The 288,358-nt window shown below is 42.5% G+C and overlaps 1 protein-coding gene across 1 annotated transcript; it reads right to left on the bottom strand.

Annotated features, from left to right (window-relative positions):
• Nucleotides 1-118,987: 118,987 nt before the first annotated feature.
• LOC149461458 (zinc finger BED domain-containing protein 5-like) lies at nucleotides 118,988-134,818 on the bottom strand. The gene is made up of 3 exons (XM_089678307.1): nucleotides 133,790-134,818; nucleotides 122,121-122,267; nucleotides 118,988-119,197 (listed from the first exon to the last, which is right to left on the bottom strand). The coding sequence occupies exons 1-3, from the start codon at nucleotides 134,816-134,818 to the stop codon at nucleotides 118,988-118,990; spliced, it is 1,386 nt and encodes a 461-aa protein (XP_089534433.1).
• Nucleotides 134,819-288,358: the final 153,540 nt, after the last annotated feature.

The following is a 288,358-nucleotide window of genomic DNA, read 5'->3' as shown; positions in this document are numbered from 1 at the left end:
CAACAGACACCAATGATGGGGCACTAATCCCCTCCCCCCACTGACACCAATGATGGGGTACTATCCCCCCCCCCCCACAGACACCAATGACGGGGCATTAATCCCCTCCCCCCACTGACACCAATGATGGAGCACTGTTCCTCCCACACTGACACTAATGAAGGGGCACTATTCCTCCCACTGACACCAATGATGTGGCAGTATTCCTCCCACTGACACCAATGATGTGGCACTATTCCTCCCACTGACACAATGATGGGGCACTATTCCTCCTACTGACACCAACGATGGGGTACTATTACTTCTACATTGACACCAATGATGGGGTACTATTACTTCCACACTGACACCAACGATGGGGCACTATTCTTTCCACTGACACTGATGATGGGGCACTATTCCTCCCACTGATACCAATGATGGGGCACCACTACTAGGTTACAGTATAGACCACTGGCCAGAACTTGCCCAGCATGCAATTGAACAGCTTGCCTAGCATGCAAGTGAGCTTTGTGACAGACTAAAAAGTGCATCTGTCCAGGGACATTGTTGATTAGCTGACATTTTTGAAAAGGAACCAGTCTTGAATCTGCAGCTATCAACCCTGCTGCACATGCTCCTGCCACCCTCCATTTTTTTGTTGCATCTCAAGCTTCTCCTTTGACTGCTTCAGGCAACAAGAAATGTCTTACATGCTGACATCATTCTCATGTCTAAAACCTTGAGTACACTCCAAAATTAATACAGGCGTTTCACAATTGCAAGGCTGGAACAAACCAACTCTCTATCTCTAATCTGGCCTCCAATTAATAAGGATACAATTCTCTGTCTGAAAAATATACAATATTTAGGTTAAAGGCACTTGCCAAAAATACTGGTGGAAAACCAGGTTTTATACCTCAAGACAGACAGCTTTTGCAGCAGAAGATATTCTGAAGTGCCCACCTCAATACAGGTATCACATACCTGGTAGCAGAGCCTGATATAATGAGGAAGGCCTCTCTTACACCTCTGACTTGCAGCCTCTGGTAGTGTAAACAGAAGGTACCGGAGTAGAGAGTGGCATGAGTGCCTGTAAGTCTTGCTAGCAGCAGAGCAGGTGTCAACACTAGGCAGGTAAAGTCATCAGGGCTCTTCAGTAAGGCAGGCAGATTGGTAGGCAGCTGGGCAGCAGACTGAATATGACTGGTACTAGCAACTGCAGGCAGATGGGATGGTGGCTGGTAGCAGGCTGTAGATCCGCAGGAACAGCACAGTGGTAGGCAAGTACCAGTGGCAGCAGGTAAAGTAGAAGAGTCAGGCAGGCCGAGTTATACACAGACAGGACAGATCAGGTGCAGGGCACTGGCAGAAGGTACAAGCCGGGCCTGTAAGCCAATCAACGAAGCAGAAGCCAATGAAACAGACAGAAGAGGAGGTCAGAGGACAAGCCGAAGTCAGTGCAGGCAGAGTTCAGGGTGGTTGGTCAGGACAATCTGGGTCAGCAACTGGAATCAGGATATAGGATCACAGGAAATACATGAGGCTGAAGACAAAGCAGCACTGATCCTGAGCACTAGCTCAGTTTAAATAGCCCATTTGGCACCAGCATCTGTCACGAGCATGTGCTCAATTTCTGCAAGCATGTGAGGGAGCATGTATTAGCCTGTGCACAGAAGTCCATCCAGAAGAGCCATCTTGTCTATTGGCATGCCCTTCCTGACAACAGGGGTAAAGAGACCCACACTTACATATTAGGCAAATAATTTTGCAGGTCTTCAAGGAACACATAATCATCCTTCTTGAATGTATCAAAGTGTTCTACCCCATCAGGACATAAGTTTCAGGAGTCCTTTTGTAATTTTGCCTGCCCAAGTTCAGAGAGCAGGCTATCCAGGTTTCAGTAGACAAAATTAGAGAACAATGACTTTTTGACATCCCATCTAAAGTTCATGCTGACAAAGATTTAACTGTGAAAAATGAAGAAGGAAACCCTCTATATGAATGTAAAACCCCACTGAAACAATAAGCAGCGACGGCAGTGTCAAAAGAAAATAATGTTTCAGGTGTGTATATTTAGTCCAGAACTAAAAATGAAATTGGAGGCCGACTATAAAGTTCCTTAACAAGACCATCCAGAAAAAGCATTTCAATATGGAATCTCTACAAACGATTCTTCAAGCCATATATTCATGAGGCTGGCTTTTTCAATTCATATAAAGACACTTTTTTCCATATTCCAAGCCACCTGGATCTCCAAAAATGTTTTTGCCTCTTTATTGATAAGCTTCTTTTTTGGTTAGTTTGCCTGCCCTTTGGCTTAACCAACAATGTGTGCATGTATCACGAGTTAAACATAATTTTATTTTTTAATCTACTGCTCCTTTATCAGGATCTTCTCCTGCAACTCTAGAACATTTTGACTGGTTGGAGGAAGTAGGAAGAGTCATCTTTCCCCCACCCAAGACCTAATATACTGTACCTAGGAACTTGGATAAATACATTTCGAAATTCCATTTAACTTCCTGTGGAAAATGTAATGTCATTATAGAAAGAATCTAACATGCCTCAGGTGCTACTTTACTCACTGTAATTCACAGGGCAAGCGAGCGCTTCAGATAAAATGCTAAATAGAATTCAAACTCAGAAGCAGCAGCTGGACACCAAAAAAGTACCATATAAACTTCCAAAATAATCAAAATAAATAGACAAGGTGCAGCGCTAAAATGTATAAAAACATATAAACATCTTAATGCAGAAACCCATAGAGTTGCATAAAACAATATAATAGTGCAAAGATAAAAATGTCACCTATTGGTGACTATAGGTGATTGGACACTAAACAGAATGCAGTCTATGGTGTGATCTGGAAAGATCCCAAATGATCTTCAAGAAATCCACAATCTGGATCCGTGGATGAGGTGATAAATATGTAAGGATTGCGCACTCACCAGATACGCAATCCCAATGCGCATTAATCAGCAATTACTTTCAGGACATCAAGGATCCTAAGATGGGTCTGGTCAGATCTGGTCAAATGCCCCTCGCCGTATGGTAATGTCGCCACGTGTGGAGATGGCCGCTCTGCAGATATGAATGGCTCCCATCGGAGCTCAAAGAACAGAGGAGGCCAAATAGTGTGATATCCTTATGGCAAGGAATATTTATTCCCCAAAGACAATACAGGCAGGAGCAAGAAAAATACTGAACATCCAAATAAAATTGCAAATGGCCACCGGGGCCCTCGTGGCGCCGGTCGGCGTGACGTCACACCTCTGTAGCCGCTCCTTGACGCATTTCGTGCAAGGGCACGTAATCATAGGGGGTTAGCTTTACTCACTGTGTCTCAGTCTCTGAAGATATTCATCAACATTACACAAGAGAAAATTAGTTAAATAGAAAATCCACTGACTCACCAATATTAAGGTGTGGATCAAAGTATCTGAAACACATACAGAAAAAATAGTTGAAGGAACAGACCCTCAGGAAAAGAGGTTCTATGATACATGCAGTATAATTCAAACACATTAAAGTTCTTTATTAGTAATATAAAAAGTCAGAATAGCAAACTTTTACAAAATAAAAGCACTAATACATATCTACACCTAACACTATAAAAATCTGACAACTCCTTCAGTGAAGAACAGTCTTTGGCGGTATATGAGAGAGGAGAATGTACTAAACTGTCATTCTTTTCACTTATGCCAGATAACAGTAAGAGGGATTAGGAAGTCCTACATCTGGGAAAATCAGCCCAGGAGGTATGGTCCTTCCCTTTAAAAAAAAGTGTATACTTATCCTAGAGCTGAGGGCAGATCATCAGGCCCCTTGAGTATTTCATCACCTAGTACAGGGTAAATCTGTGCTTTTTGAAAATGGACACCATCACAGTGGTGGCATATACAGTACAAGATACAAAGGAGCACCTGCAGCCAGAGGTTGCCCCAATAATGTTGTGGCCCCTCCACTTGTCTGCAATGTACATTCCCAGTCCAAACATTGTGTGAGCCAAACTGCCCTTTCCCTTAGAAAACAAATGATCCATGCTATCAGACATGTTTGCAAAGGTAACACATTAGGCCTTCCTTCCAGAGGTGGCTCTTTTATTGTCTCTAGCCAATGCCAAACGAATTAAGTTTTGCTCAAGTTTTCCAAGCATTGGGAAGGAAAATTCTGATGATAGACTAGCATTTTCAGTCAGTGTATGCCATCCTACCCTCTGATATCCAATTTCTTGAAAAGACTTTGGAAGGAAGAGTTTTTGGTGCTGATAATTCCCACTGTTGCTACTACAGCTGGACAACCAAGAACCATTTCTGTTGTTGGTTCATCCTGACCTTAACCCCCATATTGCATTCAGCACCCAAGAGACACTCCTGATGGCATGAATGCTGAAAGGCAAAGGGTTATCAAGTTTAGCTTAAATAGTCAATACTATTTTAAAATCTAGATAGAGTAGCACCGATAGCACTTATAACAGAGTTTGGGAACAATTTCAACATTTTGCATCCTCCCAAGGGTTCTTGGCTGCAGGTCAGCAAATTCATAATATCTAGGACTTCCTATAGCAAGCATTTGACATGGGTCTCAGTTTGAATATATTGAAAAGCCATGTATCAGATATCTCAGAATTTTAAAAACTCAATGGGCCTCCAAAGAGTTAATTGTCTAGTTTTTAAAAGCAGTAATAAGACTGAGGCCTCCAAGTCTTGGATTTCCTAGCTTCTAATGTCTTCAGCTCTGAACGAGGCATTCCCTTCTGGAATGATACACAGAAAGCAACCTTTTTAGTCATGATCAAGTCTGTAAGCTCAATTGGGGATGAAAGAGCCCTGTATTACTTTTTTTTGCAGACAGAGATGTGTTGGTGCTAATGTTAGGGTTCACTCCTAACATAACTGTAGAAATCCATCGAAAACAAGAGAATGTACTCCACATTTTTTTTTTCAGCAGACGGTAGGTAAGGTAGGTGGACATTGGCAGAGCACTTCAATCATCCCTTGTATATAGAGGCAGCAGCTAGCATCAAATCTTCAGATCACCTGTTCATTGTTCTTTCAGGTGCAAGCAAAGGTTTGTCAAAGAATACTAGGCAAGCTTTGATTGACTATGGGGGGCAAAAAGGAAGGGCAAATTATGTTACAATGTTTACCTTAGACATTCACAACCCATGTAGTATTCATTTACAAAAAACAGTGCGGTTACTGAGATTATTTTTTGTTTCTGGCAACAGAGGGAATGCAGGATACGTTTTTGCCAATCTGGTCCACAGTAAGTCTGTTATATGATATCATTCCTGAAGCTCTGCTTTAGCATAAAATTAAAAGAAAAAACTATAGTTTCCCTTTAAATAAAGTTTATTTGAATAAATACAACATTGAATTCATTTGCAAATATTCCAGTGCTGTAACTGGATAACATGACAAAGATAACAATCTAAAATTATCTTTCTTTACAGTATAAAAAAATAAAATCATAGATGCGTCTCTTCTCTCACATTGCATTCACACATATCCTATTTTAAAATTACCCCAGGCATTACATATTTTAATTTCTTATATGATCAGCTATCATCAATTTCCTCTGATTTTGGTGTCATACACTATAACCTTGCCCTGTACATGATTGGCAGTTAATTGTGTGATTCCAGCACCCAGAAGGTTGTCAACTCATCCCTTTAATTGCCAAGGCATATAAATCACACAGGTTATGCAGCTGATGAAGTACAGGTAAGATATTGAATAGAATAGGTCTACGTAGGTAATTAAATATCTTTGCTGCCAAAAGTTTTAACTGACTGTTGACAACCACCTTATTAACGGAACACTGTTTTCACCATGCTACAAGCGAATCGACTGTCAGCAAGTTGTTAAGTCCCTCAGCAGCAAAAAGATTTAGTCACTCATAGCAATCACCTATCTAACTGCAAACTCTCTACAAGTTAGAGACAGTGTGGAAGTAATTAAAGAAATCAGTTGGCAACCTTTCCACTTATTTATTTATTTTTTTACACAAGGAACCTCCTCTAGTTAAACTTCTTATTGCCTTCCAGGAAACATTAAAAAGTAGCATGGCCAGAGCAATGCAGCAGGTCGATAAATTATGAAAAGGAGGGAAAATGTAATTAATAGAAATGAAAAAAATCCCTCCAAAGCCCATTATTTTATCTCCCCATCCTGCTGGCATTATGTCCTATCTTTGGTAGGGAGCGCAGCAGGTCGATAAATTATGAAAAGGAGGGAAAATGTAATTAATAGAAATGAAAAAAATCCCTCCAAAGCCCATTATTTTATCTTCCCATCCTGCTGGCATTATGTCCTATCTTTGGTAGGGAGCCCTTCAGGCAGCATCTCATTGTCAGGGAGCAGTGATGAGTTGAACTGCTTTGAGTTTGATTTGAGCAGGGTTTGGCAAACTTCAAAGATGTTCGGATGCTGAACCAGAAGTCCACTGAAATTAATGGGAGCCAAATCTGTCAATTCAAAAATCCCTATTTCCTTGTCTAATAGGCAAGGGGAGTCAAAACAATGGGAGGTGGGAACTGCCCCGAGGAGCATGTATAAGTGCAAGAAATAGAAAATTGAAAAATGTCATGCAGCCAAGCAGTGATTTTTCTTAAAGCACTGACATTTACAAAGAAAAAAAGGGTTTCAAATTGCTGGCAAATGACATCTCCCTCCTGGATTCTTTTTTGTAAATACAAAATGGCACACATACCCCAAAGATCCCCCCCCCCCCAAAAAAAAATAGCAGACACCTAAGGATCTGTTATGTATTGTGTGGAACCTTTGCTGTTTTGTTTTTTAAAGACCTGGCAATGAAGTTTTATATGCCAGCAATTTAAACTGTGTTTGTTTTTTTCTTTGTAGATGTCACTTTTTACTGTAGCACATCCTATAGCAAGAACAAAAAAAAATTGTGTAAACTACATGAGGTCCTCCTAAAAATCCATACCAGACCCTTAGTCTAAACATGCAGCCTGGCTGGGAAGGAAAGAGTGAGGTCAAACTCTGGCACTATATTTGGCCATCACAAGTCCAGAGCTCTGTGCTTGTGAAAGCATTCTGCTTTCTGGGTCCTGTACCCATGCTGTGACTTGTCTTGGATATCTGTCGGTGCTTGACCCCTTATTTGACCCTTGCTTTAATATGGTTAATCTGACTGCCAGTTGAAATCTTGCCTGGGTCTGGATTACAGTTTGTTGCCTGCCCTGACCCCCACCTGGATACTGGATATACTAATCATTACTGCCTGCCCTGAGATTTGTTCAAAAAATGGACTCTGACTGTACCCACTCGACAGTCATGATCACTTGGCATCAAGCCAACCACTAGTCTTGGTCATTCCCACATACAGTACCTGCCTTGAACCTTTTCCACATTGAGAAGCTATTTGAGACTGTGTGTAAACTCTCTGAAGAATGCCAGAGAGCATCCTGGTTCTGCAAATGTAGCACTGCTCCTTAAGCCCTGGGGGCATCAAAATAGTGGAAGGCATACTAGCCATAATGAAAGACGTTTGCTATTAGTGAAACTGCACATAAGTCTTGTTTTTTCACAGAACAGGACCTGAATAGGTAAAACTTACACAAATGTTCTGAAAGCTTTCTGGAGCCCTCCTACTGAAGAACTTACTCTGTTTAGCATGTGCATGTCAGGGAAACCATATTCATGGCCCTTCAACCTGGTATGTGATTTTGGTGTCTTTAGGCATGAAGTCATACACTACAGTTGTGGCCAAAATTATTCAACCCCCAATGCTGTAAAGGGGTTTAGGGACTATAGTGTACATTTGGAATTGTATTCAGAATCAAATCCTACAAGGACGTTGTAACTACCCAAATGCAACTAAAATGACATCAATTGTTTATGTAATACAGTAGTAAATGGTTCTTATGTGGTTTCTTCATTGCCACAATTATTCAACCCCTTAAAGACTACCACTCTGAAGAACAGAGGTTCATACAGGTGCTTTCCATCAGGTATTGAAAACACCTGTGGATGTCACCGAGCAGCAATCAAGCATAATAAGCACCAATTAGGCAGCTTTAAAATGACTGTGATACTCAGCTCCTTCTAGACATTTACTGGTGTGGTTACAAACATGGTGAAGGCAAGAGAATGGTCCAGGAAGACAAGAGAAGAGGTGATTTCTCTTCACAGGAAGGGCAATGGCTATAAGAAGATTGCAAAGATGTTAAACATACCAAGAGACACCTTAGGAAGCATCATTCGCAAATTCAAGGCAAAGGGCACTGTTGAAACGCTACCTGGTCGTGGCAGAAAGAAGATGCTGACTTCGACTGCTGTGCGCTACCTGAAGCGTAGAGTGGAGAGAAGTCCCCGTGTGACTGCTGAGGAACTGAGAAAAGATTTGTCAGATGTGGGTACAGAAGTTTCAGCCCAGACAATAAGACGCACACTGCGTAATGAAGGCCTCCGTGCCAGAACTCCCAGGCGTACCCCCTTGCTGTCTCCAAAGAATAAGAAGAGTCGACTGCAGTATGCCAAAAGCCATGTGGACAAACCACAAAAGTTGTGGGATAGTGTTCTGTGGACTGATGAAACAAAATTAGAACTGTTTGGGCCCATGGATCAACGCTATGTTTGGAGGAGGAAGAACAAGGCCTATGATGAAAAGAACACCTTGCCTACTGTGAAGCATGGTGGAGGGTCAATCATGCTTTGGGGCTGTTTTGCTTCTGCAGGTACAGGGAAGCTTCAGCGTGTGCAAGGTACCATGAATTCTCTTCAGTACCAGGAGATATTGGATGGAAACGTGATGCAGTCCGTCACACACCTGAGGCTTGGGAGACGTTGGACCTTTCAACAGGACAATGATCCCAAGCATACCTCCAAGTCCACTAGAGCATGGTTGCAGAGGAAAGGCTGGAACATTTTGGAGTGGCCATCGCAGTCACCAGACTTAAATCCGATTGAGAACCTCTGGTGGGACTTAAAGAAAGCAGTTGCAGTGCGCAAGCCTAAGAATGTGACTGAACTGGAGGCCTTTGCCCATGAAGAATGGGCGAAGATACCCGTAGATCGCTGCAAGACACTTGTGTCAAGCTATGCTTCACGTTTAAAAGCTGTTATAACTGTAAAAGGATGCTGTACTAAGTACTAAGATTGAATGTCACTTGGGGGTTGAATAAAACTGATAATGCTGTGAGCACAGAAAAGACATTTGTGGTTATTTCATTATAACTGTTATGTTATATTTGTCTGACCTACAAGTGCCTCTTTAATGTAAATGTAAGCAAGATGACTGAATGATCAAAAGCAATGTCAAACTGGCCAAAACACTCAATTTCAGTGGGGGTTGAATAATTTTGGCCACAACTGTACATTTACATTTTTATACAACAAAATGTTGAACACAATTATTAAATACTTGCATATCACTGGATGGTTGGGTAATATTAATTAATATTGGTTGGGTAATATTAATCTCTGCTAGCCAGAAAATAATGTAATCCAGCTTCTCTCATCCTCATTACATAAAGAATGCAGAGTTAACATGCTTATCTTTTAATAATGTTATTTCATGACTTCTTCATATTGGCAACAATATATTAAGTACATATGACAGGCACCCCAGTACAAGCAGTGCTTGCACTGTATCATAATATAGTTCTGAGTTACAAAATAAGTTTACTGTCAGCAGAGATGCTACGGCAACAGGTCATCTTCCAGTACATTTCCATAAAAATGATGTCCCGTGTAAACAAAATGAAATACAAGCAAACATATTTTACTGTGAATGTATCTATCTGTTATAATAGAGAGATTGAAGCTGAATTATGCATAGCTCTTTAGGTTCATGAGTTTTTCAGTGAAAACCCTGTGAAGACCTAGACAGAATTACTGGATTACCATTGATGATACTTCAAAAATTATCAAGTTGACTTCACACAAATATTGCAGATGTACTGTATTTAGTTAAAATTCATATCAAGGAGATGGTTTTCATTTATATTCAAGTGATGTAGATATTGACATTTCAAGCATGGGGGAAGTGATCAAGCTTCCAAGCTGACAGGTAGTTATAAGCTAAGTTGAGATTTCCAATTGATTCAAGGCAGCAATACTGAAGGAAAAGCTTCAATGTGAAAAAAAAAATCTTAAAAGAAGGTTTCATCCAGACAGAGTCACATACTATTAAAAGTTATTGCTTTGTCCTTGCTACTATATTATTATGATACAGCATTACAAGGGTAGAGAAGAAAAAACAATTGCATGGTTTTAGCAACCTGTTTATATCACAGTACTGCAGACATAACATTGGCTTATAAACACTTGAATGATCATAGCTTGGCCACAGGTTCACTGAAAAGCAACAGATTTAAAAAAAACAAAAAATCCTTACTTAACATATAATTAAATTTTTTTTAGGTTTACTGCTACAGGGATGATTGATCTGCGTAGAATCACGTATATACTGTATATGTGATTCTGCATTTCTGGGTAGAGGGTGCGCATGCCGTCCTATCCGCACTGTCATTGGCTTCCGCAGGTGTCAATCACCGGTTCCCAGACAGAGATTCATTGCCGGGAATCGGTGATCAGCTGACAGGAGAGAGATCTGTGAGTGTAAATAACTCTCCTGTCGGTGGGGACATGCTGGTTTTTATCTCTCTACAATGCAGGGAGATAAAAACCATCACATCCCCTAGTAAAACACCACAAAATACACACTAATCACACTCTGTAATACACATTCTTAACCCTTTGATCAACCCAGATGTTAACCCCTTTCTGCCCAGTGTCATTAGTACAGTGTCAGTGCTTTTTATTAGCACTGACCACTGTAATAGCGTCACTGGAGATGTCAGTGGCAGTTAGTCAATTCCCACCAGTGTTAGCTAGTGAGAATGCTTGCCAGTGAGAATGTTCACCGTCCTATCGCAGTCCCCTATAAGTCGCTGATCGTAGCCATTACTAGTATAAAAATAAATCAATACAAATTCCAGTATATATATTATAGTTTGTAGATAATTTTCACACAAATTAATATACACTTATTGGGAATTTTGTTTACCAAAGACATATAGCAAAATACATTTTGGCCTAAATTTATGAAGATATTTTTTTTTTAATTGGATATGTTTTATAGCAAACAGTAAAAAATATATTTTTTTTATTTTCTCACCACAAAAGAAAGCTCTATTTGTGTGAAAACAATTATATAAATTTAATTTGTGTACATAGTTGCATGACTGCACAATAGTCAGTTAAAGTAGCGCAGCGCCATATAGCAAATGTGGCCTGGTCTTCTTCTAGAGGACAAGTGGTTAAAAATGGTTCAATCCAATTTCAATGATCAGATATGATTGTAATGTACCTAATTTATTAATCTGGTTTAATTTTTTTGTTGACATCTTCTTTTTTGTATTAACTGTCCACCAATGGCCATTATACATACTGTAAAATTTGTGCAACAAGGGTACCACATATTTGGATCTACAGATTTTTTTGATTTTTTTTTTTTACTTGTGTTTATTGAATATGAAAGGCTTACAGACACATTTAACAGTATCCATGCAGTAAGCCAGTAACACAAACGTCATACAAGTACATAAAGGATGGACTGTGGATCAGGATACATTTGACAAATGATCAGCAAGCAACAGACTTCTACTGAGATCTCAACCCAATTGAAACCCAAACCAATTGGAAACCCAAATCCTACTGAAATCAATGAGAGCCGAATCTGTTGATTTAAAAATGTCAATTTCCTGGGCTAATATGCAAGGGGGTGTGAAAAAATAGCATAGAAAGACTCCCGTCCAACTCTGGCCCAGTTATTATTCACTTATTACTTGCAGCCAGGGGCGGACTGAACATTTGGAAACTCAGGCACTGCCCGAGGGCCCAGGGTCAGTAGGGGGCCCCATGAGATGCCCCTGGTACCTTTTTCATAGGCTTTTTTGAGTTGGGCAAGGACACAGGGGCCCCATGATCCCCTATTGCCCGGGGGCCCCATGAGTTGTCAGTCCGCCCCTGCTTGCAGCTAAACTTAACTTAACTAGACTATGGAATACTCCTTCTCAACTAACCAACATGATAAGAGACATTAACCACCAATGTGAAATGGAGAGATCACTGGAATTCAAAAATCTAACAGGAAAAATGTGTTTTTGGCTCTTATGGTACAACATCATAAATGTCCTATCTAACATTGCTGTCTTATACTACTCACCAGGGGCGGACTGACAACTCATGGGGCCCCCGGGCAATAGGGGATCATGGGGCCCCTGTTTCCTTGCCCAAACTCAAAAAAACCTATGAAAAAGGTACCAGGGGCATCTCATGGGGCCCCCTACTGACCCCGGGCCCTCGGGCAGTGCCCGAGTTTCCAAATGGTCAGTCCGCCCCTGCTACTCACACCTCCTTGAATAGAGGTAGTACCTGCTTACTCACCCATTGGGGTCTATTGTTGTTTATTCTATTTATTTCACACTTTTTCCACCTCCTTCCTGATCTTGGATTTTCCTCCTCATCCCCTTACCCCTACCTTCCCTATTTCCCTTCTCCCCTCTCAACGAAGTCATTTGGTCTTTTATAGATCATGATATTTCTGTAGCTGCTATAATGTTATGCCCTCGTGTGATGCTACAGTATATCTGGTTCGATATATATGTATTGTATCTGTAACTACCTCTTGAACTGAATGACATGTGACCTCATTTTTGTACTTTGTTATGCTCAAACTTTAATAAAAACCTATTTAACATTTAAAAAAAAATAGAGAGTGGACACTAACCTGGAAAAATGTGCCAATGCAAAAAAAAAAGTTAAAAAAATAATTTCAGCCATGTGCAGTGATTTTTTAAAAGGTTAAAATAAAACATTAAAAAGGTCCCATTCCTTTAAATAACATTTCTGGGATGTCCTAATCCTGTCTGTGCATCTCTGTGATGTACAGAAAGTGCTGCAGCAGCACTGACATTTACAAAGGAAACATTTTTTAACCACTTTCTGACCAACGTACATATATATACTGTGTGTCCTCAGGAAGTGGTGATGATATCTATGATATCTACCAATGCTCTTTCTTGTATGTGATCTGAGCACCTAAACAGCTGCTTGATCACTTATACAAGCAGTGGAAGGTCCTATCCCATTGTGCACAGCCATTTTTGTGCTCCCCTGTCCCCCGAGGTACCCCGGGGCCACTGCTGGTCGTTGCATCGGCTGAACATAGAGATGAAGGAGGAACCTTCTTTCCCTGATCATCTCTATGGTGTATTAAACTAGAAGTGATGAGGATTTTGTCACTTCCATTTTCAGTCTTTTGCTTACTGGCTGTTACCAGCTAGTAAAGCAGCCAAGGAAACTGATCTCAGTTCAATCAGCTACTTTGGAGAGCACAAGACAGTCTCCAAAAGACTCCAGATGTCTCAGCAAAGAGTATTTGTCACTGTCAATACTATCACAAGGGATGTTGTTATAAAATTAGAAAAAAACATTTTTTAAAGCACCCCTGTCCCTTGGGCTCACGGACAAATGTGAACGCTCATGTAGCTCCCACCTTATTATTAATATTATTATTATTATACAGGAGTTATATAGCACCAACAGGTTTACGCAGCACTTTACAAAATATGGGCAGACAGTACAATTAAAATACAATTTAATACAGTAGAAATCATAGGACCCTGTTCATTAGATCTTACAATCTAAGAGCACATGCAAACAGTGATCGCACCACACATGTGAAGTATTGCTACGAACATCAAAGTGAAAGCAATTATTCTAGTGTCAGACCTCCTGTGAAACTCTAATCTGGTCATCTGTAAATGCTTTTAAAGTGTCACCTGTGGAGATTTTTAGGTACCATGTCACTGCTTCATGGGTGAAAGTAATTTTAAAGCATGATATGTTAGGCATCAATTTATTCAGCCTTACATCATATTTTATATTTTAACAAAAAATGTGGTATTATATTGTGTTTGTATGCACTAAAATTCATTAAAATGTATTTTTCCTGAAAATGTGTTTTTTTATAAACCATTTCACAATTATCATGTGACATTGTAAAAAAAATTGCAACACCCACCATTTTATTCTCCAGGGAGTCTGTTTTCAGAAAATATGTTATTATCATTATTATTAATATATTGTTTGGTGGTTCTGAGTAATTTTCTAGCCAAAAAGTGCAGATTATTTTGTGTACATGAGAAATGTCAGAATTGACTCATTTTTGAAGTAGTTAAAATTTCCAGCAATTTACTTTGACAGCTGTCATTGGGAGATTCCTTGTCAAAAAAAAGCACACACACACACACACACACCTGCAAAGGTCTGTTGTGAATTATGGGAGACATTTGAAAGGATCTGTCTGCGTTTTTTTTTTTTGGGGGGGGGGATTCCTTTTTCTAGGAAGGAAGGATTGTAATGTGCCTGCAATTTGAACGGTACAATGTTTTTTTCTTTGTAAATGTCATTTTTGAAGTAGGGCATCCTACAGAGAGAATTAAATAAAAATTGCCTTTGAGTCTAGTATGGCTTTTAAAGGGGTACCTCACACAAAAAAAAAAAAAAAAAGATGTATGAGATATCCTAAAAAACAGGCCTTTAATCCAAGCATGCAACCTGACTGTCCTGAAAAAGGGGGATGAGTGTGCAGGCACCCCTCCTGAACTATGCTATGTCATATGCCCTCAACTGGTGGGGGACCCTCTAGCAAAGCACTTTGCCCTCATGATGAGGAGGACAAGGGCCTTTTCCTGACAACCCTTACCAGTGGTTGTGGGGATCTGCAGATGGAGGGCTTCTTGAAATCTAGACGGTCCCTTTAACAATAAGGGGGCACCCAGACCTCCCCCCATGTGAATGAGTATGGGGTACATACAGTAGTACCTCTACTAATTCACAAAAGTTGTAATCCTAGAAATAGACACCCAAAGATTTGACAAGCCATTAAGTAAAAAAATTTAGATCCCCAATATCACTCTCTATACTCCTGGTTGTCAAAGCACTGTGTTTCGGGAGCATGTCTACTTTTCTCAAGGCTTTGGAAAGTGGACACATGACCTTGAAACACATTACTTTACTGACAACTGTTTTAGAAGTGGAGAGGGAGAGAAACACAGCGTAATCTGTAGTAGACCTCATTCATAATCCCAATTAAGTTGCTGCATTCAGATGCAATTAATAGTCACATCTGGATACAGCAGCACTCTGTACCTTGGTCATGTACATAATGCACAGTTAGCTGAAACCAGTTTTAATATGACCAGAGAAACCAAACACTCATGTGAAGGCCTAAAGGGTCAGTTCCCACATTGGTGGCAGGCCTACTTAAGAAGTTGAAAAGAATCAAAACATGTTATTTTCCTTTTTTACAAATGCAGAGAACATAAGCACCTGGGACACCTTTATGTCCTTGGAAAAATAAGATAGAAAGCTAAAGCAAAAATCAAAGCTAGATCCATACTTGGGTATTTCAGGTTGACTTAAACAAAAATTTATTTTCATTATAGATGAGAACACCAAAGATGCATAAACCATAAATTACGCTACTGAAGCAGGTCGTCCATTAGCTGGGAAAAATAACTGCAACTTGATGTTTGGGTTCCAGACAATAAAGAAAATCTCTTAGAAGAAAAGAAGACTGTGACATATTTACAGCAGTTAAGAACCTGAAAAATAAATTAACCTTTAAAATATTTAACATGTGCTGTTTCTCTGTTGCATTTCTCATGGAACGTGGGGTAAGTAAATAAATGTTAAGGACTACAGCACATTACTCCTAGTAATATGTCACTAGCATGTCATGTCTCAACACTACCAGGTGCTGTGTATGAAGAAAGAAAACTCATTCTATGTGAATTACATACTATGTGTATATACTGTACTGTCGATTATAAAGATTTTTGGATATCTCTCAGCCAAAGCAAAGTCTATAGAATTAAATAGGCGTAGTGCAGTGTATTTGTAAAAGTGGAAGGTTCCAAGTGGAATAGAGATGAAAATGTTAATCCCTACGGTGATTAGACAACACTGCTTCAATTCATTCCATTTTACTACCATGTATGTTATGACATTTGTGAGTTGCCCTAATTTGGGTTTATGTTTTTGTCCTACTGCACTTAGAGGCAATTCTTCCTTTGATTTTTATCTTCTATGACATTGGTGAGAATGCACTCTAACCCAACAAAAAGCAATGCTGCCCTCTGCAGAACCCAACCAACAAGGTGATATGTGTGAGATTTTTTTCATATAAGAAAATTTACTGAAGTAGGTTGCATTTTTTTGGACCTGACTTGAAGGAAGGACAGGAGAAGACAACTGTTCCTGTTTCTAAGAAGGACTTCTTGCAAATCTGGTAAACTGAGAGATAGGTTGGCATTTTGCATGTGCATCTATATCTATTTTGCAGAGTGCTTAAGCATTTGCCTATGTGCCCAGTGGGAACTGATAGGCTGTGGTTACATTTTTTATTTCTTGTCAACAAGTTTTTCATTTTAACGTGTTCTGCCAATGGGACTGCTATAGTGCAAAAACCTAGTTAGAATACAAATATTTAGTACCTTTCCTGTACATGTGCCACTCCCAGCTCCCAAAGAACCATTGCCTTGTCTAGAAAAAATAACATTACAACTTTCTTAAAAGCCTTCTGTTCCCCTTTGTTCCCCTTTGTTTTATATTACTTGTATAAATAATTAAAAATGTATGTCCACCAGAACCCAATCTCAGATAAGTTATTGCTGTGACGGTCTGAATTAGGTCTCATTCATATGGGGCATTTTAACACATGCCCTGTGCAAAGCCATGTTCACGTGTCTCTGCAGCTGCTGTGTCACAATAGACAGAAATAGGACTGCTGGCACAGAGTTGCATGCAACACTTGTGCATCCCCATGCCGGTAAAAAACAGCCATGCATGGGGCACAGATTAAAATGCTCCATGTAAATGAGGCCTAACACAGAGATTATAGAAAAAAATGAGTACACAGTTGGGCTGATTTGCTTATGGAGATGAGACTATTCACATGATAAATTGTATAAATGTCACTTATACAATCCAGTGCCAATTAAATAAGTAGCCAGGAGTTTGCTTTTCACCTGAGTGGATAACTGAAATGGATACTCACACAATTTATTGTGTGAACATTCTCAACTTCTTCAGTAAGTGTATTTATAAAAGTCAAAGAACCAATGGAGATAATTGGTAACCAGATTTTTGCTGAATTTTTCATATGAAGTGAAAGGTAAAGCATAACTCTGCTATTGTTGAAAAAATTGGATAACATATTTACATAGCCTCATGTAAACCTCAATTATCTTTCTTGTTCAAACTTCAAACAGATATGATTATCTATATAGGAGCATTGTGTAAATTCATGTGATTGGCTCAGTGCTGTATCTAGCTGTTTTCTAATGTAAACAAGGACATTAACCACTTCCCGTCCGGCCCATGTATATAAACAGCCAGACAGGGGCAGTGCAGGAGCAGATTGCCGTTCATAAAAGGTGCCCGCCATTTTGGACTGTGCACACTTCGTGGGAAAGCGCGGCACCACAATTCAGTGTGTTCCGCTGTTCTCCACAGCGGAACACCGATCGCTGTACAGGACTTCTGTGTGAGGTCCCGATCATGTGATCACTGATTGTCCAATCAGTGATCACATGAATAGTAGTAAGCAAGATGTCACTTGCTGACATCATTGCTTACTATGTGTGAAATCTGTGAATGATCACAGAGATCACATGGTACAAGGCTATTCACAACAGTTGTGACCAATTACAGTTCGTACAGTATTTCTCAATGGCTGCAAGAATGCAGCCAGAGAGAAAGAGAAATGATTGCTTTTACAGCCTTTATGAGTGTAAAAGCAATCAGTGTAAAAAAATAAAAATCTTCACCACCCCCCACAAGTGTCACTATGGCGACACTGTACTGCTAGGGTGACAGCATGTTAAAAAAAAACAACATAAATAATATAAAAAATAAATAAAAATGTAAAAAAGAATGTTTTATAATTTTTGGTTATAAACTAATTTGGGTTATTTATTTTTTACTAAAAAGATAACTGAATACATTTTGGCCAAGATTTATAAAGAAAGATTATTTATTTGCAAAATTTTATAAGAAAAACACTTTTTTTAAAAAATTTTTTGAACTTTTTCATTTATATATATATATATATATATATATATATATATATATATATATAAAATCCAAGTGGTAAATAAATACCACCAAAATAAAGTTTTATCTGTCTCAAAAAATGCATATGGGTACAGTGTTGCATGACCGCGCAATTGTCATTCAAAGTGTGACAGCGTTGAAAGCTAAAAATTGGCCTGCATAGGAAGGGGGTAAAAGTGTCCGGACTTGAAGTGGTTAAAGTGGTTGTAAAGGCTCAATGTTTTTTACCTTCTATGCATAAAGGTAAAAACCTTGTGTGTGCAGCAGCCTCCCAATACTTACTTGAGACCCATCTCGATCCAGTGATGTGCATGAGTGCATGAGTGCATGAGAGCCTCAGCTGTCCCTGGTTTTTCCCCCTCATTGGCTGAGACAGTAGCAAGAGTCATTGGCTCCCGCTATTGTAAATCACAGTCAGTGAGCCAAAGAGGAGAGAGCAGGGGGCAGGTCCAAACTACGACCCTGTGTGAATGGACACACAGACCAGCGGCTTGGGAGTGAGCCTATTCAGGTGCCCCCATGACTAGCTGCTTGCTTTGTGGATACGTGGCAGAAGGGAGGAGCCAGGAACACCAGCAAGGGACTCCCTGCAAAACCACTGCAAAGACAAGATAAGTATACCATGTTTGTTTGTTTAAAAAATGCCTCTAGTATCACTTTAATCATTTGATTATCATAGGAAGAACCTCTGACTTACTGTAACACTCATAAAGTTGGGAATGGCTGCATAAGTAAGAATTGGGCATTATCCATGCATGAGATTCAATACAAATGACAAATGACTGCAGGCTCTGAAGTTTCCTATAATACCAGCAATGTTTGTAACTGATCTTTAATTCTCAGTAAAAATTAAACTATAGTTTAAACAATTTATATTTTCCCTCAGTATAAAAAACAAGCAGTGTTCTGTCTCTCCAATCTAAGCATTGATATTGTGAACTCTGTAACTAACAGTTGTGATGAGATAGCAATAACTTGAACCTCAGTTGGATACCACAGTCAGTGACTCAATCGATAAGACATTTTGTAGATCTTGTGAAGTTTATTCCATAAACTGAGAGAATCTTACAACAATGAACATTTGATAGGTCAAAAGATCATAATGTGTCCTGCTCCATGACATGAGGCTAGAGCTGCAATGCATTTCTGGGAAAGGGGGAGGGCTATCTATACAGCATTAACTAAACCAAAGGAAAGGGAGGAGCAGAAACAAAATATAGAAACACTTAAAGGCATATGACAGGCAATATGCCAGTCATGAAACATGACAAGCAGGAACACCAGACCATAGTCCTCAATTTTAGAAAAGTAAGAAACATCTTTTCTCCCTTTTGCATTTTGTTTTGTTTTTTAAATTAATTTGTAGTTTTCTTAAGTAATTCTTAATCAAACAATAGTCAGTTCTAATTACTGTGAAATATGATGGCATTTTATATATATATATATATATATATATATATATATATATATATATATATATATATATATATATATATATATATATATATATAACATTAATAAGCAATTGATGTATTTAATAGAATTTGCAGAGTAATATTTTCTTGCTTACAGTTCTCTAAAAACTCAGGTCATGGCCTACATTTTTATGAACGTCTGTGCTGGTAGCAGTGGAGTTTTATGGGGGATTTACAATATGTAGCCAGCTGGTTTTGAGAGATTGCAGTTTAGCCCATGCCTCTGTTAGCCAGCTTTAAATTGACAATTACAACAGAAGCACTAGACTGTAAGGCATCAAGCAAAGTAACCTTGTTCTTGGGCCAGCTTTTCTTTAGTGAACAGAAATACTGAAGTTCCTCTGCTCAGCCACAGGCATATCTAGTGCTCATAAATGTCTACAAAATGAAATAATTTAAAATAATTTGTATAGAATCAGAAAAAAGTTACACAAGTAAAAAACTGCAAGAAAACAAACAACTCAAGCTAAGCTTTCTTGATTTTGACATTCAGGGGGAATTCAGTTTTGTAAAGACCTTAAGTTTTACATCTTTCAAAGACCTTTGTATCTTAATCTTTGCTTCCTTTAAAACATTCAGTAGGGTCAACTAGATTTTTTTTTATCAAATCAGTTTGGCAGATAGAAAATATTTTTTTTAAGTTGGCAAACAGCTTATGCCATTTATTTTAATTATTAGTAAAGCCCTTTTTTCTTAGTTTTGAAAAAAGCATAACAATGTTAGACCTCCTGTCAGGTTCTTATTGATGTGGGGGGACTCATACACTATTTGTCCTATTGACCATTATCACTGTTACAGAATAAAATGGTAAATTATACATTTTAACAGTTGTTACCAGAACAAGAGGTGAGGTGAAATTTTTCAATTAAGACATCTGTTCAAAGGACAACTGTCTTAAAAAATAAAAAGGTAGGGGTTTTAATCCTCTATCCACAACTAAAAATAAAATAATGTTTTGTGCCATGAATACACTCTATCTTCTTCTAGTTAGTCTTTACAATTAAACTGACAACATTTTTTTCTTTTTGCAATGCTTCTCCTGTGTACCCCCCCCCCCCCCCCCCCCCCACTGACACTCTGCATTGTCTAAATATAATGTTCCTCCTCATGTCAGCCTACTACAGGTCAGCTTTGCCCCTGGACCCCACAAGACCTCCCATAACTAGCCCACAAATTTTGCCTAAACTCCCCCTTTATTTTCAGTCCTCTTTCTGGACACTCTGAAGCTTCAGTTATACAAGTTTTTGTTCAACCTGCCCAGATTTAGCCTCTCCTTGGAAAAAGACCCCCCATGTTAGGCTGCAATGCTTCTATCTAATGACTGCCCTGGGTGCTCAGGCAAATTGGGCTGCAATGCAGCATAAATTGTTGTGCATTAGGCTAGCAGGAAAAAGCATCCTACCTACCAGTCTCTCCCTGTCTTTATGCTGCTTTTTCTATGTGAGCATGCTGGCAGTTGCAGTCCTCCTGCTAACAGCAAGGCTGGGTGGGAGATGTTGCCTCAATGAATCAGCTGCCTCAATGGGAGCTCTTCAGAGTAGAGTAGAGAGGAGAGTGGCTGGCTACCCTTGTTGGTAGGCACTGGGGGAAGCTCTCAGAACTGCCAGACTGTTGATTGGGGGTCTTCCTCTATGCCTGGCCTATCAGTTTTGGCACTGTATCCTGCTCTACTGCCCCTGTGAGTATTGTTTACTTGTTTATGCTCCTTACCTCTTTCTTATCTCTCCTCTCTGTTTGTTTTTTCTAGTGCCATCATGAGCTCTCACATGCCACCAGCCAAAGCACTAAAGCAAGTTTTTGAAAGGTAAGTCTTTTTTTCTGTGTCCTGTTCCTTGCCAGGCACAGGTCTTTTATGTATATGCATCTGTATATAGGTTTATCTGTATACTAGATCCATGTACATATGGGATTATATTTGCAGGGATGTTGGGACAGAATTTTTTTTTATGGAACTAAAAGAGAGCCTCTTTTCTTGGAAAGGAAGAAGAGCCGAGGTTGGAATAAAAGTCCATCATCAGAGCCATCTAGTGTGCCCTCTTTGATTGTCCAGGCTAGTCACCAGGAGGTTCCAGATTCAAAGGCCAGCTGCAAGTCAATATCCTCTCACAGGTGCAAGACTCATCATCATGAAAAAGATTCAGACTCCTCTTCTCGAGAAGTATTCCCTTCATGTCCACACTAAAATTTGTGTTGGGTTTGTGCAGCTCTAGCTTTGACAAGAAAGTTAGGAGATTGACTCTTCTGGCCTGAAGATTGAAAAGGGACAACTAAGAGAATTGAGTATCTCCGATGATGTCACTGAGATCTTATTATAGTAAAGAGAGCTGTCTACAAATTCCAGTTTTCATTGCGTTTGAGGAGTATTCATAAAATGGCTATGAAGAGCAGATTCAAATCTTCTTTCTCCTTCAGTTTCTAACATTTTGGAATTTCTTCAAAAGGGGTTGGATAGGGGTCTAGTGTCATCTTTGTCTGCTCTGACTCACAAAAGATAGCTCTGCATTCTTTAATGATATATTTCTTGAAGGGGCCGGTAAGATCTGCCCACCAGTCAGAATGTACTTCTCAAAGTGGGATTTTGCTCTGGTCCTGAAGGCCTTGTTGTCACCTCCATTTGATCTGTCTGCCTCTTATTCAATGTGTCATCTTGCCTTAAGAACAGCTTTCATTTATAGCTGCCACTTCCAGTAGAGCAGCCTTTCTCAACCAGGGTGCTGCCAGAGGTCTTCAGGGGTGCCATGGGGATAATGGCTGTCACTTGAGCCCGAGCTCCCAATCCCCACACGCATTGTACTTCAGCACTGGGAGCCGTCAGACCGCTGAGCAAAGTGAAAGCAAAGGGAAGGGGAGTGTCTTCTGTGCTCTCTGCTTCCCTCTAGAGTGCAGTACCCGGCTGTGTGATGGAAGCTAATTTACTGTAACTTTTCATAATGCTGTCAGGAGTGGACTGACAACTCATGGGGCCCCCGGGCAATAGGGGATCATGGGGCCCCTGTGTCCTCACCCACACCCAAAAAAGCCTATGAAAAAGCCAATGAAAGGTACCAGGGGCATCTCATGGGGCATGGCAGTGCCCGAGTGCTCGAATGGTCAGTCCGCCCCTGTGCTGTATACATGTGCCTGTGTGTGTGTGTACAAGTGTGTGTGTGTACATGTGTATGTGTACATGTATGATGTGTGTGTATGTACATGTGTATGTGTGTGTGTGTGTGTGTGTGTGTACATACGTGTGTGTGTGTACGTACGTGTGTGTATACGTATGTGTGTGTGTCTGTACACGTGTGTGTACATGTGTTTGTACATGTGAGTTTGTTTTTATATGTGTGCATATGTATTTTACTTTTAATCTCTACCCCCTATTCCTGTTCTATCAGAACTGCTTTTTTAGGACTTGTATTAAATAGCAGCAAGGACTGGTGCTCCTCTGAAAAGCAATCCATGCTCAGATCGCTTTTCAGAGGCATTTGACAGGTGGTAGAGAGGCAATATGTTGCCTCCTCACCACCTGGTTTAACCCTAGCATCAATCACCACACTGCAATGCGCACACAGTTGCAGGGTGGTTGTAGTTCAACTCCATTCACCTGGAGGTATACTTCCAGCTGTGGCAATAGCATGTGTATACCCCCAGCTGATGTTTCTGCAGCTAAATGGGGAGCAGTTGGGGGTAGTAAAAGCAGCTCAATTGTGTGGTTTTACTGCCCTCCAACCTCACAGGTGAACAGGACCTTGGTTCACATCTGTGTGGCTGTGTGTAGAGCAGTCTATTCATTTCAATGGGCTGCCTTACCTGCAGAAATGCAGGGAAAGTCATCCCTGACCTTAGTTTTAAAATTGCACCACACCAAAAACACCCCTTGTTTGCCAATGTATGGGGTACCCCTAAAGAACAGAGCATTTGTCTGCATGTCAGGAATGAGCGCAATTTTGCGTGCATTCCACGACACACAGTAACATGAACCAAGCCTTGGACGGGGGTGCCTCGTGACTGAAAATACTTTTCAAGGGTGCCCCAACAGGAAAAAGGTTGAGAAACACTGAACTAGAGGGATCTTGGAATTATGTGCCTTGTCTATAGAGGAACCTTATTGTTTACTTTTGCAGGATAAAACTACCCTCAGACCAATGCATTTTCTTTTCTGCAAAAAATGACCACTTCTTTCCATTTGAACTGGGAGTCAGTGCTGACAGCCTTTATGCCTGAAGAGGCCGAAGATGAGCTAAGCTGGTTTAATTATACTTGCTTTCAGCTTACTTAGAATGGACCAGGGGTTTCAGAGAAGTAGGCAATCTTTTCATCTATCCTTTAGGCCCAAAGAAAGGGCAAGCAATGTCCCCAAGGGTGCTTTCTAGTTACATCATGAAGACAACTCAAGCAGCATGTACAGTAAGTCCTTGAGTCATCCTCTTCCTGCAGAGTTTCAGGCACATTCAGCCAGAGGTATGGTGGCTTCATGGGCTTCTTATACTAAGGTATCAGCTGAAGTGTTTTTTTAAATTGGCAAGTTGCAGCACGGTGAACATCTTTATGAATCATTACAGAACCTTTTGGAGCTTTAGTTATTTCATTATCTGTTAATCATTGAAGTAAAGACAATTGTTTCTGTGCATAGACAAAGCGTAACTCAGTTCCCTAAATTGGTAGGATCTCTCACACGGACAAAATGCCCATGGGAATTTTTAAGAGGTACGTTGTGTAAACAGTCCAATTTTTTCTTAAAAAGACATATACAGTAAATAAGTTATTTTTCAAAACATACAAAAAATTTTAAACATGTCCAAATTTGTATACAAAGTCCATACATATAGTAGGAGTACATCCATGTACAGACATTACTATGCAATGAAATAGGCACAAAAAAAATTGGCTAGGCAACGTCTTAATTCTCATTCTCCATGTGTTTCATGAAACTACAGTTGTGTCCAAAATTATTCAACCCCCACTGAAATTGAGTGTTTTGGCCAGTTTGACATTGCTTTTGATCATTCAGTCATCTTGCTTACATTTACATTAAAGAGGCACTTGTAGGTCAGACAAATATAACATAACAGTTATAATGAAATAACCACAAATGTCTTTTCTGTGCTCACAGCATTATCAGTTTTATTCAACCCCCAAGTGACATTCAATCTTAGTACTTAGTACAGCATCCTTTTACAGTTATAACAGCTTTTAAACGTGAAGCATAGCTTGACACAAGTGTCTTGCAGCGATCTACGGGTATCTTCGCCCATTCTTCATGGGCAAAGGCCTCCAGTTCAGTCACATTCTTAGGCTTGCGCACTGCAACTGCTTTCTTTAAGTCCCACCAGAGGTTCTCAATCGGATTTAAGTCTGGTGACTGCGATGGCCACTCCAAAATGTTCCAGCCTTTCCTCTGCAACCATGCTCTAGTGGACTTGGAGGTATGCTTGGGATCATTGTCCTGTTGAAAGGTCCAACGTCTCCCAAGCCTCAGGTGTGTGACGGACTGCATCACGTTTCCATCCAATATCTCCTGGTACTGAAGAGAATTCATGGTACCTTGCACACGCTGAAGCTTCCCTGTACCTGCAGAAGCAAAACAGCCCCAAAGCATGATTGACCCTCCACCATGCTTCACAGTAGGCAAGGTGTTCTTTTCATCATAGGCCTTGTTCTTCCTCCTCCAAACATAGCGTTGATCCATGGGCCCAAACAGTTCTAATTTTGTTTCATCAGTCCACAGAACACTATCCCACAACTTTTGTGGTTTGTCCACATGGCTTTTGGCATACTGCAGTCGACTCTTCTTATTCTTTGGAGACAGCAAGGGGGTACGCCTGGGAGTTCTGGCACGGAGGCCTTCATTACGCAGTGTGCGTCTTATTGTCTGGGCTGAAACTTCTGTACCCACATCTGACAAATCTTTTCTCAGTTCCTCAGCAGTCACACGGGGACTTCTCTCCACTCTACGCTTCAGGTAGCGCACAGCAGTCGAAGTCAGCATCTTCTTTCTGCCACGACCAGGTAGCGTTTCAACAGTGCCCTTTGCCTTGAATTTGCGAATGATGCTTCCTAAGGTGTCTCTTGGTATGTTTAACATCTTTGCAATCTTCTTATAGCCATTGCCCTTCCTGTGAAGAGAAATCACCTCTTCTCTTGTCTTCCTGGACCATTCTCTTGCCTTCACCATGTTTGTAACCACACCAGTAAATGTCTAGAAGGAGCTGAGTATCACAGTCATTTTAAAGCTGCCTAATTGGTGCTTATTATGCTTGATTGCTGCTCGGTGACATCCACAGGTGTTTTCAATACCTGATGGAAAGCACCTGTATGAACCTCTGTTCTTCAGAGTGGTAGTCTTTAAGGGGTTGAATAATTGTGGCAATGAAGAAACCACATAAGAACCATTTACTACTGTATTACATAAACAATTGATGTCATTTTAGTTGCATTTGGGTAGTTACAACGTCCTTGTAGGATTTGATTCTGAATACAATTCCAAATGTACACTATAGTCCCTAAACCCCTTTACAGCATTGGGGGTTGAATAATTTTGGACACAACTGTAAGTTTGAAATATGCAGAGAAGAAAGGAGTGTTGTCTGGGAGCTGTGGAAATGGTTGAGAACAACACCCCAGAGGGCACACACAAGAAGAGGGGAGGATAAGGATGGTTATTTATCCTGAGTCTATCCACAACAATGAATTCACGCAACACCAATGACTAAGAAAGGACAGCCAATCCTGTTAAGCCTGTTAATCATGAAATACTTTTTTTTACATGCATTTTTTTCTAGTCTCAGTCTACTTTATTCCCTCCTATTTTTCTTGCCATTGCTAGTTATGGGACAAAGGCTGACATGAGGAAGTCCAGGGAAAATTGTTATCATACTTAGTGAAATTTTCCTTTCCTGGACCCTCCTCACATCAGCGTAGGACTCCTAACCCTAGTAACCAATGCGAAGCTTATGATGGAACACTTGAAAGCGATTTCAGGCCAAATTTATGGGGTAGTTATGGGCAGTCCTGGAGGGGCAGAGGTGACTTTTAGTAAGCTAGCATGAGAAGGTTCCAGGTAAGGAATAAGCATGATAACAATTCCCCAAATATACTGTATATATATATATATTTTTTTTTTTTTCCCCTTAAAATTGCCAGAAAACATGTACTGTATTTCAATATAGCAAAATACAAGGGGCAACACTTCAAACATCCGCACTATTAAGCTCACTGGTTTTGCATGCAGTAAATCACTTAAAATACATTCCAGCCCCTCCCCCCACCAGTGACACCAAAACCAAGTACTATCCTCACCCAACCAATAGTCTTTATATTCTGGGAAATAAAACCCTATCTACAATACTGTACTATAAACACAGTTGGAAACTTGTAGTGGCACTCAAGGTGCTCTACTAAATCTAGTGTCTCACAGCAATGTAAGGATGCAGGCTTTCTTGTTCTTGACCCAGAAAACAGTGAAGCATGAGGGAATGAGAAAGACCTATGACTAAGCCTCAACAGGCAGGGTGAAATGCTTCTGAGGCGTGGCTCAGGACCAGCTCAAGGCCGAGGCCATTCACATTCCTCTGTTCCTGTTTCTCGCATTCCTATTGAGCTAGTGTTGTGGGGTATCTCTTATCTCCTCTCACCTGGAAACAAATTTATCAGTGCCTGCAATATATATTAGAATATGTTTTTTTTTATTTTAATCTACAGAATATCCACCTCCAACTTTAATATTATTCACATATGACAGATTTATATTGTCTGCTCCTATAGAGCAATTTTATAGTGCCCCCACCACACCCTTCACTAGATGATCTGCTTTAATTTGCGTGCTAACATGATCAGCCAATGTAGTCATAGAGGACACACTGAGCCTGGGTGTGAAGAGTCTGAAGATAGTTGTTTGCCTCCTTTGCATCAATACACATAAGACCAATGACTAGAAAGTAAGGGTAAAATATTTTCCAACTCTCCCAGCAGTTGGGGTCTAGGGGTTTGGACTGAGAGTGAGAAAACTATAAGCACACTGTTATTTCAAGGAATATGCAGAAACTGTGCAAGGACCTCAGAAATGATCATTTAGCTGTATTGAACTGGCAGGGAGAATAGCAATCCAGAGCCTTTTATTATAATTATAAATGCATTACCGAATTCCAGAAATATGATGTGTAATCAGCCACCCCAAGATGCTATAAGCCATGGCTACTTTGGTTATGTCAAAAACAAAAAAGAGATTTTGCGCAACAGAATCAAGGAAATGAGCTGTTGCTATCACCTACCACAGTCCTAAAACGGGGTGTGAACAAACATAATTAGTTTTGACTGACGCGTTTCATCATAATGATGTCGCTCTTTGTGGATTGGTCGCATATTTTCTTCATTTATATTATAATTAATGTGGTATGGTTTTTTTTCACATAAGGAAGAATGTGTGTTTAGTGGGAAGTGCACTATAGTTCGTGGTATTTAATTGATCCTACAAGTTATATTTTTTTTTTTCACAATACAATTTAGATCAGAGTGGATCACACATATTTTATATATATTTTTTATTTAGAATGCGGCCTATTTTTCTATGCACTAGGGATATTGTGGTTTTAGAGGGAGGTGCACTATAGTGTGAGTGTGCACATTGTTCCCCATAGTAATTGTACAAGACTATAGGGGCAGCACTATACCATTTTCTTGTGTTTACTTTGGTTATATAGTTGTATTGGAGCAAACGGTGGGGTTTGTATTTAGGTCTTCATGTGTACCCCTCCATTATCTCACTCTGTACTCTTTCTGCCCTCCCTTTGCACTTTCCAAACCTGTACTGGATGATTCAGTGCTCTCCTATACTGCCTTGTCTTGCTCCAGAACAGAATTCTGCTATGCAACTCATTTTTAATCCCCATCCAAAATCCCCCTTTAACTACTTCTTTTCCTTGCCTCTAGCACACCTTTGTAGCTGTTGACCTCTGCCTTAAAGTGTATTACCCCTTTTGCATCCAAACTGGGATAACAGCTACTTTATATACATGTCCCCATTCACATAGCATAATTTACAAAAACCCTCCAGCAAGGACAAACCCTGGTAAATCTATTTTTTCATGGGGGCTGGGTAGCTGTGTTTGCCAACATTAATCCTGTATGTACTGTTCAGGCAGATCTTCATTATCATTTGTAACTAGATTTCAAACTGTCTGTCGTAACAAAGGGTTAAAGATGTAGAGGCTGGACTTGCATGTGAATGAGGACTGCCCTGGGACAGGCTCACTCTAAAAGGAACCACTTTGTTAAAATATAAACCTTGCAGTCATCCTCTTCTGAGAAACACCTATAAGATAAGAAATATTTTTTACATTTTTTAGATATGTTCTGTGAATGGGAACACATAAGAAACATGTAGTGGAGTTTCTCAAATTTGAGTGTAAAAGTGGAAGTGCAACCTCATGTGTGCCTCTTCGCCACACCCTATATTTGTGGCAATCCACCAATGCCACAATGGCAGGGCGTACATAACAAAAGAAAACACAATCAAGACTTTCAACTACAGTATGTTAACGTGAATAAATAGAAACATCTTGTTGGACACCTTAAAGTCATATTAATAAATGTATTTAATTATGACATATTGTATTAATTTAGCCTGTCATTTGTTATATAATATTATTATACTCCAGTTAGGTATTTATTGTCAATAGTGCAACCTGGGCTGTAGCTAATAACTGCTGTGGGACTTCCTTCCTTTGTTGTTGCTGTAATATCCTTCTGCAGTGTGGACAGTGTTCTGTGTATCACATCATTGTGTTGAGTAGGGAGCCATCTATTTGGCATTCATTGAAACTTCACCCTTATCAATAAAGAACAGGAAGTGTCTCAGTTTTGTTAAAATTAAATATTTTCCATCCACCACTGCATTTCCATTTCAGTTTCGAGAAGAACACTCCAGTGAAGGCCTCCATTTTCCTTTGATACACATATGCCCTGTAAGTTCTTTTATTGAGTTTGTCAAAGTCATATGCATAGTTAGATCACATTTACTGTATTTTTCGCTCCATAAGACACATTTTTCCCCCCCCAAAAAATGGGGGAAAATGTTTGTGCTTCTTATGGACGCGAATATGGAGCTGCCGGCCCATTATTCCCACGGCCGCCGTGTTAGAATACCGGGCTGGCCGCTCGGCTCTTCTGTGCTAATTGGTCCTACCTGTTCCTTGGTCCAGAGCTCTCCTCACCATCTTCTCTCCCTGGTGCCAGCATCTTTAGTGTGGGCACCTGGCTGTGACAGCTTGTAGCTTCACAGCTGGGTGCCCACTGCACATGCGCGAGAAGCATTGCACTTTGTGAATGGTCCGGCAGTCTTCTGGGACCTGTCACATGTCCCAGAAGATGGGGTGGGAGTACAACTCTGCGGAGGTGGGAGCAAGTATCTGTCAAATTCGGGTACCCTCTCCTCCCCACTCTTCTCCCCAAAGGTCCGCAGTCTCTGGTCATCTCCTGTACTGTGTCTGCAGTCTCTGGTCATCTCCTGTACTGTGTCCGCAGTCTCTGGCCATCTCCTGTACTGTGTCTGCAGTCTCTGGTCATCTCCTGTACTGTCTGCAATCTCTGGTCATCTCCTGTACTGTATCCACAGTCTCTGGTCATCTCCTGTAGTGTGTCTGCAGTCTTTGGTCATTTCCTGTACTATGTCTGCAGTCCATTGGTTCAGAATATTTTTTTTCTTGTTTTCCTCCTCTAAAACCTAGGTGCGTCTTATGGTCAGGTGTGTCTTATGGAGCGTAAAATATGGTAAATGTATTCAATGTGATTTGTAGGTATCTGTTTGCAAAAAATGTGTTCATTGTATGCATTAGTGAAAGACACGATGTACAAGCATATTGCAATTTCAGTTTATGTGATTATATTGCAGTTTTTACAGAACTATTCACAGAAGTAAATTCAGTTTTGGAATGAAACACAAAGCTGCTCTTGTCAGTTTTGTTAGCTAGCTGTCTGCTAACCATTAGTAGGACAGCATAGGCAGGGTTAAACAGGGTTAATGAATATTCATTAATGCTGGAGTACAGCAGCCATCTCTAAGGAGACTACTTTGCAATAATCATTTATGGAGTTTCTCCAGTGCAAGGGGAAGCCATCTTGGCTTGGTCTGGAGCAAGAGGAAGTATGGTTTGGAGAATGCAGGGTGAAATCCACTGTGGGGACCGTGGGTGGCTGCAACCATTTACCTGTGCTGAGCAGCTGAGATAGAGCACCACAAGTTTGCAGTGATAGGGAAACAATGATGTTTGACCATAGTTTTCCATTTCATGCTGTGCTGCCCAGGAGAAGAGTGCCAATCAGAGTCCGCTGTTGCCATCATACTCTGTGTAATGCTACATATGAGGGGGCACAGGCTGGCATTAATAGGACACAGGCGGCTGCTCTTGGAAAGTTAAACCTGTGTGGCAGAAGGACCTGTGCTGCATCTACCTACAGTGAGTACTGAGATCTGTGCTGCACCTGTTTGCTGCTTTGTGTTGGAAGCCTGTGCCCCAATTTGCTATGAATGTTAACATGATTTAGATTGGCCAGACTGTATAAAGGCCAGTTGGTTGTGTTTTCCCTGCAAAAGTTCCCATCCATTCCTTGCGTTTATGCTTGCCTTCATTCTAAATGAAAGAAACAAATTCTATATATAAGCCTGCCTTTTTAAAAATGTTCCTTTCTTTTAATAGAGTTTGCATTATCCCAGGTAGTATAAACTTGATGACTAGAAAGATAAAGTTTAAGATGTTGTGATTTGTTTATCTGGACGGCATTTAAATTCTGGTGAGTTGGGTATTAGTGGACATTTTTTTGAAGACTGTATATATAGATATTACTACACTCAGAGAAATCAGTTCCTTTCTCTCCTTATCATAATGTAACACCTGCTAAACTGTACCATTGCTAATGCTGTGTCTATGATGCATAACAAAGATCACTATTGCAAGGATGATCAGGATTAGTTTAAAAAGTACAATATTTTTTCTCATATGACAATAGGAAATTATTTTCAGATTGTATCTCCTATGAAAGAAAACACACTTAATGTTGTTACATTTTATGGGTGTATGGAAAAACATAGAGTAGGGTACCCACATTAACCCATAGCCAATTACATCTACTGAAGTGTTCAAAAGGAAAAAGCATATGATTGAAATAATGAAAGTGGTATGTATAAAAATATAATAAATAAAACTGTAAATAATTTTGTACAATGAAAATCATGTTTTATTTTGAAAAATAACAATTACTGCTGCTTAAATATATTATTCTGTAGGTACGTAAATGTAAGCTGTGAACAATAATTACACTGTAGCATAATTAGTCAGGCTGAAAAAAACAGCTTCTATTTTCAGAACTGTAAACCTAGAGTTGATCCAGAGCCAGGGAGAAAAAACAATCCTTGTAAAAGTATAGTTCAGTTTGTTGCAACAAGGAAAAACCCTTCCTGACCACCAAAGACAGATTAATTCCTGTATCAACATTTTACAAAATAACTTCTAAGAAACATTAGTCTTCAATAATTTGTTGTACTTTCACAGCCAGACCATTTTGGAACAATCAGCTAGCATGAGTTCCTGTGAGAAATTGTTTCACCGTTCATATTTAGGGTGTAACATATAACATTTTATGAAACACTGGCCTTCGCTCCCCACTGATCCCCTACTTTGACAGCTAGCAGGGGATCTCCCCCCCACCTCCCTGCTAGCTGTCACATGTTTAACAAATTTTGCCATGTGGGACCCCACCCACCTGGCCGCATCGTTCATTTACAGTCCTCTGTGAATGAGAAACTACAAATCCAGACAGCCTTATCGGTTGTCGGCTTGTAGTCCTCAATGAACTAGCACAGCACTGTGGAGCGCCATGGTAGTTCATTGAATCTTCCTGTCAGTACATCTGCTTGCTCATACATTCCGTATGGGCAAGCAGATACACTTACGGATCTGCAGGAGACCTGCAGGCACCAATGATCTGCCAAAGGGTCTGGTTTTGAAATTGGGCGGGCAGTTTTTTTGTTTTTTTTTATTACATACACAGTTACATCCTAACAGTGGAGATTGGAGGAGGTGGACTGTGCCCTAGCCTGGGTATTGTTTTTTGTACTGAGCTCTCAGTAGTAGGTGATCACAGCCCAGCTGATCAGGTTATTGTCCTTGAGCAATCATAGAGGTCTTTATGGTTCTGTAATCCAGCCTCCCTGAGTGGTCTGCACTTTCCAGATCTCAGTTTAGAAGGTCAGAATATTTCCCTTAGACAGTTGTACAGAGCCTCTCCTGCCCCTTTCACGTGAGCCTCTTTTAGCATTACTACAGACAGTCCTCCTCCTGTGCCACTTCCTCTCCATGATCAGACATGCTAGTGGGGAAGGGACCAGACACAGGACACTCAATGAGACTATGTCATGTTGAGGGGGTTGCGCACTGGGAGCTTGCTACAATCATTGACATTGTTGTAACGTATGCCATAACCATCACGCATGTTTCACTGGAATTAGCCCCACCCACGATGCCACCCATGATAGGGGGGCACAGTTTGACATCTTTGCCCTGGGCATCGGATGACCTTGTCCCAGTACTGAGCAGCATTGTTAGTCTAGGGGAAAGGGGTGTTAGATACACCAGCAGATTTAGATACACTGACAAATTGAAGCCAAACTCCAGCTAACACTGCTGTTACACAAGCAGTTACAGCAACAGTTTTTTTTTTTCTTTTGGGATGTTTTTTTTTTTTTTTTGAATGATCAGGAGATATATGGCTTATTTTATCACTCTGAACTGCTACATTTATAGGAGAGCTTGTTCTGTTGAAAAACAACACACTTACTGGCCAGGTCATCAGATGGAAATAAAGAAAAGAAAGTCTAAAAAGGAAAAATCATACATAAACATCACATATAAGAGTTAGTAAACTGCAATATAATAAATGTTTGCTTTTGGATTTATTCCCTCTTTATTGCATTCCCTGCATTAAGGTGCAAAACTCCCAACTAACCAAACCCCCTATCCCTAAACACTTACATGTTTCCTCTCTGCCTTGGCTGCAGCACCATTCTCCTCTCTTCTTGGTCTCACAAGAGACAATGAGAGCAGCTGAAGTCATAGACACCTGCTGCTGTCAGCCAAACTCCTGTGAGTACAGAGTGAGGATGGGGACTTACTTTTGTTGTGTGTCTATGGATGCCCACAACCTGACTTGGGAGCATGCCTGCATTGGTGCTCACAACACATGGCTTGCTAAGGGAGCACTTATAGGAAGAAGCAGACAGCACCTGGAGGAACTTCCAGAAAAGGAGGTAGGGGACCACTCTTTGCAACATCGTTGCACAGAGAAGGTAAGTATAACCTCTTTTTTATTTAAATAAAAAGGTCGCCTTTATTATCACTTAAAAAAAAAATAAATTGCTCACAGCAAACAATCGGCTCTTACTTTCCTAAAAACACAACAAACTGGTTTGGTTGGACAGAAAATATAATTTTGATCCAGTTTTTATAAATCTGATCTATCGCATCTTAGAATTAATGTAGCTATTTTTTCTTAAACCTCCGCTAATGGCAGGTGTAGATTTACCCTTTAACTGACTGATAGTATTATGACTCTTTATTTTCAGCATGACTTCCTATGAAAACCATGCAGACCTATGTAGTCTCATAATTGCAATTAGCCTTAAATGATGATGGAGTGTTCTGAACTGGAAAATATTTTACTCAGCTTTTAATAATCTCATTAGAGGAAAGTGTAACGCAAATTAAGTTTTATGGTTTTGCTTGACATAAATAATATACTTTTTTCACTCCAATTGTATTGCATTTGTTATTACCCGAAGAACATTTTTAATACTGCCATTTCAGTGATAATAAGCAGCTATGGACTATATACAGGACTTTTAAAGGTGCCCTAGACCTACATTTATTATTACCAAAAAGCAGAATGAGCTTCCCCTAAATAACAATCACACCTTTATAGTTCCACGCACTGGCATTCACTCTGCTTGAAGTAGTCATGAAAACCCCAAACATCTTAAATATTGATGCTAATCCTTACTATGCTTGTGCTGGTATAAAAGGCTGACACAAAACTAAAACAAAGGCACCTAGCACACTGGATAGCACCCAAGTGAATAAAACCATTGCATTTAATTTGCACTCAGTGAAGATCTCTTCAAAGGAATACTTACCTGTTTCTACAGAAAGAACAAGGGTGTGTCTGTTTTGTACAGAAAACAAACTGTAAGACTTTGCACATCTTTGAAGGACCTATATTGTACTCTTGTGCTTTAAAGTGAATGTTTAATTGGACTTTAACATGATGCAAGATTACGATTCTCACCCAGAAAGAGGCTGAACCCAAGCACTCGCCTCCCAAATCAGTTGAATGTTTCCCTGCTTTGAAGTGAGACTTTCATTCTGGCCCTGCCATCATGAGACCTGACAACACTAAGTCCTTTTTCATCAAGGCAGAAGCCTCATCCCTGAGGGTTGGTGCGTGCCATCTTTTGCCAGTCCCCTAGTATACCTAGGCTTTCATGCTTCTTCTATGCAGAGTTTTCCCCAGCAGAGAATTATAACACTTGAGATTGAGGACTGCTCACTGTCAATTTTTTTTCTTATAAGTGGTGATACCTCTTGAAAGGATTGCCTCATTGAATTACCATATACGCGGGCTATAAAAACTTCCAGTACATATAAACAACCCGTCACCTAAATATCAGGAAAGCCCATTGGTACTTGTTCTTTTCTCAGTTTGACATGCTGATTCCTACATCCCATGACTGCCACTTTTAGGCTCTCTCACAGTAATTCAGTTCTCAAGATTCTGAAGTTCCAGCTCACAAATCATTATTTCTACCACCCACGTCCTATCCTATCCAGAAGTCTGCTATTCCTTTAGGCAACACTTTAGTTCCCCCAGAACATCTGGAACTGCACTGAACTCCTGTGTCTCCAGAGACTCAGTGACCCTGTTTGCACTCGAATTACCCTAGTGTCTTCAGTGACCCAGCACTCCTGTGCATCCAGTGACCCCTATGAACTCCATTGTCTCCACTGACTCTAGTATCTCCAGTGACCAGAGTTCCACTGTGACTCCAGAGACTCTTTGACCCTGTGCACTCATGTGTTTCCATTGACCCAGTGTCTTCAGTGACCACAGCGCTCCTGTGCCTTCATTGATTCTGTGTCCCCTGTGCACTCCTGTGTCACCCAGTGACCCCATAGTATCCTGTGTAACCTATGACCTGTGAGTTAATGTGACCTCACAGCATCCCATAACTTCCAGTAACTCCACAGCATCCTGCTTTACCCATTGATTCCCCAAGCATCCTGTTTCAGCCTATGACTCCAGTGTGCCCTGAGAGCTTCCATGGCATCTGCATATCCTGCTTATCTGATGTATTCTCTCCTGTACTGCCTCTCTCCCTGCAGATATGAATCTCTGTCTATGACAATATAGTAATCACAAGTTTCTTACCACACTGCTATAATAGTTTTACAATAAAACTGTTACATTAATTTGAATAAAACAGCTCTTAGCTTTTATATTAGCACAAATATATTTTTTTCCTGTTGGTCAAAACACATTTCATTTGATTATTGTCTAGAAGAACCATTTACACCACAGAAAATGAAAAATTGTGACCAAAACACTTATTGGGTATTTTTATATCTACTAATTTTCACTGGAAGAAGGGATGATGCCCCAAAATGCAACCAATGTGTTGTCAGCAGAGGAGTCCATTACATAAGAAGGGGCTTCTAAATAGATTCATAAGGAATGTTGACCTTTGTTGATCAAAAGGAGCAGTTAAGAAAACCCATCAATGTGTTTCATGGCTCTTTAGTGCCCTCTTCTTCATGAAAAGGTGTACAGTACACTTTAGTGGTTGGGATCTGTGTGCATTCTTTCACACCATGGTATACTGTATACAAACTAGTTTTGCTTTGCATGATAATAGTTATTATAATATAGTATACATATACATAATATAGTATTCTATAATGCTTCTAGAAACTTTTTGAAAATAAATGCAAACATCTCAGTGGCTGCTGTGGGCAAAATCATGTCTGATTCTTTGCTGTTGTGAGTATAAATAGTATGTTCCTAAAAAATAGAAACTGAAGAGGGGTATAAATGTGTTGGTCAGTAAATCATACATTTTTATACAGATCTATACATCATTTCTAAAAGAAATAATGTTGAGAAAAGATGGCAAAGCTGGGTTCACACTTTTGCAGTGCAATAACACAAATGTGTTGACCTAGGTTAATTGGAGTTTTAATATGTATTGTGTTAGGGAAGCCCATTGATTTTAATGGCTGCTTATTGCAATAAAATAAAATGCACCAAAAGAGCACATGTACCACAAGCCATGATAGAGTGCTATGATGCACTGTAGTGCTTTGCAACAGATGTTCATTGACAAGGTGAGCTGGCGTGATATTAAGACAGCATGGCACCATAGCACCGCAAGGCTCAACCATGCTGCTAAAGTGTGAACCAAGCCTTAAAGGAATCGTTGTTCTAAAAGAGAGACTGTCCCTCGAAACGAAGGATATTTTGGAGCAATGAATGCAGCATTTACAAATACTTTTATTTGAAAAAGTCTAAAGCTGAACTCAACTGAAGAATAACATAATTATTCCTTGAAGTAATTGTAGGCTATTGCCCTTAATTACAGACCACAGAACAGCAGTAAATCAAGAGTTATGACTTTCTAGTTGTTACAAATGTGTGTTTGAAGATCTGAGATGCTTGAGTAATTTGCCAGTCATAGGCTGAGTTTTTACCACAGAGAGACTAATAGTTAAATTAGAAAAGTAGATTTGTAAGTAAATGGATTGAAGAAATTGATAATGTAGCATGCCAAACTCCTCTCTAAAATGATTAGTGGAAAACAATCAGCCAGGAAAAACTCTGACCATGTATCAGCTAATCAATACCAATGTTCATTCTGTGCCAACATTTTCTAACACCTGTCAAGGTTGAGTAATCAGTCATTGTTCAGATCTTACATGGAAGAGAAAACCACAACAGAAAAGAGTTTATCAACTACTGTGGATTTAGCACTCTCACTACCAAAAAAGAGATGCAGTTCTCTGCTAAGCCAATTATTGTTGTGGAAAGTAGTTTCAGTTTAATCCTTATGGGGGTATTAACTTGTCATGACTGTTATTCATTGTAGCAGATTGCAAATAGATCAATGTATTTGTCTCTCAGGAACAAAAAAGTTTATTAAAAGTGCTTTCATAAATGCATCTCCGCACATACAGTACAGCTGAAAAAAATTTGAACAGCTAAAAAATATAGACAAGAAAAAAATCTGTTTGGCAATTGCAGGTGGGGAGCCATCTGCTTACCATTTGAATCACCACTGCTTCTTCTGCAACTTGCCCCACATACTGGAGTAGCACACATGCCAAATCCCATGAAGCTTTATTGGGAAATATCTGTGGGAAATAACATACATTGTGAACTTTGGCATTGCTCGTTATCATTTCCTAGGGATACTACCTCGGCAAAATCTACCATGAGGAATAGCAGACCTTTGCCTCTAGCCTCCATAAGCGATGAGGCAGATTTTTCCTGCAAATCAGCAAAACATATTTCAAATAATTATTAATGTATTTGTTATTATTGATTGTTACATGCCAAATATTTTCCCATAATCATTAAAAGTACATTGGGATTCTTGCATCCATCTCACTTCTGTTTATCTGAATGAAAAAAATGATCTGTGTGTACCCAGCTTCTTAACAAAATCTGATTAAAGTAATAAGACAACAAACATTATACTCTTCCATGATTACATGGTATATGAATATTTGCATTTAAAGAAACTAAACAATGGTCTGCCATCTTGAGAAACGTTTTTCCTATTGAAATGCATGTAAACTGTTGTGTACAGGATATGTACACATTTTAAGTTGAGGTTATAGAATTTGTGTTATATAATAAATAAATAAATATTAGTGATTGTATGGAGAGCACTAGATAGCCTTTCCTTTTTTTGAGCTTTACTGAATAACAACCTAAGGATTGCGGGGGATGGAGTTGGATTAAATCAGCATCTGGGCATTAGAGAGAAAACTGGAGTCCTAACCTAAGAGACCCTGAGAGGCCTGATATATATATATAGGGTCAATATACTGTATATTGGGTCAATATGTAAGGTTTTGGAGTGTTGGTGAAGAGATATGCACTTAACCACTTGTACCCATATGAAATTTTTATAATTTTTTTCACACGGTTTCTTTTGGTGGTATTTAATCGCTATAAACAAAGAAGAGCAAAAAATTTGAAAAAAAGGTTTTCTTTGTTTCTATAATAACATTTTGCAAACAGGTATTTTTTCTCCTTCAGTGCTTTGATGAGGCTGCACTGATAGGCAGCACTAATGGGCACTGATAGGCACTGATGAGGTGGCACAGATGAGGAGGCACTGATGATGATGCTGACTGGTGGCACTGACTGACAGCACTGACTGGCGGCACTGTTGGCAGGCAATGATGGGCACTGCTGGACACTGGTGTGTGGCACTGATGGGCACTGATGATCAGGGCACTAATCATCAGGGCCCTGATGATCAGTGCAGATGTTCTCTGTGACATTTGCCGGTTATTGGCAGTACTTTCCTCATGCTATGACAGCGTGAGGAAAGTGCAGCCGATAACAAGCAACTGTATTTACTAGGTGATCTGCAGTGTCATTGGACACAGCTGATCACGTGGTAAAAGGCCGCTGTCATTGGCCTTTTGCCTCATCATGTGACATGCAGGAAGGCGCATTCTGGGAGTATGTCATTTGACACCCTCCCAGAACTTGACAACCGCACTGTAGCCATCTTTCGTCTATCGTGTGGTTGTGAAGTGGTTAAGGTGAAAGAATATCACAGAGATATATCCTTAAAGGAACTGATGACATTTGTGGAAATACTGCATGCCAAGACTTCGTAACTCCCTCCTCATTGGCCTACCTAATCGCAGGCTAACCCCTCTTCAGTCTTTTTTTAATTCTGCTGCCAGACTCATGCACCTTACTAACTGTTCCATATCTGTCATCCCTCTTTTCCAGCAGCTCCACTGTTTTCCCATTGCCCAATGAATAAAGTTCAAAATATTAACCATAACATATATAGCCATTTATAACTCTTCCCCAAATTACATCATCAATCTTGTCTCCAAATATCACACAAACCATACTTTCCGCTCCTCCCACAACCTCCTGTTCTTTAGCCCCCTTGTCCCCTCCTCCCATGCTCATCTCCAGGACTTCTCCAGAGCCTCCCCCATCCTCTGGAACTCTCTACCCCAATTTATCAGACTATTGCAGACTCTACTCACTTTTAGATGATCTCTGAAAACCTATTTCTTCAGGGAAGCCTATCCTGCCTTCCACTAATAATGGAATCTTTTATTCCTCCTACCAGTCCATCCCCCACAGTTATTACCTTTTGTACCACTAGCCCCTCCTTCTTAGATTGTAAGCTCCAAGGAGCAGGGCCCTCCTAACCCTCTTGTATTGGACTGTATTGTTGCTGTATTGTCTCCCATTATATTGTAAAGCACTGAGCAAACTGTTGGCGCTATATAAATCCTGTATAATAATAATAAGGAATATGGACACAGTGGACTGTTTTTTTCTGTATTTTTCACATTTTCAGCAGAAGTTGATTTATCACAATTTATAGCTGTATGGTATGATATGTATGTGTTAGTACTGTGTGGCACTGGACTGATATATAGTTTCTTGCTGGTACATATGGGAACACAGAGTGTGGGCAGCAGTACTGTGAAATTATAATATTTCTGTGTGCTGTTTATTCCATTTATTACATTTAAAGACACCGTATTTTTCTTAATGCAGTAATAGCAGGAAGAATTTATATTAATGTTTTGGTTTTTTTTTGGGGGGGGGGATAGGTTGGCAATTATCATTTAACTTTGCTATTACACAGTACCATTTTTTTTTTTTTTCGTTTTATGGTGATTGTGCTTATGTCCTATAAAGTACTTATTTATCCTGTACTATGTTTAATTTTTTTGCTCATAATGTCAAGGGAGCCTAAACTTTATTAAAAATATGTTTTCTACCATTAAAGTCTTCCTGAGACTGGAAGTGATATAGTATTTAGGAGATTCATTTCACCAATTAGAGTTCCTGCATGTTTGCTTCCAGCTATTTTCCCATCTCATATTTGGCTTTAGATTTATTTTGCAAGGCTGGAGTCAGGGCTGGTGCAAAGGAAGGGCAAAAGAGGCAACTGCCTGGGAGCAGCAGAGCAAGGGAGGCAGAGAATGAACATAGGTACCACCCGTTCTACAACATGGATTATTACTAGGGGAGGAGGCGCAGTTTCGCATCCTTGCCCTGGGCGCTGCATAGATCTGTACCGGTACTGACTGGAGTAGCTGTCCTTACCAGGAAAATGTGTAATTTTATAGTGATAGCCACTAAAATTGAATCTTTAGGGAGATAAATCCTCTTGAAAGGCAGGCTTGGGGGAGTCACTCTAATAATAATAATGAATGAATATGAATGTATTGAAATAGAAAAATTACATTTCTCTATAAGGTATTTTTACATGAGATGGTGTCCGAGTCCAGTTGCCAGAGAGTTAGAACCTCAATAGGTTTTAGACAGGTGATGTGAGATTCAACTAGTAAACATGCTTTTTATTTTCATTCACACAAAATGCATTCATAGTTGCATTATTTCTTTATTTCTTACTCCCTAACTCACCAGCTTCATAACACAGAGATAGAAAGTATTTCATGGGTTTACCATGTCCCTATGACACTACAAATATCACTATTGCCTCCTCTCAAAAGGAGATGGCTTCTGAATGATTTTCTGTTGGAAACTCCTATCCCACAGGGAAAAAAATCACAGTGACAACAGTTCAACTGTCTGAATTTTAAGTATTCTTGACTAATTCACATCTTAAAAACTTAACAGTGATGGAACGGTTAGCCCTATATAGCTTTATAACACTTCAAGTGAATTCATCAAAATCCTCCCTTCAAACAAAACTCCAGGCCCTGATGGACTTCCATGTTCCTGCTATAAAAGCTTTCTTACTGTTCTGCTACCCCATGACTGATTCATGAAAGGTGAACATCCACAACCACAATTCCTTCATTCTTTTAAAACACTGATCCCTAAACTGTAAAAACCATACTTTTGCATCTAATTATAGGCACTCTTCAACTCAGACTACAAAATATTTTTAAAATACCTGAGATCATTCCTTGGTTAATTCACTTTGCCTTCAGACTGCAAACTATTAACCCCTTTGGTATGTCCATCTGAGCCAACACACCAATACGTCTTCTATGTCTGTACACCCAGAAAGCTTTTGAAAAGCTCAGCTTGCCATATATGATGGCTGTTTTGCAAAAAAATTGAATTTCAAGGTTTGTTTTGATGCAAACATTATACTTTCATCCTACAGCCCAGGTTAAATTCCACTTGGTTTCCTCTACTAAATTTACTATCTCCAGTGCCACTTGCCAGGGATGTCCCCTATCCCTGTTAATATTCATGCTTAGCATGGAAGCCCTGGTGAAGACCATTTGCAATAATGTAAATATTAAAAGGCATAAACATAAAACATTTAAAATTTTTCTATTCATGGACATTGTTTTACTGACATTGATGAATCCCCATATTTCTTTGATGAATCTCCATTAAACTACAGAAAATGTAGTGCCCTCTCAGAATTTAACATGAAACAAAGCAAGACAGACATTTTACCATTTGAATACCCTCACAACCACCTATTAACCCTTTAGAGAGATGATATTTATACCTGATGTACTCAATTCTGAAAGTATATTTTCTTGCATATCACCAAGTCCTTACTAGCAGGTATTAGGTACATATCACCAGGCCTTAGTAGTAGATATTAGGAATCAACTACAAAAATAAACATAATAATTGCTCTCTTAATATGGATTGTCAACCTCCTAATGACCATTCTCCTGAGGATGCTCTATTTAGTTGAAGCCTTACCTATACCTGTCCCAATGTACGTAAATTTCAGATGGACGTTTACAAATTTATATGAGAATATAAGACACATAAAATAACCAAATCAGTACTCCTTACTTGCAGAACCTTAGAAGGTATAGCTAACCCCCTTTTAACCCACCCACCTATATACCCAATGCAACCGTCAACCTGTGGGCCACACTAGGGATGTTTCAATTTAGTCTTCTGATTTGCCTACATACTAACACACCCTTTGAAGATCACATCACTAAATTAAAAATACTAAAAACTGTATTCTACTGTTATGTTCAAATCAGACATTTTTATATATAGTACCCCCCCCCCCCAACAATTGGGAAAACCTATACATTTAAAACATTATCTTCTCTATGCCCTGGTCAAAGACATTTGAATACAAATATACCAAATAAACTGTATATAGACTTCATATATGGCAATTAATACAACCATTATATAAACACAGATATATTTAAGAAAGGGTAACAAGACACACTACAGAAAAAAATCTGGAACAATGCTTCAAAAACGTCTATTTGCGCAACACATAATGAAACTTACAACAAAATCCAGCTGAGGAGCTTACTGCCATATAATCATCACATAACCAAATGGCAACTTGTCTGCACCCTTTGGGATGAATCCTGGAATGTTGATGTTATAATTATGACAACCTAGAACAGGCCTAGAGAATGTCCTCCTCCATATTAAATTAAAAGATGACTAATGCCCATACATAGCTTTCTTCTAAAAGTGGAACTTTTATACTGTATGTTAGTATTTTGTTTGTTGCTTACCAGGGGTTGACTGACATCTCATGGGGCCCCTGGGCAATAGGAGATCATGGGGCCCCTGTGTCCTTGCCCAAACTCAAAAAAGCCTATGAAAAAGGTACCACGGGCATCTCATGGGGCCCCCTACTGACCCCGGGCTTTCGGGCAGTGCCTGAGTTTCCAAATGGTCAGTCCGCCCCTGTTGCTTACTGTACATATGTTATATAAACAGAATTTGATGCCGTGGGTGACATCTTCTGTAATCTTATAACTTGTATTCCTTTCTTAAATCCTATGCTACATAGCAAGGAATGGTTTCTAGCCTTTGCTTCCATTACCTTAAATGTTTGTTTATTACATTGACTATAAATAAAGTTACCAACCATTGTACGTATTGCCAAATGTACAAGTTTTCTTAAAACGTTAAGATGAACAAAAATAGACATTGTGGATCTGGTATACATACTGTTTAAAGATAATTGTTCAACAGATCCACCTATGTCATCTTCCTCCACTCGCTTCTTCAAATCAAGCATTACTTTAAGACCTCACATATAGAATAGAGCTCTTGAAATCCTAACTTCAGCATGAACAGTGGAAATTGAAAAAAATGTAAGCAGATGCATCTGTATTTCTTGCCGTGTTGAAGGTGAAATATCCCTTTCTGTAACCTCTAAGAATGACTGTTTGTTTCCACACTGTTCTTGATTAACAAGCCCTTGGAGAGTTCTTTGTATAGATCGTGAATATATATAATTATCATATTGTTTTACATGTGCCTGTTTAGCAATGCAAAGTAACACAATCTGTCCATCTTTTCAAACTAAAGGAAATAAACAAAAATTTGTACAGATTTGTTGAATCTCTACTATTCTGTGCATTTTTTCATATACAATATAAAGTAGAAGTCTGGGCAAGGCATTTTTACATAGTTGCATTGGTCCAGCTTGGACCAATGTAACTATACATATACCATACCTGAGGGATCCCTCTAGAACATGGAAATCACTGTGATAGACACCACCACTCCACTGATTGTCACTAGCTTCCAGGTCCCATGCCAAGTGGTTACCCTGCTGCATTCTGAACACAGGAGGTTGGCATGGGTGATATTCAGAGATTGCTTTGCATTTTCTCAATGATGGAGAGGGTGACATCACCACTACCTCTTCATCATGTCTAATTAGAGAGCGTTTTGCATTACATAGTTAGAAAGGTGAGTCTGGCTGAAAAAAGACAAAAGTCCATCCAGTTCAACCAAGTAAAAAAAAAAGTTATGATCTTATACCCACAGTTGATCCAGAGGAAGGCAAAAAACAACAGTAAAGCATGATCCAGTTTGTTCCTGCAGGGGACAACAATTCCTTCCTGGTCCCCCAAGAGGCAGTCGGATATTCCCTAGATCAACCTTACCTATTAATGTTAGTATCCAGTTATATTATGTGTATCTAGGAAACAATCCAGGCCTTTTTAAAAGCAATCCACTCCAGAAGGAGTTTGTTCCACATTTGCACAGTTCTTAATGTGAAGAAACTTTTCTGTATTTGGTGATTAAATCTCTTTTCCTCCAGATGTAAAGAGTGCCCTCTTGTCCTCTGTGATGACCTAAGGGTGAATAACTCTACACCAGGTTCGCTATATGAAACACAATCTGTCCATCTTTTCAGACTAAAGGAAATAAACAAAAATTTGTTTATGCATTCACTGAGAAAATGCAGAGTGATCTCTGAATGGTGCCCATGCTGACCTCCTGTGTTCACAATGCAGCAGGGAGATGCTGAGCATGGAACCCAGAAGCTAGTGGAGCTACCTAGAGTAGCAGTGTTTACTACAGTGAGTTCCAGCTTCTAAACCAATATAATGTAGCTGTATAAAAATGCCATACCTGAATTTTTTTCCCTGTCTGGCCAACAACAGATTGATGGCCAGGCTTTTTGTCCTTTTGGGTGGAAGTCATATGAGCTCATCTCCGTCACGCAGCTTGTGCACGACCTATTGCATTCGTTGGTGAGCTGTGTTCCCTGGACACAGCGCATCACTGATAAGGGTAAAGAGCCAATGAAAATGGCTCTTTACCATGTGATCAGCTGTGTCCAATCACAGCCAATCACAAATATAAACAAAAAGCAGTATCTCGCTCTTACCGGATTCTCCTCCTCACACACCAATCTGTTGTGTGAAGAGGAGAAGCTGGTAAAGGTGAGTTACCACTTAACCCCTTCAGTACTGTGCATCATACTGCCCTGATTGCCTGTGTACCTGTCATAGCAGCCCAGTGTATCTGTCACAGCAGCCCATCAGTGTACCTGTCACAGCAGCCCATCAGTGTACCTGGCAGCACAGCTCATCAGTGTACCTGTCAGCACAGCTCATCAGTGTACCTGTCAGCACAGCTCATCAGTGTACATGTCGTGTAGCCCATCAGTGTACCTATCACCACAGCCATCAGTGTACCTTTCACAGCAACTCATCAGTGTACCTGTCAGTGCATCCATCAGTGCACCTGTTATAGCAGTCATCATTGTACTTGTCATAGCAGCCCAGTGTACCTGTCACAGCAGCACATCAGTGTACCTTTCAGCTCAGCCCATCAGTGTACCTGTCAGCACATCCATCAGTGTACCTGTCAGTGCATCCATCAGTGTACCTGTTATAGCAGTTATCATTGTACTTGTCATAGCAGCCCAGTGTACCTGTCACAGCAGCCCATCAGTGTACCTTTCAGCTCAGCCCATCAGTGTACCTTTCAGCTCAGCCCATCAGTGTACCTGTCAGCACATCCATCAGTGTACCTCTCAGTGCATATATCAGTGTACCTGTTATAGCAGTCATCATTGTACCTGTCACAGTAGCCCAGTGTACGTGTCACAGCAGCCCAGTGTACCTCTCCCAGCATCCCAGTGTACCTGTGTCAACAGCCCATCAGTGTACCTTTCAGCACAGCCCATCAGTGTACTTGTCAGCACATCCTTCAGTGTACTTTTCACAGCAGCCCATCAGTGTACCCAGTGCTGTATTTAGGTTTCGTGCTAGCCTAGGCAACACAAAAATCAGATGCCACCCCACAGAGAACCTGACACCAACCAACACCCAAGAGAGTCTCCCGCTACCACCACCCTCCCTACACCAGCCAACCCAACCCCCATCCCACCCCCCAGTGAGAGAAAGACACTCACCTGCTCCAGACATCCCCTGGAATAAGAATCAGGCTCTGCATTCACCGTCAAGGAGCCTGCAGCCTTTCTTGGATCCCACCCAGTCCCCATGCAGCGTGTGTCCCTTCTTCTATCTCTTCTTCCAGGGGACAGTGCTGCCCCCCTGAAAAGTGCTGCCCTAGGCAAATGCCTTGTTTGCCTTGTGGTAAATACACTCCGGAGTGTACCTGTAAGCTTATCCATCAATGTACCTGTCACAGCACCCATCACTGTACCTGTCACAGCAGCCATTAGTATACCTGTCAGTGCAGCTCATCAGTGTACCTGTCACTGCAGCCATAAGTTTACCTGTCACAGCAGCCTATCAGTGTACCTGTCATCAGTGCAGCCTAATCAATGTACCCATCACAGAGCCACCATCAATGCTGCCCATCAGCAGGTTACCCATCATACAGCCTCCATGTCTAAAAAATTGTATACTAGAGAGGAGGCATTTCAAAGCCTCAGTATAACAGACAAGAGCAGCAAGGAACTCTCACCGTCTGATTCTGATTTCGAATACGAGCCAGTTGAAAGTGGTTGATCAGTGCCCCGAATCAGAGGAGGAAGCAGTCCCTCCTAAAAGAATAGGACGCTCTGAAGACCATGCAACCACCAGCAGCACCATACACCCCAATACTGAATTGGCAAACACCAACGGCTCTAGACGCCAGGATGAAAGGCCCAGTATCAGCACTGGAATATCATACCAGACCCCAAGAATGAGGGCCCAAACATATCTTCCAGATGCCTTGGAAAACCCATTTTGGCTGCCATCCAACTCAGGATCATCTGGCCTTTTCACCGCACAGCCAGATGTGGAGTCCAACACTGACAATTTTTCAGAAATCTATTTTTTAAATGTATTTTTCCCTGCTAATTTTCTTCAGTTCATTGTGGACCAGACTAACTTTTTTGCCCAAACATATATTGAAAACAACACCAATTCATGCTATGCCCGACCATTTCAATGGGGATGTCTAACAGTGGAGGAGTTTAAATTGTTTTTCGACCTTACGATCACCATGGGCCTTTAAAAAAAATGAATTACATGCTTTCTGGTTTACCCACCCCATCTATCACATTTACATTTTTTCATCTGTAATGTCCAGGTCACACTATGACATAACTATGTGCTTTCAGCATTTCATCAATAATTCACAGTGCCTTGCCCAAGATAATCCTTGCTATGGCAAACTATACGCAATTCGTCCCCTAATTAATTTTTTTATCTGAGAGATTTGCTGAACTTTATGCCCTTGACCAAACAATCTGCGTGGAAAAATCCCTAGTCCACTCTACTGGCGTGCCCATAATCAAGCAATACATTAGTAAAAGGGCCAAGTATGGATTAAAGTTCAACAGGCTTTGTGAAATAGCCACCAGAATGTGTGCATGTCTTCCACATGTACAATGGCAAAGACTCCCAGCTTCAGCCCCCCGAGTGCCCAACCTACAATAGCACAAGTGGAAAAATTATCTGGGACCTGGCTTTTCCACTATTCCAAAATGGGTGACACATCTACCTAGATAATTATTAAACAAGCCACTTTTCCGAAGACTGCATCTGATGTTATCACACGTCACTAAAATATTAGTTCCTCTTATTTTTAACAGCTTATCATTTCCATGTTTCTAATATCTGTACTGTTCATTTTTCTGCTGTCTTGATTGACCATGTCTCTACCTTTCACCTTAGCTGACCCTGTCCTGTTTACCAACAATGCCTCTGCCTGTCTGGATTGTTTTTAAACCACATTTCTGCATTCCACCTGAACTGACAATGTCTCTGCCTGATCTTTTTCCCTGCTACGGTAGAAGTGGGATTCAAGATAACACAGGGTTGTCACATAAGTGAGGGGCTACAGAGTAGTGTTCCAAGTAGAGAAAAACTGTTTTTGGTTTTCTCCAAGTTTTGTAATTCCCATATCAGAGGTTGTTAGTCCAGAGGCATCAATGATATTGGGTGGGAAGAAGCCTCTACTCCAGTGCCCAGGTCTTATGTGATCGAGGCCCTAGGCCTGGTTTTCCTGCTTGTTGCCTGGAACAATACTTTTACTGTTCTGACCATATATCTGCCTGCTGCCTGTAATGACCCAGAACTTTTTATGGACCATGATCCTTCCTTCTGCCTGGACTAATACTTTGGCTGTGCTGACCAAATCTCTGCCTGCTACCTGTACTGACCCATGACTTTTTATGGACCATGTTACTCCCTGTTGCCTGGACCAATACTTTGGCTGTGCTGACCATATCTCTGCTTGCTGCCTGTGCTGACCCAGTAGTATTTATGTACCATATTCCTGCCTGCTGCCTGGATAATTTCCTTTCTGTTGCTGACCACATCTCTGTCCTGCATGAATGTTCTCCTCTGTGGATAACTGCTCTACTGAAAGCACAGGTAATCTTTTATTTACCCTTTGTTCAGCTAGGCTGTGAAAGAGGCTCACACATGTGGTATTGCTATACCCAGGAGGAGTACAAAAATTTATTTTGTGGTGTAATTCTTGGTATGTCCATGCTGTGTGTTTGAAGTATCTTATAAATTGACAACTTTGTGGAAAAACATTTTTTTTTCATTTTCTTTCCACATTTTCCAAAAACTTGTGGAAAAAATGACATGTTCAAAAGACTTATTATGCCTCACAGACTATACATTGGGGTGTTTGCTTTCCAATATGGGGCCATTTTGTAAGTGTTTCTTTTATCCTGGTGTTCCAGGGCCTTCAAAACTGTGATAAGTAGTCAGGAAATTGGTTGTGGAATTTATGCAGCTAGAATGCCTGAAGGTGCTGCTTGGATGTTGGGACTCTCTTTGTGGCCAGGCTGTGAAAAAGTCTCACACATGTGGTATCACCATACTCATGGGTATCAGAATGTATTTTGGGGTGTAATTCTTGCTATGTCTATGATGTGTGTTAGAAATATCTTATAAATTGACAACTTTGTGTAAAAAAATAATAATTTTTCATTTTTTTTCCACATATTCCAAAAACCTGTGGAAAAAAATGATATGTTCAAAAAACTCATTATACCTCCTAGAATATACATTGGGGTGTTTGCATTCCAAAATGGATCATTTTGTGGGTGCTTCTATTGTCCTGGTGCTCCAGGGCCTTCAAAAGTATGATAGGTAGTCAGGAAATTAAATGTGTAACGTATGCCCCTAAAACACCTGAAGGTGCTCTTTGGATGTTGTGCCCCTCTATGTGTTTAGGCTGTGAAAAAGTCTCACACATTGTGGTATCACCATACTCAGGACTAGTAGCAGAATGTATTTTGAGGTGCAATTGCCATTTGAGAAAAATCTAAAATATTTATAAAAATATTTTAGCAAACAATTATTAAGAAGGAAAATGTGTATGTCATAGGTGAACAAAAGACCTTGTTGTGTATATACTTTATGTATAGTATACTAACAAGAACATTTGCCTATTGTAACTAACCACTTCCATTTCTGTAGTATGTAGTTTAAAAATGAAATAAGGATTTTGATTGCTATTGCAATCAAAGAAAATTACTTGCTTGGTTTAACCCAGTCCCTATGCTCCACTTTTAAACTCAAGTGGCCAAGCTGTTTTTCCAATGTTTCCATCGTTTTTTTATTTTTCCCTTTCAGCTTTCAGAGTTTGTAAAATACCCCCAAACCATATATTTTCTAAAAGTATTGAACCAGTAGAAAAAAAGGAAGTTGCTAAATTTTTTTAGGCCCTGTGATATTTGCGCAAATGTTTATCAAATCAATATTTTCACATAAAATACACTAAAATCACTATTAGTGGATGGACACATGGCAAAATGTAAAAAAATCCTGCTAAATTCCAATAACAAGTATTTGTAAATTTTAAATTGCGCCTTTTTATGAAATTATGAAATGGAATGTACGCAAAACTATACGTAAATAAAAACAATTTAGTCTCAAAATCTGGATCTTACCACTTACAGCTTTCAGAATTTGTAAAAGACCCCACCAAAACCATATATTTTGTGACATGACCTGTAGAATTAAAAAACGTTCTACTGATTTCTTAGACCCTGCTGTAGTTGCGCAATGTTCATCAAATTGCTATTTTCATTAAAAATACACTAAAATCATTATTATTGCACACAAACACAGCACAACTTTTTAACATTCCTGCTAAATACTAAAGCCTCATTCACATGGTGCTTACTAAAGTGTATGTACGTGGATGGCCCTGTTTATCCACCTGCAACATCTGCACGAGCATAGCCGTTGCTCCCAATGTGACATCCATGTGGGTGTGGGTGCATGACCCTGAACGCAGTCAGCGTGAGCCCAGGGACATGCACCTGGACACACACAGACATCAAGTTGGGAGCAACAGCAGTTGTTCATGCAATCATTCACCTATTTAAATGGCAGTTTTTTCTTTATAAATGTCAATTTTGCTATAGTAGATTGTGTGCATTCTATACTGTAGATGCACCACTTCACAGGTAGGTTAAGGGCATCCTCCAGGCCTTTAAAACTTTTTTTTATTCATTGTGTGTTGCTTTTTTTTTTCTCTTTTTCACCTAATTTTATTGCTATCACATATGGGGTTAATAACCCCTTCTCATAGTATAACCAAAATGAGAGGTCTTTCAGACCTCTAATATCCTACCAATGAAGCTGTTCAAGCAGATAATGCTTGATCAGCTTCTTTCCCAGGCAGTACTATCAGGAAATTATAGCAATGAACCCAGAAATGATAAAGTGCTTGTCCCTTCCAGCTTCATTCACTGAAGAGGAGATTAGTGAATGGATGTTCACTGATTTCTCTAAATTCCAGCGCAGTGTCCTTACAGTGAAGCACCAACACACCGCCCCCCAGTAAAACACTCCTGGCACACAGTTAACCCTTTGATTGCCCCTCATGTTAATTCCTTTATGCCTAGTACCATTAGTACAGTGTCAGTGCTTTTTTTGAGCACTGATCACTGTATTGGTGTCATTGGGGATGTCAGTGACACCAAGTCAGTTCCCCCTAGTATCAGAAAGTCCTGCAGTCCCACTATAAGTCGCTGATTGCTGCCATTATTAGTAAAAAAAAAAAAAAATTCTAGTATCTATATCGCCATTTGAAAACACAATAAATTTCACGTAAACCAATTCATTTACACGTATTGGGATTTTTTTTAGAAATTACATGTAGCAGAATACATTTTGCCCTAAATTTATGACAAAATTAGATTTTTTCAAAAATTTTTACTGGACATGTTTAATAGCAAAAAGTAAAAATTGTCGGTCTTTTTCTTTTTTATAGTGCAAAAAATAAAAAGCACACAGGTGAACAAATACCACTGAAAGAAACCTCTGAACAAATACCACTGAAACCCAGTGCGATTCAGGAACGGATTTATGGTGCAGGTGCAATGTGATTTGAGCCATGCAACATGTATGGCTCAAATCGCACCACATAGACATTTGCATGTAATTCACACAGGAAATTACATGCAAATTACATGCGGTGTCCCACATCCCATAATGTGAACCCGGGCTGAAGGTGCCAATGAATGTGCACTGAGTCATGAATATATAATACTTAAAATGTTGAGTTTTATTACAATTTCATAAAAACAATCCATTAAAATCTATAATCCCAAACAGGTATGTTGATAGTATCCACAAATTTGTATATTGTCACATAAAGCATTTTACCATTCACTAGATAGAATATACAGTATACACTGCCATACAATCTATAGTTGCTTTTCCCTTTCATAATGCAGCAATGATTGATAGTAGAGTTGTGGAAAAGTTGACTTATTCAGTTGAATAGTCTACTTCTTCAGAAAGTAGCAAGACACCTAAAGGTAATTAAAATTTTTATATATATATATATATATATATCAGTTATCACAATATTGTATCAGAACATACAGATCAACTGCTTACATAGTACCCCTACTCATTCACAAGAAAAAAAAAAAATGTAAACACACCACACACTTAACAAATCCTTCAAATCTTTTAAAACCACTTGCCTACCGGGCACTTATATCCCCTTCGTGCCCAGGCCAATTTTCAGCTTTCAGAGCTGTCACACTTTGAATGACAATTGTGCAGTCATGCGACATTGTACTAATATGACATTTTTTAAATAATTTTTTTTCACACTTTCTTTTGGTGGTATTTAATTGCCACTGGGTGTTTTATTTTTTTGCTATAAACAAAAAAGAGCAAAAAATTAAAAAAAGAAAAAACTTTTCTTTGTTTATTTTATAAAATTTTGCAAACAGGTAATTTTTCTCCTTCACTGATGTACATTGATAAGGCTGCACTGATAGGCAGCACTGATAGGCAGCACTGATGGGCACTGATGAGGTGGCATGGATAGGCAGCACTGATGGGCACTGATAGGTGGCACTGATGAGGCAGCACTGATGATGCTGCAATGATGGGCACTGATAGGAGGCACTGATGGGCACTGATAGGTGGCACTGACTGATGGTACTGTCTGGAAGCACTGCTGGGCACTGACTGGTGGCACTGCTTGGCAGCACTGATGGGTGGCACTGCTGTGCAGCGGTGTGTGGCACTGCTGGGCACAGGTGGATGGTGCTGATGGGCACTGGTGTGTGGCACTGCTGGGCACTGATCATCAGACCACTGATGATCAGTGCCCTAATGATCAGTGTCGATCTATCCTCTGACAATTGCCGGTTATTGGCAGTACTTTCCTCACGCTGTGACAGTGTGAGGAAAGTGCAGCCGATAACCGGCAACTGTATTTACTCAGTGATCTGCTGCGTCATCGGACATAGCTGATCACGTGGTAAAAGGCAGCTGTGATTGGCCTTTTACCACATCACAAGATCAGCTGTGTCCGTAGGACATGGCGATCACGGAGCTCTCCAGGTGCGCGCCGCTGGGGGGCATGCGGGAGGGCAAGTTCTGGGAGGACGTCATATGACGCCCTCCCAGGACTGGACAACCGCACTGTAGTCGCCATTAGGATATAGCGCTGTTGCCAAGTGGTTAATCAAAGGATGTCTGTCATAGCATTGTAATTCTACATCAATCACAATTATTGACACCCATCAACCCACCAGAGAAAAGAAAACATGCCAACCCCCTGGTAAGATACCTTCCCAATTTTGAGGGCATGTAGCTTGGTAAGGTTCGGGGGGATCAAAACTGATAAATTAATGTGAGAGCTGTGAGTCAATTTTTTATGCATAGAACTAGTGATGGACCAAACACCCTCTTGTTCGGTTCGTGGTCGAACATTCAAACCTAATGAATGTTTGACTGTGAACTTCGAACATAATGCAAGTCTATGGGATTCAAACTTGAAAATTCAAAAGTGCCCATTTTGAAGGCTTATATGGAAGTTATTGGCTATAAAAGGGGTATGGGGACTTGGGTACTGCCCTGAGGAACATGAATCATGGAAAAAAATTTAAAAAGTACCATTTTTAAAGGGGCAGTTATTTATCATAAAAAAAAAACCCACACAGACAGGCCTTAGGCATACGCAGGCAAGCAGCATGGCCATTTTGTGCTCTCACAGTAAACTTAGTGCACACTAAAATGCCCAAAATAATTTCCTTGGCAGAGTAGTACTAGCAAACAGCGATTTTCGTGGTCTGTGTGAACAGAGTAGGCTTAGGAGGGAATAGGCAGGGAAGTGGTGCTGTGGCCTTTTTGCATTCTCAAAGTCAAGCTGAACTTTTCTGTGCATACAAAAATTTTCTCAAATGTGCAAACAAGTTTACGTTTTTGACCCAAAGATATTGAAATCTATTAATGGGACAAATGATAGTTCTTTTTCTAGGACTCCAATGTGGCCAGGGTTTAAAACAAAGGAGGAAAGATTGTAAATCCTTATTTGTTGCTACTAGTCAGCTCCAATTCCAAGGTATTCTTTGAACCTCTAATTTATAACTCCACTTCCCCCTCCTTGTGCTTGTATACCCACACTGGTCCTGATTTCTCAATGATTGGGTCGATTGAGATAAAAAATTATTCTGATTATCCCACAAGATCTGCCTTATCGATCTCTTTTCCCCTGTCCTCTCTGTGGTTGTGGTCTGAATTCTTTGGTTAACTGCTGCCTTGTTTGACTGTCCAGCTTTGAGCTGTTACAGTCATTAGATGTATCAGATAGATTTTATGTTGTGAAAACTGCCAATTCTTTTGGGACCAAGTATAACCTTTACCCTGTACAAAATCTCTAAATTTTCTATGCTTTTTTATGTCTTCTTTATATTGTTCTATATGTCTTTGTAAACTCTCCTCCAGGGCTTTGAAGTCGATAAGTCATTATGGGACTTAAACTTGAGAATGTTTGGCTGCTCTTCTTTCAATTGTGAGTTTAATTTTTCAAAATGTTTCCTCTCAAAATCCAAGAGGTAGTGCATTGTTAGTAAAGTTTTCTCAGTCTGAAGTTTGTCCCAATATTCCACAAATTTCTGATTATTGTTGGGGGAATGAGTTCATAAATTTCAATCCATGCACAGTGATCTTCTATATAATATACATCTCTAAACTCGCCACCACCCACCAAAAACATTTATGATTTTTATACAGTCTAGATATCCTCCTGAATGCAACTGTTATGGTAGGTTTCCTTTGACTAGGTGACTCCTGATTTGAAAAAACTTGGCTGGCTTCCATGGACAATGAACCAAAGTTAATTTCTTTTTCCAAGAATTGGAGCTGACTTGTAGCAACAAAGATAAATTAAGGATTTTCAATCTTTCCGCCTTTGTCTTAAACCCTGACCATGGATTGTCAATCTTTCTGCCTTTTTCCTAAACCCTGACCACATTAGTGTCCTAGAAATAGGATTATCGTTTGTCCCATCAATAGATTTCAATCTCTTTGATTGGGTCAAAGATATAAATTTGTTTGCATTAAAGTTGACATTAATAAAAGGAATATACAAACAAAAATAAAGACGAGCTATCATCATTGACCTCCACAAAGAGATTGAAAGTCTGAATCTCTACAATCAGTAAATGAGACAGAAATGTTGAAGTAAGGGACCCTTTTACTGATGTCAAGCTTAAGAGTGATCATACACCACCTTTCCCATAGGGGAGAAATATCCAGCTATTCATGAAACTGGTAGAGAATGGTTTAGGCCAGATTTGGAAGAGAAGAGTTAGGAATAATCACAATCTAACACCTGATGGAAATAAATTGATTCTAAAGGCTTACATTTTAAAACATAAATAAATAACAAACATATCTATACTTACCTGCTGTGTGCAGTGGTTTTGCACAGAGCAGCCCAGCTCCTCCTTTTCTTGGGTCACCCACCGACACTCCTGGCCCCTCCCTTTTGTTGGGTACTTCCACAGCAAGAAGCTTGCTATGGAGGCAACCACTGCTCATTGTGTCCATTCACACACACAGAGCCGCAGCTTGGCCCTACCCCCTCTCTTTTCTCATTGACCCACTGGCTGTGATTGACAACAGTGGGAGCCAATGGCTCCTGCTTCAGTATCAGCCAATGAGGAGAGGGAATCCTGGGATAGCCGAGACTCCAGTGCAAATCGGTGGATTGAGAGGGGGCTTATGTGAGTACTTGGAGGGGCTGAAGGGAGGATGCTGCACAGAGAAGGTTTTTTACCTTTATGAATAAAATGCATGAAGGTAAAAGACCTTGAGCCTTTAGAACCACTTTCAGACTTTGGAGATATTGGAAGATAATAAAGAATGTGTTGTTAAACCTGTAAATAGGGTTGGAAATGTGGTTCTGTTAGACAAGAACCACTATTTAAAAATGTGTTTATCAATTCTTTGTAATGACAATAACTGAGATACTGGCCAGAGAATACTCACGTAAGCTAAAACAGATCCTTGATAATACAATCAGTATGGAACTGATCTCAAAAGACGAATATAAATACATTCTTAATCTTAATCCGACAATTACAACATTTTATGCCTTACCAAAGGTACATAAAAATTTACAACATCCACCTGGCTGCTATATTATATCAGGAAATCAGAATTTAACTAATAGAGTGAGTAATTATGTGGACAGGATACTCTACTCACATGTTTATTCTTTATCCTCATATATAGAGGATACTCGTAAGTTGGGTAAGAAAATAGCTGACCTTACTATCAGGACAGATACACCATTTGCCATTCTAGACATGGAAGCACTATATTGTAGCATCCAACACCATCTTGGAATAGCTGCGAGTGCATACTTTTTACAAACTAGAGGAAGGGACGTTCAGCAGAATAATTATTTTGTCCTTGGACTATTACAATTTATACTCAAACATAATTACTTCCTGTTTAATAGGATGATTTACCAGCAGACAACTGGCACAGCAATGAGCTCTGGGTGTGCACAGACATATGTCAACCTTTCTTTAGGTTATTGGGAAAACCTGATTGTATTCTCAGAGGAAATGCATAAATACACCTTTAGAATCTTGCTGTTGGCAAGATTCTTGGATGACATGTTCATATTATGGGATGGCACTATCTTGTAATTCAGTCACTTTGTGGAGGTACTTAAAGCCAACAGGATTGGCAGGTACTTTACAAGTGAAATCCAAAAAGACACCATTATTTGTTTAGATCTGAAGATAAATAGAGGTGAATGTGGAAAATTTGAAACAACAATCTATCGTAAATCAACAGCTACAAATAATCTTTTGCATTAGTCCAACCATCACCCCAAATTATTGAACTGTGGCATTTCTACTGGGCAATTTTTAAGAGCACAATTAAATTGCTTGTCGCATGGAGCCTTTTTAGATGAAAGCAGGACTCTTGCTTTCACCCTAAAAGAGATCTTTTTAGGTCATTTTGTAAAGCCAGAGATACATCAAGAGACTTATTACTAACCCTACTACTAACTACTTAAATCTAAAAAGAAAAAAGACAATAATAATGTGCTGTGATTGATAGGCACCTACTCTCGACAATCTGGTGAACTTTATAATATCTTACAGAAATATTGATTGGTAATCCTGAATGATAAAGATCTGAAAGACTGCTTATCACCTATTCCATCTGTCACCTATGTATTGGTGAGTAAAGTATTTAGGAGATATACTGGTGCATAATCAATTTGAAGAGGTTAGAGGGGGCAAGCAATTGTCAGTAAGGCTGCCACAGAAACCAAATGGCACCTTCCATTGCGGCCATTGTAAAGCATGTCCTTTTGTTCCCACAGTGAAGAAATCTCAAACCCACCAAAACTGTGAAAAAATACAGATAAAGTATTTTTACAATTGTAGTTTCAGTGGACTTAAATATGACACCAGTTGTCCTTGCCCAAGTCTCTATGTTGGAAACATGATTAGACAACGTCCACTTGAATATGTAAATTATATACTCTTGTTGAAGGATAGACCAATAGCGAGGCATTTCTGGGATAAACATGGGGTAAACCCAATAGTTTAACATTTTGGGTTGTGCAGGACATTAACTTGGGACAGAGAAAAGGTGATTTGGATAAATTGCTCTGGGACCTAATGCTAGATAGATTTTTAGATTGGGCACTAGATAAGGCACTTTCGGGCCTTAATGAAGGTTTCACATTTATGCCTTTTATACATTAATAAATTGATTATGCTTGCTGTAGTCTGATGTTTCTACTTGAAACATTTAAAAGTTGGTAAAAACATGTATAGAAAATTGGTGGTATGAATCTAAACATGTATAGTACAATTGACACAATTGATAGTAGTTTGCCAATTGACCACAGAGGGGAGCTCTCTCAGCATGATGGAGCACCTGTCTGAACTGGATGCCTAAAATGCGCGTCCGGTGAGTGCGCATTTTAACACCACCTCCTCACGAATAACAGAGTCACCTCTATTATTTATGTGTATCCACGGGACTATCCATTTATCACACCAGTGACTTACCACTAGTTTATGTACACTTGAATTCACTATTGCTCACTAGCGCTGCACTTTCTTTATATTTATTGTCTATTACTATAGGTCCTTGGTACCTATTTTGTGCATAGCAGCTTGTGGGTTTTTTTCTCACTAAGGCGCTCTTTACTATTTTTTATTGAACTGGATGCCTGTTTGCCTCCTAGTGGTGACTAAAATATATAAATAAGAGTTATAGATGGTGCCTGCCTCCATTGTGAATGTTGTTTTGTGTTTGAGCACACTTTTTATTTAAAATGCCACTTTTTTCACTCCTGACAAAGCCCTTTTATTGGTTAAACTAGTTGTGTTTTGGGGTTGGGATGCTCACTTTTTGATGTGCTTTATATTTTTAGGGGATGCAGGGTAAATTGAAAAATAGTCTGTGGGAGGCACTCATAACTAAGACCAGATTTTGAACATAAGGGAATATTTTTCTTTATGACAAATGCTAATGTACATTACTTTCAGGAGGGATCTGGTGTGAAAGTTTTGTATGTATTTTTAGGGGAAATCCCAAATCTTTTTTTTTTTGCATGGGGACCCCAAATTAACATTTATGCAACACCCATCTAGGATAAGGGTCTGATATAGATGAAGGGAATCCCTGCTTATTTGTTTACAAACCGGTGGAAACAACTGGGAGTTGTCATTTCCTGGCAATTTAAACTGCAATTTTTTGTAAATGTCACGTTTACTGTAGTAGATTGTACACATCATACAGATGTACAACTTCACAGGCAGGTTCAGGGCATCCCCCAAGCATGTTATTAAAATAATTTTGTAAAGTTTCACTTTAAACATTAATAAAATGGCTCCCTGCTAAATGGAATTTTTCTCAATTCCATTAGATAAATATTTTTTCTCAGGTATATAAATATAATTCAAGATATATACTGTGAACATACAGTAAGCATGCATTAGTATTTGCTAGCATTAACAATAAATGAGTGTATCTGAATCACATGCAATACATGAATGCAGAGGCTCCTTTTGTATTGAAATGAATACATGGGGAAGGGGAAAGTGGTGCCCAAGGAACCAATATAGTGTGGCATGTCAATTTATTAAAAAGATCATTAAAATCATATAATATTGCACTCACAAAGGTGAAGTGTTTGCAGACATGTCATTATGGCTTGATCCAGTGGGAGCTGGATGGAGAGGCAGCCACTGGAGGTACAGAGAGGATGGACACCATTGAGAGAGAGATGCAAAGCCAGGAGCGTAGCAAAAAGAGCAAGAGCTTCAGCTGCTGCGTGCACTAGCGAATCAGTGGATCTGTGGATTGCTGGAACCAAAACTTTTCTGAAAAGGACTGTTGTGCAGGAAAGGATGAGCAGCCTGGTAACAGATAGATAAGCATGCACTTCACACTACATATTTTAGAGCCTCTATCTAGTTTTGCCAGATAGAGTGATGTGTGGCTGTGTTTGTTTTATGCTGTTAATCTTCTATGACCTTGGGAGAAAATTTTTATAATAATAAAGATTGTTCTTTTTTTCGAATATGAATATATTTTTTTTAACTTTTTTATTTTGAGAATTTTGTATTTTTTATGTTATTTGCTATATTAACCAATTGCCACTGGCTGTATACATATATGCAGCCTCTAGGGGGGGAGGGTTTAACGCCGAATGACTGCATATATGGGTCCCTATATAAACACATTACTGTGCTGGTACCAGAAAGCTCCTGATGCATACTTGTGATCGGGAGGTTTCCGATCATATGCCTGCCAATCACAGCGGTCACATGATTGGAAAGCACTCTTCTGCCTCTCGGCATTTGGGCTAAGATGCAGCGGGAAGGGGTTAAGCTCTCCTTACCATTGTTTCCACAGTAAAAACCTTTTTATATGTATTTTTAAATGTAGCTTTAAATAATTAGGTGGCACAGTCATTATTAACAGACAAACTGAGCATCATTCACCTGCCTAGATTTGTCTGCAGTTGCTTGCATCTGCCAGCCACTTGCCTTGCATATTTTTTGGCTTTAAATATTTCCCAGCTGCAGGAGCAGAGGGGGAATGCCACCAATGCATTAGACCTAATCTGGTGAATATGCACATAACCAAACAAGAAAATGTACTCCATTTGAATGTCAAATGAGTGGTTAACTGATCATTCACCATTTTTTAAATGTCAAAGATGGTTTCTGAAAAGTAGCTGAGGGTACAAGAGATGACTTCTTGGCCAGTGTTTGCTTTTTGTCTACAGCAGTGTTTCTCAACCTTTTTCCAGTCAAAGCACCCTTTAAAATGATGCACAATTTTCCATATTGCAGCAGCATCCACATATGTAGGGCACCAAACATTAGAGATAATTTATTCATACAAGCAGGGGCAAACTGACAACTCATGGGGTCCCTGGGCAATAGGGGATCATGGGGCCCCTGTGTCCTTGCCCAAACTCAAAAAAGCCTATGAAAAAGGTACCAGGGGCATCTCATGGGGCTCCCTAATGACCCCAGGCCCTCGGGCAGTGCCCGAGTTTCCAAATGGTCAGTCCGTCCCTGCATACAAGTAAACCACATGGTGCTCAAGGTTGTAATGTTGTACATTGAAATCTACGGCATTGTACAACAAAAACTCAGGCTTGATCTACCCACTGGCTTGTGCACATTTTTTTTAACAATTTATGGTAATATTTAGTCATTTTGTCAAGGCACCCCTAAATAGCCCAGAAGGCTAGGCTACAGAGATGGGCAGCACAAAATAAACGCAATACGGGACAACTCGAGATCAGCTGAGCAGGTGAGTATCTGAATCCAGGACAATGCTCCATAACAGGTAAGTGGGGCTAAAAAAAAAAACCGAAACATCACAGGAGCAATTGAAGGTCCTCTTTAAGAATATGTTATCAGCTGTGCAGCAATAAAACTGGTAAACCGAGTTTCAGTATCATCAGTAAGGATGATCTTTTTATATATGCTGCATGTTGCAAGGAATAGCAATCTATAAAAGTCAGTAATCTATATACAGTAAACAACTTGGACCAATTACAATCCTATTATATTTATGTTTAAATGGACTGATATATCTGCACTTCAATAATTCCAGAATTGAGCTTTCCAGCTCCCATCATATATAGTTTTATGGTAATTAGAACACAAATGTCTGTGATGTTCTATGTCAAAATGTCAGATGAGTGAATTTTTCTCTGGCTCCTGGGAGATGAATCTGTATGAGGATGCATACTGATGTCCGGATGGCCAACTGGTTAAACTTGCTTGACAGTGACTGTCCTGCTCGCTTAGTGTACCCATGGGATCTACTTCACAATGACACCAGATTTGCTTGAGTTACATTTTAGCACAGACAGCTCTATTATGTCCTCTGCAGAGAGAAATCCATCAAGTTTGCACAGAATCAATTTATATGGATTTTTTCTACTAAACGCAGACCAGCTCTTATTTGAATTAGAACTCCTAAGAGTCAGGTTTGCTCAAAAGGCTTGAATAGGACACTGCCATTTAGTGCTTTAGATATGGTTGGATGCTGTTCCAGCATAGATCTATGTTTCTTGTGAAAAGCAATACTCAGGGACAATCTTGATCTTGCCAAGGAACAAAAGGAGAATATTGTGCAATAAACCCCAGGATATTAAAACAGTCCATGAAACTTTTTTTTTAAGACTTTTAGCATTGACATTTATATAAGGCATACACATCTCAAGTCTCCATTTACAAATAAATAAAATTTCCTGACAGAGAGTGACAATGGAAAAAAAATGTATTCTTTGCAAACATAGATTGTTTTTAAAAAAGGCCTTGATTATGTTCCAAATATACATAATATAACTGAATACTAATATTTATAGGTAAAGTTGATCCAGGGAATATCCGATTGCCTCTTGGGGAATCAGAAAGGATTTTTTGCTGGAGCAAATAGGATAATATTTTTTGGGATTATTTTGCCTTCCTCTGGATCAACTGTGGGTATAGAATTGTATATATAGGATTATACAGAAAAAGTGAGCGCTACTAATAGAAATTCAAGTGAGCAGCTAATAGCACTAAAGATGATCACAACCACCTTTGGTATAAATAAAATAAGCAAAGTGCAGCGCTAAAAGGACAATTTAAGAAGTTCGATCTCCAAAGTTCGATCGAAAATCGATCTAAACACACACATAAATGTTCATAGGATCAAGCAAATGATAAGTGAACACAGCTGAAATCGGATCCGGGAAATGGCAAGAATGCGCACTCACCGACCGCACATAGGGAATGCGCGTTTTATTATGTATCCAATCAAACGAGTACCGATATCCCACAGGGAGAGATGTCCTCAAACGATCTGCTGGGCTAATATGGTCTCCTTAGTTTGGAATGGATCACTCACGGCACACGTCCCTTCCAGGTACAGGTATCCCTCCTGTGGGTGATATGTAGCTGTGTCTGCCGACCCCTCAGTGGGGGGTAAAAAATGGAAAAGTACCCATAGTGTAGTATATCCAATATTTATTGATAAAGAAAGGGTTTACAACCCAGGTCAGTAATGTTGCTGGCAGTAAGCCAGAGAACACAGAAATAAAAAATATAAAATAAAAGTATGTTACTGACCCTTTTAAAACAGCAAGCACCCAGACCTCCACGTGGTCTGGGTGGTAAAGAGGCGTCACAGGCTGTCAGTTCCTCCTGAGGCCTTTCGTGCTAAGGCACATCTTCAGAGGGGATGCTGACAGCTCTGTGACAGACGCCAAATGAATAAATGGAGAAAACGCAGGGTTCGCGCATGCGCAATGGATCGCCGCCATTTTCCAGAAGACCATACAACTGCGCATGCGCGCACATCGAAGCGCCATTTTGCCACAGATATACAGAGCTGTCAGCAGTGGCATATCCAGCCAAGCTGACTAGACGCATATACAGCGCAACTGAGCCTGAAACATGGCTCCACGTTCCCAGGGAGGTGGGATAGCAAATTATTACAGTTTCTATCCTACCAGAGAGGTAGGATAGCGAATTCTTTTAGCAATAATAAAGTAATAATATCTCATTGGTAAATTCACCACAATGGAGGTGACATAATAAGGGGATGTTCAAAATAAACCTGTATAATGAACAAAGCGCTCCGAGTGCCCAGATAACAAACATTAACAGTATACAAAATGTCATTACATACAAGTGATTGACGGTCTATCAGAGAGCCAGAACAATCAAAAACAGTATATATCATAAAATCATATGTAAAAATGAATACCATATCATATGAGTAACATATATATTGAATAAATAAATAAAAGGCTTATAATCGTGAAACAGTAAGCCGAATAGGATAGCTTACAATAAAGTAAGTAGGTTAAGTAGGATAGCTAAAAATAGGACAGATTCAACTAGGAATAATGTATTAAGTATTGCGTACCCCACCCAATACTTGGTTCTGTCTTTAGAGACACCAAATTGATGCCAGGGATTTAGCTTGTGCATGTGACGCACCTCCAATCAAAGAATTTTTATGTACTGCTAAATGGTGATTTCAAGTATTCACCACATATGTTGAATATTGTAAAAAGATGACATTAATTCATCCTTGGCATATCTTAGGTGCTCAGGGTACAATGATCACCAATCCATGTAAAATATGTATTTTGGTACGAATCCTTATGTACTAGTTCTTAGGTTTACACCAGGAGTACTCAAGGTAATGATGGTATAGATAAATAAAATAGAAAATAATAATAAAATGAGTTTTTAAAAATAAAATAGAATAGGATAGCATAAATAGAATAGAACAACCTAGACAAACAAATAGTCCAGAATTGAGATGCAGGACTAGTATTAGTCAGTCGTGAAATATACTCTGTGCAGGTCATAAATCAATAGACAAAAGGGCGGAAGGTGACTGAACCATACAAGAAGAGTAAAGTGACACATTAGTAGATAAATAAGATACTAATTATTTGCTATATAGCAATTAATATGGATTTCGATATTGTGCCCTTTAGGGTGTAAGGTATCAAGTTCATACACCCATTTTGTTTCAGCCTGTGATACGGCCCTGGTTTTATTCAGACCCCTCCAATGTGGCGGCATTGTCTCAATTCCTACAAATTTGAGGGAAGAGGGGTCACAATTATGGAATAGCCTATAATGGTTCGAGAGTGAATGCTCTCTATAGCCCTTCCTGATATTAGCTACATGCTCTCGCAACCGGTCACGGAGGCATCTGGTCGTACGCCCCACCTATTGCTTATGACACAGGCATTGGAGAAGGTACACCACAAACCTACTATTACAGGAGATAAATTGGTTGATGGTGTATGTTTTACTGGTAATGGAAGAGTCAAAGTTGTTAATCTTGCTCTTCCTTGTACCGTTGCATTTACAGATAATACATTTATTGCAGGGATAAAACCCTTTTAATTCTCCAAAAAATGTAGTGCCCGTCGGAGGGTTTATTGCATTAGGGGCTATCCGATGCCTAATTGCTGGCGCTTTTCGATAGATAATCTCTGGTTTGTCGGGTAGGAATTTAGATAATATGGGATCCAGTTTCAGTAGTTCCCAATTCTTTTTTATAATCCCTCCAATTTGTCTGAATTGTGTGGAAAATGTTGTTATGAAAGGACAGACCCTTGTTTCTGTGCGTCTTGGTCTGTTAGATAACATAGTGTTCCTATCATATTGGGCAACCATCTGTATTGTATTATCCAGGGTGTCTTCCTTATAGCCCTTTTCTAAAAACCTTTCTTTCAGTATTAGTGCTTGGTTGAAATAAGTATTCAAGTCTGTGCAATTTCGTCGAATACGCATAAGTTGACCTTTAGGGATATTATTCAGCCAATTAGGGTGGTGGCAGCTACTTGTAGGAATGTAGCTGTTCCTATCGGTGGTTTTAAAAAATGATTTTGTCACAATTGTGCCATTAAGATTAATGAGTGTAAGATCTAAAAAGTTTATTTCAGACTGACTATATAGAAATGTAAGCTTGATATTCAACCTGTTGTTATTGAGGCTGGTAAAAAAATTATTAAGTGATTCCTCATCACCATTCCATAAAAGGATGATATCATCTATGTACCTTTTGTACATAACCAGTTCTGGCCAGTCTCTAGAATATATCATGTCTTCTTCCCAACGGGACATGAAAAGGTTCACCAGACTGGGGGCAAACTTTGCCCCCATCGCGACACCTTTGATCTGCAAATAGTAGGACTGGTCGAACCAGAAATAGTTGTGATCCATTGCAAACGCTAGTAGTTCTAAGATAAAACATTTCTGTAATGGGAGTAAGTTGCCATAGTTCGTTAGGTAAAAATCAACCGCTTCCATACCATCCGCATGCTCAATGTTGGTGTAGAGTGAAGCTACATCAGCGGTAACCAGGTAAGTGCTCGGTGATGTATTTAAAGTGCTGCAGATATTCAGCACTTGTTTAGTATCCCGGAGGTACGATGGGGTCTGTACCACCAATGGCTGGAGATAGTGGTCTACATATTCCCCTATTTTAGAGCTAAGGGATCCAATCCCACTGATGATTGGACGACCTGGAGGATGGACTGGGTCCTTATGTACTTTAGGCAAGATGTACAATATAGGTAACTTAGGTGCTGTGGGACAAAGGTAAGCTTTCTCTTTCTTATTCAGTATGTTTAAATCATAACCTTTATTAATAATCTTCTTCAATTTCTTCTTGTACCCTATTAATGGGTCATGTGGTAAAGGTCTATATGTAGTATTGTCATTCAGAATGTTTTTCACCTCGGTCATGTATTATTATTATTATTATTATTACTACGAGTTTATATAGCGCCAAAGGGTTTGCTCAGCGCTGTACAATAGGGGAGGACAATACATGGCACAGTACAACAAAGACAGACAGCGTACGAGGGGTAAGAGGGCCCTACTCTTACGAGCTTACAATCTAGGAGGGAGGGGGTAAAGGTACAGTAGGAAGTGGCTGGGGGGGATGAAGTGGTAGGAGGAATGAGGGAGGATGGCCGTTAGGTGAGGGTGGGGTAGGCTTCCCTGAAGAGATGGGTTTTGAGGGAGCGCCTGAATGTGAATAGAGAAGGCGACAGTCTGATGGATTGGGGCAGTGAGTTCCAGAGGATGGGGGAGGACCTGGAGAAGTCCTGCAGTCGTGCATGGGAGGAGGAGACCAGGGAGCAGGATAGAAGGAGGTCCTGTGAGGAGCGAAGGGTACGGGTAGGGTGGTACCTGGTGATCAGATTGGTGAGGTAGTCAGGGGCAGTGTTGTGAACGGCTTTGTAGGTCAGGGTAAGGAGTTTAAATTTGATGCGTTGGGCAATCGGGAGCCAGTGGAGGGAGAGGCAGAGGGGGGTGGCAGAGGTGGAGCGGGTGGTAAGGTGGATGAGTCTGGCAGCTGAGTTCAGGATGGTCTGGAGCGGGGAGAGCCTGCACTTGGGTAGGCCAGTGAGGAGGGAGTTGCAGTAGTCAAGGCGTGAGATGATGAGGGAGTGTACTAGAAGTTTGGTGGTGTCTGGGGTGAGGAAGGAGCGGATCTTGGCAATGTTGCGAAGATGGAGCCTGCATGTGTTTGTGAGTGATTTGACATGCGGTTGGAGGGAGAGGTTCGCGTCAAGAATGACGCCAAGGACTTTGGCTTGCGGGGCGGAAGTGATAGTGGAGTTGTTGGTGATGATGGATAGGATGGGGGGGGGGGTGTGGGCAGGGGGAAAGACGAGAAGCTCGGTTTTGGAGAGGTTAATCTTGAGGAAATGTAGCGACATCCAGTCTGAGATGTCATTTAGGAGGTGAGTGATGCGGGCGGAGATAGTGGGGGTGAGGTGAGGGGTGGAGAGGTAGATTTGGGTGTCGTCAGCATAGAGGTGATAGTTGAAGCCGTGAGATTGTATGAGTTTGCCCAGGGAGGAGGTGTAGATGGAGAAGAGAAGGGGTCCAAGGACAGAGCCTTGGGGGACCCCAACAGAGAGGGGGAGGGAGGGGGAGGTGGCACCATTGTAGGTGACACTGAAGGAGCGTCGGGATAGGTAGGATGAGAACCAAGAGAGAGCAGCATCTCCGATGCCAAGGGAGAGTAGTTTATTAAGAAGGAGGGGGTGGTCAACTGTGTCGAAGGCCGCAGAGAGGTCCAGGAGAAGGAGGACAGAGTAGTCGCCCTTGGCTTTGGCGTTGAGTAGGTCGTTAGTGATTTTGAGGAGGGCGGTTTCAGTGGAGTGTAGGGGACGGAAGCCGGACTGTAGAGGGTCAAGGAGGTTATTGTCAGTAAGGTGGGAGCTTAGGCGATCGTAGACTAAGCGTTCAAGGAGCTTGGAGGTGAGTGGCAGCAGGGAGATGGGTCTGAGGTTGTTGGGGTCTGCGGGATCCAGGGAGGGCTTTTTGAGGATGGGGGTGATATGCGCGTGCTTTAGGGGGGAGGGGAATACGCCAGTAGAGAGGGAGAGATGTATTGGACCTTACCAAGGATTACCACCCCACCCCCCTTGTCCGCTGGTCTGATGACAAGGTCCTTCCTTTCAAGTAAGGATTTAATTGCCACATTATCATCTATTCCTCTGTATGAGTTCCTAATAGGGATATTTCTAAGGTCTTTTAAGACCTTGTCTCTGAAGAGATTCACACAGGAATGAGTCTGGGGTGGTGGGTTATAGGTGGATGCGTTTCGCAGATTTGAATGTACGAAACCAATAGAGCCACTAGAAACAGCATTATTTATGATAGGATTACTATAAAAATACCGTTTTAAGGACAGCTGTCTAGCAAATTTTCGATCGAACTTTGGAGATTGAACTTCTTAAATTGTCCTTTTAGCGCTGCACTTTGCTTATTTTATTTGTATATATAGGATTGTCTTTTTTTTTTTACTTTTTATTGGTTGAACTCGATGAACTTGTGCCTTTTTTTTTCAACCAGTCTAACTGTGTAGCTATGTGCTGGTGGAATATGGTTCTAGAAGTTCCAAATGTTGATATTTCGTTTATAGACAAACAATATATCAAACACAACGTCAAAAATAAAAAAATAAAAACTTACATATATACATAAGTGGGGTGTTGTCAGGAACCTCAAAGGTAAGCAACATGCTGTCAGGTACATGACAGGTGTTTTCCCAAAGTGGTGGGTGGTGGTCAGTTCAAGACCATGGAAACAGATAAAAATAGTGGAGAAAGCTCAAGACCCAGAGACCCTGGGGCAACACACACAAGTGACGGATCTGAGGAATATGAATATAAATTTATTCTGCATCTCTATAGGAATTATACATTAGGTGTGATTTAGTAAAACTGGAGAGATTCAAAATCTGGTACAGCTGTGCATGGTAGCCAATCAGTTACTAACTTCAGCTAGTTCAATTAAGCTTTGACAAAAAAGAAAAAGAAAAACTGGAAGCTTGTTTGTTTTCTGTGCAGACCTGCACATACACAGTATGATAATATTACTATTTTAGAAGTAGTACTATTTATGACCTTAAGGGAAAATGTTATATCTGACAATATGAGACAATGTCTAACTCCCCTATGGTGATAAACTAACCTTATACAATTGACCACTTACAGTATCTCCCAGAAGTGAGTCCACCCTTCACATTTTTGTAAATACTTTATTATATCTTTTCCTGTGACAACACTGAAGAAATTACACTTTGCTACAATGTAAAGTAGTGAGTGTACAGCTTATATAACAGTGTAAATTTGCCGTCCCCTTAAAATAACTCAACACACAGCCATTAATGTCTAAACTGTTGGCAACAAAAGTGAGTACACCCCTAAGTGAAAATGTCCAAATTGGGCCCAATTATCCATTTTCCCTCTCTGGTGTCATGTGACTTGTTAGTGTTACAAGGTCTCAGGTGTGAATGGGGAGCAGGTGTGGTAAATTTGGTGTTATCGCTCTTACTCTCTCATACTGATCACTGGAGGTTCAACATGGCACCTCATGGCAAAGAACTCTCTGAGGATCTGAAAAAAAATCATTATTGCTCTACATTAAGATGGCCTAGGCTATAAGAAGATTGCCAAGACCCTGAAACTGAGCTGCACCTTGGTGGCCAAGACCATACAGCAGTTTAATAGAACAGGTTCCACTCAGAACAGGCTTCGCCATGGTCAACCAAAGTGCTGCCATAATTGCTGCAGAGGTTGAAGGGGTGGGGGGGGTTAGCCTGTCAGTGCTCAGACTATATGCCGCAAACTGCACCAAATTGGTCTGCATGGGTCTCGTCCCAGAAGGAAGACTCTTCTAAAGATGATGCACAAGAAAGCCCGCAAACAATTTGCTGAAGACAAGCAGACTAAGGACATGGATTACTGGAATCATGTCCTGTGGTCTGATGAGACCAAGATAAACTTATTTGGTTCAGATGGTGTCAAGCATGTATGGAGGCAACCAGGTGAGGAGTACAAAGACAAGTGTGTCTTGCCTATAGTCAAGCATGGGGTTGGGAGTGTCATGGTCTTGGGCTGCATGAATGCTGCCAGCACTGGGGAGCTACAATTAATTGAGTGAACAATGAATGCCAACATGTCCTGTGACATACTGAAGAAGAGCATGATCCCCTCCCTTCGGAGACTGGGCCGCAGGGCAGTATTCCAACATGATAACAACCCCGAAATCACCTCCAAGATGACCACTGCCTTGCTAAAGAAGCTGAGGGTAAAGGTGATGGAGCATCTGTGGGGCATCCTCAAACAGAAGGTGGAGGAGCACAAGATCTCTAACATCCACCAGCTCCGTGATGTCGTCATGGAGGAGTGGAAGAGGACTCCAGTGGCAATCTGTGAAACTCTGGTAAACTCCATGCCCAAGAGGGTTAGGGCAGTGCTAGAAAATAACGGTGACCTTTCCTTTAGGGGTGTACTCACTTTTGTTGCCAGCGTTTAGACATTAATGGCTGTGTGTTGAGTTATTTTGAGGGGACAGCAAATTTACACTGTTATACAAGCTGTACACTCACTACTTTACATTGTAGCAAAGTGTCATTTCTTCAGTGTTGTCACATGAAAAGATATAATAAAATATTTACAAAAATGTGAGGGGTGTACTCACTTCTGTGAGATACTGTAAATAAATAACATGGTCAAAAACAGTATAGCTGTAAAAATTCTCCTACAAGCAGCAATCTGTGACCCTAACACCTCACATATAACCCCCTATGCCAAGTGTCATAGAAGGGAAAAAGGCTCAGAGATTCACTGCAGTAGATGCAACCTACACTGCTCAAAAACATTTAAGGAACAATTTTTAATCAGAGTATAGCATCAAGTCAATTAAAATCCTGGGATACTGATCTGGTCAGTTAAGTAATAGAGGGGGTTGTTAACCAGTTTCAGCTGCTTTGGTGTTAATGAAATTAACAACAGGTGCACTAGATGGGCAACAATGAGAGGACCCCCAAAACCAGAATGGTTTTACAGGTGGAGGACACGGACTTTTTTTCCCTACTCATCTTTTCTGACTGTTTTTCACTAGTTTTGCATTTGGCTAGGGTCAGTGTCACTACTGGTATCATGAGGTGATACCTGGACCCTACAGAGGTTGCACAGGCAGTCCAACTCCTCCAGGATGGCACATAAATACATGCTATTGCCAGAAGGTCGATTGGCATTTGCCATTGAAGACCAGAATTGGCAGGTCCACAACTGACACCCTGTGCTTTTCACAGATAAGAGCAGGTTCACCCTGAGCACATGTGAAAGGGGCGTGAGAGGGTCTACTGAAGCTGTGGTAAACATTATGCAGCCTGTAACATTGTTCGACATGACCGTTTTTTGGTGGTGGGTCAGTGATGGTCTGGGGAGGCATATCCATGGAGGGACACACAGACCTCTACAGGCTAGACAATGACACCCTGACTGCCATTAGGTATCAAGATGAAATCCTTGGACCCATTGTCAGACCCTACTCTGCTGTAGTGGGTCCTGGATTCCTCCTGGTGCACAACAATGCTTGGCCTCATGTGGCGAGAGTATGCAGGCAGTTTCTGGAGGATGCAGGAATTGATACCATTGAATGGCCCCCCATGCTCGTCTGACCTAAATCCAATAGAACACCTCTGGGATATCATGTTTTGGTCCACCGACTCCACCAGGTTTCACCTCAGACTGCCCAGGAGCTCAGTAATGCTCTGATCCAGATCTGAGACAAAATACCCCAGGATACCATCTGTCATCTCATTAGGAGCATCCCCCAACATTGTCAGGCATGCATACAAGCACGTGGGGGCCATACAAACTACTGGGTACCATTTTAAGTTTTTTCAATTAAATTTCAGCAAAATGGACTAGCCTGCTAAATAATTTTTTCACTTGGATTTTCGGGATGTCTGAATTCAGTCCTCTGTAGGTTGATAATTTTCATCAAACGATGGGGAATCCTTACATTCCTAACACATTACCCAGTCCATATCCATATAGATATTCAGCATGATATTTTTCCCCATTGAGATCTGATCTGTTTTCAAAGTGTTACTTTAATTTCCTTGAGCAGTGTACATAAAAGCACACTAAGAGATGCATCTGCTATTCACCTGCACCAGAATCAGCTTAAATCCGTTTCAGAAGTTTGCACCATTTCCTAGTACAGGTGTGCAATTGTGCAGCCTCTAGGGTATGATGAAGTCACAAGGTTCCAACTCCTTCCAACATGTTTCATCCAATCAACTTCCTGACAAAGTTTAGATGCATATTTGTGTAAATGCTATTTTTTTTGTATCTGTCTGCAGTTTTGCTTCAAATGCTTTATAAATGCTTGCTAAAACTGATGTTTTTTTAGACTAACATTTACAAGCTAAATTAAACATTGCAATGTGTTAGAAGCTTTGCAAAAATTACATTTAGGAAAACAGAACCATTGCATTTTAACTTTTTTACTCTTTTCATAACTTCGCTTTAGACACTTTTTCTTGAAGTATCATTTGGTAAAGTATTAACTCACTCAGAATTCCTGTAGTTTGCTTAAGATGTAATTTTTTATTACATTACTTTCCCTGTGACTGTGTAACTTAAACATTCATCTCACCTCCATATCATCAAGACCAGTGAATGTATAGTTTCCTGCCAAGACTTAATTTATATTTTATTGTTATGTTAAACAAGGTCAGAAGGAAGAATAGGAAAATATAATCTAGCTATTATAGTTTAAACAAACTAAAAACTTTAGGTACACAATTTCTACCTGCCAAACCTACACACGACACAGTGGATACACTTTTCATGAAAAAAAAAAATATATATATATATATATTTATATACACCTGTATATTACGATGAGATAAGCAATATTGGGATCCCCCTTGGATTATACATAAATCTAAGTTTGGCATTTTAGTCAGGTCCATATACAGATAATGGTTAACTCTAGACACCTCTAAAATGGCTTTTATGCCCTGTGCTGATATCTGCAGCTTTGCACTGCCAGTTAGAGGACTAATATTCATCAAAATGCCTAGCATGCTCCCTGCCCTTGTTGTGATCGCCTGAGTTATATTAGTTACCCTTGACAGCTAGCTTGCATTTGAAATAAAATATGCTGTGTATTTCAAAAGTGGGTGAATAAAGATTGAATCCCTTTTTGGATCACATTAACTTTCACCATTCTTCAAATATGGTGTGGCTCTCAGTGCAGAAAAATATCCCTTATGTGAAAGTCTGCTGCTATCCCTAATTTGTATTTTTCCCATAACCCACCCTCTATTTCTAACCTTTACTCTTCACATTTTTTGTTTATAATATGCTAAAGATGCTCCTAGCAAATGTAACAGTCAATGAATCATCTTAAAATAGCACAAATACAATATGATGCTTCAGCTGGGCTTTTTCAGTTTTAGCACTTAGAGAATTTCATTAGTTCACTATGCAGGTTAGTGTCGCCTGTAGATGAAACAAACTGTTCAGCATTGACTAAAGTTGAATAATGCCCTTGCTATAGGTGTAGACCATGTACATACCTCTTGATGTCCGATTTTAACCACTATATGCTGACATGGTGCATTCATGTGGCCTCTCGGCAGACAAACTTTAATGTTGTACAGCCACATACACTCACCGGTCACTTTTTTTTTTTAGGTACACCAGTTCAGTTGCTTGGTAACACAAACTGTCAATCAATCAATCACATGGCAGAAACTCAATGCATTAAGGCATCTAGACATGGTGAAGATGACTTGCTGAAGTTCAAATCGAGCATCAGAATGGATAAGAAAGGGAATTTAAGTGACTTTGAACATGGCATGGTTGTTGAAGCCAAACAGGCTGGTCTAAATATTTAAAAAACTGCTGATCTACTGGGATTTTCACACAAAACATCTCTAAGGTTTAAAGAGAGTGGTCCGAAAAAGAGAAAATATCCACTGAGACGCAGTTGTGTGGATGAAAGTGCCTTGTTGATGTCAAAGGAGAATGTTTTCGAGATGATAGAAAGGCAACAGTAATTCATGTCAATGGGGACCAAAATCTCTGAGGAATGTTTACAACAGCTTGTTAAATCTATACCATGAAGAACTAAGGCAATTCTGAAGGCAAAAAGGGGGTCCAACCCAATAATAGAAAGGTGTACCTAATAAAGGTGCTGATGAGTGTATATGCGGCCGTAGGGTAAACACTTTACTGTTCATTACTGTGCTGGGAGTGCACTCTCAGAACAGTTACCAGAGGGCTCCTGTTGCATACTTGTGATCAGGAGCTTTGTGATCATGTGACTGCGAATTACGGCAGTCACATAATTAGAATGTCTGCCTCCTGGCAATTAGATTCCCTTAAAGGGCAAGGAAGTTGAAGTGGGAAGGGGTTAAAACTCCCAGAGATGGCTGTGACGTGCGCAGCGTCAGACCCCAGACCTTCTCAGCAAACTCGTCACCGAAGGACTAGCCAATCTAAAACCACGATGTCACGTACGTAACAAAGCCACGCCCAGCTGCACCCTGCACAACAGTTTTCCAGCTAATTGGACCACAATCGACGTACCTGCAGCCTGGGAGCGTTTGTTACTGGGTCAGGTTAATTACGCAATTAACCCTTCACACTGCCACCACCTCCTTTTTATACAGAGAAAGAGGAAACTCAGCAATACACTAGGATGATTGGTTAACCGTCAGTATCCCGCTGTCAAGGTCCTACCTTTTCCCTGTGGTTATGTTACTTCATGTGCTGGTGTCCATCTTGGATTCTGCTGTGCATGATGGGAGCCCTTTTATGCCTTCAGGTTTCTGTGGTCCATCCTCCAGAGGGGTGTGGCTGATGACATATAAGCCTGTGGCCCGCACATGCTCTTTGCACTTGTGTCTTGTGTCTTTGTGTTGCTGTTACTCTGTTCTGACTCTCGTGACTCTCATGGTATCTGATTCGGCTTGTCTTGACTATTCTTTGTATTCTCCTTTGATCTGATCCTCTGTTGCTGAACCCGGCTCGTGACCTGTGATTCTCGTCTGCTGTCCTGTACTGTACTGTCCTGTCCTGTTGTTGTTGACCCCGGCTTGTCTGACTACTCTTTTGTCTCTTCCACCAGCTACACGCCATTGGCGGCGGCCATTACCGCAGCTGAGGTGTCTCGGGGGCCGCGACCTGGTTCCTGGCTGCGTCAAGTCCATCCCCACCATCAGGGGCCCTGGTGAAGGGCAGCCTGGGACTTAGACTCCGCGCCCTGAGGGACTTCGGTCTGTGGGTGGTGGTTGTCGTCAGCCAGTGCGTTACATTGTTAGGCCTGCCTGTCCGTTCCTCAGCTCCTGCCCTGACACCCGCTATCTCTACAGACCGGTTATACAGAGGGTTAAATACTCATAGTAGCGCTCTTCAGCGGCAGGGATTCGTAAGCCACATTCAAGAGCTATAGAAACAGTTCACTTTTGGAAAGTAAGATTTATTACCAAAAGGTTAAAAGGGTGCAGTAAAAATATTTACAGAAAGAAGATGTAACATATATATATATATATATATATATATATACACACACACATACACACACAGAGCACAACAGCATGGCAAACAGATGACAGAAAGAAGTTTAGGTAAATAAGTACTTGACAAATAAATGCCTGGGGTTAAGCAGTTTCAAGTCTGATGAGCTAAAAAAGGATTTCTGGTCTCGCACTCGGTTTTGTTGTTGCAGCGAGATTCTCCTTTGCTTTCTGTCCAATAGATGTTATATCGCAGACGGTCCTCACTTCTCTGACTACACCCAAAACATAACAGCTTCTTTTTCTACACAACATCAACTGGTATCTTCACTACCTTATTTGGCAAGAGGATTGTTTAAACAGCTACACTGAACGCATTCCTGAGGGAGGGGGTTGAATGAGGGGATACAGAAGACTTCTTAATACAGTGAGAGCCTGTGCCTGGCTCTTGCATGCACGATACTACACCTCCCCCCCCCCTCAGGTGATGGCATACGAGTTTAAGAGCAATACCAAAATGTAGAATTTTGGGGTAAAATGGAGAACCGCACCTCCCCCTGTGGGCATGATTGTGACAATGGCAGCATCCCATTCTTCCTTGTTGCTATGACATTGCTAAGACACTCCCAGCCATTACTGCTCAGCCCCACCATAAAGGAGTGAACTCTCAGACCCCACATGTCTCCTCCTTTGCAGCACTGCTAAACTTTTGAGCTACTGGAACAAAGGAGAGGGAGTGTGTGGGAGGGGGGTTGAATCAGCTGAAAGGGTATTAGCTAGCATCAAGACAGGATAGGATATTGCCATCAGTTTTTCAGTTAGGCTTCATGAGATATGTAAATGACCTTCACCTATAACAAGGGCATTATTTAACTTTGGTCTATGCTGTGCAATGTTGTTTATCTACAGGCACCCATTACCTGCATTTGCAGTTTATTGGTAAAGTTGAACTAACCTTTTAAGACATGGGTGCTCCACCTGTGGCCTTCCAGCTGTCACGGAACTACAAACCTATCATGCCTTTGGGAGTCATGATTGTAACTGTCATCCTTGCAATGCCTCATGGGATTTGTAGTTCCGCAACAGCTGGAGGGCTACAGGCTGAGCACCCATGCTTTAAGAATATCTAAGCAAGGACAAAATTGTAATATATGACAGTAAACCAGTTCTTGAATATTGTGGCTGCATTAATTTTTTTTTAGGTTAACAATTTCAGTAAGTACAGAAAATACATGCCACCTCCCTCCATGAAATGGAGAGGAATAGAGGAAGCCAAGTCATTGGATCCCTTCACAGATACAGTAGGGAAGTCAGCATAGCCGCCCAGTGATTAGACGCACAAATAAAGAGAAATATGCAGCCACTCCACTTAAGGACTAGTAAGCTATAACATAATACATCATTAATTCTGACACCAGCCTACTGGTCCTAAGCAATGAGGAATTTCTAGTATAAATGTGTTTCCCCAAAAAAGGATACACCTACAAAAGACACTATACACACACACACACACGCACACACATGGGAGACTAGTGGCTTGTGAACTGGTTTTAGGAATCCTGAGCAGTTTACCATGTGTGGAGGTATGAACATTTTCACAGAAAAACACTTACAGAATTTTTATGATACAGTACATTTAATTATCTTAATTTACTAATTTTTGATTTTCAAATCTCCTGTTGCCAGGGTCCCTTAGAGGGACCAACATTTCTGAAGTTTAAAAGTGAGAGGTCTTCCCAGAGTTTCCTACACATTGGCGTTTCAACTTTTATTTTGCATCATAAAGCCATTGATGGTGTCAAACTCTGGCCCTCCATCTGCTGCGGAAATATGAGCCCCATCATGCCTCTGTCTTTAGGAGTCTTGCATGTACCTGTCAGACTTGCAATTCCTCATGGGACTAGTAGCTCTGCAACAGCTGGAGGGCCACAGTTTGATACCCTAAAGTCAATGGTTTCGAAAATCAGATACATTCCAGGTATGCTGGGAATGCTAACTCACATTTGCTTTTATTCTCAACCAAACTGTCAAACCGTCAAATGGCTAGTGTAACAACAGATCTCATGTGCAGCACCATGGCAGTTGCAGATCAAACAGAGGCTAAGATGGCAGCTTCCTTGGCTGAAAAGGATAGAAGAGTTCATTTCCACTTTAAAGTAGAAGTTCATCTTTTGGACAAAAATAATAAATGCACATTTTTTTGCAGGTAAAAAAATGTGCATTTATTATTTTTGTCCAAAGGATCCTGGAAAGCATTGCACTAGCAATCATTAGATCGCTGATGCCATGCAGGTCTCCTGCAGACCTGTCAGAATATTTGCTTGCTGTACGGGATCTACGAGTAAGCAGATAAAGTATTCTGACAGGAAGCTTCAATGAACTACCATGGCGCTCCACAGAACTGTGGTAGTTCATTGAAAACTACAAGTCCACAGCCGCTAAAGCTGTCGGGACTTGCAGTTCATTTATTCACAGAAGCCTGTGAATTAATGATGAGGCCGCATTGGCGGAGCTCCACATGGCCGCACTGTTCTCAAATCTGACAGATAGCACAGGGAAACTTCTCCCCATACGATCAGAGGCTGCAGCTATGGGAACATTTTACATGTTCCACCCTAAAAACAGGTGGAACATGTAACAAGGTATTTTTTCTATGATGAATGACTAATGCAGTTTGACTATTGCAAGCAATTGCAGCTTGGTAGTATGGCGATTGGCTGGGTTAAATCAGGCAATGAGAAGGTGACATATCCCCTCTGCACCACCTGTCAAACGTCTCTGAAAAGCAATCCAAGCAAGAATCACTTTACAGAGGAGTGACAGTCACTGTCACAAATGTGACCAAGCCCTAAGAACAGCCAATCAAAATGAAGGGAAGTAAAGTCACATAGTCACATAGTTAGTCTGGCTGAAAAAAATCAAAAGTCCATCCAGTTCAACCATAGAAAAAAAAAAAGGTACAATCCTATACCCACAGTTGATCCAAAGGAATGCAAAAAAAAAACCCCAGCAAAGCATGATCCATTTTGCACCTGCTGGGAAAAAAATTCCTTCCTGATCCCCCGAGAGGCAATCGGATATTTCCTGGATCAACTTTACCTATAAATGTTAGTATCCAGTTATATTCTGTGTTTCTAAGAAATAATCCAGGCCTTTTTTGAAGCAATCCACTGAGCTGGCCAGAACCAACTCTTGAGGGAATCTATTCCACATTTTCACAGCTCTCACTGTGAAGAAACCTTTCCGTGTTTGGAGATTAAATTTCTTTTCCTCCAGAAGTAAAGAGTGCCCCCTTGTCCTCTATGTTGACCTGAGGGTGAATAGCTCTACACCGAGTTCACTATATGAACCACTGATGTATTTATACATGTTGATCATATCCCCCCCTTAACCTCCTCTTCCCAAGAGAGAATACATTTAGTTCCTCTAATCCTTCCTCATAGCTGATCTCCTCCATGCCTCTTATCAGTTTGGTTGCCCTTCTCTGTATTTTCCTCAGTTCCCCAATGTTCTTTTTGTGAATTGGTGCCCAAAACTGAACTGCATATTCTAGATGAGGTGTTACTAATGATTTGTATAGGGGTAATATGATATCTCTCTCTGGAGTCTATACCCCCAGATCCTTCTCCACCATTGATTCCCCCAGTTGTACCCCTCTAGTATGTATGATGCTTGCATATTCTTAGCTCCCAAGTGCATAACCTTACATTTATCAACATTAAACCTCATTAAACGACATATCAGACTGGATGTCGCTCCACTTCCTTAAACTGAACCTCTCCAAAACCGAGCTCCTAGTCTTCCCCCCAGCCCGCACACAACCCCCCATTGACTTCTCCATCACGTCCAACAATGCCACTATCAGGCCCGCCCCACAGGCCAGAGTACTTGGTGTCATTCTGGTCTCCAACCTATCCTTCCAGCCCCAAGTCCAATCATTAACAAACTCATGCAGACTCCACCTCCACAACATCGCCAAAATCCGCACGTTCCTAACCCCAGAAACCACTAAACAGCTCATCCACTCCCTCATCATATCACGACTCGATTACTGCAACTCCCTCCTCACTGGCCTGCCTCGCCGCTGGCTATCCCCGTTTCAGTCGATCCTGAATACAGCAGCCAGACTCATTCACCTTACCAACCACTCCGTTTCCGCCACCCCCCTCTGCCAATCCCTCCACTGGCTTCCGATTGCACAATGGATCAAATTCAAAATCCTAACACTGGCATACAAAGCTGTCCACCATACTGCCCCAAACGACATCACCGATCTAATATCCAAGTACCACCCTACACGCACTCTTCGCTCCTCACAAGACCTCCTCTCTAGTTCCCTGGTCTCCTCCTCCCATGCCTGCCTCCAGGATTTCTCCAGGGTGTCACCCATCCTCTGGAACTCCCTGCCCCAACCCATCAGACTATCACCTACTCTCCTCTCCTTCAGGCGCACCCTGAAAACACACCTCTTCAGAGAAGCCTACCCCACCCCCTGCTAATTTCCGACCTCCTCCACTCTTCCTACCACTCCATCCCCCACAGATATCTCCTCCTGTACCACTCTCCCCTCCCTCCTAGATTGTAAGCACGAAAGAGCAGGGCCCTCGAATCCCTCGTGTATCGCATTGTATTGTATTGTTATTGTACTTTCGCATGTTCTGTCTCCCTTTACAATGTACAGCGCAGAGCGAACTGCTGGCGCTTTATAAATACTGTATAATAATAATAATTTTCCACATAGTTGCCCAATTAAACAGTGCATTGTGGTCAGCTGTAAACGTTATTCCACTGCACAGCTTGGTGTCATCTGCAAAGACTGAAATGGGATTTTTAATCTCCTCACCTGATAACAGTGCTTTCACTTCACACTCAGGCTAAGTCTTATCCAGGGGCGGACTGACCATTTGGAAACTCGGGCACTGCCCGAGGGTCCGGGGTCAGTAGGGGGCTCCATGAGATGCCCTTTTTCATAGGCTTTTTTGAGTTTGGGCAAGGACACAGGGGCCCCATGATCCCCTATTGCCTGGGGGCCCCATGAGTTGTCAGTCCGCCCCTGGTCTTATCATTGCTTGGCTGATAGTGTATCTCTATCCCCAATCAATGGATAAGCAGTGTGTATGTCTGGCTGGAGTCTGGTGATTTAACAAGCAGTAACTGCAGATAGCTGTGCTCGGGCAACTTGTAACAACAGGAGATCCAGATACACTGCCATCCTGGCAGTTAATAAGGCTGAGTCTGAGTGTGCAGTAAATGTTCTTTTACCCTAGGTCAGGGGTGGGCAAACTTTTTGACTTGAGGGCCGCAATGGGTTCATATATTGGACCCGGGGGCTGGACCAAGAGTAGATGAATGATGTGTATGTGTCATCTAGAGATGAGCGAAGAAATGAAAAATTTGATTCGACTGATTCGGCGAATTCGTGGACAATATTCGATTCGAGTCGAATAAATTCGCTGTGAATTTAACTTAAAAAAGGGTGTTTCTAGGCTTCAGAGAGACTTAATATTAGTGCAGAACACTGTACCTTTAATTTAAATGCCCTTGGAGTCTGCTGGGGAAGAGAAATAATACTGTCAGTCAGTATGACATGCAGATGAGTGCCGTCGATCTTAGAATCACCGCACACTTCACTCATTTGGCCAGTCACGGGGCCAAAACCAGTGTTTGGAGCCACAGTGTGGCGGTGGAGGCAGCAGCAATGGGAGGCCATACAGCAACCTATGACAAAATGGAAACCAGCAGGAGTGTGAGGAGACCTGAAAGTGGCACATGGCAGAGTAGGAGCAATGGGAGGCGGTACAGGGACCCAGGTCACACTGTGGGCCCAGCAGCAGCGTGACCAGGCGGTACGGGGGCCCATGGCAGATTTGGGGCCTGGCAGCACCTATGGGAGGCCTGTAATCTGCCAGCACCCTATGACAAAATGGAACCCTGGGCTGGGGCAGGCAGAACCGCCGTATCTTTATCACGGTTTTCCCAGGCCACCGAATGGCGACGCTGCATATGCTGACGCAACGCTGTAGTCCCAACATGGGCCCCCTGGCCACGCTTGACTTTCTGGCCACATAGTCGACATACGGCTACGTTTACTTCCTCGGGCGGCTTGACGAAAAATTGCCACACCGCAGAGTAGGAAACTTTGCCTCCGCTACTCCTCACTGGCTGACTGCTACTTCCTCCGTGCACACCGGCACCACTACTGGCCGTGGTGGTAGGCTGCAGTGGAGCTGGTGCTCTACTCCGTGGCCGTTTGCCTCCACTGACACTGCTGCGACCCTGCTGCCTCCTGGCAGCAGCAATGGGAGGCCGTACAGGGACCCATGAGAGACTCTGGACTTGGCAGCAGCATGAGGAGGCGGTATATAGGGGCCCATGGCAGATTAGGGGCCTGGCAGCAGCTATGGGAGGCCCGTAATCTGCCAGCACCCTATGTCAAAAAATTCAACACACCAGCAGTGTGAAGAGACCTGAATGTGGCACATGGAAGAGTGTGGCGATGGAAACAGCAGCAATGGGAGGCCGTACAGGGACCCATGAGAGACTCTGGACTTGGCAGCAGCATGAGGAGGCGGTATATAGGGGCCCATGGCAGATTAGGGGCCTGGCAGCAGCTATGGGAGGCCCGTAATCTGCCAGCACCCTATGTCAAAAAATTCAACACAACAGCAGTGTGTGAGGAGACCTGAAAGTGGCACATGGCAGAGTGTGGCGATGGAGACAGCAGCAATGGGAGGCCGTACAGGGACCCATGAGAGACTCTGGACTTGGCAGCAGCATGAGGAGGCGGTATATAGGGGCCCATGGCAGATTAGGGGCCTGGCAGCAGCTATGGGAGGCCCGTAATCTGCCAGCACCCTATGTCAAAAAATTCAACACAACAGCAGTGTGTGAGGAGACCTGAAAGTGGCACATGGCAGAGTGTGGCGATGGAGACAGCAGCAATGGGAGGCCGTACAGGGACCCATGAGAGACTCTGGACTTGGCAGCAGCATGAGGAGGCGGTATATAGGGGCCCATGGCAGATTAGGGGCCTGGCAGCAGCTATGGGAGGCCCGTAATCTGCCAGCACCCTATGTCAAAAAATTCAACACACCAGCAGTGTGAAGAGACCTGAATGTGGCACATGGCAGAGTGTGGCGATGGAAACAGCAGCAATGGGAGGCCGTACAGGGACCCATGAGAGACTCTGGACTTGGCAGCAGCATGAGGAGGCGGTATATAGGGGCCCATGGCAGATTAGGGGCCTGGCAGCAGCTATGGGAGGCCCGTAATCTGCCAGCACCCTATGTCAAAAAATTCAACACAACAGCAGTGTGTGAGGAGACCTGAAAGTGGCACATGGCAGAGTGTGGCGATGGAGACAGCAGCAATGGGAGGCCGTACAAGGACCCATGAGAGACTCCGGACTTGGCAGCAGCATGAGGAGGCGGTATATAGGGGCCCATGGCAGATTAGGGGCCTGGCAGCAGCTATGGGAGGCCCGTAATCTGCCAGCACCCTATGTCAAAAAATTCAACACACCAGCAGTGTGAAGAGACCTGAATGTGGCACATGGCAGAGTGTGGCGATGGAGACAGCAGCAATGGGAGGCCGTACAAGGACCCATGAGAGACTCTGGACTTGGCAGCAGCATGAGGAGGCGGTATATAGGGGCCCATGGCAGATTAGGGGCCTGGCAGCAGCTATGGGAGGCCCGTAATCTGCCAGCACCCTATGTCAAAAAATTCAACACACCAGCAGTGTGAAGAGACCTGAATGTGGCACATGGCAGAGTGTGGCGATGGAAACAGCAGCAATGGGAGGCCGTACAGGGACCCATGAGAGACTCTGGACTTGGCAGCAGCATGAGGAGGCGGTATATAGGGGCCCATGGCAGATTAGGGGCCTGGCAGCAGCTATGGGAGGCCCGTAATCTGCCAGCACCCTATGTCAAAAAATTCAACACAACAGCAGTGTGTGAGGAGACCTGAAAGTGGCACATGGCAGAGTGTGGCGATGGAGACAGCAGCAATGGGAGGCCGTACAAGGACCCATGAGAGACTCTGGACTTGGCAGCAGCATGAGGAGGCGGTATATAGGGGCCCATGGCAGATTAGGGGCCTGGCAGCAGCTATGGGAGGCCCGTAATCTGCCAGCACCCTATGTCAAAAAATTCAACACACCAGCAGTGTGAAGAGACCTGAAAGTGGCACATGGCAGAGTGTGGCGATGGAAACAGCAGCAATGGGAGGCCGTACAGGGACCCATGAGAGACTCTGGACTTGGCAGCAGCATGAGGAGGCGGTATATAGGGGCCCATGGCAGATTAGGGGCCTGGCAGCAGCTATGGGAGGCCCGTAATCTGCCAGCACCCTATGTCAAAAAATTCAACACAACAGCAGTGTGTGAGGAGACCTGAAAGTGGCACATGGCAGAGTGTGGCGATGGAGACAGCAGCAATGGGAGGCCGTACAAGGACCCATGAGAGACTCTGGACTTGGCAGCAGCATGAGGAGGCGGTATATAGGGGCCCATGGCAGATTAGGGGCCTGGCAGCAGCTATGGGAGGCCCATAATCTGCCAGCACCCTATGTCAAAAAATTCAACACACCAGCAGTGTGAAGAGACCTGAAAGTGGCACATGGCAGAGTGTGGCGATGGAAACAGCAGCAATGGGAGGCCGTACAAGGACCCATGAGAAACTCTGGACTTGGCAGCAGCATGAGGAGGCGGTATATAGGGGCCCATGGCAGATTAGGGGCCTGGCAGCAGCTATGGGAGGCCCGTAATCTGCCAGCACCCTATGTCAAAAAATTCAACACACCAGCAGTGTGAAGAGACCTGAATTTGGCACATGGCAGAGTGTGGCGATGGAAACAGCAGCAATGGGAGGCCGTACAGGGACCCATGAGAGACTCTGGACTTGGCAGCAGCATGAGGAGGCGGTATATAGGGGCCCATGGCAGATTAGGGGCCTGGCAGCAGCTATGGGAGGCCCGTAATCTGCCAGCACCCTATGTCAAAAAATTCAACACAACAGCAGTGTGTGAGGAGACCTGAAAGTGGTACATGGCAGAGTGTGGCGATGGAGACAGCAGCAATGGGAGGCCGTACAAGGACCCATGAGAGACTCTGGACTTGGCAGCAGCATGAGGAGGCGGTATATAGGGGCTCATGGCAGATTAGGGGCCTGGCAGCAGCTATGGGAGGCCCGTAATCTGCCAGCACCCTATGTCAAAAAATTCAACACACCAGCAGTGTGAAGAGACCTGAATGTGGCACATGGCAGAGTGTGGCGATATAAACAGCAGCAATGGGAGGCCGTACAGGGACCCATGAGAGACTCTGGACTTGGCAGCAGCATGAGGAGGCGGTATATAGGGGCCCATGGCAGATTAGGGGCCTGGCAGCAGCTATGGGAGGCCCGTAATCTGCCAGCACCCTATGTCAAAAAATTCAACACAACAGCAGTGTGTGAGGAGACCTGAAAGTGGCACATGGCAGAGTGTGGCGATGGAGACAGCAGCAATGGGAGGCCGTACAAGGACCCATGAGAGACTCTGGACTTGGCAGCAGCATGAGGAGGCGGTATATAGGGGCCCATGGCAGATTAGGGGCCTGGCAGCAGCTATGGGAGGCCCGTAATCTGCCAGCACCCTATGTCAAAAAATTCAACACACCAGCAGTGTGAAGAGACCTGAATGTGGCACATGGCAGAGTGTGGCGATGGAAACAGCAGCAATGGGAGGCCGTACAGGGACCCATGAGAGACTCTGGACTTGGCAGCAGCATGAGGAGGCGGTATATAGGGGCCCATGGCAGATTAGGGGCCTGGCAGCAGCTATGAGAGGCCCGTAATCTGCCAGCACCCTATGTCAAAAAATTCAACACAACAGCAGTGTGTGAGGAGACCTGAAAGTGGCACATGGCAGAGTGTGGCGATGGAGACAGCAGCAATGGGAGGCCGTACAAGGACCCATGAGAGACTCTGGACTTGGCAGCAGCATGAGGAGGCGGTATATAGGGGCCCATGGCAGATTAGGGGCCTGGCAGCAGCTATGGGAGGCCCGTAATCTGCCAGCACCCTATGTCAAAAAATTCAACACACCAGCAATGTGAAGAGACCTGAATGTGGCACATGGCAGAGTGTGGCGATAGAAACAGCAGCAATGGGAGGCCGTACAGGGACCCATGAGAGACTCTGGACTTGGCAGCAGCATGAGGAGGCGGTATATAGGGGCCCATGGCAGATTAGGGGCCTGGCAGCAGCTATGGGAGGCCCGTAATCTGCCAGCACCCTATGTCAAAAAATTCAACACAACAGCAGTGTGTGAGGAGACCTGAAAGTGGCACATGGCAGAGTGTGGCGATGGAGACAGCAGCAATGGGAGGCCGTACAAGGACCCATGAGAGACTCTGGACTTGGCAGCAGCATGAGGAGGCGGTATATAGGGGCCCATGGCAGATTAGGGGCCTGGCAGCAGCTATGGGAGGCCCGTAATCTGCCAGCACCCTATGTCAAAAAATTCAACACACCAGCAGTGTGAAGAGACCTGAATGTGGCACATGGCAGAGTGTGGCGATGGAAACAGCAGCAATGGGAGGCCGTACAGGGACCCATGAGAGACTCTGGACTTGGCAGCAGCATGAGGAGGCGGTATATAGGGGCCCATGGCAGATTAGGGGCCTGGCAGTAGCTATGGGAGGCCCGTAATCTGCCAGCACCCTATGTCAAAAAATTCAACACAACAGCAGTGTGTGAGGAGACCTGAAAGTGGCACATGGCAGAGTGTGGCGATGGAGACAGCAGCAATGGGAGGCCGTACAAGGACCCATGAGAGACTCTGGACTTGGCAGCAGCATGAGGAGGCGGTATATAGGGGCCCATGGCAGATTAGGGGCCTGGCAGCAGCTATGGGAGGCCCGTAATCTGCCAGCACCCTATGTCAAAAAATTCAACACACCAGCAGTGTGAAGAGACCTGAATGTGGCACATGGCAGAGTGTGGCGATGGAAACAGCAGCAATGGGAGGCCGTACAGGGACCCATGAGAGACTCTGGACTTGGCAGCAGCATGAGGAGGCGGTATATAGGGGCCCATGGCAGATTAGGGGCCTGGCAGCAGCTATAGGAGGCCCGTAATCTGCCAGCACCCTATGTCAAAAAATTCAACACAACAGCAGTGTGTGAGGAGACCTGAAAGTGGCACATGGCAGAGTGTGGCGATGGAGACAGCAGCAATGGGAGGCCGTACAGGGACCCATGAGAGACTCTGGACTTGGCAGCAGCATGAGGAGGCGGTATATAGGGGCCCATGGCAGATTAGGGGCCTGGCAGCAGCTATAGGAGGCCCGTAATCTGCCAGCACCCTATGTCAAAAAATTCAACACAACAGCAGTGTGTGAGGAGACCTGAAAGTGGCACATGGCAGAGTGTGGCGATGGAGACAGCAGCAATGGGAGGCCGTACAAGGACCCATGAGAGACTCTGGACTTGGCAGCAGCATGAGGAGGCGGTATATAGGGGCCCATGGCAGATTAGGGGCCTGGCAGCAGCTATGGGAGGCCCATAATCTGCCAGCACCCTATGTCAAAAAATTCAACACACCAGCAGTGTGAAGAGACCTGAAAGTGGCACATGGCAGAGTGTGGCGATGGAAACAGCAGCAATGGGAGGCCGTACAAGGACCCATGAGAGACTCTGGACTTGGCAGCAGCATGAGGAGGCGGTATATAGGGGCCCATGGCAGATTAGGGGCCTGGCAGCAGCTATGGGAGGCCCGTAATCTGCCAGCACCCTATGTCAAAAAATTCAACACACCAGCAGTGTGAAGAGACCTGAATTTGGCACATGGCAGAGTGTGGCGATGGAAACAGCAGCAATGGGAGGCCGTACAGGGACCCATGAGAGACTCTGGACTTGGCAGCAGCATGAGGAGGCGGTATATAGGGGCCCATGGCAGATTAGGGGCCTGGCAGCAGCTATGGGAGGCCCGTAATCTGCCAGCACCCTATGTCAAAAAATTCAACACAACAGCAGTGTGTGAGGAGACCTGAAAGTGGTACATGGCAGAGTGTGGCGATGGAGACAGCAGCAATGGGAGGCCGTACAAGGACCCATGAGAGACTCTGGACTTGGCAGCAGCATGAGGAGGCGGTATATAGGGGCTCATGGCAGATTAGGGGCCTGGCAGCAGCTATGGGAGGCCCGTAATCTGCCAGCACCCTATGTCAAAAAATTCAACACACCAGCAGTGTGAAGAGACCTGAATGTGGCACATGGCAGAGTGTGGCGATATAAACAGCAGCAATGGGAGGCCGTACAGGGACCCATGAGAGACTCTGGACTTGGCAGCAGCATGAGGAGGCGGTATATAGGGGCCCATGGCAGATTAGGGGCCTGGCAGCAGCTATGGGAGGCCCGTAATCTGCCAGCACCCTATGTCAAAAAATTCAACACAACAGCAGTGTGTGAGGAGACCTGAAAGTGGCACATGGCAGAGTGTGGCGATGGAGACAGCAGCAATGGGAGGCCGTACAAGGACCCATGAGAGACTCTGGACTTGGCAGCAGCATGAGGAGGCGGTATATAGGGGCCCATGGCAGATTAGGGGCCTGGCAGCAGCTATGGGAGGCCCGTAATCTGCCAGCACCCTATGTCAAAAAATTCAACACACCAGCAGTGTGAAGAGACCTGAATGTGGCACATGGCAGAGTGTGGCGATGGAAACAGCAGCAATGGGAGGCCGTACAGGGACCCATGAGAGACTCTGGACTTGGCAGCAGCATGAGGAGGCGGTATATAGGGGCCCATGGCAGATTAGGGGCCTGGCAGCAGCTATGAGAGGCCCGTAATCTGCCAGCACCCTATGTCAAAAAATTCAACACAACAGCAGTGTGTGAGGAGACCTGAAAGTGGCACATGGCAGAGTGTGGCGATGGAGACAGCAGCAATGGGAGGCCGTACAAGGACCCATGAGAGACTCTGGACTTGGCAGCAGCATGAGGAGGCGGTATATAGGGGCCCATGGCAGATTAGGGGCCTGGCAGCAGCTATGGGAGGCCCGTAATCTGCCAGCACCCTATGTCAAAAAATTCAACACACCAGCAATGTGAAGAGACCTGAATGTGGCACATGGCAGAGTGTGGCGATAGAAACAGCAGCAATGGGAGGCCGTACAGGGACCCATGAGAGACTCTGGACTTGGCAGCAGCATGAGGAGGCGGTATATAGGGGCCCATGGCAGATTAGGGGCCTGGCAGCAGCTATGGGAGGCCCGTAATCTGCCAGCACCCTATGTCAAAAAATTCAACACAACAGCAGTGTGTGAGGAGACCTGAAAGTGGCACATGGCAGAGTGTGGCGATGGAGACAGCAGCAATGGGAGGCCGTACAAGGACCCATGAGAGACTCTGGACTTGGCAGCAGCATGAGGAGGCGGTATATAGGGGCCCATGGCAGATTAGGGGCCTGGCAGCAGCTATGGGAGGCCCGTAATCTGCCAGCACCCTATGTCAAAAAATTCAACACACCAGCAGTGTGAAGAGACCTGAATGTGGCACATGGCAGAGTGTGGCGATGGAAACAGCAGCAATGGGAGGCCGTACAGGGACCCATGAGAGACTCTGGACTTGGCAGCAGCATGAGGAGGCGGTATATAGGGGCCCATGGCAGATTAGGGGCCTGGCAGTAGCTATGGGAGGCCCGTAATCTGCCAGCACCCTATGTCAAAAAATTCAACACAACAGCAGTGTGTGAGGAGACCTGAAAGTGGCACATGGCAGAGTGTGGCGATGGAGACAGCAGCAATGGGAGGCCGTACAAGGACCCATGAGAGACTCTGGACTTGGCAGCAGCATGAGGAGGCGGTATATAGGGGCCCATGGCAGATTAGGGGCCTGGCAGCAGCTATGGGAGGCCCGTAATCTGCCAGCACCCTATGTCAAAAAATTCAACACACCAGCAGTGTGAAGAGACCTGAATGTGGCACATGGCAGAGTGTGGCGATGGAAACAGCAGCAATGGGAGGCCGTACAGGGACCCATGAGAGACTCTGGACTTGGCAGCAGCATGAGGAGGCGGTATATAGGGGCCCATGGCAGATTAGGGGCCTGGCAGCAGCTATAGGAGGCCCGTAATCTGCCAGCACCCTATGTCAAAAAATTCAACACAACAGCAGTGTGTGAGGAGACCTGAAAGTGGCACATGGCAGAGTGTGGCGATGGAGACAGCAGCAATGGGAGGCCGTACAGGGACCCATGAGAGACTCTGGACTTGGCAGCAGCATGAGGAGGCGGTATATAGGGGCCCATGGCAGATTAGGGGCCTGGCAGCAGCTATAGGAGGCCCGTAATCTGCCAGCACCCTATGTCAAAAAATTCAACACAACAGCAGTGTGTGAGGAGACCTGAAAGTGGCACATGGCAGAGTGTGGCGATGGAGACAGCAGCAATGGGAGGCCGTACAAGGACCCATGAGAGACTCTGGACTTGGCAGCAGCATGAGGAGGCGGTATATAGGGGCCCATGGCAGATTAGGGGCCTGGCAGCAGCTATGGGAGGTCCGTAATCTGCCAGCACCCTATGTCAAAAAATTCAACACACCAGCAGTGTGTGAGGAGACCTGAAAGTGGCACATGGCAGAGTGTGGCGATGGAGACAGCAGCAATGGGAGGCCTTATAGGGACCCATGAGAGACTCTGGACTTGGCAGCAGCATGAGGAGGCGGTATATAGGGGCCCATGGCAGATTAGGGGCCTGGCAGCAGCTATGGGAGGTCCGTAATCTGCCAGCACCCTATGTCAAAAAATTCAACACACCAGCAGTGTGTGAGGAGACCTGAAAGTGGCACATGTTTGAGGCATGATTCATGGCGGATTTAGTCAGTTGTGTCAGGAACTGGTGGTTTGAAATCCAGACTAATCCACGCCTGATTCATTTTCACAAACGTGAGTCTCTCCACACTTTGGGTGGACAGTCGTGTCCTCCGCGGAGTTACAATACCTCCTGCCGCACTAAACACGCGCTCCGATGCCACGCTACTGGCCGGGCATGACAGCCTTTCAAGGGCAAATTCAGCTAGTTGGGGCCAAAGGTCAAGTTTCGTTGCCCAGTAGTCAAGGGGATTGTCTACCTCGGTTGGCAGGGTGCTGTCCAAGTAGGCCCAAGCCTGTTGTTTGAGCTCCTGCTCCAGGTCCACCTGATGCTGCTGCTGCTGCTGCGGCTGGTTAGTAGTTTCCTCACTGCGCTGGTGAAGAAAGCTACTCATCATCGACTGCAGACTGAGGCAGCCGCTGCTGGTGGAGCTGCCACTGCTCCTACCACCCCACCCCTCCCCTGCTGCCATGCCAGCGGAACGCGAGCGCACAGGGCCCACAGTGTCTGAGGATGGACGTTGGCGCACAAAGGCAGAGACCAACTGACTACATAGTTGGTTTTTATAGTACGTTATTTTGGCCTCCCTCTCAGCAGGTGTGAAAAAGGCCACCATTTTGGACCGGTAGCGAGGGTCCAACAAGGTGGACAGCCAAAAGTCATCCCTCTGTCTGATGGTTATTATTCGGCTGTCGCTACGCAAGCAACCGAGCATGCTATGGGCCATTTGTGCCAAGGAATGCGAGGGACTCCCTGCCTCCATCTCCACAGCATACTGCCACGGTGCGTCTGGGTCCTCTGTCTCCTCCTCCTCCTCCTCTACCAGATGCTCCTGCTCCTCCACTCCTGTCCGCTGAGTGGAAAAACCACCCATTTCACTCAATAATTCCTGAGCACAAATGTCCTCCTCTACCTCCTCCTCTTCTTCCTGTCCTGCCCCCACAGGGGTCATGTGGCGTTGAGATCTGTGCGCCACGTCTACCGCACCCTGACCAGCCATTGTTAACAGCATTTGTTCCAGGACGTGCAACAGAGGAATGACGTCGTTCATCCCATAGTCCTACCGACTCACGAATAGCGTGGCCTCCTCAAAGGGCCTGAGCAAGCGGCAGGTGTCACGCATGAGCTGCCAATGGCTGACATCTAAGTTACACAGGGGAGTACCTTTATCCGCTTGTAACATAAGGAAATTGGTGATGGCCTTTCGCTGCTCGTAAAGGCAGTCTAACATGTGTAGGGTTGAATTCCACCTTGTTGCAACGTCGCAGATCAGGCGATGCTGTGGAATTCCGTTCTGCCGCTGCAGCTCAATGAGGGTGTTCTTTGCGGTGTAGGAATGGCTGAAATGCATGCACAGTTTACGTGACATTTTAAGGATGTCTTGCAGTGGGATGGTGGATTTTAGGAACCGCTTGACAACCAGATTGAACACGTGAGCCATGCATGGCGCATGGCACAACCTTCCTTGACGCAGAGCAGACACCATGTTCTTTCCGTTGTCGGTCAACATGGTTCCGATTTTAAGTTTGCCATCTGTCGATTTCTCTGTTCATTACACTCAGCAGTTCCTCCCCTGTGTGACTACGTTCGCCAAGGCATACCAGGTGCAGCACAGCGTGACACCGTTGCGCCCTGCACATGTGATATGCCGGTCGGGTAATGGGACTTGGCACGGGGGTGGCGGCTGAGGACACGGCGGAAAAAGAGGTGGTAGAGGCGGACATGTTTGCTGGACCAAGGACGTGCAAACGTGGAGGCAAAAGCGTCGTGACCTGTCCAAGTTGCTGGTGCGGCTGTGCCGGCACCACGTTCACCCAGTGGGCCGTAAATGACATGTACTGTCCCTGACCGTAGTTACAGCTCCACACGTCGGCGCTGCCGTGCACTTTGGCAGAGACCGACATGCTCAAAGACTGGCCCACCATCTCTTCTACATGTGAATGCAGGGCTGGCACTGCCTTTTGGGCTAAGAAATGACGGCTTGGCACTCTCCACCGCGGCGCGGCACAAGCCATCATTTCTCGGAAAGGTGCTGAGTCCACCAGTTGGAAAGGGAGGGACTGCAGCACCAGCAACTTGGACAGGAGGACGTTCAGCTTTTGCACCGTCGGGTGCGTGCTCGCAAACTGTTGTCTCTTGGAAACGGATTCCAAGAAAGACTGTTGACGGAATCCGAGAAGAGGAGTAGCAGGAGAAGGAGCATCTGAACGAGCGGAAGATGCCAACGAGCGACAACTCCCCTCAGCAGAGGTGTTGGAGCCTTGACTGGCTGATAGAGGGTGATTGACGACGTCGGGTGACGGAGCAAGTAACGGAGCGGGTGATGGAGCGGGGGCTGGGGCAGGCAGAACCGCCGTATCTTTATCACGGTTTTCCCAGGCCAACGAATGGTGACGCTGCATATGCTGACGCAACGCTGTAGTCCCAACATGGGCCCCCTGGCCACGCTTGACTTTCTGGCCACATAGTCGACATACGGCTACGTTTACTTCCTCGGGCGGCTTGACGAAAAATTGCCACACCACCGAGTAGGAAACTTTGCCCCCGCTACTCCTCACTGGCTGACTGCTACTTCCTCCGTGCGCACCGGCACCACTACTGGCCGTGGTGGTAGGCTGCAGTGGAGCTGGTGCTCTACTCCGTGGCCGTTTGGCTCCACTGACACTGATGCGACCCTGCTGCCTCCTGGGCAACCCACCGACTGTTTCGCTCGCTGCCAAGCTGGCACCCTCTTCTCCTGATGATGCGGAAGAAATTGCCTGATGACGACGAGGCAGCCAAGTGCGATCAACCTCCTCATCATCAGGTACGGTCTCCGCCTCACTACTAGCCCCCTCGGCTGCGTCTGGGTCAGGAGACAGACCTGTCTCTAGACCGGCTACAGAGCCACTCTCCTCGCCAGTACTTCTTCGCCTGGCTGCTGAAAAGGCCGATGTCTCCCCCCGTTCCTGACCGCCCTCTGTTAGCTCTTCCTCACTGTACAGTGGGGCTGAGCCCACAGCATGCGATACTTCGCTTGGTGAGGGAACAGCAAAGGACAGGGGCAGGTAGAGGACATGTGATTTCAGTGGGCTTGCTCCCGGGCCATGCCAACTAACGGTTGTGTCTGACGTACCCACCGACCGTTGGCTGTAGGTGTCAGAGGTGACCTGGGAAGAGGAAGACGACCGAGCCAACCAATCAATGACGGCAGGGTTGTCGGTGGAGACATGACCGCTGGATGACACCGGGAGCACTGGCCTCTGGCTGCGAATAGTGCTGCCTCGACCCCTTCCTCTGCTGCCACGTCTGCTCACTCCTAAAAAATTGCCTCCTCTGCCACTCCTCTGCATGTTGTCTGACATACTCTTTAATTCAACGATTATGTGTCCCTGAGTAACAATTCTCTGGCACTCAGTAACAATTCTGTCTGTCCCTGAGTAAAAATTCTGTGGCCCTAAGTAAAGTTTCTGTGGCCCTGAGTAACAATTCTCTGGCACTCAGTAACAATTCTGTCTGTCCCTGAGTAACAATTCTCTGGCACTCAGTAACAATTCTGTCTGTCCCTGAGTAAAAATTCTGTGGCCCTAAGTAAAGTTTCTGTGGCCCTGAGTAACAATTCTCTGGCACTCCGTAACAATTCTGTCTGTCCCTGAGTAACAATTCTCTGGCACTCAGTAACAATTCTGTCTGTCCCTGAGTAAAAATTCTGTGGCCCTAAGTAAAGTTTCTGTGGCCCTGAGTAACAATTCTCTGGCACTCCGTAACAATTCTGTCTGTCCCTGAATAACAATTCTCTGGCACTCAGTAACAATTCTGTCTGTCCCTGAGTAACAATTCTCTGGCACTCAGTAACAATTCTGTCTGTCCCTGAGTAAAAATTCTGTGGCCCTAAGTAAAGTTTCTGTGGCCCTGAGTAACAATTCTCTGGCACTCAGTAACAATTCTGTCTGTCCCTGAGTAACAATTCTCTGGCACTCAGTAACAATTCTGTCTGTCCCTGAGTAAAAATTCTGTGGCCCTAAGTAAAGTTTCTGTGGCCCTGAGTAACAATTCTCTGGCACTCCGTAACAATTCTGTCTGTCCCTGAGTAACAATTCTCTGGCACTCAGTAACAATTCTGTATGTCCCTGAGTAAAAATTCTGTGGCCCTAATTAAAGTTTCTGTGGCCCTAAGTAACAATTCTCTGGCACTCAGTAACAATTCTGTCTGTCCCTGAGTAAAAATTCTCTGGCACTCCGTAACAATTCTGTCTGTCCCTGAGTAACAATTCTCTGGCACTCCGTAACAATTCTGTCTGTCCCTGAGTATGAATTCTGTGGCCCTAACTAGCGTTTCTTTGTCCCTAAGTAACAGTTCTGTGGCCCTGAGTAACAATTCTGTGTCTGTGCGAGTAACAATTCTGTGGCCCTAAGTAACAGTTCTGTGGCCCTCAGTAACAGTTCTGTGTCTGTGCGAGTAACAATTCTGTGTCTGTGCGAGTAACAATTCTGTGGCCCTAAGTAACAGTTCTGTGGCCTTCAGTAACAATTCTGTGTCTGTGCGAGTAACAATTCTGTGGCCCTAAGTAAAGTTTCTGTGGCCCTAAGTAACAATTCTCTGGCACTCAGTAACAATTCTGTCTGTCCCTGAGTAACAATTCTCTGGCACTCAGTAACAATTCTGTCTGTCCCTGAGTAAAAATTCTGTGGCCCTAAGTAAAGTTTCTGGGGCCCTGAGTAACAATTCTCTGGCACTCAGTAACAATTCTGTCTGTTCCTCAGTAACAATTCTCTGGCACTCAGTAACAATTCTGTCTGTCCCTGAGTAAAAATTCTGTGGCCCTAAGTAAAGTTTCTGTGGCCCTAAGTAACAATTCTCTGGCACTCCGTAACAATTCTGTCTGTCCCTGAGTAACAATTCTCTGGCACTCAGTAACAATTCTGTCTGTCCCTGAGTAAAAATTCTGTGGCCCTAATTAAAGTTTCTGTGGCCCTAAGTAACAATTCTCTGGCACTCAGTAACAATTCTGTCTGTCCCTGAGTAACAATTCTCTGGCACTCAGTAACAATTCTGTCTGTCCCTGAGTAAAAATTCTGTGGCCCTAAGTAAAGTTTCTGTGGCCCTGAGTAACAATTCTCTGGCACTCCGTAACAATTCTGTCTGTCCCTGAGTAAAAATTCTGTGGCCCTAATTAAAGTTTCTGTGGCCCTAAGTAACAATTCTCTGGCACTCAGTAACAATTCTGTCTGTCCCTGAGTAAAAATTCTCTGGCACTCCGTAACAATTCTGTCTGTCCCTGAGTAACAATTCTCTGGCACTCCGTAACAATTCTGTCTGTCCCTGAGTATGAATTCTGTGGCCCTAACTAGCGTTTCTTTGTCCCTAAGTAACAGTTCTGTGGCCCTGAGTAACAATTCTGTGTCTGTGCGAGTAACAATTCTGTGGCCCTAAGTAACAGTTCTGTGGCCCTCAGTAACAGTTCTGTGTCTGTGCGAGTAACAATTCTGTGTCTGTGCGAGTAACAATTCTGTGGCCCTAAGTAACAGTTCTGTGGCCTTCAGTAACAATTCTGTGTCTGTGCGAGTAACAATTCTGTGGCCCTAAGTAAAGTTTCTGTGGCCCTAAGTAACAATTCTCTGGCACTCAGTAACAATTCTGTCTGTCCCTGAGTAACAATTCTCTGGCACTCAGTAACAATTCTGTCTGTCCCTGAGTAAAAATTCTGTGGCCCTAAGTAAAGTTTCTGGGGCCCTGAGTAACAATTCTCTGGCACTCAGTAACAATTCTGTCTGTTCCTCAGTAACAATTCTCTGGCACTCAGTAACAATTCTGTCTGTCCCTGAGTAAAAATTCTGTGGCCCTAAGTAAAGTTTCTGTGGCCCTAAGTAACAATTCTCTGGCACTCCGTAACAATTCTGTCTGTCCCTGAGTAACAATTCTCTGGCACTCAGTAACAATTCTGTCTGTCCCTGAGTAAAAATTCTGTGGCCCTAATTAAAGTTTCTGTGGCCCTAAGTAACAATTCTCTGGCACTCAGTAACAATTCTGTCTGTCCCTGAGTAACAATTCTCTGGCACTCAGTAACAATTCTGTCTGTCCCTGAGTAAAAATTCTGTGGCCCTAAGTAAAGTTTCTGTGGCCCTGAGTAACAATTCTCTGGCACTCCGTAACAATTCTGTCTGTCCCTGAGTAACAATTCTCTGGCACTCAGTAACAATTCTGTCTGTCCCTGAGTAAAAATTCTGTGGCCCTAATTAAAGTTTCTGTGGCCCTAAGTAACAATTCTCTGGCACTCAGTAACAATTCTGTCTGTCCCTGAGTAACAATTCTCTGGCACTCCGTAACAATTCTGTCTGTCCCTGAGTAACAATTCTCTGGCACTCAGTAACAATTCTGTCTGTCCCTGAGTAACAATTCTCTGGCACTCCGTAACAATTCTGTCTGTCCCTGAGTAAAAATTCTGTGGCCCTAAGTAAAGTTTCTGTGGCCCTGAGTAACAATTCTCTGGCACTCCGTAACAATTCTGTCTGTCCCTGAGTAACAATTCTCTGGCACTCAGTAACAATTCTGTCTGTCCCTGAGTAAAAATTCTGTGGCCCTAAGTAAAGTTTCTGTGGCCCTGAGTAACAATTCTCTGGCACTCCGTAACAATTCTGTCTGTCCCTGAGTATGAATTCTGTGGCCCTAACTAGCGTTTCTTTGTCCCTAAGTAACAGTTCTGTGGCCCTGAGTAACAATTCTGTGTCTGTGCGAGTAACAATTCTGTGGCCCTAAGTAACAGTTCTGTGGCCCTCAGTAACAGTTCTGTGTCTGTGCGAGTAACAATTCTGTGTCTGTGCGAGTAACAATTCTGTGGCCCTAAGTAAAGTTTCTGTGGCCCTAAGTAACAATTCTCTGGCACTCAGTAACAATTCTGTCTGTCCCTGAGTAACAATTCTCTGGCACTCAGTAACAATTCTGTCTGTCCCTGAGTAAAAATTCTGTGGCCCTAAGTAAAGTTTCTGGGGCCCTGAGTAACAATTCTCTGGCACTCAGTAACAATTCTGTCTGTCCCTGAGTAACAATTCTCTGGCACTCAGTAACAATTCTGTCTGTCCCTGAGTAAAAATTCTGTGGCCCTAAGTAAAGTTTCTGTGGCCCTAAGTAACAATTCTCTGGCACTCAGTAACAATTCTGTCTGTCCCTGAGTAACAATTCTCTGGCACTCAGTAACAATTCTGTCTGTCCCTGAGTAAAAATTCTGTGGCCCTAATTAAAGTTTCTGTGGCCCTAAGTAACAATTCTCTGGCACTCAGTAACAATTCTGTCTGTCCCTGAGTAACAATTCTCTGGCACTCAGTAACAATTCTGTCTGTCCCTGAGTAAAAATTCTGTGGCCCTAATAACGTTTCTGTGGCCCTAAGTAACAATTCTCTGGCACTGAGTAACAATTCTGTCTGTCCCTGAGTATGAATTCTGTGGCCCTAACTGGCGTTTCTTTGTCCCTAAATAACGATTCTGTGGCCCTCATTAACAAGTCTGTGTCCCTGAGTAATGGTTCTCTGTCCCTAAGTAACTTTTCTCTGTCCCCAATTATCGTTTCTGTGGCCCTAACTCTGTCCCTGTCCCTAGTGCAGAGCGGTCTGCCTCTGTTCAATGACTGCAGGCAAATGAAGAATTCCAAAATGGCCGCTATTTATAGCTCGACCATTACACCAGTGCTGGCTGGCTGGCTGCTGATTGGCTGATGTGATCACATGTCGTTGAGGAATGCATTATGGGTCAGCGCGCCTTGTCTGCGCGCCTTCCCAGACATCCCCGCTCCGTCGCCGCACATGTCAGCCGCCATTTTCTGAAAAATTTTGATTCGCGCGTCCGAATTAGGCTATTTTTCGGATTCGGCACGAATCGAAATTTTTCCGATATTCGACTCGAATTCCACTTCGGATACTTCGATTCGCTCATCTCTAGTGTCATCCATAGTAAGTATAGTAATATTCCCCCATAGTAAGCATAGTAATTAATCCCCCATATAGTAATTCATCCCCCATATAGTAATTCATCCCCCATAGTAATTCATCCCCCATATAGTAATTCATCCCCCATAGTAATTCATCCCCCATATAGTAATTCATCCCCCCATAGTAATTCACCCCCCATAGTAATTCATCCCCCATAGTAATTAATCCCCCATATAGTAATTCATCCCCCCTATAGTAATTCATCCCCCCCTATAGTAATTCATCCCCCCTATAGTAATTCATCCCCCCATAGTAATTCACCCCCCATAGTAATTCATCCCCCATAGTAATTCATCCCCCATATAGTAATTCATCCCCCATAGTAATTCATCCCCCATAACAATTCATCCCCCCTATAGTAATTCATCCCCCCTATAGTAATTCATCCCCCCTATAGTAATTCATCCCCCATATAGTAATTCATCCCCCATAGTAATTAGTCCCCCATATAGTAATTCATCCCCCATAGTAATTCATCCCCCATATAGTAATTCATCCCCCCATAGTAATTCACCCCCCATAGTAATTCATCCCCCATATAGTAATTCATCCCCCATATAGTAATTCATCCCCCATAGTAATTTATCCCCCATATAGTAATTCATCCCCCATAGTAATTCATCCCCCATATAGTAATTCATCCCCCATATAGTAATCCATCCCCCATATAGTAATTCATCCCCCATAGTAATTCATCCCCCATAGTAATTCATCCCCCATATAGTAATCCATCCCCCATAGTAATTCATCCCCCATAGTAATTCATCCCCCATAGTAATTCATCCCCCATATAGTAATTCATCCCCCATAGTAATTCATTCCCCATAGTAATTCATTCCCCATATTAATTCATCCCCCATAGTAATTCATCCCCCATATAGTAATTCATCCCCCATATAGTAATTCATCCCCCCTATAGTAATTCATCCCCCATAGTAATTCATTCCCCATAGTAATTCATCCCCCATATAGTAATTCATCCCCCATATAGTAATTCATCCCCCCTATAGTAATTCATCCCCCATATAGTAATTCACCCCCCTATAGTAATTCATCCCCCATAGTAATTCATTCCCCATATTAATTCATCCCCCATATTAAGTCCCCAAGTCCCCCCTGTGTCAATTCACTTACCTTTGCTCCGCGCGTTCCTCTCGCCGTGTTCCCGTGCCGTTCCGGTGTAGCATGAAAATCTGTCTCCTATGAGGATCTGTCCCCCTCAACGTATCTGCGCATGTGCCAGTTGCAGGCATTAGCAGCCTATCGGCGATCTCCGGCACATGCGCATATACGTTGAGGGGGACAGATCCTCATAGGAGACAGATTTTCTTGCTACACCGGTCTTCAGGGCGGACTGTGAGAGGAGCCTAGCTCTGCGGGCCAGATTAAAAGGTCCTCCGGGCCGTATACGGCCCGCGGGCCGTAGTTTGCCCATTGCTGCCCTAGGTTCACACCTAAGCGTTTTCTGCAGCGTTTTGCAGAAATGCAGTACAGTCCATTTAACATGATTTCCTATGGGACATGTTCATATCACCGCGTTTTCACTCGCTGTGTTTTTTGGAAAGGGTCAGGGACTTTTTTCAATGCAAAAAGTTGCGTTTTTGGTTCTATAGACTTCGATGGAAACTCTGCAGAATAGCATGTATTGCTGCTTTTTTGCCACGTTTTTGTTATGTTTTGCATTTTAAATCTGCCTAGCAACAAGAAAAATGAAAAAAAAAATGAAAAAAAAAAAAAGGCTTCAAAAACACAGGGGCAAAAACACAGAACATAATGCAGAAACTAGAGATGAGCGAAGAAATGAAAAATTCGATTCGACTGATTCGGCGAATTCGTGGACAATATTCGATTCGAGTCGAATAAATTCGCTGTGAATTTAACTTAAAAAAGGGTGTTTCTAGGCTTCAGAGAGACTTAATATTAGTGCAGAACACTGTACCTTTAATTTAAATGCCCTTGGAGTCTGCTGGGGAAGAGAAATAATACTGTCACTCAGTATGACATGCAGATGAGTGCCGTCGATCTTAGAATCACCGCACACTTCACTCATTTGGCCAGTCACGGGGCCAAAACCAGTGTTTGGAGCCACAGTGTGGCGGTGGAGGCAGCAGCAATGGGAGGCCATACAGCAACCTATGACAAAATGGAAACCAGCAGGAGTGTGAGGAGACCTGAAAGTGGCACATGCAGTGGGAGCAATGGGAGGCGGTACAAGGACCCATGTCACACTGTGGACCCAGCAGCAGCGTGACCAGGCGGTACGGGGGCCCATGGCAGATTACAGGCCTGGCAGCAGCAATGGGAGGCCCGTAATCTGCCAGCACCCTATGACAAAAAATGGAACACACCAGCAGTGTGTGAGGAGACCTGAAAGTGGCACATGGCAGAGTGTGGCGATGGAGACAGCAGCAATGGGAGGCCGTACAGGGACCCATGAGAGACTGTGGACCTGGCAGCAGCATGAGGAGGCGGTATAGGGGCCCATGGCAGATTAGGGGCCTGGCAGCAGCTATAGGAGGCCCGTAATCTGCCAGCACCCTATGACAAAAAATTGAACACACCAGCAGTGTGTGAGGAGACCTGAAAGTGGCACAAGGCAGAGTGTGGCGATGGAGACAGCAGCAATGGGAGGCCGTACAGGGACCCATGAGAGACTCTGGACCTGGCAGCAGCATGAGGAGGCGGTATATAGGGGCCTATGGCAGATTAGGGGCCTGGCAGCAGCTATGAGAGGCCCGTAATCTGCCAGCACCCTATGTCAAAAAATTCTACACACCAGCAGTGTGTGAGGAGACCTGAAAGTGGCACATGGCAGAGTGTGGCGATGGAGACAGCAGCAATGGGAGGCAGTACAGGGACCCATGAGAGACTCTGGACTTGGCAGCAGCATGAGGAGGCAGTATAGGGGCCCATGGCAGATTAGGGGCCTGGCAGCAGCAATGGGAGGCCCGTAATCTGCCAGCACCCTATGTCAAAAAATTCTACACACCAGCAGTGTGTGAGGAGACCTGAAAGTGGCACATGGCAGAGTGTGGCGATGGAGACAGCAGCAATGGGAGGCAGTACAGGGACCCATGAGAGACTCTGGACTTGGCAGCAGCATGAGGAGGCGGTATAGGGGCCCATGGCAGATTAGGGGCCTGGCAGCAGCAATGGGAGGCCCGTAATCTGCCAGCACCCTATGTCAAAAAATTCTACACACCAGCAGTGTGTGAGGAGACCTGAAAGTGGCACATGGCAGAGTGTGGCGATGGAGACAGCAGCAATGGGAGGCCGTACAGGGACCCATGAGAGACTCTGGACTTGGCAGCAGCATGAGGAGGCGGTATAGGGGCCCATGGCAGATTAGGAGCCTGGCAGCAGCAATGGGAGGCCCGTAATCTGCCAGCACCCTATGTCAAAAAATTCTACACACCAGCAGTGTGTGAGGAGACCTGAAAGTGGCACATGGCAGAGTGTGGCGATGGAGACAGCAGCAATGGGAGGCCGTACAGGGACCCATGAGAGACTCTGGACCTGGCAGCAGCATGAGGAGGCGGTATAGGGGCCCATGGCAGATTAGGGGCCTGGCAGCAGCAATGGGAGGCCCGTAATCTGCCAGCACCCTATGTCAAAAAATTCTACACACCAGCAGTGTGAGGAGACCTGAAAGTGGCACATGGCAGAGTGTGGCGATGGAGACAGCAGCAATGGGAGGCCGTACAGGGACCCATGAGAGACTCTGGACTTGGCAGCAGCATGAGGAGGCGGTATAGGGGCCCATGGCAGATTAGGGGCCTGGCAGCAGCAATGGGAGGCCCGTAATCTGCCAGCACCCTATGTCAAAAAATTCTACACACCAGCAGTGTGTGAGGAGACCTGAAAGTGGCACATGGCAGAGTGTGGCGATGGAGACAGCAGCAATGGGAGGCCGTACAGGGACCCATGAGAGACTCTGGACCTGGCAGCAGCATGAGGAGGCGGTATATAGGGGCCTATGGCAGATTAGGGGCCTGGCAGCAGCTATAGGAGGCCCGTAATCTGCCAGCACCCTATGTCAAAAAATTCAACACACCAGCAGTGTGTGAGGAGACCTGAAAGTGGCACATGGCAGAGTGTGGCGATGGAGACAGCAGCAATGGGAGGCCGTATAGGGACCCATGAGAGACTCTGGACTTGGCAGCAGCATGAGGAGGCGGTATATAGGGGCCCATGGCAGATTAGGGGCCTGGCAGCAGCTATAGGAGGCCCGTAATCTGCCAGCACCCTATGTCAAAAAATTCAACACACCAGCAGTGTGTGAGGAGACCTGAAAGTGGCACATGGCAGAGTGTGGCGATGGAGACAGCAGCAATGGGAGGCCGTACAGGGACCCATGAGAGACTCTGGACTTGGCAGCAGCATGAGGAGGCGGTATATAGGGGCCCATGGCAGATTAGGGGCCTGGCAGCAGCTATAGGAGGCCCATCATCTGCCAGCACCCTATGTCAAAAAATTCAACACACCAGCAGTGTGTGAGGAGACCACAAAGTGGCACATGTTTGAGGCATGATTCATGGCGGATTTAGTCAGTTGTGTCAGGAACTGGTGGTTTGAAATCCAGACTAATCCACGCCTGATTCATTTTCACAAACGTGAGTCTCTCCACACTTTGGGTGGACAGTCGTGTCCTCCGCGGAGTTACAATACCTCCTGCCGCACTAAACACGCGCTCCGATGCCACGCTTCTGGCCGGGCATGACAGCCTTTCAAGGGCAAATTCAGCTAGTTGGGGCCAAAGGTCAAGTTTCGTTGCCCAGTAGTCAAGGGGATTGTCTACCTCGGTTGGCAGGGTGCTGTCCAAGTAGGCCCAAGCCTGTTGTTTGAGGTCCTGCTCCAGGTCCACCTGATGCTGCTGCTGCTGCGGCTGGTTAGTAGTTTCCTCACTGCGCTGGTGAAGAAAGCTACTCATCATCGACTGCAGACTGAGTCAGCCGCTGCTGGTGGAGCTGCCACTGCTCCTACCACCCCACCCCTCCTTTGCTGCCATGGCAGCGGAACGCGAGCGCACAGGGCCCACAGTGTCTGAGGATGGACGTTGGCGCACAAAGGCAGAGACCAACTGACTACATAGGTGGTTTTTATAGTACGTTATTTTGGCCTCCCTCTCAGCAGGTGTGAAAAAGGCCACCATTTTTGAACGGTAGCGAGGGTCCAACAAGGTGGACAGCCAAAAGTCATCCCTCTGTCTGATGGTTATTATTCGGCTGTCGCTACTCAAGCAACCGAGCATGCTATGGGCCATTTGTGCCAAGGAATGCGAGGGACTCCCTGACTCCATCTCCACAGCATACTGCCACGGTGCGTCTGGGTCCTCTGTCTCCTCCTCCTCTACCAGATGCTCCTGCTCCTCCACTCCTGTCTGCTGAGTGGAAAAACCACCCATTTCACTCAATAATTCCTGAGCACCAATGTCCTCCTCTACCTCCTCCTCTTCTTCCTGTCCTGCCCCCACAGGGGTCATGTGGCGTTGAGATCTGTGCGCCACGTCTACCGCACCCTGACCAGCCATTGTTAACAGCATTTGTTCCAGGACGTGCAACAGAGGAATGACGTCGTTCATCCCATAGTCCTGCCGACTCACGAATAGCGTGGCCTCCTCAAAGGGCCTGAGCAAGCGGCAGGTGTCACGCATGAGCTGCCAATGGCTGACATCGAAGTTACACAGGGGAGTACCTTTATCCGCTTGTAACATCAGGAAATCGGTGATGGCCTTTCGCTGTTCGTAAAGGCGGTCTACCATGTGTAGGGTTGAATTCCACCTTGTTGCAACGTCACAGATCAGGCGATGCTGTGGAATTCCGTTCTGCCGCTGCAGCTCAAGGAGGGTGTGCTTTGCGGTGTAGGAATGGCTGAAATGCATGCAAGGTTTACGTGACATTTTAAGGATGTCTTGCAGTGGGATGGTGGATTTTAGGAACCGCTTGACAACCAGATTGAACACGTGAGCCATGCATGGCGCATGGCACAACCTTCCTTGACGCAGAGCAGACACCATGTTCTTTCCGTTGTCGGTCAACATGGTTCCGATTTTCAGTTTGCGCGGAGACAGCCATCTGTTGATTTCTCTGTTCATTACACTGAGAAGTTCCTCCCCTGTGTGACTACGTTCACCTGGACCTGGCAGCAGCATGAGGAGGCGGTACAGGGGCCCATGGCAGATTAGGGGCCTGGCAGCAGCTATGGGAGGCCCGTAATCTGCCAGCACCCTATGTCAAAAAAATTGAACACACCAGCAGTGTGTGAGGAGACCTGAAAGTGGCACATGGCAGAGTGTGGCGATGGAGACAGCAGCAATGGGAGGCCGTACAGGGACCCATGAGAGACTCTGGACTTCGCAGCAGCATGAGGAGGCGGTATAGGGGCCCATGGAAGATTAGGGGCCTGGCAGCAGCTATGGGAGGCCCGTAATCTGCCAGCACCCTATGTCAAAAAAATTGAACACACCAGCAGTGTGTGAGGAGACCTGAAAGTGGCACATGGCAGAGTGTGGCGATGGAGACAGCAGCAATGGGAGGCCGTACAGGGACCCATGAGAGACTATGGACTTCGCAGCAGCATGAGGAGGCGGTATAGGGACCCATGGCAGATTAGGGGCCTGGCAGCAGCTATGGGAGGCCCGTAATCTGCCAGCACCCTATGTCAAAAAAATTGAACACACCAGCAGTGTGTGAGGAGACCTGAAAGTGGCACATGGCAGAGTGTGGCGATGGAGACAGCAGCAATGGGAGGCCGTACAGGGACCCATGAGAGACTCTGGACTTCGCAGCAGCATGAGGAGGCAGTATAGGGGCCCATGGCAGATTAGGGGCCTGGCAGCAGCTATGGGAGGCCCGTAATCTGCCAGCACCCTATGTCAAAAAAATTGAACACACCAGCAGTGTGTGAGGAGACCTGAAAGTGGCACATGGCATGAGACACTGTGGACCTGGCAGCAGCATGAGGAGGCGGTACAGGGGCCCATGGCAGATTAGGGGCCTGGCAGCAGCTATGGGAGGCCCGTAATCTGCCAGCACCCTATGACAAAAAATGGAACACACCAGCAGTGTGTGAGGAGACCTGAAAGTGGCACATGGCAGAGTGTGGCGATGGAGACAACCCACCGACTGTTTTGCTCGCTGCCAAGCTGCCACCCTCTTCTCCTGATGATGCGGAAGCAATAGCCTGATGACGACGAGGCTGCCAAGTGCGATCAGCCTCATCATCATCAATTAGGGTCTCCGCCTCACTACTAGCCCCCTCGGCTGCGTGTGGGTCATAAGACAGACCTGTCTCTAGACCGGCTACCGAGCCACTCTCCTCGCCACTACTTCTTCGCCTGGCTGCTGAAGAGGCGGATGTCTCCCCCCGTTCCTGACCGCCCTCTGTTAGCTCTTCCTCACTGTACTGGATGACACCGGGAGCACTGGCCTCTGGCTGCGAATAGTGCTGCCTCGACCCCTTCCTCTGCTGCCACGTCTGCTCGCTCCTAAAACATTGCCTCCTCTGCCACTCCTCTGCATGTTGTCTGACATACTCTTTAATTAAACGATTATGTGTCCCTGAGTAACAATTCTGTGTCCCTGAGTAACAATTCTGTGTCTGTGCGAGTAACAATTCTGTGGCCCTAAGTAACAGTTCTGTGGCCCTCAGTAACAGTTCTGTGTCCCTGAGTAACAATTCTGTGTCTGTGCGAGTAAGAATTCTGTGTCTGTGCGAGCAACAATTCTGTGGCCCTAAGTAACAGTTCTGTGGCCCTCAGTAACAGTTCTGTGTCCCTGAGTAACAATTCTGTGTCTGTGCGAGTAACAATTCTGTGTCTGTGCGAGTAACAATTCTGTGTCTGTGCGAGTAACAATTCTGTGGCCCTAAGTAACGGTTCTGTGGCCCTCAGTAACAGTTCTGTGTCCCTGTGTAACAATTCTGTGTCTGTGCGAGTAACAATTCTGTGGCCCTAACTAACAGTTCTGTGGCCCTCAGTACCAATTCTGTGTCCCTGATTAACGTTTCTGTGGCCCCAAGTAACAGTTCTGTGGCCCTCAGTAACAATTCTGTGTCTGTGCGAGTAACAATTCTGTGTCTGTGCGAGTAACAATTCTGTGGCCCTAACTAACAGTTCTGTGGCCCTAAGTAACAGTTCTGTGTCCCTGAGTAACAATTCTGTGTCTGTGCGAGTAAGAATTCTGTGTCTGTGCGAGCAACAATTCTGTTGCCCTAAGTAACAGTTCTGTGGCCCTCAGTAACAGTTCTGTGTCCCTGAGTAACAATTCTGTGTCTGTGCGAGTAACAATTCTGTGTCTGTGCGAGTAACAATTCTGTGTCTGTGCGAGTAACAATTCTGTGGCCCTAAGTAATGGTTCTGTGGCCCTCAGTAACAATTCTGTGTCCCTGTGTAACAATTCTGTGTCTGTTCGAGTAACAATTCTGTGGCCCTAAGTAACAGTTCTGTGGCCCTCAGTAACAATTCTGTGTCTGTGCGAGTAACAATTCTGTGTCTGTGCGAGTAACAATTCTGTGGCCCTAAGTAACAGTTCTGTGGCCCTCAGTAACAATTCTGTGTCCCTGATTAACGTTTCTGTGGCCCCAAGTAACAGTTCTGTGGCCCTCAGTAACAATTCTGTGTCTGTGCGAGTAACAATTCTGTGTCTGTGCGAGTAACAATTCTGTGGCCCTAACAGTTCTGTGGCCCTCAGTAACAATTCTGTGTCCCTGATTAACGTTTCTGTGGCCCCAAGTAACAGTTCTGTGGCCCTCAGTAACAATTCTGTGTCTGTGCGAGTAACAATTCTGTGTCTGTGCGAGTAACAATTCTGTGGCCCTAACTAACAGTTCTGTGGCCCTAAGTAACAGTTCTGTGTCCCTGAGTAACAATTCTGTGTCTGTGCGAGTAAGAATTCTGTGTCTGTGCGAGCAACAATTCTGTGGCCCTAAGTAACAGTTCTGTGGCCCTCAGTAACAGTTCTGTGTCCCTGAGTAACAATTCTGTGTCTGTGCGAGTAACAATTCTGTGTCTGTGCGAGTAACAATTCTGTGTCTGTGCGAGTAACAATTCTGTGGCCCTAAGTAACGGTTCTGTGGCCCTCAGTAACAGTTCTGTGTCCCTGTGTAACAATTCTGTGTCTGTGCGAGTAACAATTCTGTGGCCCTAAGTAACAGTTCTGTGGCCCTCAGTAACAATTCTGTGTCTGTGCGAGTAACAATTCTGTGTCTGTGCGAGTAACAATTCTGTGGCCCTAAGTAACAGTTCTGTGGCCCTCAGTAACAATTCTGTGTCCCTGATTAACGTTTCTGTGGCCCCAAGTAACAGTTCTGTGGCCCTCAGTAACAATTCTGTGTCTGTGCGAGTAACAATTCTGTGTCTGTGCGAGTAACAATTCTGTGGCCCTAACTAACAGTTCTGTGGCCCTCAGTAACAATTCTGTGTCTGTGCAAGTAACAATTCTGTGTCTGTGCGAGTAACAATTCTGTGTCTGTGCGAGTAACAATTCTGTGGCCCTAAGTAACGGTTCCGTGGCCCTCAGTAACAGTTCTGTGTCCCTGTGTAACAATTCTGTGTCTGTGCGAGTAACAATTCTGTGGCCCTAAGTAACAGTTCTGTGGCCCTCAGTAACAATTCTGTGTCTGTGCGAGTAACAATTCTGTGTCTGTGCGAGTAACAATTCTGTGGCCCTAAGTAACAGTTCTGTGGCCCTCAGTAACAATTCTGTGTCTGTCCCTGAGTAACAATTCTGTGGCCCTAACTAAAGTTTCTGTGGCCCTAAGTAACAATTCTCTGGCACTCAGTAACAATTCTGTCTGTCCCTGAGTAACAATTCTGTGGCCCTAATAACGTTTCTGTGGCCCTAAGTAACAATTATCTGGCACTCAGTAACAATTCTGTCTGTCCCTGAGTAACAATTCTGTGGCCCTAATAACGTTTCTGTGGCCCTAAGTAACAATTCTCTGGCACTCAGTAACAATTCTGTCTGTCCCTGAGTAACAATTCTGTGGCCCTAATAATGTTTCTGTGGCCCTAAGTAACAATTCTCTGGCACTCAGTAACAATTCTGTCTGTCCCTGAGTATGAATTCTGTGGCCCTAACTAGCGTTTCTTTGTCCCTAAGTAACGATTCTGTGGCCCTAATTAACAATTCTGTGTCCCTGAGTAATAGTTCTCTGTCCCTAAGTATCGTTTCTCTGTCCCCAAGTATTGTTTCTGTGGCCCTAACTCTGTCCCTGTCCCTAATACAGAGCGGTCTGCCTCTGTTCAATGACTGCAGGCAAATGAAGAATTCCAAAATGGCCGCTATTTATAGCTCGACCATTACACAGTGCTAGCTGGCTGGCTGCTGATTGGCTGATGCGATCACATGTCGTTGAGGAATGCATTATGGGTCAGCGCGCCTTGTCTGCGCGCCTTCCCAGACATCCCCGCTCCGTCGCCACACATGTCAGCCACCATTTTCGGAAAAATTTTGATTCGCGCGTCCAAATTAGGCTATTTTTCGGATTCGGCGCGAATCGAAATTTTTCCGATATTCGACTCGAATTCCACTTCGGCTACTTCGATTCACTCATCTCTAGCAGAAACCTGTCAAACTCAAGCTGCATAGGTGTGAACCTAGCCTTATCATGTGAGATTAACACTTTACTTCACTGCTACTGTTAGAAAAAGAGGGAGAGGGGAGCTGGTGGAGCTTCTAGTGCGCCCCCCACGTTTGCAATTTTTCACTTTTTTTTAATCTTTAAACAAAACCCACCATACATTTTCTGAAAGCACAAACACAATAGCACTAATAATTTTGTAGGCCACATGATAATGGTGCAAATATTTTTGATAAAAATCAGAAACACAGCATAAAATTACAAAACTCCTAGTAAATGTAAAAAGATAAAACTGCATTGAGTTAATTGATAACTAATATATGTGAAGTTCTTTCTTGCAAAACCATGCAAATGGAAGGTGCACAAAAGTGTAAATAAGCAACTTACACTATAAGGGCCTGTGAACATTGGGCTTAAAAAAATGCTAGTTCCCCTGGCTATGGTGGTTTACAATATAATTTATTCTAAATAATTAGGGTTAGTGTCCTGATCCCTTAAACAATATTTTGCAGTGCCTCCAGCCGTTAAAATACTGCAAATATTTAATAAACCAATATTTTGGACACCTTAATAATTTGAACACCAAGCAATAATATTCCTTGAGTTCTTTTCACCAATGTGATTTCGTTACCATATACAAAAAATTTGCCTGTTTGATAAATACATTTATTTATGTACAAATATTTAAATATATATTTTAATACAAACGAAAATTACTGGCGATGAATATATTCGTACACACAATCAAAGATATATTATGCTAATCTCTACAGTATAACACAATATATGTTTATCAAATGATGTAAAACTAATTTTTAGAGGGGTTAGTTGCAACTTATAGTGCTTCAGATATTATTTCCAATTTCCCATGGCCGTAGGGAAATAAGAAAGTATCTGATAATTAGCACCGCAAAAACACTACAAATCAGGTAATATACAGTATATGATCTCAGTACCAATACTCAAACAGTTACATTAATAATTATTCAGATAACCTTAGTACACTATCCTAACCACACAATAAAAATGTTGTAAATCTTAATACGTTTAAATATAAAAGAAAATTACAGTATTTTGACACAGTCTCACCACTCCCAGAATTTTGATTTTTGAGGCCTCCCAGTGGGAAGCAGTTGGGAAAAGAAAATGTTTTTGGTCAGTCAGGCACCAGAATTTAAATCAGCAGCAGAGTCTCTGGTGAAAGTCTTTTCCTTCAAAGTGCCCTTCAAAAATAAAATGGCAGCTGAAAGTTTTCAGCAAAATGGCCACAGGTAGCAGGAAGCAGCGAGTAAAGTCAAATGAAGTATATAGTATGAAGAAATAGTATATAAGTATATATATATATATATATATATAAGCAGTATATGAAGTGAAGTAGTCAAGGGAAGTAGTAGTTTAGTATGAAGTCCAGTAGTACAGTCAAGTAGTGATGAAGTCAAGTATCAGACGTAGAGTGATGAAGTAGTTTTTAATTTGGGGTGTGTGGCATTTTTATACCATACAAGTCCATTGTTCCGAAGGACCTCCCAACAGGCTTGTTGATTGGATGGTTAAGAAGTTTGTGTGACTTAGAAGTTCCTTACCTGTCCACTGGGGACAGTCAGGTATCACAAATGAACTGGTGATCTTAATGATGACTCACCCTTTGATATAAACAGTATATCTTCATGGATAAAATATACAGGTCCTATTCAGGTATAAATGACTTCCCCACTATCTCTTGAATAAGGACCATAGAAATATGTGAATATATTTGGTGTCTCATCTTTCTGATATGAGTGTCAAGGTCCTACCTTTCCTCAGGGCTTGTGCTGCTCCATGTGCTGGCATCCATCTTAGATGTCTGCAAAGCATTGTGGGATCCTTTATGCTTTCAGCCCTCTGCGGCTCCTCCCCCAGGAGGTGGCGGCTTATCACATATAAGTTTGCTGTTTGTAGCTATCCATTGCATTTGTGTCCTGTCTGTTGCACAGCAGCAAACTCCTGTTTAGTTTCTCATTGCTCTCCTGGATACCGACTCGGCTCTGGCGATCATCCTTCCTGGCTTCTGACCCCGGCTCTGGCGATCATCCTTCCTGGCTTCTGACCCCGGCTCTGGCGACCATCCTTCCTGGCTTCTGACCCCGGCTCTGGCGACCATTCTTCCTGGCTTCTGACCCCGGCTCTGGCGATCATCCTTCCTGGCTTCTGACCCCGGCTCTGGCGATCATCCTTCCTGGCTTCTGACCCCGGCTCTGGCGACCATCCTTCCTGGCTTCTGACCCCGGCTCTGGCGACCATCCTTCCTGGCTACTGTTCTACCAAGTCATCCGCTGTTGCTTTTGGACTTGCATGGACTTTGTCTTGTTTTGTATAATAAACCTACCTTTAATTGCACCTCCTTGTGTGTCTGGCTCCTCGCTCCCTGACAATGAGCTGTATTGGGATGGCTGATTTTTGTCATGAAATGGTGGATCTCTGTAGAATGATGTCATCGTTTGTTCTGGTATTATCTTGTATGCTTAATTCCCCGTTCATCAGATGATTTATACCATCACTCTCTTCGTCTTGATATAGACGCAGGTGTTGTTGTAACTTTATTTGGAGATATGTAATTTACCCAACTCACAAACCATCTTATATTCTATGACTTCATAATCTTCAGTTGAATGATATGCAGTACCCATCTCTGTTAAATGGATCTTGGTGTGTGGGTATATACCTTTGATAATATATCAGTTTAGATATATGCCACACTTTTTTTAATATCTTAAATTAACCAAATCTTTCCTTATGAGCTGAGTGCAACGTTCAAGGAGAGATGGCATCTAGTTACTAGCATTATTGTGTGATAATTAGAGTACACATCCAGTTGGAGTTTAGTGAGAAGTTTGACTAACTATAATTGAGTTTCCTTGAGACCAGCAATTGACTTTACTTGAGGTATCTCCTGGCTTTCCATAGACAATGGTGCTTATTTAGATAACACACATCTGCAAGGTCTTGTGAAAACCAGAGTCAATAAGCTTTAGTCCCACCATTGTCCTTTTATGGTATCTTGCTTCTGAGCATCTGCAAGCCTCAAATAGTGTACTTGGTCTCCATTGTATGTCAAACAGGTCTCTTCCACTCATTGTTTATGTTGGCTTCCTAGAAGGTTCACCTGAAATTAATCAACTATTTTAACCCATAACAGTCAGCTTTTAAGATTTTCTTTTGGGTAATATCAGTTTCCTTAATAAATAGTCTAAAAGTCACTACATGGCAGAGAAAAAATGCTCATATAATATAGAGCATTTTTATACAGGATTTTAGGAGAGATTAGGAGCTTTTAGGAGAGTTTAGGAGCATTCAGCGTTTTTTCGGCCAGAAAACTCTTCTCAAAAACACAAAACAGAAGGTTTTTTTCTGTCTCTAAACACTGAGATTAAAATTATTCCAAAAAAGAGGTGTTTATTGAAAACAAAACACACAGATTGATACAAGACAGAATAAAATTTCAAACGGGTTGAACATAGGTCATGTGGCAAAACATATATCATACAGAAGAGCATGAAATCCAAAGCAGAAATGAACAAATTGGATGAGTAAAACCACGACAAGGTTGTGCCTGCAATATTCCAGTGTGCTTGTCAAACGAATAGAGCAAGAAGGCACCAGGCATTCTACAGTAATGTCTCAAAGTATGGTGCTATGGAGGAAAGGAAGGTGCGTACAATATCTAAGCAGAAGTCCAAACTACAGGTTTGAGATAGTGGAGGTGGCGGAGAGCGTATATGGGAGTAGATAGTCATGGAAATCGCTAATGGGAAAGGAGATAAGATGTTGACATCATGCCTAATGCTCTGCGGAATAATTATCTGGAGCTTGTACAAGTATAAGAGAGGAGAAAAAAAAGAGGAAGGAGAGAAGCGCGAAGGAAAGAAAGAGAAAGAAAAGGGGAAGAGAAGAAAAAAAAAAAAAAAAAAAAAAGGGGGGGGGGGGGGGGGAGGGAAACATATGGGTAGAAGGGAGTGAGGGAGGGGGTGACTGCAAAAATTATTGGATCATCAATACGGGTCATATCAGGTGCGGTAGAAGTCTAAATTAACATTAGTTGCAAATAAATGTGGGATGTACACGAAGGAGGAGGAGAATGTTGACCACCATCGGGTCAAATACAACTGAGTTACAACAGTAGGGAACCTAAGTCAAGTCAAACAGGTTGGTCCATAAGAGACTGATATGCAGGGGTGGTCAGGAAATGAGTCCAACAGGCCCAAGTGTGGGAAAATTTCGTAGGGGTATCAAGTGCAGTCGCAATCAGTTCTTCCATAACTGCCGTTTTACCCACTCGGGTGAGCCAATCGCGTATAGAAGGAGGGCGTGTGGAACCCCACAGAACAGGGATGCAGAGTCTGGCTGCATTGATCATGTGCATAGCTAAGGATTTGAAATACTGCCCCCCGGAAAGGGAAGAGTGATGAAGGAGGAATTGAGCCGGAGAGAAATCCACAGGCAAGGTAGTTACAGACACCACTAGCCTGTGTACTTCTTGCCAAAACGGTTGCAGAACAGAGCAAGACCACCAGATGTGAAGGAATGATCCATCTGAGGTCCCACATCTCCAACAACTGTTGGGGAAAGCGGGGTTGAACCGATGAATTTTCCAAGGGGTTCGGTACCATCTCGAGGCTATTTTGTAGCCATTTTCCTGAGTCGAGACGTTGAGGGAGCATTTATGAGAATGCTTAAATACCCGGTCCCAGTCTAAGTCCAATAGGTTAGTTTCAAGATCTCTATTCCACGCTCGACATGATGGGAGGGAGTCATAAGTCCGATTCTCCAGTAGGAGGGGATAGATCTCCGAGATCAGGTGCTTTCGTGGTTCAGCTTTAGCGCAGATAGTTTCAAAAGGGGTAAGAGAACGGCCCCAGTCGAACGGGGGTTTCTGTGAAAGCAGATAGTGTCTAATCTGAAAATATACCCAAAAAGGGAAATCGCGGACACCTAGACTTTCAGTCAGTTCTCTGAGTGTTTTCACCTTGCCTTTGTGGAGAAAATGTTTCACCAAGATCTGTTTATGCGGCCAAAATTTCAGTAAGAAGTCCTTGTGCATTCCTGGAGGGAAAGCAGGATTGAGACGAATAGAGGTTAACGGGTTGGGTGTTTCGGAGATGGATGCAAATTTACAAGCCAAGCGAAAAGTTTTTAAGGTAGGCCCCACTAAAGGGTGAGTGAGAAGGGTATGAGGCGTGTGCTGCGGCAGAAGCCAAGGAATCGATGCCAGGGGTAAGGGTGAGCACGCATCTTCTATATATATCCAGTCCTTGGAGGCAGTGTGAACGTGCCAATCAACTACCCGGGAAAGGTGACATGCCCAGTAGTAGCGGTGAAGGTCAGGGAAGCCAATTCCACCTCTAAGCTTAGGAAGGGTCATTTGGGAGAAAGCAATGCGCGGACGCTTATGATGCCAAAGGAATGATGAGCAAAGTCTTTTGCACGATATAAAAAAGACAAGGGGTAAATGAATTGGCAATGTTTGGAAGAGATATAGAAGGCGAGGAAGTATATTCATTTTGATTATTGCTGCCCTTCCAAACCAAGAGAAGGAAGGACGATGCCATTTATTAAGGTCTTCCTGCAGAGAGCGCAGAGCGGGAAGGAAATTTTTCACATAGAGGTCGTCCAGATTACGGGTAAGCTGAATACCGAGATAGGTTAAGGATTCCTTTTCCCAATGGAATGGGAATTGGAGCTCACAGGAGGAGACAAGCTCAGCAGGCAGGGTAATGTTAAGGGCAGCCGACTTGGAGAAGTTAATTTTAAAATTCGATAAGAATCTGAAGAGGGCAAAATCCTTCAGTAGGTTGGGCAAGGTGATGTGAGGATCAGCAAGAAATAGGAGAATATCGTCTGCGTAGGCTGCGAGCTTGTAGTCTTTGTCCGCTACCCTAATCCCCTTGATATCGGAATTCGAGCGAATTTTCCGTAGCAAAGGTTCAAGGGAGAGGACAAACAGGAGCGGAGAGAGGGGGCATCCTTGCCGTGTGCCATTCCTTAGATGAAAGGAATTCGATAAATGACCGTTCACCCTCACTCGAGCTGTCGGATCGGAGTATAGGGCCATTATGAAGTTAAGCATCTTCTCACCTAAACCCAGTGCTACTAGAGATGCCTTCAAGAAGTCCCACGCAATCCTATCGAAGGCCTTTTCTGCATCCAGGGAGAGAAAAAAACCAGGAGAGTTAGACTTATGGAGCCAATGATTAAGGTTAAGGGCCTTAATGGTATTGTCCCTTGCTTCTCTCCCAGGGACAAAACCCACTTGGTCTAGGTCAATCAGGGAGGGGAGCAGGGGAAGAAGACGATTAGCGATGATCTTCGCAAATAACTTGATGTCCACATTCAGCAAGGAAATGGGTCTGTAATTAGAGACCTGTGTGGTATCTTTCCCACTCTTAGGGATAACTGTGATGTGAGCCTCCAAAAGGCGGTTTTGCGATCGGGAAGGATGAGAGAGAGTATTGAAAGCCAAAAGAAATGGGACACTCAGGATATCCAGGAAAGATTTATAGTAAGCTACTGTAAAACCATCAGGGCCCGGACTCTTACCCGGTTTCATCTGTTTTGTCGCGGACTGAAGCTCAGTTAGGGTCAGGTCCCCTTCCATAGCCTGAACCAGATCTTCGGAGAGGGCCGCAGGACCGTAAAGGCGAAGGAATTCGGAGATCAAGGAGGTTCTGGACCTGTCTGTATGTATAGGGGGACGTTCCGGAGAAAGATTGTATAAATCTCTATAGAAGCGTTCAAAGTGGGAGGCAATATCGGGGTCAGATGTAGCCTCGGTGCCATCAGAGCCCCTGATTTTATGTACCGTCATGCTGGCTCGTTTCTCACGAAGCGCTCTAGCTAGAAATTTCCCGCTCTTATTTGCGAATTCGTAGTACAGTTTTTGAGAAAGAATGTATTTTTTCCTAACAACCTTACCCAATTCCGTAAGAAGTTGTGAGCGAGTATTCGTAAGGTCTGCAAGGGTCGACGCAGCCAGAGTCCGCTTATGTGCTCTCTCCAAGGAGTGAATCCTGTCTGTGAGGAGTCTCAGGCGCTCCTGCTTGGCTCTCTTACGTCTCGACGCAGTAGCCATGAGGATACCCCGTATAACACACTTATGAGCTTCCCACTGCGTGAGGGGAGAGGTGTCCGATGAGCTATTCAAAGAGAAATATTCAATCAACTTAGAGCGGATCTCTTGTTCAATAGCAGCGTCCGCTAGAAGGGAAGCATCCAGACGCCAATATGTTGAGCGTGAGTGAGCAGTGGGGAACCGTAGAGACATAGTGATGGGATGGTGATCTGAGAGAGTCATCGGTTCTATGGTAGCAGCATGGAGGAATGGAAGATCTGATTGCGACAGAAAAAAGTAGTCTATCCTAGAGTATTTGTTGTGTGGCGGAGAGAAAAAAGTGTAGTCTTTGACGGTAGGGTTGAGGATACGCCAGGAGTCGTGTAGTTGCAAGAGCTGAAGTTGTATGCGTATTTGCTTCAGAGCCTTGTAAGGCAAAAAAGAACATCCCGAAGAGGAATCTATCAGGGGGCTCAAAGGTACATTCAAATCACCTCCCAATATCAGCATCCCTGATTGAAAAGCAGCTAAAGTGGAGGTAAGTGAACGCATAAAAGGGACCTGTTTAATATTGGGCGCATATACGTTAGCAAGTGTGATTGGTCTGTTGGCAAAGACTCCCTTTATAAGCAAATATCTACCTTCGGGGTCCGCCAGGGAATCTGCTATTTGGAACGGAAGGTGCCTGGCGAACAATATGGCCACCCCCTTTGATTTAGCTAGAGGGTTAGTGGCATGGAGGACCGTAGGAAAGTGGAAATTATATAACTTGGGAATGGAGTCTTGTCGAAAGTGCGTCTCTTGCAGAAAGACCACATCTGCTTTCTGTTTGTGTAAATAGGAGAGAAGCATGGAACGTTTTTCCGGTGTGTTCAATCCCTTTACATTTAGTGAGAGGATTTTCAAAGACAAATGACCCGCCATTGAGGTGGAAGAGAGCATGATTGCTATCTAGTGTCGTCTAAGTCAGATGTAACGGTGTACTACGGATCAGGAGGGGGGGGGGAAGGAGGAGGGGAGAAGGGGAAAAAAAAAAAAAAAAAAAAAAAAAAAAAAAGGGGGGGGGGGGGAAGTAGAAGGAGAAAGAAAAAGAAAACAGACGTATGAGAACAAGAAAAGGAAAAAGAGGAAAGTAGGTAATAGACGGCTTGGGGAACAGACCCGCTGTTCCACGTGAGAAAAAAAAAAAAAAAAAAAAGGGAAAGGAAGTTCAGGAAGAAAAAGAGAGAAGCGCGAGAAAAAAAAGGGAGAGAGACCAGAAAAGATATAATAATCGTAGCCGAATAGAGGAATCAGTATAAGCTCACTGAGCTCACTGTGTGGGGGTCAAAGTCGACGTAGAACTAGGAAGTGAACCATTGCCGGCCGGCATCCCTCTGTGAGCAATGATGTAGAGGGAAAAAGGAAGGATGCGGGGTACGAAGGGTGCAAATAGTGTCGGGAGTCCTATAGATTAAATAACCAGAAAATGACCACCTGTCCTCTGCGGGGAAAGAAATGTAACGTAACGCTCAAAGGGTGAGAACTGGGAGAAGGGGCATAGGCGCAATATGACTGGGGGGGCCGCAAAACGAGGAGCAACAGTACACTATGTGTAGAAAAAGTGCGCGGACGCTTACAAACCAGGATAGCCTATACTAGTGTGAGATCAAGACCGGTTAGGGACTCAGCAATATGAGTAGAGTAGTGAGGGGCCCTCACAAATATTACAGGCAAACCGTATCATAAGGCGTAAGGAAAATTAGACATCAACAGCAAAACATGTGAAATCGTGTCATAACAGGCTTAACACACAGAAACCCCTAAGCAACCACCGGTGAGCGACTAAGCTTCTTAGGATCAAAACCAGGCATGCAAGCTTATAATCTGAAATGAGCTAGCTGATATGCATATATATATATACACATATACATACATGTACACATACACCTACAAGAACATATAAAAAAAAAAAAAAAAAAAAAAACCCACACACCCATAGAACAAAATGACCTCTGAATCCTCCGAGTAGCAGGGGGGGCGGGCATCACCTCTCCCAGTTCAGCATAGTAAAGGGGACGAGGAGGCGAAAGGGGGATGTGTACGAGGGTAATCGAGGGCGTGATAGTCCTCAGGTTAACCTCGTCAGTCAAAGTAGTAGGTAAGGACAACCCGGAGAGAAAAAAGGAGGACTCAATCCGGGTGAACTATCTAGTGGCAGAGGGAGGCGATGCTCATCCACACAGCCAAACTCCATGTACAGTAATTGCCGCTACCAACCCCTATAACGCTACTGCCCATCCCAGCATACAGTAACCATATCCCCTCAAACCGCCCCCCAAGAGAGAAATTAGGTCACTGACACAATCCCACAAAGAGAATACATTACAGATCAGGCAGAGGCGTCATCCGAAGGACCAAGATGTGCCGGGCAGTCCAAGGTGTAGGGGGAGCGAACAGCGTAATACTGAGCAGTCTCTTGCAGGCCGCAGGACATCTTCAGGGACGTAAGAGTGAAGCTCATTTAATACCATAAGGACGGAGCTGAAGGATGGAAGTCTTCCAGAATGCAGACGGATGGTCAGAGGGCCCAGGAGGCTGTGAAGAGGCGCAGGTCAAGAAACAGCGGGGGGCGGAGAGACTGCCAAAGGAAGCTGAGTGTGTTTGAGCGATGACCTGGATGGATCCAAAAAAAAAACTGTTCCCCAATGTGGGGGGTGAAACCGGTTTGCATACGGTCAATGTCCGTTCCCATATCATGTAGGGAGAAGTGAGGAGGCCCTTTAAGTGTATACAGGGCCATAACTGTATGTAAGTTCTGTAGAGCAGAGGATGTCATCCTGGTGGAGAAGAGGTATGTGTCGCAAAGTGTAAGTTCAACAGGCATTGATCAGTGCACAAAGAGGTAACTGGAACTTTCGTGGCAAAACTGTAAGAAAGCGTTCGTGGAATTGGCAAAATATAGAAACCTGGCGAAAACATGCGCCGGAAAGGTATTGCTGTGTGTGGATTCCGGACTATTAGATTTCGCGCCGCGGCTTCCTATGTGCAGGAGAGGCCGTCGGGCTGAGGATGGCTGTTGCGCCCCCTGTGGGGAGTCTCGGAGGAGTCGTCGGAGGCATCCGACCTCTACGGTTAGATTGAGCATGCCAATCCATAGCACTGTCCACCGATCCCGGGCCCTGAACTGGTGGCAATCTTATGGAGCTGTACCAGTCAGGTAGGTCAATCAAAGGTATGTCCAGGGAGGAACAAAACAATGGCAATTCTTCAGGGGATCTCAGGTTGCATGATTGTCCGTTAGCTTGTACAGAGAGGCAGAACGGGAACCTCCATCTATAAGTGATGTTACGTGATCGGAGCATGTCCAGAAGGGGACGTAATGCACGGCGTTGTTGTAGGGTAATGCTGGATAAGTCTTGAAACAGTTGTAAGTCTGCGCCTTCATATGAAAGATGCCTTCTGCCTCTAGCACATCTGAGGATATCCTCTTTGAGCGGGAAACTTACAAGGCAACAAATGACATCCCTGGGTGGGTCTGCGTCTCCCCTCCTAGGGCGGGTCGCTCTGTGTACACGTTCGATGTCAATTGGGGTTGCTGGCGGGCGACCAAGGAGGTCATTAAATATGGCCATTACCGCATTGGGGATATCGTTAGTTTCCACTGATTCTGGGAGACCACGTATTCTAATGTTATGTCTGCGGCCACGGTTGTCTAGATCCTCAACATGTCTGCAAAGTTCTCTGATAGTAGAAGTGTGCCTCACTGATTTTTGGTGTATGTCTAAAATGGCAGATTTGTTTTGCCTGGAGGTGGATTCCACCTGCTCCATGCGTGAGCCCATGGCCCTTATATCCTCCCTTAAATCTCCTAGGGCATTAGTGAGCGTGGCAGACAGGGTGGCCTTGATGTCTGCTGCCACTGCATGAAGATCCCTTAAGGACAGGGATTGGGATGCAGGATGGATGTCATGGTGTGGCACTGTGTCCGGAGCAGCCGACAAGGCAGAGCAGGAGGGAGCTGTTACATCAGTGGCAGCAGAGGGAGGGGGCGAGGGGGATGCAGAGGGAGAAGGAGATGACTGCGGCCTTTCCCTCTGCTGCTGGGAGCGGAAGAGCTCCTGTATATGCCGCCCCTGCATTCCCTGGCTCCGTGGGGATCGTGATCGGGCACCGGCTGATGTCCGGTCCGACTTCCCCATAGTGAGACAGCACTCACTCACCCCGCTCCTCCGTAAGGCGGTGTAGAGGGATCCGGCCGGCGGGAGCTCTCACTCTAAGCGGCCATCATCCAGCCGCGGCAGACCACGCCCCCCCCTGAGATTAAAATTATATATATATATATATATATATATATATATACATCCTAATGTGTATGGACACACAGGACAACATTGAGTTGCTTCTACTGGCAAGACACAAAACCTGTAGAAGCAGCATTTTTCTAAGCTAATGCACATGGACCCAAAATGTGGAGGTTAGCCTCACACCTATGCATTGTGCTAATGCCTGGTCTTCAGTGCCATGTATGTATATTGTAATAAATTGATGCAGGTATACATTGTATCCTATTGCGGCATGTTACATTGCACAGTAACACGCTGCTAGACATAGGGAGAGATTTCCTAAAAATGGAGCATGCAAAATCGGGTGCAGCTGTGCCTGGTAGCCAATCAGTTTCTAATCTCAAGTGTTAGAGTTAAGCTTTGACAATAAAACCTAGAAGCTCATTGGTTTCTCTGCAGAGCTGCACTAGATTCTGCTTGCCCCAGTTTTAGTAAATCATCCTCATAGAGTTGAATGAAGGTCATTTTTAAAGTAAAAATAAAAATTAAGCACTGTAACATGGTGTAATAATGCACTGCTATGCTTCTGCACAATGTAAACCAACGATCGAACATTACGTGCACCATAAAAAATGGCCATTGGTGTAAATGGACCCTTTTGTGTGTTCAAGTTTTTCTGTATCTGAATACATTTCTTAACTGCAAATTGTGTTTCTGTTGAGCATATGAAAACAAGATTGTTTAGCTGATCTGTTTTTATTATACACTTGTAAATAAAATGACTTGCATTTTATGTGGATTATTTATCAAACAATGAAATTTAGACACCTTGATGAATAAGCTCTATAGTCCAAGGAATATAGCAATTTTAAGACAATTATCATGCTCAGATATGTAACACATTCATTCAGAATAGGTATCTCAAGGTCACTCAGAATAATTTTGAATGTATCATCTTCAACTTTCAAGTTTAAAACTGTAAGAAATGGTTGGTGTGGGCATATTTTTGGAACCGTAACATTTACTGGGGATAATAAAAAATAAATAAATAAACTAAAGGATTGGTGTCTTTAAGCCTTTTATTACCTTTATGTCTTACCTCATCAGCTCCGTTATGATTTCACACTAGGCCTTTAATATATTTTATTCATTTCATTAATAGCTCCCTTTCAAAAGTTACAGGCATTATTTAACAATTAGATGTTATGGATAGATGGCGTGACATATTTAACACATAAAGAAAATTGATTAATTTATCTTCATACATTTTTTGATAAATGTGCATTTGCAACATTAGAATTTGATAAAGTGTTACTGGCAATTTTGTTTTATAATCTTTCAAACTCAATAACGGAATCACTGACTAGTGAAAAATCAAAGTCATTGGCACAGATAATACAATGCTATGCTTGTGAACGCTTTTTGTTCGCAAAAGTTATAACTCTTTTCTATAGCATGACATAAAAGGGAATTTGTCAACTTTACAAGACCACAAAAGACCCACAAAGTTATTGTAACCTTATACTGAATGCCAACAAAAAACTATGATAGAGGTTTTTGTACTAAACATAAGGAAGAAATATGAAAGGTAAAAGTGCTGTCCAAAGAATAATCTGCAGTAAGGAAATCTACACCGCGAACAGAGAAAATGGGCTTTATTTACCAGTAACCCATAGTCTCTATTCAGACAGAAGTAATTTTTACAGGTTTTTCAAAAATAAATTCTGATAAGATGCAATGGGCTACAAAGTATTCACATTATCAGTCCTCTCTGCATTACCTAATAAAATAGATCAGGGCTATATTAACCCTTTCACTGCCAACACTTTACAACACTGCTTCCTGTGTGCTAGGTACTCCGTACTCCAGTGACCATGAACTTATAGCAGAACTGTTCAGCAGACTCTTCAGAACAAAACAATAGCTTTGGTCAGCAGATGACAATCCACTGACTAGAGCTATGCACACCTACAATGTCACATTCCCCCACCCACTGCAGCTGCCTGCCTGTCACCTACTGCTCTCTGTACCTCCACCTAACCTGCTGCCCTAGCCACTAAAATGCCCCCACCTCCTTACTGATCCCTTCCTCCGCCACTGATTCCCCTTCTCCAGTACTTTTCTCACCCCCTCCACCAGCACCAATCCCTGTGGCTGGATGCAATTGTTGGCTTCACCCAGCTGCCTCTTCCGCCGGCAATTGCATTCAGCCACAGTTGAGTTTAAAAGTGGAGCACAGGAACTGGCAGCAAAAGATTTAAAGGATACAATCATCTTTTGGAGAAAAAAATTTTAAATGTACATTTTTAACAGATAAAAAGATGTGTATCAATTATTATTTTTCTAAGGAGCCTTCAGAGCATTGAACCAGCAAACAGCAGGTTGTGGGAGCCACTGCAGACTCTCAAGAAAGCGGTCTTCCTGTACCTCTTACAGGCAGGCATTTACCTGAGAACAGGAAGATCAATGAACTACGAGAGTGCTCACCAGCACCCTTGCAGTTCATTGAGACGTAAAAGCTGTCAGCTGCAAAGGCTGGCAGTATTTGTTGCATTAATTCATAGGAAACTGTGAATGAATGAGGCAGGGTGAAGCCCCACACTTCCGTGTTATTTTCAAAATGTGACAGCGGGTGTGAGGAGAAGATCCTCTGCCTGTATGTCACAGATGGGGGGGGGGGAGTGTACAGGGGAAGGAGCTGCAGATTCTAGAACATGTCCCATGTTCCACCCTAAAAATGGGTGGAACATGTAACATGTTCCAAAGGTAAACTTATCCTTTAAAGAGAACCTGAATTATGGAATTGTAAGGGTGTGGGGCGTGGATACATACTGATGTGCAATGTTAAACTGCAATATGCTCTTTGGTCAGTAGATGGCAGCAAAGTACAAGAATCGATTTTGCATTGAGGTTTACTAAGACAAAAACGAATGCTTATTTACCTTATAAAGTTTAATGAATGCTAATTTAGGGGCCCAGTAGGACCCTCAGAAGGGTCATAGTGAACTGTAAATGCAGGCTTGAGGCTGCAATTAGGATATTACTTACTGCATCACAAACTCTCTGAGAAGGGGAGGAGTTCCAGTGCAGAGCAGGAAGTGAGAGGGGTTCTGTGTCTGGCTGGTGTATGCTGCGGATGTCTGGAGAATCTGTGTGGAGCCTGGAAGAGGATTTACGGCTCACAGTGGAGTCTGGCGACGGCACCTAGGGAAGATTCACCGCGACAAGACCGGGAAACAAGTGACTGTATGGTCCGGTTCTGGAGTGGACTAGTGGATCAGGAAAAAGCACCAAGAGCCTGCCAAGGAACTGTAAGTGTGGCTTTGCCACAGCACATCGCACCACACGTCTTCAGTGACATTTTGGATATACCAGAAAGCTACAAGAGACATACTCCACTTTCCTTTGGATTAAAAATAGTATTGTGCAATACTTAGAGTGCACCCCAATGTTATATCTTGCTCAGGAACATTCAGGCACAGCCAGGCTGCTTTCTGAACATTGGGAAAAAGTCCGCAAGTACGGGGTTAGTGTTAGACAGTATTATTCTTACTGTATGGTTATGCGCTGTTATCATTCTGTTTATGTATGCTCAACTACTTGTTCACCATAACTGTTCAGTAAACGTAATTGTTGTAAAAGAACCGCTGTCTGTGTCTGTGTGGCATCGTGTACCCTCTGAATCTGTGGGCCCAGCCCGTGGTTCTCTTTCATTATCTAGGCCAAAAAAGTCAAGCAGAGGAAAGACTCATTGGAAGTATTGCCTGTGGCCTACATGCAGCTGATCTTTCCTCCATTACTGACTTCTTATGCCTTGTTATGCACTCTAGGATTGATTTACTGAAGGCAAATTGACTGTTCACTTTGCAAGGAAAGTTGCACTTTATAAGGGATTTTTCTCTAGAGCTTAGTAAATGAGATGTAGCGCTGCTGACTTCCATCATCAAATCATATACAAGCAATTTTTTTTTATTTCCCTCGCACATGATTGCAGCAGGTACTGTATATACAGCTATGAGGCTCACATACCAGGAATACCAGGCATACAAGGATTGAACTGTGATTTTTCAGAAGGAATCCAAAGGTAAAAAGTCCTGGTTACTGCTTAGGCAAAAGTATCCTTTTTACCTTTGTTTAGATGTTTTATAACACATAGCAAATCTTCACTTTTTGAGTTCAGATCCACTTTAGTGTCACTTCACACCTTTGTGTTCTGGATTTCAAGGTCTGGATTCAGTGCAGATTGCAATCTACTTGTTCAGAGCCAGTTCAGGATCGTTTTTTGTGACACAGCTGCGGATTGTACTGCTCACAGGTTCAGGGCTGGTTTGGATGCAGTTTTGCTGAGGTGGAAAGGAGGGAAGGAAAGCAAACTGTGCTAAAACCTGACCCTGAACTGAAATCCTGTTCACAACTGATGACATGTGTGATTCAGAACCAGTTCCCATAGAAGTCAATAGGCCTGTAATCTGCATCTGAACTGGACTGCACTGCTAAGGAATTGGACGGGACTCTTGGCCAGACATTTTGAACAGGCACCATAGGAAGCAATGTCATGCTGGTTGCATGCGGTTAAAACAGCATCCAATACGCATACTGTATGTGTGAACCAGCACTAAAACTGAACAAGCATGTGCTCTTTTTACCTGGGTATTAAACCATTATTCTTTATCATTTGGGTCCCAGAATTTTTTCTCCCTTAATCCCTCAAAGCATTTTTTTGGAGATATCTAAGTTTGCACATTATACCTCTTAGCATTTGTAGTCTACTTGAACTAAATACATATGGCTATTTTCAGAACAAATACAGTTTTTTTGGAAATAAATAATGAACAATCAGGAAAAAATGCATTATATCAATGTTTAACCCGTTTTTTCTATTTTATTTATGTTGGTTCTAGATCTAGCCAATGGGGACTCAATATAAAGCCTCCATGCAGCTCTACAGAAAAAGATCACTTCTAACAGTGATCTACTGCTGGCTGCTATGAACCAGTAATGGATAATTTGAAAAATCTGTTGCCACAGAGAGTCATTGGACAAAGCTACAACAGTAGTGTCTCATGACATCACTTCCAAAATAACAATACAAAAGCATTGTGTTTGCTGTGATCTGCTAAAAGCACTCCCATGGAGCACAGTGTAGCAATATCCAAAGCCAAGATACTAAATAATTCACCCCCTGGGCTTAGTCCTGGATGCCGGCTGTCACTTACAGTTCTAACCCACTTGTGAGCTGGGAATCGCAGGAGCCACTGAGTCCAGATACTGTTTTAAAATGGCACAATTACTCAAGTGGGTAACAAGCAACAAAGGAGCTTTAAAACCAGCCATCACATATATCTCTAGCTGCATTTTGAAGTCATTCATGCTCAGAGATCCTCAAAGATCACAAAAAAAACTGTAAAGTCAAGTTTCAGACAATTTTTTAAACATCTGCTGATGGTTTACATTATAAGGCTTATGGGCTGCCAAGATCTCTAGGTGAAAGTAGAGGGGAAAAGCTAATGCAGCCACCACATCTAATGATTGGTAAGCTGCAATATAAAACACTTTTAATTTTGGGTTTAATACTGTTTTAATGCACCGTTAATGGGCCCTAAGTGATCTATTTCTATCAATTGGATAAACATTCAAATGTATCTAATAATTTATAAACACATTCTTTTACCACCTGTCCACCGCTCACAGTAAATATGCTGGGAGCGTGAGGCAGGTACAGGCAAGATCATGTACATATTTGTGTCCCCCGCAGACACAGACAGCAAATTTCAGCCAATGATTTTGACTAAAACTGAACCCAACACTATACAGGTGGATTCCTTTACTGTGTCTCTTTTCTTCTTTTAAAACAAGAGGTTATGGCACGACTGCCAACAAGTGTGATTATATGCTTTACGTAAGCAGGTCTTACTATATTCCCTATTAAGTAATCGCTTTCTTAAGTTCTCTGCTGCGTCTTGAAAGCCTTGTTCCGTGGAACAATTGCGCTTCAATCTTAAATACTGATTATAGGATATGGAATCCTTCAAGGGTTAAGGATGAAAACTGGATGCATGCAGGGTAATATTTCCTGCAGTATACCTTTCTATAGGAACCTACCCATATAGAGTCGAGATATTCCAATCAGCATTTACAGATTAGACAAATCTTGCGACGCCATTGGTTAATCATTACAGATGATGATGGGGTGAAACAGTTTGTGAACACTATGCCTTCTATAACTTTTAAAAAGGCTAGCTCACTATGGGACAAACTTATCCATAGTGAATATAAGGAGAAATCTAGAGACAAGCATTGTCATGACCTGGGGACATATCACTGCAGGAATTGTCCGTACTGTCCTTTGGTGGATAAGAAAAGAGTAACTTTATTACCAAATGGAACTCATTATGCACTCAAACATTTTGCTAACTGCCAGACTAGAGGGGTGGTATATCTCATGTCATGTGAATGCGGCACATTTTACATTGGTAAGACCAAACAGGAATTCTGGTTCTGCATTTACAAACATGTTTATAGTATGCCAATAGGAAATCGATATCTCCCTATCAGCAGACATACAGCATTATTCCCCCAAGTTAAATTTATTGCCCTGGATTGGATGCATTTTCCTAATTGTGGAGGGGATTGGAACAAAAATCCCCTCCAATTAGAACAAAAATGGATATACAGTGGGGCAAAAAAGTATTTAGTCAGCCACCAATTGTGCAAGTTCTCCCACTTAAAAAGATGAGAGAGGCCTGTAATTGGCATCATAGGTAGACCACAACTATGAGAGACAAAATGAGAAAAAAAATCCAGACAATCCCATTGGCTGATTTGGAAAGAATTTATTTGCAAATTATGGTGGAAAATGAGTATTTGGTCAATATCAAAAGTTCATTTCAATACTTTGTTATACATCCTTTGTTGGCAATGACAGAGGTCAATCGTTTCCTGTAAGTCTTTCAACTTTCAACTCCCTCCAAAGGTTTTCTATGGGGTTGAGATCTGGAGACTGGCTAGGCCACTCCAGGACCTTGAAATGCTTCTTATGAAGCCACTCCTTCGTTGCCCAGGCGGTATGTTTGGGATCATTGTCATGTTGGAAGACCCAGCCAAGTTTCATCTTCAATGCCCTTGCTGATGGAAGGAGGTTTGCACTCAAAATCTCATGATACATGGCCCCATTCAATCTGTCCTGTACATGGATCAGTCATCCTGGTCCCTTTGCGGAGAAACAGCCCCAAAGCATGATGTTGCCACCCCCATGCTTCACAGTAGGTATGGTGTTCTTTGGATGCAACTCAGCATTCTCTCTCCTCCAAACAGGACGAGTTGTGTTTCTACCAAACAGTTCTATTTTGGTTTCATCTGACCATATGACATTCTCCCAATCCTCTTCTGGATCATCCAAATACTCTCTAGCAAACTTCAGACGGGCCCGGACATGTACTGGCTTAAGCAGGGGGACACGTCTGGCACTGCAGGATCTGAGTCCCTGGCTGCGTATTGTGTTACTGATGGTAGCCTTTGTTACGTTGGTCCCAGCTCTCTGCAGATCATTCACTAGGTCCCCCCATGTGGTCCTGGGATTTTTGCTCATCGTTCTTGTGATCATTTTGACCCCACGGGGTGAGATCTTGCATGGAGCCCCAGATCGAGGGAGATTATCAGTGGTCTTGTATGTCTTCCATTTTCTAATTATTGCTCCCACAGTTGATTTGTTCACACCAAGCTGCTTGCCTATTGCAGATTCAGTTTTCCCAGCCTGGTGCAGGTCTACAATTTTGTTTCTGGTGTCTGACAGCTCTTTGGTCTTCACCATAGTGGAGTTTGGAGTGTGACTGTTTGAGGTTGTGGACAGATGTCTTTTATACTGATAACAAGTTCAAACAGGTGCCATTGATACAGGTAATGAGTGCAGGACAGAGGAGCCTCTTAAAGAAGAAGGTACAGGTCTGTGAGAGCCAGAAATCTTGCTTGTTTGTAGGTGACCAAATACTTATTTTCCACCATAATTTGCAAATGAATTCTTTCCAAATCAGCCAATGTGATTGTCTGGATTTTTTTTCTCATTTTGTCTCTCATAGTTGAGGTCTACCTATGATGCCAATTACAGGCCTCTTTCATCTTTTTAAGTGGGAGAACTTGCACAATTGGTGGCTGACTAAATACTTTTTTGCCCCACTGTATAGGTTGCAGGCTACAGTTCCTCCAGGCTTGAATGAAACTGTATTCTTTCATCCTCTCTTGAAGGGATTTACGTCTGGCAAAACAGACTGAACTTCCCATTCATTCTGGAAAGCAAAATTTTCCAGTTGTCCAAAATTTTTGAACTCACTCATATTTGTTAAAAACAAAATAATAACAAATGCCTTGATGCTTTCCTCAGTTAGGCTTCTATGTAGGGAATGTGCACTATTATTAATATTGTTATTATCATTATATTTTCACCTTATATTTTTTGTAGCATTTGAATTATATTTGATGTTGCTTATGTTATGATTAATGTAATTTTCTTGCTGTCTTTTTTTCAGGGTAACACTGACCTCAGTTTCGACGGGTGACCCTCTTTTTTGAGTATCGGATATTACTGGCTTCACGGGGAGGTCTTCCCCTTGTGGGCTATCCAATGCCTTCTATGGTCTGAAGAAAGGTCACTTCATTCACTAGCCTGTAGGGGGCCATTTCCCATGCCGGCAGCAACCTAGGACTGCCCCAAATGTCATGTGGCACCTTGCATGCGCCTGCCGTGGTTGCTTGCTGGACGCCGGCGCTGCACCATGACGTCACGCTATTGTGATGGGTGTTGGCGGCGGATGCCGGGGGAGGAGATCTCGCTCATGGACACTGGGGTAGCTACATTAAGATGCCATTTTTAGCGTCATTGCCTGTATTTCCACTCCATCTCTTTGTTGGCAGCACAAGTTCATCGGATTACCTTCTGATAAGACAAATTATCTTTAATTGAGAGATATACAGTCAGGTCCATAAATATTGGAACATCGACACAATTCTAACATTTTTGGCTCTATACACCACCACAATGGATTTGAAATGAAACGAACAAGATGTGCTTTAACTGCAGTCTGTCAGCTTTAATTTGAGGGTATTTACATCCAAATCAGGTGAACGGTGTAGGAATTACAACAGTTTGCATATGTGCCTCCCACTTGTTAAGGGACCAAAAATAATGGGACAATTGGCTTCTCAGCTGTTCCATGGCCAGGTGTGTGTTATTCCCTCTTTATCCCAATTACAATGAGCAGATAAAAGCTCCAGAGTTGATTTCAAGTGTGCTATTTGCATTTGGAATCTGTTGCTGTCAACTCTCAAGATGAGATCCAAAGAGCTGTCACTATCAGTGAAGCAAGCCATCAATAGGCTGAAAAAACAAAACAAACCCATCAGAGAGATAGCAAAAACATTAGGTATGGCCAAAACAACTGTTTGGAACATTCCTAAAAAGAAGATGTGCTTTAACTGCAGTCTGTCAGCTTTAATTTGAGGGTATTTACATCCAAATCAGGTGAACGGTGTAGGAATTACAACAGTTTGCATATGTGCCTCCCACTTGTTAAGGGACCAAAAGTAATGGGACAGAATAATAATCATAAATCAAACTTTCACTTTTTAATACTTGGTTGCAAATCCTTTGCAGTCAATTACAGCCTGAAGTCTGGAACGCACAGACATCACCAGACGCTGGGTTTCATCCCTGGTGATGCTCTGCCAGGCCTCTACTGCAACTGTCTTCAGTTCCTGCTTGTTCTTGGGGCATTTTCCCTTCAGTTTTGTCTTCAGCAAGTGAAATGCATGCTCAATCGGATTCAGGTCAGGTGATTGACTTGGCCATTGCATAACATTCCACTTCTTTCCCTTAAAAAACTCTTTGGTTGCTTTTGCAGTATGCTTTGGGTCATTGTCCATCTGCACTGTGAAGCGGCGTCCAATGAGTTCTGAAGCATTTGGCTGAATAGGAGCAGATAATATTGCCCGAAACACTTCAGAATTCATCCTGCTGCTTTTGTCAGCAGTCACATCATCAATAAATACAAGAGAACCAGTTCCATTGGCAGCCATACATGCCCACGCCATGACACTACCACCACCATGCTTCACTGATGAGGTGGTATGCTTAGGATCATGAGCAGTTCCTTTCCTTCTCCATACTCTTCTCTTCCCATCACTCTGGTACAAGTTGATCTTGGTCTCATCTGTCCATAGGATGTTGTTCCAGAACTGTGAAGGCTTTTTTACATGTCGTTTGGCAAACTCTAATCTGGCCTTCCTGTTTTTGAGGCTCACCAATGGTTTCCATCTTGTGGTGAACCCTCTGTATTCACTCTGGTGAAGTCTTCTCTTGATTGTTGACTTTGACACACATACACCTACCTCCTGGAGAGTGTTCTTGATCTGGCCAACTGTTGTGAAGGGTGTTTTCTTCACCAGGGAAAGAATTCTTCCATCATCCACCACAGTTGTTTTCCGTGGTCTTCCGGGTCTTTTGGTGTTGCTGAGCTCACCGGTGCGTTCCTTCTTTTTAGGAATGTTCCAAACAGTTGTTTTGGCCACGCCTAATGTTTTTGCTATCTCTCTGATGGGTTTGTTTTGTTTTTTCAGCCTATTGATGGCTTGCTTCACTGATAGTGACAGCTCTTTGGATCTCATCTTGAGCGTTGACAGCAACAGATTCCAAATGCAAATAGCACACTTGAAATCAACTCTGGAGCTTTTATCTGCTCATTGTAATTGGGATAAGGAGGGAATAACACACACCTGACCATGGAACAGCTGAGAAGCCAATTGTCCCATTATTTTTGGTCCCTTACAAGTGGGAGGCACATATGCAAACTGTTGTAATTCCTACACCGTTCACCTGATTTGGATGTAAATACCCTCAAATTAAAGCTGACAGTCTGTAGTTAAAGCACACCTTGTTCGTTTCATTTCTAATCCATTGTGGTGGTGTATAGAGCCAAAAATGTTAGAATTGTGTCGATGTCCCAATATTTATGGGCCTGACTGTATATATTGAATGTATTGCTGTAGCTGGCTTGGCTTCCTGTTCTGAGGGTGGTTCGCTGTGTGATCTTGATGGTTTGGTGAGCACTAAATTTTTGCTTTGTTGGTGAAGAGACATATTTTTTACTATAGGAAGTCCAGTCAATACTCTCATGGTTTTGTTTGATTTTTTATTATAGACAAAGAACCTGGACATAGCTTTTGTGTACTGAGATTTGGAATACCGTATTTTCTAGCGTATAAGATGACTGGGCGTATAAGACGACCCCCTACTCTTCCTGTTAAAATGTAGTGTTTGGGCTATACTCGCCGTATAAGACTACCCCTCTTCCAATGCACACCAGTGGGAGGAATAGTGTCCCATCATTGGTATTAGTGGGAGGAATAGTGCCCCATCATTGGTATTAGTGGGAGGAATAGTGCTCCATCATTGGTGTCAGAGCGACGAATCATGTCCCATCATTGGTGTCAGTGGGAGGAATAGCACCCCATCATTGGTGTCAGTGGGAGGAATAGCGCCCCATCATTGGTGTCAGTGGGAGGAATCATGCCCCATCATTGGTGTCAGTGGGAGGAATCGTGCCCCATCATTTGTATCAGTGGCAGGAATAGTGCCCCATCATTAGTATCAGTGGGGGGAATAGTGCCCCATCTTTGGTGTCAGTGGGAGGAATTGTGCCCCATCATTGGTGTCAGTGGGAGGAATAGTGTCCCAACATTTGTGCCAGTGGGAGGAATAGTGTCCCAACATTGGTGTCAGTGGGAGGAATAGTGTCCCAACATTGGTGTCAGTGGGAGGAATAGTGTCCCAACATTGGTGTCAGTGGGAGGAATAGCGCCCCATCATTGGTGTCAGTGGGAGGAATAGCGCCCCATCATTAGTGTCAGTGGGAGGAATCGTGCCCCATCATTTGTATCAGTGGCGGGAATAGTGCCAAATCATTGGTATCAGTGGGGGGAATAGTGCCCCATCTTTGGTGTCAGTGGGAGGAATAGTGTCCCAACATTGGTGTCAGTGGGAGGAATAGTGTCCCAACATTGGTGTCAGTGGGAGGAATAGTGTCCCAACATTGGTGTCAGTGGGAGGAATAGTATCCCATCATTGGTGTCAGTGGGGGGTGGAATAGTGCCCCATCATTGGTGTCAGTGGGGGGGGGAATAGTGCCCCATCGTTGGTGTCAGTGGGGGGGAGGAAAAGTGCCCCATCGTTGGTGTCAGTGGGAGGAATAATGCCCCATCATTGGTATCAGTGACACCAATGATGGGGCACTATTCCTCCAACTGACACCAATTACACCTGTTCTAGTATGGTGCTGCTGCAGCCAGCATATGTGGTTGCAGCAGCACCTCTGCACGGCACACTTACCGACCACTCTTTCACTAGATTTTCGCGGGGCCGCTCGGCTCCGCCTCCTCGCCAGTGATTGGCTGCCTGTGTGCCTTTCCTGAGCTACAGTTCTGGCGGCCAATCACCGGTGAGGAGGCAGAGCCGAGCAGCTGCACGAACATCCAGTGGCCGAACCGAATGAAGGAGCAGCCGCGCTTCCTGGACCACATCGTTGTGGGACAGCAGCCCCTGCCCACCCCTGTACTTGGTGTCCCTTCCATTGGAAGGGGGGGCGGCGTCGGCACCGGGCCGCCCCCCTAAAAAGTGTCAGCATGTCGTATACAGTATAAGATGACCCCCGACTTTTGAGAAGATTTTCAAGGGGTAAAAAGTCGTCTTATACGCCGGAAAATACGGTATTTATTTTTCTCTACACTTCAGTAAGCAGTTTGGATAGTTGCAACAGCAATTTTTTTTGTACTAATATAGGCAGTTATGCCAATATATTTTACATTTTTTGATCTTCATTATAGATCAAATAACTGCTTAATATCTGTGGTTCTGTGAGATCTGTGACGTCTTTACCATATTAGCAATAAGCACTTTAGTTCTCGGTGCTCATCTACCATGTTCTCAATATGGTTAGTCTTGTTCTTATAGATCTATCAGAATATAAATTTTTAGACCTGTCCAATTAGCCTTGTATCTAATTTACATTATATCTTCTATGATGTTTATAGAGGAATATTGAGGGTGATTTGGTGTTCCCCAGTTGCTGTCAGCCATAAGATGAATATCTGACCACCCTTGCTCTTCTTGATGGTCCATGCCGTTGAGGCCTTGGAATATGCAGTCTCATCCTGGACACCGTTATTTTATACTTGCTCTGATTAATGCCCGTTTAATCCTTTTGTAAGTATTTTTATGGCAGTTACCTCAATGTCATTTACCTACTGTCCATGTGTACATTATCATTTACCTCTTTATGTCTATTTAGAAATTCCTCTTATATCCAAGCCCCCTGAAGATAAAAAAATAGAATGATCGAAATGTGTCGGGGTTGTCCCCCTTTCTTTGGGAGTTTTTTTCATGTTGGGAAGGAAGTACCTTGTAGTATTGTCAGTCAATGTTCTCTAAAAAAAATATGCATCTTTTATAAGCATGTTTATGGAATAAAGCATGTATTTTTTTAAAAGAAGTTTTTATGAGTATATGTTATATGGTCACTGCATTAAAGCAGTGTTTTTCAACCTTTTTTGTGCAAAGGCACACTTTTTTCATGAAAAAAATCACGAGGCACACCACCATTAGAAAATGTTTAAAAAAATTACCTCTGTGCCTATATTGACTATATATAAAGTAATTCTCTTGAATAGGAATCAAACACAAAGAAATTATTTTATAATTACTTTATTATGAAATAATAAAGTATTTTATAATTGTTCATATTTCTGTTTACTTGCGAAACCTGGGCCTGTTTGGCTGAACACAAAGCTGATATTCTGGCAGGAATCGAAGAAAGACACACACATAGCTCTTCGTCAACAGCTCTCAATCTCTCTCTGTCTTTAGTTTTTATAGCAATCAGGCTTGAAAAGCTCATCTCACACAGATACGTAGTGGAAAATGGGAGCAATGTCAAAATAGCTTTGTTTGCCAGAACGGGGAACTCCTTGGCAGTATCCAACCAAAAACTGTCCAAAGGTAGATCAGCAATTCTTAGCTTGAAACCACGATTTTGTCTCAGTTCAGTTAGTTCCTCCTGCTCCTGTAAAGTCATGTCCTTTCCACCAACTGATGCTGAGCTATAAGGGTCCCTAACCCAGTCAAGGCATTCAGTGGAGACTGAAGAGAAATAAAATGACAACTTCTCGAGAGTTTTTAAATGTTTAACTATTACCTCACCCAGTGCAGCAGTGTGAACACCTTGCCATTGCTTGGTGAGTGTGAACATTTCAAGATTGCCACTTTCCACGTGTTGATGCCAGAGTTGCACCTTTGAATGGAATCCATTTATTTTATCTGTACTTGTAAGCAGATTTTCATTTCGGCCTTGCATTCGTGTGTTCAGCTCATTCAGATGATGAAAAATATCTGCCAGGTATGCCAGCCTTGCACACCACTCATCACTTGCAAGCAGCTTTGCGTAATCTGACCTCTCATTTGTCAGAAACACTTTAAGTTCCTCCCGCAGCTCATACACACGAACCAAGACCTTGCCACGCGACAACCACTGGACCTCCGTATGAAACAGCAAGGTTTTATGCTTTGCTCCCATCTCCTCACACAAAGCTGCAAACATGCGACTTTTCACGGGTCGTGACTTTACAAAGTTTACCATGCGCACAACATCATCCAACACAGGAACTAGGTCTGCTGGTAAAGTCTTGGCTACGAGGGCCTCACGGTGTAAAAAACAATGCGTAACAATCACATCTGGATTTTTTTCCTTCACTCTGCTTACAAAGCCTTTGGTGCGCCCGACCATGGCTGCAGCTTCATCGGTGCAGACACTTGTGCAGTTTTTCCACTTAAGTCCTCCTTGTTCAAGGTATTCTGATGTGACCTGAAAAATTTATTCTCCTGTTGTTTTTTCTGGCAATGCCTTGCAAAAAAAGAAGTTTTCTCTAATTGCATCATCATCCACAAAACGCACATTGGCCAAAAGTTGAGCATGTCCACTGATATCAGTAGACTCGTCAAGTTGCAATGCAAATTTCTCACTGATACGGATCTTTTCCAAAACCACACTTTCTATGTCTGCAGACATGTCATTAATACGTCTGGAAATTGTGTTGTCTGAGAGAGGGACTTTGTCTATTTCCTTAGCTGCTTCAGGTCCGAGCATCTCCTCTACAATAGCTTTGCAGGCGGGAAGTATTAATGTCTCTGCCACAGTGTGCGACTTTTTTGACTTGGCTATAAGTTCAGCAACTTGATAGCTAGCTTTAAGAGCTCTTTCATTTACCTTTGTGGTTTTTCTCATGAAAGTTGCCTGTTTCTCCGTGTTTTCACGCAGGTGAACAAAAAAGTCTGCATTCTTGTTTTGAAGTGAAGGGTGTTTCGTTTGGAGATGGCGTTTAAGTTTACTTGGGACCATAGCACTGTTAGATAGCTTTTCACCACACACCACACACAGTGGAGTTGGTTTCTTTGCATCTCCGGTGAAAGTAAATCCAAATGAAATATAGCTTTTGCTATATTGCCTTGTGCCAGAGAATTTCCTTGAGCTAACCATCTTTGCTTTCTTTTGATCCCCACTCATACTTGGGCTCTTATCTGGCTCCGAATTTTGTTCAGAGTCCAGTTCTTTCCTTTTCAAAAATTTGTCCATCACTGCAGTATCTGTTCCTGTCTCACTGTCACTCAGTACTTACTGCGCTTGTCTCCTCCAGATAGCCGCTGTCCGTCACACTCAGCACTCCATCCAGATCCATCAGTCAGCGCTCTTCTGCTCCTGTCTCCTCCAGATCCATCACTCAGCGCTCTTCTGTGCTGCGTCCGCGATAATCCTCCAGAGTCCAGATCCTTCGGTGCTCTTCTGCGCATCGGCGATCTACTGCGATGTCTTCTCCTGTCAGTGTAACAGTGACACCGGAGCTATTTATAGTCCGTAACATGCGCTTCGGCTCACAAATAGACCAATCATTAGATTCTAATGATTGGTCTATTTGTGAGCCGAGGCCACATGTTACGGATGAAATTGGAATTTTTCCCACGGCACACCAGACAATATCTCACGGCAGACTAGTGTGCCGCGGCACAGTGGTTGAAAAACGCTGCATTAAAGTCCCATATAGGGGGCCCTTCATGTGTATTCGGATTGGGGATAAGCAGCTAGACACTCAACTTTTTGGTTATTAGTATAAACTTAGTATTATTTTTTTTACTAAAAACATGTAGCAAAGTACATTTTGGCCTAAATTAATTTAAAAATTAGATTTTTTTTTTCATTTTTTTATTGGATATGTTTTCTAGCAGTAGAAAATATAGGGTTTTTCTCAAAAACTTTCAGTCTATTTTCATGTATTGTGGGAACTCGCTTCCAGTGGTAGAGCTTTCCCTTTCAAAAGCACACAGCAACTCGCTTCTTTTTAAGGGCCTTTTTGCCCAATTTTATTTAAAAGAATGTCCCGTAACATAAAGCTTCCCTCGCAGGGGTATCCACCATCCAGCAAAAACAAAGATTCAGCCTCCTGGCTTGTACTCAGTTTGATGTCTGTCTCCTGCAGACTCTTCCCAAATTATGGCTCTAGCACACAGCTGGCCACTAGCACACAGCTAGTCTGGCTTCCACCTCTCCGTGGTGGAGCCCTCCTGACTCCTGTCTTCTGGGTGGAGCCCTCCTGACTCCGCCTGCCGGGGTGGAGCACAGAACCATGGTTTGGCCTCTATGAAAAGGCCTGCACACACCTGTGCAATCAGTGTCCTGGCCATTCCGAAAACCTGGTCCCAGGATTGGAGATTTCATCCCTCCCAGATCTCTTTGAAATCTCCAGGCTCCAGATCCCAAAACGGACTTAATGAATAAATGAGGAAACCGAAAAGCCAGTTTCCTCTGCAATACATCAACCCTCTGGAGCCCCTCAACCTGTCTGGTTGAGAATCTTGGGTGAAATAACTTTTCCACATCATGACAGATCACCACACTGTCACAGTATGTATTAAAAAATAAAAAAAAAACCCTATGGTGATCAAATACCACCAAAAGAAAGCTCTATTTGTGTGAAAAAAAGTGATACATATTTATTTTGCGTACAGTGCTGCATGACCGCTCAAGTGCCAGGGCAAGTAGCAAAGTGCTGAATAGCAAAAAATGCCCTGGTCAAAAAAGGGGTCAAATGTTCCCGAGGTCATGTGGTTAATATTTTCCTTCTGTTTATGAAGGCTTGAGGTTGCTATTAGAACAAAAGAAAGTATAACAGACAGATATATTCAATAAAAAGAAGTGAGAGGCCTACTTTATAAATTACTGTAAACTGTTCCTAACACACTGGACCTGAAGAGTGGACTGCAATGGACCCCAAACACACACACACATATATATGTATATAAAGCTACAAATCCAACACAGAAAACAAAATTGTTGTTTTAATGACTCTGTGTTGGTCCTAAAGTGTCATTACAGATATCTCTCATGTCAGAGGATACACAATTTATAGTAACAACCCCACTGTGGATACATTACTAAGGAACTAGAGTGATGTTTAAACCTAATATTTAGAATTTATGATGACAGTATATTGTAATACAGCAGCATGTTGTCATATAGCACTGTGTTGGAGTATACAAGCATAGAAATGCAAGTTACTTTGAGACATTATTATTGGACACAGTGTCATCTGTGCTAATTATTGCTTTTCAAGATTACATATACACTGCTCAAAATAACTAAAGAAACACTTTGAAAACAGATTAGATCTCAAAGGGGAAAAATATAATGCTGGATATCTATACTGATATGGACTGGGTAATGTGTTAGGAATGTAAGGATGCCCCATGATTTGATGGAAATGAAAATTATCAACCTACAGAGGACTGAATTCAAGGTCACCCCGAAAATCAAAGTGAAAAAATGATGCAGCAAGCTAGTACATTTTGCTGAAATTTCATTGTAGCAACTCAAAATGATACTCAGTAGTTTGTATGGCCCCCGCGTATGCTTGTATGCATGCCTGGCAACATCAGGGCATGCTCCTAATGAGATGACAGATGGTGTCCTTTAGTATTTCCTCCCAGACCTGAACCAGGGCATCACTGAGCTCCTGGACAGCCTGAGGTGCAACCTGGCAGAGTCGGATGGACCGAAACATGATATCCTAGAGGTGTTCTATTGGATTTAGGTCGGGCGAGCATGGGGTCCATTCAATGGTATCAATTCCTTCATCCTCCAGAAACTGTGTGCATACTCTCGCCACATGAGGCAGGGCATTGTCGTGCACCAGGAGGAACCCAGGACCCACTGCACCAGCATCAGGTCTGACAATGGGTCCAAGGATTTCATCCTGATACCTAATGGAAGTGAGGGTGCTATTGTCTAGCCCAGGGGTAGGCAACCTGCGGCTCGCCAGCTGTTGCAGGACTACAAGTTCCATCATGCCTCTGCAAGTCATAGCTGTAACTGTCAGTTTTGTAATGTTGCAATGCCTCATGGGAAATGTAGCTCCACAACAGCTAGAGAGCCACAGGTTGCCAAACCCTGGTGTAGGTCTGTGCATCCCTCCATGGATATGCCTCCCCAGACCATCACTGACCCACCACCAAAATGACCATGCTGAACGATGTTACAGGCAGCATATTGTTCTCCATGGCTTCTCCAGACCCTTTCACATCTGTCACATGTGCTCAGGGTAAACCTGCTCTCATCTGTGAAAAACACAGGGCATCAGTGTGGACCTTCCAATTCTGGTGTTCAATGACAAATGCCAATCGAGCACTAAGGTGCAGGCAGTGAGCACATGGGCCACTAGAGGACGTCGGGCCCTTAGGCCACCCTCATGAAGTTTGTTTCTTATTGTTTGGTCAGAGACATTCACATCAGTGGACTGCTGGAGGTCATTTTGTAGGGCTCTGGCAGTGCTCATCCTGTTCCTCCTTGCACAAAGGAGCAGATACTGGTCCTGCTGATTGGTTAAGGATCTTCTACTGCCCTGTCCAGCTCTCCTAGAGTAACTGGCTGTCTCCAGGAATCTCCTCCATGCTCTTGGGACTGTGCTGGGAGACCCAACAAACCTTCTGGCAATGGCACGTATTGATGTGCCATCCTGAAGGAGTTGGACTGCCTGAGCAACCTCTGTAGGGTCCAGGTATCGCTTCATGCTGCCAGTAGTGACACTGACCCTAGCAAAATGCAAAACTAGTGAAAAACAGTCAGAAAAGATGAGTAGGGGAAAAGATCTCAGTGGCCTCTACCTGTAAAACCATTCCGGTTTTGGGGGTCATTTCATTGTTGCGCATCTAGTGCACCTGTTGTTAATTTCATTAACACTATAGCAGCTGAAACTGATTAACAACCCCCTCTGCTACTTAACTGACCAGATAAATATCCTAGGAGTTTAACTGACTTGATGCTACACTCTGATTAAAAATTGTTCCTTTAATTTTTTTGAGCAGCAAGTGTATGTATATACAGTGAGGAACAGAATTATTTGAACACCCTGTGATTTTTCAAGTTCTCCCACTTAGAAATCATGGAGGGGACTGAAATTCACATTGTAGGTGCATTCCCACTCTTAGAGACAGAATTTAAAAAGAAAATTCAGGAAATCAAATTGTATGATTTTTAAAGAATTTATTTGTCTTGCACTGCTGAACATAAGTATTTGAACACCTGAGAAAATCAGTGTTAATATTTGGTACAGAAGCCTTTGTTTGTAATTACAGAGGTCAAACGTTTCCTGTAGTTCTTGACCAGGTTTGCACACACTGCAACAGGGATTTTGGCCCACTCCTCCACACAGATCTCCTCTAGATCTGTCAGGTTTCTGGGCTGTCGCTGAGCAACACAGAGTTTCAGCTCCCTCCAAAGATGTTCTATTGGATTTAGGTCTGGAGACTAGGCCACTCCTTGATATGCTTCTTACGGAGCCACTCCTTGGTTATCCTGGCTGTGTGCTTCGGGTCGTTGTCATGTTGGAAGACCCAGCCACGACCCATCTTCAATGCTCTGACTGAGGGAAGGAGGTTGTTGCTCAAAATCTCACAATAAATGGCCCCATTCATCCTCTCCTTAATTCAGTGCAGTCGCCCTGTCCCCTTTGCAGAAAAGCACCCCCAAAGCATGATGTTACCACACCCATGCTTCACAGTAGGGATGGTGTTCTTGGGATGCAACTCATCCTTCTTTTTCCTCAAAACACGATGAGTGAAGTTTAGACCAAAATGTTCTACTTTGGTCTCATCTGACCACGACTTTCTCCCATGCCTCCTCTGGATCATCCGGATGGTCATTGGCAAACTTCAGACATGCCTGAACATGTGATGACTGGAGCAGGGGAACTTTCTGTGTAATGCATGATTTGAAAGCATGACGGCGTAGTGTTCTACCGACAGTGACCTTTGAAACTGTGGTCCCAGCTCTCTTCATGTCATTGACCAGCTCCTCCCTTGTAGTTCTGGGCTGATTCCTCACCTTTCTTATCATCAGTGATACCCCACGAGGTGAGATCTTGCATGGAGCCCCAGTCCAAGGGAAACTGACAGTGGTCTTTAGCCTCTTCTATTTTCTAACAATTGCTCCAACAGTTGATCTATTTTCACCAAGCTGCTTGGCAATTGCCCCGTAGCCCTTTCCAGCCTTGTGGAGGTCCACAATTTTGTCTCTGGTGTCTTTTGACAGCTCTTTGGTCTTGTCCATGGTAGTAGTTGGCGTTTGACTGACTGTGGGGTGGACAGGTGTCTTTAAAGAGTTCAGACAGGTGCTACTAAGTGAGATTAATGAGTGGAGTAGAGGTGGACTTTATAAAGGCACAGTAACAGGTCTTTGAGAGCCAGAATTCTTGCTGTTTCTTAGGTGTTCAAATACTTATGTTCAGCAGTGCAAGACAAATAAATTCTTTAAAAATCATACAATGTGATTTCCTGAATTTTTTTTTAAATTCTGTCTCTCAGAGTGGGAATGCACCTACAATGTGAATTTCAGACCCTTCCATGATTTCTAAGTGGGAGAACTTGCAAAATCGCATGGTGTTCAAATACTTCTGTTCCTCACTGTATATATATATATATTTATATATATATATATATATATATATATATATATATATATATTTATTTATTTGATTTGTTTCTCATTTTTTATTGTATATGTTTCAAAAAAACTTTTTTCCAAAACTTTCAGTCTCTTTTCATTTATAGATTAAAAAATAAAAAAGAACGATGGTGGTCAAATGCCACCAAAAGAAAGCTCTATTTGTGTGAAAATAAGTAATATATATTTCTTTTGCGTACAATGTTGCATGACCACTCAAACGCCAGTGCAAGTAGCAAAGTGCTGAATAGCAAAAAATGCCCTGGTCAGGGGGTAAAATGTTTCATATGGTTAATATTTTCCTTTTGTATATGGAGGCTTGAGGTTGCTATTAGAACAAAAGAAAGGCAGGCAGACAGAGATCAATAAAAATAAGTGAGAGGCCTACTTTATAAATTACTGTAAATTGTTTCTATCACACTGGACCTGAAGAGTGGACTTCAATGGAACATATATATATACTGTATAAATATATATATATATATATATAAAACTTTAAATCCAACACAGAAAAAAAAATAACTGCTGTTTTAATGACTCTGTGTTGGTCCTAAAGTGTCATTACAGATATCTCTCATGTCAGAGGATACACAATTTATAGTAACAACCCCACTGTGGATACATTACTAAGGAACTGAAGGGATGTTTAAACCTAATATTTAGAATTTATGATGACAGTATATTGTAATACAGCAGCATGTTGTCATATAGCACTATATTGGAGTACACAAGCATAGAAATGCAAGTTACTTTGAGACATTATTATTGGACACAGTGTCATCTGTGCTAATTATTGCTTTTCAAGATAAAATATACATTGCCCAAAAAAATTAAAGGGACACTTTGAAAACACATTAGATCTCAATGGGGAAAAATACCATGCTGGATATCTATACTGATATGGACTGGGTAATGTGTTAGGAATGTAAGGATGCCCCATCATCTGATGGAAATATATATAGTGTGTGTGTGCCTGGTGTGATGGTGTAATTGATAACTGGTGCATCAAAGTGACTGATGTATCTCTATTGGAACATGCCCTTCTGGATCTTCTGATAATATTACATTTGTTCACATCATTGTATATATACTGAACATGAAAAATTATGTGAACTGTGTAATTTATGCAGTTTCAAGAATACAATTTATAGACAATCAGTCAGTGTTAAATGGAAAAGACACTCTGTTCTGACTTAATTGGAGTACATTGGGGTAAAATGCTCATTTGAAGGGGAGTTTAACCACTTGCTTGCAGAGTACTTTTACCCCCTTCTGGCCCAGGCCAATTTTCACCTTTCAGCTCTGCCACACTTTGAATGACAATTGTGCTGTCATGCAGCACTGTACCCATATGAAATTTTTTTCATTTTTTTCACACAAATAGAGATTTCTTTTGGTGGTATTTAATCCACTGTTTTTTGCTTTTGTTTTTTGCGCTATAAGTGAAAAAAGACCAAAACTTTTGAAAAAAAATGCATTTTTATTTTGTTTCTGTTATAAAATTTTGCAAATAAATAGTCTCTTTCACACAAATTTAGGCCAAATCATATTCTGCTACATTTCTTTGGTGAAAATAACCCAGATCAGTGTTTATTATTTAGTTGGAAGAAATTTTAGGGTCCACAAACTATGATATATATCTAAAAATTAATAAATCCTGATACATTGATGGCCTATCTCATTTATTGAGGCCCAAAACCGCCAAGACAATGCAAATACCCCCCAAATGACTGCTTTATGGAAAGTAGACAGTCTGAGGTATTTAGCAAGAGTCATGGCAAGTTTTCTGAAGTTGTCATTTTTTGCCATAATTTTGTGCAAAGTTAAGAAATTAAAAAAAAATTAAGGGCGCATGCGCGGCCAGGATCGATGGCGGCCGCACTTTAAGTGAGCTCCGCTCATCCCCGGCCAGTAAAGACTCACCCGACAGCTGCTTCCACTCCTCTTCAGCTGTGGGTGAGTCCTACGTACCCTGCACCTGGCCCGGCACTTGAGGAGACTTGATGGGGAAGATAGGGCGCTGAAGGCCCCCCTCCCCGCAGTCACGTGACCCGCGGCCGTCGCCGCTCCGGCGGTTCCTCTCCAGGCCGCAATCCCTGGCCTCTAGTATGGCTGGGAGCCCAGGAAGGGATCGCGGCCCCCCGGTGGTCGCAGAGGGTACTGCACCCACGGATGTTCCAGCCTCTGCCCTGACACAATCACTGCTGGAGGACTATGAGCCCCAGCATGCTACTGGGGGGGTTGCGGAGCAGTCTGCATCAGGGAAGCATCCTCCCTCCATCCAGGCACCTCAGCAGGCCACCTCATCAGCTTCTCTCACATTGTCGGCGTTGGTTGATAAGTTACAAAATTTTTTGCGCAACATTACTGCGTCCATATCCACGGAGGTGGGAAAGCTGGCCTTGGAGCTTAGAGGGGAAATTGCCCAGATTGGAGACCGCACGGACAGATTGGAAAACGAGTTTGATATTTTGGTACAATACGTCTACGTACTGGAAGAAGATAACGCTTACCTGAAGCACTCCATGTCCCAAATGCAGCTCCAGCAAGAGGACCTGGAAAACAGGGAACGGCGCCAAAATATCCGTATTCGCGGTATGTCCGAGTCTATTGCAGATGCACAGCTGCACCGTCATCTTCTGTCCTTCTTTACTGCCACTGCCCCCTTAGTTCCAGTAGCAGATTGGCGTATGGATAGGGCTCACCGCTCCTTGGGCCCAAAACCTGCTGAAGGCACCAGACCACGCGACGTTATTGTTCGCTTTCATTTTTTTCAAAGCAAAGAAGCTCTACTTTCTGCTGTTCGTCATAAATCATCGCTGGATTTTGAGGGTGACAGACTCCAACTCTTCTGCGACCTGTCCCCGATTACGCTGACTAAGCGACGAGACCTGAAGCCGATTACCATGCACCTTCAACAACACCATGTCCCTTACCGTTGGGGGTTTCCCTTTCGGTTGGTCGTAAATAGGGACAATACCCAAGTTGTGCTCCGTGATCTTCATGAGGCGGACTCCTTCCTAAAACGCCTGGGACTTCCGCCTCTGTCAGAGGATGGGTCCTCTCTGCCACCAACTCCGTCTCGTCCGTCCGCCACCCCCAGCGGGATTTGGACCCCGGTTCGCAGAGGTCGGAAGAGACCTTCACGTACCCCACAACGTCCGCGCCATCCTCGGTCAACTGACCCACCTGCTTGACGAATCTCTGGGGCTACCTTCTGGATCTGGTGATGAACCTTTTCCTCCTGGGTTTTTGGTTCTCTCTTGCACTTTTTTTTTTTTTTCTCTTCTCTACATAATTTTCCCACGGGTTTCCCTTATCTGTCCGGCCAAATTGTGTTGGGTGCTTTTTTAATTTTTGATTACTTTTTCTTTGCTGGCCGGGTTTGACGTCCTCTCCGATGTTCTGGTTGTCGTGCTGCTCCCGATTTTGTCTAGCCATAGGCCTAGACGACTTGGGTCACATTGTTGCTCCCGAGTTTATATCCTTGCGGATACTTATTTCTCTGTTTTTTGTTCTTTACACTATTGCCTTGCAAAGTATTGTGTTCAACTGTTTGATGTTTTTTGTTTTTTACTGTATTACATCGATGGTATTCCATTCATTTTTCATGCTATTACATGTAAAACCGTTGTCGTTATTTTATAATGGCTTTGCGGTTTCTGTCATATAACGTCAAGGGCCTCAACTCCATTCAAAAATGGTGGATGGCTTTGAAGGAATTCCGATCCTCAGGAGCAGACATTATTTTTGTCCAAGAGACCCATTTCAAATCGACTGGCTCTTTCCGTTTTGCCTCGAGATTTTTTTCCCAAGCGTACTCGGCCTTTGATCCCTCTGGGAAGGCCGGGGTGGCAATCCTTATTGGGTCACACTGCTCCCTTCGGGTTGTTTCCTCCAAAGTTGACCGTCAGGGTCGTTATATTATTTTAGAGTGTATGCTCGGCGAGACTCCCCTTGTTCTGTTGAATTTATATGCTCCCAATACAGGTCAACTGCAATTCCTGTCCCAAACGCTCGCTAATCTGGATTCCATTACTACCTCACAGGTGATTGTAGGGGGTGATTTCAATCTGATTGTTTCCCCTCATAAAGATAGGAAGGTGCTTTTTGAATCCACCCCCTCGAAGCGGCAATGCTCCTCTTCAAAATCGTTTCGTAAATTGATTAGGGAGCATCGTCTCTTTGACGCTTGGCGGATTAAACACCCTCTTCATAAACAATTTACATTTTACTCCAACCCTCACCGTAGCTATTCGCGCCTAGATCATTTTTTCATCTCTGCCTCTTTGCTCCCACTTCTGGTTTCCTCTGAAATCAATCCCATCACTTGGTCTGACCATGCCTCTTTGACCTTAAATCTTTTTTTTCCCCCTGCTGTGTCCAAACCGTGTCACTGGCGCCTTAATGAGACATTTCTTTCCACAGATCATCTTAGGGATGAATTGTCACGGGGACTCGATTCATATTTCACTCTTAATGTCGGTTCCGTAGCTTCTTCTTCATCTCTGTGGGAGGCCCACAAGGCGGTTTTTCGTGGACTTTGTATTTCCATAGGTTCTCGTTTAAAAAAGTCCTCGGCGAGTGCTAGGGCCTCTCTCATACAACAGCTCTTGGTGGCGGAACGTCGGTTACTGAATAGGCCATCTATTTCGGGGCTTCAGAGGGTGGCATCTCTACGTGCCCAAATTAAAGCTTTTGACTCCAGTAAGACTGCACAGTCTCTCCTTTGGGTTAAACAGAAATTTTACGAATTTTCTAACAAGCCACACCGTATGTTAGTCAACCGTCTCAAAACTCAGTCCCCTTCTACGATGCCCGATCTTCTAATACAGCCAGATGGAAGCCCTACTTATGACCCTCGGGCCATGGCAACACTTTTTGGCTCATTTTATGGGAAATTATATAATTGTCTGACCCAGGACCTTCACCCGTCTCTCACACAGTCATCATTTGACAATTTTTTTGACCCCTTGTCACTTCCGAGAGTAACATCCTCAGACGTGGACGCCCTTAATGCAGACATTACACTAGAGGAATTATTGGACACAATCAAACACCTCCCTTCTCGTAAAGCCCCGGGACCGGACGCATTGCCTTACTCCTACTATAAATCTTTTATTGGTATTTTGGCCCCGCATCTTCTCTCCCTTTACCGAGATCTTTTTAAGGGAATCATACCCCAGACTGACTTCTCCCGTGCATATATCTCGGTTATCCCTAAGCCTGATAAGGATCACTCTATCGTAGATAACTATCGCCCTATTGCCCTACTTAATTCCGATTATAAGATTTTTACTAAAATCTTGGCCAATCGACTCTCCGGTATTATCTCCAAGCTCATACACAGGGATCAGGTGGGCTTTGTACCTGCCAGACAGGCTGCAGATAACACCAGGAGATCTATTGATCTGGTTGATTTGGTCAATCGTTCCTCTACCCCTGCTGTGTTATTGAGTCTGGATGCTCAAAAAGCCTTTGACCGTTTAAGCTGGCCCTATATGTTCATGGTTTTGGAGAAATTTGGTTTTAGGGGTTCATTTGTAGCAGCTTTGAAGGCCCTTTATTCATCCCCTTTTTCACAGGTCAGATTAGCCTCCTTTCTCTCACCACCCTTTCAGATGTCAAATGGCACTTGTCAGGGCTGTCCACTCTCTCCCCTGCTGTTCATTCGGATCCGGATATCCGGGGAATACAATCCCATTCTCGTGAGTACAAATTATCGTTATTTGCAGATGACATTCTCCTTACACTTACGAGTCCCCACACCTCTTTACCGATTTTGCACAAAACTTTGAAACAATTTGGGGCTTTATCAGGCTATAGGGTCAACACGTCCAAAACTGAGGCACTTCCAATACATGTTTCTCCTGACGTTCTTTCCTCCCTTCAGGCAGCCTTTTCCTACCGATGGTGCACCCACTCTTTAAAGTATTTAGGTACCAACCTCACCTCTTCTTACCAATCCATATATGAGGCCAATTTTCCCCCACTGTTTGTAGCAATTTCTCGCACTCTGAAACACTGGGATGCCTTGCCCATTTCCTTCCTCGGTCGTATTAATGTCCTAAAAATGACCGTGCTACCCAAACTTTTATATCTGTTTGCAACTCTGCCCGTACCCGTTCCTATGTCCAAGCTCCACTCCCTTCAGAAATCTTTCTTACACTTTATTTGGCACAACAGGCGGCACAGGATTGCTCGTTCGGTTCTGCTTTCCCCACGTTCTAGGGGAGGCTTGGGAGCGCCGGATATAATAACATACTATTTTGCAACCCACCTTCGCTTTCTCATGTCATGGTCCACCCACTACCCTCCCAATACATGGACTGAGATTGAGTCTTTGCAATTGTCCCCTGTTCATCCGTGTTCCCTTCTCTGGTCGACCTCAGCAGTGGAAGTCCTTTCTTTTCGACACTTATTCCTAGGTCCCATGCTTTTCTCATTGAATGTTTGGCAGAAATGTAAGGCTAAATTCACATTGGCCTCTGATTGCTCCCCACTGACAAATATCCTTTATAACCCTAATCTTCCAGACAATATGGCCAAGTCCCGGATGTCTCTCTGGATAGGACCTAACCTTTTTCAACTACGTCACTTGGTACACCCGGTGACTCGTAAGTTGCATTCATTCTCGGATCTCCAGAGGAAAGCCTCTCTACCCTCTCGCCATCTGTATATATACCTTCAAATACGCCACTTTTTCTCTACTCTATCTCCCTCATTGAGCTTAGGGAAACCTACCCCCTTTGAACGTCTATGTATGGAAGGTCCCCACCAAAGGGGTATTGTCTCTAGCACCTATAAAGTTCTTATGGAGGCCCCCCCTTTGTCCAATGACGCTCACCTCTATATGCGTAGATGGTCTCAATTTATACAACGTGATATTGACTTATTGTCATGGAAGAAAATATGGGACAATGCATCTAAATCCTCTATTTGTGTGGTTTTTAAGGAAAATATATACAAGATTATGATGTTGTGGTACAAAACACCAGAAGTTCTTCATGTTTATAATCCGAGTGCTTCTCCTGCTTGCTGGCGCTGTAGTAGAGCTTCTGGCTCTCTTTATCATATTTTTTGGACCTGCAGCTCCATTGCTCCTTTTTGGGAAGAGGTTCGCTCCTTGTTGCAATCGTTGTTGCATGTTTCTCTCCCATTTGACCCATTGCATTTTTTGCTGGGCTTGCCATTCCCGGGTCTACCTAAACTAGCCAGAAAACTTGCTGCACATGTGCTAACAGCGGCCAGGAGAAGTATTTCTATGTGTTGGTTATCCTCTACTCCACCTTCATTGCCAACTCTGTATAAACTTATTGCCGATGTAAGACAGATGGAGTGTTTGACTGCTTCACATAGTGGTTTGTTTGCTGTATTTGAGATGATCTGGCTCCCGTGGGATACTTTCTCTTCCTCTATGCTGGCCTGAAATGTAAGACCCTGATTATTAACGCACTGTTAATATATGACTCTATTGGTCTTGACTAAATGTAATCCTTGCCATCGATGTATTTCTCTGTTTTGCTTGTCTTTTTTGTTTTTCTCTCCTTGTTTTCTGTAACATATGATTTCTTTGAAAACCAATAAAAATTGTTAATATAAAAAAAAAAAAAAAAAAAATAAAATTCATTTTTTTTTTACATACTGTCACCAATGCAGTACATCGTCATCATGTAACTGGTGTGGCGGTGATCAGAGACACTGACTGGAGACAGTATGTAAACAAAAAAAAATAATGTTAAAAGTTTTTTTTAAATGTGTTAGTTGTTTTTTTATTTTTTTTTTAGGATTTTGTTTTCTACTCCTGTGACCAAAGCAATACAAAGTTACCATAGTAACATTGTACTACTTTGTGCAAGTGATCAGGATTTTCTTTTACACATTATGATTGCTTATACTAATAAATTTCATTGATTTAAGCAAACATTTTACTGAATAAAACTGATTGATTGGCCACAGCTGATCACATGCTACAGATGGGCTGTGATTGGTCCAGTCTGTATATGTGACCACTCTGATCAATCACAGCTAACAGCACAGTTGTAAGCAATGGATGGCATAAAAGGAAGTTTACAACTGTCATGTGATCTGCTGTGATTGGTCACAGCAATCACATGACACTGGCAGTGGGCCAGTGTAGTAATCTGTCATCGGACGTGTCCGGTTGACACAGCTGTTACAGATCGTGCTGCAGCATAGCCCGATCCTGGGAGAATGTCATATGATGTCCTCCCAGGATAATAGGAATCCTGCTCGGCCATCATCTTACAATAGGCCAGGCAGTAAGGAGTTTAAACATACATGTCCTAACAGAATTGCATAGGCTTCCAATGTCTACCTTTGACTCAAAATGTGTCTGACTTTAGTTCTTCTAAATCACAAACTTAGAGCAAACTGGCTAATTGAAGAGAAAAATCATACCTTTCAGTCTGTCCAAGTCACTGATTTAAAAACTACTAAAGCTGCTGAGTTAGTTTAGTTGACAGCCAAACAGCTAGCATTTGAAGGAGATCAGTAGAAATGCGCATTCCGGTTTTGATATTTCATAAGGATTCAATATTTTCAGATGCAACGGCATAAACAATGCAAAATTCGGCGGATCCAAATTTTTCAAACCTAAGATTTGCAATTATACTATGGAACTGAAATGAGTGACTGTGACAATTACAAATTCAATTAAAATCACAAATTTACTCACATTCCGAATTATTGAATAAAATTTTTAAAATTGATTTACCCATTGGCCCAAACTACTTAAGCATCATGTGATGTAATTTGAATTAAATTAATAAAACACATGCATTTGTTAATTTTATTATAAAGTGTTTTGTATTTGTTGACATTTGTTACTCGTATACATCCGAATATCCAAAATCAAATTTTCATCGACAAATCAATTAGTTACAAAATAAAAATGCACTTGTTTAGTGATCAGTGACATTATTCTTGTTGTGACATTTTTCTTTTAAAAAAATAGAAAACCCATGCTCATAACTGGATATTCAGAATGAACAAAACATATATTTATCAGTTTGGTTGGTAACTATATCTAACTATGTACCTTTCTGATCTGATAGTATTTCAGTCCCAATGAGTCTGAACTACTAATATATTTTACTACAAATGTACAATTGGTTTATTTTTTTAAATTTTCACATTTGATTTGCATGCACAAAGTTATGAGGTGGAGTATACATTCACTGGCCACTTGCTAGTACTGGGTTGTACCCCCTTTTGCCTTCTGAATTGCCTTTATTCTTTGTGACATAGATTCAACAAGGTGTTGGAAACGTTCGCTAGAGATTTTGGTCCATATTAACCTGAGTTACTGTTTCCTTTCTATCATCTCGAACCAGTCTGCCCATTCTCCTCTGAACTCTGACATCAATAAGGCATTTTTGTCCACACTGCCGCTCACTCTGCATATTTTCTATTTTTTGGACCATTCTCTGCAAACCCTAGAGATGTTTATGTGTGAAAGTCCAGGTAGATCAGCAGTTTTTGAAATACTATACTCAGACAAGCCCATCTGGCACTAACAACCATGTCACATTCAAAGTCACTTAAATCCCCTTTCTTCCTCATGCTGATGCTCAGTTTGAACTTCGGCAAGTTGTCTTCACCACGTCTAGATTCCTAAATGCATTGAGTTTCTGCCATGTGATTGGCTGATTAGAAATTTGTGTTACCAAGCAACTGAACAGGTGTACCTAATAAAGTGGCCGGTGAGTGTAAGTTATAGCTTAATGGAGATTTAAGTCTTTGGTGGATTAGTATGGGTAAAACAAAAAAATGGTCTGGTCATTTCAAGAGTTTTTATAGTTGGACTGTGTGGGATAATTAAATTGTATTAGGAGAAAAATAAAATTTGTAATATAAGAATATATAATGTATGTGTAACACAATAAAATCTGAAATGTACTTTTGTCTGCCTTCCAAATCCCCTCAAAATCTGTACCAGGCTCACACTGAGAATACACTATATAAAAGAAACAATTTGCATGCTGAAATCCCTTATGATTATCAGTAAAGGAAGTGACATCTTCTAAATTGACTTGAAAATCACCAGCTCTGAGCTTCGAAGTTGGTTTATGGACCTTGCAGCTGCAACAAATTCTAAAACGCTGCTGGCTATCTGTATTCATAATGGCTTTCACAGCCAATCTGGCCCAAACATGAAGCACATTTACTGTGTTACTTCATGTCTAATGTTAATAAATTGCACATATACTGTACCTGTTCACTGAATAAACATTCAAGCACTGCATTTCTATGTACAGTGATATATTCTCATATTGTGATATTGCTCAAACACTATACCTTCTGTTTAGTCATTATCCTACAAACTAACAATGTATAAACCATAGATGTTAGACCATGCATGGCTGCTCAGTATTTGGAATTTAATGACAGCAGATCTAATGTTGCAGTAGAAGAAATGATCACTTAAACGCTCCCTCTATCAGCTATGCTGATGCAGTATTTAGGACTATCCATCTAGGAGATAGTTTTTTGCTGTCTGTATTGTCTTGTTACAAAATGCAGTCAGGTTTGAGTATTCATTAGTTGCTGTCTGCATATTTTATTTGGGTAACTTATATTACTCTAACACATTCTTCAGTAATACTGTCTAATTTAATGTGAAAGGTTTAGAAAACTGTTAGTGACAAGACACATTAGTGGAAGCATGTATTAATTAAAGTACCTGATATGCAGCGATGGCATCTCTTGTCAGATAAACATATACTTTGGCATTTTTACTTTAGTGAAGTATCTATAGGTGACTTAAGGTGAATTAGCATTCTACTAAAATAGTTGGTGCAGCGCTCCTTGAAGAAATCTGATGCATTGCATCCCTATGGACTTTATCAAAGGTAGGCTAGGTTCACAAGCTTAATAATGGCATGCAATACAAAGCTGCGGTTTCTAAAGCGAGCAAAATCCTCTCTTGTATTAAAAGAGGTATAGACTCCAGAGAGAGAGAGATATCATATTACCCTGTACAAATCATTAGTAAGACCTCATCTGGAATATGCAGTTCAGTTTTGGGCACAATTCACAAAAAGAACATTGGGGAAATGGGGAAAGTACAGAGAAGGGCAACCAAACTGATAAGAGGCATGGAGGAGCTCAGCTATGAGGAAAGATTAGAAGAATTGAGTTTTGAGAAGATGAAATTAAGGGGACATATGATCACCATGTATAAATACATCAGTGGTTCATATAGTGAACTCGGTGTAGAGTTATTCACCCTAGGGGGTGACAAGGGGGCAATCTTTATGTCTGGAGGAAAAGAAATTTAATCTCCAAACATGGAAAGGTTTCTTCACAGTGAGAGCTGTGAAAATGTGGAATAGACTCCCTCAAGAGTTGGTTCTGGCCAGCTCAGTGGATTGCTTTAAAAAAGGGCTGGATTATTTCCTAGATACACAGAATATAACTGGATGCTAACATTTATAGGTAAAGTTGATCCAGGGAATATCTGATTGCCTCTCGGGGGATCAGGAAGGAATTTTTTTCCCTGCAGGAACAAATTGGATCATGCTTTGCTGGGCTCTTTTTTTCCTTCCTCAGGATCAACTGTGGGTATAGGATTATAACTTTTTTCTTTTTATGGTTGAACTGGATGGACTTTTGTCTTTTTTCAGCCAGACTAACTATGTAACTATGTTATGGCTGCATCACACTTTTATACAAACTTGCTGCAGAGTGTCAAAGAAACTAATAAACAAACCTTTAGCCAATAGACTAGTCCCAGCCCCAGCCATGGAGCATATAAATAACTCCAAATGAACTGTTTAGAGAGGAAAAGAAGTGGCACATTTATGAAAAGTACCACATCCTATTATTGCAGCTCATCCTCAATCCTCATTACATATTACACAGACAGTGGATTTGCAGCCACCAGCTTGAACGACATCTAATATATCTGAGCATTACAAGCTGATGTTTACTGGTCAAATTAAAGTGTTTCTAAACCCGGGACCCTGCATTCACTATATCTGGTTTATATAGTAATTAAAAACTGTAAAATACCTTTTCCCATCAGCAGTTAGAGCAGTCTTGTGACTTCTATCAGTGTCCAGCAGAGTACTGGTTAAAGTTTGTAAGAGGAGTTTTCATTCTCCTCTTACTGTCCTATGAGACTACAGGACCCTTGACCCTCTGCCTGAGCTGATTGGCCTTGTGTTGATCACATGCACTCTCCCAAGAAAAAAACTCTCTAGCAATACTCATCAAAAGAAGCATGTGCAATTTGCCCCAAGGATCTGTTCTATCGGGAGATGAGTTAGGGACAGCTGAAAAATGGGAGGATCAGAGAAGACAGGATTAAATATCCTTTTTACACAATCCAGAGGATTAACCCCTTAAGTTCCACAGTGAGTATTACAAACATGCTTTACTGCATACACAGACTGATTTTACTGTTGTGGGTTTAGCAACACTTTAAATTCAACTGTTATCTATTCTATACAATATATTAATGGTATATACTATGGGGTTGATTTACTAAAGGCAAAGATACTGTACACTGTGAGAGCAGGGGTCTCCAAAGGGCCAGTTTACTGTCCTTCAGGCATCAGTGCCCCATCATTGGTTTAAAGGGGAAGAATAGTGCCTTATTGTTGATTTCAATGAGAAGAATAGTACCCAATTGATGGTTCAGTAGGAGGAATGGAGCTTCATCATTGTTGTCAGTTGGTGGAATAGTGCCAAAGGGCCAGATAAAGGCATGCAAAGGGCCACATCCGGTCCCTGGGCTGCAGTTTGGAGACCACAGCTCTAGAGCTTAGTAAATGAGCTAGAGCTTCACTTTGAAAAGAATATTCAATCACATGCAAGGAAAATAAAAAACAGCATTTTTGCTTGCACATGATTGGATGATAGAAATTACCTCTCAGCTCTAGAGCAACTGCACTTGAAGTGCACTGTATATTTGCCTTTAGAAAAACAATCACTATGACGTTCTTGTTTCTATGAGCTTTTTCACAAATGACTCTGATGGTACACATGAGATTGTAAAAAGATTTCTGGAGCCAGTCTGTTGTTGAGCTGAAAATTATCACTGTGGAAGGATTGTATTATTAAGCTGTTGTTGACCTTAAAGCAGAGTTCCACTCACGCTGTCAAAAAATAAACGTCAGCAGCTACAAAAACTGTAGCTGCTGACTTTTAAAAAACAGCCACTTACCTGTCCCTTGGTCCTGCAGTGTGTCACCTGCAGCCCGTTTCACCATCTGTCCTGTATTCCAACAGGCCGACATCTTCAGTGTGGGCACCCGGCTTTGCTAGCTTGCGGCTTCACAGTCGGGTACCCACTGCACATGGGCGAGTAGCGCTGCACTTCATGAATGGTCCTGTAGTCTTCTGGGACCTGTCATGTGTCCCAAAAGATTACAGGGAGGGAGGACACCTTCTGCTTCCGATTGTCTAGGCGATGGGAGCGGGTACCTGTCAAATTCGGGTACTTAAAGTGGATCTTCCCCTTTTGTGTGGAGCTCCGCTTTAACTATTAGTGAGGTCCACCAAAATAGGTGAGGATCCACTAGATTTTGTCACAAAGGGGTGTGAAGTGTATTCACCCTGGGTTGCATACTTTTCTACAATGATCCACATGTTCAGACTTGTATGTTTCTTTGCACGATATTGCATGTCAACAGTGTGTAGTACCTTGTTTCTTTATGCTGGACTGTAAATGGACACTTTATTTATCCTGCACCATTGAGGCATATCATTTGTACAAACGCACTTTGTAGTTTATTTAATAAAGCTGGAGAGTGCAAAATCAGGCTCACTTCTGCAGAGAAACCAATCAGCTTCTAACCTCAGCTTGTTCAATTATGCTTTGGCAATAATCCCTTGAAGCTGATTGGTTTCTATGCAAAATGAGCTAGATTTTGCACTTTCCAGCTTTAGTAAATAAACCCATTTATTTGTTATGAGATATATACTTACTTCTGGCATTCACATATGCCATTTTCTTATAGGACAACTGCACTGATTATTTTAGTTTTTAATACTGTGTTTTAGTGATTTTACAGGATAATTACTTTTCTTGTGATAAAAGGTTTTGGTGAAATGGTGTTATTAGAGTGGGGATATTTTTTTTAATAAGCTTTCTGTTTTATTAAAATTGAATGTGCTTAAAAAACAAATATTCACTTGCAGCATATTTAATAATACCATTCATCAATATAGTCAAAACTGTAGATTGTATTTATTGTTGATCCATAGGGCCTATTTACTCCTTTTATGGGGACATCCAGGCATATGAAATAATGCATCTGTGCAAGTATTATGCAGACAGCTGTGCATAGCTATAGAAAAAGATACTCTGTGGTGAAATTAAATAGATGTGCATCATTATAACCTTATAGCAAAAACTATTACTGGAAAAGAATTCAAAATCTATAAACTAAATATTCAACAAAGTTACATTTCTCATATGGTGTAAGCTACTAATTTCAGTAGTAGAAAGCATTAACTTATTCTAGGTTAAATAAATAAAGGAATGCCTTGCTTTAAAACCCTTATAAAATAACCTCAGAGGTTAATTCATACCTCTCATCCTTCATGTGAACTAACACTTGGTTCAAGTTAGCAACTCTATAGAAGCATAGTTGCCAACAGTCACGGATTGCCTGGGATGCTCACGGATTTTTGACATTTGTCACGAACAGTCTTTGTCCCGGGCTGAATCACGGAAAATAATTTTTGTCATAGTTTGGTGTTTTTTGTCATGGACAGCCGGCCACGGCGTGGCAGTCCAGGGCAGGATCTAGTACTGCAGTGTGTGTGTTAACTCTAATTCTTTACCCTCACTCCCTGCAATCAAATCCTCTGCCCCACCTCTCTGTCCTCTCCCTGCCTGGGACTACCAATCAGTGAGAGAAAGGAAGTCATGTGGCCATTTCTCTCATGCTGATTGGTTGTTACTGTGAGGGGGTGTGGCCAGTCCAGGAGTGATCGCGCCTGCCCGCCTTAGCCTCATCCCCTTCCTCACGTGCAAGTGAGAGGAAGCTACAGCCTGGGATGCACACCAGGACCCACTGTCAGAACGGCTGCAGACCAGCCAGATGCCACTCTTTAGTGTAGCAGAGGTGAGTTGTGAGAGAGAGTTGTGTGTTTGTGTGTTTGGTGCAGAGTGTGTATGTGTGGGGTGCGGGGAGTGTGTGTGAGTGTGGGGGGGCAGAGTTTGTGTATGTGTGGGGATATTTATGGTGGAACATACTGTGATATTTATGGTGGAGCATAATGTGATATTTATGGTGGAACATACTGTGATATTTATGGTGGAGCATAATGTGATATTTATGGTGGAACATACAGTGATATTTATGGTGGAACATACTGTGATATTTATAGTGGAGCACACTGTACTATGACCATCCCTTGTGCCATGTCTGCAGTCTGACCATCTCCTGTACTGCTGTAGTCTCTGACCCTTCCCTGTACTAATGGCAGTAACCTCTAGCAACCAATCAGTGAGAGGTAATGTGCTGTAACCTCTAGCAACCAATCACTGAGTGTGGACCAGTTCTTTATGTTTATATTATTAAAGGTTTTTTCTAGATAAGTCTTTGTGTGTGTTTATTTGTTTTTTGGGCTGTTGAGGTGAAGTGCAAAATTGTATGGGGGAGCCCAAGAAAATCTCAGACTCTATTTAACAGCACCCCCTTTAAGCCATGACCAACATTTGGAGTAATTTTTGCCACACCCGCTTTTTGGCACTTTCGCGTGCCGCCATATTTTTATATCCAAACCACACCCACAATTGATGCCCCATCCCTAATTTATATATCGCTCTGCCTAACCTGGCTTTCTGGACATACAATTAAAAAAAGTGTCATTAAAATTTTTTTTAAATGTTGGCAACTATGTAGAAGACAAAGGAACAAGAGTTTTGCATTATCAGACATTCAGTTTTAATATTCCAGATAAATGAATATGTGTGGAAAGGTGAAGCACTTATAAGTGGCCATGGAGATTATGGATTATACTTTGGGGAGCACATTTCAGCATATGTGGACAATGGCCTTACCCATGTGGGGCTCTTTACTATGAGTTACTATGCATTCTAAAACCCATATGTGGACAATTCTTTCCTTGGTTAAATAAAGCCTAGAATTGTTATATGCTGGTCTTTTCCACTGGTTCAGCTTTTATTCAGGACATGTTCCCAAGTATTTAAAAACACAGACATCTGTTCTTTCCCTTCTTTTTTCTATTTATTCACACTGAAAAAATCAAAATCTAAGCTGATGTTTCCTTCATTTTAATGACCAAGTGTAGTTGTTGCATCAGTGGAGGAAAGCCTATCTTGACTATGTAGTGTCAATGACCTGAAACAAGCATGCAGGATAAGACTTTTCAAGGTGAAAGGAAGAGTGAAAATGAGAGTGCTGAGACCTGTTTAAAAACTTAAAATGTCAGCAGTGGCAGTTTCTCTGTTTCTGTTCTCATCGGTTCATTTTAACCAAGGATGTACAAAGAATGTACAAGCTGTATTTAATTTTTTTGATACAGATACTATTTTGAGTTAAGAAAAAGCTTTTTACTCTGTTCCCTTAACCTACATTCAGAATAAGACACACGACTAAAGGAACTATATTCAAATCCTTTTAATGTTCACCTCTTGCAGAAACCTGTGCTTTTGTATAAAAAGGTTTCCTGTGTTTCTGAATCTCAGCAAAAGTATGTGTGCACCTAGGGACATAGCAAAAATATCACAAAAGCTTTCTACCAGAAACATAAATGAAAGTGTTGGCTATTTTTGTTTTAGTTCCTCTGGTAGCTGGTTTCCCTACTGTAAATTTGAAAAATATTTAAACACTCTGACTATATATATATATATATATATATATACTGTATAATAAATATATATATATATATATATATATATGTATATGGAGATAGTGAAGGAGAGAGATAGGTAGAAAAGCTATATAAACATTAAAGTACATTTCTCTATAATGGAGCTATTTGTTTTTAGCTGTCATTATTCTCTTCCATCTGCTGCTCCTAAAAATAAATAATCGATTTTATTCTTTTCTCATGTGTGCAGTCATACTAAGCAAGAACCAAGAGATGCATTAACCCCCCATTGACAAGCCTATATACCCTTACCCACTGTTAACATTTCCTGCATTTTTACCCCTTTCAAGGGTTGTTTACAAGCACAAAAATGATCCACCCAAAAAACCCTTTAAGGATACTATAAAACCATAGAAAATTAAATACAAGTAAGATAAGTAGATATTCTCTAACCTACTGCCCTCTGGTCAACACCATTAGCATCAGTAAAATCAATAAAACCATCTTGGACTATTTTAACTTCTATAAATGAACTAAGAGGGCTGCCCACTATCTTCTCTAATTTTCACACTTACCTGCGAAACAGTTGTATGGACTATCAGAGTCCACACCAACATTAAAATGCTTCTAGCCAATACAGGATGCCACATACTGGCCATCTATACCAAAAATTTGATCTTTTTAATTGCCATTCCATCTCCATCTCCCCAACTCAGAACTTAAGTGTTACAGTAATATCTCTAATTTCAAAATATTTTTTTCTAAATCTGAAGCTATGAGCATAGATACAAACCGGAGGAAATTTCCACTTTAAAAGGTTCTTTTCAGTTATTATATATCAAGGAACCAACATACCTGCTATTCTTAAATAAGTCTTTGAACTCATTTTCAGTCTGTCAGAAATGGGCTCACCTGCCGTGTGGGCTGCAGTAAAGGTGCTTGCCAGCGGGTGTGTCAGGAATGGGCACACCTGCTGTGTGGGCTGCAATACTGGTGCTTGCCAGCGGGTGCTTTCAACAGCCAGGATCTCACTCCTGCAATCAAGCCATCACCTGAGGCTGATTGCAGGAGGTATATTTAAGCAGCACCAGGCCTGCATTCAGTGCCTTGGTGTTGTCCCATGAGCCTCTGTATCTTGTTCCTGATTGTCCTGTACTCCTGATTGCCTTGCTGCCGACCCTGCTTGATCCTGACCTTGCTGACTTCTCCTGTTCTGATCCCTGGCTCGTTTGACTACTCTTCTGGATATCCCTATTGATCTGAACTCCTGTTACCGAACACAGCGAGTGACCCGACTACTCTTTGCCTGCTGCCTTGTACTGTGCTGTCCCCACTGTTACCGACCCGGCCTGTCTGAGCACGCTTGCTACTCTGCCATCCATCCGTCCTGCACGGACCTATCTGCCTCTTCACGTCAGGCTCTTACCAGTGTATACCTCTGGTGGAACCCTCTACCACAGGTGGGTGTACTCAGGGGTCACTGTCTGCTCCAAGTCCATCCCCACCATCAGGGGCCCTGGTGAACAAGCAGACTGGGGCTTAGACTCCGCGCTCTGGGGAATCCTGTCCTGTGGATTGGTAGAGGTACCGCCAGGCGGTATCTGACAAAACCATACGGTCTGCCTGACCATTCCACCTCTCCAGCCCTGACTACGCCTGTGTTCCCGCACATACTGATATTAGTGGAAGTTTGGTTTTGTTACTGTGCGTTTTGTATATTTGGGTGGCTAACAATAAATTATATTGTTATTACATCATTCCTGAAGCCTGTTACTTCCCTGTGTCAGTCCACACATTTCTGGTCATACCCGGATCCCGGACAAAGTCCCTTAGTCAGAAAAATCAAGTTAGACCTCCAACTCTATGACAAAGAAGCATTTACTTGCTTTGGCCATAATAGCATCATGAGAATGAACATCATACCACACTTATTATACCTTTTTCCAAGAACTACCTATTAAACTCCCTTCAAGGTTTTACAGAATTTACAGGAACAATTTTTAGCATATGTATGGACTGGTAAAGAGCTCATACTCAATTAAGATGAGGAATTGGGTTCCCAGATCCAGATCCCAAATGCCATAAAGACACTCATCTCACCAGCTTAATAGACTGCTGCACACAAAAAAGATTCAAAAACATTGATCCAGCTGGAGCAAACTCTCATCATGACCCCCTTATGTGGCCTACCATAGCTTGAGAATACAATTCCTGATTGCCAAATGGTTCACAACCACTTGTTAACTGGCTCCACTGTAACAATAGCAAGGACCCTCTTCTAGACAACTTCCATTTCAGCCGACCTGAGCTCAATGACTCCCATCCTGGGAAAGAGAGAAAAAAAATAATTTAACCCCCCCCCATCCCCACACGCACACACCTGAAAAAAAGGAAAGCAACAGAGACATTGGTAACAGATATTGAGATTGATTTACTTAAGGCAAATAGGCTGTTCACTTGCATGGGAATTTTCTCCAGAGCTTAGTGAATGCAGTGAAGTTTAACTTTGCAAAGAATACCCGATCAAAGAATTTCCCAAAGGAAAAATAAATATTTTTGCTTATGAAGGAAGACCGAGGGCTGGGCCCACAGATTCAGAGGGTACACGATGCCACACAGACACAGATAGCGGTTCTTTTACAACAATTACGTTTACTGAACAGTTATAGTGAACAAGTAGTTGAGCATACATAAACAGAATGATAACAGCGCATAACCATACAGTAAGAATAATACTGTCTAACACTAACCCCGTACTTGCGGACTTTTCCCCAATGTCCAGAAAGCAGCCTGGCTGTGCCTGAATGTTCCTGAGCAAGATATAACATTGGGGTGCACCCTAAGTATTGCGCAATAGTATTTGTAATCCAAAGGAAAGTGGAGTATGTCTCTTGTAACTTTCTGGTATATCCAAAATGTCACTGAACATGTGTGCTGCGATGTGCTGCGGCAAAGCCACACTTACAGTTCCTTGGCAGGCTCTTGGTTTTTTTCCTGATCCACTGGTCCACTCCAGAACTGGACCATACAGTCACTTGTTTCCTGGTCTCGTCGCAGTGAATCTTCCCTAGGTGCCGTCGCCAGACTCCACTGTGAGCCATAAATCCTCTTCCAGGCTCCACACAGATTCTCCAGACGTCCTCAGCATACACCAGCCAGACACAGACTCCCTGACACTTCCTGCTCTGCACTGGAACTCCTCCCCTTCCCAGAGAGTTTGTGATGCAGTAAGTAATTTCCTAATTGCAGTCTCAAACCTGCATTTACAGTTCACTATGACCCTTCTGAGGGTCCTACTCAGCCCCTAAATTAGCATTAAACTTTATAAGGTAAATAAACATTAGTTTTTGTCTTAGTAAACTTCAATGCAAAATCGATTCTTGTACTTTGCTGCCATCTACTGACCAAAGAGCATATTGCAGGCATATTACAGTTTAACATTGCACATCAGTATTTATCCATGCCCCACACCCTTACACTTACACATGATTGGATGATAAAAGTCAGCAAAGCATCACTTCACTCACTAATCTCTGGAGGTATTTCCCTTGCAAAGTTAAACTTTCTATACAAAGTAAGCAGTCTGTTTTACTTTAGTAAATCAACCCCATTGTTCCAGACTAGTAACTACTGTACATATAAGCCTTTCTCAGCCTTTTTACAGCAGAGGAACTCATACAATAAATTTTAGGTCTTGGGGAACCCTTACTAAAAATAAGAAATTGTCACTTACTATTTATAACTGTACCTTGTACACCCTGCCTTGACTATTTTGGAAGAAATCCCATCTCCATATACTGTAGATGTGATTATTATGCTGATGTACTCCTTGCGGGTTCTTTCTTTAATGCAGTATTAAACCCAAAAAGCAAAAATTATTATATTGCAGCTTATCAGTTTTTAGATGTGTTGTCTGGATTTGTTTTTTTATTATCTTCTTTTATTTTCACCTCAACCTCCAGCCAGTAAGTAGGTTATTTTTCAACTTCCTTTACCAACTTTCCAAGCTTCCCAGTAAAGTGCCAGTTAATGTTAGAAGGTTGAGACAAACCATTTAACAGGGTTGCTTACAATGGTCAACTTTATTCATTATGAAAAACCTTTATACCAAAAGGGGAAATGTGTTAGCTGGAGTTTGTCTTTAATTTGTTAGTTAACTCCATCTGAATGTGTGCATGCTCATCAATTGGCGGGGCATGTGCAGTGGCACATCCACCAGCACCTCTCATTTCCGAAATGGTACACTGGCTGCAGTGTGGATGGAGAGGGATTGGTGCCATCTTTCCTTAATTATTACTTTCAGTGATGTGTAACTAGTGTTTGACCAGGGCTATAATGAGGCTGATTTCCATGTATGGTAATTTGACCATTTGTGTTTGGTCTTTTATGGTCTTTTTTCGACAACAAGATGGCGACGGGAGCAGACATGTGAAGGAGAGCTCCTGAGCCCCAAGTCCCGGATGGCAGCGGACCCTGGTGGGGCCCCCACGACCCAGCGGCCCCTGACAAACACTCAGGGAGGGGTGCTGGGCCATTTTCGGCCAAATCCCGGAGCTCCGGGACTTGCGGCCTACCGCAGTCCCCGAAGCCTTGGCCTCAATTTTTGCCCGGAATGCTGGTCATCAGCCCGGATGGCTGCCACTCCGCCCCCCGGCCCCCGCTGACCTGCCTGCCTCCCTGGGGCCCTCCCCATCGGCCCTGGGTTCATCCCAGGTCACCCAGCACCCTACAGCAACCGGCACCCAGCTCCGTGATTTGCGGCCTACCGCGGCCTCTGAAGCCGCGACCTCAATTTTGCCGCGACCGACCCAGAATGCCGGTCATCAGCCCGGATCACCGCTACTCCACCCCCCGGCCCCCGCTGACCTGCCTGCCTCCCTAGGGCCCTCCCCATCAGCCCTGGGTCCATCCCAGGCCACCCAGCACCCTGCAGCAACCGGCACCCAGTAACCTGCACCCGACACCCAGCTACCAGCACCCAACACGCAGCTACCAGTACCCGGCAACCAGCACCCAGCCTCAGCCCAGGGGCTAACTCCAGGCCACCCAGCACTCTGCAACGACCAGCAAGCAACACCCTGCCAGCAGCCGACACCCAGCGTCGACCCAGAGGCCACTCCAGGCCACCCAGCGAACCGAGACTCCGCCGCACCGCCTCTCTCTCCAGTAGGGTAAGCGGGCCATCACCCCCACCGAAGCTGCCACCACTACCACCTCCGCCAACACAGGTACCTAGGGAAGCCACCGCCACAGGGAGGGAGAGCCCCTACCTCCTGCGCCTGCTCCCATCTTTCCTGCCTACACTCAGAGGGAAAGCCACCAGCTCCTGTCCTGCCTGCACCATTAGGGAATATCACCAGCACTGAGAGGGGACCACAACAGCGCAGAAGGCTCTCGCACAGCTGCACACCTCAAGGACACACCAGCGGGCTCCCTGGCCCTCTCCGCCAGCACCAAGAGCCACCCCTGCAAGACAGGAAACAGCCGCACAACTCTCCTGACCTGACCACCCAGAGACCACTCACACCGACCCCAGCTCAACTTGACCTAAGGACTAGAACCCTAGATGTAAGACACCATAACGCGAAACTCCACTGCACACCAGACTGTCTCCAATCAAGGGCCCCTGGCAACCATCCATCCACCCCCGATCCCCTCTCCCTACTCCTCTAAACTCCAGCTACCGGAAGACACAGCAACGAGATACGCCACTGCACGCTGGACTATCGGCAGCCAAGCCTCCCACCACTCCTGTCTGCTACCCCGTGCACCTCCAAAAAATGCCTCTTCCACTCCTCCTTCTCATATTCCTCTCCTCCATTCCCAAAATCTATTCTCTTTATCCCTGTGCTCCTCCCAAACAACTGTATATTGTGTCCTCACTGCTTCCTTTGCCCCTCTACGGCACCCACCACCTCCTCCTAATACTTCATTCTCCCACTGACCTGAACACCTCCACTGGTAGACTTATACGCTCCTGCACATCCTGCTCCCATGCCACCTTTCTCACCCTCCTTCTTCTCCTAACCGCGGGGGACATCTCCCAGAACCCTGGCCCTCCACCACCTCGCTCACCCACACAGCACCCTCCCACTTCCACATCCTGCTGCAACCCCTTCAACCTAGAATCTGTTCCCCTGCTCCCTAAAACCACCCCCCCCATTTACGTGTGTACTCATAAATGCCCGATCGGTGTGCAACAAGCTCACCGCCATCCACGACCTCTTTGTTTCCAGCTCCCTCCACCTCCTAGCGATCATGGAAACCTGGATCCAGGCCACTGACTCTACCTACCCTGCTGCACTCTCCTATGGTGATTTCATATGGACCCAGTCACCCAGACCCAACAATCGTAAAGGTGGTGGGGTTGGTCTGCTCCTGTCACCACAGAGCACCTTCCGAGTCCTCCCAAACCCCCCTCTCTATCCTTCTCCTCCTTCGAGGCCCACTGCATCCGACTATTCTCCCCAACCCCCCTGAAGGTTGTCATAATCTACCGGCCTCCTGGACCCGTATCCCGCTTCCTTGATGACTTTTCCGCCTGGTTACCCTTCTTTCTCTCCTCCGAGCTACCCACCATCATTCTTGGGGATTTCAACATCCCTGTCAACATCGACAACCCGGCCTCATCCTAACTCCTCCACTTAACCTCCTCCTTTGCACTCACACAGTGCATACAATCCACCACCCACTCTGACAGAAATATCCTGGACCTTGTCTTCTCCCACCTCTGCGCTCCCCACAACCTCACTAACACCCCCTTCCCTCTCTCGGACCACAACCTTATTACCTTCTCTGTCTCCTCATCCTCAAACGCCTACCCCTCCAAATGCCATACTACTACCAGCTGTAACCTCCGCAACCTGAACCCTGCCCCCCTCCACTCTGCAGCTGATCAACTCCACAACAGCATCCTCCCCCTGTCCTTGCCTGACCTGGCTACGACTGTCTATAACAACTCGCTGTCAGCCGCCCTTGACTCATTAGCACCTTTAACCACACAAAACATCAGACCCCGACAGCTCCAGCCTTGGCAGACTGATCACACCAAAACAGTCGTGCCCTGGAGTGACTATGGTGCAAAACCAGATCCCAACAAGCCTTCACCTGCTATAAATCCACCTTCCACACATACACCTCCGCCCTCCACGCTGCCAAACAAGCCTACTTCCTGACCCTCATCAAGACCCTCTCCTCCAATCCTCGCCGACTTTTCTCCACCTTTAACTCTCTACTCTCTCCACCCCCATCTCTACCCTGCACCTCACTCACCGCCCTTGAGATTGCCAATCACTTTAAAAACAAGATTGACACAATTCGCAAGGACATCGCCACTCCTCAAACTCCCTCCAAACCCGTCCCCTCTCACACAGCTACCCCCTCATTACCCCTCTCCCTCGGCCTCACCACTGCTCTGACCTCCACCCCACCTAACATTCCTCACACTGAAGCCCCCTCCACATTCCACACCTTTGACCTTACTACCATCGAGGAGGTCACCAAGGTGTTTTCTGACGCCCGCCTCACCACCTGCCCCCTCGACCCTATCCCCTCACAACTCCTACGACCTCCTTCCCTCTCCATCCTACACTCCCTCACCCACATCTTCAATCTCTCCCTCTCTTCCAGTGCATTCCCCTCCCCTCTGAAGCACGCGCACATCACTCCCATACTTAAAAAGCCCTCCCTGGACCCCAACGACCTGAACAACCTCAGACCCATCTCCCTGCTCCCATTCTCATCCAAACTCCTTGAGTGCTTAGTCTACAATCGCCTAAGCTCTCACCTCAATGACAACAACCTCCTCGATCCCCTACAGTCCGGCTTCCGTCCCCTACACTCCACCGAAACTGCCTTACTCAAACTCTCCAACGACCTTCTAACAGCCAAAGCTAATGGCCGCTATTCAATGCTCCTGCTCCTCGACCTCTCCGCTGCCTTCGACACAGTCGACCACCCCCTCCTCCTCAAAAAACGACACTCCCTCGGCCTCAGAGATTCTGCTCTCTCCTGGCTCTCATCCTAACTATCACAACGCTCCTTCAGTATTACCTATAATGCTAACACCTCCCCCTCGCTCCCCCTCTCTGTTGGGGTCCCTCAAGGCTCCGTCCTCGGGCCCCTTCTCTTCTCCATCTACACCTCCTCCCTTGGCCAACTCATACACTCTCACGGCTTCAACTACCACCTCTATGCCGACAACACACAAATCTATCTCTCTACCACTCGCCTCACCCCCTCTGTCTCCGCCCGAATCACAAACCTACTAAACGACATATCAGACTGGATGTCGCTCCACTTCCTTAAACTGAACCTCTCCAAAACCGAGCTCCTAGTCTTCCCCCCAGCTCGCACACCACCCTCCACTGACTTCTCCATCACGTCCAACAATGCCACTATCAGGCCCGCCCCGCAGGCCAGAGTACTTGGTGTCATTCTGGACTCCAACCTATCCTTCCAGCCCCAAGTCCAATCTTTAACAAACTCATGCAGACTCCACCTCCGCAACATCGCCAAAATCCCCACGTTCCTAACCCCAGAAACCATTAAACAGCTCATCCACTCCCTCATCATATCACGACTCGATTACTGCAACTCCCTCCTCACTGGCCTGCCTCGCCACAGGCTATCCCCGCTTCAGTCGATACTGAACACGGCAGCCAGACTTATTCACCTCACCAACCGCTCCGTTTCCGCCACCCCCCTCTGCCAATCCCTCCACTGGCTTCTGATTGCTGTCCATCATACTGCCCCAAACTACATCACTGACCTAATATCCAAGTACCACCCAACACGCACACTCCGCTCCTCTCAAGACCTCCTTCTCTCTAGTTCCCTGGTCTCCTCTTCCCATGCCCACGTCCAGGATTTCTCCAGGACATCACCTATCCTCTGGAACTCCCTACCCCAATCCATCAGACTATCACCTACTCTCCTCTTATTTAGGCGCACCTTGAAAACCCACCTCTTCAGGGAAGCCTACCCCACCTCCTGCTAATTGCCGACCTCCTCCACTCTTCCTACCACTCCATTCCCCACAGCTATCTGCTCCTGTACCACTATCCCCTCCCTCCTAGATTGTAAACTCGAAAGAGCAGGGCCCTCAAACCCCTCGTGTATCACATTGTATTGTTTTCGTACTGTCGCATGTTCTGTCTCCCTGTGTAATGTACAGCGCTAAGTGAACTGTTGGCGCTTTATAAATACTGTATAATAATAATAATAATGTTATTAAATGGCCTAAGTACATATAAACCTAGTTTCTTTTGTTTTTGTTTTTTTGTTTATAGACTGAACTGCAGGTTGGGTTGGCCTTTTGTTTCCCCCTCTTTTTGAGAGAATGTCTCTGGGCTTTCCTGGAAGGGACCCCACTTGGACGCTTTTCCTGGCTCTCTTGTCACTGGGATGTGCTATGTAGTCCTGATGACCATCAGTATTGGTAAGCATTGCGTACATAATGGGTGCATGTTAAGATATGAAGCAGTATTAATACAATAAGGATTATTTAAATGTGATTTATACCAACAATGTACTCTAACTGAACCCCATAAGAAGCCTACCTGGCAAAAAGCATTGGGAGAAGACACCTTTCTTACTTTCATCAATATATTATATCAGATAAAGTATTTGATTATGGAAAATGTTATGGGGTTTACTGTACTGATTGTTTTATAAGCCACTGTATACTTACAGTTTTTATGGATACAATTCCTGAATGTAATATTTTGCAATAAAATCATGTATATTTTATTAACACTTTGTAGGAGTATTTTTCCTGAGGATGAAAGACCACCTTAAAAGTTCTGTACTTTTTATATTTTTGTTTTTGTATTCACTATGTGGATGTGGTGCTAATAGATCAAATACACCTACTATTTGGTTTACAAACCATTTAACACTAACTGAGGTGCTTACAATGGTCAGCTTTTATTCATTATGCAAAACCTTTATACCAAAGGGGGAAATGTATTAACTAGCAAATTAAAGCCAAACACCAGGTAAATCCATCTAAATCTAACTACAACTAACACTAAACTGCAACTAAAGTAAACTAAACTGAAACTAACACTGCCCTTTCCCCAGTTTGACAATGCTGCTGTACAAAGGTGTCTATCTTACTCCTTCAACAAATACCCCCCAAGACAGAAAGTGTGTTACTGGATGGATCACCAGGTAAAAGTTAATTAAAAAAGCACTTAATGCAGCCATCACATTTAAGGATAGATAAGCTGCAATATATTAAATATCTGTTTTTTGGTTTTGTACTGGTTTAAAATATAGTATATTTTTAAATCTATAGTCCTCCAGCAAAGCAAAATTTATAGTCTAGTGTAATAGTTTGAGTCTCATAAATTTTTTAATGAATAATTCATCTTTTGTTAGCATAATATACTATACATATTCTAATAGAAAGTTATTTTGTTGCCCATAGCAGACAGTCAGCTTCCAACTACATGAAAATGAAAGAAAAAAAATCTAATTTGGTACTATGACCATGTAAAGACCATCCATCCATCATGACAGCCATGTAATGATGTGTGGAAAATTGTAAATGTAGTTCTTGGTGCATATTTGTTTTTCATGTTTTTATATGTTTCAATAAAGCTAACTTTTTTGTAGATTTGCATGTTTGATTACCTCCAAAATATATAGTACTCAATATAATGTCCCATTGGCAGCAAGATTTGACTTTTCTTGAAGTAACAAGGGATGGAGGTATATTTACCATTGTACCAGACCCAATGACCTATCACCTCTACTTTTGCTCCATTGCTCATAAATCACCTCAGTAAATGTTTTACTCTAATACAGTAAACTTGCCATGAAACTTTGTAATTCAAACTGGCCATATAGTGGAATATATGACAATGAGCAGTTTTATACGCAGAGGTTGTCTTTAGTAATTGTAAAGACACAACATGGTCAGTAGGCCCAGAGATAAAAACTGCTGAAACAGTTTGCAAATCTTAACTTGTATAAGTGCAAATCTTGAAGTGTAAAAGTCACACTTGGTCTCGCCTTCTGAGACTTAATATTGGCCAGTGAGGCTACCTATTGCTGTAATTAGAGATGAGCGAAGTATTCAAAAATTCGATTCGACTGATTCGGCGAATTCGTAGAAAAATTTCGACTCGAGTCGAATATATTCGCTGTGAATTTAACTTAAAAAAGGGTGTTTCTAGGCTTCAGAGAGACTTAATATTAGTGCTGAACACTGTACCTTTAATTTAAATGCCCTTGGAGTCTGCTGGGGAAGAGAAATAATACTGTCAGGCAGTATGACATGCAGATGAGTGCCGTCGATCTTAGAATCACCGCACACTTCACTCATTTGGGCAGTCACGGGGCCAAAACCAGAGTGTGGAGCCACAGTGTGGCGGTGGAGGCAGCAGCAATGGGAGGCCATACAGCACCCTATGACAAAAATGGAAACCACCAGCAGTGTGAGGAGACCTGAAAGTGGCACATGGCAGAGTGTGGCGATAGAGACAGCAGCAATGGGAGGCCGTACAGGGACCCATGACACACTCTGGACCTGGCAGCAGCATGAGGAGGCGGTACAGGGGCCCATGGCAGATTACGGGCCTGGCAGCAGCATGAGGAGTCGGTACGGGGGCCCATGGCAGATTACAGGCCTGGCAGCAGCAATGGGAGGCCGTACAGGGACCCATGACACAATCTGGACGTGGCAGCAGCATGGGGAGGCGGTACAGGGGCCCATGACAGATTACGGGCCTGGCAGCAGCATTTGGAGTCGGTACGGGGGCCCATGACACACTCTGGACCTGGCAGCAGCATGAGGAGGCGGTACAGGGGCGCATGACAGATTACGAGCCTGGCAGCAGCAACTTGGACAGGAGGACGTTCAGTTTCTGCACCGTCTGGTGCGTGCTCGCAAACTGTTGTCTCTTGGAAACGGATTCCAAGAAAGACTGCTGACGGAATCCGTGAAGAGGAGTAGCAGGAGAAGGAGCATCTGAACGAGCGGAATATGCCAACAAGCGACAACAGGGGCCCATGGCAGATAAGGGGCCTGGCAGCAGCTATGGGAGGCCCGTAATCTGCCAGCACCCTATGACAAAAAATGGAACCCACCAGCAGTGTGAGGAGACCTGAAAGTGGCACATGGCAGAGTGTGGCGATGGAGACAGCAGCAATGGGAGGCCGTACAGGGACCCATGACACACTCTGGACCTGGCAGCAGCATGAGGAGGCGGTATATAGGGGCCTATGGCAGATTAGGGGCCTGGCAGCAGCTATGGGAGGCCCGTAATCTGCCAGCACCCTATGTCAAAAAATTCTACACACCAGCAGTGTGTGAGACCTGAAAGTGGCACATGGCAGAGTGTGGCGATGGAGACAGCAGCAATGGGAGGCCGTACAGGGACCCATGAGAGACTCTGGACTTGGCAGCAGCATGAGGAGGCGGTATAGGGGCCCATGGCAGATTAGGGGCCTGGCAGCAGCTATGGGAGGCCCGTAATCTGCCAGCACCCTATGACAAAAAATGGAACACACCAGCAGTGTGAGGAGACCTGAAAGTGGCACATGTTTGGGGCATGATTCATGGCGGATTTAGTCAGTTGTGTCAGGAACTGGTGGTTTGAAATCCAGACTAATCCACGCCTGATTCATTTTCACAAACGTCAGTCTCTCCACACTTTGGGTGGACAGTCGTGTCCTCCGCGGAGTTGCAATACCTCCTGCCGCACTAAACACGCGCTCCGATGCCACGCTACTGGCCGGGCATGACAGCCTTTCAAGGGCAAATTCAGCTAGTTGGGGCCAAAGGTCAAGTTTCGTTGCCCAGTAGTCAAGGGGATTGTCTACCTCGGTTGGCAGGGTGCTGTCCAAGTAGGCCTAAGCCTGTTGTTTGAGGTCCTGCTCCAGGTCCACCTGATGCTGCTGCTGCTGCTGCTGCTGCGGCTGGTTAGTAGTTTCCTCACTGCGCTGGTGAAGAAAGCTACTCATCATCGACTGCAGACTGAGGCAGCCGCTGCTGGTGGAGCTGCCACTGCTCCTACCACCCCACCCCTCCCCTGCTGCCATGGCAGCGGAACGCGAGCGCACAGGGCCCACAGTGTCTGAGGATGGACGTTGGCGCAGACAGGCAGAGACCAGCTGACTACATAGGTGGTTTTTATAGTACGTTATTTTGGCCTCCCTCTCAGCAGGTGTGAAAAAGGCCACCATTTTTGAACGGTAGCGAGGGTCCAACAAGGTGGACAGCCAAAAGTCATCCCTCTGTCTGATGGTTATTATTCGGCTGTCGCTACGCAAGCAACCGAGCATGCTATGGGCCATTTGTGCCAAGGAATGCGAGGGACTCCCTGCCTCCATCTCCACAGCATACTGCCACGGTGCGTCTGGGTCCTCTGTCTCCTCCTCCTCCTCCTCCTCTACCAGATGCTCCTGCTCCTCCACTCCTGTCCGCTGAGTGGAAAAACCACCCATTTCACTCAATAATTCCTGAGCACCAATGTCCTCCTCTACCTCCTCCTCTTCTTCCTGTCCTGCCCCCACAGGGGTCATGTGGCGTTGAGATCTGTGCGCCACGTCTACCGCACCCTGACCAGCCATTGTTAACAGCATTTGTTCCAGGACGTGCAACAGAGGAATGACGTCGTTCATCCCATAGTCCTGCCGACTCACGAATAGCGTGGCCTCCTCAAAGGGCCTGAGCAAGCGCAGGTGTCACGCATGAGCTGCCAATGGCTGACATCTAAGTTACACAGGGAATACCTTTATCCGCTTTTAACATCAGGAAATCTGTGATGGCCTTTTGCTGTTCGTAAAGGCGGTCTAACATATGTAGGGTTGAATTCCACCTTGTTGCAACGTCACAGCATGAGGAGTCGGTATAGGGGCCCATGGCAGATTAGGGGCCTGGCAGCAGCTATGGGAGGCCCGTAATCTGCCAGCACCCTATGTCAAAAAAATTCTACACACCAGCAGTGTGAGGAGACCTGAAAGTGGCACATGGCAGAGTGTGGCGATGGAGACAGCAGCAATGGGAGGCCGTACAGGGACCCATGAGAGACTCTGGACCTGGCAGCAGCATGAGGAGTCGGTATATAGGGGCCTATGGCAGATTAGGGGCCTGGCAGCAGCTATGGGAGGCCCTTAATCTGCCAGCACCCTATGTCAAAAAATTCAACACACCAGCAGTGTGAGGAGACCTGAAAGTGGCACATGGCATGAGAGACTCTGGACCTGGCAGCAGCATGAGGAAGCGGTATATAGGGGCCTATGGCAGATTAGGGGCCTGGCAGCAGCTATAGGAGGCCCATAATCTGCCAGCACCCTATGTCAAAAAATTCAACACACCAGCAGTGTGAGGAGACCTGAAAGTGGCACATGGCATGAGAGACTATGGACCTGGCAGCAGCATGAGGAAGCGGTATATAGGGCCTATGGCAGATTAGGGGCCTGGCAGCAGCAATGGGAGGCCCATAATCTGCCAGCACCCTATGTCAAAAAATTCTACACACCAGCAGTGTGTGAGGAGACCTGAAAGTGGCACATGGCAGAGTGTGGCGATGGAGACAGCAGCAATGGGAGGCCGTACAGGGACCCATGACAGACTCTGGACCTGGCAGCAGCATGAGGAGGCGGTATATAGGGGCCCATGGCAGATTAGGGGCCTGGCAGCAGCAATGGGAGGCCCGTAATCTGCCAGCACCCTATGTCAAAAAAATTCTACACACCAGCAGTGTGAGGAGACCTTAAAGTGGCACATGGCAGAGTGTGGCGATGGAGACAGCAGCAATGGGAGGCCGTACAGGGACCCATGACAGACTCTGGACCTGGCAGCAGCATGAGGAGGCGGTATATAGGGGCCTATGGCAGATTAGGGGCCTGGCAGCAGCTATGGGAGGCCCATAATCTGCCAGCACCCTATGTCAAAAAATTCAACACACCAGCAGTGTGAGGAGACCTGAAAGTGGCACATGGCATGAGAGACTCTGGACCTGGCAGCAGCATGAGGAAGCGGTATATAGGGGCCTATGGCAGATAGGGGCCTGGCAGCAGCTATAGGAGGCCCATAATCTGCCAGCACCCTATGTCAAAAAATTCAACACACCAGCAGTGTGAGGAGACCTGAAAGTGGCACATGGCATGAGAGACTCTGGACCTGGCAGCAGCATGAGGAAGCGGTATATAGGGGCCTATGGCAGATTAGGGGCCTGGCAGCAGCAATGGGAGGCCCATAATCTGCCAGCACCCTATGTCAAAAAATTCTACACACCAGCAGTGTGTGAGGAGACCTGAAAGTGGCACATGGCAGAGTGTGGCGATGGAGACAGCAGCAATGGGAGGCCGTACAGGGACCCATGACAGACTCTGGACCTGGCAGCAGCATGAGGAGGCGGTATATAGGGGCCCATGGCAGATTAGGGGCCTGGCAGCAGCTATGGGAGGCCCGTAATCTGCCAGCACCCTATGTCAAAAAATTCTACACACCAGCAGTGTGTGAGGAGACCTGAAAGTGGCACATGGCAGAGTGTGGCGATGGAGACAGCAGCAATGGGAGGCCGTACAGGGACCCATGACAGACTCTGGACCTGGCAGCAGCATGAGGAGGCGGTATATAGGGGCCCATGGCAGATTAGGGGCCTGGCAGCAGCAATGGGAGGCCCGTAATCTGCCAGCACCCTATGTCAAAAAAATTCTACACACCAGCAGTGTGAGGAGACCTGAAAGTGGCACATGGCAGAGTGTGGCGATGGAGACAGCAGCAATGGGAGGCCGTACAGGGACCCATGAGAGACTCTGGACCTGGCAGCAGCATGAGGAGGCGGTATATAGGGGCCTATGGCAGATTAGGGGCCTGGCAGCAGCTATGGGAGGCCCTTAATCTGCCAGCACCCTATGTCAAAAAATTCTACACACCAGCAGTGTGTGAGGAGACCTGAAAGTGGCACATGGCAGAGTGTGGCGATGGAGACAGCAGCAATGGGAGGCCGTACAGGGACCCATGACAGACTCTGGACCTGGCAGCAGCATGAGGAGGCGGTATATAGGGGCCCATGGCAGATTAGGGGCCTGGCAGCAGCTATGGGAGGCCCGTAATCTGCCAGCACCCTATGTCAAAAAATTCTACACACCAGCAGTGTGTGAGGAGACCTGAAAGTGGCACATGGCAGAGTGTGGCGATGGAGACAGCAGCAATGGGAGGCCGTACAGGGACCCATGAGAGACTCTGGACCTGGCAGCAGCACGAGGAAGCGGTATATAGGGGCCTATGGCAGATTAGGGGCCTGGCAGCAGCAATGGGAGGCCCGTAATCTGCCAACACCCTATCTCAAAAAATTCTACACACCAGCAGTGTGTGAGGAGACCTGAAAGTGGCACATGGCAGAGTGTGGCGATGGAGACAGCAGCAATGGGAGGCCGTACAGGGACCCATGACAGACTCTGGACCTGGCAGCAGCATGAGGAAGCGGTATATAGGGGCCTATGGCAGATTAGGGGCCTGGCAGCAGCTATAGGAGGCCCATAATCTGCCAGCACCCTATGTCAAAAAATTCAACACACCAGCAGTGTGAGGAGACCTGAAAGTGGCACATGGCATGAGACACTGTGGACCTGGCAGCAGCATGAGGAGGCGGTATATAGGGGCCCATGGCAGATTAGGGGCCTGGCAGCAGCTATGGGAGGCCCATAATCTGCCAGCACCCTATGTCAAAAAATTCTACACACCAGCAGTGTGTGAGGAGACCTGAAAGTGGCACATGGCAGAGTGTGGCGATGGAGACAGCAGCAATGGGAGGCCGTACAGGGACCCATGAGAGACTCTGGACCTGGCAGCAGCATGAGGAAGCGGTATATAGGGGCCTATGGCAGATTAGGGGCCTGGCAGCAGCTATAGGAGGCCCATAATCTGCCAGCACCCTATGTCAAAAAATTCTACACACCAGCAGTGTGTGAGGAGACCTCAAAGTGGCACATGTTTGAGGCATGATTCATGGCGGATTTAGTCAGTTGTGTCAGGAACTGGTGGTTTGAAATCCAGACTAATCCACGCCTGATTCATTTTCACAAACGTGAGTCTCTCCACACTTTGGGTGGACAGTCGTGTCCTCCGCGGAGTTACAATACCTCCTGCCGCACTAAACACGCGCTCCGATGCCACGCTACTGGCTGGGCATGACAGCCTTTCAAGGGCAAATTCAGCTAGTTGGGGCCAAAGGTCAAGTTTCGTTGCCCAGTAGTCAAGGGGATTGTCTACCTCGGTTGGCAGGGTGCTGTCCAAGTAGGCCCAAGCCTGTTGTTTGAGGTCCTGCTCCAGGTCCACCTGATGCTGCTGCTGCTGCGGCTGGTTAGTAGTTTCCTCACTGCGCTGGTGAAGAAAGCTACTCATCATCGACTGCAGACTGAGGCAGCTGCTGCTGGTGGAGCTGCCACTGCTCCTACCACCCCACCCCTCCCCTGCTGCCATGGCAGCGGAACGCGAGCGCACAGGGCCCACAGTGTCTGAGGATGGACGTTGGCGCACAAAGGCAGAGACCAACTGACTACATAGGTGGTTTTTATAGTACGTTATTTTGGCCTCCCTCTCAGCAGGTGTGAAAAAGGCCACCATTTTGGAACGGTAGCGAGGGTCCAACAAGGTGGACAGCCAAAAGTCATCCCTCTGTCTGATGGTTATTATTCGGCTGTCGCTACGCAAGCAACCGAGCATGCTATGGGCCATTTGTGCCAAGGAATGCGAGGGACTCCCTGCCTCCATCTCCACAGCATACTGCCACGGTGCGTCTGGGTCCTCTGTCTCCTCCTCCTCCTCCTCTACCAGATGCTCCTGCTCCTCCACTCCTGTCCGCTGAGTGGAAAAACCACCCATTTCACTCAATAATTCCTGAGCACAAATGTCCTCCTCTACCTCCTCCTCTTCTTCCTGTCCTGCCCCCACAGGGGTCATGTGGCGTTGAGATCTGTGCGCCACGTCTACCGCACCCTGACCAGCCATTGTTAACAGCATTTGTTCCAGGACGTGCAACAGAGGAATGACGTCGTTCATCCCATAGTCCTGCCGACTCACGAATAGCGTGGCCTCCTCAAAGGGCCTGAGCAAGCGGCAGGTGTCACGCATGAGCTGCCAATGGCTGACATCGAAGTTACACAGGGGAGTACCTTTATCCGCTTTTAACATCAGGAAATCGGTGATGGCCTTTCGCTGTTCGTAAAGGTGGTCTAACATGTGTAGGGTTGAATTCCACCTTGTTGCAACGTCGCAGATCAGGCGATGCTGTGGAATTCCGTTCTGCCGCTGCAGCTCAAGGAGGGTGTGCTTTGCGGTGTAGGAATGGCTGAAATGCATGCAAAGTTTACGTGACATTTTAAGGATGTCTTGCAGTGGGATGGTGGATTTTAAGAACCGCTTGACAACCAGATTGAACACGTGAGCCATGCATGGCGCATGGCACAACCTTCCTTGACGCAGAGCAGACACCATGTTCTTTCCGTTGTCGGTCAACATGGTTCCGATTTTCAGTTTGCGCGGAGACAGCCATCTGTCGATTTCTCTGTTCATTACACTCAGAAGTTCCTCCCCTGTGTGACTACGTTCGCCAAGGCATACCAGGTGCAGAACAGCGTGACACCGTTGCGCCCTGCACATGTGATATGCCGGTCGGGTAATGGGACTTGGCACGGGGGTGGCGGCTGAGGACACGGCGGAAGAAGAGGTGGTAGAGGCGGACATCTTTGCCGGACCAAGGACGTGCAAACGTGGAGGCAAAAGCGGCGTGACCTGTCCAAGTTGCTGGTGCGGCTGTGACGGCACCACGTTCACCCAGTGGGCCGTAAATGACATGTACTGTCCCTGACCGTAGTTACAGCTCCACACGTCGGCGCTGCCGTGCACTTTGGCAGAGACCGACATGCTCAAAGACTGGCCCACCATGTCTTCTACATGTGAATGCAGGGCTGGCACTGCCTTTTTGGCGAAGAAATGACGGCTTGGCACTCTCCACCGCGGCGCGGCACAAGCCATCATTTCTCTGAAAGGTGCTGAGTCCACCACTTGGAAAGGGAGGGACTGCAGCACCAGCAACTTGGACAGGAGGACGTTCAGCTTTTGCACCGTCGGGTGCGTGCTCGCAAACTGTTGTCTCTTGGAAACGGATTCCAAGAAAGACTGCTGACGGAATCCGTGAAGAGGAGTAGCAGGAGAAGGAGCATCTGAACGAGCGGAAGATGCCAACGAGCGACAACTCCCCTCAGCAGAGGTGTTGGAGCCTTGACTGGCTGATGGAGGGCGATTGACGTCGGGTGACGGAGCAAGTAACGGAGCGGGTGATGGAGCGGGGGCTGGGGCGGGCAGAACCGCCGTATCTTTATCACGGTTTTCCCAGGCCACCAAATGGCGACGCTGCATATGCTGCCGCAACGCTGTAGTCCCAACATGGGCCCCCTGGCCACGCTTGACTTTCTGGCCACATAGTCGACATACGGCTACGTTTACTTCCTCGGGCGGCTTGACGAAAAATTGCCACACCGCCGAGTAGGAAACTTTGCCCCCGATACTCCTCACTGGCTGACTGCTGCTTCCTCCATGCACACCGGCACCACTACTGGCCGTGGTGGTAGGCTGCAGTGGAGCTGGTGCTCTACTCCGTGGACGTTTCGCTCCACTGACACTGCTGCGACCCTGCTGCTGTCTCCTGGGCAACCCACCGACTGTTTTGCTCGCTGCCAAGCTGCCACCCTCTTCTCCTGATGATGCGGAAGAAATTGCCTGATGACGACGAGGCTGCCAAGTGCGATCAACCTCCTCATCATCAAGTAGGGTCTCCGCCTCACTACTAGCCCCCTCGGCTGCGTCTGGGTCAGGAGACAGACCTGTCTCTAGACCGGCTACCGAGCCACTCTCCTCGCCACTACTTCTTCGCCTGGCTGCTGAAAAGGCGGATGTCTCCCCCCGTTCCTGACCGCCCTCTGTTAGCTCTTCCTCACTGTACAGTGGGGCTGAGCCCATAGCATGCGATACTTCGCTTGGTGAGGGAACACCAAAGGACAGGGGCAGGTAGAGGACACGTGATTTCAGTGGGCTTGGTCCCGGGCCATGCCAACTAACGGTTGTGTCTGACGTACCCACCGACCGTTGGCTGTAGGTGTCAGAGGTGACCTGGGAAGAGGAAGACGACCGAGCCAACCAATCGACGACGGCAGGGTTGTCGGTGGAGACACGACCGCTGGATGACACCGGGAGCACTGGCCTCTGGCTGCGAATAGTGCTGCCTCGACCCCTTCCTCTGCTGCCACGTCTGCTCGCTCCTAAAACATTGCCTCCTCTGCCACTCCTCTGCATGTTGTCTGACATACTCTTTAATTAAACGATTATGTGTCCCTGAGTAACAATTCTGTGTCCCTGAGTAACAATTCTGTGTCTGTGCGAGTAACAATTCTGTGGCACTAAGTAACAGTTCTGTGGCCCTCAGTAACAATTCTGTGTCCCTGATTAACGTTTCTGTGGCCCCAAGTAACAGTTCTGTGGCCCTCAGTAACAATTCTGTGTCTGTGCGAGTAACAATTCTGTGTCTGTGCGAGTAAGAATTCTGTGGCCCTAAGTAAAGTTTCTGTGGCCCTAAGTAACAATTCTCTGGCACTCAGTAACAATTCTGTCTGTCCCTGAGTAACAATTCTCTGGCACTCAGTAACAATTCTGTCTGTCCCTGAGTAAAAATTCTGTGGCCCTAAGTAAAGTTTCTGGGGCCCTGAGTAACAATTATCTGGCACTCCGTAACAATTCTGTCTGTCCCTGAGTAACAATTCTCTGGCACTCAGTAACAATTCTGTCTGTCCCTGAGTAAAAATTCTCTGGCCCTAAGTAAAGTTTCTGTGGCCCTGAGTAACAATTCTCTGGCACTCCGTAACAATTCTGTCTGTCCCTGAGTAACAATTCTCTGGCACTCAGTAACAATTCTGTCTGTCCCTGAGTAAAAATTCTGTGGCCCTAATTAAAGTTTCTGTGGCCCTAAGTAACAATTCTCTGGCACTCAGTAACAATTCTGTCTGTCCCTGAGTAACAATTCTCTGGCACTCCGTAACAATTCTGTCTGTCCCTGAGTAACAATTCTCTGGCACTCAGTAACAATTCTGTCTGTCCCTGAGTAAAAATTCTGTGGCCCTAATTAAAGTTTCTGTGGCCCTAAGTAACAATTCTCTGGCACTCAGTAACAATTCTGTCTGTCCCTGAGTAACAATTCTCTGGCACTCGGTAACAATTCTGTCTGTCCCTGAGTAACAATTCTCTGGCACTCAGTAACAATTCTGTCTGTCCCTGAGTAAAAATTCTGTGGCCCTAAGTAAAGTTTCTGTGGCCCTGAGTAACAATTCTCTGGCACTCCGTAACAATTCTGTCTGTCCCTGAGTAACAATTCTCTGGCACTCAGTAACAATTCTGTCTGTCCCTGAGTAAAAATTCTGTGGCCCTAATTAAAGTTTCTGTGGCCCTAAGTAACAATTCTCTGGCACTCAGTAACAATTCTGTCTGTCCCTGAGTAACAATTCTCTGGCACTCGGTAACAATTCTGTCTGTCCCTGAGTAACAATTCTCTGGCACTCAGTAACAATTCTGTCTGTCCCTGAGTAAAAATTCTGTGGCCCTAATTAAAGTTTCTGTGGCCCTAAGTAACAATTCTCTGGCACTCAGTAACAATTCTGTCTGTCCCTGAGTAACAATTCTCTGGCACTCCGTAACAATTCTGTCTGTCCCTGAGTAACAATTCTCTGGCACTCAGTAACAATTCTGTCTGTCCCTGAGTAAAAATTCTGTGGCCCTAATTAAAGTTTCTGGGGCCCTAAGTAACAATTCTCTGGCACTCAGTAACAATTCTGTCTGTCCCTGAGTAACAATTCTCTGGCACTCCGTAACAATTCTGTCTGTCCCTGAGTAACAATTCTCTGGCACTCAGTAACAATTCTGTCTGTCCCTGAGTAAAAATTCTGTGGCCCTAATTAAAGTTTCTGTGGCCCTAAGTAACAATTCTCTGGCACTCAGTAACAATTCTGTCTGTCCCTGAGTAACAATTCTCTGGCACTCGGTAACAATTCTGTCTGTCCCTGAGTAACAATTCTCTGGCACTCAGTAACAATTCTGTCTGTCCCTGAGTAAAAATTCTGTGGCCCTAATTAAAGTTTCTGTGGAACCAAGTAACAATTCTCTGGCACTCAGTAACAATTCTGTCTGTCCCTGAGTAACAATTCTCTGGCACTCCGTAACAATTCTGTCTGTCCCTGAGTAACAATTCTCTGGCACTCAGTAACAATTCTGTCTGTCCCTGAGTAAAAATTCTGTGGCCCTAAGTAAAGTTTCTGGGGCCCTGAGTAACAATTATCTGGCACTCAGTAACAATTCTGTCTGTCCCTGAGTAACAATTCTCTGGCACTCAGTAACAATTCTGTCTGTCCCTGAGTAAAAATTCTGTGGCCCTAATTAAAGTTTCTGTGGCCCTAAGTAACAATTCTCTGGCACTCAGTAACAATTCTGTCTGTCCCTGAGTAACAATTCTCTGGCACTCGGTAACAATTCTGTCTGTCCCTGAGTAACAATTCTCTGGCACTCAGTAACAATTCTGTCTGTCCCTGAGTAAAAATTCTGTGGCCCTAATTAAAGTTTCTGTGGCCCTAAGTAACAATTCTCTGGCACTCAGTAACAATTCTGTCTGTCCCTGAGTAACAATTCTCTGGCACTCAGTAACAATTCTGTCTGTCCCTGAGTAAAAATTCTGTGGCCCTAATTAAAGTTTCTGTGGCCCTAAGTAACAATTCTCTGGCACTCAGTAACAATTCTGTCTGTCCCTGAGTAACAATTCTCTGGCACTCCGTAACAATTCTGTCTGTCCCTGAGTAACAATTCTCTGGCACTCAGTAACAATTCTGTCTGTCCCTGAGTAAAAATTCTGTGGCCCTAATTAAAGTTTCTGTGGCCCTAAGTAACAATTCTCTGGCACTCAGTAACAATTCTGTCTGTCCCTGAGTAACAATTCTCTGGCACTCAGTAACAATTCTGTCTGTCCCTGAGTAAAAATTCTGTGGCCCTAATTAAAGTTTCTGTGGCCCTAAGTAACAATTCTCTGGCACTCAGTAACAATTCTGTCTGTCCCTGAGTAAAAATTCTGTGGCCCTAAGTAAAGTTTCTGGGGCCCTGAGTAACAATTCTCTGGCACTCAGTAACAATTCTGTCTGTCCCTGAGTAACAATTCTCTGGCACTCAGTAACAATTCTGTCTGTCCCTGAGTAAAAATTCTGTGGCCCTAATTAAAGTTTCTGTGGCCCTAAGTAACAATTCTCTGGCACTCAGTAACAATTCTGTCTGTCCCTGAGTAACAATTCTCTGGCACTCCGTAACAATTCTGTCTGTCCCTGAGTAACAATTCTCTGGCACTCAGTAACAATTCTGTCTGTCCCTGAGTAAAAATTCTGTGGCCCTAATTAAAGTTTCTGTGGCCCTAAGTAACAATTCTCTGGCACTCAGTAACAATTCTGTCTGTCCCTGAGTAACAATTCTCTGGCACTCCGTAACAATTCTGTCTGTCCCTGAGTAACAATTCTCTGGCACTCAGTAACAATTCTGTCTGTCCCTGAGTAAAAATTCTGTGGCCCTAAGTAAAGTTTCTGTGGCCCTGAGTAACAATTCTCTGGCACTCCGTAACAATTCTGTCTGTCCCTGAGTATGAATTCCGTGGCCCTAACTAGCGTTTCTTTGTCCCTAAGTAAAGTTTCTGTGGCCCTCAGTAACAGTTCTGTGTCTGTGCGAGTAACAATTCTGTGGCCCTAAGTAAAGTTTCTGTGGCCCTAAGTAACAATTCTCTGGCACTCCGTAACAATTCTGTCTGTCCCTGAGTAACAATTCTCTGGCACTCAGTAACAATTCTGTCTGTCCCTGAGTAAAAATTCTGTGGCCCTAAGTAAAGTTTCTGTGGCCCTGAGTAACAATTCTCTGGCACTCCGTAACAATTCTGTCTGTCCCTGAGTAACAATTCTCTGGCACTCAGTAACAATTCTGTCTGTCCCTGAGTAAAAATTCTGTGGCCCTAAGTAAAGTTTCTGTGGCCCAGAGTAACAATTCTCTGGCACTCCGTAACAATTCTGTCTGTCCCTGAGTATGAATTCTGTGGCCCTAACTAGCGTTTCTTTGTCCCTAAGTAACAGTTCTGTGGCCCTGAGTAACAATTCTGTGTCTGTGCGAGTAACAATTCTGTGGCCCTAAGTAACAGTTCTGTGGCCCTCAGTAACAGTTCTGTGTCTGTGCGAGTAACAATTCTGTGTCTGTGCGAGTAACAATTCTGTGGCCCTAAGTAACAGTTCTGTGGCCTTCAGTAACAATTCTGTGTCTGTGCGAGTAACAATTCTGTGTCTGTGCGAGTAACAATTCTGTGGCCCTAAGTAAAGTTTCTGTGGCCCTAAGTAACAATTCTCTGGCACTCAGTAACAATTCTGTCTGTCCCTGAGTAACAATTCTCTGGCACTCAGTAACAATTCTGTCTGTCCCTGAGTAAAAATTCTGTGGCCCTAATTAAAGTTTCTGTGGCCCTAAGTAACAATTCTCTGGCACTCAGTAACAATTCTGTCTGTCCCTGAGTAACAATTCTCTGGCACTCAGTAACAATTCTGTCTGTCCCTGAGTAACAATTCCGTGGCCCTAATAACGTTTCTGTGGCCCTAAGTAACAATTCTCTGGCACTGAGTAACAATTCTGTCTGTCCCTGATTATGAATTCTGTGGCCCTAACTAGCATTTCTTTGTCCCTAAATAACGATTCTGTGGCCCTCATTAACAAGTCTGTGTCCCTGAGTAATGGTTCTCTGTCCCTAAGTAACTTTTCTCTGTCCCCAATTATCGTTTCTGTGGCCCTAACTCTGTCCCTGTCCCTAGTACAGAGCGGTCTGCCTCTGTTCAATAACTGCAGGCAAATGAAGAATTCCAAAATGGCCGCTATTTATAGCTCGACCATTACACAGTGCTGGCTGGCTGGCTGCTGATAGGCTGATGCGATCACATGTAGTTGAGGAATGCATTATGGGTCAGCGCGCCTTGTCTGCGCGCCTTCCCAGACATCCCCGCTCCGTCGCCGCACATGTCAGCCGCCATTTTCTGAAAAATTTCGATTCGCGCGTCCGAATTAGGCTATTTTTCGGATTCGGCACGAATCGAAATTTTTCCGATATTCGACTCGAATTCCACTTCGGATACTTCGATTCGCTCATCTCTAGCTGTAATATACAAATAAAGAGGCTCAGAATTGGGAAGAATGTGACTAAGCTTGACTTTAGAAGAAATGTTGAGCTCTGCATATACAGTACATTCTGCAGTTTATATTTCAACTGACTATTCTGACCTGCAGTTTCCACTGACTGCTTTTGACATGCATGATTATGTATTTCTTTATTTCATGAATTTCAATTGTCCATAATTTTATAGATTTACTTCTAATATTCTGGTTATGTATTAAAATACACTTGAAACTGATATGAATGCAACTAAAAATAAATATTTTTTTAAAAACCTTCCCACGGTTACTTCTCAAGAATAGATCCCCATTAGATTCTCACCTTTACAGAATGTGTTAGTGTTGAATATTTCTCCATTTATGTAGGTATATAGCTGCACACTACGATATTGCAATAATACATTTACTGTTTCTTTTTCAAATATTGATCTTTTTATAGACAGTGTTTGAAAAATATTTCAATAAAACCACACACTGAAAAAATTGCATTAGGATGTATGTAATAGTTCATATATCCTGGTCTGCCGGAAAAACACAATTGCCTTTCTTTTTATAACCACATATGGTCAACTTACTACAAACTTACTTCTTTTTTCCAGCAGATTGTATTATATATATTTGAATAAACTCAATACATTCTGTACCCTGACATAAAGTAGCAGTGCTATTATGAAGCAACCCTAAAATGTTTACATAATTTTAAGTGCTCAGCACAAACAAAGAAGTCTAAAAAGCAGTATTTAATGTATGACCTAATGAAGATGAAATTGTTCTTTTAGCCTTTGTTGAAGGAAAATTGTATCTACACTATAAAAGCTTCTGAAGATGAAGATAATTTCAACAACTACCGGCAAATATGATTAATGGACCTGCGGAAATAACTCTTTATATGTAAAAAGAAATTGTGTATGCTTTTGATTGTTTGTTTGCTAGCCATACAAGGTAAGCCAACTGTCAACCCCCAGCATTAGAAAAGATGATACTCCTTTCAGGATGGCTAAATGTAAAATTCAGCTTTGTAGTCAGAAGACAACCATTGACACCTAAGAGTGATCTCACACTAGCGTCTGTTTTTGTACAGTATGCAGAAGGTAGGATTGGAATTAGGATAAACATCAGTGACTTGGGAATAACAAGCACTCCGAGGTGATCATAATCAAACAGAAAGGTTTCCTAACTTGTTAGTAAATATGGTTGCAAGTGGAGGAGATCCTTACCTTTTCTGTGTAAAAGATTAAAAAAAATGTATCCAACAGCATATGCCATTATTCATGTAAAGCAAGGATTGCAGAGGGATTCTTTGAAAGACAAAGTGTCTTAGACATTAATGAAAAATGATATATACATAAAACAGAAACTATTTAAATAATAATATAATCATGAATGTATTTATTAATCAAGACACCTCTTAAATAGTGCAGAAAACAGAAAAACATAATTAGATCAGTACATGGTTTGACTACCCTTTGCCTTTAAAGCAGTTGTCAACCCCAATGAATCCTTGATGTAGATATTACTACAAGCAAAGCCAAAAGTAACTCTTTTGCCATGTTTTCTTGGCAGTCATGCGATTGTTATGTTTTTGTTTTATAATGTAGCTGTGGGTGGGCTACATTGTTGTCAGCATCACTATTTACAGTGGCCAGCACTCCAGGTAGGTATAATAGAGCTGTTCAATGAAGAGGGGCTGAGCTGGCCAAAATGTGACAACTTGCGGAGTGACCCACCTCTTCCTCATGGTGACAATGCTGGACTGCTGGAGAAAGAAAAAGCAACTCAATGCACTCCTGCTGTCTGATGGCTGTGGTGAGAAGGAAAATGTGACATCTTTAGAAGATTGTCACCCTTTTGCAGGAAGTGGCCCAAGGTCCATTATACTGGCAGAATCAACATAAGGAGACAGAGAGAGACATGTTAAATGGCACTATTGTTATTAAAATTGATGAAATATACAGCACTTTGTGTGATTTTTTTTTTAACCACTTGAATGAAGGCTACAGCACAGTCATCCAGTTTTGGGAGGGTGTCATATGTCATCCTCTCAGCATAGGCCCCCTCGACATGCACCTGGCGCTGTCTGTGATTGCTCTGTCCTTTGGACACAGTTGATCACATGACATGGTAAATGGTCAATCACAGCAGCCTTTTACTACATGATCAGCTGTGTATAATCACAGTTGGCCACCATGTAAATACACTTGCCGGTTATTGGCAGTACTTTCACAGCGTGAGGAAAGTACTTCCGATAACCGGAAACTGTGAAAGGATTCATCCACACTGATAATCAGGGCCCATCAGTGCCCAGGAATGCTGCCAATCTGTGCCTAGCAGTACTGCCAATCTGTGCTTGTCAGTGTCGCCAATCTGTGCCCATCAGTGCCGCCTATCAGTGCCCATCATTGCCTCCTATTGGTGCCCATCAGATATCAGTGCCGCCTCATCAATGCCTCCTCATCAATGCTCACCAGTGCCGCCTCATCAGTGCCTCTTATTAGTGTCCATCAGTGCTGCCTATCATTACCTATCAGTGCAGCCTCATCAATGCACATCAATGGAGAAAAATTACCTGTTTGTGAAATATTATATTAGAAACAAAGAAAAACTTTTCTTTCAAAATGTTCTGTCCTTTTTCCTTTAGGCCCCTTTCACACGGACATTCCGTATGTCGGTTTTTCATCTGTCTGTTTTCGGATACCAATGTATTTCTGTGGACTAGCGGATGTAAACGGATGATCATCTGTTTACAACGATTAATGTCCACATCTGTTAATATCTGTGTTTTTGAACAGAAGAAAATCCTATTTTTCTTCTGTAAAAATAGAATGGAACAGACAAAAAACAGATGTAAATGGAGAAAAATGGATGTAAATGTATAAACACTGACAAAAAATGGATGAAAAAGGATGTAAACTGACAAAAAATAGATGTAAATGGATTTAAATGGATAAAAAAGGGATGTAAACAGATGAAAAACGGACATAAACAGATGAAAATGGATGCAAACTGATGAAAAATGGATGAACAAAACGGATAAAAAACTGACGTAAACTGATCAAAAACTGATGTGAACTGATCTGTTTTTTCTTGAAAAAAAGTGACTGAACTTGAACGCACATGTGAAAGGGGCCTTATAGTGCCCCTTAAAAAAAAAAATAAAACCCAGTGATTATTAAATACCACCAAAATTAAGTTCTATTTGTGTGAAAAAAATTACAAAAATTTCATTAGGGTACAGTGTTGCATGACCACACAATTGTCATTCAAAGTGCGACAGCACTGAAAGCTGAAAATTGGCCAAGTCAGAAAGGGGGCAAAAGTGACCTGTGGGCAAGTGGTTAATATGGTTGGACATGCACTTTAACATAGCAGCAATTTTTTCATGTACATTTGGATGTGAGTTCTTAAGGTACTGTATGTGCGTGGCAGGTTGTTTCAAGCCTTCTAAAGCAGTATTTTGAAAATAAATATAAAAGATGCCGCGCACAAATGGATAAAATTCTAGTACATCAAACATAAAATGAATAAATATGATACAGATAATATGGTGTTTATAAATGCATGTGAGTTGAGCTGAGGCTCAGTCCAGTATGAGAATAAATGAAAATGATTATTATATTGAAATATTAAGACGTGTCACATAAGGGTGCAAGGTTGTGCTAAAGGGGCAACACAGTGTATCAGTGACAGTATAAAACTCCAAAACAGGTGAAGATCCGTGCGTCACGTGCATGTGGAAAACAGGGGGGTAAGTTGCATTAACCAAATTATAGCACTTTTGAGTAATCAAGACCACTCCTGGTCATCATCCATCTGGGGTCAAACAGGGTACATCTGGAAAAGTGTCTGCCCACAACCTCTTCTCCACTCACACTCTCCAGGTCATATGGAAGGTTCCATTTCACTCTTACGCACCCAATGATAAGCACTTAAAGGGATCCACCTTAGTGGCTCAAAATAAATGAGCAAGGGAAAATAGTGCTATATATCGCAGTAAGTTTATTAGATCAGCAGCAATATCCTACAATAGAACAAAATAAACTCACATTTAGCCCATAGGAATGCAGCTATGGTATGCAGGAATGTGAACACAGATTTCCAAGATGGCTACCGGCCTTCCTTGTGGCTCAGGCAGTCTAGTATCACTGGCTTGGCTCCTCCCTAATGCATTTCGTGCACTTGCACGTTTTCAAAGGGACCTTGCTAATGCCAGTGAAGTTGTATAAATACCAATCGTCGCACATGCGCAGAACTGTGGCGTGACGCCATCCTGGTTCCCGCGCACATGCGCTGCATAATGTTCGATGGCCATTTTATTGAAGCCGCTATAGTTTGCGCTATCTGGTTAGTACAACTTACTCCCCTGTTTTCCACATGCACGTGACGCACGGATCTTCACCTGTTTTGGAGTTTTATACTGATACACTGTGTTGCCCCCTTTAGCGCAACCTTGCACCCTTATGTGACACGTCTTAATATTTCAATATAATAATCATTTTCATTTATTCTCATACTGGACTGAGCCTCAGCTCAACTCACGTGTGTTTATAAACGCCATATTATCTGTATCATAGTTATTCATTTTATAAGTTTGATTTACTAGAATTTTATCCATTTGTGCGCGGCATCTTTTATATTTATTGTCTAGAGGGTTGGAGGTTTGACCTTTTATGCACGCTGCCATCTCTAGTGCTTGTTTTACCTTTTTAAGTATTTTAAAAATGCAAAAAAAATTGTGAGCAAGCTAGCTCTTTATTAAAGAAGAGATGCATTGGTGTTGATTTACTAAAACTATAGAGGGCAAAATCTTGTGCAGATGTGAATGGTAGCCAATCAGCTTCTAACTTCAGCTTGTTCAAATAAGCTTTGACAAAAAAAAAACCTGAAAGCTGCACCATATTTTGTCCTCTCCAGTTTTAGCAAATCAAGCGTTATGTCTTTTCTGCAATAATATAAATGTATTTGCCTGTTGACAATTTTCTTCAAAATGTACACTGATGCGTATTCATAACTCAGTGTACATTTTCGACACAGAGTACCTTGATGCCAGAATAAATTAACTCCCTTGCACATGCACAGGACTAACGTAATCCAGTGCCAGCCAATAAAGATGACCAAAGACCCTGCACCCTGAAGAAGCTGGAGAGAAGATGTCACATTGTTGGAGCTGAGATATTTGCAGACTTTAGTTCCACTTGGAAGAATTTCCATACTTTGAAACAAATACCTTCCTGTTGGAATTGCATGTGAAAAAGAACTCCTTCATGGACATGCAGCCTCAAATCTCAGCTTCTCTATTGCCATTTACTTGCCTTTCAGTGTAGAAACTTTGGGCCAGTGAAAATGCTGTATTCATATACTATATATAGCTTTCATAACACATGGTGACAATTTTCACTCATATTAGAACATGTTATGCTGAGAAATGCCATGGTTAAGAACTTAATTTGTGTTAAAATAATCCTTTGAATACAAATAATTTAGGCCTTTGAATAAAAAAAAAAAAACAACTGAAAAATGTGAATGTTATCGCATTTAGACAAATGAAGAAAACTCAGTGATTAGCATCATCACTGCAGTGAGAAGAGAAGAGCCCTGATCAATAGTACACTGCTAATAATGTACTTCTTCAGTATGTAATTCTCAACATATAATAATATAATTCTTCATACAACTTTACATTCTTTCTGCTTAAATTTTGCCAGGCCGGCAGCTTTCCTAGCAAAAACACTGATTAGGAATTAAAGCAATTCTTTCAAATGTGCAATACACAGGGGCAGCAGCAAGTAAAATATCAACGATTGTTTCTGTGCCATGAAATGCATTATAGCTAAATGTAATATAAATGCAAATACTAACACACAGTTACTGTTGACTAATGAGAAGGTACTCATCCAGATGGCATATGAAGACACGAGACTACAGGGTGATACCTACGAAGAATGCATTTTCTCAAAATAAATTTACCTAAGAAGTAATTAGCACAAAATGAGACAGTTACTTTTACTTAAAGACTGCTGTTCTGCAGAAAGTCTGAATGAAACATTTGAAAAAATTGAATTTTGATTTTTCTGTAAAATCAGTTTCTTGGAGTACAGTACCTTACAGGACACAGGCATAGTCGTAGATGACTGGGTTACATGCAAGCTACCTGTAGGTGGTTGGACACTGGCAAACAGAGAAGTCATTATATTCATATAACCCCCTCCTGCTCACAACTCACTCCTCAATTTTTAGCAAGCAATAGAGGATAGCAAAGACAGAGGAAAGTATCCTGTACTGTACTCCAAGATACAGATTTACAGTTAAAATAAAAAAAAATCTAAGGTAAACTGGACTAAATCCCTTTTATTCCAAATAGACCCTGATACACAGGATACATCCCTACCTGGTATATAATTACAATGCATGGAAGAATTCAAGTGTGATTATTAGAGATGAGCGAATCGAACTTGGCGAAGTGGAATTCGTTTCGAATATTAGGAAAAATTCGATTCGCACCGAATCCGAATTTTAGCAAACTTCGGATGCACGAATCGAATTTTCCCCGATCAGCCGGCAAAAAGTGTCACTGCAGAGAGCTCCGCTATTTCTGACAGTTCTCTGACAGTTCTGACAGTTCATTTACAGCGGTTGAAACATTGTATCTATTTGTTTCCATTTAGGATACAGATGTTTTTATTCGGAAACAAATAGATACAATGTTTCAACCGCTGTAAATGTGAAGGAACTGTCAGAGAACTGTCAGAAATAGCGGAGCTCTCTGCAGATACACTTTTTGCTGTACTGGAATTCTTCTTCTTTTCATTCTTCTTCTTCTTTTCATTCTTCTTCTTCTTCTTTTCATTCTTATTCTTCTTCTTTTCATTCTTCTTCTTTTCATTCTTCTTCTTCTTCTTTTCATTCTTCTTCTTCTTCTTTTCATTCTTCTTTTCATTCTTCTTCTTCTTCTTTTCATTCTTCTTCTTTTCATTCTTCTTCTCATTCTTCTTTTCATTCTTCTTCTTTTCATTCTTCTTTTCATTCTTCTTTTCACTCTTCTTTTCATTCTTCTTCTCATTCTTCTTCTTCTTCTTTTCATTCTTCTTCTTTTCATTCTTCTTTTCATTCTTCTCATTATTCTTTTCATTCTTCTTTTCATTCTTCTTCTTCTTTTAATTCTTCTTCTTCTTCTTTTCATTCTTCTTTTCATTCTTCTTCTTCTTCTTTTCATTCTTCTTCTTCTTCTTTTCATTCTTCTTTTCATTCTTCTTCTTCTTCTTTTCATTCTTCTTCTTCTTCTTTTCATTCTTCTTTTCATTCTTCTTCTTCTTCTTTTCTTTCCTCCTTCTTTTCATTCTTCTTTTCATTCTTCTCATTCTTCTTTTCATTCTTCTTTTCATTCCTCCTCTCATTCTTCTTTTCATTCTTCTTTTCATTCTTCTTCTCATTCTTCTTCTCATTCTTCTTCTCATTCTTCTTCTTCTTCTTTTCATTCTTCTTCTTCTTCTTTTCATTCTTCTTTTCATTCTTCTTCTTCTTCTTTTCATTCTTCTTTTCATTCTTCTTCTTCTTCTTTTCATTCTTCTTCTTTTCATTCTTCTTCTTTTCATTCTTATTTTCATCCTTCTCATTCTTCTTTTCATTCTTCTTCTTTTCATTCTTCTTTTCATTCTTCTCATTCTTCTTTTCATTCTTCTTCTCATTCTTCTTTTCATTCTTCTTCTTCTTCTTCTTTTCATTCTTCTTCTTCTTCTTTTCATTCTTCTTCTTTTCATTCTTCTTTTCATTCTTCTCATTCTTCTTTTCATTCTTCTTCTCATTCTTCTTCTCATTCTTCTTCTTCTTCTTTTCATTCTTCTTCTTTTCATTCTTCTTTTCATTCTTCTTCTTCTTCTTTTCATTCTTCTTCTTCTTCTTTTCATTCTTCTTTTCATTCTTCTTCTTCTTCTTTTCATTCTTCTTCTTTTCATTCTTCTCATTCTTCTTTTCATTCTTCTTTTCATTCCTCCTCTCATTCTTCTTTTCATTCTTCTTCTTCTTTTCATTCTTCTTCTCATTCTTCTTTTCATTCTTCTTCTTCTTCTTTTCATTCTTCTTCTTCTTCTTTTCATTCTTCTTTTCATTATTCTTCTTCTTTTCATTCCTCTTCTTTTCATTCTTCTTTTCATTCTTCTCATTCTTCTTTTCATTCTTCTTTTCATTCTTCTCATTCTTCTTTTCATTCTTCTTTTCATTCTTCTTCTCATTTTTCTTTTCATTCTTCTTCTTTTCATTCTTCTTTTCATTCTTCTTTTCACTCTTCTTTTCATTCTTCTTCTCATTCTTCTTCTCATTCTTCTTCTTCTTCTTTTCATTCTTCTTCTTTTCATTCTTCTTTTCATTCTTCTCATTATTCTTTTCATTCTTCTTTTCATTCTTCTTCTTTTTTTCATTCTTCTTCTTCTTCTTTTCATTCTTCTTTTCATTCTTCTTCTTCTTTTCATTCTTCTTTTCATTCTTCTTCTTCTTCTTTTCATTCTTCTTCTTCTTTTCATTCTTCTTTTCATTCTTCTCATTCTTCTTTTCATTCCTCCTCTCATTCTTCTTTTCATTCTTCTTTTCATTCTTCTTTTCACTCTTCTTTTCATTCTTCTTTTCATTCTTCTTCTCATTCTTCTTTTCATTCTTCTTCTTCTTCTTTTCATTCTTCTTCTTCTTCTTTTCATTCTTCTTTTCATTCTTCTTCTTCTTCTTTTCATTCTTCTTCTTCTTCTTTTCATTCTTCTTCTTTTCATTCTTCTTTTCATTCTTCTCATTCTTCTTTTCATTCTTCTTTTCATTCTTCTCCTTTTTCTTTTCATTCTTCTTTTCATTCTTCTTCTTTTTCTTTTCATTCTTCTTCTTCTTCTTCTTTCATTCTTCTTTTCATTCTTCTTCTTTTTCTTTTCATTCTTCTTCTTCTTTTCATTCTTCTTTTCATTCTTCTCATTCTTCTTTTCATTCTTCTTCTTCTTTTTTTCATTCTTCTTCTTCTTCTTTTCATTCTTCTTTTCATTCTTCTTCTTCTTCTTTTCATTCTTCTTTTCATTCTTCTTCTTCTTTTCATTCTTCTTCTTTTTCTTTTCATTTTTCTTTTCATTCTTCTTCTTCTTTTTTTCATTCTTCTTCTTCTTCTTTTCATTCTTCTTTTCATTCTTCTTCTTCTTCTTTTCATTCTTCTTTTCATTCTTCTTCTTCTTTTCATTCTTCTTCTTTTTCTTTTCATTTTTCTTTTCATTCTTCTTCTTCTTCTTTTCATTCTTCTTTTCATTCTTCTTCTTCTTCTTTTCATTCTTCTTCTTCTTTTCATTCTTCTTTTCATTCTTCTTCTTCTTCTTTTCATTCTTCTCATTCTTCTTTTCATTCTTCTTCTTCTTCTTTTCATTCTTCTTCTTCTTCTTTTCATTCTTCTTCTTCTTTTCATTCTTCTTTTCATTCTTCTTCTTCTTCTTTTCATTCTTCTTTTCATTCTTCTTCTTCTTCGTCGTGCCCCGTGACTGCCCAAATGAGTGAAGTGTGCGGTGATTCTAAGATCGACGGCACTCATCTGCATGTCATACTGACTGACAGTATTATTTTTCTTCCCCAGCAGACTCCAAGGGCATTTAAATTAAAGGTACAGTGTTCTGCACTAATATAAAGGCTCTCTGAAGCCTAGAAACCCTTTTAATAAGTTAAATTCGCAGCGAATAAATTCGCATCGAATCGAATTTCTCCCGCAAATTCGGCGAATCAGCCGAATCGAATTTTTGAATAATTCGCTCATCTCTAGTGATTATTTCTCATAATGCCTCTGATTTCGTCCTCCCTTAATCTGACTCCAGTTTTGCAAGATGTCAGGCTGAAACTGAAAGCATGGGAGATTCTGCCTTTATCTTTACTGGGGCAGATCAATCTAATTAAAATTTTCCCTAAAAGTATGTATCTGTTTCATAACTCCCTGCAGCGGATACCTACATTTTTTAACCCACCTGCTTCAACTTTTTCCTCCTTTCTCTTGGGCCCCCAAACTCCAAGATACAACTGTCCACCCTTATTTGGCCCATTTCTCAAGGGGGCTTGGCCCTCCCAGTTTGTTATAAACACGTCCTGGCTACGCAGCTGGTTACTGCTGTCTGGTGGCTTTGCTTGGTTAAGACGAATTCCCGTACAGTTAAGGAAGCTGCAGTGGTACATTCCTTAGAAGACATTCAATTTCTTCTGTCTAGAGCGGGTGTCGGCAACCCGCGGCTCCAGAGCCGCATGCGGCTCTTTTTCACCTTGGCTGCGGCTCCGGAGCACACTGCCCACCAGGAGACAGGCAATAGGGCAGCAAAGGGCAAACTACGGCCCGGCGGACCTTTTAATCTGGCCTGCGGAGCTAGGCTCCCGCTAGGCTCCTCTCACAGTCCGCCCTGAAGACCGGTGTAGCATGAAAATCTGTCTCCTATGAGGATCTGTCCCCCTCGACGTATTTGCGCATGTGTCGGAGATCACCGATCGACTGCTAATGCCTGAAACTGGCACATGCGCAGATACGTCGAGGGGGACAGATCCTCATAGGAAACAGATTTTCATGCTACACCGGAACGGCGCGGGAACACGGCGAGAGGAACGCGCGGAGCAAAGGTAAGTGAATTGACACAGGGGGGACTTGGGGACTTAATATGGGGGATGAATTAATATGGGGGATGAATTACTATAGGGGGGATGAATTACTATATGGGGGATGAATTACTATATGGGGGATGAATTACTATGGGGGATGAATTACTATATGGGGGATGAATTACTATATGGGGGATGACTTACTATGGGGGATGAATTACTATATGGGGGATGAATTACTATGGGGGATTAATTACTATATGGGGGATTAATTACTATGGGGGATGAATTACTATGGGGGATGAATTACTATGGGGGATGAATTACTATATGGGGGATGAATTACTATGGGGGATGAATTACTATATGGGGGATGAATTACTATGGGGGATGAATTACTATATGGGGGATGTATTTTCAGTTTTAAAAATGTGGCTCTCAAAATAAATTTCAATCGTGGTTTTGGCGAGATTTGGCTCAGTTGAAAAAAAAGGTTGCCCACCACTGACCTAAGGCTATGATTGTGATTATGATGATACACTGTGGCCCTGATTAACCCTTTGCTTACTGGGCCCTTAAACCCCCTTCATGACCAGAGCGCTTTTTTCAATATATGCAGTGTCGGATTTGTTTTAAATGTTGCAATGGTTTTGCGGCTCCCAGTCTTTTTTTCCCTCTCGGAAACGGGTCTAAGTGGCTCTTTATGTCTTAAAGGTTGCAGACCCCTGGTCTAGAGACTCCAAGGCCCTCCTTAACTCCCTTAATGTTTATCAACTCTTCGAGCCTCGAACGTGGGTCTGGCATGTGAGAGCTATCCGAAACTAGCAGTGTCACCAAATATACCACTCTTTGTGGCCCTTGGCTCAATTCTCCTTGGACTATTATGTTCCTGCTTCCTATTTTTTCCGATATCTGTAGCTCTCCTATGCTTTCAAGAGCCAGTTCTGCAGGCCTTTCTTCTTCTACTAATGTCTGATTTAGAGCATGTATTTAGGATAGATTGTGCTGAGACACCCACCTCTCATGTATATGCCCACCTTCTCTCTGTGTCTTTAACTGTTTTGGAGGCCTCCAGTGCTGGTGGCTGTGGACATCCTGGACCTAGACAATGACAACTGGTAGGATGTTTGGGATCTCCCTTTTGGAACCCTGGTTTCCTTTCAGGATCTACTTATCCAATTTAAAATCGTACCTAAAGCCTACTACACTCCATCTAGCTCCATAGGATTAACCCATTGAATTCACAGGAATAGTGGAAGTACAGCCATTCCCCAGGAGATTTCTCCCACATCTTTTGGACCTGTCCAGCAGTCAACCAGATCTGGGTGGAAGTGCTAGTAATGATTTCTACAGTAGCAATTGCTTCTCTGTGGTCCACTATGAGGGTTTGTTTATTAGACTTGGTGGAGAACCTGATTCCAAACTCTGGTTAGCTTTCTTCTCTTTTACTCTTGCATCACGTTGCATTGATAAAAAACTGCCCCCCCCCCTCCCCAGCCACTGATTTCTGGGAACAATTAGTGAATACCAGTTTACTGTTATATTAAGATACTTATGTTAACTAAGGTTGCCTGAAGAAATATGATAGGGTATAGTCCAAGTGGCTAGTGGAGCCCGTGTAAGCTTCTTCCATGCCTATTGACTATAGTCTGTCAGTAATTTCTTGTTTTATGAGAGTTTTTCCCAGTGTAGCGACATCCTTCTCTTTCACACCGTTAGGTGTTACCACCTTATTCCATGGCTACCTTACTTAATGAATTCTCAAGCTAGCCACACCTAGTGATATCAAGTGATATCCTTGCATAATTCACTTTGTTGTTAAAGGACATTTCCCTATTATTCCTGCATTGGTTTTCACTTGTTTTGTTGCTTGTTGTTGTTGCTTTGTCATAGGGTGCTGGCAGATTACGGGCCTCCCATAGCTGCTGCCAGGCCCCTAATCTGCCATGGGCCCCTGTACCGCCTCCTCATGCTGCTGCCAGGTCCAGAGTCTCTCATGGGTCCCTGTACGGCCTCCCATTGCTGCTGTCTCCATCGCCACACTCTGCCATGTGCCACTTTCAGGTCTCCTCACACACTGCTGGTGTGTTCCATTTTTTGTCATTGGGTGCTGGCAGATTACGGGCCTCCCATTGCTGCTGCCAGGCCCGTAATCTGCCATGGGCCCCCGTACCGACTCCTCATGCTGCTGCCAGGCCCGTAATCTGTCATGGGCCCCTGTTGTCGCTTGTTGGCATATTCCGCTCGTTCAGATGCTCCTTCTCCTGCTACTCCTCTTCACGGATTCCGTCAGCAGTCTTTCTTGGAATCCGTTTCCAAGAGACAACAGTTTGCGAGCACGCACCCGACGGTGCAGAAGCTGAACGTCCTCCTGTCCAAGTTGCTGCTGCCAGGCTCGTAATCTGTCATGCGCCCCTGTATCGCCTCCTCATGCTGCTGCCAGGTCCAGAGTGTGTCATGGGCCCCCGTACCGACTCCTCATGCTGCTGCCAGGCCCGTAATCTGTCATGGGCCCCTCTACCGCCTCCTCATGCTGCTGCCAGGTCCGGAGTGTGTCATGGGTCCCTGTACGGCCTCCCATTGCTGCTGCCAGGCCCGTAATCTGCCATGGGCCCCCGTACCAACTCCTCATGCTGCTGCCAGGCCCGTAATCTGTCATGGGCCCCTGTACCACCTCCTCATGCTGCTGCCAGGTCCAGAGTGTGTCATGGGTCCCTGTACGGCCTCCCATTGCTGCTGCCAGGAGGCAGCAGGGTCGCAGCAGTGTCAGTGGAGGCAAACGGCCACGGAGTAGAGCACCAGCTCCACTGCAGCCTACCACCACGGCCAGTAGTGGTGCCGGTGTGCACGGAGGAAGTAGCAGTCAGCCAGTGAGGAGTAGCGGTGGCAAAGTTTCCTACTCGGCGGTGTGGCAATTTTTCGTCAAGCCGCCCGAGGAAGTAAACGTAGCCGTATGTCGACTATGTGGCCAGAAAGTCAAGCGTGGCCAGGCGGCCCATGTTGGGACTACAGCGTTGCGTCAGCATATGCAGCGTCGCCATTCGGTGGCCTGGGAAAACCGTGATAAAGATACGGCGGTTCTGCCTGCCCCAGCCCAGGGTTCCATTTTGTCATAGGGTGCTGGCAGATTACGGGCCTCCCATTGCTGCTGCCAGGCCTTAATCTGCCATGGGCCCCTGTACCGCCTCCTCATGCTGCTGCCAGGTCCACAGTGTCTCATGGGTCCCTGAACCGCCTCCCATTGCTGCTGTCTCCATCGCCACACTCTGCCATGTGCCACTTTCAGGTCTCCTCACACTGCTGGTGTGTTACATTTTTTGTCATAGGGTGCTGGCAGATTACGGGCCTCCCATTGCTGCTGCCAGGCCCCTAATCTGCCATGGGCCCCAGTACCGCCTCCTCATGCTGCTGCCAGGTTCACAGTCTCTCATGGGTCCCTGTACGGCCTCCCATTGCTGCTGTCTCCATCGCCACACTCTGCCATGTGCCACTTTCAGGTCTCCTCACACTGCTGGTGTGTTACATTTTTTGTCATAGGGTGCTGGCAGATTACGGGCCTCCCATAGCTGCTGCCAGGCCCCTAATCTGCCATGGGCCCCTGTACCGCCTCCTCATGCTGCTGCCAGGTCCACAGTCTCTCATGGGTCCCTGTACGGCCTCCCATTGCTGCTGTCTCCATCGCTACACTCTGCCATGTGCCACTTTCAGGTCTCCTCACACACTGCTGGTGTGTTCCATTTTTTGTCATAGGGTGCTGGCAGATTACGGGCCTCCCATTGCTGCTGCCAGGCCCGTAATCTGCCATGGGCCCCTGTACCGACTCCTCATGCTGCTGCCAGGCCCGTAATCTGTCATGGGCCCCTGTTATCACTTGTTGGCATATTCCGCTCGTTCAGATGCTCCTTCTCCTGCTACTCCTCTTCACGGATTCCGTCAGCAGTCTTTCTTGGAATCCGTTTCCAAGAGACAACAGTTTGCGAGCATGCACCCGACGGTGCAGAAGCTGAACGTCCTCCTGTCCAAGTTGCTGCTGCCAGGCTCGTAATCTGTCATGCGCCCCTGTACCGCCTCCTCATGCTGCTGCCAGGTCCAGAGTGTGTCATGGGCCCCCGTACCGACTCCTCATGCTGCTGCCAGGCCCGTAATCTGTCATGGGCCCCTGTACCGCCTCCTCATGCTGCTGCCAGGTCCCGAGTGTGTCATGGGTCCCTGTACGGCCTCCCATTGCTGCTGCCAGGCCCGTAATCTGCCATGGGCCCCCGTACCAACTCCTCATGCTGCTGCCAGGCCCGTAATCTGTCATGGGCCCCTGTACCGCCTCCTCATGCTGCTGCCAGGTCCAGAGTGTGTCATGGGTCCCTGTACGGCCTCCCATTGCTGCTGTCTCCATCGCCACACTCTGCCATGTGCCACTTTCAGGTCTCCTCACACTGCTGGTGGGTTCCATTTTTTCATAGGGTGCTGTATGGCCTCCCATTGCTGCTGCCTCCACCGCCACACTGTGGCTCCACACTCTGGTTTTGGCCCCGTGACTGCCCAAATGAGTGAAGTGTGCGGTGATTCTAAGATCGAGGGCACTCATCTGCATGTCATACTGACTGTCAGTATTATTTCTCTTCCCCAGCAGACTCTAAGGGCATTTAAATTAAAGGTACAGTGTTCTGCACTAATATAAAGGCTCTCTGAAGCCTAGAAACACCCTTTTATAAGTTAAATTCGCAGCGAATATATTCGACTCGAATCAAAATTTTTTCACGAATTCGCCGAATCAGTCGAATCGAATTTTTGAATAATTCGCTCATCTCTAATCTTAATGTTGAAAAGCCCCAAAACACTCACTGATCTGGTGGAGTGCACCTTAACAAGAAAGGGCAGAGCTAGGTAATCAAAGCCAGGAACCAAGAAGCAGGACAGTAGACTAGACCTTGAGACAGAAGATTTATGCAATCTGGATGAGGCCAAGGGGAGTCCAGAAGCTGCAGCTAGTCCAAGTACAACATCCTCCTGAGTCAGTTTGGTGCCACAAGAATCACCAGAATGCTCTCTGATTAGATTCTGAGGAACGGCTGCAGAAGAATCTTCAATGGAAGAAAGGCATAGATTAGGTGTAACACACAGTGATCACACAGAGTCATCAGAGCTCTCACTGGGAAGGCTTGAAGATCTCTGTACCTTATGATGAATCTGTCCAGCTCTTTTGTTGAACCAGGACTCCAACAGGTCCACATTCAATATCTCCTACCTGTGAAAAAGATCCCAAAACACCTCATGGTGAAGGAACTACTCTTCCTGATCAGGATGTTGAAAGCTGAAAACGTCTGCCACAAAACAGGAGCTAGTATTTTTGTGAGGACACAAGGAGCAGTGGAGAAGCTAAATGGTAGAGTAACAAACTGAAAGTGACAGCCATCTTCTGCAAAACATAACAAAACTCTGGTGTGCGGGAAAATGGGAATGTGCAAGTAAGCATCCTGGATGCATTCTGATGTCAGAAGATCCTCCTGTCCAAACTTGCTGATTCCATTTGAAACTTCCAAACCCAAAGAAAGATTTTCATGCCCTACAGTTTCAGGATTGGACAAATGCCACCCTTGACTTTCAGGACCATAAACAGTTTGAAGTAGAAACCCAGAAACCTCTCCCCTGTGGGAACAAGGACAATTACTTTCAAGGCAAGTATTTGTGAAGAAGTAGATAGACTGGAAGGCATGAACTGGGGTTAAGGTATGGAGCTAAACTCCAAGCTCTATGATGTAGTGGTGAACTAAGGTCTGAGGTGTGGTCATGAACTCAGTGGGGCAGCTCAGGGTGTCCAACTGAAATGGAAGGAAGGAGGAAGGAGAGCCCTTATACTGTAGATACGTAATTGGTTCAGAAAAAATAATTTTCTCAAATGTGGTTCAACAATAGGAGAAAAGAAGAAAAAGGGAAAACAACTTACAACTGCTGAGACTGGTCAACCTAGGGGGTTGGAACACACAACCTTCTAATTGTGTGATATAAATGTGCCTCCAAGCAGGATGAAGGTGGTCGCTCGCAATGCCATGGGGGTCCTAATCCTCTGAGGTGGGTGTGTGAAATCGGACGTTTAAGATGCAAAAAAGCCAGAAGAGGTCAGAGTCATTAGGCTTAATGAACATTGAATCTCCTTATTTCACTGAAAACATGATTGGGGAATTTTGAGTAAAGCTAGAGGGGAAAAAACTGATGGATACTAAGTTATTTTTTTAACATCTCAACCTACCATCACTAAGGACTATTAACGATTTATTATCATGCATGTGTGAGTGAATTTTCTGCTGGAGTGCGAAGCAGCAGTTGAACGCATCAGTTTAACTAAAGCAGGATAATTAAAGCAGCAAGAAGATACAACAAAGAACTCTACTGCACTCTGAATGGACTGCAAGCAAAACACCCTGAGAAATATCTCCTACAAGTCCTATTCCCACTCTATCTACCTTTTAATATGCCCCCCTCTACTCCTCCTTTTCATATTAGTATCCTCTGTTCTCAAAATCAAATTTTTTACCCCTCTGCTCCACCCCAAAGCTTATACATATCACCCTCACTTCTACCACCTCCCTACTACTGCTCTCATCACTTCCTGCTAATACTTAACCCACCTGCTGACCCAAACACCAGGATAGGAAGGCATGTGCAGTCATTTCATCCCACTCCCATCTTACTTTCCTCACCCTTCATATTCTCCTAACATTTGGGGATATCTCCCCGAACCCTGTTCCTTCAGGATCTCGCCCCCACACCAGGCACCCTCCTTCCTCCAGGAATAGCTACAATCCACTCAATTTAATCTCAATCCCCATGCTCCTAAAAACCACCCTCCCTTTTCCATGTGCACTCTGGAATGCCCACTCTGTCTGTAACAAGCTCACCTCTGTCCATGACCTTTTTGTTTCCCACTCCCTTAACCTACTAGCAATTACATAAATCTGGCTTCAAGCATCAGATTCTGCTTCTCCTGCAGTACTTTTCCATGGAGGCCTCCACTGGACTCACTCACCCAGACCCAAAAGGAGGTAAAGTTGGTTTGCTTCTATCCCCACTGAGCACCTTTCAAGTCATCCCTACCCCTCCCTCTCTATCCTTCTCTTCTTTCGAGACTCACTACATTCGGCTGTTTTCTCCCATTTCTCTGAGGATTGAAGTGATCTATCAGCCTCCTGGACTGGTGTCGCACTTTCTTGATGACTTATCTGCTTGGCTACCCTACTTTCTCTCCCACTATCATTCTTGGTGAGTTTAACATCCCCATTAATGTTAACAACCCAGCTACATTCCAACTCTTCAACCAAACCTCTTCTTTTGCCTCAACACAATGGACACGCTCCTCCACTCACTCTGATGGGAATACATTAGACCTTGTTTTCTCCCATCATTGCACTCCCTACAACCTCACAAACACCCCCTTTCCTTTCTTTGATCACAAACTTTTTACCTTCACAATGTCCTTGTCTTCAAACACCTATCCCTCCAAGCAGCAAACAATTAACCACAGCAGCCTTCACAACTTTACCCCTTCTGTTTTCTACTCTGCAACTGACTGCCTCTATGACAGAGTCTCTTCCCTGTCCTGCCCTGACCTGGCCACTTCTGTCTACAACAGTTCACTTTCATCCACACTAGGCTCACTTGCTCCTCTAACTACACAAAGTATCAGTCCCAACCATTACAGCTAGAGATGAGCGAATTATTCAAAAATTCGATTCGGCTGATTCGCCGAATTTGCGGAATAAATTCGATTCGATGCGAATTTATTCGCTGCGAATTTAACTTATTAAAAGGGTTTCTAGGCTTCAGAGAGCCTTTATATTAGTGCAGAACACTGTACCTTTAATTTAAATGCCCTTGGAGTCTGCTGGGGAAGAGAAATAATACTGTCAGTCAGTATGACATGCAGATGAGTGCCGTCGATCTTAGAATCGCCGCACACTTCACTCATTTGGGCAATCACGGGGCACGACGAAGAAGATGAAGAAGAAGAAGAAGATGAAGAAGAAGAAGATGAAGAAGAAGATGAAGAAGAAGAAGAAGAAGAAGAAGATGAAGAAGAAGATGAAGAAGATGAAGAAGAAGATGAAGAAGATGATGATGAAGAAGATGAGGATGAAGAAGAAGATGATGAAGAAGAAGATGATGAAGATGAAGAAGAAGAAGATGAAGAAGAAGAAGATGAAGAAGATGAAGAAGAAGAAGAAGAAGAGGATGAAGAAGAAGAAGATGAGGATGAGGATGAAGAAGAAGAAGAAGAAGAAGAAGATGAGGATGAAGAAGAAGAAGAAGAAGAAGAAGGATAAGAAGAAGAAGAAGAAGAAGGATAAGAAGAAGAAGAAGAAGAAGAAGGATAAGAAGAAGAAGAAGGTGAGGAAGATGAGGAAGATGAGGATGAAGAAGAAGAAGAAGAAGAAGAAGAAGAAGAAGGATAAGAAGAAGAAGAAGATGAGGAAGATGAGGATGAGGATGAAGAAGAAGGATAAGAAGAAGAAGAAGATGAGGATGAAGAAGAAGAAGAAGAAGAAGAAGGATAAGAAGAAGAAGAAGATGAGGAAGATGAGGATGAGGATGAAGAAGAAGGATAAGAAGAAGAAGAAGATGAGGAAGAAGAAGAAGAAGAAGAAGAAGAAGAAGGATAAGAAGAAGAAGAAGAAGAAGAAGAAGAAGAAGAAGGAGAAGAAGAAGAAGAAGAAGAAGAAGAAGAAGAAGAAGGAGAAGAAGAAGAAGAAGAAGAAGAAGAAGAAGGATAAGAAGAAGAAGAAGAAGAAGAAGAAGAAGAAGGATAAGAAGAAGAAGAAGATGAGGATGATGAAGAAGAAGAAGATGAGGATGAAGAAGAAGAAGAAGAAGGATGAGAAGAAGAATAAGATGAGGATGAAGAAGAAGAAAATGAGGATGAGGATGAAGAAGAAGAAGAAGGATAAGAAGAAGAAGAAGAAGAAGAAGGATAAGAAGAAGAAGAAGAAGAAGGATAAGAAGAAGAAGAAGAAGGATAAGAAGAGGGATAAGAAGAAGAAGAAGATGAGGAAGATGAGGATGAGGATGAAGAGGAAGAAGAAGAAGAAGAAGAAGAAGGATAAGAAGAAGAAGAAGAAGAAGAAGAAGAAGGATAAGAAGAAGAAGAAGAAGAAGAGGATAAGAAGAGGAAGAAGAAGAAGAAGAAGAAGAAGGATAAGAAGAAGAAGAAGAAGAAGAAGGATAAGAAGAAGAGGAAGAAGAAGGATAAGAAGAAGAAGAAGAAGGATAAGAAGAAGAAGAAGAAGAAGGATAAGAAGAAGAAGAAGAAGAAGAAGAAGAAGAAGGATAAGAAGAAGAAGAAGAAGAGGATAAGAAGAAGAAGAAGAAGAAGGATAAGAAGAAGAAGAAGAAGGATAAGAAGAAGAGGAAGAAGAAGGATAAGAAGAAGAAGAAGAAGGATAAGAAGAAGAAGAAGAAGAAGGATAAGAAGAAGAAGAAGAAGAAGAAGAAGGATAAGAAGAAGAAGAAGAAGATGAGGATGAGGATGAAGAAGAAGAAGAAGAAGTAGGATGAAAATAAGAAGAATTCCAGTACAGCAAAAAGTGTATCTGCAGAGAGCTCCGCTATTTCTGACAGTTCTCTGACAGTTCCTTCACATTTACAGCAGTTGAAACATTGTATCTATTTGTTTCCGAATAAAAACATCTGTATCCTAAATGGAAACAAATAGATACAATGTTTCAACCGCTGTAAATGTGAAGGAACTGTCAGAGAACTGTCAGAAATAGCGGAGCTCTCTGCAGGGACACTTTTTGCCGGCTGTAGAAGGGATGAAAATCGGCCGATCGGGAAAAATTCGATTTGTGCATCCGAAGTTTGCTAATTTTCGGATTCGGTGCGAATCGAATTTTTCCTAATATTCGAAACGAATTCCACTTCGCCAAGTTCGATTCACTCATCTCTAATTACAGCCTTGGAAGATTGACGACACCAGAAATCTTAAGAGACATAGCAGTGCACTGGAGAAATTGTGGCATAAAATCAAATCCCAGAAAGCATTCAACCTATATAAATCTGCTTTCTTAAAATACAATTCCACCCTCCATGTTGCCAAACAAGCCTACTTTGTCACTCTTATTAATACCTTGTCATCCAGTCCTCATCGTCTCTTCTCTACTTTTAACTTTCTACTTTCTTCACCGCCACCTCCAGCCAGTAACTCACTCACTGCTTACGAGATTGCCAATCATTTCAAAAACAAGACTGATGCAATTTGTGGGGGCATTGCCACTGCACAGACATCCATCCAACTTAGCATACCTTATACTAAACCTCCCTGAACACTTTCGTCTTTTGACCCTGCTACTGCCGAAAAGGTCACTAAGGTTTTCTCACCACCTGCGCCCTGGATCCTGATCCCTCACAACTACTACGATCACCATCTTCTTAAATCCTATACTCCCTCACTCACATTTTCAATATCTCCCTCTCTACTGGCACCCCCCCCCCCTCTAAAGCATGCACAGATCACTCCCATACTTTAAAAGCCCTCACTGGACCCCACCAACACGAACAACTTAAGACCCATCTCCCTGTTCCCGTTTATCTCTAAACTCTTAGAACGCCTAGTCTACTATCGCCTGAGCTCCTGCCTCACTGACAATAACCTTCTTGACCCTTTACAGTCTGGCTTTTGCTCACTACACTCCACTGAAACTGCCCTACTAAAACTCACTAATGATTTACTAACTGCTAAAACCAACGGCCACTACTCCATATTCTTACTACTTGACCTCTCTGCAGCTTTTGATACCGTTGACCATTCCCTCTGTCTTCTCTTCTCCACTTCCTCCTTCTCTAGGGGTCCTTCTGTTCTGTCCTTGGACCCCTGCTCTTCTCCATCTACACCTCCTCCCTTGGTCACTTGATAAACTCCCATGGCTTCAAATACCATCTCTATGCTTATGACACACAAATCTATCTTTCTACTCCTCACCTCACCCCTTCAGTCTCCTCTCGCATTACTAACCTACTAAGTGACATATCAGCATGGATGTCACTCCACTTTCTCAAACTCAGTCTTTCTAAAACTGAGCTCATAATATTCCCTCCAGCCCGTGCCCCCTCTCCTGATTTCTTCATCAAGATCAATAATACAACTATCAGTCTCTCCCCTCATGCCAGGGTACATGGTGTAATCCTGGGCACCCATCTGTCCTTTCAGCCCCAAATCCAATCTCTGTCCAAATCTTGTATACTTCACCTCCATAACATCTCAAAGATATGCCCGTTTTTAACCACTGAAACCACTAAGCAACTTATTCACTCCCTTGTTATCTCTTGCCTTGACTATTGTAATTCCCTCCTCATTAGCCTACCAGGCTATCCCCTCTTCAGTCTATCATGAATACTGCTGCCAGACTCATCCACCTTGCCAACCGTTCCATGTCTGCCATCCCTCTCTGCCAATCCCTCCACTGGCTTCCCATTGCCCAACGAATAAAATTCAAAACATTTACAATAACATATAAATCCATGTATAACTCTGTCCCAAATTACATCACTAATCTTGTCTCCAAATATCACCCAAACCATCCTCAGTGCTCCGTCCATGACCTCCTGCACTCTAGCTCCCTTGTTTCCTCCTCCTATGCTCATCCTCAGGACTTCTCCAGAGCCTCCCCCATCCTCTGGAACTCTCTACCCCAATCAATCTGACTATCTCCTACCCTGCCAACTTTTAGGCAATCTCTGAAAAATGTCTTCAGGGAAGCCTATCCTGCCTTCAGCTAATAACCAAACCGTAATAACCATTATTACCTTTTGTACCACCAGCCCCTCCCTCTTAGATTGTAAGCTCCAAGGAGTAGGACCCTTCTAACCCTCTTGTATTGAACTGTATCGTTGCTGTATTGTCTCCCTATATATTGTAAAGTGCTGAGCAAGCTGCTGGCGCTGTATAAATCCCGTATAATAATAATATCCATTTTCTTTTTATTAAGTATTGATTGCCACCATTATCTATCATGTAGTACTTATTATCCATTTAATTTTTAAATTGAATTTTTATCCTTTTTAAAGTTTAGAAGATAGGCTTCTCGTATTGTATGTTAATAAGGAGGCTCATCCTGTCCTTAGGACAGCCTCACTCTGACATTTGTTTAAAAATCCTTGAAGTCAGCCATGAAGCCTTCTCCTGAGAAACATCTATTATAAAAGGTAAAAGTGGAAATGCACTTTAAACTTATATTGATTCCTCTTTGATGCCCAATTTAATGTTCCCTCGTTTTATTGTTTTCACTATCATCGTGTTTCCCATGCCTTCAGTGGCCAATTTCCACATTATCACTTGAGTTTCATGTGCTCAGATCATGAGTCATTGCTTCACACCCCTGATCTCCAAAGACCTACCAGGACCTTTTATCAACATCTCATTATAACTGCAACTCCTGATTTATTCTCTTTGAGATTGAAATTACAGAAGGACATTCCTGATCTGGATGGAGCCAACCGGTCAGATATGTGGGACATCCTCTTTAAAATTTGGTGTCTGCCAGAGACAAGCTCATATAATTCAACATCCTGCACTGAGCATATTTCATCCCTTCAAGGTTACACAAATTAACCCAGGGTATCTCCTGCTGGTTGTATACTCATGAGCCTGGTGATTTTCATCATAATGCAATTTCACAATACTGGTTGGATGTAATTTACACTGTTAACACTGTGGCCCAGTTCAAACTCATTCCATCACACAGGCTTTGCCTCCTAGGTCTCGTAGCAGACCTCGCCCCCACAGTAGTGGAGAAAGCACTCCTTAGACTCCTCTTATTTTATCCCAAAAAGGCTATCACTATATCCTGGAAAAAATCTTCACCTCCTACCTTAAATTTTGAGAAACAAATTGTGGATTCCAATTTATCTCTGTATAGCAACATCTACCATAATAGGGAGTTCTCTACAACTTTTCTAAAAGTATGGCCCGCTTGGCTGGAAGATCCCTCAACAGCTACAACTCCTCTCCCCTGATGTCTATTTTGCAATTTATTCTTTTGTGTTAATATACTATATATGTGATTATGTGTCTTATTCCTCTTGTTGCTGGAGGCTGTAATCTGTCTCTTATTTTCAGCAGAAACTGTTGCTCTTAGGATTGCAATGTCATCCTGCTTCCTCAGCTTGTCTTTTGTGCTTGAACTTCACATGGTTAACTGTGCATTTGCTTTATGTTGTAGTTGTTAAATACGGCCTTGCCCCTGAAAGGGAATCTTGGCCAACTTTTTTTATTTTTGCTATTTAAATATGATTTTGTACTACTTGTATACAAGTATGTAAGTAAAATGATATTTGTGTAGAATGGCATTAAAGGGCATGATCACATCAGATTCTGTATCAGCCAGATACTGAATGGATGATATTGTTAACCTTCTGGAAGGATTTAAAAAATGTTGAATAGCAAAACAAAATGTATAATATATTTTCTATAAGATGCACAAAAATGTAGTGACATGCAAAAAACACACAAAAGAAGGAAATACATGTTTGTGTCATGGATGAGTTGCAGAAAGTATGCAACATTTAGCATAACAATATTATTTTATATATAAATAAAGCACCCCCTAAGATTTTAATAGTGTCTGGTATAGATTTACAAATATTGAGGAAATTAATACTGTCCACAATCCTATCAATGAAAAACTACTTTTTATGTTCTACTCAAGTTTCTATATGCAGTGTCTATAACGTTTCACTTGTTTTGCTTGTGTGTAGCTGCTTCTCCTCTTTAAAAAATGGGAATATCCTCCTGCGCTTAATATGGATGAGTCCCTATCCTAACAGCTGCTATCACTCTGCCTTAACCAATAAGTAATAAAGTACCAAACACAAAAATAGTGAAGCGCTAAAATGAATCCCTATATACACACACAGTAAATATAATATTATCCAAAAACAATATATATAAGTTCCGTATACTCCAATGAAACTGTATAACCATCTGTGGGATATCTATACATACACAAAAAAATTATCAAACGGAAAAAATACCTCATAAAAATAAATAAATCCGTGATATGAAATAATAAATAAATAAATAGAAAAAAATAAATAGAAAAACTCCTATGCCCTTAATTATTCTTCAAATCAATCAGTGATACGAAATAAGAAATCCATAATAATGCAAATAAAACAGTGATACAAAAACAAAATCTGTGATATTAATATTTAAAAATATATATATATAGGTAATGCTTTCTATAATATATGTGACAACCTAAAAAATAGAAATTCATAAATTGTGATTCTTAATCAAATTTATATAGGGAATGGTCAAATTACCATTCCCAATTGAAGGGCGGGCTCCCGGCGGCCATTTTACTGGAGCCCATGAACCTAACCCCATTCATGGGGGATAACCTAATCATACCTTCTCCCTTAGTAGCCAAATATAATATCTCTACTACGGTATATATACCTTCATGGTAATATACACTACAATACTTTAATAAAAATACATTAGATTGTTTATTTAAATTACATTAAAAACTTACATATTAATCTACTTCATTTGTTAAAAAACCCATCTCATTACTAATAACGAAAGGGACAGAGGAAAAAATTAATAAGATAAACATACCATCAATATATATAATACAGAGATCTAATATAGAAAAAAACCCAAGTAAGAGTATATATATATATATATATATACCTTACACTCATATACATAGAATACCACAGAACTGAATATTTATTAAAAATATAAAAAAATATATATATATAAAAATTAAATTAAAAAAGTTAAAACCATATATATTAAAACTGGCCATCTATATCTACTCTATCTTCTCACTAAAAATCAAAGAAAAAGGAGAACACATTATTGATCTGATAACATAATCATAGGGATCCTATATCAATTTTATTGCTTCAGAAATTACCATATAGGCATATATATTATATTAAGAGATAATATTCCCATATAAAATCTAATTTATAGTAATCATGTGAATATACCCATGGTCCGAGTTCACAAAAAACTTATTTACCTTATTATATATAACACAAAAAACTGCCATAGATGAACACACCTGAATCTGGGGAAAAAAAACCTTCTCATATAATTCAGCTGGGACTTTTTTTTAGCTCTAGCCAACTTGTGCTGTCAAATAACATGTTGTAGCAAATTGAGTGGAGGAATGGTAATCTGTATATACTATAATTAACAAATCTGATACCATTTCATATATCCTGGATCACTGCTTGGATGCGTTAAAAGGGAGCACTAGTTCACTTTGAAAACATCAGTCAAGTGAAGAGAGGCACTTTGCTCTATAGAACCATTGGGGTGTAGTAATAGAAGGTGGAGGGAGCTTATGTACATTTTATCTGCTGCCTGGGAACTATAAAGGCCTACTTTGAAACTACTTTGAACCCTTTTACCCAATCAGCAAATATGGTGGAAAGAGAAACAATTCTCTCAATATCTGCTCCACAGATCTCATCCAAATAAAGAATCAATCTAGTATGTGAATAGTGGAATGACAGTTGATCCCAAGGGCCTAATTTCCTTGCTATCACAGTTAAGTGGTGAATTCATTTAGATGAAACTTCCTTTTTTACAAAATCTTCATTTCCTGCATTTCCACACTATCTCTTGTGTCAATGACAATGCAGATGAGCAAAGGGCATATCAGCATGAGTGTTTTGAGGGGACCCCATATTTAGGTGTGTGTGTAGGAGTCACACCTTATAGCTCTTGAGACAGTGGGATACCAATCTGCATGTCTGGTGGCATCTTTGGGTAAAACACCCTTTTTCATTGCATTTTTTCAAAAATGTAAAGCAAAATTGTTAAAAATGTGGATCATAAGCTAATCCATCAGGTGTAGGTCCCAAGTTACCATACTCAGGCAGAATCACAAAAGGTTACTTATCTTTATTTACAAACAACCAGAAAAAAGTTTTTTTTGTATGATATAAACTGGTGATATTTTATCAAAATCCTTGCAGGGTCTAATTGGGCATCATTTTGAAATGGTATTTGCAATAGTTGGATGTCTTCAAAAAATAATTAGGGTCATATCTTGTCCTTAGAAAAGTCTTTCACTAATCTGACAAAGGGCAGTATTGTAAACTCTTAGTTGTTCAATATATATGTGATATATCTGCAACAACAAAAAGAAGTCCTGCGGTTATAGCAGAGGAGGAATTATTGACTTTTAAACATTATTCATGTACACTGTCAAAGAGATTAAATCATCAATACATTTCTTTATAAGTACAGCATTTCCCACTTGAGGCTCTGGGTTCAGAGCTTATATAACAAGGATCACTGAATTTCTTATCCAAGTATAAGATGAACTTCCTACTCTTCAAATGACCTTTGAAGGATTGAATTCATCCACAATTTGCTCATTAAAATATACCGAGCAGACTCAGGTCACATATTTTAGATGACTGTCAATATCTCATTATCCAAGGGTATGAGAGTGTAAAAAAAATGCTTGGTAAATGTGTTTCTTGACAGTTTTTCAAACCAACTATCTATTCAAATATGAAATCTAGTAGTTTGCTGGCCTAAAACACAGAAATATCAGTCTGTCCATAGATGTGCAGGTTAGCAGAAATAGGACATATTTTGTACGATTTATCATTGCTGATTGACCTAATTTGCCACTATAATTTGATTTGCTTTCCCAGTTTAAAATATGGTATAATTTCCTGATAAGATTGTTATCATTGTAACAGGCAGAAAGCTTGATTAGTGAAATCAGCTATATTAACTTTATATGTTCAGCAGGGATCTTTAACTGGAATAAAATTAGTTTTATAATTACTGTAATACATGCTGTGCAATAGTGAAATAAGATATAATCTCCCCTGTTATACAAGTCAAAGTGTTCAAGAATCAAGTCAAAGCTAGTGATGCTTTTTCATTTTCAGGTGTTAGTTGCATAGAGGCTAAAAGGCCAGACCTCAGGGTATTTGAGAATGTGTGTTTCATTCATCTTTTGTGTTCTAGCCCCTGTGAAGTGTATTTTTTGCTGATGAAAAATATTAATACCTTACAAAGAATGTTGACCCAGAGTGGTCCTTAAGTGAGTCTGCTGCAACAAGAGGTTCTAAGTAAAAATTAGAACTGAAGGGTTCAACTACAAGATGGGATAGAACCAAAAACTGCAACAAGCTTACTGAGAAATGTATAATATGTTTCCAAAAAATAAATACTGCACTTATGTAATTATTTCTCCAGAAATAAATGTATTAGTTACCATTTTTTTCAGAATAGCTATCACTATTACATGTATTCAATAAAGCAGTGCATTGTTCAATTGCTTTTGTTTGTTATCTATATTTTGATTATTTATATTAAGAGATGACAGGTGTTCTTTACATGCCAATGCAATTTAGATAATCTGACCAAAGCAGGCCATAGACGAGTCAAAAAATGAACAAAAATTCTTGTTGATCATCGTTTTTGCATCGTTATTGTGCCAAATACAACATGTGATTTTCGTGCCATAAATGAAAGTGCCTGATCCAACATACTGGATTTTTTTTAGAAAAACAAAAAAAATTATGGCACGGTCATATGAGCTAATTTAGTTTTTCGATTGACAGAACATTCGGTTTTCAACTTGTCTATGGCCAGCCTTAGACAACTTATGATTGATGGTAGAAAGATCATAGGGTAGACTTGGGCAATGTAAATGAGTGCATATAAAGTATATACGCTGCTCAAAAAAATTAAACGAACACTTTGAAAACACATCAGATATCAATGGGGAAAAATATAATGCTGGATATATATACTGATATGAACTGGGTAATGTGTTAGGAAAGTAAGGATGCCCCATCGTTTGATGGAAATGAAAATTATCAGCCTACAGAGGACTGAATTCAAAGACACCCCACAAATCAAAGTGAAAAAATTATGCAGCAGGCTAGTCCATTTTGCTGAAATTTCATTGCAGCAACTTAAAATGGTTCTCAGTAGTTTATATGGCCCCCACTTGCTTGTATGGATGCCTTACAACATCAGGCCATGCTCCTAATGAGACGTCGGGTGGTGTCCTGGGGTATTTCCTCCCAGATCTCTCATCTGTGAAAAGCACAGGGCATCAGTGGTAGACCTGCCAATTCTGATGTTCAATGGCAAATGCCAATCGAGCTCTATGATGCAGTGAGCACAGGGACCACTAGAGGACGTTGGGCCCTCAGGCCACCCTCAAAGTATGTTTATGATTGTTTGGTCAGACATTTACACCAGTGGCCTGCTGGAGGTCATTTTGTAGGGCTCTAGCAGTGCTCATCTTGTTCCTCCTTGCACAAAAGAGCATATGCTGGTCCTGCTGATGGGTTAAGGTCCTTCTACGGTCCTGTCCAGCTCTCCTAGATTAACTGCCTGTCTCCTGGAATCTCATCCATGCTCCTCCATGAAAAACAGTCAGAAAAGATGACTAGGGAAAAAAATGTCAGTGGCCTTCACCTGTAAAACCATTCCTGTTTTGGGGATCATCTCATTGTTGCCCATCTAGTGCACCTATTGTTAATTTCATTAACATCAAAGCAGCTGAAACTGATTAACAACCTCCTCTGCTACTTAACTGACCAGATCAATATTCAAGGAGTTTAATTGACTTGATGCTATACTCTGATTAAAAAGTGTTTCTTTCATTTTTTTGAGCAGTATATATATAGTCACATTGACCCAAGAAAAACCTGGTCTTTTGCTTAGCAGGCAAGTATTTAGCATGCTGGTGATGCCAAAAGGGGACCAAGAGTCGAGCAGAGACAGCACTCAAAATTGAGCAGTAGAATGAGCCTTTTAAAGGCTAACTGTGTTTCAATGCTCATCACCTTGCTTAGCCAACATAACTAGAGGAGCTAGAACAGACCCTCTAAAACAGGGAGAGGTGACCAAAGGTAATAGTCCCACATGAACTCACAGTTTTGTGCCATTATCCATGTAGTAGTAAATCTGCCACAGCGATGTGGGTGAAAAAATTACTCTGTTACCAGAATGAGTTGGGAAATAACTATTACAGGAGTCAAGCATGGTGTCACTGGCTGATCCTTTAGAATAATCTGGGAAATTCTGCAAAGGGTTATTTCGATATATCTTAGCCTGCAGGCACCATGGCTGGCTGCCTCAGTGTTGTGATCTCCTGTGCTATATTGCTTTGTTTCTGTTTGTATGTCTAGTTCCCAGCTCTTATTCTTTGATCAAATACAGCAGGGAAGAGTTCTTAAGCAAAAAAGAGATCACCCCAAAACCTTTTGCCTGCTTTCACCATGAAGTTAGTTATTTTGTGGAGATTTGCCTGGAGGAGCTACAGTTCTCTGTGGGTCTTGGAGGGGGTGCTGGAGACACCAATAGGAGAAATGCATCAGTGCACTTGTGAAGTGTAGACAGTGGAAGTTTTAACTTCCACTAACTGCAATACATCTGCCAACAACAATCACAGCTCAATGGCAAACAAAATGGATGAACTTCTACTCCTCAACAATACTAATACTGATTTTTCAAGATCTTTGACACTGTGGGGTAGATTTACTAAAATTGGGAACTCAGAATCTGGTGCAGTTGTGCATAGTAACCAATCAGCTTCTAACCTCAGCTTGTTCAATTAAGATTTGGCAGTAAAACCTGGAAGCTGATTGGTTTCTAGGCAGGAGAGAGCCTGATTTTGCACTCATCAGCTTTAGTAAAAAAAAACCCTGTGTTTCCCAAACTATGTGCTGCATCTACTGAACTTCCAACTCCTCCACATGGGATGTGTAAAGGAGCTATCAAGAAAAACAAAGGAAGTCAGAATCTGCTCCGACATAAAGAGAGGTTGATGTACAGAAGTCAAAGTGCTAAAGAAAATATTTGCTCCTTATCTGTAGATACTCTTTTTAAACTGGAAGTCTTTTTATCCACCTTGGGAGTTTTTTTCCCTTATTCTTGTTGGTGTTTACATCACACATCGAGTCTTCATCAGGGAGCTATTACAATAACTGGCAAAGAATGAACCTTTCTGGACTACCTCCTCAAATTCCTTGGGGATTTTAATAGAGCAAATGTTAACCAAGAGCTGCAAAACACAAACAACATGTTATGCATTCCACCAGGGCCAAAAACACACACAGTGTTTCTGATCACTGCATCAATAGTCCCGTTGTCACCAGGCCAATGCAGCCATCACCAGAGTTCCTAATTGCTGCCACATGAATCCCCACTATCACCACATCAATGTAAGCCAGAAACACAAGTGCCGCTTAGTCAGAGCCAGCAACAGGGTGTTCTTGATTGCCATCATACCAGTCCCAGTGTCACCAGACTAGTGGAGGCCATAAACAGTATTCTTGATCACTGTCATACCAGTTCCGTTGTCACCAGACCAGTGTAAGAAAACATCAATGTTCTTGATCGTCGCCACACCAGTACAGTGTTGCTAGACTAGCATAAGCCAGAAACAGTGTTTCTGATCACTGTCACAGCAGTCCCAGTGTCTGCAATCACCAGAGTTCCTGGTTGCCATCATATGAGTGCCAGTGTCACCACACCAATGTAAACCAGCAATAGTGTTCCTCATTTCCACAACACAGTCTCAGTGTTGCCAAACCAGTGCAGACAACAACAGTAATCCTGATCAAGACTACACAAATGCCAAGGTAGTCAGAGCCAGTGCAGCCAGCAACAGTGTGCCTGATCACTGCCACACCAGTTTTACTGTTGCCAGGCTAGAATAAGCCAGCAATGGTGTTCCTGATCATCACCACACCAGTCCCAGTGTCATTAGACAAGTGTAACTGAGCAACAGTGTTACTGATTGCTGCCACACCAGTACCAGCATCATCATACCAGTGCCCCAGTTCCAGTATCATCATACCAGTGCAGCCAGCAATTGATTTCATGATCACTGCCACATGAGTGCCATTGTCACCACACCAATGTAAGCCAGCAACAGTGTTCCTGATGGAAGCCACACCATTGACATTGTCACCAGACCAGTGACACCAGTAACAATGTCCCTAATCACTAGACAGTGTTGTCAGAATAAGTAAGTCGTCATCAGTCTCTTTTATTGCCACCACATTAGTACAGTATCCCCAGAGACAGTTTAGCCAGCAACAGTGTTCCTAATCACCTCCCATACAAGTGCAGTGATGCCTCTGCCTGCCACCTGTACCAATCCTCTGCTTGTGTATTGACCACATCTCTGTCTGCTAAATGAAGTGACTTAGCTGTATGTCCCATTGACTACATTCTTGCAAAATACCAGTCCCAACCACTACCTGTGGAAAACCGCACTCTTTCAGCCTCCTGTACTTCCTAACCAGATGAAATCTTAAAAATGGCCTGCACAGGTTTATCATGCTGATCTTCATGTGGATTAGTATCCCAATCAAGCTCTTATTCAGACATGCAGCCTGGGTGGCTAGGAAAGGGAGGGAACATCAGTGCACCTTACCCCTTCCCATATAGAGTTAATAAAGATACCCACACCCTGAAAAAGCATGTTATATAAAATATCTCTTAAAAAGGATGTGGGGGGGGGGGGGGGTTCAGAGAGACTTATAGGAACTTGCAACATAGTGTAGGAGTGGGTCAGTGAAGGCCACTGTATGTATCAAATTATGCATGCAAACTTTAAAAAATGCCTACAGGAAGAAATGAATGCACTTGTTTATTAAAGCTGCTGACACTGAAATGTCCTGAGTACATGTGTGAAAGGAGGGTACATTTTAAGTGAATACCACTAGGTTACAATAGTTCTTTTAAATGTCGCCTGTATGTGTAGTAGTTAAACATTGCATGCATATGTTATAGTTACATTAATTGTTACAAATAAAAATGTGTTGCCTAAAAACGTCTGTCATTTGAGAACTCAAAGTCATCCCCACAGTTGTTTAAAGCACTGTTTTTCTCTGTTTATGTCACAAAACTATAATGCATGTGTTAGTTGCCATAGTTATTGATATTTTAAGCACAGAGAAATAAAGTATAAATTCAAAAATGCAAATATACATTAATTAAACACTTTCCTAAGTCAATCTTTATTTTACCAATTCTTTTTTAGAAGATTCACACCTTATTTTTCCAGGTAAGAGCTGAGAAAGTTAAATGACAAAGGTAAATGTCACATTTTACACTTCTGACATGTGAAAATCTCCTAAACGAAGCAGTTGGCAATTTATATTGACAAAGACATAGGTAGTATTTGACAAGGAGCTGAGCTACTGTAAGTACTGACTATTTGTTCTGTGGTGTTTGTGAAAGTATTTATTTATCCAGATCATGGTATAGCTGGTAGTAGTTAGTCATCAAGACATAGAGGGTTATTTACAAAAACAGGAGAGTGAAAAATCTGGTGCAATTCTGAATAGAAACCAATCACCTTCCAGTTTTTATTGTCAAAGCTTAACTGAAGAAGCTGAAGTTAGAAGCTGATTGGCTAACATAAACAGCTGCACCAAATTCTGAGTGCTCCAATTTTAGTAAATCTATATCATAACTATACTTTCTATAGTTTTGCACTTAGGATGTGCAATCAATTCGGGGAAAAAACTTCAAAACTATCCAAAAAACAAAACCAACGATTTTCCAATGACTGCAGCAGTTCTATAAAGTGATAAAATGCCACAATAAACTCAAAAGAATAGAAAAATGTAATAAATATTTTCAGGTAATTGGCAGTCACAGAATGTGTATCTCCATGAAATAAATAAGAAGGAAGTTCCCATTGCATAAAACCGTAAAAAACTTTTATTAGGTAAAGGTAAAAGATTACACTCACATATAAAGTTCCTAGGAACCGGCACCCAGTGTATTCAGCTTTTTGTAAGTAGATGGAGACTGCTATCCACAACGCTCATCGAAGTGGGTGCGTTCCATCTCCCAGAAGTGACATCAGCAGAATTGCGTCATCAAATCTTGGCACGTTTCAATCAAAGGTCATCTTCAGGAATTGCAATTTCCTCCATTTTACTGGTGGTTTATATACACATTGGTCAATTGCCCATAATATGATCTTTAATACTACTCAACTGAATACACTCAGTGTTGTTTGAAACAAACTAAAGTTCCAATAATTGCATGCTATTAATAACATAAATAAAAAAATTGCTTCTTTATTCAATTTTGCTCTAACTCTTGTATAAACTTTGCAATACCTACAATATAGACTATATCGTCAAAAGTATTGGGACGCCTGCCTTTACACGTACATAAACTTTAATGGCATCCCAGTCTTAGTCTGTAGGGTTCAATATTGAGTTGACCCACCCTTTGCAGCTATAACATCTTCAACTCTTCTGGAAAGGCTGTCCACAAGGCGTAGGACTCTGTCTATGGGAATGTTTGACCATTCTTCCAGAAGCACATTTGTGAGGTCAGGCAGTGATGTCAGAAGAGAAGGCCTGGCCTGCAGTCTCCGCTCTAATTCATCCCAAAGGTGTTCTATGGGGTTGAGGTCAGGACTCAGTCAAGTCAAGTTCCTCCACCCCAAATTTGCTCATCCATGTCTTTATGGACCTTGTTTTGTGCACTGGTTGCGCAGTTATGTTGGAACAGGAAGGGGCCATCCCCAAACTGTTCCCACAAAGTTGGGAGCATGAAATTGTCCAAAATGTCTTGGTATGCTGATGCCTTAAGAGTTCCTTTCACTGGAACTAAGGAGCCAAGCCCAACCCCTGAAAAACAACTCTAGATTATAATCCTCCCTCCACCAAACTTTACACTTGGCACAATGAAGGCAGGGAAGTACCGTTTGCCTGGCAACCACCAAACCCAGACGTGTCCATCGGATTGCCAAACAGAGAAGCATTTTTTGTCACTCCAGAGAACACGTCTCCACTGCTCTAGAGTCCAGTGGCAGCGTGTTTTACTCTACTGAATCAGACGCTTTGCATTGCATTGATGTTGTAAGGCTTGGATGCAGCTACGCGGCCATGGAAACCCATTCCATGAAGCTCTCTACACACTGTTGTGCTAATCTTAAGGCCACACGAAGTTTGGAGGTCTTAAGCAATTGACTCTGCAGACAGTTGGTGACTTCTGTGCACTGTGCACTTCAGCATGCGCTGACCCCACACTGTAATTTTACGTGGCCTACCACTTTGTGGCTCAGTTGCTGTTGTTCCCAGTTGCTTCTACTTTGTTATAATATCACTAACAGTTGATCATGGAATATTTAGTAGCAAGGAAATTTCACAGATGGACAATATTAACTACTTCCCAACCACCCTATAGAATAACTACTGCTACAGGGAGGCAGGGCTGCAGAGCAATACAAAGCAGAGTGCTTACACAGTAAAACACACACAGCACATAGTTAACGCTTTGATCACCCCAGATGTTAACTTCTTCCTGCCCAGTGACATTAGTACAGTGTCAGTGCTTTTTATTAGCACTGATCACTGTATTAGTGGCACTGGGGATGTCAGTGACAGTCAGTTCTCCCCCAATGTCAGAATGCCCACCGCAGTCCCCCTGTAAGTCGCTGATCACCGCCATTACTAGTATAAAAAAAATTCCAGTATAAATACTGCCATTTGTAGACACTATAACTTTCACACACGAACCAATTAATTTATATGTATTGGGATTTTTTTAGCAAAGACATGCAGCAGAATACATTTTGACCTAAATTTACGATGGAATTTTATTTATTTATTTTTTTTTACTCAGTATGTTTTATAGCAAAAAGTAATAAATATTTTTGTTTTCAAAATTGTTCTTTTTTTATAGCTCAAAAAATAAAAACTGCAGAGGAGATCAAATACCACAGAAAGAAAGCTCCATTTTTGGGGAAATAGGACATAAATTTCATTTGGGTGCAGCGTTGCATGACAGCGCAATTGTCAGTTAAAGTAACGTAGTGCCGTATCGCAACAAATAGCCTGTTCACAAAGGGGGGTAAATCCTCTGGAGGGCAAGTGGTTAAACCAGTGTGGCTGACCTCCAGCCCTCTAGTGGAAGGGGTACTAACCTTTTTATACCATTAGTCTCAACTTGCTGGCAAATATATGTACATATATATTCAACTTAAAGAAAACTAAAAATTGTTTAAAATATAATTATCTTATAAATTAGATAAAAAATGAAGTATTAATGAGGGCCGCCAGTGTTGCAAACATTTTCTTAAACAAATAGGAGGAAAAATAAATACAGTAATACCTCGGTTTAAGAACGCCTCGGTTAAAGTAATTTTCGGTTTACAAATGAAAATCCACTGAAAATAATGCCTCGATTTACAACTTTTGTATGAATTTTTTTCGCAATACGAAGTGTATGACAGTGCTGATTTTTAAATGCAATTGCTGGCTCTTTTTTTTTTCTTCACTATAGCTCACAGAATTAGCTGTCACTTTCCCCAAAGTTAATGGAAATGTTGTTTCTTTTAAGAAACTAAAAAGAAACATTGTTCCCCTCAAAATCCATACCAGACACGAAGGGCTTGGTATGGATGGGAAGGGGGACCCCGCGCAGTTTTTTAAATTATTTTTTTAATTGCCGGCAATTCCTTTACATTCAGCTGTCAGAGGGGAACCCCGCTGACAGCTGAAATATTAACACATGGTTTTCACTACTAAAATGCCGCATGACTTGATAAAATGCAGTATTTATTAGTGTTTACTTTTTTCTGATCTCCGGAACAGATTAATTGGTTTCCAATGCATTCCTATGGGAAACGACGTTTCAGTTTAAGAATTTTTGGCTATAAGAAAAGTCCTGCAGAACAAATTAAATTCTTAAACCGAGGTATTACTGTATATGGGAATAGGTAGCCTAACTTACAAATGTACCAGAGATATGTAGAGGACATCCTGGTGGTATGGCAAGGCACCAAAGAAACTCTAGAAGAATTTATTACACATATTAACTCTAACCCACAATGTAGTCTTCTGTAGTGAGAAGCCGAATGTACCTGGGTTCAACAAACATTACTAAGTTCAGGCGCCAAATTCAAACCCCATTGAAGTCAATAGGATCAAATGTTGAAAAACAGTAACGGCCATTTTATAGGGGATTGTAAGACAAATGGTGTGTGTGTGTGTGTGTGTATGTAGGGTGGGGTGGGGGGTCACTACTCTGGGGGACATGTACCAAAGCAAAGTGAAAAAATGTTTAAACATTCAGTTTGTCGGGGAACAGTAATTTTAGTAATGCTTAACCCCTTCATGACCAAGGTCAAAACAAACTTTAAAGAGTCACTAAAGGCTTTTTTTTTCGTTTTGGATAATGTCAGGTTTTATTTGCCCTGTTAGGGAGATTTACCTTATTTGTCAGTTTACCATTATCATTGAAAGTAAAATGTACCACCAAAATAAACTGCAAATTAAATTCTCCTAATGCTGATGATCGCGATGATACCACACACAGTATGTGTGTGTTATTTGTTCTTTGTACCTGTAGCAGGGCCAAAAAACAATAGTATATTTTTTTTTGTTCTACCTAAATACACTGACATTGACACTAACACTTGCACTGATACTAAATATAAAACCTTTTTTCTTACCTAAAATCACACTGACCCTAACACTGCCACTGACAGTAACTGACAATTTTAACGCCCAACTCCAGGAAATCTAAAAGTTCACACCTATGCTAAGCCACTGTGCTTTTGGAAAGGGTCAGGGAGTTTTTTGCCGCAGATTGCAACAAGCATAGGTGTGAACCAGGCCTTACAGTGGGTTGCCCCTGCACCATAGCTTTATAGGTTTCCTGGAGTTCAGATTTTAAAATTAAAAAAGTATCTTTCCCTACTCAGAATTGTCAACCCTCCCTGGCAAAGCCAACACACACTACCAATATGACTGCTGTGATTCCAACCTTTTAAAGAAATGGGTTGGGTTACCCATTCCTTCAAATTATTGGCTCTTGTGACTCAGATTTTCAGTCAAAAGGCATTTCACTACATTGTAGATTGTTCTTATTTCTGGTGGTGAACCTGAAACTTTTTAGACAAATGTTATTTTTGTGAATATTGCAAATCCCGGGAGCAGTATAAATAGGGGGACACGTTTGTTTTAAAGTCTTTACAGAAACATTTTAAAGTGTTGACAGAGCAACTGAGTCACTGACCTGGAATATGTATCCAGACCAGGATAATCACACAGATGTCAGCAACTCTAATCTTCATGTTTGTTCCAGGTCATTAACTCAAAAGATTAAAGCAAACAGATTAGCATAATAGCCAGGCCACTAGTAGTTTCAAGAAAAGAACAATACAAATACAGGTTGTATGTAGCACTACCCCCTTAGCACTCACTAGAGATTTGGGTCCCCTATAGTTCTGCACAGCCAGGCAACACACTTTTTCACAAACTTGGATTCTGGAGACAGTAAACAGTCCTTGAGCTTGTCTTTTTCATTGTATTAGGGGTATTGAACTTAGATGATGTAAGGGGTGTATGGGATGCCCAAAGAACAGAGAATTGAGGACAAACTCCTTAGCAACTATGTACAAGTCTTTACACAGCAGAAACTCTTCTTGGAGAGTTCTCCAGCCTCTCCTGGTGTACCATCCCAGACCCCAAATACTCCTCCTCTTATCCAGCTGCCTGAGGGAATCCCTGGGCAAGGGGTTCCAGTGCCTGCCACTTTAAGATGAAACAGTCCCAGGCAAGGAGCTAATTAAATTTCCCACCAGAGTGCGCTTTTCCCCTTAACTGGCCCAGGAGGTGTAGGACTATTCACTCAGTCTTTGTGCTGCGAGCTGGTTTAGGTAGGTGGCTGCCTTCAGGCCGTCAGCTGGGCTGGCTCCTTTCCTGGCTCTACAGGTGGTCCTCGCTCTGGGGGCCAGTGAGGCTGAGCAATCCTTTTTCCAAGGTCACAGCCTGTAGGTAGGCTACTTCCCACTGGGCCCCCTCCCAGGTTCCTGCATCTCAGCCTTCTCTCACATCTTCCACCTGAACTTTCCTACTGCTGAGCAGGCTTAGTCATACATAAGTGAGAAATTAAAAAAATGCTGCTGCGCTTGTGAAAAAAATCAATAATATCAAGTAACCGTAATGTGCAGCAGTCCTAATTGTGAACTCATATACACAAAATCATGAATAAATACCATATGGACAGCGCATAAGCCGTGCAAATATTAGAAACTTAGTGACAATAAATAACTTGTGACATTCAATAAACATTAATTATACTGGTATTCATAATTCAATCCCAGTATGTGAGAATAAAGTGCAACGTGCTCATTCTTGATTGTGAACTCCGTATATAGTGACTGGTGCTCCACTATGCTCAAACTGCTGCCCCACATGGACTTGCACTCACAGTCATCCCATGACCACCTAGGATGGTCATTTGTGCTTTTGAGACTATCCCAGTATGAAGTGTTGCTAATGGTAACTGGTGTTCCTTCACAGGGGCTATGTCAATGCCAAAATTCCTGCTCTCCTCCACAGGCAATAAATGCAAGTATTCAGCATATAAATAAAAACAAAAAAATCCCATAGTGTAAAATCGTTACAACTTTAATGGTGGGGACATACTGTAAAAATACAACTCACAAAAGAAGTGCCCATAACCTGGCACTTGGTGTATTCAGCCTTGTTGCTTTTAAAGGGAAGAAAATGGCCACCGCTATGGTAGTTAAGCCTCTAGACAGTGTGCGTTCCAATGGGCAAAAGTGACGTCGGTGAAAGTTGCATCATCAAAGCTCGACGTGTTTTGATCAATGGATCATCATCAAGAAGTGCAAAATCCACCATTTTGAAGATGATATTTATACCCTGCAGTCTATCTGCCAATTACTTGGCCATACTGCAGCTGTGTCACTCGTTTTTACTCAGATATTGATTGTATTTAACTGCAAAATTTCTGAATACAGTTATTACCTGTCGGATGTGCCTGGGCTGACATACTAATATTAAAACCAAATATCGGTCTCCATTAGATAAAACAATGTTGTTCTTAAAGGGGAATAGTCCCCTACAAATGTCTAAACCTAAAATCTTCCATTTTGCTTGAGGTGATTGTAGCCGTATTAGTGCACTTGCGACAGAAACAATTGAGTACTGACGTGATACTTTTTTTATTTGCACTAACAAATAATTTTGAGGACAAGCTTTTGGGGTATGTCCCCTTCTTCAAGGTCCAGGCAGTACTACTACACAAAGTTTTAGCAGAATGTTAGAAGAGATGTTGAAAGGGGGAGAGAAAAAAAAAAAACAGAAAGAAACACACACAAACAAATGTACACAGCAATGGTTATAAGACTAGGATGAGACTAGAGATAAGACACAGCAAAAGCAAAGACTGGGGGGGGGGGGGGGGGGACACTCACAGAGGGGGTCATAAAACTGTTGGATAATGAGTGAGGAATTCCATGTCCAAATTAATGCCGTTATCTCTTGCATCAAATATAATTATCATTCTTAGTTCAAAAGTTTTCCTTTCCTGTATAGTTTTGAAATTTCCTTTAAGAACTAAGATATTGAGGTCTTCCATAGTGTGCTCTGGTTGTGCGAAATGGTGTCCCACAGGTGTGCAAAAGTCATCTTCTTTATGTTCCTTGATGGTATGTCTATGCAAATTCATAATTCAAATTCACATTTCACCAACATAAGATCCTTTGTTACATTTTCTGCACTGGATAAAGGTACCCAACATTACTAGAAGTGCAGCTGTATGATCTGGAGATATTGAAGATCCCTTTTGAGTATCTGACACTTTTTGATGGATTGATTTGGTTGCACAGTTTGCAGCGTTTTTTATTGCAGGATTTGCTTCCATTATTTGAGACATCTTGATCAGAAGGAAGTTTCCTACTGATTAGTTTATTTCTGAGGTTGGGGGGTTGTCTGAAAGCCTCTATTGGGGGTTGCTGGAATATTTCTTTCAGAGTTCCATCTTCTGTTATGATGGGTTGTAAATCTTTGATTATTTTTCTTATTCCTTCTAGTGCTGGGTTGTATGTGGTTACTAGAGGTACACGGTTGTTTGTTTTTTTCTCTTTGTACTGAAGTAGATTTTCTCAAGGCTGTGTTTATGCTGGTGTTGATAGTTTTGTCCTTGTAACCTTTCTTATGGAAGGAGTCTGCTAGTGTCCCGAGATGTTTATCTCTGTCTCTTGGGTCAGAATATATTTGGTGGTATCTAATGGCCTGACTGTGTATGATGGCACGTTTTGTGTGCTGGGGGTGGAAGCTAGAACTGTGGAGGTTGTTGCATCTGTCAGTGGGTTTCCTGTATATTGAGGTGTGAAGTTTATCATCCCTGATGTATACTGTGGTGTCTAGGAAGTTGAGGTGTGTGTTTGAGTATTCCATTTTTAGTTTGATTGATGGATGAAAAGTGTTGATCAATGAGTAAAATTGTTTTAGGTTTTCTTCACCTTCTGTCCGTATGATGAAAATATCATCAATATAGCGATAGTATCTGTATGGTTTTTGTTCCGTGCTGTTCCGGAATTTTTCCTCCAGGTCAGCCATAAATAAATTGGCATATTGGGGTGCCATTTTACTTTCTGTCACAGTACCCATACATTGAAGATAGATGTCTTAATTGAAAGCAAAGTAGTTGTGTGTAAGTATGAATTCAATGAGCTGTGTAACATCCTCAGCAGTGTATTTATGGTTTGGTGAGGAAGACAAGGATCTGTGACATGCAGCTAATCCATCCTTGTGAGGGATATTACTATACAGGGATACTACATCCATAGTGACTAGAAGAGTATTAGATGGTAATTGCTGTATGTTGTTGATCTTGTTCAGAAAGTCAGTTATGTCTTTCAGGAAACTAGCAGTATTCTTGACTAACGGTTTTAAAAAATTTTCTACAAAGCCTGAGATTTGTTTGGTGAGTGTGTTTATACCTGTTATGATGGGTCTGCCTGGATTTCCTGGCTTGTGGATTTTGGACAGCATATAGAACTTCCCGATTTCTGGATGATCCGGAATCGCATTTATAAGTTCTGAATGTAGGTGGGCTGGAAGTGTTTTAATGAGACCTTTTAATTGCTTTGTAAAGTCCTGGGTCGGATCATAATCCAGTTTTTTATAGTAGATGGCATTTTCCAGCTGCCTCTGGCCTTCTTGTATGTATTTGTATCCATCACAACAACTGCTCCCCCTTTATCCGCTGGTTTGATGGTGATGGCCTGATTATTGCGTAAATCGTGTATAGCCCTTCGCTCTAGTGATGCAAGATTGTACAGAATTTTCTTTTGCTGGGTGGATATCAGGGATGTAGCTCGCAGTCTGAAGCTATCAATACAGTTTGGGGTTGCGTCCTTGTGGAGGTGTGAAGCAGCTGTTCTTTTTCTTTGTGTAGCACTCCATTGTCCTAGGATTCTTTTCATTACTGTGGAAATATTCTTTAAGCCTTAGTCTCCTGAAGAAATCCTCCATATCTGACAATAATTGTAAATTATCCAATTTGGCGGATGAGCAGAATGTAAGGCCTTTGGAGAGGATGGTTAATTCTGGTTCAGAAAGTTTATGATTTGACAAATTGATGATTCCAAGTTTCTCTGTTATATCCACATTTCCAGTCAGGTCAGCACTTACACACGGGATATCTTGGGATTGCGGATTGGATTCCAGGTCACTGATAGTAGGAGGTATAGAAGTTGGGTTGCTTTTATGTTTAGGTTGTATGCAAATGGTCTGCTCTTGGTGTAGCTTCTGAATTTTTTTTTGCTTCCCATTCATGGCAAGTTTTTGTATTTGTCTTTGTAGAGTTTCCAATTCATTCTTGATTTGGTTAATGTTAGTAGGGTCCAATGATGTTAGGGTCTCAAACAATGACTGCTTTTGCTTCCTGATCGTTACCCTTTTTCCATACAGTTTGTGAATGAGGTTATTCCTTAATCTCTCGCTGGTGCGTCTGCAAAGTCCTTCTCTGTAAGGAGAATTGATTGTATTTACGCAAGGATTTTTAATCCGGAGGCCGTGTGGTATGAGATTCCTCTTTAAAGTCTGTAAAAACAGTTTACTTATTCTATATAGTTTAATTATCCTATTTTCAACAGGTTACCATGAAAGTCCATATTTGTCTGTGAAACATTAGAGTTCCATAGGTGCAGGATCAATGTGGCCAAACGTGCATTCAAAATAGGAAAGACAAACCAACATATACGGACCCGACATTTCTTTTTCAATCAATTATTATTAAAAACATACAACTTGCATGTATCTTACAAATTCATAAAATTCTCAGTTGCTTTGCAAATTGAACAGTCTTTGTTTTTACCAATTAAATTAATTTGTTTAGATTCTCCGTGAAGAAATCCCAAATTCCCTGACATGTCAAACTGTAGTTCCATCTTAAGACAGAGACAATTCCTCCAGAAACCCATCTGACAAAATCAAATAATCCTTGTCAAAGTCCAGTTAATGAACACTTTCTCACTTAATCACAGCTGCTTTCTAAATAGAACTGTGAACAGGTTTACACTTTGGGAGTCCTTTCCCTGCAAGCTATCATTACTATAAAGTATGAAATGTATTGGTTTATATATTTTATTTGTTAACTTCAGAACCCTTTGTGCATTTCCAACATATTATTCCTACAGTAAATGATTCCTGAAAACTCATCTCTACAGAGAAGTCTATTCTGCCTCTCCAAAAAAACTGTACTTCTACTTTTTTCATCAGCTCATCTCTCACAGTAATTACCTTTTGCTCTCCCTTTAAGACTGTAGGTTTCATGAGCATTATTTTCTTTACTTAGAAACGAATAAATATATTTTTATATATATATATATATATATATATATATATATATGTAAAATAAAAATAAATATGCTACCTAAATTAATTAAAGAGTATCTAAGGGCAAACTTTTAAATCCATTCATTCATTCCCACATTTTATCTTCTTTATTTCAGACTAGTCTTTTTAATAAGAAGAATTTTGAAGTTTGTAAACTTAGTAAGATTCCCACACATGTACTTCCTTGAATTCTGTGACACAAAGGGGGTTATTTACTAAAACTGGAGAGTGCAAAACCTGGTCCAGCTCTACATAGAAACCAATCAGCTTCCAGGTGTTGTTGCCAACACTTAATTGAACACGCTGAAGTTAGAAGCTGATCGCAAAGCTGCTCCAGATTTTGAGTGCACCAGTTTTAGTAAATCTACCCCACAGTGTCAAAGATCTTGAAAAGTCAGTATTAGTAGTTTTGAGGAGTAGATATTCATCCATTTTATTGGCCAGATTACATAGTTACATAGTTGGTAAGGTTGAATAAAGACACCAGTCCATCCAGTTCAACCTGTGTGGTTGTGTGTGTGTGTTCATGTCAAAAACATTGCATGTATCCCTGTATATTGTGTTCATCAAGATACCTGTCCAAGAGGTTTTTTTTAAAACTATTCATGCTTCCTGCTGACATTACCGATTGTGGAAGTGCACATCCTTACCGCCCTGACAGTGAAATACCCCTTATGCAGTTTAAGGTTAAAACGCTTCACTTCCAATCTCCTTGAGTAGCCCCATGTTTTATTACATTCCCTAAGACTAAATAGTTTATTCCTTATACTAGAATCACCTTTAAGATACTTGTATATCGCGATTATATCCCTTTCAAGCATCTTTTCTCCAGGGAGAATGAGTTTAGTATTTGTAATTGTTTCTCATAACTGAGGTCCTCCATTCCCCTTGTGAATTAGCTGCCCTTCTCTGGACTCTCTTCAGTTCCAGCACCTCCCTCCTGAGGATTGATGACCAGAACTGGGCAGCATTCTCCAGATGCAGACGAACCAGAGTTTTGTAAAGTGGCAGGATTATAGTTTTATCTCTTGAGTAAATTCCTTTTTTAATGCATGTTAATATTTTGTTTGCTTTGCTTGCTGCAGCTTGCCATTGCATGCCATTGCTAAGCCGGTTATCTACTATGACCCCCAGATCTTTTTCCATCCTGGATTCCCCCAGAGGTTGTCCTCCTAGTGAGTAATTTGCTTTCATATTTTTAGCCCCAAGTGCATTACTTTACACTTTGCAACATTAAACTTCACTTGCCATGTATTTGCCCACCCCATTATTTTAATGAGGTCTTCTTGGAAAGTTTATATATCTTGTTGTGAAATTATTGCCCTACTTAACTTTGTACCATCAGCAAGTACTGATATTAAGCTATTTATACCAACCTCTATATCATTTATGAAAAAAATTAAACAAAATTGGCCCCAAGACAGCCTTTTGGTACCCCACTTACCACTTCAGTCCAGTCCAATTATTTGCTATTTATCACCACCCGTTGGACGTGTCCCTGTAACCAATTCTCTATCCATGAACAAACCCTGTTGTCCATGCCGATAGATCTTAGTTTGTAAATTAAACATTTATGTGGAACTGTATCTAAAGCATTTGCAACATCCAGATACACCACATCCTTTTTCTAGATGGCTGCTTACTTCCTCATAGAATGTTAACAGATTGGTTTGGTAAAAACGACCTTTTTCATAAAGCCATGCAGATTACTACTAATCATACTGTTTTCTTCATAAAATTCTTGGATATAGTCCCTTATCACCCCCTCAATTAGTTTACATACTATTGATGTTAGAATGACTAGTTTGTAGTTCCCAGGTATATGTGCTATTCCTGTCAGCATGCTGTCCATAAAAATTAGGTACAGTGGTCTGGAAATAACCTGACTCTTGGGTGTAAGCCATCTGCTCATGGTGATTTATTTGTGTTGAGATTTTCTAGTCTTTGTCTTCTGTTAGCCACAAGGGTACATTCTGTGGTGTGTTACTAATGATACAGTCCTGTTTATTATACCCCTCCTTTTCCTTGTAAAAACTGAGGAGAAATATATTCAATACAGTTGCCTTCTCCTTGTCATTTGTAACCAGCTTCCCTTCACCATCTTAGGGAGCCAATATTTTCAGATGTCACCTTTTTACTATTAATATATTTTAAAATATTATTGGTATTCTTTTTACTCCCCTCTGCTATGTGTTTCTCCTTGTACATTTATAGCCGCCCTGATTGCTCTCTTACACATTTTATTGTGTTCCTTGTAGTGTTGGAATGCTGACATTGACCACTCTGCCTTATATTTCTTGAAGGCCATTCTTTTCTCTTTGATATGTCCTTTTACGTTACAGTTTAACCACCCAGGTTTAATCTTCACTCTTTTATATTTATTGCCCATTGGAATACATTGGATAATACCTTTATTTAACAGCTTCATGTCGCCCTATAGCATAAATACTACTACAGGGTGGCACGAGTGCGCAAAATCATGTATATATACGTGATTTTACATTTCCGGGTAGGGAGCACACGCCCCCATTCACGCCCGCTTGATCCCAGTACTCCAAGATATTTACTGCTTCCGCAGTATTCCAAGGTACGTGCAGTTAATCCCTGTACTCAAGGTTATTTACAGTTACTTCCAGTACTCCAAGTTACTTTCAGTACTCCACGTCACTAACAGTTACTCCCAGTACTCCAAGTTGCTTGCAGTTACTCCCAGTACCCCAATTTATTTATAGTTACCCCCAGTACTCCAGGGTACTTTAAGTTACTCCCAGTACTCCAAGTTACTTGCAGGTACTCTCAGTACTCCAAGTCACTGACACTCCCAGTACTCCAAATTACTTGCAGGTACTCCAAGGTACTTGCAGTTACTCTCAGTGCTTCAAGTCACTAACACTTATTCCCGGTACTCCAAGTTACTTGCAGTTACTCCCAGTACTCTAAGGTACTTGCAATTACTCTCAGTACTCCAAGTCACCAACGTATTTCTCCCAGTACTCCAAGTTATCTGGTATTCCAAGCTACTCACAGTATGTCTGCAGCTCCTCCTGTCAGTGTGTTCCTTGCCACCAACCAAATGCCAGCTGCTCCTCTGTCATGGCTCCCGCTCCCTCCTCTGTGTCTCAACTCCTGAGCCCTCTCTCACCTGTCACCGGATGCTCTCCCTCTCCAGCTGCCAGTGCTCTCCACATCCATCTCCCTCTGCACCGGTCCACAGTCCTCTCTCCACTCTCCGAGCTTTGCAATGTGCTTACTGTGCCAACCTCTCTCATGACTCGCAGTGTGCCTCTTCCTCCTGTCTCCTCCTCCTCAGCGTACTGTCAGATGGAAGTTGAAACTTCCACTGTCTGCACTTTACCAGTGCACTGATGCACTGCTCCTTTTGGTGTCTCTAGCACATCCTCCAAGACTCATAGAGAACTGTAGCCCCTCCAGTTAAGATCTCCACAAAATAACTTACTTCATTACTGAAAGCAGGCAAAAAAAGTTTTGGGGTGATTTTATGCTTAACAACTTCTCCCTGTTGTATTTGATCAAAGAATGTGCGATGGGGGCACAACTTTTTGGGCCCCCCATCATGGGTCTGTGGCTGCCCTCCACTCTCATTTAGGTGTTTTTAGGGTTAAATAGTGTGTTATAGCAGACATGGAAATTTTTGCTGCGCTGCCCTTTAAGAAAAAGGGAATATTGGCTATGAAAATTCCCACCAATGGGGATTCCTGGAAATTAAGTCTGGGATCATATATAAGGAATGGAGGGAAAGGATTTTCCTCACACTGGACCTGCTGTTCCAAAAGAGCTCCCACCCTCTCGCCCATCGCAGGTACTTTATGAGGTTAGCTGCCACCTTGGATTCCAAGGGGGGCATTGTTGAATTTGCTGTAAAGTTATGCTCGAGTTCTATAACTGAGCTAAGGGTTTTGTTATTTATTGCAATGTTGTGTAATTTACAATTGATGAATTTATTGTCTAATTTCAATTAAATCAATAAAGTGTTGTGGCCTTTTCAATGCCATTATTGTGTTTGGGCTTTTATTTATTATATATGTTTGTAAATATTTGTGGGGTTGCAGCCTGCAGTCCCATGAGAGGTGCTGAGAGTAGCAGTTTCAGGAGGCAGAGGCATTAAAGGAATCACTGCATGCAGGTAGCAAGGTACCATGGGATATGTAGTCCTTAGAAATCAAAAGCAAACAGCAGAGAAGAAGCTACAAAGTATGCAGGAAGTTGTGGAAAGAGATGGCTAGCAGACAGTCAGCAATAACAACATGAAAGTAGACCTTTCAAGTAAGCCTATATTGGATTATCAAAAACCAAGTATTGTTTGTTTGTTATTACTATGCTAATCTTATAAAGTAAAAGTGTATGCTGTTACTATAGAACTCCTTTAAAGATGAACTACAGATTTTTATTCTTTTATTTTTTCTGAATTACACTTATTTCCCTCATTTTTTGTTTTGGTGCAACAGGGAGAGAAAGTGGGGAGGCCCTCCTTAATGTGTTATGGAAAACAATACCTTTCTCTTTCTCATTCTATCCAAGACTAAAATGGTTAAATTAGCTTTAAACATTTTTTTCAAATAAATACTGTGCATAGCTAGATCTTAAAGCAAGACTAAAGGGATCAATACTCAACTTTCCAAAAGTTCCTAACCATTACTGGCCATTTCTTCAGTGTGCCAGTTTTTGACCATCTTCATCTTGACCAGCGCACAGGGATCTGGCAGACCACTGTAAGATGAGCTGTACATGTGCTGCTCAGTTTATATTCCGGGGATCAAAGTGAGCATGCAGTTAGGGTTAGGTAGTTGCAGAAGACACATTGAAAGTCTCTTGTACAATAAAAAGTCTGCCTGCCCAAAGTATGTAACAGTTTAATGTATATATGCATACTTTACATAAAACTTTTTTATGATATGTTTTTGTTCTCACAGTCTAGGGTGTGTGAGCCGAGTCACAGTTGTCAGCTGCTTGGGTCACTTCACTTGAGACAGATGCTCCCAAATAACAAGTGATCTGCAACACTGCTCTGTTCATTCGTTGTGACATGTGGAGTACCTTCTTTTTATCTCTAAAATTCTATCTGTCTTAGGGAACCACAATAAGTTTAAAAATTGCCCAAATATTGGTAGCAATGTTCAGTCTTTGCTTGTAATTATCGGGCTGTCTATCTTCATCCTGAATTTTTCCTCATCTTGATGTTTGGAAACGGCTAATTTTCAATAAAGTTTAAAGCAGAACTAAAATCTGCAACACTTATTGCTCCAGTGATGCAACTTCCCTCATTGCCAGTGTTTCCATCTTTGCCCGTTCTTCTTTCAGGTTCTGCAGTAACAGCCATCTTGATTGGGTGGCCTGGGGTGACATAGCTCTTGTGACAGTAACTTCCATACATGTTCCCCGGAGGTAATTCATCTTGGCACCAAAGGCAGAATGTTCAATAAGCTGCACATGCAAGTTTAGTCTTAAGAAATGTGTTAACAGGCAAGTTAAGAAGCATTTATGCAAAATAGATATACATGGGTTCACTTACTAAATGCGAATAGGCCGTTCACTTTGCAAGGGAATTTTCCTTTAGCTTAATAAATGAGGCTACGCTCAGCTGGCTTCCATCATCCAATTATGTAAAAGCAAAAATACTGTTTTTTTTTTCTTTTCCTTGCTAGTGATTGGGTATTCTTTGCAAAGTGAATTTTCACCACTATCACTAAGCTAAGTAAAAATTATCTTGCAAAGTGGACAGCCTATTTGCCTTGCCTACTTGCTAGCATTTTAAAGCCTATAATTCCAATTGCACTTAGCAAAGATAAAATAACTGGGTTGGTTACCATCTCTACTAAGAGAGATGGAAGTGGTGTATGCTCTGCATGATTAATTTCGTTTTATATTTGTGTGTAATTTGACATCCTGCCAGCTGGTAAGAAAGGGCTAACATATCCCCCAGCTAAGGGGCCCCTTTACAGGAAGTGACCCTTCCTGTAACTGCTCCTCTGGTGAGTGGAGCCTAGGAGAAAGAGTGTTGTGGTTTTCCTTGGACAAGAAGAATGTAGCAGAGGTTCCCCTGTATGGACATTCCGAGTTCTGGGCCTTAAAATTCCAGAATTAACTTAAAGAGAAAAATAACTTTAGATTGTACCAGAAGATATTGGTAACCATTCATGCACATGGTGATAGGTCCCCTTGGACAACGATGTATTGTAATGGGCCCCCTAGCAAAATGTTAGCAACTGGAGAAGGCTAGGAAGCTGCTTACAAGCTGTTAAAAGTAAAGCAGTAAACAAACCTTGTGTTTAAGTGTCTGTATTTCCTTGCACTTACCACCTTGTGGATATAAGTATAAATATGAAATATTAATATGCAATAGTTCATATAAAAATTAAATATACATAATAATAGTATAGATTCCTGTTAAAGCATGCACAATCCTAACTCACTGAGTTTAAATAAATCAGTGTACACAACAATGTATTGTGTTTTAATTTTAAAACAATCAGCATATCAGTTTCAGTTCATGTTTTTAAACTTTAGATAGACAACAATTGATTATTTGGTCGTATGATCAGTGGATAATTGTAAATGCTGCATCAGCACCATTGTGCTACATTCCTGCAAGTTATTATGGATTCTGAATATTGACATGAAGACAAAAGTAGAGTAAGGAAATAAAAAGAAGAAAAACATCCCCCTCGCCTCTAACTTGCCAGATTTGATTTGCATAACCCCGGAGTCAAATGAAGAAAATCTACGTACTTTCTCACATTAGCTTCCCCTCCCTGCAGTTCCCGAAGGGAGTTCAGTCTCCAATGCGAGATAATCTGTGGATCAATGAAGCCGGATGTAAAACTCCTACTAAGCCATGTTTTCCCAGCTGGGGGTAAATTCTTTTCCCTGTATTTAAAACTTTCTAATTTGAAATGTGAATGTGTCCTTAGTACTTTCACTATAAGAAATACAAAAAACGATTTTATTCTCAGATGTTAACTATTTCCTAAGCATGTATATTTGATGCCAATGTCAGGAATTAAACTTAATAATTTTACTTCTGACAATTAAATAAAAATTATATACACCTCAAAGAATTCTCAGAAAAAAATAATTTTAATAATTATGGGTATGCAATAGAAATTTGACAATGAGGTGTCTAACTCCATACATTTTATAAGCATAAAAACCTGATGCGAGCTATCCATTGATGAAGATATACAGTTTACAGGTCATGCTAGAATATAAGGCATAGTTTACAGAATTGCATAGTTAATATCAGTGAAATAAACTTTTGCATAATTAACTAAATTTGCTGTTCAAATACAGAACTAACTACATTTACACATTCATACAGAAGAGGAATTACAAATATTGTAATAAAGGTAAGACAAAACAGAAGAGATAACATTCATATGCAATAACAAGACATATAAACTACCTGTTGTGCTACATAAATTCTCAGTCAGGTCTGGGGGATCATGGCATGGTGCTAAGCATAGGTAACTGGCTTCAACTCTCAATGGGTTTCCCCAAAGTGAAGGAGGAAATCCTGCAAGCTACAAAAATGTACGATACAATAAGCTTTAATGGCACCATAGTGCCTCACCTTCCAAACAAGCCCGGCATTGCAATGAAAAAGACAGCAAAAAAGAACAGTGACTGTTCTCTTTCACACAAAAATCCAATCACCTGAGACACTGGTTCTGTTCTAACTACCTCTATTGTGACCTGAATAATACCTTTTATGCCCCTTTCTGGAACTTCTCTGATGCTTTTGCCACAACTCGCTTTACTTCCTGAAAACTTCTTACTTATCATGTTAGTGGAAATCCACCTAACACCAAAGAGACTTTCTTTGCAATGGTTCTCTGGCATTGATTCTTCCCACCACCCGACCTACCCACTCTCTCCCCTCACAGACCAGAGGGAACTATCTCCTTTCATTGCGTTTGAATTTCTTAAAGTGAATATACTGTAAAAATAAATTAAATGATAGGAACTGGATTTTTTAGGTGGCTATATTATAGGCAAAACACTAAACATAAGTTAAAATGTTACAATTTGTTCTGGACAATGCATAAAAAGATTATAATAAAAAATAACTGGTACAGTTCCATAGTTTAAATCCAATATATACAGTTTGATAATAAGCAAGATCCTCATACACAGATTCTTCTACGTGTTTTGCCAACTTGGCTTCTTCAAGAAGTGATTGTGTGCATAGGATACTGGTAAAAATACAAAAAAATACAGATAAGAGAAATAAAAATCTAAGGTAAGGTCACATACATGCATGCAGACGGGGGGGGGGGGGGGGGGGGCGTGCAAACCTCCACCATTACCAGGTTTTGCCTTGTCCACACACACTTCAAATCCAGACCACCAGGGACTTGACCAAGTGGAATCAAAAGAAGAGACCCACAGGGTCCACAGGAGTGGATGCAAAGCAGCACAGGGCACACAACAGAGGGGATATAGTGAGCAGAGAGTAATCCTAACAATACAAATCTGTATATGAGCACGAGCTAATATAGAGCGTCCACTGACATGTAAGTGCATCTGTGCGCCAGTGCACACTGGCACACACATTCAGGTGCATTGGCATCAAGCTGCCTATTTAAAGGAAACTCTGGTGTGTGCTAATTTCAGGATGTTCTTCAGTTTCCCCATAACCTAGTTCTTGTGTTCCTGCTTATGCTGATTCCTGTTGCTAAGCTGCCTAGTTCCTGACCTTGCTTTGTGAATTTGGATACTGACCTCAGCTTACCTCTGAATATTCTCTGCCTTCTTCCCTGGTTCTGACCTTAGCCTGCTACCTGATCATGCTTCTGCCTCATCATGTATAACCCTGGCTCATCTTGGCTACGTCTCTGACCCTGGCAGTTACCTGCTACCAAGCTACCAGCACCGAGCTTCTTTGAACCTTTTAGCTTTGTCACCACCTTCAGGGGTGCTCAGACCAGAGCTGCAAGGGAAACCCTTTCATCAGTTCAGCCTCTAACCAAGGTACGTGACAATTCTCCCTTCTCAGAGCTTGATATCCAACAAACAATCAAAAACTCAAAACCCAGAATATGCCCAGGTCTTTTTACAAGACATTTAACTTCCAATTCTGGCACACACTTTCAATTGCATTGACACAGATCATCCTCTCCCACCCCAAATGCTTGTCTCTAACATTCCTGTAAATCCTAAACCTGGTAAACGCCCTTTTCTCTATAGTAGCTACAGACCCATATCAATACCAAACTATAACTTTAATTTTTTTTTCCTAAAAGGGCACATCATCATACTGTATTATCTATTTTACATGTGCTTCAACAATTCAAATCAATTGGTTCAACAATTTTAAATGAGCCATTTTCAAGTATATCTGATATTAAAGCCTTAAACGTCTGTCTCTCCCTCCACAATCCCTTGCCCTCCAAACGCATACAGTAATTCCCCTTTACAATGGGGGAAAGATATTACCTTATTAGGCACCTCTATCCTTGCTTACCAGCTTGCCGACCACCTCAGGAGTATGGCGACAGAGTGCCTTTCCTGCGCTGGATCATGTATCTACTGTAGTACGTGATCTGGCACTTCCGGGTAAGGGGCTCGCCAGCTGTGCTGTGATTAGTCACAGCACAAGCTGATCAGTGGGTGCTGGCCAATGAATGACCAATGGCACCTGCTGATTGGTGAGGAGGAAGAGAGGGCAGAGCTCTGGCAATGTAAACAATTCATAGCTCTCTCCTGTCAGCATGGATGTGGCACTTTTTTTGCCCTGCAAAACAGATAATAAACACCGGCACATCAGTTAGTGAAAGCGCCTCACAATGTACACATAAACACTGGTTAGGCACGCATTTAACCCTTTGATTGCCCTAGATGTTTAACCTCTGCTGAGCCAGCCTCATTAGTACAGTGACAGTGTATATTTTTAGCATAATAACACAATAATCAGGTGTCCTGAAACCAAAGACACCCAATCCCACATAGAGACATGCCAAATATTAACAAGAAAAAGGGATTTTTAAATGGTGCCAACATATAATTCAGCACCATAATGTTATAAAATCTCTAACAATTTTATTGAATGACAACATTGTTGAGTTGAAAACATAAGATTATAACAGGAGTCTACTAACCTGTAAGTGACAGCTGATATTTCCTATTAGTAATAATAATATTTTAACTGGGATAATGAGTGCTAGTGGGGTTGAAGGATTTGTGCAGTGCACAATGTGCCGTATGTATGCAACAATGGAGCAACAGCTCCAGGATGAATACCGCTGCAACAGATGTGAGCGGGTTGCCCTTCTGGAAGCTCATGTTACAGATCTGGAGAAGCAAGTTGCAATACAAGCCGAACCGACAACCTTGAAAGGGGTCTTCTGCTCTCTGAGCAGGTAGCTAATGGGGATTGATGTGGAGGGTGGGAGGGGCTAATCAGGAGTATCAGGTCGGAAGATGGGTTACTGTAGCAAGAGGCAGTGCTAGGGGCTCACAAAAAAGGAAGGCTGGCCCTGGGTTTGAGCACTCAAACAGATTTGCCAAGTTGGGTGAAGATGTGGGGGTGGCAGCCTTGGATGTCATTGCTATCCCTAACAGCCAGGAGAGCAGACCATCTGGGAGGGGTGGTGAGGGTAGTGCGGAAAGGCCTAGGCAGTTGGTGGTAAGGGGATTCTATAATCAGAAGGACTGATATGTTATAAGCAAATAAAATCACACAGTATATCAAATGTCACATACAACAATGGATAAAATGTTAAATACAGTACTTATTTAATATCATAATGATTTCCCTATAGTGAAATCCTACTTATAGGGAAATCATTATGATATTAAATATGTGTTTAACATTTATCCATTGTTGTATGTGACATTTGATATACTGTGTGATGTTTTTTTTCTTATAACATATCTCTGTTTAATAATGAAATCAATTTCAGTACTCATTATACTCCTGAAGAAGCCAGTATATGGTGAAACATGTTGAGTAGAAGCTACTGCAAAAATGCTAAAATGAGTCATCTTGACCTCAATTGTCAATGAGTGATGATTTTATTATTCATACCATATCTCTGGTGTTTGTTTTTATTTGCTGTCATTCAATAAAATTGTTAGAGCTATTATAACATTGTGGTGTTGGATTATATGTTGGCACTGTTGAAAAATCCCTTTTTCTTGTTAATATTTGTCATATATTTTTAGCACTGATCACAGTATTAGTGTCACAGGTTCCCATAAAGTGTCAGTTAGTGTCAGATTGCCTGCCATACTATCACAGTCCTGCTATAATTTGCTGACTAGTATAAAATAAAAAAATAAGAAAATAAAAATTCCTATATACATACCATAGTTTGTAGATGCTATAACATTCGCACACACCAATCAATATATGCTTATTTGGATTTGTTTTACCAAAAATATGCAGTATAATACATATTGGCCTAAATTTATGAAGAAATTAGATTTTTTCAATTTTTTTATTTATTATTTTTTGTAGCAGAAAGTAAAAAAAAAAATATTGTTTTTTTTTAAATGTTCAGTATTTTTCATTTATATAACAAAAAATAAAAAACCCAGTGGTGATAAAAAATACAGCTGCAAGAAAAAGTATGTGAACCCCTTGGGATTACGTGGAGTTTTGCATGAATTGGGCATAAAATGTTCTCTGAACGTCATCTAAGTCACATCAATAGAAGAACACAGTCTGCTGAACATAATACGACACAAACATTAGATGTTGCCATGGTTTAATTGCACATAACATGTAAACATTGACAGTGCAGGGAGGAAAAAGTATGTGAACCTTTGGACTTAATAACTGGTTGACCCTCCTTTGGCAGCAATAACCTCAACCAAACGTTTCCTGTAGTTGCAGATCAGACCTGCACAACGATCTGGAGTAATTTTGGACCACTCCTCTTCACAAAACTGTTTCAGTGTAGCAATATTCTTGGGATGTCTGGTGTGAATCGCTCTATTAAGGTCATGCCACAGCATTTCAATCGGGTTGAGGTCAGGACTCTGAATGGGCCACTCCAGAAGGCGTATTCTGTGCTGTTGCAGCCATTGTTTTGTTGAATTATTTGTATGCTTTGGGTCATTGTCCTGTTGCATCACCCATCCTCTGCAGAGCTTCAGTTGACGGACAGATGGTCCACGTTTTTCTGCAAAATGTCTTGATAAACTCTGGAATTCATTTTCCCATCAATGACAACAATCCGTCCAGGCCCTGAGGCAGCAAAGCAGCCCCAAACCATGATGCTCCCTCCGCCATGTTTTACAGTGGGGATGAGGTTTTGATGTTGGTGAGCTGTGCCTTTTTTTTCTCCACACATAGTGTTGTGTGTTCTTCCCAAACAACTCAATCTTGGTTTCATCTGTCCACAGTATATTTTGCCAGTAGTGCTGTGGAACATCCAGGTGCTCTTTTTCAAACTTCAAACGTGCTGCAATATTCTTTTTGGACAGCAATGGCTTCCGCCGTGGTGTCCTCCCATGTACTCCAATCTTGTTTAATGTTTTCCTTATTGTACATGTGTCAACAAAAATGTTAGCATGTGCCAGAGATTTCTGTAGGTCTTTAGCTGACACTCTGGGATTCTTCTTTACCTCATGCAGCATTCTGCGCTGTGCTCTTGCAGTCATTTTTACAGGACGACAACGCATAGGGAGAGTAGCAACAGTGCTAAACTTTCTCCATTTGTAGACAGTCTGTCTTACCGTGGACACATGAGCATCAAGGCTTTTGGAGATACTTTTGTAACCCTTTCCAGCTTCATGCAAGTCAACAATTCTTGATCGTAGGTCTTCTGAGAGCTCTTTTCTGCGAGGCATGGTTCACATCAGACAGTACTTCTTGAAACCAGTAAACCCAAAACAGGTGTGTGTTTTTTAAAGGCAGGACAGCTGTCAGCAACACATCCAATATCACCACACTGATTGGAGTCAAGGTTGGCTCACTCCTGGCTCCAATTAGCTCTGGGAGAAGTAATTAAGCTAGGGCCTCACATACTTTCCTCCTTGCACTGTGAATGTTTACATGTTATGTGCAATTAAACCATGGCAACATCTAATGTTTGTGTAGTATTATGTTCAGCAGACTGTGTTCTTCTATTGTTGTGACTTAGATGATGTTCAGAGCACATTTTATGCCCAATTCAGGCAAAACTCCACGTAATCCCAAGGGGTTCACATACTTTCTTGCAACTGTACCACAAAAAGACAGCTGTATTTGTATTAAAAAAAATTGATATAAATTTCTGTTGTGTACAGTGTTGCATGACCACACAATTGTCAATTAAAGTAACTCAGTATCAAAAAGCAAAAAATGGCCAGGTCATGAAGGGGGGTACATTTGGAGGTCGAGTGGTTACTTGACTGACCTGCCCTGACTGCTAGCCACACCAGTACCACTGTAAGCCATCAGTGTTCTGATCACCACCACAGCAGTACAGTGTCACCAGAGTCAGTGCAGGCCCAAAATGTTTCTTATCCCTAGCCACATCAGTGTCAGTGTCACAACAGCCAGTGAATCCAGCAACATTGTCATGATTGCTAGCAACACCAGTATAGCAACATTGTCCTGATCTCTACTCTCACTACTACAGTATCACCAGAGCCAGTGTAAGCCAGAAATAGCATTCTGATTGCTATATACACCAGTACAGTGTTACCAGAGTCAGCATATGCCAGAAACAGTATTCTTGATCACTGCCACACCAATCTCAGTGTCAGAGCTAGGGAAGCCAGCAACATTGCATTAATCATTAGCCACAGAAGTGTCAATGTCAACAGAGCCAGTACAGCCAGCAACAGTGTTCTGATCACTAGCCACATCAGTACAGTGTCACCAGAGCCAGTGGAAGCCAGCAACAATGTCCTGATCACTGATATACCAGTACAGAATCAAAAGAGCAACTGTAAGCCAGAAACCTTATCCTGATTGTTAGCCACATCAGTGAAGTCTCACCAGTACAAGCCATTAACAATATTGCTTATTGATGCCATACCAGTCTCAGTGTCACCAGAGCCAGTAAAGTCAGCATCATTACTCTGATTGATAACCACACCAGTGCCAATGCCACCTGGCCTCCTGAGGATGCCTACAAGGTGAAATGAGTAGAGGCTGAGTCTTCGACCACCACTTCTGAATCCAGTGACATCACATCCGGACCACGGCATCCAGTCAGTGGAATGCATGCTGGTTCTGGTCAGAGAGGAGCAGCAGCGTTTTATCCAGGCTGTTGTGTTTTTGCCTACATCTAGCACTTTTAAATGTGAGTGGTACTTTGGTATATTTATGTTTAAGTAGAGAATTAATAGATACTAAACTATAAAGTTTTATCTCTTGGCTCGTATGCAAATGCCTTTGTGGAATGGGGAAGAGCCACAAGGGAACCTAGAATCTCTTTGAAGCTTTTGGGGGCCAGACTCTTGAGGAGGAGAGGTGAATCTTTGGTCCAAGTCGCAATTTGACCTTCTTTTTACTAAAGAGGTCAAAAGGTTTTGGTGAGTTAGCACTTGGAACACAGGGGAATCTTCTCTGCATGATGGTGCGCAAGAGGTCACTAACGTGGTTAAGCATTTAATTTGCACTTTTCTTTATAACTTCATGGCACATGTGGATGTTTTTGTTTTTGGATGTCCATTTATTAAGTTATATAGTTCAGCTGTTTAAAGCTTGTATAATTTGTGAACACATGGATAGCTTTCTTTTATATTCACAGCATACGGTGGTAAAGCTATTTGATAAATATTTTTTTGTTGATCAAGATATTTATATTATATTTTTTTATTTCACTTTTCAGTTTGTCTAAGAGTTCAACCACTTGCCATGCACCCCAAGTATTAGTATTGCAAGCAGGCGGCAGCTCCAAGCCAGGCATTTTACCTGTATGCTTCGATTTTTCCTCGGGGTTCGGGGCACGCACTTCTGTGCCTCCTGCCAACCCGTGCTGTGATCAGACACAGGGCACGTTTTTCAGCTGATTTCATCCAATGATTTTGTCTGAAGTGTCCAATCACACACAGAGTTGTGCGCTTATAAAACAAGGAACAGTGATCTGGCTGTTTATCCTCACATATTTCATATTGTTAAGCACACAGTTAACCCTTTGATTGCCCCTAGATTTTAACCCCTTCCCAGCCAGTGTCATTAGTACAATCACTGTATTAGTGTCACTATTGATGTCAGTGTCAGTTAGTGTACCTCCCAGTCAGCATCAGCTAGTGCCAGATTGGCTACCACACTATCACAGTCCCATTATAAGTTGCTAATCATTGCCGTTACTAGTATAGTGTCATAGCTGTGTAAAGTGCAGTATATCTACCATAGTTTTAAGACGCTATAACTTTCTCACAAACCAATTAATATACTTTTATTTTTTTACCAAAGATGTTGCAGGATACATTTTGGCCTAAATTTAGCGAGAGATTTTTTTTTTAATTGGATATGTTTTATGACAGAAAGCAGAAAATATTGGGGGGGGGGGGGGGGTTCAAAATTTTTGGCCTTTTTTCCATTTATATTGTAAAAAATAAAAAAATCCAACAGTGATAAAATTGTAACCAAAAGAAAAATCTATTTGTATGAAAAAAATGATAAAAATGTAATTTGTGTACAGTGTTGCATGACTGAGCAATTGGTAGTTAAACTAGTGCAGTGCTGAATAGAAAAAAAATGCTCTGGTCATGGTAAAACCTTCTGAAGCTTAAGTGGTTATGCAGTGTAGCACCACCTTGATTTAAGGGCTTATGTACACAGGGCATTTGAAAAACTCTTCTGACCACTGGAAACTGACTGCTAGAAAACGTAGGATAAAAACATCAGTTTAGCTGCATTTTCCTACCACGTTTAAGCGCATTTAGCCACGTTTATGCACGTTTGCGTTTAGAAGCGTTTAAAAGATAACCTCAGGAGACCTTCCCAAATGCCCAGAATGCACTGCAAAATAGTAAATTCACTATAAAAAGCTACTAAAATACCGCATGAGTTATTTTATCAAGTTATGCAGTATTTTAGTAGTAAAAACCATGGGATAATGGTTCAGCTGTCAGTGGGATTTCCTACTGACAACTGAATGTAAAAAAAAAAGAATTGCCGGCAATTAAAAAAAAAATTAAAAAAATGGTGTGGGGTTTCCCCCCAAAATCCTTACCAGACCCTTATCCGAGCATGCAGCCCGGCAGGTAAGGAGGGGGGGGGGATGAGCAAATTCCCCCCCTGAACCATACCAGGCCACATGCCTTCAACATGGGGGTGCTTTGGGGTGGAGGGGGCTCCCCCCAAAGCATCTTGTCCCCATGTTGGTGGGGACAAGGGCCTCTTCCCCACAACCCTGGGCTGTGGTTGTGGGGTCTGCGGACAAGGGACTTATCAGAATCTGGAAGTCCCCTTTGAAAAGGGGCCCCCCACATCCCACCCCCCCTCCCACGTGAATGAGTTTGGGGTACATGGTACTGCTATCCATTCACAAAAAAAAGCTGTACTGTGAAAAAAGACAGGAGACATTCTTTGACAAGTCCTTTATTGAAAGAAGGAATATAAAGGAATGTTCCCCAAAGTAGATCCAATGTCAATCACGATGCCCGCCTCTACTGCTCTGAAAAAAAAAAAAAAAAAAAAAAAGGCTCCACTCCTGATGCTGGCCCCCGGCAGTCTGCCTCTGAGCTGGTTTGACAGTTCTTCAATTTGTAAGGGGCGGGACCATCACGTATGTGACCCCACCCCCGCGTAACATCAGTGACCAGCATGCCCCAGTCAATGATGTTACACTGGGGCGTGGTTACACGGGTGATGTTACCTCAGACTTCAGAGAGGTCCTAATCAAATTTATACTTAATGTCCTTTGGATCATCAATTTCAGCATTCTATACCTATCCTAGTGCAACTCCCCAACCCATTTAATATAAACAACAGTACAAGATAAGGATGCCTCTCCACCTACCTTTTATTTGCATTACTCATTGAACCACTAGCAGAATCTATTCAAATAAATTCAGATGTTTCTGGCTTGATGGTGGGCACCATAGAACATAAAATAGGACTCTGTGTAGATGATATATTAATTTCCATGACCAACCCCATAAGATCTCTACCAAACTTGCAACCTCTCTTCACAAAGTTTGTAAAACTCCCTTTTAACAAAAATTAATACCAAATCATTTATGCTTCTTATATACAGTATCTCTCACTTACAAATTTAAAAATATGTTTCTCAGGTTTCCTATTTCTTCCCAACTAATCTATCTAGGTGTAAACCGCATATCCCTAGAAGTAATGTTTTTAATGCCAGTTTGTAAGGGACCGCCTGGCGGTACCACTAGCACTCCACTGATCAGGCATCCCCAGCGTACGGAGTCTAAGCCCCAGAGTACTTGTTCATCAGAGCCCCTGATGGTGGGGATGGACTTGGAGTACCTGGGACCAGGTAGTGACTACTGAGGACACCCGTCAGTGGTAGGGGTATTCACCAGGGGCTCCCAAGGGAGAGAGACAGATATGAGGAGGTCTGGAGACCCCGTTGAGAGGGATGGATGGATGGCTGAGCAAGTGCAAGGTCAGGCAGGCCGGGTCGGTAACTATGGGAACGGTGCGGTACAGAGCAGCGGGCAGAGAATAGTCGGGTCACACGCCAGGTCAGCAACAGCAGGTCAGATCCAATAGGGGGCATCCAGGAGAGAGGTCAGGCAAGCAAGGGTCAAGACAGGAGAAAGCAGCAAGGTCAGGGCACAATCCGGGTCAGCAACTTACTATTCACAGGTTCACAGGATACAAGGAGACCAGAAGGCACTAAATGACAGCTCAGGGCTATTTAAATATCCCGCCCTGCGCTGTCATTGGTGCCAGGTGCGCGCCCGCGGTCTCTACTGCGCATGTGCGAACTTGATTGCCGCGGTCGGCCAGGTCCCAGCGCCCGTGTCCCTGCACAGAGCGGTGCACTGCGCCTGCGCCGAGCCCAGCGCCACGGCGATCCGACACAGTTATCTTGCTTTACCTGCTAAAGTCCTGAATTTGTGCAAACACATGACAAATACACTATACAATAGCTTTAACTAAAATGTTTACATTACCTTACATACTATACCTGTTTCACTCTTTAACTATCCCAATACTGGCAGCATACCTCAGAAATCTTGAAAGATTTGTAGACAATTTAAAACAGGTTAACAAAAAGCACATATCAATAAAACTGTCTCTCATTAGTAGGGTCCATCATCTACCAAACAATGGGTTCAAATTGAAGCAGTCACTGTCTCCATCAGTATTATTACCTACTAAGTGTTACCCTCTTAACGCAACAAACTAACAGATCTTATCTGGATACCATTAGCTTTGCGGATATGGCAATCTTTAACCAAGATCCCTCCTGCAAAAAAAAAAAAAAAAAAAAAAAAAGCAGATGTCAACAGGTTTGTTCCCCTAACATCTTTGAGTCTGGTACTGTTGGGTCTGGACTTAAGCAGCTGGGAATAGGGCTGGAACACACTCAATTAGCCAGCTCTACCTAACCACAATCACCAGAGGTTTTGATGACCTCACTAGCATTGTTACCATTCTTTATAAAGACTTCCACAAATATTTTGGAATTCAACACATCCTAACTTCCGTACAACCAGCAAAACCATATTAATTTATACCGACCCCAACCCAAAACAAAAAGGGATCTCTTTTCTCTACTGCCTCTTATCCAACCAATCACAACTAGAGAAAAATCCTGCAATGCAAAATTGATGGCTGACCTAGCAATTACTTGAAAAATGAATTGATACCTGGCCTCCACATAAGTGGTACATTATCACACATATCCCTATAGCAATGAGGCTTAAATCTAAATATCCTGAATGTTAATACTTTTTTTTAAATCTTCTTTGCCTAAGTGCACTCTTCGTGGCCTAAGTTTTAAAACAATTGGCCCTGTTGGTTATCAGATATTAGATGCACTGCTTGTAGGTGATCTACTGTATGTTACCTTTGGTTACCTTTATCTAATCCACTACATAACGATCTTGTTTTGTAACATAAACAAACCCTATAATTTCATAAGGTACATAACACTGGCTTAGATGTACCATTCAAATCAATGCTTTTCCTTTCTCTGCACCATTATGATGATGAGACTTACAATATACTTATTCAATGTGTGTTCCCAATCCTTCATTTCCCAGGTGTCCCAATACTTTTGAAAATATAGTGTATTTGTGGGGGGGGGGGAGGGACACTGAACCAAACATATTAGGTATCTGCAATGGTGTGTATCCCAATACCTGCAAGTGGCTGCTTCTGCTAAAAATAATTTCTGCAGGGTTTCCTTCACTGCCACTGGATACCGTTCTGAGTCTTCCAGCACTCTGCAGGCTAATCTGTTTGACTTTTCTGCTATTCACAGAACTCCTACAATTATTGCTCCACAGTTCATCACATTTTGAGCATGAAGAGGAGCAGTTAAATGACAGGCTCTTCACTGCCCATTCACAGAATGTATTGCATTGTGAGAGTGTTGTAATACAAGGAATGGCAAGGAAGGCAGAAGGAGACAAGACAGTAGCGCAGTTTTTCTGCGGCAACTAGTGCTTTTAACCTTCACAGCACTGAAAGACACCCACCCAGGACATTAGGATGATTTTTAGTAGAAACAGCTACACTTAACGTACATTTTCAAGACCATCAGAAAGATCATTATGATGCTCAGGAAAAACCATATCCCACCCAAGGGTCCTACTATGAAGGACGGTGAAAATCTGGGCGAGGTTCTTTTGGCTTTAGAAGAACAGGTGGTTATAGAGGTAATTGGCCTAGGAGAGGGGGTTTTCAGAACAATTTCCCTGGTCAGGGGGGTTTTCAAGGATACAACAGAGGATGGAGTTCAGGTTCAAGGAGTCACAGACCACCAGAGAGAGGTTGGAGAGATCAGGATATGTATGGAACAGGAAGAGATTTAGGAGATACAGAGGCAAGTGTCACGATCTGAGTCAGGTTCAGAGACCAGTTGCTATAGCAGTGTAAGGCTTACCTTAAACCAGCAGGATAGGTACACAGGCAGGTCACCCTGGGAAATCACGCAGGCTCACCTGAGGTGCGGGGTCTAAGCACCAACTGGTTTTCACCAGAGCTCCTAATGGTGGAGACGGATTTGGCTGCGTGTCAATACCAGGTCGCAGATCTCAGGATCACCCCACCAGGGAATGAGCAGACTGGAAACCAATAGCGGATCAAACAGATTAGGGAGAAGCAGAGTCAAACAAGCCAAGGGTCAGTCACAGATGGTAGTGGATGAGACGAAATCGTTGTCAGGAACAAGCCAAAGGTCGGTAGCAGAGGTGTAGACAGCAGCAGGACCAATAAGTGGGATATTGGCTGGTAAGGCACAATAATCTGGCAACCAGGAAGTGCAGAGACATGGCTTTTATAGGAAGTTCATGGGAGGAGTTCAAGGTTCAAGACAAAACAGGGCAAAGGCAGGATCATCCAAAGAATTGTCAAGGGCACTGTCCAGCATTCCAGGTGGCTCAGTGAGAAGAAACACTGTCTCTCACCGCTGAAGGCCCAGGTTCGATTCCAGGCTCTCACAGCAAGAGAGGAGGTAAGTGAAAAGAAAAGGAAAAGAGAATCATAGGTGATGGTATTTTCTATTTAAGTGATGTTGTTCTAACAGAAAATGAATTAAAAGTTTTAGATTTAGGTTTAAAATATGCACCTAGGACGAATTTTAAGAAATTCAATGTTTTTATTGATATTCAAAAATTTGTGAGAAAATTGAATATCAAAAAGTCTTTTGAACCAAAGAAAGATAAAAATACTAATACGAAACAAGCTCCAGATCTATATTCTCATAGTTTATTAAAACATTTTTCGACCTTTAACCCTAAAAATGCAGGTAATGAGTGTTTGGAAGTTTTTAAAAAAATGGTAGAAGCTGAGATTAAAGATGTGACTAATAAAAAGGACTATACTCCAATAGAGATCATCCAAGGGATTAAAGATCTAATGAGTAAGAAAAACATCGTTATTAGAAGTGCTGACAAAGGGGGTAGTATTGTCATTTTGAACAAAGTTGACTACAAAAAAGAAATGGATAGACTTTTAAATATTAAGGACACCTATAAATTATTAACTTCTAATCCTACTAGGAAATTAAAATGCTATTTAAAACAATTGATTAAGAAGGGAAAAGAATTAGGTGTTCTGAATGAAAAGGAGGCTAGATATCTTTATATCAAAAATCCTAGGATCCCGACGATTTATTACTTACCAAAATTACACAAAGATAAACAAAATCCACCCGAGAGACCCATTGTCAGTGGGATTAACTCTATTTTTGCTCCTATTGGAGAATACGTAGATTTTTTTCTACAAACCATAGTAAGAAATAATCGATCTTTTCCTAAAGATAGTGGGGAACTTATTAATATTCTTAGAACAATTAAAGACACTAACAAGTGTCTTTTGGTCACCATTGATGTAGAGGCCCTTTATATGAGTATCAACCAGAAAGATGGTATTAGAGCAGTAAAGTGGTCTTTAAAACAAATCCAACCTTAAAAAAGTACAAAGACAATTTATTGTGGATATTTTGGAATTCGCTATATCGAATAATTTTTTTGGGTATAAAAATACCTTATTTCAACAATGCAAAGGAGTTGCAATGGGAGCCAAGTACGTTCCCAGTGTTGTAATTTAGTTCTAGAATAATGGGAGGAGGAATGTATTTTTGATAAATGGCCGGAGATGTTACTATATAGGCACTATATTGATGACATCATTATGGTTTGGAAAGGTTCTGCAACAGATCTTGATTTACTTACTCAATTTATTAATGACAACATTTATGGCCTAAAGTTCACTGTCACTAGTGATCCTGAAATGGTTAATTTCCTAGATTTAACACTGTATAAGCGTAATGGATGTATTTTGACTAAAATGTTTTTCAAAGATATAGACAAAAATAGCTTTATTCCCAAGTCTAGTGGACATCATCCTAGATGGCTTCTTTCGACTCCAAGAAGTCAGTTTACTAGAATCAGGAGAAATTGCAGCACTCAAACTGACTTTTCAAATCAAACTGATATCTTGATTAATAGATTTGTTGATAAAGGTTATGACAGATCTTTTTTTAGAACTCGAAAGAGAATTGATAAATAAGAAAGATAGAGACACTCTTCTATCAAATAACAAAAAAAAGAACAAACAATACTATGGATAACATGGTTTTTATCACAGATTATGGCATCCAATATAAAACCATTGAAGCCATTTTCAAAAAACATTGGCCAATTTTGTTGAAGGATGATATTCTTAAAAACATCATTCCTCTCAAACCTAGATTTGTCTACAGGAAGAATAAATCGTTGCGGACCAGGATAGCTCATAATGTCATAGATCCTCCCAAAGTTATCAATTTCTTTTTGGACTTAAGAGGTTTTTTTCATTGTTATAAATGTAAGGCGTGTAAAACAGTGAAAAAAAATCTTAGGATAAAAAGAAAAGAATTTTGTTCAACATCTAAAAACAAAAAATTTAAGATCAATTCATTTATCTCATGCAGTACATCCTATGTAGTCTATGTACTAGAATGTCCGTGCCATCTTCAGTATGTGGGAAGGACAGGGAGATGTCTGAGGACTAGAATAGGTGAACATCTAAATAATATAAGTAAGGGGTTTGATAAACATAGTGTCTCCAGACACATTAAACTTAAACATAATAGTGATCCTAGTTTACTGACCTTCTATGGTATTGATAAGATTAATAAACACTGGAGAGGCACTGACATGATTAATGAAACCTCTAAAAGAGAAACATTTTGGATTTATTCACTTAATACTTTAAAACCCAATAGAATAAACATCGATATGGATCTAAACTGTTTCTTGACCAATTTTTGAGGTCATTTCGTTTGTTCCATTTAGTTCAGATTATGATGTATAATTTTTGTAGGTCGATCATTTTTGATTGAATTATTTATAATAATCATTCAATTGTTCCATTTAATTCAAAATATGGTATACCATTTTTGTAGGTCGATCATTTTTGATCAAATTTTTTTGTAGGTCGCTCTTCCTTGATCAAATTTTTCCTAATGGATTATTCTATTGTTTGATCAAATTTTAGATTCAATAATTTTGTAGGTCGATCATTTTTATAAAATAGTTTTTGGTCGATCTTTCTTAATCAAATTTTTCGTAATGGATTATTCGATTGCTTGATCTAATTTTGGATTGAATAATATTGGTGCATTTTTCAGATTGGAGATTTTCTATTGGAGGTTAAGTTAGATTTTTATTGGGGATTTCCTTATACCTTTTTGAGGTTAGATTAAGGATGGTTAGATTTGTAGATGGGGCACCATTTCATTGTTTGGCCCTCTAAGTGAGCAGATTATTAGTTATTATCCCCATAATATAAAACATTTTTTTTATCATCTTACCCACCTATGTTTCCATAGGACCACTTGTGTATTTATATGTTATTTTAATTATGACTATTTGATTATGCCATACTAACTTGTTGTTGTATGTATCGCCACATATTCCTATTTGCTGCAGAGATTGAGCTGTAGTTTGGTATCAGATTGATGTGCTGATCGACTGCAGCTGATTTCGTATGCAGAATGGGTATGTATTGTATGAGTAGACGTCTGAGATCTACTACGCCCCTTGAAGACGTAAAGTGACGAAACACGTTGGGCATGGCCTAGTGGACGTGACGTTGGGGCGGTCCTCCCAGATTTCCGCTGTGAGATCGCGGTGCAGGAGGTTTGTTCCTTGTTTTTTTCCCTCGTGGATGTGTTATTATAGACGCTGTCATTGCTGGTGTCGGCTAGACACCTTCCTTGTGAGTGTTATACTTTACTAATAAAATTTTACTGGTTTTAAATGTACTGCACCATCATATCTCTTCTGATTCCTCGAGCTTTGCCCATGTTATTGGAAGACCGTTTGCTGCTTAGCTGTTCCATATGTGCTGATTGGATCACTATTGGTTGCTGTTCCTCTACTGGGATATCCTGCAGATCATCGCTCCCAGAGCAAAATGCGATCATTCTGGTTTATTATTTAATCAGCATATAGCTCTGGTGAGTGTATTCATTTCATGTGAAACATCTACTTCAGGACAAATTTTCTCTTTAGAGAGTTAGTCACTTTGTAGAATAAACCTGAATAACAATTTAGTTTGTAGACTGTGGAAAAAAAAGAAGGTAAGGAACAACTAGATTACCCCAAAAAGTGCACAGACCCAAAACTGAAGCTGCTTTCTAATCCTTGAATCCTTGTGTCAGGGTCTGGATCTGTACCTCTGACCTCTGCAGTATCTAGCTGTGGTTCTTCTCGCTGTACCACCTGCAATGCTAAACAGGTTCCTGTCTGACCCATTGGATAATTTTGCCTTGTACCTTGTTGCTAATGAATATTACAAGAAGGCCGCTGACAGACATCATAGATCACTCCCTATTTTTCATGTGGGTGATAAAGTTTGATTAGCTACTAAAAATTTGAAGGTTTGTGTTCTATCTATTAAGTTGGGTCAAACAATTTTGGAATCTTTCCAGATCGCTGCTCAATCAACCCAGTCACCTTTTGCTTAAAACTTCCTGACAGTATGAAGATTCATCCTGTTTTTCATGTACTGTATCACTACCATTTTATGAAAATCCTTTTTCTGGAAGAATTCTTACACCTCCACCTGTTGAGGTACAGAGTGAAGAAGAATTTGTGATTGAAATAATTTTTGATTTCAAGATCTTTAGGAACACATTACAACATCTGGTTCAATGGGAGGGATATGGACCAGGGAAAATTTCTGGGAACCTGAGGAGAACATGTTCCCAGATTGACAAGAGTTCCATCAGAGGTTTCCTTAAAAACCACAGCTGAACTCCAAACTCATTAAATCAGGCAACATTTTTCCAATCTTTTATTGTCCAATCTTTTATTGAGCCTGTGCAAATTGTAGCCTCCATTTCCGTACAACAATCAAGGCCAAATTACTTCTTCTCCTTTAGCAGGCCAGCATCTTGGCAGGATGGTGAAGCTGGTTACCAGTAAGGATGAGCCAAATATACCTTGGTTTGGTTTGAAGCAGGTTCACAGAATCCAAACTCCATTGAAGTTAAAGGGAGCCAATTGTTAAAAACAGTAACAGCCATTTTCTAGGCTAATAAGCAACAGATTGTCATAAAATGGCATTAGGATCTGAGCAATGACCCGAGAAACATATATCAAAGCAATAAAAAAAGTGTAAATTACATTTTTGGGGGAGCTACAATTTTAATAATGCTTTACAGTAAGTGAAACAAATGCAACATTCCTTTAAATAACATGCCTATGGGCTGCCTTAACCTTCCTGTGAAGTGGCACAATCTGTACAATTTATGCAACCTTCTACAGAAAAACTCACATTTAATTCTATTTAAATTGAAAAAACTCCTTTTAAATTGCTAGCAAATGACAGCTTTAGTCTGTTTACGTCTGTTTGTAAACAAATGGCTGGGGATTCCCTTTATCTATGCAAGGCCCTTATCCTGGATGTGGGTATGATATACTGTAGATGTTAATGGGGGATCCCCACACAAAAACAGTTTGAGTTTCCATCTAAAAATACATACCAGCATATTTTTATGCTTGATGGTGGCCTGGTATGAATTGTAAGGGGAACCCCATGCAAGAAATTAAATGTGGGATACCCCTATTAAATCCATACCAGACCCTTATCCAAGCATGCAGTTTGGCAGGTTAGGAAAGTGGGGGGATGACTGAATCATACCAGTCCACATGCCCCCAACATGGGAGGGTACCTTCTCATGGGGGAACCCATGTTCCATGTTGATAAGGGGACAGGAGCCTGTTTATCACAAGCCTAGCCACGTGATTGTGAAGCCCCCAGATACAACCCATCCTCTATGTACATTAACCAGGGAAATTACATTTCCTGGGCCATACCACTAAGAGTAAACAAAGTAGAAGTAGGAGTAGGGTCTCCCAGGTAATGTCATTGGCCAAAAATGGCCGAAGCTCTATTTGGTCAATGTAATTTCCCATATATTGCAATGTAGCATTATTTGGTCATGCTAAACCTGCTCTTTTTACATGGTCAAGATTATGAACTCCCCCACCCCCATGCCTTAGGAACCATTGACATCAAGGAAACTGTCATGTTATTAGTAGTATTTTTACTATTTCTACTGCTACTATTCAGCTTCTCCAGATTGAACAAAAAGTCAATCCTTTAAGCTCAATCCTAGTTGACAGTACAGAAATATTACTGACTAATAATATACAGTATCTGTGCTGCTTGCAAGGGTAGTGGTAGATGTGTGCTAAAATGAAGATCAGCAGCTAACAAACTACGCTGCTACGATGGGGAAGATAATAGAACCTCCTTTTTTCACTCCTCCCAATTAAAATGTTAAATGGGATGGAGCCAGAAGAGCACCTTCTATACAATTATACATAATTGAAAACACTGTAATATTAGCTGACCACTAGATGGTGGTTGTGAATAGATTTGTAGATAAATGTATGCTATACATACTGGCAGCTTGTCATGACCTTTAAATAAATTATTCTTTGCAGTGCTTTTACTTTTTATACTGAAAGAGTTTAAAGAACTGAACACAATCAATCTATAAACAATGTAAGGATAACTGCTCTTGACATTTGCAAGCCAACAACGGCTGCTTGTTATTTTTTTTTCACAAGGATTACTGCATAAATATTATGTTAATACAATTTTCTTTACCATGAACAAATGTGACCTATAGCTTTTTTTATTTTGTTTGTATGTTTCTTTTTTTCAAGAAACTATAATGTAATCACTAGAGCTAAAGGATCACATATACAACTAAATGTGAAATTATAAGAAGAAATGGACAGTTTGTAAGACTTTGTACACTGAAAAATATTGGTCTGGGAAAAGAAACGCTGGTGATTTTCTAGACATGTGCCTAAAAACACATATACTTCATTTCAGCTTGTTCTCTGACCTGATCTCCTGGGGAATGGCAGTTTCAGAGAGATGCTAGAGTAAAAATATTCTCAGTGCTGCAGGATAAAGCTTCAAAATGTTTCACTCTTATGAAATCCTTCAGTCTAAGTGAGGTTAAGCCACTTGTTCTGACAGTGTTTCCATTATTAGAATTTTCCTGACCTTTATTATAAGGAGCTTAGTGATATATCCAGATCCAAAAAATAAGCATAGCTCAAACAAATGTAATCTTTTAAAAAAAATAACAATCATTTCTAACCTGATTAATAGACCAGACTTGAGTATTGTGGTTGATTACTGCCTTGCCACAGGCATTTTTCAAAAGTCTTTTAGCAGTTTGTTGCTAGCAGCACCGTATTGAAGTAGTTTAAAACCCTACAGGAACATTTACAAGATCAATTCCTTTTCTATATATCCCAAATGATAGACATATGTGACAACCAAAGCAAAGATCTAACTAAGTTGGTTCATACAAATAATACCTTATTCACTCAAAATATGCAAAAATCAACCCAACAAAAATGGGGGGGGGGAGTAATCTGCGGGGGAAGACACCAAAAGTTGTTTAGTAATCTTATCTCATGTGCACATTAACGCAGAGAGGTAGCTGATATCAGACCCTGCAATATGGAAGTCGAGAGTTAGGTAAAAATATAATATTATGTTCTTACTGGTACATATAGGTATGGTTACTACCTATATGCAGTGATTTTTAAAGGGGGAAGGGGTCTGGTTCTTATAAATGAAACTTGCACTTACAAGGTTAATAGTACATTGCCATGCATTGACCAGCACTGCTATAAAGTGTACTGCAAGTACACTTTATAGCAGTGCTGGTCAATGCATGGTAATGCACTATTAACCCTCAAATAATAGAAAAATGAATATACATAGTATCTGTCTCTAGAAAAATGGGTCATTTCATCTCCAGAATTCTCCAGAAACTGTGAACAGTGGATTTTTTTGCAATTGTAGGTGGGCCTGGTGGCCTGGGAATATGAAAAACAAAATCACAGTGTACAGTAATCTTATATACTACTACAAATAAGAAGAAGAAGAAATAATAATAAATTTTAGATCATATAGTACACCATATGTGCAATACAAGCACACATTGTTAAAAACAATGACACTACTGCCTTGGTAAGTCTGACTTTGCAAAATCTAACTCATTTTAAAATACACATGCATGCTTAATGGAATCCCCAATCAATCAGTGTATTAGTGTTTAAAAATACTTAGCCTAAAATTCAGTTGCCATGTTTGCATCCACCAATTTTTCTGTATTTTCCAATTACTTTTATTTTTAGAAGACTTATAAAAAAAAAAGCATTACCCACCAACACCACTACATACAGTAGATAGACTAATGATGCCATTGACAGAATGCAACAAGCAGGCTGGTATCTCAAGGCTTTGATATTAGCCCATATGTCTCAGTAAATTTGTACAGAATAAAGTATTTTGGAAATTCCAGGCTTTTTTACACCATCTGAGCCAATGCTTTTTTTTTAATCTTTATAAATCTTTGAACCTTAGAAATATTATATCCTTGTGGGACTTCGTGTCCTAGTGTGATGAAATTTTACAATTTTGTTACAGAAGAGAAAGCCCAGTGTTAGGCAAAAACTCATTTGAAATAGTATTGTGATTGGAATACAAATTGCTTTAAAAATTATCAATGAAACAATTAAGAGGTAATAAAGGTACTGTCACTAGTGCATCCAGCTGAGGGTTAGGTACACCATCACTATTTGTGCATGTGCTGGTAAAGAACAACCCAGTGTCCATCAACAGGCAAATAATTGAGAATATCAAGAGTGTATCTGACCCCTCTTGATGTACCTGCTTGGTACTGAAGCACAGAAAGATTACTAAAGGAGTCCAGCACACTCTCAGACCTCCATCCATGGGAGTACCAAAACTGTATGCCTATGGATTGGGTGAAATTCAGTCTGTGATTTAAAGCAATTGGTGGTAATTTCACACTTGAAAGAATTATTCATCACATAGCTGATGTTCATCAGATCTCTGAGCACCATAAGTTTTAACATATTAGTGTTGGATTACATGGACTGTTGTGGCTTGGTATGGTATTTTTTACGCTTGTAGCCAGAACAGATAAAAACAGACACAAAACATTCCAGTTTATTGTGACTATTTTTTGAGCATTTAACACATTTATTACATACCTAATATTTGTACATTTATTTAATAGCATAGAACACACTTTGCTTACAGACCTGAAAGGCCACATTGTTGTCATTTCCATTTCTTACTTAAAGTTAAACTAAAATGTGTTCTAAATGTATTGTATTTACTGTTTAGTGAGCATGTGAGTTTATCTGAGTGTTTGTAAAAGCGCTGAGAAAGTCAGTTCCAGGGACACTAGCACGCAGACTATAAATCATATGTATGATGGCTTTCTCTTTCATTCTCAAATTCCTGGAGAAGTAAATGAGCCAAGACTTGGTAGAACTGATCCATCAGCACCACATTCCTCATATATTGTATCAAAGGAAGGTAAAAAAGAGTGTGGGACTTTTAAGGTGCTTTTGTACACCCAGAAAACTAATGTAACAACACAACCATATATAAAAATATAATATTTTATTGAATAGTATAAAATATCTGTAAAGAACAGAACCCTTCCATAAGAACAATTAATGGCATACACCACTCAGTACAGTGAACCCCAAATACACCTTCCTTATTACAGCTTGATACACATGACATAAATTCATTATAATAAATGTCGATGGATGAGGACAGGGAGGTATAGTAATGGTATCGCAACGCATTTCACCAAATAGGCTTCCTCAGGGGTTCAAAAGAAGGGAGAACACTGCAAGTACAAAAGAAGCCATGAAATACATAACAGACATACTCATGACACATACCTTACATGTAATTTATTACATATAATCTCATATATAGTGATTACAGGGTAGTTCAGAATTCTAATCAATTACCCATAATGATGATCATTCCACTATGAGACCAATTCCAGAGAGGAGGAACTGGATGCAAATAGATGAGGCATAGTTAACAGGGACCCAGATGGTGTTTGGGTAGCACCTTTAGACCTCATATCTCTCAAGCTGAGCTTTATAACAAATTCTACATTTATAACAAATTCTGCCTATTTAATATATTACAATTTACCCTGTATACATCTTTTTTCTCAGTTATATTTAATTATACTTCATTTCTCCTTCTATAATTCTTAGTTTTGTTTTGACCTTCTATCTCTACCCTTTGGTTTATGGTCCTAAATAGAGATGAGCGAATTTCTCAAAAATTCGATTCGGCTGATTCGGCGAATTCCAGTGTGAAATTCGATTCGATGCGAATTTCTTCGCTACGAAGATGACATATAAAAAGGGTTTCTAGGCTTCAGAGAGCCTTTAAATTAGTGCAGAACACTGTACCTTTAATTTAAATGCCCTTGGAGATGAGGAAAGAGAAGGAGAAGGAGAAGGAGAAGGATGAGAAGAAGGAGAAGGAGAAGGATGAGAAGAAGGAGAAGGAGAAGGATGAGAAGAAGGAGAAGGAGAAGGATGAGAAGAAGGAGAAGGAGAAGGATGAGAAGAAGGAGAAGGAGAAGGATGAGGAGAAGGAGAAGGATGAGAAGAAGGAGAAGGATGAGAAGAAGGAGAAGGAGAAGGATGAGAAGAAGGAGAAGGATGAGAAGAAGGAGAAGGAGAAGGATGAGAAGATGGAGAAGGAGAAGGATGAGAAGAAGGAGAAGGAGAAGGATGAGAAGAAGGAGAAGGATGAGAAGAAGGAGAAGGAGAAGGAGAAGCAGAAGGAGAAGGATGAGAAGAAGGAAAAGGAGAAGGATGAGAAGATGGAGAAGGAGAAGGATGAGAAGAAGGAGAAGGAGAAGGATGAGAAGAAGGAGAAGGAGAAGGATGAGAAGATGGAGAAGGAGAAGGATGAGAAGAAGGAGAAGGAGAAGGATGAGAAGAAGGAGAAGGAGAAGGATGAGAAGAAGGAGAAGGAGAAGGATGAGAAGAAGGAGAAGGAGAAGGATGAGAAGAAGGAGAAGGATGAGAAGAAGGAGAAGGAGAAGGATGAGAAGAAGGAGAAGGAGAAGGATGAGAAGAAGGAGAAGGATGAGAAGAAGGAGAAGGATGAGAAGAAGGATGAGAAGAAGGATGAGAAGAAGGATGAGAAGAAGGAGAAGGATGAGAAGAAGGACAGTTCTGTGACAGTTTCTGTCTATTTCTGACAGTTCTGGGACATTCACTCAATACAGCTGTTTCAACCGCTGTATGGAGGGAATGTCATGGAACTGTCAGAAATAGTCTATTTCTGACAGTTCTGGGACATTCACTCCATACAGCTGTTTCAACCGCTGTATGGAGGGAATGTCATGGAACTGTCAGAAATAGACTATTAATGACAGTTCTGGGACTCTGACAGTTCCATGACATTCCCTTCATACAGCGGTTGAAACAGCTGTATGGAGTGAATGTCCCAGAACTGTCATTAATAGTCTATTTCTGACAGTTCCATGACATTCCCTCCATACAGCGGTTGAAACAGCTGTATGGAGTGATTGTCCCAGAACTGTCAGAAATAGTCTATTTCTGACAGTTCTGGGACATTCACTCCATACAGCTGTTTCAACCGCTGTATGGAGGGAATGTCATGGAACTGTCAGAGTCCCAGAACTGTCATTAATAGTCTATTTCTGACAGTTCCATGACATTCCCTCCATACAGCGGTTGAAACAGCTGTATGGAGTGAATGTCCCAGAACTGTCAGAAATAGACTATTTATGACAGTTCTGGGACATTCACTCCATACAGCGGTTGAAACATTGTATCTATTTTTTTCCATAAATGACATTCTGCAGATACACTTAGAGGAGCGCTGCAGATACACTTTTTGCCGGCTTGGAATTATTCTTATTTTCATCCTACTTCTTCTTTTTCTTCTTATGAGGATGAGGATGAGGATGAAGAAGAAGAAGTAGGATGAAAATAAGATTAATTCCAAGCCGGCAAAAAGTGTATCTGCAGCGCTCCTCTAAGTGTATTTGCAGAATGTCATTTATGGAAAAAAATAGATACAATGTTTCAACCGCTGTATGGAGTGAATGTCCCAGAACTGCCATAAATAGTCTATTTCTGACAGTTCTGGGACATTCACTCCATACAGCTGTTTCAACCGCTGTATGGAGGGAATGTCATAGAACTGTCAGAAATAGACTATTAATGACAGTTCTGGGACTGTCCTTCCATACAGCGGTTGAAACATTGTATCTATTTGTTTCCATAAATGGATCCATTTATGGAAACAAATAGATACAATGTTTCAACCGCTGTATGGAAGGACAGTCCCAGAACTGTCATTAATAGTCTATTTCTGACAGTTCTATGACATTCCCTCCATACAGCGGTTGAAACAGCTGTATGGAGTGAATGTCCCAGAACTGTCAGAAATAGACTATTTATGACAGTTCTGGGACTGTCCTTCCATACAGCGGTTGAAACATTGTATGTATTTGTTTCCATAAATGGATCCATTTATGGAAACAAATACATACAATGTTTCAACCGCTGTATGGAAGGACAGTCCCAGAACTGTCATTAATAGTCTATTTCTGACAGTTCCATGACATTCCCTCCATACAGCGGTTGAAACAGCTGTATGGAGTGATTGTCCCAGAACTGTCAGAAATAGTCTATTTCTGACAGTTCTGGGACATTCACTCCATACAGCTGTTTCAACCGCTGTATGGAGGGAATGTCATGGAACTGTCAGAAATAGACTATTAATGACAGTTCTGGGACTGTCCTTCCATACAGCGGTTGAAACATTGTATGTATTTGTTTCCATAAATGGATCCATTTATGGAAACAAATACATACAATGTTTCAACCGCTGTATGGAAGGACAGTCCCAGAACTGTCATTAATAGTCTATTTCTGACAGTTCTATGACATTCCCTCCATACAGCGGTTGAAACAGCTGTATGGAGTGAATGTCCCAGAACTGTCAGAAATAGACTATTTATGACAGTTCTGGGACTGTCCTTCCATACAGCGGTTGAAACATTGTATCTATTTTTTTCCATAAATGACATTCTGCAAATACACTTAGAGGAGCGCTGCAGATACACTTTTTGCCGGCTTGGAATTAATCTTATTTTCATCCTACTTCTTCTTCTTCATCCTCATCCTCATAAGAAGAAAAAGAAGAAGTAGGATGAAAATAAGAATAATTCCAAGCCGGCAAAAAGTGTATCTGCAGCGCTCCTCTAAGTGTATCTGCAGAATGTCATTTATGGAAAAAAATAGATACAATGTTTCAACCGCTGTATGGAGTGAATGTCCCAGAACTGTCATAAATAGTCTATTTCTGACAGTTCTGGGACATTCACTCCATACAGCTGTTTCAACCGCTGTATGGAGGGAATGTCATGGAACTGTCAGAAATAGACTATTAATGACAGTTCTGGGACTGTCCTTCCATACAGCGGTTGAAACATTGTATGTATTTGTTTCCATAAATGGATCCATTTATGGAAACAAATACATACAATGTTTCAACCGCTGTATGGAAGGACAGTCCCAGAACTGTCATTAATAGTCTATTTCTGACAGTTCTATGACATTCCCTCCATACAGCGGTTGAAACAGCTGTATGGAGTGAATGTCCCAGAACTGTCAGAAATAGACTATTTATGACAGTTCTGGGACTGTCCTTCCATACAGCGGTTGAAACATTGTATCTATTTTTTTCCATAAATGACATTCTGCAAATACACTTAGAGGAGCGCTGCAGATACACTTTTTGCCGGCTTGGAATTAATCTTATTTTCATCCTACTTCTTCTTCTTCATCCTCATCCTCATAAGAAGAAAAAGAAGAAGTAGGATGAAAATAAGAATAATTCCAAGCCGGCAAAAAGTGTATCTGCAGCGCTCCTCTAAGTGTATCTGCAGAATGTCATTTATGGAAAAAAATAGATACAATGTTTCAACCGCTGTATGGAGTGAATGTCCCAGAACTGTCATAAATAGTCTATTTCTGACAGTTCTGGGACATTCACTCCATACAGCTGTTTCAACCGCTGTATGGAGGGAATGTCATAGAACTGTCAGAAATAGAATGTTTCAACCGCTGTATGGAAGGACAGTCCCAGAACTGTCATTAATAGTCTATTTCTGACAGTTCTATGACATTCCCTCCATACAGCGGTTGAAACAGCTGTATGGAGTGAATGTCCCAGAACTGTCAGAAATAGACTATTTCTGACAGTTCTGGGACATTCCCTCCATACAGCGGTTTCCGGCAAAAAGTGTATGTGCAGAGTTCCTCTATTCTGCAGATACACTTAGAGGAGCTCTGCAGATACACTTAGAGGAGCTCTGCACATACACTTTTTGCCGGCTTGGAATTATTCTTATTTTCATCCTACTTCTTCTTCTTCTTCTTCTTCATCCTCATCCTCTTCTTCTTCTTCTGAGGATGAGGATGAGGATGAAGAAGAAGAAGAAGAAGAAGAAGTAGGATGAAAATAAGATTAATTCCAAGCCGGCAAAAAGTGTATGTGCAGAGCTCCTCTAAGTGTATCTGCAGAATAGAGGAACTCTGCACATACACTTTTTGCCGGCTTGCAATTATTCTTATTTTCATCCTACTTCTTCTTCTTCTTCTTCTTCTTCTTCTTCTTCATCCTCTTCTTCTTCTTCTGAGGATGAGGATAAAGAAGAAGAAGAAGAAGAAGAAGTAGGATGAAAATAAGATTAATTCCAAACAGGCAAAAAGTGTATGTGCAGAGCTCCTCTAAGTGTATCTGCAGAATAGAGGAACTCTGCACATACACTTTTTGCCGGCTTGGAATTATTCTTATTTTCATCCTACTGCTTCTTCTTCTTCTTCATCCTCAGAAGAAGAGGATGAGGATGAGGATGAAGAAGAAGAAGAAGAAGAAGAAGAAGAAGTAGGATGAAAAGAAGAATAATTCCAAGCCGGCAAAAAGTGTATGTGCAGAGTTCCTCTATTTCTGACAGTTCTCTCACAGCTTCTTCACATGTACAGCGGTTGAAACATCTGTATCCTAAATGGAAACTAATAGATACAAATTGTATCTATTAGTTTCCATTTAGGATACAGATGTTTCAACCGCTGTACATGTGAAGAAGCTGTGAGAGAACTGTCAGAAATAGAGGAACTCTGCACATACACTTTTTGCCGGCTTGGAATTATTCTTCTTTTCATCCTACTTCTTCTTCTTCATCCTCATCCTCATCCTCTTCTTCTGAGGATGAAGATGAAGAAGAAGAAGAAGTAGGATGAAAAGAAGAATAATTCCAAGCCGGCAAAAAGTGTATGTGCAGAGTTCCTCTATTTCTGACAGTTCTCTCACAGCTTCTTCACATGAACAGTGGTTGAAACATCTGTATCCTAAATGGAAACTAATAGATACAATGTTTCAACCGCTAAACATGTGTTCCTTCTGTCAGAGAACTGTCAGAAATAGCGGAGCTCACTGCAGGGACACTTTTGCCGGCTGATCGGGAAATGTTCGATTCGCGCACCCGAAGTAGGCAAAATTTCGGTTTCGCCGCGAATCGAATATTTCCTGAAATTCGACTCGAATTCCGGTTCGCCTGGTTCGATTCGCTCATCTCTAGTCCTAAACTATGACTTCCAGCATCTACACTATTCTGTTGACATCTACCTGGAATATTGTACTCATTCCATGTTTTCTGTCATTAATGAATGGTCATTGTTAAGAAGGGAAGATGCTATTTTTGTGCTTAATACTGTCTAACTCTATGTGATGCTGTCCTTTAAGTGTCCCCCCTCACTGAAGTCAACAAGGTTAAATATATTCTTCACCACCCCTTAGATTTTTCTATGCAGGTCTGCTTGGTGTTGCACATGTAGGGTACATGTTGTAAGGTTTAGTCCAAAGTGGAGCTTTGCCTGAGGGTTGAGACGTCAGCATAGTCAGGCAGACCCGGTCAGCAGCAAGTCTAGGCAGCACGGTACAAAATCAGGATCCAAAAGAGTAGTCAGATGCAGGCAGGAGTCATACACAGACTGGCAGATGAATGAAAAATTATCAGGCAAAAGCGTAATCAGAGAATCAGGCAACAGTCCAAAAATCTAGTAGTTCGGAAGGAAAGCATACACCTAGGAAATTAATCGATACAAACAAGCACAGAGTGCAGGAAGTGTTGCAATTTACAAGCTGAGCTGATTGCAGATTGACTGCAGCTGGAAGGCAGGTGGAGCTAGAGAGCCCCATTGGCAGAAGCATTAAGAAGAGTATGTGCTGCAGAGATTCAGATTCCAGTGGCAGAGTGAACAGAGCTGCAGCACATAACTGGAAGGATCCAAGATCAAAACCACACAGACACATGACGGCACAGCCATTGTAAGCAACACATATCGGTCTAGTGCAAACATGTGCCTGGATAGTCCTATGTATATTCTGTCTATCTATATAGAAACATAGAAAAATGACAGCAGAAAAAGAATGAGTGGTCCATCGAGTCTGTTTGTTTTTTGTTTTTTTTGGGGGGGGGGTTTGTTTGCTTGTTTTAGGGTTTTATTTTTTTGGTTTGTTGTTGTTTTTTTTTTGTTACCATTTTTGTCTGAGTATAGATCTATGCTTATCCCATGCATGTTTGAAGCTTTTTAGTGTTGACTGGCTCACTACCTCTGCTGGAAGTTTATTCCAAGCATCAACTACAATTTCAATAAAATAGAACTTTCTGAGATTAGTTTTGAACTTTCCTCCAGTTAGTTTAAGATCATGTCTCCCCTTTCCCTTCTTATCTCCAGACTGTACATGTTAAGTTCCTAAAGTCGCTCTTGATATGTTTTATCCCCCAAACCTTTCACCATTTTTTTTACTTGTTCTATCTTATCAATAATTTTTTGTAAGTCAGGTCTCCAGAGCTCCAGTGTGGACCTAGTAGTGAAAAAAGTGAAGAAAATAAAGAACATGAAAACAGCGGATAAAAGGTTGTATGTAAAAATCTGGTGGATTATAAGGCAGTCAGAGAAGGTGGAGTTTATGATGAGAGTAGTACAGGGCAAACAAGAGCTAGCCAGAGGAGGGAAAGTGGTACACAGCAATAGAGTCCATTATTAAATAAATATACATTAACTTCACTACAAAGTATTTGCATATGAATACTTCTTTTCAAAAGCTGAAAAAATAAAGTTATTCCCTTTTGTTAAGTGGGTTGAGAAGTATAACTCATCTGTATAGATTGCTATGGACAGAAAAGCTGGCTTTTAGCACATGTATACAGCAGGGCTATTCACCTGGCTTGTAAATGGATGTTATAAGTTTATCATTTGGACAGTGGAATCATAGAACATTTGGCTTTGGTTACAGGGCTTGCAGATTTGTGACAGAAAGAAAAAACCTGAGCTTTTGTAATTTATATATAAATCAAGAACAGGATTTTAGCATTTTTTTCTATATTATATAGGATTTATATAATACATTGTTGCTAATGAGAAAATGTTGGGTATTATATTCATTTAATTTAAGTTGTGCTCATTAAAGATAACAGGATTTATTTATTTTATAAAAGGAAATGAACAGGATTTTTGCCAGCCATATAAATTTTGATCTAAAACATGTTCCAGAGTTATAAAGGACTTCCAGTGCCTGTATATCATTTACTCTTTCTAATTTATTCTTCAGACACAATTTATAAACTCATTTATATTAATTCCATACTATGCCAAGTCATTACCATATTACAGAATTACTGAAATTGTAGAAAGTATTAAAATAGATATCCAAAGCTCTTAAAATCGGATTTTTTAATATAACTGCTTCTAAGGTAGTATTGCAAATATGTCCTAGCTTGAAAAGTTAAATGTAAATTATATAAATTAATACAGTTTTTATTGTTAGGTTTATAACCCATCATTCATTTTTTTTTTATTACGCGTGTTAGTATCTAGTGATTTTTTCAAAGGTTCTCATAATGCAAATTACTGAAATACATGCTTACACATAGTATGATGTATGTTGTGTTGTGGTACCATTAATTTACCCCATTGCACTTGTGCAGTAGCTGCACATTCCCTATGTTGTAGCATGCTGGGTTACCAAAAATACTTCAGCATTTTTCTGCACATTCATAATGATTGGGCTGTCTTAGCACAGTGCACTTTAAGGCACAAAAGCATGTTGCATTAATGAAACACAAGTATGATCGTGATAACATGAAGTGTGATACTGATGCAGAAAGCTACAGAATAGTTATACTTTATATCCGCTTCAAGTCTTAATGACAGTTATAGATCACAAAGTAATTTAAGCACATGGCTTAGAGAAAAAGTATTGGTTTAGGAAACCTATTGTTTTCTCTTTGTCTGAGCTACCTTAGGTGCTTTGAGAATCCAGAACCAAAACATAAAGCAACCATTAAACATCATGTGCAGGAGAGGTGTGTGGAGTATATGGCAGTGGGTAGTATGTGCAGGATGGTCTCAGAAGTTCTTTATTTATATTTTTTACAATTTTATTTTTTATTCTCTTTTTACAATTTAACTTTTCATTATTTTTTTTTCATTTTTTCAAAATCCTTTTTGGGGGATAGTATATGGTGTCACTAGGGCAGTGGACAGTGTCAGTAGAGCAATGAACAGTATCAGAATTGTTTTTATTTTGATTATTTTATTTTTTATCATTTTTTACAAATTTGTTTTAATTGGTTTTTACAACTTATTTTTGTATTTTTTTTCATAATGATTTTAAGGGGGCAGTGGAAAGTTTCAGTATGGCAATGGACTGTCAGTAGAGCAGTGGATGGTGTCAAAAGTTTTTGTTTTTTTATTATTTTTACAATTTTTTTATTACTTTTTACAATGTTTTTAATTATTTTTTCACAGTGCTTCTAGGGGGGGCAGTGGATGGTTTCATTTGGGCAGTGGACAATGCCATTAATTTTTTTTTAACAATTTAATTCTTTTTTTTTTTCTTTTTTTTCACAATTTTTTTTGGGAGGAAGGGGGTATGAGCTGTGGATCATGTCAGTAGGGCAGTAGACGGTATCAGTAGAGCAGTGGATGGTGTCAGTAGTTTTTTCTTTTTCTTTTTTTTTTTTTTTTTTACAAATTTTCTTTTTTATTGTATTTTACAGTTGTTTTTATTATTTTGTGTGTGTTTTTTTATTTTTTGGGGGGTGGTGGATGGTGTAGATTTTTTAATTTAATTTTTATTATTTCTTTACAATTTTATTTTTGATTATTTTTTGCAATTTTGTTTTTTAATATTTATTATCATTTTTTATCAGCCCTTTTGGGGGGCTTTGGTGAGATATCAGGGGTATAAACAAACCCCTGACATCTCTCCTTTGAGACAGAGACAGAGACGGAGGACAGATTTTCCCCAGTCCCTTTCCCTTCAGCCTCAACTGCACTGAAGATGCTTCGCCTATAAATGGACAGAGTCAGTGATCAGTATTGATCAGTGACTCATTAAGAAAAGTAAGGGGCAGGTAAATTACATGTTTACTGGCCCCTTCCTCTTTTCTCTATCCTGACAGTTCCCCAGAAGCAGCCTGTGAGAAAGGAGAGGAGAGAAGCCAGCAGAGCTGCGGAGGGATGGGGGGTGAGGAGCACACAAGGGGGCCAGGGGAACATATGGGGGGGCAGAAAGGAAGGAATGGACAGTTGGGGGTGATCGGTGCAGCGGTGGGGGCAGTTACAACCACCAATCTCCCTATCTGGCTTTCAATGAAGCAGCTAAAATCCATGGGAGGGAGTGGATGAGAAGTGGCTTTCAGCTGTTTCGTTTGAAGTGATTATGTGACGGGCGCGGTGTCAGACCCCAGCCCTTCTCACCAAACTCATGACTGAAGGACTAGCCAATCTAAAACCGCGATGTCACGTACGTAACAATGCCACACCCAGCTGCACCCTGCACACTGATTTTCCAGCTAATTGGACAACGATCCACGTACCGGCAGCCTGGATGCGATTGTTACTGGGTCAGATTAATTAATTAACCCTTCATACTGCCACCACCTCCTTTTTATACAGACAAAGAGGAAACTCAGCAATACACTAGGATGATTGGTTAACCGTCAGTACCCGCTATCTCTACAGACTGGTTGTTTCGTTAAAAGCCATATAGGGAAATCTGTGCTTTTAACTGCCCCCACCGCCACACCAACCACCCTCGACTGTCAAATTTCACCTGCTGCAGGAGGTATCATCCAGAGATAGATCATCCAAGGGTGAAGTGTGGGTCAGAGCACAGTGGGTCCTCACCCCTCCGAGCCCATGTGCAGTAAACACCTTACACCCATGGATGATACACCACTAAAACCTGTTATCTGTTCTGCCAAGGCAGCTGCCATCTTAGCCTCTGTTCTGACAATGGTCTTTTGATGGCTTGACAGTTCAGTTGAGAGCTCAAGCAAATGTGACAGTTATCATTGACAACATGCCTTCAGTGTAATTGTTTTGAGAAACAGTTAAATCAATTGATTTAGTTACACTTTAATGTCGGGAGGTGGGACAGACTGCCTGATCAAGTGACCACTGTAGTCCATACTGATGGCTCCTGAACATAAACAGAGACTGGGAGCTGTCAGTGACAGCTTGATCACAGTGCTGGTGCTCAGCACAGAAACCTTGGCCATCATGAATGCATATGCGTGTCATATGGTTTTTAAACTCATTAGATTAGCTCCAGCTCCACACTGCATCTCTTTTAATTGAGCACCACTACCTAATTTTATGCAGGCAGAGACTGTTTAATTGTTATAATTTTTGTACTAAATTCAGAGGCTGTGGAGTTAAAGGAAAGAGGCATTGAGCAGGAGAAGACTACTATCCAAGGACATGGATGAGAAAGATGCCACATGAAAAGCAGCATTAGTGTAGTCCCTTAGTGTTGGTTCTAGAAACATCAGAGACATAGAGGTTTCCATTTAGGGTACACCTATGACTAAAGCACAGTAAAGTTTTTGGTCAAACATAGAAATTTAAATTTCTGGAAGTTTTGAAGACATGGGAAAAAATATTTTTTCCCTGTTTTTTTCTGGAAAAAAAATAAATTTTTGGAAAACTTGAGATAAAATTCAGAGTTGAGTAGTTTTACCAATTAAAAGTCATTTTTTTATACTGTGAATGTGAAAAAAGTATGATGCTTGAAAAAAAGTACAGCTTATTCAGCAAATAAACTAAACTTGCTTTTTAAAATGGTATTTTTTTTCTATAAATTGAATAACAAAGACTGTATATGTTATGTACAGGTAACCACCTCCCTTTCTCTAATAATTAAAAGCTTCCTGCATTTTCAGTTATTGACGATGATCCAGAAGCATACAGTATATTGCTCTTGCAAGTGCTTGATCAATTTTCTCCTGATTTCCAGATGTCATTTTATCTATGCATGAAAAGATTGTGTATTTGGGGGGGGGGGAAGCAGTGGTTTGCAATGCTTCCTTACTTGCAAATGCTGTTTGTGAAGAAACACTTTGTGACGATCCATTAGCAGCAGAAAGAGTGTTTCTGGAATGAAAACTGTGGAGGGAGAAGCTACTTGCACTTTTTATTATGGTCCTCATCATTTAATTCCTTTAAGTATTTTTTAATGTCTTTAGGGCACCTCTGGCATGCCAGAATGTGTTCCTTGTAGCATTTGAAAAATAATATTTCTGGTCACAACTCTAGATGTTGTTCTCACCATTTTACTGAGAGAATAAAGAGAGAAAAAACATTTACTGACCAGACTAAAGGTAAACATTATGATGTGATGGTGGAAAATATGAATCGGAATCATTTAAAGGCTAAAAAAATAAACTAATTTGTCAGACATTTTTTTCCTCTTACCTGCCAATGACGGCCTGAGAGGACAGAAACTGTAGGAGGTACAAGATTGAGCCCACAAGCAAACTAAACAGGAGTCTTTCTCCCGCAATGCCCGTTAATGGAAGAAATGCATATTTCTCTTGTTTGAGACTGTATTGAGAAGTATGGTGTTACTTGAATTGTATTCCAGGATTTGCTTGTCTTCAGCTGAGTACTTGCAATAATGTAAGACTTTACAAAAGGTCTCAAAAATCTTTTATTAACCACCTCCCATCAGGCCGTTGTATATAAATGGTCGGACGGTGGCAGTGCAGGTTCGGGTGGCCGTTTATAAATGGCCTCCCCGCCCCCTGCTTGTGCGTGCTCCCTGGGAGTGTGCAGCACCGCGATCCGGTGCCCGCTGTGTCCTCTGGACACAGTGGAACACCAATCGTCATACGGGACCTTAGTGCGAGGTCCCAATCATGTGATCACTGATTGGCCAATCAGTGATCACATGCAGAGTAGTAAGCAAGATGTCACTTCTGACATCATTGCTTACTACGTGTGAAATCTGTCAACGATCACATAGGTCACATGGTACAAGGCTATTCACAACAGCCTTGTACCATGTGACAAGCTGTGACCAATCACAGCTCACACAGTAGTTCTCAATGGCTGCAAGTGTGCAGCCAGAGAGAAGGAGAAATTATTGCTTTTACAGCCTTTAGGGGGGGTGTAAAAGCAATCAGTGTAAAAAAAAAAACACATGGTGACACTGTATTGCTAGAGTGACAGTATGTAAAAAAACATAATAATATAAAAAAATAAAATAAAAATGTAAAAATTCATATGGGTACAGTGTTGCATGACCGCGCAATTGTCATTCAAAGTGTGATAGCACTAAAAGCTGAAAATTGGCCTGGACAGGAAGGGGGTAAAAGTGTCTGGACTTGAAGTGGTTAAGGTCTTCATGTTATGTAGATTGAAAACCATGTCATAGATATATTACTTATCATTGTAAAAGAACATATTACACACTTTTTCTTCCAATTTTGTCAGAAAAAAATTACGGCTTTGAAAAAAAAAGGAACAAAAAACATTTTTCCCCAATGTTTCTGTTGTTTTTCCATGCCTTTCCATCTCTAGTCAAGCCTTTCCTTTCCCAGACTCTAGTTCTGTGTCACAGCTACCAAATATCTCTAAGGTTATACTTTGTGGTTTTGTATTTGACAATTCTAGCCATGTTGTGTCCCTATGGGACGTAGGCTGCAAAAAAAATCTGACATGGGTACCACTCTTGCCCTATTCAAAACAAAAAATGACATTACATACAGTTTAATGGTTAAGTGTAAGCATGGTGATAAATAGAGATGAGCGAATTATTCAAAAATTCGATTCGGCTGATTCGCCGAATTTGCAGAATAAATTCGATTCGATGCGAATTTATTCGCTGCGAATTTAACTTATTAAAAGGGTTTCTAGGCTTCAGAGAGCCTTTATATTAAAGCTGAACACTGTACCTTTAATTTAAATGCCCTTGGAGTCTGCTGGGGAAGAGAAATAATACTGTCAGTCAGTATGACATGCAGATGAGTGCCTTCGATCTTAGAATCACCGCACACTTCACTCATTTGGGCAGTCACGGGGCCAAAACCAGAGTGTGGAGCCACAGTGTGGCGGTGGAGGCAGCAGCAATGGGAGGCCATACAGCACCCTATGACAAAATGGAACCCACCAGCAGTGTGAGGAGACCTGAAAGTGGCACATGGCAGAGTGTGGCGATGGAGACAGCAGCAATGGGAGGCCGTACAGGGACCCATGACACACTCTGGACCTGGCAGCAGCATGAGGAGGCGGTACAGGGGCCCATGGCAGAGTGGCGAAGTGTAAGCAGCTTAAATTGAAGGCCATACAGAGGCCTATGTTAAAAAGTCCCCCCAGCAGCAGTGTGGGGAGACGACTATCAAGAGTCCAATGGCAGAGTGGCGGAGCAGAAGCAGCTTCAATTGAAGAAGAAGAGGATGAGGATGAAGAAGAAGAGGATGAGGATGAGGATGAAGAAGAAGAGGATGAGGAAGAAGAAGAAGAGGATGAAGAAGAAGAAGAAGAGGATGAAGAAGAAGAAGAAGAAGAAGAGGATGAAGAAGAAGAAGAGGATGAAGAAGATGAGGATGAAGAAGAAGATGAGGATGAAGAAGAAGAAGATGATGATGAGGATGAGGATGAAGAAGAAGAAGAAGAAGAAGAAGAAGAAGAAGAGGATGAGGATGAGGATGAAGAAGAAGAAGAAGAAGAAGAAGAAGAAGAGGATGAGGAAGAAGAAGAAGAGGATGAGGATGATGAAGAAGAAGAAGAGGATGATGATGAAGAAGAAGAGGAAGAGGATGAGGAGGATGAAGAAGAAGAAGAAGAGGATGAAGAAGAAGAAGAAGAAGAAGAGGATGAGGATGAAGAAGAAGAAGAGGATGAGGATGAGGAAGAAAAAGAAGAAGAAGAAGAAGAAGAGGATGAGGATGAAGAAGAAGAAGAAGAGGATGAGGATGAAGAAGAAGAAGAAGATGAGGATGAAGAAGAAGAAGAAGATGAGGATGAGGACGAGGATGATGAAGAAGAAGAAGAGGACAAGGATGATGAAGAAGAAGAAGAAGAAGAAGAGGATGAGGATGAAGAAGAAGAAGAAGAAGAAGAAGAAGAAGAAGAAGAAGAGGATGAGGAAGAAAAAGAAGAAGAGGATGAAGAAGAAGAAGAAGAAGAAGAAGAAGAAGAGGATGAGGATGAAGAAGAAGAAGAGGATGAGGATGAGGATGATGAAGAAGAAGAAGAAGATGAGGATGAAGAAGAAGAAGAAGAAGAGGATGAGGATGAAGAAGAAGAAGAAGAGGGTGAGGATGAGGATGAAGAATAAGAAGAAGAAGAGGATGAGGATGAAGAAGAAGAAGAAGAGGATGAGGGTGAAGAAGAAGAAGAAGATGAGGATGAAGAAGAAGAAGAAGACGAAGAAGAAGAGGATGAGGAAGAAGAAGAAGAAGAAGAAGAAGAGGATGCGGATGATGATGAAGAAGAAGAAGTAGAAGAAGAAGAGGATGAGATAGAAGAAGAAGAAGAAGAAGAAGAAGAAGAAGAAGAAGAGGATGAGGATGAAGAAAAAGAAGAAGAAGAGGAAGAAGAAGAGGAAGAAGAAGAAGAAGAAGAAGAAGAAGAAGAAGAAGAAGAAGATGAGGATGAAGAAGAAGAAGAAGAAGAAGAAGAAGAAGAAGAGGATGAGGATGAAGAAGAAGAAGAAGAGGATGAGGATGAGGAAGAAGAAGAAGAAGAGGATGAGGATGAAGAAGAAGAAGAAGAAGAAGAAGAATAATAAGAAGAAGAGGATGAGGAAGAAGAAGAAGAAGAAGAGGATGAGGAAGAAGAAGAAGAAGAGGATGAGGAAGAAGAAGAAGAAGAAGAAGAGGATGAGGAAGAAGAAGAAGAGGATGAGGATGAAGAAGAAGAAGAAGAGGATGAGGATGAAGAAGAAGAAGAAGATGAGGATGAAGAAGAAGAAGAGGATGAGGATGAAGAAGAAGAAGAGGGTGAGGATGAGGATGAAGAAGAAGAAGAAGAGGATGAGGATGAAGAAGAAGAAGAGGATGAGGGTGAAGAAGAAGAAGAAGATGAGGATGAAGAAGAAGAAGACGAAGAAGAAGAGGATGAGGAAGAAGAAGAAGAAGAAGAAGAAGAAGAAGAAGAGGATGAGGATGATGATGAAGAAGAAGAAGTAGAAGAAGAAGAGGATGAGGAAGAAGAAGAAGAAGAAGAAGAAGAAGAAGAGGATGAGGATGAAGAAAAAGAAGAAGAAGAAGAAGAGGAATAAGAAGAAGAGGATGAGGATGAAGAAGAAGAAGAAGAAGAGGATGAGGATGAGGAAGAAGAAGAAGAGGATGAGTATGAGGAAGAAGAAGAAGAAGAGGATGAGGATGAAGAAGAAGAAGAAGAAGAAGAAGAAGAAGAATAAGAAGAAGAGGATGAGGAAGAAGAAGAAGAAGAAGAGGATGAGGAAGAAGAAGAAGAAGAAGAAGAAGAAGAAGAAGAAGAAGAAGAAGAAGAAGAAGAAGAAGAAGAAGAAGAAGAAGAAGAAGAAGAAGAAGAGAGAAGAGGATGAGGATGAAGAAGAAGAAGATGAGGAAGAAGAAGAAGAAGAAGAAGAAGAGAGAAGAGGATGAGGATGAAGAAGAAGAAGATGAGGATGAAGAAGAAGAAGAAGAAGAGGATGAGGATGAAGAAGAAGAAGAGGATGAGGATGAGGAAGAAAAAGAAGAGGATGAGGATGAAGAAGAAGAAGAAGAAGAGGATGAGGAAGAAGAAGAAGAAGAAGAAGAAGAAGAGGATGAGGATGAGGACGAAGAAGAAGAAGAAGAAGAAGAAGAAGAAGAAGAAGAAGAAGAGGATGAGGATGAAGAAGAGGATGAGGATGAAGAAGAGGATGATGGTGAGGAAGAAGAAGAAGAAGAAGAAGAAGAAGAGGAGGAGGAGGAGGAGGAGGATGAAGAAGAAGAAGAAGAGGATGAGGATGATGAAGAAGAAGAGGATGAGGATGAATAAGAAGAGGATGAGGATGAAGAAGAAGAGAATGAGGATGAAGAAGAGGATGAGGATGAAGAAGAGGATGAGGATGAAGAAGAAGAAGAAGAAGAAGAGGAAGAGGAAGAGGATGAAGAAGAAGAAGAAGAGGATGAGGATGAAGAAGAAGAGGATGAGGATGAGGATGAAGAAGAAGAAGAAGAAGTAGGATGAAAATAAGAAGAATTCCAGTACAGCAAAAAGTGTATCTGCAGAGAGCTTCGCTATTTCTGACAGTTCTCTGACAGTTCCTTCACATTTACAGCGGTTGAAACATTGTATCTATTTGTTTCCGAATAAAAACATCTGTATCCTAAATGGAAACAAATAGATACAATGTTTCAACCGCTGTAAATGTGAAGGAACTGTCAGAGAACTGTCAGAAATAGCGGAGCTCTCTGCAGGGACACTTTTTGCCGGCTGTAGAAGGGATGAAAATCGGCCGATCAGGGAAAATTCGATTCGTGCATCCGAAGTTTGCTAATTTTCGGATTCTGCGCGAATCGAATTTTTCCTAATATTCGAAACGAATTCCACTTCGCCAAGTTCGATTCGCTCATCTCTAGTGATAAATGTAAATGTTTGGTTGGGGGGGTGGGGGATAAGCATTAGGGTTACATTAAGGCCAGTGTCAAGGCATATAAAGTTGTTCATCTTTCTGCATTGAATACCCCACATTGACCACTGATAGCACTAGGTCCTTGTGCCAGAAAGCAGTGTATGTTCCTGCTTTTTCCTCTTAAAACCAAAATTTGACATTGAAGGATTTTACTTAACATGCTCATTATACACATTAAGTTTGTCTCTTAGACAAATTAGGATCATTCCTTCTTAAGCCTATATGAAATTGAAACTATCAATTTTAGCAAATATGCCCTGCGATTATTTCATAAAATCCCCCAGATATTGTAGTTTCTATGCCACTATTGACCATGGCCATATTTCTAAGCTTATGTAGATTATCAATGTTTTATAATGCTTCAGCAATGAGGACCTTGTAACTTCACAACTCCCTTGTTAAAGAAGTGCTTTAAATATGCAACAGCAGAATCTGCAAAATTCTACATTGCGCTGCTAAATATGCTATATAATTAGGGCTATAATTTGATCTAATTTTAAAAAAAGTCAAGAATTTATGTACCTTATTTGAATATCTTTATTTTATTAGGATTTTTTGTTTCAGAAGAAAGAATGGACAATTTTGTTTCTGTTTGTGTTCCTAATTATAAAGTTAATCAGAACAATTAAAGTTGTAAACCTTAGGCAGTAAAGTCCGTGTCACACTTGTTATTCTATTGCTGGCAAGTCACCAGAGATACAGTATATCACTAAAATGTGCATGGAGAAAACTTTGCTTGCATGTGTTTCTAACTTGCTGCTGAAATATGCTGCAAAATGTAAGTTGCCAGTGAGAGAGTGACACCTCATCAGCCAGAAAGGCAAGGTGACACATGCAAGTAGGTGATTGTTTCTCCTACTGTGTCCTCCATAGTGATGCCAGTCCTGAGTTCTTGCCATTCGCAGGATTTCAAGTGTGACCTTTACTTTATTACTACTTTTGTTCTACAAATGCTTGTTCATTTGTTTTTGGGTTTTTTTTGTTTTTTTGTCATAAAAGGAATGACTTTTGAATTTGTTGATGTTAAAAGACTTTGTCATTAGGAATGAGGTTCAGGTTTTGTGCTACCATGGGTTTGTGGTGAATCTCAGGAATTCACAAACTCCATGAATAACAACCTTTTGGCCAAAAACTTTACAGTTTCATCACCATAAAGAAGGAACAACCTATAGTGCAGTGTATACCTGTCAGGAATGGACTGGCCAGCAATAGTGGGACTCACCTGCCTTATGAGCTGCAGTACCAGGGCTGGCCAGCGGGTGCTCCCAGCAATCAGAGACTCAACCTTGCAGCCAGTCAAACACCTGGAACTAATTATACTGGTGTATTTAAGGGACATTCAGACCTGCAGACTCTGCCTTGGTGTGTGTTTCTCCTGGGCCCTGTATCCTGTTCCTGCTCCCTGTTCCTGTCTGATTCTCTGCTGACCCTGCTCTGATCCCTGGCTTGTCTGACCATTCTCCTGATCCCTGGCTTGTCTGACCATTCTCCTCTGCCTGACCCTCTGTACCACGCTGCCCGCTACCTGCTGAACCTGGCTTGTGACCCCGACCATTCTCCGCTTGCTCCCCCTGTAGCTACCTGCCCGATTGATATTGACCTGGCCTGCCTGACGACGCTTGCATTGTATGTACTGTTATCTGTGGGTGGTTGGTTTGGTTTGTTTGCACTGTGTTATGTTTTAGTATTGCACTGCGTTTATGTTTGTATTGTTAGTGTTAATAAATTACATTGTTTATAACATATCTGAAGTCTGCGTTTCCCTGCGTCAGTCACATACCTCTGGTCATACCCGGGAGCCCTGACATTACACCAAGGCCAATCCTGACCAGAAGTGGCTGCACAGGGAAGCCATCTTGGCTTGTTGATGGGAAGGATGGATCTTGATGAGGTTGAGTATTTATATCTGCTAGTGTTTGATGACAGAGAGTATGCTTATCAAACTCTGAAGGAGTATTCCAGGGATGAACTGCTAGAATGTATACGGATCGCTCATGTTCTAGTAGATCAAGGCACAGAATTCTCTGAGGTGCAGCCATTGATTCAGATTTGTGTGGAGTTGGTTTCACCTGGTTCCCCCGAATGCAGGGATGACTTTTTGCTGCCATTTAGTGCCGACCAGGTAGAGTCCCTGGTACGGTTATTAGAGGATGATGTGGATTGCTTCTTGGAGCATTATGCTGCATGTTCACAACAGATACTAAGAGATTGTATAAACGCAGTGCAGTCTTTAGTCAGACAGGCTTTGTGTAAGCTCAGCTTTGTTCAACCATACTGCAGACATGGACAGATTTGTTGCACCCAGCCTCAGTCAGCTTACAAAAACCCAGTCCTGCTTCTAATCTATTTCCTCAAAGCTCTATTCCTGCATTCCCAACAGCTCCTCCTGCCCTGCTATCTACCGCATGTCAGTACCCTGTTCCCACTCGCTGCACCTATCCTGCCTTTAACCCTTTAAAAAAGCCCTCTGTAGCAACTGCTCCCTCCCCTGTTCCATCCTCCAGCTCTTCTCTGTCTCCAGCTGCTCCATTCGTTTGCAGACCTGCGTTTACTTGCAGTGCTCCAGTAGTTAAAACCAGAAAAAAGCGAAAATTCTTTCCAACCAATACCATCCTGCCAGTATCCAAACCGGTGAACCTGCCTTCCGTGGTTCAGCCTGAAGCCTCTACTCAGCCTGAATCCTCTACTCAGCCTGAATCCTCTACTCAGCCTGATGCCTCTACTCAGCCTGAAGCCTCTACTCAGCCTGATGCCTCTATTCAGCCTGATGCCTCTATTCAGCCTGATGCCTCTACTCAGCCTGAAGCCTCTACTCAGCCTGAAGCCTCTACTCAGCCTGATGCCTCTATTCAGCCTGATGCCTCTATTCAGCCTGATGCCTCTACTCAGCCTGAAGCCTCTACTCAGCCTGAAGCCTCTACTCAGCCTGAAGCCTCTACTCAGCCTGATGCCTCTACTCAGCCTGAAGCCTCTACTCAGCCTGAAGCCTCTACTCAGCCTGATGCCTCTACTCAGCCTGATGCCTCTACTCAGCCTGATGCCTTTACTCAGCCGGATGCCTGCATTCAGCCTGATGCCTCTACCCAGCATGATGAACTGATCCAGCCTGACGATCCTATTAGGCCAGTTGACTCGATGCCTGCTGTTGATCCAGATGATCCGGTACCTGATCCTGTGCCCGCTGTCGTGCCAATTGACTCAGAGCCCGCTGTCGTACCTGGTGACTCGGTGCCCACTGCCTTGCCAGATGACCCGGTGCCCGCTGTCATGCCAGTTGACTCAGAGCCCGCTGTCGTGCCTGGTGACTCGGTGCCCACTGCCTTGCCAGATGACGCGGTGCCCGCTGGCGAGCTAAATGACCTGATGCCTGGTGACCCAGTGCCCGCTGTCATATCTGGTGACCCGATGCCCGCTGTCGAGCCAGACGATCCAATGCCTGGTGACCCGGTGCCCACTGCCTTGCCAGATGACGCGGTGCCCGCTGGCAAGCCAAATGACCTGATGCCTGGTGACCCAGTGCCTGCTGTCATACCTGGTGACCCGATGCCCGCTGTCGAGCCAGACAATCCGGTACCTGATGACCCGGTGCCCGCTGTCGTGCCAATTGAGTCAGAGCCCACTGTCGTGCCTGGTGATTCGGTGCCCGCAGTCTTGCCAGACGACTCGGTGCCCGCTGTTCCACCAGTTGACTCGATGCCCGCTGTTCCGCCAGGTGACTCGGTGCCCGCAGTCTTGCCAGACGACTCGGTGCCCGCAGTCTTGCCAGACGACTCGGTGCCCCCAGTCTTGCCAGACGACTCGGTGCCCGCATTCTTGCCAGACGACTCGGTGCCCGCTGTTCCGCCAGTTGACTCGATGTCCGCTGTTCCGCCAGACGACTCGGTGCCCGCAGTCTTGCCAGATGACTCGGTGCCCGCAGTCTTGCCAGACGACTCGAAGCCCGCTGTTCCGCCAGTTGACTCGATGCCCGCTGTTCCGCCAGTTGACTCGGTGCCCGCAGTCTTGCCAGACGACTCGGTCCCACAGTCTTGCCAGACGACTCGGTGCCCGCAGTCTTGCCAGACGACTCGGTTCCCGCAGTCTTGCCAGACGACTCGAAGCCCGCTGTTCCGCCAGTTGGCTCGGTGCCCGCAGTCTTGCCAGTTGACTCGGTGCCCGCAGTCTTGCCAGTTGACTCGGAGCCCACTGTCGTGCCTGGTGACTCGGTGCCCGCCGCTCCGCCTGGGGGCCCGAGACCTGTCGCTCTGCCTGGGGGTCCGGCGCCCGCCGCTCCGCCTGGGGGTCCGGCGCCTGCCGCTCCGCCTGGGGGCCTGAGACCTGTCGCTCCGCCTGGGGGCCTGAGACCTGTCGCTCCGCCTGGGGGCCTGAGACCTGTCGCTCCGCCTGGGGGTCCGGCACCCGCCGCTCCACCTGGGGGCCCGAGACCTGTCGCTCCGCCTGGGGGTCCGGCGCCCGCCGCTCCGCCTGGAGGCCCGATGCCTGTCACCCCGCCTGGGGACCCGATGCCTGTCGCTCCGCCTGGGGGCCCGATGCCTGTCGCCCCGCCTGGGGGCCCGATGCCTGTCGCCCCTCCTGGGGGCCCGATGCCTGTCGCCCTGCCTGGGGGCCCGATGCCTGTCGCCCCGCCTGGGGGCCCGATGCCTGTCGCCCTGGCTGCTTCGCCTGGTAATCCGATGTGCCTCTGCCCGGAGTCCAGCCCGATGTGCCTCTGCCCGGAGTCCAGCCCAATATGCCTCTGCCCGGAGTCCAGCCCGATGTGCCTCTGCCCGGAGTCCAGCCCGATGTGCCTCTGCCCGGAGTCCAGCCCGATGTGCCTCTGCCCGGAGTCCAGCCCGATGTGCCTCTGCCCGGTGTGCCGCTGCCCGGAGTCCAGCCCAATGTGCCTCTGCCCGGAGTCCAGCCCGATGTGCCTCTGCCCGGAGTCCAGCCCGATGTGCCTCTGCCCGGAGTCCTGCCCGGTGTGCCTCTGCCCGGTGTGCCTCTGCCCGGTGTGCCCCTGCCCGGTGTGCCGCTGCCCGGAGTCCTGCCCGGTGTGCCGCTGCCCGGAGTCCTGCCCGGTGTGCCAGTCTTTGATATCCCGCCAGTTACCAGACCCGGGCGGTGGAACATTTTGCCCAGCTAGGACTGTTTGGAGCGTCCTGAGGCCGCTCCTTGAGGGGGGGGTACTGTCAGGAATGGACTGGCCAGCAATAGTGGGACTCACCTGCCTTGTGAGCTGCAGTACCAGGGCTGGCCAGCGGGTGCTCCCAGCAATCAGAGACTCAACCTTGCAGCCAGTCAAACACCTGGAACTAATTATACTGGTGTATTTAAGGGACATTCAGACCTGCAGACTCTGCCTTGGTGTGTGTTTCTCCTGGGCCCTGTATCCTGTTCCTGCTCCCTGTTCCTGTCTGATTCTCTGCTGACCCTGCTCTGATCCCTGGCTTGTCTGACCATTCTCCTGCTCCTGATCCCTGGCTTGTCTGACCATTCTCTTCTGCCTGACCCTCTGTACCACGCTGCCCGCTACCTGCTGAACCTGGCTTGTGACCCCGACCATTCTCCGCTTGCTCCCCCTGTAGCTACCTGCCCGATTGATATTGACCCGGCCTGCCTGACGACGCTTGCATTGTATGTACTGTTATCTGTGGGTGGTTGGTTTGGTTTGTTTGCACTGTGTTATGTTTTAGTATTGCACTGCGTTTATGTTTGTATGGTTAGTGTTAATAAATTACATTGTTTATAACATTTCTGAAGTCTGCGTTTCCCTGCGTCAGTCACATACCTCTGGTCATACCCGGGAGCCCTGACAATACCTTATTCTCTTGGTCAGCTCAGTCACAAGATCCAATAACTTGAAGGAATGCATAAGGAGGGCTCTTTTTTTATTTTGCCATTGGTACATATCCCTCATGGCAGTGTCTGGTTTTCCATACAGATGTGCTCATCCCTAATCTTTATAACAGTGAGTGCATGTGTTTTACCTAATCAGTAAATTATTTTTCCCTCTACTATGGAAAGTAAAAATGTTTTACTGATGTGTGGTTTTTCTTCAATGTGTTTGAAAGCACTTACGTATTTTTCTGACTCTTACAGCATAAACTGCCTATATTTACTCATCTTAACACAGTGACAGGGGTTACAGCCCTAGTTTCTTTCTTGATCTGTGAATTGGATAAATCTGGAGGATTCTATAGTAAGAATGAGTTTTGGGTACAGGTTCATAAAGGGTTTGATTCAAACTCCAGCTGAATGATCCTATTCACCAATTCTGGTTGCTACTTCCGCCAGAAGTTATGCTATGTTAAATGGGCCTCCAGATTGCGAGAAGTACTCCCAATGTGGGATGAAAGAGAAAAGACTTGTGCCCAAACATCAAAGATAACAGTTTGGAGGGATAATGGAGGGACCCCATGCTGTTTTTTGCCTATAATCTATACCAGACACCTATTCATGCATGTAGCCTGGGTGGCAATGAAAGTCAGGGAACCCCAACTCCTGAACCTTCCCTTCCTGAAGAGAGCAATGTATGCACAAAACATGTTGAGTTTTACTGATTGCATTAAATGTATGACTTTTGTTTATTGAACATTATTGTAATCCACTTCCTTACTCTGAACATTGTGGACTCCAATTATCCAACAGCATTAGTGTTGATCATGGCACACCCAACCATGGGATGTATTGATGAAGACCTCTTGGAATTCGACTGTGGATTCCCGTTATGTCAGCCAGAACACAATTGGTGCTTTCTTGGCCACTCGCCAATGTGAGCTGCCTACATTTATTTCAGTTTGCTGTTCATACACAGATAATGCCTTAATTTTGTTCGCAGGCCATATGACCTCAACATGGGGGGGGGTGGTACCTTGCCAAAGTCTTCCCCTCAGCAAAACACCTTGTCCTTTTGTTGATGCGGACAAGGGCTTCTTCCCCACATTCTTTACCTGGTGGATATGGGGGCATGTTGGACTTATTGTAATCAGGAAACCCTCTTTGAAGGTTAACTCCACTTTCATGCAGAAAAAAATGGCAAATAAAAAAATAATATAGCATATACATTTGCGACACAAGTCATATTTTAATTGAATGCTATTAAAAATTACCTTTCCTTTTCAATCTGCAGCACTGTCATTTTCTATAAATGTAATGCAATATGGTTACATGGAAGTGTTCTGTACACAGCAACATCATTTGCTGCTTGTGTGATTGGCTCAATGATTTTCTCAGAAGTCTGCACTAAGATACAAGTCAAATTTCAGGCACCCCCTGCAACAAAAAATGTGAGATACTCCCAATAGGAAATCATGTCTGAGTATAGGTTCACACCTAACCGTTTTCCGCAGCTTTTTGGAAACGCACTACAGTCCATTTAACATGATTTACAATGGGACACGTTCACATCTCCCCATTTTCACCTGATGCATTTTTTTGGAAAGGGTCAAGGACTTTTTTAAATGCAAAAAGTTGCATTTTTGGTTTTTTAGACTTAATGGAAATGCTGTAGAAAAGCATTTAGTGTGTTTTTGCTGCATTTTTTTACGTGTTTGTGATGCGTTTTTGATGCATTTTACATTTTAATCTGCCTAGCAACAAGAAAAAAAAAAAGAAAAAACACAAAACCGCATCAAAAACTTGGCAAAAACACGGCAAAAACTCGTGCAAAAATGCATAACGCACTGCAGAAATGGGGCAAACGCAAACTGCATAGGTGTGAACCTAGCCTAAAGGGATGCAGACCCTGTAATTTCCACATTAGAGCCCTGCAGGTGCAGCAGCTCACTGATAATTATGAAACCACTTCCATTAGATTCACTTTCTACACGGACAGAGACAAATAGATCTTTCTTCAGTATAACAAAAGGTAGGACACTGCAACAAAGTTTGTTAAAATCCTTGCAATGTATATAGATCACCAAGAAGGCTATGTTTTTTTCTCAACAAAAGTGGAGTTACTCTTTAAAATAAGGGATCCCATATATCCCTCACCCGTATCCAAATAAGAGGTTTCCCTGGTTACTAGTCAAAAAGTTTAAATAGTAAACAAAAACACATTTGAAAAAGCACTTTATTAAAAAATCCCCAAATAATGTCCCATGACATAAACTTTGTTATGTAGGAAAAAAGTGTGTTTTTATTGTTACCCCTTTTAAGCTTAATTTTAAAAAATTGAATCCACGCTTGACGGTATGTAAAACAAATATTTTGCATTAGTATTTGATCCCATGACAGCGACCAGCTTTTTCTAAAAACTTGTAAAATGGCTTTGAAAAAGCCAAAAACAAAATACCAAGACTCAGCTCTCTTAGACTTCAATAGGGTTTGTGTGCTATGTTTGGGGGTTTGTGGATGTTTTTCAATAGTTCGACAAACATCCGTTAAACTGAAAGTTTCTTGGTTCTATCCTACAGCTGTAGAGTGTAGAGTGGCATTCATCAGAGTACACAAAGCCTGAGCTGAGATCTGTACACATAAACTACATGTATCAACTAGTGCCACTTAAGAGTGGCAGACCACACCTTCATAAAACACATTTTCAAATTAAAACATCAAAAAAACTTTTGGCCTCACCCTGGCTTTCAGGAACACTTTAGTCATGCTGACCTTAGTTTTGTCATATCCTACCTAAGTTTGAATAGACCCTTCATTGATAAGTATATTTATTAAGAAATATAGTTTGCAATAAAAGGGCGGGTGACAGTCATAGCAAGACAAGAGAATGATCGCTTTGCTGCCAGATGTGTAAAATGTGTGCTAAAGGTAAAAGTTGTCTCTTGATTTATTTTGAAACCTGCACCATAAAAAAAGACAATTAGAAATTGAATGCTAGGGGCAGCAATACATTTTTCTACACACAAGGTCCTATTTGTGGTGACATCACTGAGCATGCTGAAAAGCACATTTGCTACTCTTTATTCTTAAGCACTAATTGCAAATTAGAGCTAGTTCTATAGCAACCTATCAGTATTTACTGTGCTGAACTCAGACTAGTGTAAGATTGATTGGTTTTGGTTGCTATGGGCTACTTGATATAAGAATTAATATTGTCACATATTTAATAGCTGCAAAAATTGGATTTAGAGAATTATTGCTAAAAAGCTAGTGCTAAAAAGGCTTTAATGAACAGACTGTACCTTTTCTACGTAAGAAGGCCAGTTCTTTTATATTGGATATTAATTATGAGATGTCTGGCTCAAGCAAGTCTGCCATTGTGTTCTGGCCTCAGTAAAGGCTGAGTTTTACATTTGTCCTAAAAAACAAGACATAAATAATAAATGTGTCAGGTTATCAATCATGCATTGTAATATATATCTGCTATATGAAAGAGAAGTGAATTGAGATAGATTAGTAATATGATTTAAGTAATACAGACAATGGAATAGATGTGATACAACTATTTACCAACTATAGAGAATTAACTACTTGTGAAACTAGAACTGAGACTACATAGTATGTTAGAAATCTTAACTTCATTTTTAATTTGAATATAGTATCAATATACTGTACAATACATCTGTAAAAATATGGATACTAACCTATTTGCTGCCGTTTACTTTCTCTTAACTTCCTGTTATGGTCAAATAGTGTTCTAGGCTGCCAGGTGACTGGACAAGACTTGCTGGATAGCACTGTGTGCTGGTGAGAAAGCTGGTGATGCCTGCTTTCTAAGGGCATTCAGATCCTGATGATGAGCTTTTGGCAATAAACAAAGGTCAGAGCATGGGTTATCCTATTGCCAGAGATTTGTTTGCAGTCAGCTCCAGGAACACAAGGCGTTCTATCAGGAAATATTCAGGGCCCGTGCACAATTTTCCACATGTGATGGCACACATTTTTATGCATCAATGTACATTAAGTTGCATCATTCATTTGCTATGGGTCCACAAAGAGCATCCACAAACCAAAACATTTCACCTCTTTTTACCTGACTCAGTGTAAATGTTGTCACATGTATGTGTTCTGGAGCCTTAAAGGATCTGGTGCATTGTTTATAGTACTGTTGTCAATTAGGGGTCCATTAGAAATTAGCTACAAAACACACACAAATTATACGTGTCCAATGTGTGCTTTAGTGTGAAGCTGGTGTCAGAGACGGAGGGAGCCTAAAGTGAAACCCTCCACAAGTTGTAGTAATTTAAGTCTTTTAAGTCAATTTAAGTAGTCAAATTAGTCAGTATGTTTACATACACTATTGTATTGGGACGCCTGCCTTTACACACACATGAACTCTAATGATATCCGGGTCTTAGTCCGTAAGGTTCAATATTGAGTTGGCCCACCCTTTGCAGCTATAACAGCTTCAACTCTTCTGGGAAGGCTGTACACAAGGTTTAGGAGTGTGTCTATGGGAATGTTTGACCATTCTTCCAGAAGCGCATATGTGAGATCGGGCACTGATGTCAGACAAAAAGGCCTGTATCATAGTCTATGCTCTAATTCATCCCAAAGATGTTCTATTGGGTTAAGGTCAGGACTCCGAGCAGGTCAGTCATGTTCCTCCATCTCAAACTTGCTCATCCATGTCTTTATGTTCCTTGCTTTGTGCACTGGCTCACAGTCATGTTGGAACAGGAAGGGGCCATCCCCAAACTGTTTACACAAAGTTAAGAGCATGAAATTGTCCAAAATTTCTTGGTATGCTAACACCTTAAGAGTTCCCTTCACTGGAACTAAGGGGCCAAGCCCAACCCCTGAAAAACAACCCCACGCCATAATCCCCCCTCCACCAAACTATACTCTGGCACAATGTAGTCATGCAAGTAACGTTCTCCTGGCAACCGCCAAACCTATACACGTCCATTGGATTGCCAGACAGAGAAGCAGGATTCATCACTCCAGAGCACATGTCTACAGTGCTCTAGAGTCCAGTGGCAGCATGCTTTACACCAGGGCTTAAAATTTCGAGTCTAGACCTACTAGCCAGGCACAAACCTTACCCTCCACTAGTTGCCCCACCCAACCTTGCCCAGGTCCACCTCCAACCCCACCCCCGGACCGTCCCTCAATCCCGCCCCCAGCCCTGCCCCCAACCACGCCCCCTTAAAGCTTATGAAATTACATTTTTCTTTGGAATAAAGAGTCCAAAATATAAAACTGTATACAGTAATGTATATCCCAGCTCCCCTGTACTTCATTATAGTGATATGACATATATACAGTATGTATATCCCAGCTCCCCTGTACTCCATTATAGCGATATGACATGTAAACAGTAATGTATATCCCAGCTCCCCTGTACTCCATTATAGTGATATGACATGTATACAACTTCATTACTGTATACATGTCATCACTATAATGGAGTACAGGGGAGCTGGGATATACATTACTGTATACATGTCATATCACTATAATGGAGTACAGGGGAGCTGGGAGATACATTACTGAGTAATGTATATCCCAGCTCCCCTGTACACCATTATAGTGATATGACATGTATACAGTACTTACTCCTAGTCCCTCAGAGTCCCCAGCGGTGGTGGAGAGGGTGTCTCCTCTCAGCGGAGGAGAGCAGACCTTTCCTGCACCTGTCCCCTCAGCGGCGGTGCCGCAGAAGCCGGAAACTGGCAGTTGTAAACCGGAACTCGGCTTCACAATGAGGCTTGGAGCGCAGGTGCAGTCGCTCCATGCTTCATCTGTGCTCGCTGCTCGCCACAGAGGAATTTCTCCTCGCATTTGGCGAGTAGGCGAGCGGCTTTTTCAAGCCCTGCTTTACACCACTGCATACAATGCTTTGCATGGCACTTGGTGATGTAAGGCTTGGATGCAGCTGCTCGGCCATGGAAACCCATTCCATGAAGCTCTCTACACATTATTGTGCTAATCTGAAGGCCACATGAAGTTTGGAGGTCTTTAACTTTTGACTCTGCAGACAGTTGGCGATTTCTGCACACTGTACCCTTCAGAATGCACTGACCCAATCTGTCATTTTACGTGCAGTTGCTGTTGTTCCTAGTTGCTTCCACTTTGTTATAATACCACTAACAGTTGACCGTGGAATATTTAGTAGCAAGGAAATTTCACAGATGGACTTTATTGCACAGGTGGCAACCTATCATGGTACCACACGTGAATTCACTGAGCTTCTGAGAGCGACCCGTTCTTTCACAAATGTATGTAGAAGTCTGCATGCCTAGGTGCTTGATTTTATACACCTGTGGCCATGGAGGTGATTGGAACACCTGAATCCAATGATTTGGAGGGCTGTCACAATACTTTTGGCAATAATGTATGTATGTAGTAAAGTCGCACACCCCTAATCCCTTCAATACAATAACTTTATTCCATCAGCAGTGACAGAGACACTCTACCCATGTCCTCCCTTTAACTTATTTGTTTATGCTCCATTACACCACTTTCCCTCCAGAAGTTTAGCCCCCTTCCTGACCAGGCCATTTTTGCAATACGGCACTGCATTATTTTAACTAACAATTGTGTGCTCTTGCAATGCTGCACTCAAATGAAATTTATGTCCTTTTTTTCCCTCAAATAGAACTTTCTTTTGGTGGTATTTGATCACCTCTGCGATTTTTACTTTTTGCGCTATAAACAAAAAAATACTGACAATTTTGAAAAAAAAAAACATTATTTTTTATTTTCTGCTATAAAACATCCAATATAAATTTTTTAAAAATCACGTCTTCATAAAGTTAGACCAAAATGTATTCCATTACATATTTTTGGTTAAAAAATCCCAATAATTGTATATTGATTAGTTTGCACAAAAGTTATAGCATCTACAAACCATAGTGCATATACTGGAATTTTATTTACAGTATTTATTTATTTTATACTAGTAACGGCGGTGATCAGCGACTTATATCAGGACTGTGATATTGCAAAGGACATTTTTACACTAACTGACACTTTGTGGGAAACAGTGACACTAATACAGTGATCAGTGCTAAAAAATATGCACTGACACTGTACTAATGACACTGGCTGGGAAGGGGTTAACATCTAGGGTGATCAAAGGGTTAAGTGTGTGCCTAGCTATGTGCTTGGTGTACACTAGGTGGTGCTTTTACTATGGGAAGTGATGGATCGTTTTCTCTGCTCTGCAGAGAAACGATTAATGACTTTTTCCTCTGTCAAAGCTGTACTATAGCCATAGCACAGTTCTTTCTCCTGATCAACAATCTACAGGTGCTGGCAGGCAACTGCTCACTTACTTCTGTGTCTAAATGCATTCATTTTCAAATTTCTCAAGAAATGCAAATACAGTATGTATAGTTTTCTCTATAAGGAGCAGGTCCTGGACTCCTGCTGGTCTTTTAATTTAAACAAACACCAGGGGTTGCCAAGCTATTAGAAATGGACTGGAACACAATTTGTTGTGCTCTTTGAGGATATTTAAGAATTAATAACTTCACATTAAAAGCAACTAGAAAGGGATGTCCTATTTTCAATATTTTTACTGCCAGTTTTGAATATGTGTAAAGTAGTTTGCTGTCCATAGTCTGGTCCAGGGACGGACTGACAACTCATGGGGCCCCCAAGAAATAGGGGATCATGGGGCCCATGTGTCCTTGCCCAAACTCAAAAAAGCCTATGAAAAAGGTACCAGGGGCATCTCATGGGGCCCCCTACTGACCCCGGGCCCTCAGGCAGTGCCCGAGTTTCCAAATGGTCAGTCCGCCCCTGGTCTGGTCACAGGCACATTTTAAGTTTTAATATTTAATATCAGTAACAGGATCACTTAAATATGTTTCTGGAATTGTCATGCTGGAAATCTATACTTTATTGTTTCCAATAAACTTTTACATAGCCTTTGTCCTGAATGATAAGGTTTAGAATAAAAACTATACAATATTTTTTCCCCTCGAATATGATGCTGTTTTGAAGCTACCAATCATCTTTCCATCACTAAATAACAGGGTATAGTTAACTGGTTTTCTTGAAAAGTGCATTTATATGTAGCACTGGGAGAAAAAATTCATAATGTAACATGCCCATAGGCCTTGGATATGTGGACTGAAAAATGAAACATTGTGTATAATTAGCATATTTTTTTTCTCTCTAGGCAGCAGGTTACACTGTAGGTAAACAATGTGTTCCACACCTCACAATAAAAAGTTCCATGACATTGTACTGTTTTGTAAATACAATCTTTTTCAATACATGCATATTTCCAGACATTGTTTTAGCGAGGATCATTTACAGTCCTAATTAATTGCCACTGATGCAACATAGCTGTCATCTTATTAAACTCCCTGTCACTCACTTTTAATTGGCTTGATTGGGGCATCAGAACTTGCCGAATGTACAACAATGTTACATTGCTTCTAGCCAGTTCAGTGCACATGAAATCTGTCAGCATTATGGCATTGTATAATGATGTTTATAATCAGAATTGTTGAAACATGGGCACTTGCAATGGTGCTTGTACATTTGCTGTCAGTATTTATCTATGTCATCCATGAAAATCATTTAGCATGCTTCTGGGTTCATGTGACCTTTAAATATTTGATCTCCATAAAGCCCACTAATTAATAGTAAATTAGATGATAGCTGAGTGATGTAAATGACTATGAACTAAAAGCCAAAATAAAAGTTAATTTCCTTATCAGTGACAGTTAAGAAAGTGTGACCAGGCAGCTGGTATCCCATAGCTAGAAGGCCAAAAAAATATGTTCGGATCCCTACTATGCTGATTGCAGCCTGTATTCCTCTCAGTACTAGGCAGGAATTTCAGGTTCAAACTAAAAAAACAGTAAGAGTCCATCTCAAAACTATCTGTTGCTGAAGGCTTTTTTCACACTAAGAAGAAACACAGGAATGTGGGCTTTTATCTGTCCTCAGTGAAGGTACATTTGCAGTTCATCCCCTGACCCTACAGAACTGGTAAAGGGTTCTTTTTAAACAAAAATCCTTTCCCCCCCATCTCCCATTCCAGTCTCAAAAGAATTTTTATCTTCACTACACTCTGCACCCTCCTCTGGTACAGGGGGGTGCTCCAAGGAGGGGGTCCTGCATTGAGGGTTGCTTTGCCCAAGCT

The sequence above is a fragment of the Staurois parvus genome, unplaced genomic scaffold (genome assembly GCF_062004578.1).
Source record: "Staurois parvus isolate SC_StPar_1 unplaced genomic scaffold, SC_StPar_1.0 ptg000202l, whole genome shotgun sequence".
Lineage (NCBI taxonomy): Eukaryota > Metazoa > Chordata > Amphibia > Anura > Ranidae > Staurois > Staurois parvus.
Note: the sequence above shows the minus strand (reverse complement) of the source record. Positions and strands in the feature narration are given on the sequence as shown.

What these genes read in the sequence shown, in the direction of transcription:
- LOC149461458 (XM_089678307.1), bottom strand. Translation starts at nt 134,818, where the DNA reads ATGGTCGGGCGCACCAAAGGCTTTGTAAGCAGAGTGAAGGAAAAAAAT. An exon ending in AACAGGCCCAGGTTTCGCAA is followed by an intron (nt 122,268 to 133,789) that starts GTAAACAGAAAT and finishes TTTCTCCAAAAG; the next exon opens with ATGATTGTATCCTTTAAATC. An exon ending in GATTGGTGCTGGTGGAGGGG is followed by an intron (nt 119,198 to 122,120) that starts GTGAGAAAAGTA and finishes TCCCGCTCAAAG; the next exon opens with AGGATATCCTCAGATGTGCT.